This window comes from Colossoma macropomum, unplaced genomic scaffold, assembly GCF_904425465.1.
Source record: "Colossoma macropomum unplaced genomic scaffold, Colossoma_macropomum, whole genome shotgun sequence".
Lineage (NCBI taxonomy): Eukaryota > Metazoa > Chordata > Actinopteri > Characiformes > Serrasalmidae > Colossoma > Colossoma macropomum.
In genome coordinates this window covers 900,263-1,132,284 of record NW_023496043.1, presented here as the reverse complement: position 1 = coordinate 1,132,284, position 232,022 = coordinate 900,263, and the positions used below count along the sequence as shown (strand labels likewise).

General features: G+C 38.8%; 4 protein-coding genes across 12 annotated transcripts; 1 reads left to right on the top strand and 3 right to left on the bottom strand.

Annotated features, from left to right (window-relative positions):
* Window positions 1-2,166: 2,166 nt before the first annotated feature.
* Window positions 2,167-18,021, bottom strand: LOC118804349 (transformer-2 protein homolog beta-like). Of its 6 annotated transcripts, none has more exons than XM_036564843.1 (8): window positions 17,853-18,021; window positions 14,101-14,240; window positions 12,937-13,114; window positions 9,185-9,373; window positions 8,313-8,428; window positions 5,923-6,045; window positions 4,877-4,950; window positions 2,167-3,587 (listed from the first exon to the last, which is right to left on the bottom strand). In XM_036564843.1, exons 1-8 carry the CDS (start codon window positions 17,883-17,885, stop codon window positions 3,577-3,579), a joined length of 864 nt encoding a protein of 287 aa, XP_036420736.1. In that variant the 5' UTR covers window positions 17,886-18,021; the 3' UTR covers window positions 2,167-3,576. The 6 variants fall into 6 exon arrangements, with proteins under 6 accessions (XP_036420736.1, XP_036420735.1, XP_036420733.1 ...); XM_036564842.1 differs by having other exon boundaries at window positions 5,923-6,048; window positions 17,853-18,018; XM_036564840.1 differs by having other exon boundaries at window positions 5,923-6,048; window positions 14,101-14,889; window positions 17,853-18,016.
* Window positions 18,022-30,916: 12,895 nt separating this feature from the next.
* Window positions 30,917-74,408, bottom strand: ubac2 (UBA domain containing 2). The gene is made up of 9 exons (XM_036564892.1): window positions 74,209-74,408; window positions 72,953-73,080; window positions 71,162-71,281; window positions 69,812-69,918; window positions 48,626-48,749; window positions 46,218-46,265; window positions 45,697-45,951; window positions 35,408-35,542; window positions 30,917-31,954 (listed from the first exon to the last, which is right to left on the bottom strand). The coding sequence occupies exons 1-9, from the start codon at window positions 74,237-74,239 to the stop codon at window positions 31,847-31,849; spliced, it is 1,056 nt and encodes a 351-aa protein (XP_036420785.1). The 5' UTR covers window positions 74,240-74,408; the 3' UTR covers window positions 30,917-31,846.
* gpr183b (G protein-coupled receptor 183b) lies at window positions 58,678-65,891 on the top strand. The gene is made up of 2 exons (XM_036564891.1): window positions 58,678-58,839; window positions 64,034-65,891. Exon 2 carries the CDS (start codon window positions 64,052-64,054, stop codon window positions 65,138-65,140), a length of 1,089 nt encoding a protein of 362 aa, XP_036420784.1. The 5' UTR covers window positions 58,678-58,839; window positions 64,034-64,051; the 3' UTR covers window positions 65,141-65,891.
* A 14,996-nt stretch (window positions 74,409-89,404) lies between the features above and the next one.
* dachc (dachshund c) lies at window positions 89,405-197,219 on the bottom strand. Of its 4 annotated transcripts, none has more exons than XM_036564875.1 (11): window positions 196,527-197,219; window positions 154,208-154,323; window positions 146,752-146,874; window positions 122,400-122,575; window positions 121,289-121,424; window positions 117,489-117,623; window positions 100,405-100,559; window positions 98,459-98,606; window positions 92,963-93,106; window positions 90,863-90,931; window positions 89,405-90,249 (listed from the first exon to the last, which is right to left on the bottom strand). In XM_036564875.1, the coding sequence occupies exons 1-11, from the start codon at window positions 197,024-197,026 to the stop codon at window positions 90,212-90,214; spliced, it is 1,740 nt and encodes a 579-aa protein (XP_036420768.1). In that variant the 5' UTR covers window positions 197,027-197,219; the 3' UTR covers window positions 89,405-90,211. The 4 variants fall into 4 exon arrangements, with proteins under 4 accessions (XP_036420768.1, XP_036420769.1, XP_036420771.1 ...); XM_036564876.1 differs by having other exon boundaries at window positions 122,400-122,572; XM_036564878.1 differs by having other exon boundaries at window positions 100,405-100,550; window positions 122,400-122,572.
* Between the last annotated feature and the right edge of the window lie 34,803 nt (window positions 197,220-232,022).

Here is a 232,022-nt window from a genome sequence, read left to right as displayed (position 1 = left end):
GTTGTTGTTGTTTGTTGTTGTGGCTGCCATCACATCCACGTGGGTGGCAAAAAAGCTCCTGTCTCTCTCCCTCCTGGAGGTTTTAAAGGAGTGGTTCACCAGAAAATCAGATCTACTCAAATTTCCCCCCAACCCACAAGTAGTAGATTCGCCTAACAGTTATATACACAGTTAGAAGTAGAGGTTCTGTGCAGGTACGTTTTTCGTTCATCAAGGAACCAACAATGTAAATGTGCCCTCAAAGGCACAACCGTGGTTTTAAGGTCCAACTGTGCACCTTAAATTAGTTTCCCTCAGTGGAAAAGTACATATTTGTACCTTTTCATAACCTAATGTTTTAAAATAGAACAATAAAATAAAAGCCTGGAGACGAGACGGGGTGTGTGGAGTCAGTACAACGTAAAAAAATATAATTTAAATGGATTATGGTACAATTATGTTCCCTGACTAACAGTACTGAGATGTACCCTTGAGGGTACCACCCCAGTGCTTAGAGGGGTACTGCCCCAGTGACAGCTTCATACCTTTTTTCCAAAAAAGTATGTTTGCTTCTTGAGGTGTACATTTGCTTTTTTTGGTGAAAGAATGTAGGACAAGGTAGCAGTATTGTAGATATTAATTAAAATTAATTATTAATTAAAAAAAGCAGCTTACAAAGAAGTGAGCAAGTCAAATACCCTCTAATACAGCCCATCCGAAAAGATATCACAGCCTCAGAATAGGTTTTAGTAAGGGTACAATTACTGTCCACTTTATTGGAAACAACTACCTTGAACATTACTTGTGCTCAATGCCATAAATGTGCTTTAAGGCACTGGCTGCTTTATTGTAAACACCTAGCTTATAGGTCCACTAGCTGTACAATTACAGACTCCATCTGTTACACAATTTGTCAGCCACCCTCTAAACAACTTATCTATCGACCACTGGACCGCTGTTAACCAGATATTATTCGCTGGCATGGTTATATGTGGTGCTGGTACAAGTAGATCAGGCACAGCGGTGTCACTGACATTCAGACAAGAGCGGCTCTGTTGTCAAAAACTGCCTATTGATAAAGGGCTAGAGGATGGCTGGGCAGATGGACTACAGTGTCTAACTCTATACCAGCAAGGTGGAGCTACAGTTTGGTCAGTGAGTTTGTTACGTAGAGTTGCGGATACATGCAGATGTTTCTGTTTTAGTTAAATTTAAAATCAAATTAGAAACTTTCCTGACCTTCCCCCTGCATCTCCTGATGTTTGTTGTGTTCACGTTGCCCTCTTTAACTTTCCAAATTTGCTTTACTAAAGATCACGTTCCCGAATCAACATTAAACGAGTTACAGAGACAATATAGTAATACAGTGCTCAGGGTTCAAGAAAGTATATAGTGTACAAGCTTAATGACAAGCAGCCCAGATTCAGTTAATAAATGCTGTCTTGCTCAAATTACAGCAAAACAGAACAATTCAGACAGGTGTCCAATCTTATCCACGAAGAGCCAATGTGACTGTAGGTTTTTATTCCAACAAAGCCAGAGCACACCTGATCAGTTGCTGATGAACCAAGCGGAACTAGCTGTTCTCCTGCTTATTTGGAATGAGCACCTGCAGCCACACCGGCCCACCTTGATTTAACATAGTTTACTGTACACAACCCACCCTCATCATTCAGTCTGGGTCACTCATTTACTAACCAGTCCATCCAAGCAGTCATTAAAGGAAGAGTTCAGTAGGAAAAAGCTAATACTAGGAATTAATTTATTAGTTAATAACCAGCAATCAGCATATGATATGTACTTATAAAGACTAAACATATTACAATTATCAGCTAACATCATAAAATCCAATAGTGCTGTCTGATTTGAGGGTCCACACCCTACATTTTCTTGCATATTTTCCCTTTGGAGGTCCACTTGTCACGTTTTTGTGGTTTTATCAATGGTAAGGGCCCTTAAACCCCCTTAGAAAAGATGTAAAACCGCTCACTAAACTTGTCAAATCCCATCAGGATACACAGACCTGTTTTGTTACAGTTATTATTCAAGTGATGTTACCATGTTATTAATTTGATCCATTAAAACTATGTTCAGGTTACCTGTTGCCACAACACCGCGACTCTGTATACAGTCAACAGTGAGGTTTAACATACTGACCAAGCCAAGAGAATGAAGGAGGACAAAAAAGTTGTAAAATGTCATGTTTATTCTTTCAGTGGGGACAACATAATAGACATTTACATGTGATTTGAGACACTGGCCATTCCTTCTAAATACAGGTATTGCTGTGGTTGCCAATAGCAGTCCTGACATATTTAAAAGGAAGACACCAAGATTTTTTAAACCTAATCTCTATCGGCTGCATCCATAAGCATGTAGTCAATTACTGCAGACAATAATCTTGACACATTTGTCTGTACTTTGGGGAAAAAAGTGAAAATGCATTGAGCTGAAGTGCACTTAAAACAGAAGCCAATTGGCAGTTGTTGAATTCTGACAGTAAACATTTTTGTAGAGCACTTTAGTCAAAAGCTTTTGTAGACGAAACTGAAAGTCGGTACAATTCAGTTTGGAGTCGTTTCAGAGAGGAAGGAACTAACATTACCAACATAGTGTGGGCAGAGTTTACACCATGGGTACAATGGTTGGTTTACCATGGATACCAAAAAGCCTTAGAAGCGACATTCTCTCATGTCTATCTTATCCCAATGTTGTGTTGACATGTTACCATTGGTAAAAAAGTTATTCCGTGCCCCGTAGTTTAACATAGCCATGAAAACGTTGCCATGGTGACAGTGTCGCCAGCAAAATAGATGATTATCAGAGTAGACTACCAAGCAACATCCGGTATATTCTACCGCCGCACACGACAGCAAAATTTGGGAAAACTCGACGGAATATTCCGCAATTATCCATTATTCCGCAATGGAATATTCAGTTTGCTGTCGACTGCCTGCTGCCAACATGTTAATGCAGTCCTGTATTGTTAGAGTGTAATAGCTGTAGTTTCGAAGTCCTGCTACCCACATAAGCATTTAACAGCTGCCCATTGGATTCTATTACAAGTGAGTTCTCATCGGGTTCTCTAATTTTTCTAAGCACAGGAAACTGTCATGGTACAGCACAAATGTATGTATAAAGATTAAGTTGAAAAATCCTCGTTTTCCTTTTAGCTTGCTTATTCTTTTAAGCTTGAGCTAAAAAAAAACTGTCCAATAGAAAAAGAAGAAAAAGTGACAGTCATTGGACATCTACAAAAGTTTGAAATCCTGCTTCTTCAAAGACCCCCAGGATGCTGAGACAGCACTCTACACAGACCTCAAGATAAACAGATCACCAAAACGGGGCTTGTAGTCAAACAGATTTGGACGTTAATGACTACAAGCACGTCGTAAGGAAAGCAGAAGGTCTGATACAGCTCATCAAACACAAGACCTATGGACAGGATGACTATTAAACTAACCAAAACTGAAGCCACTTAGAATACAAGAACTCAAACCAAACAGAAAAAGAAAACAAAAACTCTCTCCGTTATTCATCATTCATAAGAATAAAAACAATCACCCCTGCTCAATGGACACAGTGACGTCTGCTTCTTCAGTAACGCCCTGTTGGAGCAGATAGAGATTAATGTTAGAGCTGAATGGAGGCATGACAGTTAAAACAGAAGTCATTATCATCTCATTCTTGTGATTCACAAATGGCGTCCCAAACTACTCAACAATGTCCCCAATATATTTCACAGATGCTTACTTTACTTAAGATACCTGATATCGGATTAGTGCCCTCTGTAATCACTATGAACCTAATATGTAAGTTAAGCCTCTATAAAAGTGAGGAACTGAAGTGTGGACCTACATAAGGCCCATGGATAGAGGGAGTTATGATTCACAATGCATAAATTAATTCGATACAACGTGGTCCAATGCATTTCTTTAATGCATTATACAGAAACAATAATGAGTGTCTGAAAATGTGTTTTAATTCTTGTTTACTTCAGCACTCATCAATATAAAAGCGTTTGAGCCAGTGTGGAGTATTTGGCACAGTGGATTTCTGACTGATCCATTCAGACTGGTTTCTAAGCAGCACAGAAAGTCTAAATAAAAGCAAATCAAATCAAATGTGGTGTGATGTGTGAGGAAAAAAAAAACAGGAAATACCATCTAATAGCATTCAACTGTTTTCTTCTATTTATACTCACACAGAGGAGTGATGCGTGTGCTGAAGATTAGACATGAGTTATGACAAATACTGGGACCCACCTTGAACAAATTAAGTTGACTTACAAAGAAGTTTTCTTTTTTTGATGTTGTGTAAAAATGTTTTTAATTCTCTTTATAATCTGTTGTCAGAATGAGAATTTTAAAATTATTTATTTGACCATTTTTTACAAAATAGCGTTTGTAATTGACTCATCAGGATTCTTTTTATTGTGCCACAAAACATTGTTATTTTGGTTGACTTCCTTAGGGTTTACCAAGAAAACATTAATGCCAAGGGATTAAAAGTAAAACAAAGTAGTACAAACTTTTTTCCATGACAAAAATCAGTAATGAGAAACAGACATGTGGGTAAATAACAACTATGAAAAGGAAAAAAAAAATTAAAATATAAAAATGAATAATTTAAATTTTTTTTGTATCATATAGAGCACCAATTGATCTATCAATGGACCTAATTTTATGGACTTGCCAGACTATTCCAGCCACATACTAACCAGGAGCCAACATGCTAGCCCCAAGCTAACATGGTACCCATGGCGTGACTTGATACGTGGTATTGTTAAACCCCTAACCTCTACCATGAAAAAGGAAAGGGGGGGGGGCACCACATTCACATTTTTAGACAATGTGTCTGTTCATAAAGTTCCACCACTAATGAGCAGTTAACTTACGTGGGGAGTATGACCGCGACCGAGAGCGCGATCTGTATCCTCCGCGATTGTAGTAGGGTGACGGAGACCTGCGCCTACACATACAAGAGAAGCTTATGGGTCAAAGATCGACACAGGACTGAGAGATTTTAATAAACAAATTAAGGAAAAACAGTTGAGTTCATCTCTGATGAAAAACACACATGAAAACCGAAGACCTTTTTTGGTGACAACCTGAAAACTTTGAGAGCATGTTGGTTGACCACATTAGTGCTTTAAGACTGCTTTGTACTTGAGTCTAATTTTACAGGTAGCCTGCCCACCCATGGTTACTGTTCTTATAATGAGTAAGCCAAATGGCTGTTAGCAACCTTTATACATCAGTTTTGTTTTTTCATAGCATAAGCTTTATACACTCTATACGCTTTTCTGCTAGTTTTGAGCTGCAAACGGCTCAACCTTTAACATATAGTTACACCATCTGCAAAAAATACCATGTACCATGTAAAAACCAATGCTCTCGTATGCAGTCATATGCAAAAGTTTGGGTGCCCCAGGCAAAATACATAGTTGATTATTTTATTTTATTTTTTTTTAAGTGAAAATAAGTTACACATCCTCTACAGAGAACAAACTTCTGCACATTTTAATGCACAGCTGCTGTTTGTTTGCTGAATTTATTTAATTTGTTTGTAAAAAATAAAGCATAAAACACGGCTTTTGCAAAAGTTATGGCACATTTTATATTTATTTTTTTTCCAAAAAGTTAAACTCAGCAAATAAACAGAAATTGTGTACTAAATTTAAATTTGCTGAAAAATGCCATTTTAAGTGTGTTCCTTGTTGACCTTGGTGTTAACTTATTTTCACTTTTATTCAATTAACAACAGAGTTCATTTGGCTGGGGGAGTACAAACTTTTGCATACAACTGTGTTCTGTTTGTTCATACATACATGAGACAAAAGAGCACAAATACCTAAATAATACAAGAGAAGTGTAACTACTAGTAAATACCCAACACAAAGCGAGCACAACAGATAAAATAAAAGCCTCTCCACTCACTGACCTGTACGATCTGTAGTATTCTCGGTCATCATAGCGGTCATAGCCGCGATCATATCCTCGATCGTAGCCACGATCGTAATAATCCCTGGAGCGGCTGGTGGAGATGCTGGGTCTTCCTCCCCCACTGCTGGCACGCAGAGAGCGAGAGTGAGAGCAAGAGCGATAGACAGATAGACAGATAGAGAGAGAGCGAGAGAGAGAGAGCGAGAGAGAGAAAGGGGGAGATCATATTAGGGCTGGGCAATATAATTTATCACAGTAACTGTCATATCAGTGTGCTTTTCCAAGCATATTGTTGATATCATCAGTACTAAAAACACCTCCCAACTGTATGTCTGATTGTAAAGAGAGCACAATTAGTCCTGTTTAATTGGATTCAGTACAACTCAATATGTGATATGATAAATTCAAATATATGTATTCATAGTTTTTGATGGTATGTTTTACATACGGCACTACTTCTTCTGTTCCAACCTATTAGACATCAGAAAAAATAAATATTGGCATATCATGTCGTGAAAACCTCTTGAAGTATCGTAATTACATTCTTACCATATGACCCACCTTTAGTTCAACTCAATGTGAACATAAAAATTTGCAGAGAAACTCACTAGTTTAAAACAAATTTAATTTAAGCCTCTGTGTTTCTCAAAAGATGCGTTCGATCCACACTTCTGCCCATAGAGTCTATGACATTATTTAAAAAATTAATGAGGCATGCAGTTTGAATGACGCTAAAATTTTAAAATGCTAAAATTCAGAGGCTTTGAATACTCGTTGGTTTTTGAAGAAGTACTCAATCTCTACACCACCCTTTAAAAATATTTGCATAACTAATCTTACTTTGAGAATACTGATTTGTTTAATTTGTATAACCTGTTTTTTAAATCAAAATATTCCAGTCTTCAATCTGTAAAAAAGTTATACATTTATACATCCCTTTTTACGATGGATGTACCAAAGACGATATAAGACGGATGTGCTGTAACGTTATCTCAGATAAAGAAACACATGAGTCTGACTGAACTGCTTACCTGGAGAGCAGCCATGATACAGAAGTTTTTTAAGCTGTGAACATTTAAGACTCTTTTTTTAATGGTGCGTTTTCATTGTCAGTTTAGCTGGTTTACTGAATGGACAGCCAAGTTCATATTGCAACTTCACTGCTAACTTAGAGGCTAACTGAAGATTGACAGCGAGCAAAATATCCTTGATTGGTGAACATAAATCCCATTCAGGATTGACTACTAAGTAAGTCATTTTAATGTTTTTCACTGAATTTGGTTAGATTTACAACCGTTTGTGTGTTAAATTAATCAGCCTGCCATCTCCGCCTCTCAGCTACGACTCACTGTGGCAGAACAAGTGACTGAGCCTAACATCACGTCTACTGTTAAGTAAATGCCATTTTCTCCCGACAAGCCCTTTAACTTAACTTAAAACTTAAATAATCCACGAGAGTGTTCTAGAAATCTGGTGGGCTCTAAAGCTTCTGGATACAACTAAGGAAACGAATAACAAATACTAATTGAATTAAAATTCAAAATTTGATCCAATTCCTATACACCACTGCCGATACCGATACAGGTTTCGATACAAGAGCTCGTTTTACTTTGATATTATCATTATTATTGTTGGCATTGGGTTTAAGGTGTTTAATCTTCCCATCACTAAGCATATCTATATTGAACGCTGCAGCTGAACTGCTGGTGGGTGACCCCCCGCACTTTTTCACCTGACGCACGTGCATATGTTTCTAAGTTCACCCATCACAAGAGTCGCTGCCTAGCAGTGTCCTCCTGTCTGTTAGCTAGCATAAACTCCTGGTACTCCTTCACGTGAAACCTCTGCAGGTGTTTGATTAAATTGGTTGTATGGTCCGACCCAGCCATACTTCCACCCCTCGGCACGCTGGCTTTACACACACAACAAGTAGCTGTCTTGCTTTTTGGCGTTTCCAGACTAAAATATCTCCAAACTAACAACATTTCAGTCAAATCAACAGCTGATGTTATTTGCTAAATCAGTTACAGACTGAAGTTGCCACGGGTTCATGGTAAGATGTGGAATAGAATCTGGACTGGTGATGTGGCTGTTATGTTATGTTACATTACGGCAGGTTCATGGTCCAGCACAAGCTGCGGACTGGAAAATGGATCAGTAAGTGGATCGGTCCTGTCCGTCAGATATCCGATGAGTGAAGTGACGTCAAAATCGGACCCAATACCAATATAGGATCAGATTGGTCCCATTTCTAATTAAAACTAAACTGCTTGACTACATCAGTGGTATGGGGAAAAATATGTAAATTATATTTTCCTGCAAACTTGTTTTTAATTGTGGAGTTTCTCCCTGACCAGCGGTAAAATGTAGCGTGTGGAGCAAACTCACTAGGTTGGTCTTCCCATGTAGATACCAGGCGTGGGAGTGTGTGGTCTCTGAGTAATAGAAAAGTCCACTCTGATCCGCCGTCCATCCAGCTCCATGCCATTAGCTCGCTCTTTTGCCTGAACACAGAAAAGTTCACTTTAGAAAAATAAAATTTACTGCAAATAATCACAGCAAGAGAGAGGACTGGGCTGGTGTAATAAAGGTTAATGGCTGTGCATGAGAGAGGAATCTCATCAGAGCTGAAATGGACTAATGAGCTGCACACTGTTAAGAGTAATGAATTTGAGCAGAGCCACTGTCCGTGTATGGAGAAGAGGGAAAAAAGAGAAAATCTATCTAAAGGTTTTAAACTCTGACCTCACAACAATTTAACTGGCTTATGATTTTTCAAAAATCCTAGAAATGCATCATGAAATCTCAAGATTCAACATGAATCGCTTAGATTACCTTGGTAGGATTTCCGATAAAAATCATTTTTAAAATTATTTAAAAAATTGATTTTTTTTTGTCTGTTTGATTAGACAAAAAACAATGCATCAAATCAGATTTGGCAGAATACACCAACTTTAAGCACCATGACGACTAAAGTTCTTATTGATGTAAAGTTTTTAATAACTTTTTCCTATTTTCAGAGCCACACCTTACACTTTTTTTACATGCAAAATTCTTAATTTTGGCCACAAAGTCACTGGCCTGGTGGCTTGAGTTGAAATGTTTCAAAATGTTTATATTTCTCCACCCCATTACCGAACATTATTCTAATGAACATTACAATTTCATCCCACAATACAGCCAAGTGATCAAATTTGGATTGATGCATTTTTTCCCTAGAATAACACAAAGTAGTGACCTGTTCACTGGAACACACTCACCTCCTTGGAGTCCTCCCTGTTCTCAAAGTAAACGAATGCGAAGCCTCGTGATCGGCGCGACTGCTGGTCGTAGACGATGGTGACGCTAGACAGGGGGCCGTATTTGGAGAAGACCTCTCTCAAATCCCTCTCTGTGGTGTACAGGCTTAGGCCAAACACTCCCAGGCAGCAGTTGGGGTCAGGATTTGCCTACAGCCAAAGAGAAAAGAAGTTACTACTGGTGCATTTTAAATTAGTACTAAGTCAATGACTGAACATGCTGATCACATCAATAAATTAACAGCTAGTGGGAGCCAGTTAGCATGATAAAACCTAGCTGCACGCTCTGGGTGATAACTGCTATTTTACAAACAGAACTTGAACATTCTTCCCTATCCAAACCCTAAATTTTCCCAAAAAGAAAGAAAAGAAAGCGTTTCAGTTGCAAACTCCATGTAACTATCGGCCGTAGAAGTCAAAGTTTACCTGAAATAAAAATGAACTTTTTTTTATCTTCTAATTCATTAATCATTAAATGTCATGACCTTTGCCCACCTCTAAAACGTCTTCGGAGTTTTGATTAAATCACCATGCGCAAGCAGGTGGGGAAAATATTAAGTATGTTTCATCTCAACCCAAAACCACATCCATCTAAAACACTCAGCCAGCTCAGAGTGCTTCCCTAAAACCATGTGTCACTCAGAAATACATTATGGTACGAAACGAAAAAGCATTATGATTTTTCCATTCACATTAAAACCCCTGTCAATATGGCTTTAAATGTTTAATTTTTCGTTTTAATAGTAAAGATATGCCGTGGACAAAGCAATTACCAATACTATAATAAAACGGGGGGAAAAAAACCCAAAAAAACAGCCAAACAAATAAGTAAAAAAATAAAAACAAAAAAGTAAAAACTTCCACAGTAACTACAGATAATAGATAAGAAATCATGAAAACGGGCAGACAGGGGCTTTAACTTCAAGAAGAAACTGCTGTATCATTATCAACAATGATTATTTTATCATTTGTAGCGTTATTATTATCATAGTTATATAGCAAACCCATTACTGGTCAGTGTTGTCTGAAGAGACACTGTGCTATAAATTTGGGATTATATCACCCACAACCACCTCAGATCAGCAGAAGGCAGGCACTTCGTACTTATGTGCACACTTCTAACTAGCCCCTACTAGGTTGCATTAACTACAGGCCATGCTATCATTTCCTGATAAATTAAGTATTCTTTTTAAAATAAATGTCACCCTTAACAAAAGAACAGTGCCTTATTATTACTTAAGACTTCTGAAAATCAATAGTGCCTAGTGCACTACCAGTGGTAACATCTAATCTCACTTCCATCATTTAACAGAGCCTAACTATGACAAGATTTTAGTTACCCTTTAAACATGAAAGTCAAAAAGGAGATCCTAGATTTGTCTGCGTGGAGCTGCATCAGATGAAGAAAGCTTTCTTTCTTGTGGCTTTCTTGTGCTGCGAGCTTTTACCAAAACTGTGGGATGTGACTTTTTTTTCTCAATTTGTGAGAAAGGAAAGCCAAGGACAACAGTACTGCTTAGCACTGGAAAAAAAAAGTTTGACATTTACAAGCAGCTCCGAAATAGCCACTGGTTTTGATGCTCACTTTGGTCTAGCGGATGATCTTAGATTACAAAGGCCATCGTGAAGCCCACGAAAGTCTAAAAGGGCCACAGTACGAGACTGCAAATTGAACTGACGGCGCATGATCAAAATCTCAACCAATCATTTCTAGAAGCGTTCAGCTGATTGAGTAAGATGACAATAGCAGCAGCAGTAGTCAACAACAGAACAAAGAACTAATAAAATCCCAGAGAGGCTTTAGCAAATGGAAATAAACAGCACTGCATGGTCTGAGGAAAGACCAAATCAAACATCTATTTCATGTTGTTTCCCCTTTTAAGATGAGACTTTTAATTAACTGTACACTTGCCAATGTATTTGCTATCCAAGATGTATTTATGAGTGGAACACTATATCAGGGAGGATTTCTGAGCTAGCTGAGTGTTTTCTCTCAATGAGTGTGTTTACATGCACCCAACAATGCAAACATAAACGGATTTCTGCAGTTCTTATTATTCAAATGGTCACGTAAACACCCTACTGCAATTTCTTAGACAAGCATAAGGTCCAGAAATCTTATTTTTAAAAAATCCAAAAGGGTAACAAAGATAATAAAAATAATAAATTATATTAAACAATATGTACATAGAATGTTTGGCTCACTTTTACTGTTAAAACATTGAGCTATAATGGAGTCTTTAAAAGCCACTAGTCTACGGTAGAGTAAACTCCCCACTGTCGCTGCTGAGTGAGATTTACTCTTTCAGTAAAAATTACCATGCCGCTAAAGCGTCACGGTGCTTAACTGGATTACGAAAATTCTTAGCTGAATTATGAAAATTAGAAACCTCTTGCAGTCTGAAGTTTCTCCAGGAGAAAGGAGCACCATTAGCATGCAAGTCATAATGAATCTACACCAGAAGAAGCTCATGAATGCATGTTTGCAGTAACATCTATTAAAACGAGGGATGAAGTAGTTTTCAAAAGATGTTTGGTTAGTCAGTATTATTAAATTTGTGTTTTTTTTATTCATATTTTCACAAAAATTTGTAATGTTAGAGAAACTGTGTGTATCGCTTGGGGGAGGGGAACAATATAATAGATGACTGCAATTTTTTTAACAGGAAATTATCATGCTAATTATTTTAGGTTTGCCAAGGAGCTCATTTTTAGTTCTCAATTCTTTTTTATTTTATTATTTAGGATATTCAAGACCTGGCAGTTAACCGTAAACTATATTTTATACATTTACTGTGTGCTTCAGATTACTCTGAACAATATGAAATAATATTTACTATGGTTACGTTTACTGTGTAAGGTTTCCTTTGGTGCAATTTTATGAGAAGAAAATGGAACAAAACAGCACAATCAAAAGAGCTATATCGGATCTGTAAGTCATCATTATATACTATATATTATATATATAGTATAACGTATACCATATAATACTATTACCACAGAGTACCAGAGTAGCAGCACCTATTACAATTATTTATGAAAAGTAATTAACTTTATTAAAGGGGAATTCCATTGATTTTCAAAATTTCTGCCTAATCAAATAGTTAAGATGTGAACAGACTCAGAGCGATTTGACATAAAATATTCTATGATAGAGAATCTTAGATTCAGAATTGTTCACAGTGGAGATGACAGGAACCAGACATCTGAAAAGTTTTATGGGGGGAGGGGAAAAGGGGAGGGGAGACGCGTAACACCTGAAACATTGAGATAAGCTTTTGAGCTTAAATATATTTTACATACATTCATTTTAACTAATTTTTTCAGATTTACCAGTATTTAACTTTTATCATTCTATATACATATAAAAGCTCATAAGACAACTAGGTTCAGTGGTGGTTTATGGACAGTAAATAAAATGGCTATACTTGAGCTGTAAACATTGCGACCCCTCGTTCTTATCAACCGAAGAAATCTACGGCAGTACATTTCTTTACAATGTACCATTTTAAATCAAACCACTTTGATGTTGTTCACATCTCAACCTCTGAATTATGCAAAAAAAATTGCTAAATGGGTGAAACTCTCCATCAATGCTAACTTAAATATATTTATTTGAAAAATATCACGGTACAGACATCTATCACCATTACCCAGCCCTAGAGTGAAGCGTTAAAGCTGTTAAAAGGTGATGAGTGAGAAGAGGTTCATACCCGGTTGCCCACGTGGCGTCTACGGTTGGACATCGGCGAGTGGCTGTGGCTGCGGCGGCGGCGGTACTCACGGCTGTATGAACGACTGCGTGAGTGGCGGCGGCGAGAGTGAGAGCGCGAACGAGAACGCGAATATGAACGAGAGTAGTGCCGCCGAGAGCTCCGCCGGGAACGAGACCTGCAGGAAGACAAATAAATAAATAAATAATAAAAGCTCTATCTGCATCACAAAATCTATACAAAATACATCCAAGGAACAAAACAAAATATAAAATTCATGTTTCAAAATAGCTGCTACTGTTTTTACTTCTTTAAATAGAGAACAGTTTGGCATAGTATCAAAATCCACATACGCAAGCCTATATGAGGACAATTCAGTGCTTCGCAGGTGCCGAAAAAACATTTTTAATTACAGCACTAACCTAATCTTTTGTCATGGTTTACAATATAATTTTGCCTAGAGTTAAAAATCCCACCATAAAGCACTGAGACCTTTACCAAACTAAAATACAGCGTGGAGCATGCCACTAGTACCTATACTGTACCAACATAAAAATGGTATATACTGCCCAGTATAATTTAACCATCATTGACATGCCACACCAGTCACTATATACCAGCACCTAATGAGGAAACTTACGTTACTGATAGCCTCTTTCACCAAAAAAAAACCCTATGAAAATAATGCTACTTTATGCTAGCAGAAATATATGATTTTGCATTGTATGTTAGCACCAAGCTAATGGTGGTGGAGTGTTTTTTTTTTTTAACCTTTTACACAGAATTCAATATGACACAGCTCAAATCTACACATGGACTTCGGTAACTTTTTTGGTACATTCCAGTTTTACACTGATTCACTTAATATTTAAAGCCTAACTCACACCATATCACCCGATTAAAGCGTGAGAGCTCAGCTGGAGCTTGTGAGCTGTTCTCTACAAAATCTTTGGTGAAACCCAACTTGGTTTAACGTTACGTTAATGTGCATGTTTAATAATGTGGTGTTACTGAATACCAGCACGTTAGGATTTAATGCTAATCGGTGGCATATAAGCTTTCATTACTTGTTAGCTAAATTAAGCTCCAGTACAAAACTCCAGACACCAAACGTGTCCAAAACAACCGACTACATCTCCCATCAAGCTTTTTAAGGGTACTTGCCTGGACTTGGACCTGGACCTGGACCGGGATTTGGACCTGGAACGATGAGAGCCATCTTTAGATCCTGCAGGGGACTGACGTGGAGATCCGCTGTTCGATTTTGCAGAGGCCTTCGGACTCTGGCTCCTGGATCGGGACTCCTGCACAGATCTGAGCAGATTAGCACCACAACAGAGAGAACTTTCCATGCATCAAGTCATGGCTCCAGGCCTGTTAACTGGATAAGCATGTTGACAAACAGAATTGACTGCCATGACTCCAGGCTTCATGTTGGCTAAGCATGTTGAAATATAAAATGCATTGTTGTTGAGAACAGGTCTACAAATTGCCTAAGCATGCTGACACAGAAGAAGCTGGACTGATTCTATTACAGTCGACCATGGAAGATTACAAAAGGAACATTTTATCTATGTCTGGCATCAGAATACTTTGTCATTATTGTAGAAATAGTAGCATGCAAAGTGTATGAAAGAGAGAGGTTTGTATTCAGACAGAACAGACTAATGCAAATTACTTAGCCCTGTTTCATCTTATCCACCCGAACACTTCTGAGATTAACTTCACAACTTCAACCAACATTCTGTTCTTCTTTCTTCCGTTTCTTATTTCTGACTTCTTTGCATCTTGAACATTCATTGCTCCCAATGTCACAACACTCTACACGAGGGGAACTTCTTAGAACTTCTCGCCACACCGAATAAGCATGCACTCTCAAAATTCAGCCTCAATAAAAAAAAGAAAAAACTTGACATTTGACTTCGTCCACATTTTCATTCTTCGCACCTTAACCTTAATAAGAAAAACAGAAAAGGGGTAAGGACGTTGTATTAATGTTGGTAAAATAGAGTTTTAAAAAGTCCAGTAGAGAAATGGTTTAAGTCAATCTACAATGGTCTACAACTACTATCACAAAACTGACAGTTCATAATGACTGAAATAATGCATTACGTCAAAGAAATCATTCGCAAAAAAATCTCAAATTTCCACAGCTCTGCCCTTTACTCCAAATGTAATCAACCAGCTAAAACCCGTTTGGTGCCTAAGGTTTGCTTATTTAGTTTTGTACTGGAGCTATGAGGCTAACTCAGCTAACAAGTAATGGAGGTCAACGGCATTCAGACAATCGGTGCACTTAATTTAGACAGTGATGAATGAATCTGAACACGTTTAACTAATGATTTCTTGTACACCAAATGCATGCCAAAGCAGTCACTGTCCGTGGCACTGCAACCATCAAGCTGGTGGATTTTTCAAACGTTAAGAGGATTAATTTTTAATTAAAGGTTATTTTCTATAAATTATAGCCCAGGCCTTTTTCTATTTGAGCAAAAACAAGAGCATAAACACTTTTCGTCTAGCTTGAGGTTAAAAAGCTGCAAGTACTGCCAGTTAGCTGTATTTTATCAAGCACACATGGGTGTTTGGTTGTTTCTGGTTGGTCTAACTCATCTACAACATCACAAGCTGTGTGTTACTAAGGTTATATCCCTAATATATAACATTAAGACAACACTGTTGATCATATAGACTATGATTAAACAACACTGTATAAGATTTGGAGACGTCTTTTGTGTAAATGTGTAACTGCACACAAAACACACATAGATTTTGTAATGTGTGTTGCATATCGGTTCCCTTCCCCAGGCAGATTAATCTGACTACAGACACAAAACATGCCTTGGCTGACCGACTACATTTGAGGAGAGGGGGCAAAACTGTGTAAATTTTTCTTTTTCAGCAAATTATTCCTTAAAGTTCATATTCTTGGTTAATCGTTAACATCAACACATATCAGAAATGACAGAAATGTCTAGGTATTTGCAGTAAATGTTGCCCAGAAAATCAATCTGTGGATAAAATCTGTAGAGATGGCACATTTACAATCCTAAACTACAGTGTAGTGAAGTAGATGGTCGATAATAAAGTGAAAATAAAAATAAATAATTAACTGTTGTATGTTGGCAAGTCGCCTGCATGTAGCCACATTATACAGCTTTTCTAGGTAGAGGAAAACAACTTCAAACCTGTGTATAGCCAAGTTATATTCATTATCTTGGTGTGAACCCATCAGCGTTAATGTCAATATGTGAAATGTTACAATTTCCTTTGGTTCATATGTTTTCAGAGCTTCTCTAAGCACAAATTAATCAAGCCTACTGGCTAAACAGCATGTTTTTTATTACTTAATGTAGTAAATTAAATCCAGTCTTACAATAAAAGAAGAGAAAATACAAATTTGACTAAGAAAAAAAACTGAAAATCAGATGTAATCTAAAAGATTAAGATGAGCGTTGTTAGACGTTCTTTTAGGGCAAAACACTTTACACTAATCAGACTTTCACCTCACTGTACTAAATGTAGTCAATGAACATACACAGATTAACTTTACGACTAAACGTAGAGATTTACATGCAATATCCTGTGGCAGAACTCAAAAGGGAATTCTTCCAATTTGTAAATATGTCTGCAAAATTAAAAAAGTTAAGATGTAAATAAAGTCATTCAGAGTTTGACGTGAAATGCTTAATTCTAGAGAAACTGAGTCAGAATTGTTCACAGTGGTGGTGATAGGAACCAGACATCTGACCCCCTCACTGAAAACTGCTGCAAATACACTGCCTAACAAGTTGTTTTACGATGATTTTGAGATAAGCTTTCAAAAAATAAGGTTTAAAACAGATTTTTAACTACTGATTCATGGGAGAGAGGTGCACGCAGGGCGTTGCAATTCAAAATAATTCCCATAAATTTTTTAGTACTAGAATTATTGTTTGGCACTATTGTATGGTGCTACAAGGCAAAGTAACCCCCAAAGAAAACAATTATTTTTCAGATTTACTACTGTTTTACCACTCTCAGCATTACATACAAAAGCCCAAAAGACACGTATAGGTTCACTGTGATTTGGGATGGTAAACAAAACGTCTACATTCGTGTTTTAGTCACCGTGACCTCTGGTTCCTATCAGCACCACTGCAAAGAAATCAGAGTCTGTAAGTTTCAATGAACCATTTCGCATCAAATCACTGACATTGGCGACTGTTTTACAGCAGCTGAAGCAAATTTCTTCGCTTTCAGCCTCACCGAGAGCAGCTTATCTTAGCTTAGAGAGGATTAGAAAGGCTATTTATCGAGGCGAGGCCGAAGTTCGCGTCCTAGCCGCCAGCTTCTTGTTCGAATTCTCCCGTTCCACCTTAAAACACTGCACGATTTAAGGTGGAACGGGGAAATTGCGAACAGGAAACCGACTTCAGGCGCGTTAGCTAAATATCGAGCGGTTACAGCGAAGATGGACTGGGTTGAGGACCACCGACCACCCTACAATAACACATTTTCATACAGTAGAAAGGCGCAAATTAAACGTTTCGTTAAATTAAGAACAAAACAAAAATCCCGTCGTAACGTCCGCCAGCATGGCTAGCATAGCACAGCTAAACTATGCTAAGCTAATCGACTCGCTATCCGGATTTCTGAACAAATATCAGCTCTAAATAATCGGATTTTAACAGATAACTGTCCTTAAAACTTAAAATAAGACCATGTTTGAGAAAATAAAGTTCATGAAACGGGGTGTTTCGCTAAAGTAGGTCAGCTAAGTTAACTTGGATCGAAACAAGTTAGCACGCTTGCTAGCCAGGTTAGCTTAGCTTCGGCCTACACAAAGACTTCCAGCATTAAAACCCTGGGTTTGCGTCCGATTAACTAAGCTAGATTATACAAAAAATGATAATAGAAAGATTCATCTCACGCACCCGCTCCACAAATTCCTTCTCGTTGTCACTCATGACGAGCTAATCTGCTGTAATCTGGAAACTAGAACAGCTAGAAAAAAGCGGAACGAACTGCTCTGCGTTTCTCAGCACAGCCGCCACTTCGAGCTGGGTTTTTGTGGTGTAACTTACGGCGAAGATGGAAGAAGCTCCTCGGAGGAGCCAGGAGACCCCGCGCGTTCACTGCTGCTGCCATCTACCGCTGTGGCGAAGCTAGTCATGGGGAGTCGATTCCAAAAGAATCGATTCTTCGACTTCAACACGTCTGGGAGTGAGGATCGAGACTCCTGTCCAAGGAGTCGAAACGCATGGAGTCGACTCATTGACTCTGTCGACTCTGTAATTGGATTAAAATAAACACAGTATCAGAAACAAACAACAACATAAAATAGAAAACCAAAAACAAACAATACCTTTTTTCACAGATGGCTGTGTACAAGAGGATGAAGAAGAGATTTGCTTCTTTTTGCCAGCTTCATATTCAATATTTAAAAAAAAATGAAAAAGAAATTGATTATGTGAAATAAACGGAATTTTCGTCATATCGTTATAATCTGTAGCTACTCAAAACTAGGTAAACTACGTTTAGGATGGTTTAATTACTGCTATGCCCCGTTATCATCCTGGTTTAAAGTACTAAGGATTCTAGCGGCAGGAGTCGAGAGCCGGAGTCGACTCGTGTATCACTGGGCGAAGTGCTGAGTCTAATTTAGGCCACAGCGCTCCCATAAATGACCACCAGAGGGCGGCTTCATCATTTAGCAAGAGCAGCGCTGTTGTCAGCTAATACGGTAGAGGTGGGGAATCCCACTCACGTTTCCAGTTTGCCGTTTCCATAGGTTTCTGAAGTATTAGGGGTTTTTCTATTACAGAAATGTTCGAGTCGACTTCTGTTTCGATTCCAAGTGACAGAGATCGATAAAGTCGATTCCACACAATTCCAAAAACCAAGACTGGTAGAGCACATCTGGCCAAAACAAAGAACGCTATGTTAACTACAGTTGACCTTAGCAAAGACATCTGGAGAGTTCAAGAGGATTTCCACGATTAAAAAAAAATGCGTGCATAAATCGATAATTGAGGTGCAAATAAAGCCATTCAGAGTGATTTGATGCGAAATGGTTCATTGTTTAAAAACTTACAGATTTAGATTTATTTACAGTGGTGCTGATAGGAACCAGGGGTCACAATGACTACAACACAAATATAGCCATTTTATTTACTATTCAACTGACCACAATTGAACCTACACACGTCTTCCAAGTGTTTATATGTAATGCTGAGGGTAGTAAAAATGTGGTAAATCTGAAAAGAAAAATGTTTTCTTTGTGGACCACTTTGCCTTGTAACACCCCACACGTCGTAACCCTCCACCATTAATGAAAAAAGTACACTGTAGTTCAAACGTTTATCTCAAAACTATCATATGACAGCATCTCAGGCAAAAAAAATATATTTTCATGTCACAGCTTTCTGTGAGGGTGCTTTCAGAGGCCTTTTCAAATGTCTGGTTCCTGTCACCACCACTGTAAACAATCATGACTAGGTTTCTCTGGAACAGAGTATTTCACACCAAGCCACTCTGAATGACTTTGTTTGCGGCTGAACAATTGACTTATAGAAAAATCGAGGGAATTCCACTTTAACGTTAACAAAATTGACTTAGCCAACTAACAGGCGCTGCCTGACCTCGACCTGATTCTCCTCTGTCAGCTCCTTTGGGTGGGGAGTAGGTTTGCCACCCATCCAGGTTTTCACTTGACTGTCAAAAAAAAAAAAATCATGGTCCAGCATAGACAATCACCAGAAAAAGCAGCATATGTTGTGTTTTGGATGCTGGTCAACCAGATGACCATGCAAGGTGATGAGTTAAACCTGCACCAGACCAGTACAAACCAGTTCAGAGACCAGCATGGAATTAATCTGTCTAAGCTGTTTTTTCCCCAACGTGGACATTTCACTCAACATATGGATATTTGTCTAGGAGCAGGTGCACTGTTTGACAGGTTTAGGCAGCACTTCAACATGATAACTGAGAAGATCAGGTCCTGTAGCCGAACTGACATCCATCTACCTCAGACTGTATCATGAGAACAGCCACCTACCCACTGAAATCAGTAAAACATCAAGCCACTGATGGAATGTCCGGGAATTTTACAGGGCTGAGGTGGCGAGTCTAGTGTGTAGAAGTTTCAGCACTTGCAAAGTTGATTGACACTTCTTTGTTACAAACTTTACATTGTACTCCATTTATGGCATCCAAAGTACAGCTGGTCTATCAATGTCTGTGTTTCGGAAGCATGTGTTTTTCAGACAGGCTGTCTAGAGAGTTACGGCTGAATGCTTCACTCCCTTGTGGGTATGGGTGCAAAATTAGTGCAAGGCAGGGGTGCTACAGGTCTACCACCCTGGATTGTTCAGGTTCAAAGCACTTCGCTGTAATTTTCAGAAGCTCCTGAAGGCCTTCGTTACCTGGATCAGGTGTGTTAGATTAGAGTTGGAGATGAACCGTGCAGGTTGGTAGATCTCCAGGATCAGAACTGGGCACGCTTGTTGCAAGGGAACGCAATGTCATTGCAAATATTCTTTTTCCACAGTTGCACTTTAGGGGTCTGTAGATCTGCAGACTGTCTACGTCTGCACATAAATTAATCAGTGGATCAGTGGAAAGCCATTACGTGTTTAAGTTTTTAACCACCAAAACCACCTGATACTAAGATCTCAGGTCTCACTTTTACAGATCCTCCAGACACGTCTTTTCGAACCCTGAACTGTTGCCACAAAGTTGGAAGCATATAATTGTCTGAAATGTCTTTGTGTGCTGTAGCATTAACATCACACTACACTGGAGCTAATGGGCCTGAAAAACAGCCCCAGACCATTATCCCTCCTCCACCAAACTTTACTGTTGGCGCTATGAATTCCGGGAGGCAGTGTGATTCATCTCTCCAGAGAACGTTTCCACTGCTCCAGAGTCCAGTGACGGTGTGCTTTACACCACTCCAGCCAACACTTAACATTGCTTAACTTAACATCTTAGGCTTGTGTGCAGCTGCTCGGCCATGGAAACTCATTTTGTGAAGCTCCTCATGCACAGCTCTTGTGCTGATGTTGCTTCCAGAGGCAGTTTGGCACTCTGTAGCGAGTGATTGTGTACTACAATACCTTATACTTACAATGTCTTGCTATCTGGTGTCAACCAGAGGAGGATGGGTTCCCCTTCTGAGTCGTGGTTCCTCTCAAGGTTTGTTCCTCCTGCTCTTAGGGAGTTTTTCCTTGCCACTGTCGCCACTGGCGACGCTCAAGGGGGTTTGGACCTGGAGTTCATTCTGTAATGCTGACATTTCTGTAAAGCTGCTTTGTGACAACACCTGTTGTAAAAATATATAAATAAACTTTGCCTGCTTGCTTGATGCAACATAAGATAGACGATCTTCACACCTTACACACCTTAGCATTTGGCAGTTTCCCTCTGTGAGTTTGTGGGGTCTAGATGTGTCACAATTATCACACACAGTTGACCAGGGCAGATCTAGCAAGGCAAAAAAGGTTCACAAACTGACTTGTGGGAGTGGTGACTTCCTGTGACAGTGCCATGTTTAAGGTCACTGAGCTCTTCAGCCCAACCCATTCTACTGATCAATTTACTGTTTGCCTATGGAGATCAGATGGCTATGTGCTTGATTTCATACACCTATTAGCAGTGAGTAGGGCTGAAACACCTGAAGCCAATAGGGTGTCCACATACTTTTGGCCATGAAGTATACATCGCCCACCGCCTTTGTGTTATTTAAAACTTTTTTTTAAAATGTGAAAAAGTAAGTCACAGTCCTTTGTCACAGTGCAGAGGACCGATACCAGGATCGTCATCTCAGGACCTCAGCCCACCTACAAGAGAGGAAGTGAGATGTTCAGAAGGCTCTACATGCTTCACTGTTGGCTCCAAGGCTGGTGTGATAATGACGGCAGCTATGTGAGTAAATGGGAGCAAGCGGCCTTCTACCGCAGTGACAGACTACACCTGAGTCGCTCTGGGTCTATCATCCTGTCCGAGAACATAGAGAAGGGTCTACACCAGGCCTGACTGGATGTAAAGGTTGTAAACGACAGATGGGTAAGTAGTATTGACAGCAAACAGGTAAGTGCTTTAATGCTATAGACATTGCTTCCTCAATTTCTACCATTCCCCCATTTCTCTGCAGTCGTAATACTAAATCTTCTGCTAGCTATGAAGGGAGAAAGATGCCTAAACTGGTCATTGAATCAAATGTAAGAAGCTTTGTTCCAGTGACACCATTAGAGTCATCAAACCCTGCGCAATTAGAAAATCAAAGAACAACATGCATTTCCAGTAATCTCAGTCCTGTTCCTTTACAAAAGACCAGCCCACCCCAAACTCACCCCTTTCTTAGAGTGAGGTCACTAAATAACAAAACTCTTCTGACTCGAGATCATATTGAAGAGCATCAGCTTGATTTTATGTTTCTGTTGGAAACGCGGCTCAGTGAAAATGGCACAGCAATTCTACGCAAAGATGGTTCTTTTTTTTTGTGATCAAGAATTTTTATTTCACAAACAACAAGGGGATAGGGGACAACAGACATCCAGAGACATAGACAGCAACAATGATCATAGGTACAACATCACAAAATTAAATAAGGGATGAAATGTCCATATTCAACGCATACCTTGCAGGAAATCCAAAACACGTAACACAAAAGTTTGCCATGTTTCAACAGTCATGTGCTTAGCATGGTTAAGTCGCGCAGCCGTACATTCAAGTTTTGCTATGTTTAAGTAAATTAACAGCCCAGAATGATTCCAAGTGAAGTCCAGGGGACAAAGATTCTTCAAGGGTTCTTTAGTAAAGAAAATGGTTCTATATGGGACCATGAACACTCAAAGAACCCTTTGCATGATTAAATGGTTGTTTGCATCGTGAAAGCGTTCTTCAGATTGATGGAGAATGTGCTGTAGATGGTTCTATACAGAAACTTTTTGAAAAGGGTTCTTCTATTGTTACAAGCTTGATATTGTAAAAACAGAAGAACCCTTTTTGGTGCTATATAGAACCCTTTTCAAAAAGGTTCTATATAGAACCATCTACAGCACATTCTCCATCAATTTGAAGAAGAACCATTTAACCATTTTTACTAAAGAACCCTTGAAGAACTATCATTTTTAGGAGTGTACTTGAAATCGCTCCAAGTAAGACAGGTGACAGTAAGGGCAGGTGAGGAGGAGGAGTGGTATGCATTCATAATGCTGAGTGCAAAAACACTGCTGTAGGTGAATTTATGTCTTTTGGGTATCAACCTTTTTAGCAACACTTCCGTGTTACTAATCGTAATTTATAGAACAGATAATTCCGGTCCTAAAATCTGATTGGCTAAGCCTTGCTCCGTTTGGAAAATCCACATTCCCACCTATGACCGCCTCACAACAACCTTACTCTGTATTACTGCGCCACGGCACGAAAACCCTTGTGCTGTTAATGGAATAATGTTTGTCTCTCAGGCTGATCAAATGGAGCCACTGAGTATATTGATGAAGTAAGAACCTGCTTTTTGTTTAAACTGAGAGGCTGACAACTTATGTTCTTAACTAAAACTAGGCTGGTCAGCTAGCCAACATGCTAAAAGATGACGCCAACAGCCTAAAGAACTACATCATTAATATCACAAACTTGAATTAAAGTTATGACTAACTGTAAAACGTCAGCATAAAAGTATAAACGTCACTTGAATGGATTGGAAGCTTCAAATGTCTGTGTTTTAGTCCGAAGTAACGTCAAACCCAGGCTGAATCCCAAATGGCTCTGAAGTCCCTAAATAGTGTGCTGGCTATGAAAGTGAAGAAATTCTAGCCTCTACAGCCAAACAGTGCATCATTTATTGAGTATGGATGTGGCTGAGTCCCAAATGACTATTTCTTATAGTGCTGTATTTGCACTGTTGGGGTGCAGGATACAGTATTTAAATCCCTACGTAGTGCACTAGGTAGGGAGCAGGGAGCCATTTGAAATTCAGCACTGAAACGAAAAGAGTGCGCTGCTGGATTGGTGCTAAATAAGACTCGGTGGTAATCTGGTGACCAAAAGTACTTATAAAGGAAACGTTTTTGCATTAAACAGTGCTGTGATATCATATGTTCATTTTTATATGACAAAAATTGTTAAAAAATCATGAAATTACCACAACATGGGCGACTGAGCGGTCTCCTCATTCAGCGGTCCATGGTTGCTTGGCAGTGCTACCATATTCTAAAGGAACTACATTTCTTGGTGGAATACTTGTTTATTAAGATTAATATTAATAATAATTGAAATTATTTTCTGAAAAATGTATATTTTATCATATTTTATGTTGGTCGCTGTTGGTCGAGTTTTAAGTTCCCATGATAAAATCGCAGTAATGTACAGCCTCTTGTGGCTTATTGCTTTAACATAGACCTCCCAAGTGAAGTAATCATTTTTTGACAGAAATAGTGGAACTAATATCAATTGTAAACACAAGTTATGATAAAATTCTTATCCCTGGAGACTTCAACTTGCATAGTGATAATACATCAGACAATAATGCATAATTCATTAGACATCTAGAGACATTTGACTTTAAGCAGCGCGTGGGCAGCTCTACCCACAGGCTCGGTCACATCCTGAGTCTGATGATCACTAAAGGTTTAAACACAAATGTGTCCCTCATCTCTGATGTTTTCATATCCCACCATTTCTGTATAGTCTTTCCAGTCAGTGTAGACGTAAGGAAGAAAATGTGGGAAAACTATTTGAAAAAGCGTTAGATTAACGCAGAAACTGCTGAGAAGTTTAAAAATGCTTATAACAGTGCAACAAATACAGCTCTAACTCCTTCCTGTAATGATCTGGTCTCTGATTTAAATACTAGATACTATACTAGATAGGAAACTCTTGACACTCTCACTCCAGTCAAATGGAAGAAAAACAAGCGTACTCGTAAAAACACGCGGATGAATGCAGAAATCTCCAGCTTAAGAGATATTGTCATACTTAGAGCACTTATGGAGGAAAACTAAGCTGCAGGTAGATTATGATTTTCTCAAAGAGCAGATCTCAATCTATAATAATGCTATGAAAATGTACACACAGTCATACCTCTCCAGTGTAATTAATAAACACAAAGATAATACCAAAGTCCTTTTTTTCCACCATAGACTGACTAATTAACCCCAGCCTTTCAAGCCGTTTTCAAAATAAAATTGACCTGATAAGACAGGGCATAGCTCGGCCGGCTGAAACAAGCTCCTTCCTGATAAGCCACCTACATCAGTAATGACATCTTTTTCTGTTATCAGTCATCAGGAGCTGACAAATGTTATAAACAAATTAAGTTCACCCACCTGTGATCTTGACTCTGTTCCTACTTCCCTCCTTAAGGTGGTATTTGATTATGTTCAACATGATGTTTTAACTATCGTTCACTGTCCTCTGTCAGCAGGTGCTTTTCCAGACGCCCTGCTGAAGCACCTACTGAAAAAAGAGTAGCATGGATACTAAACCCATACTAAATCATTTTAGACCAGTTTCTAATCTTCCTTTTTAAGTAGAGTCTTAGAGAAAGTTACTGTCAAACAATTGAACGCGTATCTCATATCAAACAAGCTGTATGAGAAGTTTCAGTCAGGTTTTCGTTCTGACCATAGCACTGAGACAGCACTGATCTGTGTCGTGAATGACCTCTGATGCGTAAAAGCCTTCTATTTTGGTCTTATTGTATCTCAGCGCCGCTTTCGATTCTGTTGACCACAAGATTCTAATACACTGCCTTGAACTCTGGGTAGACGCGGTTTTAGAATGGTTTAAATCATATTTAAGGCAGAGACAATTCTTGGTTTCACTGGGAGATCATGCATCGAAGAGATTTAATACATCACACTTACATCACAGAGTGTTTGTTTATGTTCGAGCACATGATCTGAGACCTGTAGATACTGACCTCCTGCAAATACTCTCTGTAAAATACAGAAAACATGCAGAGGCCTCGTTCAGTTATGAGGCTTTCAAACTGTGGAACTCAATTCCACCTTTTATTAGAGAAGTCAAGCTCAGTGCTCACTTTTAAAAAAACATTTGAAAATGTTTTGAAATCTCTTTAACTCAGCTTTCAATTACAATTCTGTCTCTTTGGTATTTCTTTTTAACCAGATCTGTCATTGTCTTGTCTAATACTGTAAAACATTATCACCTGCCTGTAAAGCACTTTGTGCTGCCACTGGTATGAACAGTGCTGTAGAAATAAAGATATTATTATTATTATTATTATTATTATATTTTCGTTTGCTTATGCAGTAATATCTCCTGTTATATTTTATCGGAGTGTTTATTGAGTGACATCTCATTAGCTAAGGCTGTGCTTCATTTGAGAACAGCAGTGCTAGAAAATGTCTTGCCCTTAAAAGTAATGAGTATTTACAGGCGTGATGAATGAGAGGCAGGCTGAGTTTTAATGGATCATTAGAGCAGCTTACTCACTGCCAGTGGCCCAGGCGAGCAACGCAGGAATATTTTTTCAAGAGAGATTCTGCATTATTAAGATGTAAACAAAGTCATTCAGAGTGGTTTCATGTGAATAACAGACCATCCTGAAATGTCCAGCAAGTCAAAATAATCTATTTTTAAATAGTATTTAACAGAGAATTGACAGAGACAGTGACTATGTAACACTGTACAGTGGGACAGGATTGGGTTAGACAGTCTAACTTCTACCCAAGATCTCCTGTTATTGTGAACATCACATTAATCATGTTCTGTTTTAACTTTAAACACAATCAAAAGCAAAACACACTGACATATCAGCTAGAATAAAGAAACCAAATCAATGGCACGATTTCAAAATAAATTAACGTTTTTTTAATGGCAGAGTTCATTGATGAGTGAAAGTACAATCGAACATCAGTCATGTGAATCATAACTTTTTTTCAGTCTTGAAAATTATAAAGTCAATTAATTTTATGGTACCAGTCAAAAGTTTGGATGCACCTACTGACAGAAGTATTTTCCACATTTTAGTAGACAAATTAAGACATCAATTAGTAGACATCGAAACTAGGAAATAACACATCTGGAACTGTGCAGATACCAAACAACAAATCAAACTGTCTTCTTGTTTAGGCTATTTTACAATTCAGCCCCTCTTTGCCTTCATGTAGCACACAGAACACATTATTAATTACGGTCTCAAACAGCTTTATGAGGAGCCACCCGAGATGCTTTTCCAACAGGACTAAAGAAGAGACACATGTTGAGTCCATGTTGTTGCAGAAAACCACTTTTTGGGGGGCATTTCAAATTCATATATGTAGTCCTGTGCAAAAGTCAGAGAACAGCAAACCATTTAATTTAATTTTCAGGCAAAACAACCATTAAGTAGATGAAGGAGAAGTTTCCATGAATTTTTCAGGATATTTTTCTGAGTTAGATATACAATAAATCACTTGCATAAGGAAGATAGAAAATAAATAAGTGAAAAACAAAAGATTTTCTAAAACAGTTAGACGATGTATAGAAAATGAGACTCCTGACAAAACAGATAGACAGCACTTAAAGCTTTCATCTTTGAGAGAGAGGAGAAAATTAAGCTCCACTCTTGAGTCAGATCTGAAAAAATCCACGGGTATTTCTGTCCATCCTTCCACTGTGAGACGACACTCAACACTATGTTTAAAAGGACGTGTAGCTGTCAAGAAGCTCTTACTGAGAAAAGAAAAACAGACAAATCCAAATCTCAACATCACTGAATGTGTTTAAGATTATTTAGATTGCATGAAGTGCAAGATGCATCCGACGTCTAAGACTGAACTGCAGAGGAGTGAAAAACTTCCCCGCAGACTTCTTTGAAAAAGCGAAAGCGAGAAAAGAATAGAAGCTGTAATAAAGGTGAAGAGTGGACACACTGAATACTGACAATAAAACAATATTATGTTTAGCTGTTGAGGCTTCTGCATAATTTTCTGTCAAATTTGTATCCTGCTTTTCTCCTCAATGCTGAAACATGAATAACCTATTGTACTTATATATGCAAATTCCATGAAGAGAGTCCCACTTTCAAAGCCTTATAGTAGATATTGCTAATAAGCACTTTTCAAGATTGAATATATGATTTCATTGTTCACATAATGTTTGTTCTTTTTATTGCACAATATTTAAAATATTTTTTTGGAGACTGCAAGCATTTTACAAGTCTGTATAGATGATAATGGAAATTCTCTCTTAAATGTTACTAAATTAAATACGGATTTGCCATGGTCAAACGTACCTGGTTCTATATTAATGGTAAACACCAATTTAATATGGAAATATTCATTTTAGTGTATCACTTAAAATGTAATCATGTATCTGTCCTTAAGTTTTGCTTTCCACTCCGTCACTTTTTTAGCCATATAAATAATGTTCTGTCGCATTAAATGTGTGACATGATGAAGAGCAAGGGGCATGACTCAAATCTTCAGAGAGAAGAGATGATCCCATCATTAGGGGATTACCACCACTTTAAAGCTGAGCCGATAAGTTTCTCTAGAACGAAGCATTTATCATTGAACCACTCAGTAAAATTGTTTATATCTCAACAACTGAATTATAGAATAATTTTCATTGCTCTTTATGCATCAAAACCTTAAATAAAAATGTCTGAGATTATGAAAATCATACTGGGTTAGGTGTCCAAACTCTTGACTGGTAGTGTTTTACGTTATCATTATCCAATGCTATCTGAACCCAAGACACTCTGTTAAACTAAAAGGGACCATCAGTCATTTTCTCTCTCACACGTGCGCCCACTGCACACACAACAAACACAAAGCAGTTACAGATACACTTCATATATACACACTGCTCAGAAATGCACACTCACTTTCTTCTGATGACCAGAACATCATTTCAATGACTAACGTGTGTCGTAGTGCCATTTCATGGAGATCATGGTACCATTTCAGTCATTGCGAAACACAGTCACGCTGTTAGAACACAGACAGTTTTGGCGTGTCACGGTTAAAAGGAGATGAAGCACTATTTTTCAAAGTACTAAAGGCTCATGGTGGGTTTTGAGCCAGGTTCTTAAGAAAATGTTATAGGGTGACACTTTTAAGGGAAATTCCACCGATTTTTATGCATAATTAAATGGAAAAGATGCAAACATTTCTGAATCATGAAGGGTTTTTTTTTGTGTCACATTGTCCAAACTCAGTGTAAAGGCAGTACAGTTCTGTCTCTGTGTTAAATAAATGACAATTATTAACAAATGCCATTCAGAGTGGTTTGATGTGAAATGCTTCGTTCTAGAGAAGGTTATAGAATCAGAACTGTTCACAATGGTGGCGATAGGACCCGGTCGATATATTTAATGCCACTAAAAGCTCCCTCACAGAAAGCTATTAGACGAAATTATTATGAATACGCTGTTTTACAATAGTTTCGAGTTTAGGGTTTGACCTAAAGTGTATTCTTTTAAACACAATCATGGTGGAGGGGTACATGCAGGGTGTTCTAAGGCAAAAAATTCCCCAAAGAAAACAAGGTGCCACTTTAGAGTAAGACTACTCTTATAAAGCATTTATGAATAGTTTAAGATTAGTTTGTTAATGGTTATTAGTTAAATGATAAACACTTAAAAATCTTTAATAAGCAGTTATAACACATTAATTAAATTAAAAGACCAAAGTGAGCTGTTACATCTGATGAATATGAATATGTGATGCAGCTGACAGGTTTAATGCTGACTGATGGAGAAGACAGTAAACAGGAAAAACAGTTTAGGTTCAACAGTATGAATGAACATAGGTTCATTATTAGGCAAACAGGTCACTGTTGCCCTTTATATATATATATATATATATATATATATATATATATATATATATATATATATATATCTTTTTCATATATATATATATATATATATATATATATATATATATATATATATATATATATCTTTTTCATATATATATATATATATATATATATATAATATATATAACACATATATATATATAAAATGAAAAAAGGATATATATATATTTATATATGAAAAAAAAAAATATATATATATATATGTGTGTGTGTTGTAACTGCTTATTAATGATTTTAAGGTCCATTAATAAACTCATTTATAACCATTCATGAATGCTTTAAAAGGGTAGTCTTTTTTTAGTGGTAACAAAAACATTTTTCAGATTTATGACAATTTGACCATCGACATTGCGTATACAATTCTTCTGGAGGTTGTGGAGGTCATTTTAGATAGTAAATAAAATGGCTACATTTGCATTTTAGTTATTGTGACCCCTGGTTCCCATCACCACCACTGGTCTCTAGGTTTGTACACAATGAACAATTTCACATCTGGATGGCTTTGTTTCCATCTCAACAATTGAATTATGCAGAAATAAGTGGAATTCCCTTCTACCACTTCAGACTTAATGAAATGTTGAGGCTTACAGCTTTTGCCTTGAGCTACATGCGTTATGTTAGTTTCACAAACCTCCAGTCAAAGCCTTCACTAAACAGGCTCTTCAGGGGACAACGTCTGTTCAAACGTCCAAAATAAGAGAGTATTTCACAAAACAAGAGTTCTCAGTTAAACAGATTTAAACCTTAAAAGTCAGTTATCACTGTCAATAACAAAAACTTTTTACATTAATTCGCACTTATAGCTCATTGTAATAACCACTCTAGCTTTGGAAGCCTATTGAAAGTGCAGAGTCTAAACTTTCAATCCATACCGTATTTGTGTTTATAAGTAGAAGAGGTGATTTAAATTTGAAGAAATTGCAGTATATTCAATTTACAGTCAGTATAGAATGTAAAATGAATGTAAATGTAATTCACTGTGACTCACTAGATAATTATTTATGTACTTTCAAGTATATATATATATATATATATTATACTTGAAAGTACATAATTATCTAGTGAGTCACAGTGATTTAGTACTTTCAATATATATATATATATATATATATAATATATATATATATATATTATATATAATATTAAAAATATGTATCTAGTGTATATCATCGCTGCCAAAACCCCCCAAAAAACATACATCTCTATTTTTTCTAATATTTAAACACAGCAGCTGCCCCTTACACTGTGTAAAATTTCATGATGAATGGAACAACAGAAGTGTTCCAAATGATTTGGAATAAAATTTCTTCACATAAACTTACATTAAATGTAAAGAATACTTTTGCCTTCCCTTGTAAAGTTACTAGTGTGGAGTTACCTTTTTCTCCAAGACAGCAATAATATGTATTTGCATGTATTTAAATAACACAGCAACACAAAAATAGCTCTTAGTTTCTACAGGTTGAACCAAAAGTCAAGCTTGTCCAACAGAAGAAGAGCTAAGGGTCATTCCTACTGGACTATCCTCACTTTTGCCAAGTTATCTGTCTTACTGAGAAATCCTGCTTTGTGAAATACTCCCCACAAACAAACACAGGGTATGACAAACTAATGTCTCCCTTTTAAGACTTCAGTCACATTGCTTTGCACTTGTCATGAGGCAGACGCCAGTACATGGGCTTACAGAGAAGGAGTGTACTGCAGTACTGGCAGAAACCAGGAGCAGATGAGGCCAGAGAAAGCCCTGAGATAACCATGTGTGACCCTCCGCCGTCAACTTGGCACCATTCTTGGCTGAAGTCACACAGAGAAAGCATGGAAGCACGCTGGAAACAGCAGCTTTAGCAACTCCAGCAGCTCCGCATTGTCCAATTAGACTGAGAGGAAGTGACATCATAGGCTCCTTAGAGTTACAAACCAGTCCAGTCCTTCTGTTCATCCCTTCTTCCACCCTAAACTTCCCCACACAACTGTGGTCATGGCACCGCCGCCTCACGTGTCTGTACGTGTTTTTCTGTACGAGTTTTTGTACGTGTTTTCTAGTCGATGTAGCTCCGCTCCCTTCCTCCCTCTATTCCCTCAAGCAACGGCCTCAGTGCTGAAGCAGAAAGTTAGTGGCCATGTTGATGTCGTTGTTAGACGCTCTCAGAGCTTCCTGGGCGTCCACCCTGGAGAAACCCATCTCCATCAGTCTAGCCACCTGGGCAAAAATAGATTGACAGGGATTAGACATCAAAACGGCCAATCAGGACAGTTTTTCACTTAATTAAACAAAAAAAGGGACAATAGTACAAAATTCAGGCTTTAAGATTTGGTTGCTACTGCTGTCTTCAGCTATGTGACATACTTTTGTCCAACTTGTTTTGACAACAGTAGGGCTGCACGATCATAATCATATTTTTGTATCGTCACATATGACTTTCCGCAATGAACACAGCAGACTGTGATAATGGAACAGATCACACTATATTACATGGGCACTGCATGAGAGTACTGTAATAATCTACTATTAGATGTGTGAAGAAATAATGACTATTGTCACAACCAACTTGCATCAGCATAAGCAACTTTTCAAGGAATTAAAAATATATTTCAATGTTTTTGTACACTGTAAAAAATGAGAGGTCTGCTCCACTTATAATGATATAGTAACTGATTACATGGCTTTTCTTGAGTTGACTCAGCTTGAGGACACCCAACTCAAACTTCTTAGATGAGTCAAAAATTTTCCCAGCTACTGTTTCTATGTCTGCATCTCAGTTAGATAAACAAAACTCAATTTCTCCTCTAGCTGGCGCTCCTTCTACCACACAGTCCCCTCTGGCATATTTTCCCGATGACCTCCCGGATATGGACAGCTATGGCATTGGTGGGATTCAAACTCATGATCTCCTGGTGTTGGGATGAATTATTAGACATTTGTAGACAAAAAATCTGAGTTGCTTTGTGTGTTCCTGAGTGGTGCAGCGGGCTAAGCAGTCAGCCCAACAGGAGGTTGTGAGTTTGAGCCCCAGCGATGCCATAGCTCCATAAGTGCGTACCCAACTGGAAAAATGTCTAGCAGGATTGTGTGATAGAAAGAGCCCTGGCTAGTGGGGATGTTGAGTATAAAAAAACAAGTTCATTTTAATTGAGATGCAGAACTAAAAAATTAAGGGAACTTTTGACTCAATCAAGAAGTTTGAGTTGTGTGAACTCTTGTGTCAACTCAAGGAAAGCCATGTAATCAGTTGCTATATCATTCTGAGTTAAGCTGACCTCTGTTTTTTAAAAGTGTAGGCCTACATAGACAAAACTGATCGGAAAATGCTGACTCTAACAGTTTTGCAGATGTTAAATCCGCCACACAGATTCATGACAATGTAGTTTACTTTTGAGGCTTAGAATATCCCCTTGCGAATGTTTAAGAAGCATGGATTTTATACAGTTCTAACTAGGGATATACAGATATGGGAACTTTGGACTAATGCCAATATCTGCTGTTTTCATTTACGTACATGCAAATGAAAAACACGATGCCAATACATAAACATTTATAAAATGTTAAAAGTTAGACTAGATCCACCTGGATTAATGCTGCCAAGAAATATAACATTTATTTCAGTAGGACAACAAATGCAGTAAAATGAATAAAATGCAGATATTTCAACACAGTCGCCCAGTGTTTAAAACACTGATCAAATCTAAACATCTGTTCAATGCTGACATGAATGCTGAATATAGCTATAAACTGATCAGGCATAACATTATGACCTTGTTTCTACGCTCATTGTCCATTTTATCAGCTCCACTTACTATATAGGTGCACTTTGTAGTTCTACAATTACAGACTGTAGTCCATCTGTTTCTCTGCATACTTTGTTAGCCCACTTTTACCCTGTTCCTCAGTGGTCAGGACCCCCATGGACCCTCACAGAGCAGGTATTATTTGGGTGGTGGATCATTCTCAGCACTGCAGTGACACTGATGCGGTGGTGGTTTGTTAGTGTGTGTTGTGCTGGTCTGAGTGGATCAGACACAGCAGTGCTGCTGGAGTTTTTAAACACCTCTGTCACTGCTGGACTGAGAATAGTCTACCAACCAAAAATATCCAGCCAGCAGTGTCCTGTGGGCAGCGTCCTGTGACCACTGACGAAGGACTAGAGGATGACCAACACAAACTGTGCAGCAGCAGATGAGCTATCGTCTCTGACTTTACATCTACAAGGTGGACTGACAAAGTAGGAGTGTCTAATAGAGTGGACAGTGAGTGGACACAGTGTTTAAAAACTCCAGCAGCACTGCTGCGTCTGATTCACTCGTACCAGCACAACACACACTAACACACCACCACCACGTCAGTGTTACTGCAGTGCTGAGAATGATCCACCACCCAAATAGTACCTGCTCTGTGAGGGTCCATGGGGGTCCTGACAACTGAAGAACAGGGTAAAAGGGGGCTAACAAAGTATGCAGAGAAACAGATGGACTACAGTCTGTAACTGTAGAACTACAAAGTGCACCTATATAGTAAGTGGAGCTGATAAAATGGACAATGAGTGTAGAAACAAGGAGGTGGTCATAATGTTTTATATATATATATATATATATATATATATATATATATATATATATATATATATACTATATATATATATAAAAAACACACACACACACACACACACACATATATATAGCCAATCCACAGTCACTTGTTTATCATCTAGATGGTCTGGGACTTCATATCTAACCACAATGTTTATGTTAAAAATAAAGCCCCAGACCATCCAGATGATAAACAAGTGACTGTGGAACGGCCCTAGACAAAGAGCGGTCGTGTAAACAAACAGTAGACTCTAAAAAGGTTGATGAGGCTATAATATAGAATATGTCGCTGTTGTCGGAACAAAACCTTGCATCTCCATTTTTTTCAATTTTTCAGTTTTTGAAATGATTTGAAAATGCCTGTCGCTCTTCACACTGCATATACATTTTATGATGAATGGACCATAAGAAATGACCCACAATTGGAAAAAAGTGAAAAAAGTCTTGTTCTATTCTTCTGCATTAAAAGTAAAGTATGTTTACAAGGAGATACGAGGTTTTGTTCCGACAGCAGCGATATATTCGAATATAGCAGACTTCTTGAGACCAATGTTCCAAGTCTAAGTAACATACGCAGTCCTGTGCAAAAGTTTGAACACCCCCAGTCAAATGACATCTTTGTAGATTTTATGAGTGAAAATAAGTGACACAACCTCAACAGAGAACACACCTAAATATGCCAATTTGGCATTCTGCACATTTTAGTGCCAATTTCTATTTATTTGCTGCGTAAAAAAATAAAAATATGGCATAAAATATGCCATAACTTTTGTACAGGCCACATTTTTGTTCAGTATGGTGCATAATTTGTTATGCAATGAACGTGCAGAAGTGGGCTCTCTGTAGAGGATTAACATTTTTTTCACTCAGAAAATCAACAAAACGTCATTTGACAAGAGGCGCCCAAACTTTTTCACGCGACCATATCTAAAGCTAACATGGCATTCACCTAGCTTAAAATAAAATGGACTAAATGGCTTTTTCACCGCTTCAGGTCGATATTTTAATAACAAGGCGTTGAAGTGGTTACTTATTACTGCAGCGCAACTGTGTGCGACTGGTCCCTCACCTGTTCCTCAGCCACTGGAGTGTCAGGTGGGTGTGGCTGAGCGGGCTGTTGCAGGTGTGGCTGCACATGGGGCCGGTTTTGACCTCTGTGTCTCAGACCAGGAAAAAATCTGTTCCAGTTCAGCAGGCCTCCCTCCTGTGAAGAGGTGAAACAAATGAAAAACAATGTTTACAACGTGAAACACATCTGTACGCCTTGCCACAATTTATTTGATCACCCCGTTGCAGAAAAAAGTATGTAGCAAACATGCCCTTTTCCTTCCTCTTTTAGGAGAAAGACGAAGTATCAAAAGATACACAGTGTCACAAAAGTCATGCGGTCATCCTAAATGCCCTAAAAGTAAACAACCAGGGAAAAACTTTTAGTCTAACAGTATTTATATAGGACCTGTCTTTATTATTCATTTGGATTTAAAATAGAAAAACTGGTTCTAGATCAGCACTCTGTCTCACAGGCACTAGGGACAGAACTGTACTAGCTTTACACTGAGTTTGGGCCATGTGGCACAAAAAACCCCGTCATCATTCTTATTACATTCTCACAACATGAGATGTATATATTCCATATATGTACATATTTAGTTTTGCCTGAGATTTGCAAACACACTAAACACCAAAACAACGGTGCCGCTATGAAAATCCCTATGTAGTGCACATGTGAGCCATGAAACTATAGCTTCTACACGCAAACAGAGCACTACATGTCCTGTGAGGATCTGTGCACACATGGCTTAATTCCAATTAGCTCATGGTTAGACATACAGTGGGGCCCAAATGAGAACACTAGTGCAGGGGTTCTCAACCTTTTCCACCTCAAGGTTGAACATTAGCTTGTTTTATACCTGAAATCAGGCAGAACGATGGCAAATTAATCTAAATTTTTCACTCAAGAGTCGACAACTGACACCTCGGGGCAGTGTATTTTGTTTCTGGAGACAAGGGGCAAAAAGTCTATGAAGCTCCACTGTTGCATAACTTGTACTGATATTGTTCACTGTTTGAGAACATTTTATATTTTTCTTATTATTAAGTCAATTTCTTCACTGAAAGTACCATCACTGGCCCTCTGTGGACCACTGGCTCCTCCTCAGTACTGGCCTGAGGACCAACAAAAGGTGGTTCGTGGCCCACTTGTGGTTCGTGGCCCAGTGGTTGAGAAACCCTGCACTCGCTTCTATTTTACATTCATTTAAAATGTATATATAATTGTTATTTAAAAACCTTCATAACAAATGACATTTTCACCACTAGAGTCTGAGTGAAACTAGAATCTTTGAAATTCAGAACGTCTTAGTATTTAGTCTGTCTTCCATGCTGCATTGGAGTTGGCATGAAGTCCACAAGTTTGTACAAAAGCTTCTGATAGTAGATCAAATCCAGCAGAGGCCACTTTTATTGTTCTCTGACACATGGCGTTCTTCCATAAGGTGTTCCTTTAGTCCTGGTACATATGATGCACTCAGACAGACACACTGTATTCATTCATTCATTCATTCATTAATTATCATTACATTAATGATAACATATTGTCATGTTGCCCACCCCTAACTGGCACATGTATTAAAAAGTGATCATAGGTGTAAATCTTGAAAGAAGTGTACTTAAAAAAAAACAAAAAAAAACAAAAAAAAACAGAAAAGCATATGAGAGTTTATACTGCCTGCTGAAGACAGTCTGTTCTTTAAACAGGAACAGCCACAACGGTTACAAAACCTCATAGCAGAACATTTTCTGCAGGATAAATAGCAAAAAGCCATGTAAACTGTGACTTTCCAATCCGATCCGAGTCACATTTGTACATGGTTTCAAATCTGATTCAAATTAGAATCAGTCGGACTGAATTTCATGCTTTTTATGAACCATTGTTCACACTTATTGATGTCAGAATGTGTGATCATACTTCCTCCTGCCCCACCTTTGTCAGTGTAAGCCTGCACCATTATTACGACAACCAATGCAACTACAGCCTGACCGCACACACACAAGATTTGGTCAACTGTGACTTGCAATGTGGACACCCAGTCAAAAATCTAGGACACACAGCTGACTTGCCCTACTGTATGAACAAAGCCTAATACACTTGCTCCCGTTCAAGGACGGTCTGATGAATAGTTAATGAGCTGAATCCGGCTGAGGTTGAGGTTGAGGCTCTGTATTACATCATAGAAAAGTAAAATTTTCTGATACAAAATGTTCCATTGAAATGTCATATGACAGAGGCTTATCAGATCAAAATTAATCTGCATATATATCAGCGTCCACGGTGGAGTCTTTGCGTGTACATGTAGGCAGGAAACTAACCTCTTCCTCTCGTTTGAAAGCACAAATAAAAGGATGTGGAAAAAAAAAGAAAGAAAAGCAAAAGTCTTACTAGAGATTGTCTCACGACTGCTTAGAATTACTTAATGCCATAAAGGTGACGATTCACAGTTTACGTAATTTCTATAACCATATTCTTTACAACAAAAGTATAATACAGTATTGTGCAAAAGTGTTAGGTAGCCAGGAAAACGCAATCGTCTAACTAGTAAAAAAAAACTCTATAGTAATGTTATAATAAATACAAATAAACATAAATGCAGTGAAACTAGCAAGACTGCTTTGCTCTAATGAAGTTAATAATCTGATTTTTTTTTTATTTCATAAGCAGCAAACATGATTTCATCAAATATATTTAAGTGAATATAAAACATTTACCTTATTTATTAATATATATATATATATATATATATATATATATATATATATTTAATTTAATATCAAAAAGTATAGGGACCAGGCATAGTACCAGTTGCTCATTTTCAGGAAATATTTCTGAGGAGAATAAGATAACCCACTTTCATTAGGAAGAGGATAAAGAAAAATAAAAAAAAACTAAGCTTTAAAAAAATTATGATTAAAAATCTACAGAGACAAGGGGACTCCTAACAGTAGGGTAAGGCCTGGTAGACCACCAACACCGTTCACATCAGGTAAACAGCACTTAAAGCTTTCATCTTTGAGAGAGAGGAGAAAATCAATTTCCCCTCTTGCTTCAGATCTAAAAAAAAATTTCAGAGGTGTTTCTGTCCATCCCTCCACTGTGAGAAGACAGCTTAACACTATGAGTCTGAAAAGATGTGTAGCTGTCAAGAAGCCCTCACTGAGAAAAAGGAACAGGATGCAAAATCAATCAAAGAAGCTGCTGATATTCTCAGAACAATGGACTGACCACCCCAGAGACCAGACATCAAGTCTCCTGAAAAGACTTGAAGCTGTAATGAAGACAAAGTGTGGACACTCTAAATACTGAAATACACTATATGGACAAACGTATTGGGACAGCTACACATTACACCCACAGGAGCTTTTATGTCATCCCATTCTAAATCCATAGGCATTAATATGGAGTTGGTCCTCCCTTTGTAGCTATAACAGCTTCCACTCTTCTGGGAAGCTTTCTACAAGATTTTGCAGTGTGTCCGTGGGAATTTCTGCCCGTTCATCCAGAATCCCTGTTCTGGCTCATCCCAAAGTTGTTTGATGGGGTTGAGGTCAGGGCTCTGTGAGGGCCAGTCAAGTTCTTCCACACTAAACTCACCCAGCCAGGCCTTTATGGTCCTTGCTTTATGCACTGGGGCTCAATCATGCTGGAACAGAAAAGGGCCTTCCCCAAACTGTTCACACTATGTTGGAAGCATAGAATTGTCTAAAAGGTCTTGTTCTGCTGAAGCGTTTAGATTTCCCTTCACTGGAACTAAGGAGCTTGGGCCAACCTCTGAATAACAACCCATAGCATCATCCCCCCTCCACCAAACTTTACAGCTGGCACAATGCGGTCAGGCAGGTAACGTTCTCCTGGCATTCACCAAACCCAGACCCGTCTATCAGACTGCCAGATAGAGAAGAGTCGTCACTCCACAGAATATGTTTCTACTGCTCCAGAGTCCAGTGGAGGCGTGGGTTACACTACTCCGCCCCCACGCTCGGCATTGTGCATTTTCATCTTAGGCTTGTGTGTAGCTGCTCGGCCATAAAAACCCATTTCGTGAAGCTCCTAACGTGCAGTTTTTTGCTGATGTTGTTTCTAGAGACTTTCTGGCCCAAGAGGAAAATTTCAAAGGAGAACATTCTGGCTGTAGCAATGTTGTTGGAGAAACCAGTATCTCAATTCATCAAATACACACACTACGTGCAGATGTGCCATGTTAGTCAGAGTCTAGTCTGAGAAAGTGAACTACATGCTCACTTGTGGGCAAGCTGGCATTTCCCTTTGTGGTTACAAATCTGCTCACAGATAAAAAGGTGCAAAATAGCAAGGACAGACAGAAACATAAAAGCGGCCAATGAGACTAATGTAGAGTTGCGCTGCATGTAAACCGAGACTTTCCCAATTAGGCTACAAATACATGCAAAGCAACACTGTCAGCTCAGTGCAAACATAAATGTTGGTAATTCATTTAATCACAGAAATATCACTGCATGGGCCCTCAAGTGCCTATATCCTACACCCTTAGAATAGTGGGTTCTTCAACGGGTCTTCGGTAAAGGCAATGTTATACATTCACAACAATAACAGCTCAAACTCCATTTGAATGCATAAATTCTCCACATGATTAAATAGCTCTTCTCTACGATGGAAAACTTGTCAAGAACCTTTTAGGAAATAAAAAAATATTTTTGTGTACATTTTTTTTTGTATTTAATTGTTTTCCCAGTCCTCTTATGACGTGTGTGGGTTTATGTTCCAAACCACTTCAAAGTGGCAATTGTTCTACTCTCTCTTTAACCCTTAACTAAAGAGGCTGTTTTTGTTTCTGTGATATTATGATTCATATATGTACATGAGCTCTGTCTGAAAGGCTGTCCTGTATTGTGTCACTTTCTAAAAGCAGTCTGGGCTGAAAAAATCTGTTAAGTTCAGGCTGAAATCCTGAAAACCTTCTGTCGCTCTTTTACGAAGTGCAGATCCTTTGAAAGGCTTTAGTGATTCATCTGCTTACTGATAGTCAGAAACAGCACAACATTTAGTCATTTTCCCCACATCTTCTACTCTAATAACTCTTACTTACAGAGTGCTACACACGGCCTGCGGTAACAATGCATGCATAAGTTTAATGAACAGACGGGGCTAAACTGCTCTATGCATTATAGGTGTTTAAAAACAGATGAGTTGTCTTACAACTCTGGTTTTGCGAATCAAAAACAAATGTTCTTACTATCTTACTGTCATGCTCCAGGCTGCACTACTGAATGAGTTGAAACCTTTCCACCACCCAAGTGACCTTAGGCGGGCAGGGGTTAGTCCAGGTCTATAATAATCTCTGCACTGCCTAATAAGGTAAATTCTGCCTCTGATCAGAGGTCAGCAAAGGCCAACATAGTAAGAACTCTCATTCTTCATCTGTAAAACCAGGACTATAGGACAGCCCATTTGTGTTACTTCATTTCAAACTGTATACCACCAACCTCGCTGATCACAAAAACAGGGCCTTCCTGATCAAAGAGGCAGAACATAGACTATACTTTCCCAATGCTCCCAGTTTATATTTGCGACTGCTGTCCGCTCTGAGCACAGTGCGTGAAAAAGACGAAGCTGTCATGTTCAAAGGTTTTACTCGAGGCCCAAGACACAGCCTCACAAATATCATGTGTGGAAAAAGCAGCAAAAGCAGCGCCCACCATGTTGAAACACCTCTAGTAGAGTAGGCTTTTACACCCTCTGGGGAGGGTCTTTCCCTGCATTTTCTCACCAAAACACGAAAACAATTGGTCACAACTTGTGTGGCGCAAGGCACAGGTCCTTTCCACATAAACTCGGAGCATCCGGACTGGACAGTTTACATCAATAACCCAATATTTGGATTGGGACAGCATGAATCACACAATTGCCTCTGTAGGCTCAAACGGTGGAATGGACAGATCCCATCAAGGTATAAAATATCACTTAGATGGCCATAAACAGCGGGCACCCTTCAAGAACCGAGTAGCCAAGGGGTGACTTCCTGCAGAGCAATCTCTCATTACTAGGATGGCATGTGGAGATTGCAACCAAGTATACTTTTAAAGTAGATGCAGATAGCCCTCTGTCAAAAAGGCTCTGCAAGAAGCTTAAAATAACTATGCCACACTCTATCGGGTCCTCATTACACTCACTACACCAATGCTCAAATGTCTCCCATCTATCTGCGTACACTGATCTGGCTGTAGGAGCACTGGCGCACTCTATAGTCTCTACAACTGATAAAGGAGGACAGCCTTTAAGAAGACCCTCCTGTTCCGTTTGTCAAGCTACTTGAATCTCAGCGGGGCGAGGTGAAAAATCTCCCCTGCTGCTTGTGACAGAAGTCTGCATGAAGTGGCAGAACCCATTGTGCCATGACTATCAAAGACATTAGGTCTGGAAACCATGCCTGAGAGGCTATCAGGGTTCATTTTAACCTGTGCTCTGCCCAGAACCTGCTGAATTAGTGGAACTGGAGGGAATACATATAAGAATGTCCTGGGCCACAGATGGGTCCAAGACATCGTGAGCCAATGGGAAGTTGCGCACACGACCGGCAAACCCAGCCCCAAATCTCCTCTATAACTTGTGGGTGAATGCACCACTCCATTGTCTGCAAACCACCCCTTGAAATTAGATCTGCCCCTCAACTCTGCTGACTTGGCATGAGAGAAGTGTGTAAATGTCTGTGCGCCCAGAGGTGAATCCGTAGTGTCACTTGGATGCATGGTTAATGAGCGAAGGGGTTTATTAGATATTTATTTATGTATTTATCTATGAGGTTAGTTGGTAAGCAACTGTTTTAAAGGTAAAACAGCTAACGCTGCAAAAAATGGTATCTTGGCAAGTAAAATTATCTTAAATCTAGTTAAGATATCTAATATTTTTCTCTCATTTTGAGATTGTTGCAAACTTATTTTAAGGCTATTTCACTTATTTTAGGCATTTTTACTTGCTTTACGTAATTTTGTCGAGTTTATTTTGCTCACCATATTGGCAGATAATTTTGCTAGTTTCAAGCATGTTTCTAAAAAAAAGAGTAAATTTATCTGTTAATACATTGAGAAAACTTCACATAATAAAAAATTACTTAAAACAAGTAAAAATGTCTAGTTAGATAATTTTATAATAAGCTTACAACAATTTCAAACTTAAAAACATTACATCAACCTCTTCAACTCCTTGAGACCACCGGTGGTTCCAAAACGCACTTCGTCATATTCTTCATAACTTTCATATTTCATAAGCTACATTCAAAAGGTGGGTGTCATATGGGAGCTGTAACTGTCTTCTTTCCAGTCAAATAGATGGGTAATGTAATTTTAAACTCTTATAATAGAAGAAGCTGAACTTTAAACCCTTATAATAAAAGAAGACTACTGAAAGTTGACCCATTTTTCCACAAATCTGGGCTATAAACTATAAACGGATGGCGTCTCTTCAGTGATCTGCTCTGTAAAAATGATTTTTTTAAGATTTTTGGCCTTCAGCAGTACATTTTAAGCATATAGCGATATGTGTATGATCATAAAACACGTTCTGTTAATTTGAGGGGAGCTTTTACCCCAAAAAAATAAATAAATAAATAAAATAAAAATTTACATTTATTTCATGCAGTTACTGAATAATTTGCCTTACAATTTGGTCATTTAAATTCAAGTGGAAAAACCAAAATATACCCTGGAGAATACCTTTAAGTTAATTTACTCGTCAAGTTACCATTTTTGCTGTGTTGAATCCTCAACCTTGCTGTAGTTCAGAAAAGATTAGACTTAAACTTATTCTCTGTTGAACACAATCAATGTAATTAAAGAGAAAAAAAAAAAATGAAAGTATAATTACTGCCATTTTCACTCAAACTGCTCAACAAATGGTTGACTGGAAGTTGGAAAACTATTAGCAACCTGCTTTGGTGAGCTCACCTTGTCTTATGTCTTCACTTGCATCAGAAAAAAAAGAGGTGCTGCTCTCTCTCCCTCAGTGACTTCTGGAACTAACAGTGTGCGTTTTACAGGTTAGCTGCTGGGCTGATTGTGAACTTTGCTGGGTTATGATCACAAACACTGCCTGTTACTTTAACTATTAATAAAATGTTATTAGCTGCATGTAAATAAATCCTGCTTCTTCATCAGATTGTGCTTGTTATGAATGACTGCTTACTAGTTAATCACTTGTTGTTGAGCTAGTTTACTGCAACATATTTACAGTTGGGCACTTTGAGCTCACCTGTTCTCTGAAAGAAACTTCTGTCTGCTCGCCCTCTTTCAGCTTTATCTCTCACCCTGTTTGCTCCTTGCACTTCTGAAATCTGATTTTGGTTTTGTTTTCATTTTAGTTTCAGAGCTGGAGCCACAATCTGCTCCCTTAAGCTGCGTTATCTACCTGATGCATTTGCACACCGGAGGGTCAAACCACTTTTACTTCTGAGGGGAAGGAGCAAGAAGCAAGCAGATAAGCATATAAAGAAAACAACAGAAAATGTCAAAATTAGAAACCGAAATCAATTTATTTGCAAGGCTTTTGGAGGGCCCACCATCCAGGCAGGGCCCTGGTTAGTGAGGTGTTCCGTTACCTGCGGTCCAATGCCCTTTATCTGACTTTTTAGCTAAAGAGGCAGTAAGCCTGCATGCCTAAGCCGAGGCTTCTGTGAGGTAGCTGAGGCGGACAGATGCCAAGCTATAGATTCTAACAGGGATGCCACAGCCAGGTAACGAAACTCTGGTTCAGTATTGATGGTAGACCTTGCCTGAAAGGCTTGAGTGGGAAAATGTGTCTTAACTCTGTGCTGATGTCTGGACAGCAAGGCAGAGGTCTAGGAGGCAAGGGCTTGGTGATAGCCGGCCCCTGGAAAAGGGCAACCCTAACATAGACGCTGGAGGAGGTGGGGGTCTGGCCATGTCAGGTCCAGCTCTTCCACCATCCTTGTCAAAACTTCCCTAAGTTCCTTATTGTACAGGTCTTTATGTGTGGTGGTCTTGGGAGAGCACAGTGTACTGCATGGCTTGAGCTGGAGCTTTACATCCTGTCACAGAAGGTCAACTCTGTGGTGAAGGGTGACCAGCAAGAAGCTAAAACAGTGCATGTAGTAAAATAGGTCAGCTAAAGCGATTTCAGAGTGCTCAAAACCCAAACACTTTCGCGTGCAAGTCTTTAATTTTACCATGGCTGCAGAAGAGATGCTACCATGTTCACCCGCAACAGAGCTAGCAGGCTAGCATGAATGGTGGTGCTGTCCCAGCCCATTGATGCAAGATGAAATTAATAAAAATTGGAAATTTGTACGAACAGAATTCTCTCGTAGAATAAGGCTGTGCAGCAGTACGGCTGATAAGCAAGAACAACATTGTTAGGCAGCACAGGGATTATTATTGACCTTGAGGGGGGGAGGGGTTCTATGCCATTGGCATGGACCATTCCCTGACAGCCTAAGATCAAGACGTCATTTTAGTGGTAGAAAAGTTTGAACTTATTCAGTGGTGCTGCCTGGACAGACTACAGCTAACGGTGCCTTACACTCTGCACTGACTACAAATAACACTCATTTACTCATCATTACATATCCAAGGTCTGAAGGTGTCCATCGGCCAACATTGGGCATGGCCCAGGCAGTGCAGGACTCTGCAAAAGTTTTGGACACCTAAGCACATTATTTAAAACTCTTTATCTGGGCAGTAGTTGTGTTTGCGTTTGTAAAAATCACCAAGTATCATTAAAATAAACGTAAATGTAGATAAATTATGAAGACATTTTCTTTCCAGATTTCTCCCCAAGACCCCCAGCCATCAATCACTGAAACGTCACCTCTAGCCCACATGATTTAACATAACGAAGCACTAATTAACCAAAACAAGTAATGGATGACAACTACTAATACTGGGCTTCCACAAGGAGATGTTTGGAAATGAATAAACGAAAGCACTGACATACATAAAATCAATACTGATAGCATTAAATGTTATTTGTATTTATTCTAATATTAGTATTTGTCTATGCAAATAAATGCTTACTACCCAAATCAACAGATTTCTAAATCTTCTGCACAGTACTGTTTGTGCATGTATTCATGTGACAGCACAAGAATGATGAATTCAAACAGACTGTTTTTGCAGCCTCCATACATAGACTGTAAGGACTGGTGCATGAACAGCACATTGCTGAATGGTTGGTAGTTAGCAGGGAGCACATAGCATTATTCCAGTAACATCATGGCAACTAGATCCCAGTATCTCATTCATATCAAAAAATTCTGTATTCCTTTAACAAATTTGGTTGAAACCAGCAGCTGTATTTCATGCATTCGACATTACCTGTGGCTGCTGCTGCTGTGCATTCCTCCTGAACTGGGCCAACTGGGAGAGCAGCAGCTGTTGGTCCAGCATGTCCATGCGCTGTTGTCGCTGGATGTCCAGTGTGGCCCCCATGCCCACTGGAGCCTCGGCTTGTGGCTCCGTGCCCGAGAAAAGAGGCTCCAGAATGACAGAGCAGCAACGAGCTAGCCATCGGGGAACCTGGAGAAATCGCTGCACCGCTAATGCATTGTTATAGTAGAGCAGGCCGGAGATCTACAACACAACAACAAATGGTACCATGGAAACTTCATCAAAGAGCCAACAGTTCAGTAGCCATGGCAACATAAATAAACATAACAAAACTGAAAGCAGAGGGGCCAAAACTTTGACTATATAGCCAGTTGCCTGGTTTGTTTAGATACTTCATACGTCATAACTAAGCGTGGGACGGGTGACAGACTAAACAAGACTTCAGATGTGCAAAGCAGTTAATGGAGGGACTTTTTGTTGTTAGAAAGCTGCAGTTTTTTTTTACTTACCAATCCACTAAGAGCAACAACGCACATATAGGCGCTAGAGGTCAGCAACTAGGAGAGACATAAACAAAGATAAACTGATATAATGAAAGAGTAGTTTTTTTAAAAAAATTTTTTAAGTTTATTCTTTCATGGAGCAAAAAAATGACACAAATAAAACATACTTTTATATTATAATAATAAAATAATAATAAAAAGAATTTATAAAAGATACCGGAAAGCAGGCTTTTGTCCGAAACAAGTGAAATTTTGTATAAACAAAACTCAGCTACAGACTATTTGATGCAACAAGACTCTGTGTCACTCCAGACGGAATGAGCGGGGCTAAACAGCTGCAGGCTGAACAGGCAGTTATATGTAAATGTGTTCATGGCTGGGATGTCAAAACCATGATGAATTTAGAACAGGCTGTTTTTGCAGTCTAGTTTCCATAAACGGACTGTATAGAGTGGTGAGTTAACGGTACAGTTTTGGAGGGCTGAAAGTTAGTGAGGACATTTAATAATGCGCCTTCATATATGACTAATACAATTAAAAATTATTAATTTTAGCAGAGATGTGACTGCATACAAGCAGAGTAGCCTACTGAGGTGTGAGCACAGTGGAATACGTTTATATCTGATATCCTCAGAACTGAGAGTTTCACTTCAGCAGCAGACGCTAACCAGTCAAAATGATTTTGAAACTTTCACAAGTCAAACCAAGAGCTAACACTGATATGAGTCTATGGGGAACAACGTGTTACTACTGAATTTGACTGAGTGATGCTACGACAAAGAACATGTTCCAGTGGCGCCCCAATTTGGCTGATGGGTAAAGCGGCTATTAAGTTAGCTGCAAAAGTAACTATCAAATCACGTCTTGCTCACATGATATAAGTGAGCTTCTTTAAAACATTAATTTTATGTAGCTTTAAAAAGCAGGACTGCAACTAGCTGTGTCTTAAACTTTTTATTGAACATTAGCACTCCGGCTGGTCCCTTAGTGCTAGTTGATTCTGATAAGAGTGAGAGAGAGATGACAATACTGATTTAGTCTTAGTGACAAGATTAAAAAAAAACAAAAAAAAAACAAACAAAAACAAGCAAGTAACATCTTTTTAACAGAGAAGGCTCAAATCTCTGACTCTCACTCTCTCAGACTCTTTCTCTGTCTCTCTCTCTCTGTCTATTTCCTGAATCAGCAGAGCTGAAAGAAATGGTGGACAATTATTTTCATAATGCAATAATTTGCAAATGTTACTACTGACCACTACTTTTTTACCCCTGGGCGACTGATTTTGGCTTTTAGACAAGTAAAATGCAGATTTACACGTAAAAGCTTAATGTGAAGCCCTGCCTGAAAGTAGGCCACTGATTAGGAACGCACTTTTAAGTGCATGGCTAAGAACACTTTAATGATTCATCAGTGAACCACTGATCAACTTCATATAACGCTCTCTGAAGAGAACTTGCATGACTCCACACGAAAGACGACATACGAGTCTTCAGGCCAAAACAGCTGAAGCAGCAACTGGTTAAAAGCTGTCACCAGTACATAACTGCTGCTGCTTTGATGCTTTGACACATCCTAGCATACACTCTGATCTAGTCACGCTCATGCAGGATGTGTACAGGCGCAGAGCAAAGTGTAAAGGTGAAATCAACAACAATCAACGTGTTCTATCCTAAGCAAATGCAACACTCTGCTGTGTTGTTTTTCACAAGCAGTAGCCCCAGTCCCACTAGATGTTCACACTTCTCATCAGTGCTATAAACCAGATGTACATTAGCTAGACATCCATCAATGTTCAATGCTCTCAAAGCCACTTCAATACGGACTTTCAAGAATAGATCAAACCAAATATCTAAAAATGGAATAAGCATCATCTAAAGGGATATAAACCCCAGCACTGGGGTGTGGAGCAGTGGAGCAGTGATGAAGCTCCATCCAATACCTTCCGGCAATTGCAATTTGCAATTGCAATCCAACCTGCACGGCAGTGTTCTAACACCTAGTGTAACGCCTTACCTGAAGAGTAGACGCTGTTACTGCAGCAAACTCCCTATAAGTACTCTTGATTTTAGAATAAACACTAGATAAGCAGGTGTCCACAAACTTTGGACATAAATTATAATACATTTACGTGTGGTCACCAATGTGCTATGCATCTATGCATTTTTCAGTTTCTGACATCATTTGAAAATGCCTGTTTCCCTTTACATAGTGTGTTAATTTCATGATGGACTGAAAGAAATAGCTGTAAATTTCTTGGAAAAAAGTCTGGTTCCATAGACTTACATTAAAAGTAAAGTTTTCTTTTTCCTGTAAACTTCTCATTTTGGAGATACGAGGTTTAGTTCCGACAGCAGTGATATGAGAATCAATGTATTAACTGTAATACATTCCATAAGGTCATATTTTCAGGTCACCTGCAGGCCCACGATGTAGACGAGCGATTTGTTGGTGATTGAGATGTAGCCCAGCAGCTGAGTGACTTGAACACGAGGGATGGAACAGAAGAAAGGCACAAAGAGAGCAAAGACCGGACCCAGCCTGAGAGAGAGAGAGAGAGAGAGAGAGAGAGAGACCACAAAGTCACACCAGCTACAGTACAGTGCAAAAGTCGGCATGTTCATTGTTTTTCAGCGTGAGGACAAAATTAAAACCCTTTTAACAGAGAATTTACACAGAAGCCTCAACAACTTCATATAGTATCATTTTTTTTGGCCACCCTATATTTTCCAATCTTTTCAGAGAACTTGCTTTCAGGATATTTTTCCCCCCACACCTCCAAAGTTCAGTCTTAGAAGTTGGTTGTATTTTCTGCTTCTTAAAATTTAAGCGATCCCAAACTCATTCCGTGATGTTGAGGTCTGGACTCTGGGGCGGTCAGTCCATTGTTCTGAGAACATGAGCAGCTTCTTTTTTCTTCTTTTTTTTGTCTGTTTCCTTTTCTCAGTAAGAGCTTCTTAACAGCTACACATCCTTTCAGACCCATAGTGTTGAGTGTCGTCTCACAGTGGAAGGATGAACAGAAACACCTGTGGATTTTCTCAGATCTGAATCAAGAGTGGAGCTTGATTTTCTCCTCTCTCTCAAAGATGAAAGCTTTAAGTGCTGTTTATCTGATGGGGCGAGTTTTGGTGGTCTACCAGTCTTGCATGGTTGTTAGGAGTCCCTTTTTTCTGTTTCTTTTAATCATTTGTTGAACTCCAGCTTTGAAAACTTTTCCACTTATTTCCCCTTGGCACTCCCCTTCATTAGTGAATCATCTTATATCCAATCACATCAGAAATATCTCCTAAAAATTAATAACTTGTGCTTAATGGCTGTTTTGATGGGAAATTAGGGTGGTCTCTGATTTGATTTTGGCATGACCTTTTGACCATAGCTTATTTGTCCCCTTTTAACATGCTCGTTTTTAATCGCATCTGAAATATCAGTCTGACCAGAGCAGAAGTAAACTAAATAAGGTGTGAGAGAAGTGTTGCCCCAGTGTGAGAAGTGTTGCCCCACCCTGAAGGAAATGTCGATGTGTATGTATCATTCATATTGGATGGCTCAGCCCTTTGTTGACCTTCCTGATAAACAGATACACATCTAGCCTCAGCATGTTCCCTGTGCAAGGTGTGAAACCCACGGGCCCACGTATATATATGCCTCAGAGCCATCAAACGACACCAGCATGCTACTCTGAATCACAAACATATACACACACAAACCCGTTGCATTGATAGTGAAAGGAGAAATTGTGGCTTGAAAGCAGTTTGTAGATGGGAGTCTTCTAAAACTCTACACTAAGTATAGCCAGAGTCGTTTCCTGCTCTAACTGTATAAACAGTCATTTAGGGTAAGGGTCGACAAGTGTTTCCTTCCAAAATACTGTATATTCTACAGTTTCTGAAAAGAGTAACAGCCAACACATAAAAGAAAGCTATTTTATTTCTCTAACAAAGGTGGTATTATTCATTCAAATCCTTGAGTGGCCCGTAATGCATTTTGGAACAAAAGCCTTCAATAGATCTGTCCTAGGGCCAAATTCTCACAGCGCCAATCCTTTAGGCCAGAAATCTGTGTTCACAGCCAAACTGTCCAATCAATAATACAGCCGAACTACCTGCTGATGGTGGCTACTGGGAATGGCTCATGTAAGCTAGAATCCTTAACGCACCCTGCACAACTGTTTTATGAAAATTATTCTTATTTCTATATACCATGTGAGAATATTTCTTATCTACAGTCGTGTGCAAAAGATTGGGCACCACTGCATGTTTTGATGATTTTGTGAAAGAAGTGAAAGAAGTGAAAGTTCTTCAGAACACACTTCTACACATTTTAATACATGCTCACTGCATATTGGCTAGATTTAACACACTGCAAAAAGGCCTGTGCAAATGTTATGGCACATTTTAGATTTTATTTCTTCCAATATGTTAAATTCAGCAAATAAATAAAAAACTGTGCACTCAAATTATGTGATCATAGATTTTCACTTAGAAAACCAACATAAACTAACACAAAGTCATATCTGACCCCTTAATTTGACAAGGGCTCAAATATGACCTTATACACTTCAATAGGCATTAATGCAGGGATGTGCAAATGTACCTGAGCACGATATTAATTGTTCCAGATGCCAGTATTTCAATTCAATACATTTATCTATCACAGGAAGACTGGGAAAATATGCAAGCTAACCATTCAGTGAAACTCTGATTTTATGGTATAACAGGGGTGTAAAGTGTGGCAGTTTTACTTATTTTTGTGAGTAACTAAGCGTTTTATATGTTACATTTGAAAAATATGTAACTTCAATGCCTTAACATGAGTGCACTGCCAAGGATACGCTGTGGCTCAGGATGTGGCTGAAGAGGAAGATGCAGCTCTGTGGTTTCACTATCTAGGCTAACGACTCTAGCTGATGTTAGCTAGGTCCAGAAACTGAAAATATCTCTCTCTGACCAAGAATATGGCACATTCACCGAGGAGAAAACACCTTGCGTAGAAGATGGTGCATCCTTATCAGCACCCAGTTCTATTGTTAGCTCATTAGCTCTTCTAAAGAGGCGCCTCACTGGACATGAAAACCTACCACATTCCTATTTTTAATAATACTGGCTAATACATGGCTATTTTTAATAATAAAACCCATTCCAAATGCATTCCTCTGTGTGCTGCTAATTTTTTGTGCTGCATATTTTTTAGCCTCCTACAACCAGTTTTGACATCTAAACTAGTAAGCCTACAGCCTTACGTTAATTTAAGCTTAAGCAGTGTTATTTGCATTACATGCAGTTAAATAAATATATCTTCATTTACCCTTTCAGATTTCCAAAAAAGTTGAGATGGTGTGCAAAATGTAAATAAAAACAAAATGCAATGATATGCAAATCATTTAAACCCTATATTACATTGAAAACACTATAAAGACAACATATTGAATGTTGAAACTGAGAAATGTTATTGTTTTTTTAAAAATATAGTGTCCAACTTTTTTGGAATGTGTTGTTGGCATCGAATTCAAAATGGACATATATTTTTCAAAAAACTATAAGATTTCATTTCAAACATAAAGTTTCAACATTTGATATGTTGTCTTTGTAGTATTTTCCTTTAAAAATATGGTCACCAATTCGATGATTTCAGATTTAGGGTCCCTAAGCCAGAAGAGACCTCATAAGAATGGGGTATTTTTTCACTTTATGCATTTTTTTTTTAAATCCAAATATCATTTGTGTCAATTGGCCTGTTCATGCTCTGCTCACAAACGTTCTTTCATAGCAACGATGGGAAGAATCCCATTAACTTAATGAAATGAATCATTAAATATCCTAAAGACTACTAAAACTGTGATCGCCTTCTCTTTTTATACAATTGCATGATGTTGCAACTGCAACTGAATTTTCCATGGATTTTGACACTATCAGCATGTGTTTGGTGTGTTGAAAAAACAGTTCTGCTTGTTTTGTGTGCTGCTGTCGTCACTGGTAGAATTTTCCGCTGCTACTCCACTAAATAACATCAAATTTGACGTCATCTACTGGCATATTATACAACAGTTAGTTCCGGCCACGCAAGCTGATTGGTTGAGAAGCGCTCTAACTGTGCTGTTATTTCGCCGTAAGAGCACTTTTCTTTCACAAACACTGTATCACTCCGCTGAGACGCCGTTGCTAAGCAACGACTTTGACAGCTGTACGAGACGCTCAAGCCATTTGAGCATTTTTATTTCTTACTTTGCCACAAACAGAAAATGGATACTTTTAAGATCACATTTGACCGACAGCCGATTTGGTCAGAAACCTGAAGATGAGACGACACTAAATTCCCAAACTGTCATCACCGCTGAGCAGCTTTTCAGTCGGCAGCTGTGACAGAAGAACAGCTAAACAACCTGGAATCAGCCAGAAATGAATACCATTCGCCAAAGGTGTGGTCTCATCTTCACAGTCTGACCAAATCGGCTGTCGGTCAAATGTGATCTTAAGTGTCCCTTTTCTGTTGGTGCCAAAGTAAGAAGTAAAAACGTTCAAATGGCTTCAGAGTCTCCTACAGCTGTCAAAGTTGTTGCTTAGCAACGGCGTCTCAGCGGAGTGATACAGTGTTTGTGAAAAAAACGCTTCTCAACCAATCAGCTTGCGTGGCCGGACTAAGTGTTGTATAATTTGCGATGACACACTCAATCTCGTGTTCTACTGCTTAAATGTAAACACAGTAAAGTTATAAATGATGTCATAATTGAGCTTTTCCTTGTAGAATAGGCTTTAATCTTGAAGCTTATTGTAAAAAGGAAAGGTCAATGATGACATCATTTATGACTGCTTCCACAAAACAAACATTGGGGACCATGACAACCTAAGTGATAAAGTGATACATGGATATTATTTTGCATGTAAGAACAGAAAAGAAATAATAATCAAATTTAATACAAAAACCCTTTAATTGTTCAGGATTTACTGTGGCTGTAGTATGCGACTAATATTGCATAAACTTGTTGCAACATGAGATGGCTGGAAGAGGGAGGAACCAAGGAGGTGAAAAAAAAAAAGAAGAGTTTTATCATACAGTACAGGTTTGGCCAGTCTGCTAATGCAATTTCAACTTGCGAAATGCAGCAAGATGAGGAACATCTTCTACATGACAGGGGCCTATGTGGTCAGTAATATTAGCACCAAGGGTTTAGCCTCGCTCTCATTATAGAGCACTATGTTTGTTCTAAAGCAGGGCTGCCCAAAGTGTGGCACGTGGCCAAAGTCAGAAACTTCAAACATTGATCTTGGCACAGCTCTCTTCTTCTGGACCTTAGATCAGGGCTACCCAATTCTTTTTGTCTTAGGGAACCAAAGTGAGATATATACACATATCCAAGATCCATTTTTAAGCTTGTTTTAATGAACACAGTTCTCTTAATGAACAAAACTATAGATCCTGAGAAGAGACTGAGATTCTTTTGACACTGAGACAATATATGCATCCTGTTTAAAATTTGTATCACTGTGCTTGCCATTTCTTCTGTCTTCTTTCTTTCCACCAAAGTTGAAATGATTCAAGTGCTGCCAAAACCCCCGTGGGAAATGTTGTGTATTAGGAAGAAAACAGAAGTGTGCCATGTGGTTAAATGTCGCAGTGGGAGATATGGCGAAAAAAACTGACATCACAATACTTAGACACTGATATAAGTATTGCCACATTTAAAAAGTGCTATGGAAAATGAACCCCCGCTCCAGTGTTTGAAAAAAACAAACAAAAAAAGAAGATAATTATGGGTAGACATTAGAGATATCAATACCACTTTTTCCCATACCGAGGCTGATACCGAACCAATACTTTTTCTTTACAAACAACTAAGTTGAAATATGTTTCTCACTGAAGATGATCATCTAAAAGAAAGCTACCATGTTCAAACTGCTCAAACACTCTACCACCCCACAGGAAGAAATACACAGCTAACGACATCACACTTGTCACTTAGTTCATTCTTTTTTTCTAGCATCTTCTCCGGAACTGAAGTAGCTGAAAATGTTCTTGCAAATTTCTTTCTCAATATTTCTGAAGCCACAAAGACATACACTACAATGCTGTACCAAAGAATTCACTACAAACAGTGATGTACTATTTAAGCATACTGGTTAGTTATCATTTCATGCAATTTTGAATGCAGCCAGCATGTTAGATCACAAAATGTGCATTTACTAGTGATGGAGCAAAACAGAGTCTTCAAGTAGATTTGTTTAATTCCATCACCAGAATACTTGATTTAATATAATGAAGCACTGAGTAGCCAAACCAGGTGGTGGATGACAAGTACATGATATCTAAATTCTCAGAGATGGACTTGAGACCTGGGCTGATCTCTCAGGAACTGGTTGGTTCAGTTCATGGTTCAATTCATACCTGCAAGGAAGGGATTACTATGCCAAAATAGAAAATAATGTTTCTGACAGAGTGCCAGTGACCTGTGGTGTCCCCCAGGGTTCAATTCTTGGGCTGCTCTTATTTAATTTATAGTGCTTCCTCTTGGCCAAAAACAAGAAGACTATGGGATATCTGAAAACAGTTATGCAGACAATACTCAGATCTACTTGGCCCTCACCCAAAACAACTATGTTCCCCTTGACTCACTGTTTAAGTGCAATGAGCACATCACTAACTGGATGGGACAAAAAATTTTGCAGTTGAATAAAAATAAAACAGACATTATTTTATTCAGGAATAACAATATGGGGGATGGACTACCTGCCTAAGTGGATGCGAGAGCCCTAAAATCTAAACAATTAGCATGTAACTTTGGTGTATTCATGGACTCTGATACTAGTTTTAGCAGTAGTGTCAAAGCAGTCACTAAACAAGTATTTTAACACCTTCGAAACATCAAAAAAATTTTCTGATTAAAGCATACCTGGAAAAACTCATCCACGGCTTTACTTCTAGCAGGATTGATTACTGTAATGGTCTCTTAACTGGACTCCAAAAAAAAGACAAACAGCTTTAGCTGATTCAAAATGCAGCTGCCAGAGTCTCACTAGGAGTAAAAGAAGTTAACACATCACCCCTCAATCTTAAATCCTTACACTGGCTACTAGTCTGTTACAAAGTAGAGTTTAAGATACTATTACTGGACTTTAAATGTCTTAATGGTGCAGGACCAACATGTTTATCTGACAGGCTGCAGCAATATGAGCCAAGCAGAACTCTCAGATCATTAGGAACTGGTCAGTTAGTCATGCCTAAGTCAAAGAATGAACATGGAGAAGCAGCGTTTTATTACTATGCCGCTCTTTAACGGAACTAGTTGACAGAGAGCATCAGAACAGCCTGACACTTTTAAATCACTTTGAAATTGGTTCTCCTTTTTTTAAATCTATTGTTCTAATCATGTTTTTAATTTCTATTCCTGTTTTAATTTGTTATATTTTAAATTATAATTTTAAAATTTATCTTTGTATTTCAGCATTGGTAAATCACTTTGAATGCCCGCAATGTATGAAACATGCTATATAAATCAACATATATATATATATATATATATATATATACACACACACACACACACACACACACAGATCAGGCATAAGATTATGACCACCTCCTTGTTTCTATGCTCATTGTCCATTTTATCAGCTCCACTTACTATATAGGTGCACTTTGTAGTTCTACAGTTACAGACTGTAGTCCATCTGTTTCTCTGCATACTTTGTTGCCCCCTTTTACCCTGTTCTTCAGTTGTCAGGACCCCTATGGACCCTCACAGAGCAGGTACTATTTGGGTGGTGGATCATTCTCAGCACTGAAGTAACACTGATGTGGTGGTGGTGTGTTAGTGTGTGTTGCGCTGGTCTGAGTGGATCAGACACAGCAGTACTGCTGGAGTTTCTAAACACCTCAGTGTCACTTCTGGACTGAGAATAGTCCACCAACCAAAAATATCCAGCCAACAGTGTCCTGTGGGCAGCGTCCTGTGACCACTGATGAAGGACTAGAGGATAATTAGCTCATACTGTACAGCAAGAGATGAGCTATCTACAGGGTGGACCAACAACGCAGGTGCATCTAATTGAGTGGACAGTGACTGGACACAGTGTATATATAAAGACAAAGCACTGCCACACCATTTCCAAAAAAAGTTGGGACACTGTGCAGAATGTAAATAAAAACAGAATGCAATGATATGCAAATCACATAAAGCATATTTTATAGTGAAATGTTTTCCATTCTTATTTGATACAGGATTTCAGCTGCTCGGCAGTTCACCAAATATTATCAGTGGTGACAGGTCTGGACTGCAGGCAGGCCAGTTTAGCGCCTGGACTCTTAATACCAAGCAAGGCTGCTGTAATACATGAAGAATGTGGTTTGACATTGTCTTGCTGAAATAATCAAGGCATTCTCTGAAAAAGGCGTTGTCTGTATGGCAACATATGTTGCCAAAACACGTATATATCAGTCAGCATTAATAGTGCCTTCACAGATGTGCACATCACCCATGCCATGTGCACTAATACACCCCTATACCATCACGGATCCTGCCTTTTGAACTGTGCACTGATAACAAGCTGAGTGGTCTTTAGCCCGGAGAGGACAGTGTCCATGATTTCCAAAAAGAATTTCAAATTTTGATTTGTCGGACCACAGGACACTTTTCCACTTCCCCTCAATCCATTTTAAATGAGCTCGGGCCCAGAGAAGGTGGCAGTGTTTCTGGATCCTGTTTATATTTGGTTTCTTCTTTGCGTTTTAGAGTTTTAATCTGCATTTGTGGATGCAGCGAACTGTTTTCATAGACAGTGGTTTTCAGAAGTGTTCCTGAGCTCACGCAGTGATTTCAACTACAGAATCATGTCTGTTTTTAAAGCTCATTTAAGGCCCAAACATCACAGGCAGCAAATACTGGTTTTTGGCCTTGTCCCTTGCATACAGAGATTTCTCCAGATTCTCTGAATCTTTTAATGTTATTATGTACCGTAAATGGTGAAAAGCAATTTGCTATTTTATGTTGAGAAACGTTATTCTTGAATTGTTGCACTATTTGCCTTTCACAAAGTGGTGAACCCCTCCTCATCTTTACTTCTGAAAGACTCTTCAGAGAGTATCTGGGGATGCTTTTTTGTACCCAATCATGTTACTGACCTGTTGCCAATTAACCACCAGGTTTTTTTTTGGTTTTTTTTTGACACAACTTTACCAGCCTTTTGTTGCCCCCATCCCAACTTTTTTGGAACATGTTGTTGGCATCAAATTCAAAATGGGAAAATATACAATAAAAATTTTGTTTCAACATTTGATATGTTGTCTTTGCGCTGTTTTCAATTTAATGTAGGAGTTAAAATGGTTTGCACATCAGTGCATTTTCTTTTTATTTACATTTTTACAATGGTAATCACAGATCGTCATCGAGGTTTCTGGGAACAGGTGTGCCTGCCTGTATTTAAGTGTGCATGTTAGATTTCTGGACTGCAGAAGGACAGAGAGTGCTTCAAACGCAGACTGAGAGTGCGGATGTCAGAACTCTCTTAGAATAAAGACTGGGATGTTGCATTATGACAGACTGAGACTGCAGACTGGGTTGCTGTCAGGATGGAGCAAGTGCTCTTAGAATAAAGACTGGGTTAGTGCAGACTAATATAGAACTATCACTGCATCCCACATCTCCTGACTCTCCTGCCACATAAAAGATTCACAACACTGCCCACTTCTAACAAACAGACGGGTTCACTTTTGATCAGTGATGGTAGTTTCCATTAAAGATGGTAAACGATGGCGAATCAAACTGAGGGGCGGACCAGCAATGTAGGTTTACATTTCATTACAATGTTTTTAAGGCTCGTTTTTCTTTTTCAAACTGTTAAACCCTGTTCTAGAGAGAACCACAAAGAGGAACAACTTGTTTAACTTCAATCTTCCCTAAACTAATGCTGTCTTGATATTAACCAAATTTCCACTTGCGTAGAAAATAATCTCACTTTAAAATATTACCATAATTTCCACTAATGACTGACTCATTTGTGGTTGACCTTTAAAGTTTCTCTACGCACATGTGCGCTGATCTACGATCAGTTCCACATCCATCCCAAGCATTCAGCTGGATAAGTTAAAAAGAAAAGAAAAAAGTTCAGTTTAATGTCAAATAGTCTGTGGATGGAGTTTCACTTCTCCATTAGGCCTAAGGCTGTCTTATGACAGAAGAATGGAGGAGGACAAAAAAAAAAAAGTGAAAAAGGGGAAAGGAAGTGATGCAGCTCAGTCACTCAGTGGCAGTTTCACACTTCTGCATTTGATTTTGAAAAAAGTATAACGTTGGTTGTGGGGTGAGATACTTGCAATGATGGAATAGAATAAAAAACAGAGCGGGAGAGAGAGCGAGAGCGAGAGTGAGAGAGAGAGAGAGAGAGAGAGAGAGAGAGAGAGAGAGACAGAGAGAAAGGGAGGGGAGAGAGACGGGGGGCAAGAGAATGAGAGAGAGAGGAAGAGAGAGAGAGAGAGAGAGAGAGAGAGGAGAGAGAGAGGGAGAGAGAGAGAGAGAAAGAGAGAGAGAGCGAGTAAGAGAGAGAGTGAGGGAGAGGAACAGTGAGGTGTGCGGGTTGTGTGTTAGAAGAGAAACCCAGTGTCGCTTGACCAGGTAAATTCGCAGCGTCTCAGCCATCTGGTGAGTAAATGACTAAATACAGACAAGAATTAGCTTTAAATGTATGAACTTAGAAACTTAGACAATGTTTTTAAAACTGCCGTGTTTTAAAATGTTACCATGTGTGAAATGTCTTGGTGAATATTTGTGACGCTGCTTCAGCAGTTCAAGTGTAGACAGAACAATTGCAGTTCTACCTATCTACTCATGGCACTGTAATTACTCTTCTCATATTGCGTACCTTTTATGATCAACTAAAGGGACACCACAAATGATAAACGTTAAGAACAGCACTTGAAAAACAAAAGTGGAAAAATAGAATCGGTAAAGAAATCTTTGAAGTGGAAAACTTGTGAATAATTCAGCATCAATCATCATTTCATTAATATTTACAGTCTAATAAAATGTTGTCAAGGGTTTATATTGCTTATGTCACTGTCCAAAAAAAAAAATCTCTCCATTTTTTTCCCCCTCAGTTTTTCTTTTTCTCTATCATCATTTCAGCACATGATAAATTGGCCAATATAACTGCTCCAGAAGTGCCTGGAATAAAACCTCTTTACTCTAAACTTACATAGTACTGTTTTGTAAAGTCATTTTGGAGATATTTGTTTTTCACTGGACAGCGACGATATAACAATCTCTGCAAAGTCACTCTGGTTATAGCTGCGCCATCAACTTGCATGATTGCGCACGTGAACATGTGGTTGTTTCCAACTTTGCGCATCTTAGGTGAAAGTTTATAATACTTAGAATATAAGAGCCAAGTGTAAACAACAAACAACACTGTATCAGTATTATTTCTGCGACAGTCAATTTGATAACATTCTGGATCTTTTCCAAAATGTTCGGAGGCACCTGGGTTTTACTACATACTTTATACTTAGAGACAATTGGAGAAAGACAAACAACTAGAAGTTGTTTAGAAATAGTAGAGGAGAGTGGAGCACAGCACATTTTTGGTTTTTGCTAAATCTGAAAATATTTAAGTTGGAATAATCATGTTTTTATACAAGTAACACATGCATCTCGGCTACAAACCAACACTTTAACTTCGTTTCTACCACCTATCGTTCATGTACAATTCTACTGAAAATGACAGGAAGCGCAATGCTACAATAGACCCCATGGGTGGGGTTAATTGTATCAGGCAGAGGGTCAGTTTAACACTTGCTAGAAAAGTCTGATGAATCAGTGCAAACAAAGTCAATTCAATATAATTGTATTTTGTAAGGAACAAATACATTTTCCAACAGTACTGCATTATATATTATCTCTCTAGAAGACAGACAGCTCAGCTGATACACACACATCAAACTATATATGAAAACTGAGATGAGTCTGTGTGTCAAACAATGACGAAATAATAATAAGCAAATAAAAAACATCACACATCAGTAAAATGTGGAACACTGTTCCCGAATAACTACAGCTTTACCAGCTGTTAATGTCAGTTTCATTAATAAACCAAAACACTCACATCTGAGAGATACTAAAAAGCAGAAGAAAGTCCTTGTTTTTCTATTTTTCATCTTAAAATCTGTGTGAACATGGACCAAAAGGACAAAATGTACTATATCTGTGGCTTGGTTGTGACACAATGTTACAACCAACCCCACAGTACGGAGGCTGTACTTAAGCCTGGCTATCACTTGCTGTAAGCTTGTCAAATGCTTCAAAATGGTGCTACGCTTTCGGCAACAAGATGGTGATTAAAGTAATATAAGGTTGGATTTTGTGATGAACAAAAACAGCTCAGTAACCGAAAAAATGACTTACATGGCCTGAAAACACTCTTAGGCACAGATGTCTTTCAAACACTGATGAAGCGCTCCATATTTTCATAGGAGACCGTGGTGGGTAAATATGGTATTGTGGCCACAAACCTTGTATAACAACATAAAAAGTCTGTGTTAAATACTGTCCTGCATTAGGTTGTTGTCCACACTCCCCTACGTGCAGTTCCCCAAGTGTGGTTTTACATGGAGTAAGAGCGCTGATATTCGGGCAGTTTCTTTTAAATGCATGTTGTACAATGTTGGAATCATCCTATTTCAATTGATAGTGCTTTAAAGCTTGTCTAAGTCATTAAATTAGTACAACCACCCTGCGTTTGGCACCTGTCGACACTGTGGCGGCCAATATGACGTTATCATGACAAATTACTCCACAATTTGGTTTCCTGAGCACACTGTGGAAATCTTCAGCACTAAGAGGACATGATATAAAAAAGGATAAAGTCCTGTTTAACTGAAGTTAGCATGGCACGGCGTGTGAAACGTTTAAGGGGAATTCCGATTCAGTGGGTGAGATGTAGAGAGACACTCAGTGGTTTGATGTGAAATGGTGCTTTATAGATAAACGAAACGAGTGAGATTTTTTCAGAGATGACGAACCAGGCGTCATGATGTAAACAAATGTCAGACGTCTGAACAGATTTTTATTTAACAGATTTAAAAATTTTATTTTCTATCAAGAGAATCTATGCGTGTCTGAGTTTACATGTGCAGTGTTGATGAGGGTACAATAGTAGTGAACCTGAAAAAAAGGCTGGATACAATGACATTCAATTTTACTCTGGTATGCCATCTGTTCCCTTCTATAATTAGTGGTGTAGGGGTGGCCTACACAGTTATCCTTGTTGAAAATAGGTGTTTACTTCTTGACTGCTACAAGAATATGAACTGTATCGTTGTTGTCGGAAGAAAACCTCTCATCTCCAAAATGATAACTTTACAGGAGAAGGAAAAAACCTACTTTACTTTTAATGTAACTCAATGGAACCAGACATTTTTCCAAGTCATTTTGGGTCATTTCTTTATTTCAATCATCATGAAATTATGCACAATGTAAAGGATAACAGGCACTTTCAAATTATGTCAAAAACTGAAAAATGACAAAAATGACAAAAATGGAGATACAAGATTTTCTTCAGACAACAGCGATATACAATATGCAGTATATACTACTACCAGAACTCTTCCTCTAGATCACTAAATCAGTTGAGGTAATAGCCAGCTGACACAAAAATGATTTGTTTTTGGAACCAATTTTAAGTTAGTAGCTGTCCAACTACGGGAGAGGCCAAGCTGCCTCTCATTAGCCTAAACTAGCCAGATATCAGCAGGTTATTCTAAATGTAAAACCAGCTAACCAGCTCAGCTCCACAGAACTACCACTGCAAAGACATGACTATCAAGCTATTAACTAAGTTAGCCAGCTAGCAGCTGAATTTAGGTTCCACACAGCTAGAATTCACCAGAACAACTGCATAGACACAACTAACAAACTACTAGCTAAGGTAGCTAGCACTAGCTTGAACCTAGGCGTTAGACGACCAGCTCGCTACTGCAAAGACATACTGCAAAGCCTCAAACTAGCTAATGCTAGCTTGAACCTATGTTTCTCACAGATGAATACAAATACAAAGCGTTCATATTCCCACAAACTTAAGTTACTTCTGAACATTGCTAGCTAGCTAGACAAAGCTATTTGTTCACAATGGCTTGAGTTTTAGCACAGACATCCGCTACATGTATTTACTAGCATTACTAACAATCAGTTTTTTCCAACATCTAGTAGCTAACACCATTAAACGTCTCAAACTGCAAGGCAAGTTCTATTTAACCTTCGCAAAGAGCTCTTTCGAAACTTGCTGAACCACGCTTTTCCACTAATCTCACAAAACTCTTGATGGGCAACCAGATATTTTCGTTTTTGAGTGCTACTTGTTACTTGCAACGTGAAAAGACAGTTAATTTTTTTTTTAATTCTCTTTTTAAATAAAAATGTTTGCACAAGGTATTTTTGAATAAGGCTGGCATTTTTTTGTCTGTTTTTGTCAAGCGAATTAAACGTCAGAAAAACTAAATATCATGATGCACATTGTATGCTGTGAAAATTCTGCCATATCTGCATATCTCGGCACCAGAACGCATTCTGCATTCTGGTGCTGTCGCCTTCTACAAGCAGCAGATGTGGACATTTGATAGCCTGTCTGTGCTACGTAGGCTGAAAGTCATTTCAAAACTTTTTTTTAACATTCTGGTATTTTCTGTTCCCAGACGCAGTTATTTTCCCACAGTGACCTCAGTGTTACTTGCAATGCACTTTTTCAAGATTTCTAAACAATTGTACTTGTTCTGCTATGGCGCTGCTTTGAATTCATTGTCTTTCAACCATGAGATTGTTTACATTTATTTAACATACAGCTCATCATTAAGTCATCATTAAGTTGGCTAATGTATATTGGAAGAAGCTTGGCGATGATATTGGGTTTATTTATTTTATTTAGCCTTTAATTTAACCAGGCAGCCATTAAGAACATATTCTTATTTACAATGGTGGCCTGGCAGGCGCCACAAGACACTTGTATGTAGTATCTTTTATTGTCAAATGTACTCAAAGGGGAACTCCATTACATCGATTTTTTTTTCATATACTTCTGCATAACTACATCATTCAGTTGTAAACAAAGTCATTCAGAGTGGGTGGATGTGAAATGCTCCGTTGTAGAGAAACGTCCTTTGCCAGCATCGGTTATGGTGCTCGTGAGAGGAACCAGACATCTGCTGAGTTTTGTGCTTTAAAAGCTACATCACAAAAAAAAAAAAACTCATTACATGAAATGGTTACAAATACACAGTGCCTGAGAGAGTTTTATGATCTTTTTTATGATTTTATGGCCTTAAAATCATAGGACACATGTAAGCGCACTGGTTGTTTTGGATAGCAAATAAAATGGCTATATTTTCACCAAAGATAGCGCAACCCCTGGTTCCTATTACAATCAACGTGAGTCAGTAAGTTTCTTTACAAAGAACCGTTTTGCATCACTGTTACATCTCAATGACTGAATTATGCAAGAACATTTAAAAATGTGTTAAAAGACTGTAAAAAAGGCATAAAACATCTGGAAAAAAAGATATTTTACACATTTGCATCACATTACTTGACAAATCTTGGCAAATCTAAAAATGCTCTTACCTGGTTCATGTAAAGGGTGAAGACACATGCACTTATGCCCAAGTCTTACCAGGTCTTACTGCACTGATCTGAGTTAATTTGATCATACTTTTGATCTTTGATCAACCCTTGTACTCTAACCCACCTGAGATGGGTGTTTCTAGAAACAGATTTGAACTAAAAACACATAAATACTGTTAGGCTTTATGATAACATATCTTACAATGTCAATTCGCATCTCTTCTTTCAGACTCATCATCGAGTGACAATGACGGTACCAGATTCTATGAATCTCACCGAGTGCACCAACTTATATGACCACCGTCCAGTGGCCCGGGTGCTCATGCCTTTGATCTACTCCGTCATCTGCCTGATGGGCCTGCTGGGCAATGCTCTGGCCTTGCACGTGATCCGCTCCAACCTGACCAAGCTCAACTCCACCACATTGTACTCGGCCAACCTGGCAGCGTCCGACCTGCTCTTCTGCCTGGCGCTGCCGCTACGGGCGATCTACTACGCCCTGGGCTTTCACTGGCCCATGGGAGAGACAATGTGCAAGCTAACAGCCCTGCTCTTCTACCTCAACTGCTACGCAGGGGTTAATTTCATGACCTGCCTGGCTGTGGACCGCTTCATGGCCGTGGTGCTCCAGCAGAGGCTTAGCAAGCTGAGGAAAGTGCAGAACGTGAAGTACATTTGCTTGATCGTATGGTTGGTGGTGTTGGTGCAGATCCTACCATTACTGGGCATGCCCATGACCAATAATGAAAACGATGGCACCATCACTTGCATGGAGTATCCAAACTTCGAGACCAAGGTCCAAGGCCTGCCATACATTCTGATTGGTGCAGTGCTTCTGGGCTACGGCATTCCGTTGGCGACTATCCTCATATGCTACTCTGTGCTTTCCCGCAAACTACACCTAGCAGCAAAGACTAACCAGTTAACAGAACGTTCTGGAAGGACTCATAAAGCCAGAGGAGTGATCGCCGGCGTGGTTCTGGTTTTCGTTGTGTGCTTCAGCCCGTACCACCTGGACTTGTTGCAGTACATGGTCCGGAAGCTGATCTACAATCCAGACTGCGGGGAGCTTCAGGCTTTCCAAATTTCCCTGCACATCACTGTGTGTCTGATGAACTTCAACTCTTGTCTGGATCCGTTTGTCTACTTCTTTGCCTGCAAGGGCTACAAGAGGAAGGTGCTGAAGATCTTAAAGCGTCAGGTCAGCAATTCGTTCTCCAGTGTTGGACGGACCTCACCCGAAAGTTCTGGCACGCACGACAACTTCTCGCATATCCGTGGCAAGAGCCGTCAGCACAACCACTTGGCCCTAAACCCTATCGGGAGTGGCTCCTGAGATCAAGAACCTCCTGTGTGGATGGTTAGGCATGAGTGGAGAATGGCCAGATCGCAAGTCCAACGACGAAAAAGGAAGCAATTTACGGATTTGAAGTACGGCTGCTTGATAAGGACAAAACATCATACTATGGCTGCAGTGCTATGAATTTGAGCATAACTAAACAATGATGAACATGTTATAATGCCATGCGACATGGTTAAAGATAGGGCAGTATGGACAATGGACATTTGTGAGAGCATGCAGACATCCATCACTGGTCAGAACTTTTCAGAGCAGTTATTCATCTCTCCAAGGAAGACAAGTAGAGAGAAGCGACTTAAGGATTCTGTCGTAGGGCTGGTTAACATGGACAAAACAGCATACTGCAATTAAAGTGGTACGATTTGGAGTATGAGAGTACAATGAACATGATATTTCCATGAGAGATTAAAGTTAGGAATATATAGTGATAAAAGCCAGTAATTAATGAGATGCAAATGCTGAACATTTTTCCAGACCTTCCAGAATGATAAATATCTGCTTTGCGTCTTCGTGTCATGGAGCAAGGCAACTACGGAGACAACAATAAAAAACTAGAGACAGGTAAAAGGTCAGAAAGGGACAACAAACTGGTGAAACGGCAATGTTAACAGTTTAAAAATTGCTTGTTTAATATCAAAGTTGACTGTCCATGTTGAACAATGGTGAGGACGTGCACAAGTAACAGTAGGAATTAATCAATAACAATAAACAAAGAGTTCAGCAATAATTGCAGTTTTGTGAGCTTTTTAAACTTGAAAAATGGGTAATGAAAGGTGTCACTATAACCATCATTCCTATAGTAGACCCTTTGTTTACTACAGGACAGACATGTACACACAATGCTGGCAGATGGTGGTTGTTCTATTGTCTTGAGCGGCAGCGCACGTTGGAAAGAAAGAACATTCACAAACAAGCTGACAGTAAAACAGACTTAAATTGAACAAGAAACAAAGACACAAACAACGGGTCCGCTATTTTAGAAAGAAGCATACGCTGCATAATTCAGCAAGTCTGGTATATGTTGGTGTAGATAGTGCGAAGAGATAAGACCAAGGCTTATCTTCCAACAGACATATTCTGACACAAGGGTTTTTACGTTGGTCCCAAGATATATTTGAGATATGATAGGTTATCCACAAAAATTATCTTTTAAAATGTCACATGATCTGTACATGAACTACTGATAGTGAGAGATCTACCACCAGTGAAGTGTAACATGCAGGGCTAATGGTTGATTCTCAGTGGTTAACACTTCTTTCATGTATTTCATCTGAAGACATAAATTGCTGACTTTGAGTCATGCTCTATAATCCTCCATTTTAGCTTCTGGAGAGGCCTGTTTCACAAAGTTACTATATTTAACCTCAACCACCAAGGTAAGTGTCTGGGGTGATCACCAGCACACCATAACAAATGAAATGTATGTATATGCACAATACTCAACGTTTCCTTTAACCAAGAGCCAATATCTCATTGAGACACGACCAATACAACCGGAAAAAAAGGTTAAGAGGTTAAAGGAAAAGTTATGATGTCACACCACATCAAAATGAAAAAGCATAGTTTGTACTTTTTTCTTCTGAGTGGGCTTCAAAAATTCTAACCACACTTGTAAAGGAACACCAACCTAATTCTTGACACATCAAAAGCAGCCAATCCAACACCTGGCCCAAAAGAGCCACACACCTCTAACCCAGTGGGCTGCGCTTTATTTTCCAATATGTACAACTTTTTGCCGTTGCCTGGGCTTCTGTAATCCATTCATATTGTCTTTACGTTGGTGTTATCTATTAGTTTTATCTAACGTCAAATTCTGAGTGTTCTTACTCATCAGCCATTAGTATTTGCCAGCCGTTTTCAGTAATAAGCATTTTCATGAACCCACATCATTCAGGATTATTAGTTAATATGATAAGGTTTCAGTCTCAAGACTCAAACCCCTACTCAAATGACACTAAAATGTCACGCTATATTAATCATCCAGCAAAGTCCGAATGGAAAAAAAAAGAAAAAAACACAGAAATATAATAAAACACTGCTTAAAAGTCACTGATCTCACCTATCAGTGAACTGTTTGGTGTTGCCCAATATTCTAATGTGCATGTTAGATTGACATCTCACTGTCTAAGACTCCCAGCCTGCTCCATCACTGATGCAGAACCCAACATGAGCACGAGCAAAGCAGGACGAAACGAGTAAAACAGGCTCTACATGTATGCAGGCGGCACTGTACGCTACTCTCAGTAAAACATTATCCAGCTTTTATATGGTGGCGTCTTAATGAAGTTAAGGTCCTTATTCCTTTAATGCTGGATGTGCATCCAGGGGATGTGAGCATGGCCAGCTGGACGAACAAAAGGATGAATGAATGACAGAAAAACACAGACAAGCTAGTTTAATAGCTCTTTGATGCATACTAGGATAGCTTTTGCTTGTTGTTAGCTTCTGCTCTACATTTCTCTGACTTAAACCAAAAGACACCTGTGGAGAACTTTGTGGGTGGGACAACTCATATCATCCTCGTGATTAATGAGGGTAATATTTATATATATTTTTAGCCAAGACTAGGACCGCCCAGTTTACATCGAAAGGGATGAATTTTGGTCAAAAACATTGGAAAGTTATTCATATGACATCCTTCGTACATGTGTATTGTATGGCCGCAATAGCAAACTAATAAGAAAAAATGGATTTGGCTCCCTGGAGCTTCAACTGATGAATAGTTATATATTATAAAAAATGAAATGTAAAAAAAAATAATAATTTGAGCAGACTGCACTAGAATAATAATGTGTCACAGAAACGGACATGAGTTTCTGGACCGCTGGCCAACCCTGCCAAATCAACCCAACCCTGAAGCAGTATATTAACACTAGGGGTGGGAATCTTTAGGCACCTCACGATACGATTCGATTACGATTCAGAGGGCTGCGATGCGATTATAAAACGATTATCGATGCATCTTTTTTTCTCTACACAGGATTTCCATCTTCCTACTGTCTAAAAACTTGGTAGTTTTAAAGCAAAGTATTTGTAATGATCCATAATGTAAATGTATTATGGATCATTACAAATACTTTGCTTTAAATATCTAAAATATCTTTTATTAATAAATCAAATGGAAGTGATGTGGCAAGTGAACTAGAAGGCTCTCATTCAGAGACGCTGCTGCCACTCATCTGCGATCAAATACGCTGTTACCCTGAAATAAGATCCAGTGATAATTGGTGTCCACGCAGCGCGTTACAGCCAACCTTCCCGTTTTCTTTAGTCATTTCATAACTTCGGTTTTGGTCTCGTTGTGGGCGGGGGGGTATTTTTATGACTGGACGCTGAATCTCGGCTCCAAAGTGTGCAGCATAGCGCGAAAGCCCTGGTTCTAAACGACCGAGAACAGACAGCAGACAGCAGGGTCACATAGCCCCGAGGTCTGGCCTCGCTAGCAGCGAACGAAAAAACAGACTAAGACGAACATTTGGAGACTTATTCACATTTATAAGCAGCGCGGTTGGTTAAATCTGCTGAGAGACTGTCTTTCTCTAAAAAGTTGCAAAAATGAACTCGCTTCTCTTTCGAATTCTCCCGTTCCACCTTAAATGGTGCAGCAGTTACATTCGGCGCCTAAGGCAGAATTCAGCCTCGTAAAACAGCCGCATGCTGAGACATTTTACAGGAAACTCTTCTAGTTTTGAAGAAAGGTTTTCTGGCGGAGATGGGAGGAAAGCGGCTATAGCTAAAGCTTAAAGCAGAGCGAAGTAAATCTGCGCTCTCGTTTATATTTTTAGCCCATACTACGACATTAACACGTACTGGACATTAATTGTTGTGGCTCCCAAGGTGGTTTGACTTCGTTAAAAGGACAAAATGGCTCTTCTTATCATTTGTGTTGTGACTCCTGATCTAACCTGGCTTTAATGCAGAGGGAGCTGGTTGAATTTCTCGCTCCTCCAGTAGTGTTTTTGTTATGTGCCGCCACAGACTGTCCGGGCGCTGCACTTCCCCACTTCCAGTTCCACCTTTTGCGTTCCGTCAACATTACGTTATAAATTAAATATTTAGAAAATCGATTTTTGACATTTATGAATCGATTCAGAATCGTTCACGTCCGCATCGCGATGCATCTAAGAATTGAGTTTTTCCCACACCCCTAATTAACACCATCGTTACATGCTGTTTAATTAAAAGGTCCATCTGGGAACAAACACTGCAAATTAGGATACAGTTGTAAATACTCTGATATGACATCTGACCGTTATTTGTAATTTTCTATGCTCATCTATCTGTCCCTACTAAATATTTTAAAAAATGACCAAAAAAGGCTCGTGTTGGCACTAAACTCTGCCACAGGACAGATTTCCACACATGCTGGAGTGGGAAGTTCATATCTGATGCACAGACAGAGGAAATTGTGAAACACTTCGCAAGAGCATCACCCAGCCACAGTGTTATCAAAGGAAATGATCATTCCAACAGGGGAAGTTGAATAAGAACACCGCAGGTGTAAATAACAAACACTACGGTGCTACGCAAACAGCCCTCTCTGGTGGTGGAGACGTAGAACTACACCAAAAAGAAGACTTCACACATTCCTAGCAAGAATTCATCATCCACTAAAGTCATCTGACAAATATCAGGAAGGTTACTCACAGTCCAGCTGGCAGCACGTCCACCTGAAGTTCAAAGCAGAACTGAAAGGTTTCCGCCAAAAGGAAGTCCAGTAATCCAGAAAGAACCCAGGTTCCAAACAGGAAGGACTGGCACAAATAGGAAAAGGTCATATGAGTAACAAGAAAATCAGTTCCATGAAAATCTATTTGTTTCAACAGAAAGCAAGTGTTATGTAACTAATTAACGTGAAAATGGACCATTATTTAATCAGACAAAAAAAAGATAAGAATATTTGAAAAAAAAGAAAAACGATTCATAACTCTTTTTATTAAGATATAAATCAGCCTAATGACACACTAAAACCATGTCTGAAATCCAGGAAACATCCCAGAACTAATCTAGGATGCTAATCGAGAGTCAGGAAGAATAATCTATTGCCGCAAGGATTTATGTGTCAGTGCAGATCTTTCCTGAATCTTTCCTAATGAACATTCGTCACTTTGGGTTAAAATGATCCAATTTATTAAAAAAAAAAAAAAATCTGTTTTGTAAAATCTGGTGAACTGACCTAACCACGCTCCACCCACAAATGTGTTGTTTTTTATGTAGTTATAACTGACGTTTGGGGGGCGTAACATGCCTGAAACCCCTCCTTCTTCCAATCTAACACCCTACAAATTCACATCCTCACCTTCTGCTCCTGTGACAAAGTGTTCTCAAGCCCCAGCACCCCATCTCCTCCCTGTTCCTCAGTCCTGCTACAGCTATGAGGGGGCCTGGCCTTCTAGCTACAGACAGAAGATGCCGAGAACTCCCCCCACATTCAGAGTTCTCCCCCCTATCTCAGTCTTCCCTCATACTACCACCACCATGTTGAAGGCATGGTCTGAACTCACAAACATGCTGTTGCCTGGTTGGATAACCAGAACATTGAAACTGTAACCCACAAATCAGTTTTTATTTTAAAAATCCCAAGATTTAGGGTGTTATTGTTTTTAAATTGGATTTATTTTGTATGTATGTGAAAGGTCAGATTTAAGATAGATCATATGTATTTTGTTATGTTGTAAAATTGCACTAACATTAGCAAATTCGTAGTTGTCTTTTCAACCTGATCAGTTTCAATAAGCTACAACAACATAAAACCAGTATGGTGGTGGAGTATTTTAAACCAGAAACTCAACAGTTCACGGCGATTCTAAATAAAAGATACTATAATTTCTAATTAGGTTTAGTGTGATCTTTGTCAACACTCTGTAAAGCTTGTCCAAACTTACAACAGTTGTTACGAAAGAACATTTTTTTTTTCAAGTTGAGTAAGGAAAGGTCATTTGGGAGCTGAAAAAAAAGTGGTGAGGCGAGTTCAACTGATCACTCTGAGTGACTTACTGCAAATTTACGACTGCCAAACCTTCTCTCGAATATGCGGAAGTTGTAGATGAGCAAACTGCTGCAGAAAGTGTCCTTCACGTCCAGACAGATCAGCCTCCCACTGACCAGCCTCCAGACCTAAACACACATACACAGTCTTTAGGTGCTTGTATTCACCCTCACGTTCTGCAAGAACATCTGTGTCTGGTACAATTTCCAATAGGGAAGTGAATCTTAAAAGCTCTGCTTATCAAGCAATGACATTTGAAAAGGTTAGTCTGATTCATAACAGCAAAACAAGGACATCTTGTTTCCAAAGCCAGCCTGACCCAAGACTAAGTAAACCTCTTCAAAAAAGCTTCAACAAAGCAGCATCATGCAGACTCATTCCTCCAAAAAGGTTAATCGAAGAAGATGAACTTCAGCGTATGCTTTCCAAAGTGTGTCAGCTACACTAGGCCAGCCTGTGATCGTTTACTAAAAGAGAAATGATGCGCTTGAAATTAATACTGTTCTATCCTCTCCAAAATGTAACGCTCGATTCCAGTTTGGGTGAGCGGCATGCCCGGCTGATACTATCTTTATCTGTAGTGATACTTTTGGCTTGGAATGGAGTTTATGCCAGGAGTAGAATCTTCGGTAAGTACATCTGAATGTGAACCAACACGACTGAAGGCGAAAATATCACAGAGACAAAGTGAGTTAAGTCCTATTAGAGCTAGATTAGTTTTGTCTGAGGAGGTACTTTTACTGCTGAGACCCTTGATTTTAAACCAGTATGAATCTGCAGTGTGTGTAGTTTTTACAGTCTGATAGTAATAACTGTGGAGGGATTTTAATCCAGTATGAAACTGCAGTGTGTAAAGTTTTTACAGTCTGACAGTAATAATGGTGATTTTAATCCAGTATGAAACTGCAGTGTATAAAGTTTTTACAGTCTGACAGTAGCAATTGCAAAGGATTTTAATCCAGTATGAATAAGAAGTGTGTCGTTTCTACAGCCTGACAGTAATAACTACAGAGTGATATTAATCCAGTATGAATCTGCAGAGTAGTGTATTTTTTTACAGTCTGATTGTAAAATTTGTGATGTTAATTCAATTCAGTATGAATCTGCAGGAAGTAATAGTTTTTACAGTCTGGCTTTAATAAGTATGGTTTAAAAAAATGGTAAAAACCAATACAGCTCCAACACTTCTACTGCTACTACTACTACTGATAACAAAACAACAAAAACAATATTAAGTACACTAAAAAGTTTGCTTAATATACTACAATATTTCTCAATCCAGTCCTCAGGACTCACCAGACAGTCCAAATTTTATCTTCTATCCAAGCCCCCATTACAAATACACCAATGTCACTGATGGCTTGGTTCAGGTGTACTGGGAGCTGGGATAGAAGAAACATGAGGAAAATCCAGTGCTCCCCAAGGGCTTGACTGAAAAAACACTGCCATACATACCCATGGCAACTCTGCAACTCTGAACATATTCACATATTTACATAAGTCTCATGTCTCCAAAATAGTAACTTCACAGGAGAAGGAAAAAACACCCCCCAGTCACTTTGGAGCATTTATCAGGAAATTTGAACATATTGTAAAGAACAGCTGCCATTCAAATTCTGCAGTACAATTAAAAATGGCAAAAATAGAGATACGAGGTTTCGTTCCGATATATGAACACGCACATACGATTAAGTGTTTCGTACATATTTTTTTAGTCTTTGTTATTCTTTGCATGGGTAACCAAAGGGATCACAGATCAAACCATGCTGTACTACTCTCTAGTACATGCTATGTATCACCTGTTTGTGCTGTTTCACAGCCTGAAGGCTGTAAACAAACAGTTTCTGGTACTGAGGCAGGCCCAGTATCAGCAGCATAGTGAGGGCACCAGGCAGCAGCAGCAGGCTCTTCGACAGAGGGGCTTTATCTGTGAGAGAGAGAGACAGAGAAACGGAGAAGATGATGTCAGATGCTGAGAACGATTTCTGATGAGGCACTAAAGCAGTGTTCTTAGATTTGCTGTCGTTTACCGTTCCTTTAGATGGCAAAGTTAAATCCATACAGGTCAGCACAGACAATAAAATACGCAGATGCACTAACTGTGCACAAGTCTTCAGTTAATCCTTCTAATTAGTGAATACAGCTACTTTAAAGTCACTCCTTTTGCTGACACAGGTGCTGCATAGCGTGTATAATCTCCACAGAAAAGCACTGACCAATAGAATGAGACACTCAGGAGCAGCCACACGAGCCTAAGGTCACCATACCCAATGCCAAGCATCAGCTAGAAGGGGTATAAAGCCCCCCAGCATTGGGCTGTGGAGCAGTAGAACTGCATCTCTGGAGTGATGGAGCTCCATCCAGTACCTTTTGGATGAGCTGGAGTGACGCAGAACTGATCATCCAACATCAGTACCTGGCCTCACTAACGCTCTTGAGGCTGAATGCAATCAAATCCTCACAGCAATGTTCCAACATCTAGTGAAAAGCCTTCCCAGCAGAGTAGAGACTGTTACTGCATCAAAAGGGGGACAGACTGACTATTAACAGACTTGAATTTAGAAGAAATGATGGTGTCTACTAACTAGTGTATGACAAAGGCTGTGTTCATATCCTACAAGGCCGGCATCGACCTTCGCACCGAGCTATGTCATCTTTGACCTGTAACCTGGTCTCTCTGAGCCACCGAGCTCTTAAAGGAAGCCTTTAAAGTGGCTACAGAAATGGTCCAGACCTGGCAAGTGATCGAGCTGGAACTGGAGATTATAAACACGGTAATACGAGCTCAGCAAAGGTGACACAACAAGCAAGACTCAGGTGCTATAAACAAGGTGAGGGCGAGCCCGGAGAGGCAGCAGGCTGGGTTTTAAGTGACAGACAAACCAATAACCAGCAGAAATACTCCTGAAGGGTCCCAAACGACAGTTAGTTTGAGTCCCCCGCTATCTCAGAGCCACAGCAGGGCGGTGAAGCCCTTCCTCGTTGAAGACAGGCAGGTTAGAGAGGAGGCAGGAATGAATGGCAGGCTGCGGTGAGGAGGCGAAGGCGGACTTACACAGCCCTCTCGACCCGGTGGTGGTGAACATTTCTCCGGCCACTCACTCAGGACACACCGGCGAGACGAAAAAGGAGCAGAAACTATGTCGAGGCACTGACTTTCACCGCCATTCACTTGATAAAAGTTAAAGGGAAGCAGAGGAAAAACTCGCTGTGGGAAGAAGAGAGGGGAAAGGGTGTCGGGGACGGCAGCTGGCGAGGGACAAACTTTTTTTTCTTCGCGATATTTCGCGTTTTCGAAGTAGCAGCTGCAGAAAGATGCGGTGTCCCAATTCTACACCTGACACTACGTTACACTCTTAGCTGAAAGGGTTCTATATAGCTAGCACACTCTTAAAAAGGATGGTTCTTTAGTAAAGGGTATGACTCTATTTAGAACCGTTTCATGCTTAAATGGTTCTTTACGTAATGAAATGGTTCTTCGATCTGATGGAGAATGTGCTGTGTATGATTTTTGAAAATGGTTCTTTATAGAACCATAAAGGGCTCTTTTACTGTTACAAGCTTCACATCATAGCAATGGGAGAACGCTCTTCGGTGCTATATAGAACCATATACAGTACATACTCCATCAATCTGAAGAACCATTTCACCATGCACAGAACCATTTAAGCATAAAATGGTACTATACAGAACTCATGGTTCTAAATAGAGACATTCCCTTTACTAAAGAACTCTTGTAGAACCATCATTATAGGAGTAGAAAAAGTGTTCTTGGATTTGTAACCTTACCGGAACCCTTTTTGGCGCTACATAGAACCACTTTAAAAGGGTTCTTCAAAGAACCAACTGGTTTCTGTCATAGAGAAGAACTGTCTATCCAAACAAAGAACCATTCATGATTCTTTGAGTGTTTATAGTTCTATGCAGAACCATTGCCTTCACTAAAGAACCCTTGAACAACCTTTCATAAGTATATAGCAAAGTCCTCGTAGCTGTGATCACCAGCCCTGTTCCTGGAGATCTACGTTCCTGCAGAGTCTAGAACCAACCACAATTAACCGTGATTAAGGACCGGTTTAAGGACAAGTTTACCAGAACCATATTCAATCTAATTCTAGACTAAAGAGAATTTCTGATGGAGATTCACCGCTGGAACTGCAGTATTAGACTAGGCTTAATCCATATCAAGGAAAGTGAATTTGGGCCTAATACTACCTTTAATGCTGAGTGAGTGTGTGTGTGTGTGTGTGTGTGTGTGTGTGTGTTAGGTGGGTGTGAGTGTTGTTTTTAGGGCACTATGTATGATTTTGTTTTGATGATAATAGTATGTAAATCACTCTGAATGTCCTGTGTTTCTGAAATGTGCTGTGTGCTTCCTTTGCCAGATTCCGTTCCATCTGTTTCCTGTGTCTCGCTTTGGCGCTTTCTCTACTGTACCACTCCTTATTCACCTCACCAGCTTATTACTAAGCATCATGAGGTGAGAATGGTTATTTTAGAGCAGATAAAACACTGAGCTGAAGCAGGAATGAGGAACACTGATGAATAAGACATAAGAGTGCGCTTCTCCTGTTTGGTCGCCAGGTGGCAGCACAAACAAACGTTTAAGCCAGATAGAACCTCGTTATCGTCTAATTCAGGAGTGCCTAAAGTTTTTGTCTTGGGGGGTCAAAGTGGGGTGTCTGTGGCGGAACGAGGGCCAAAAGGACAAAACAGTAGACAGCACAGAAGACAATGTCATAACAAATAGTAGGCAGGTTTCAACTTGACTTAACTTTTATATCACAAACTCACACTACATTTAGTCTTGATTCTAATTAATTTATTACACTGTAAAGTCAATAAAATGTACCGAGGAATAAAGAACATGTTAAAATAGTGAAACTTATACATTTTAATTCTCAGAGTTACTATATTATTAATGTATATATATTAGTTTAACCGACAACTGACAGATTTTACAGTTGACTAAGACTTCATACTAACCTAAGACTTATATCAGTCTTCTATCTATCAATCAATTAATCAATCAATCAATCGATCAATCAATCAATCTATACACACACACAAACACACATACATACGTGTATATGTATATTTATATACCTCTCTATATTCATTATTACACTATATGCATATATATATATATATATATATACACACACACACACTATCCTATGATTTTATATATATATATATATATATATATATGTATGTGTGTGTGTGTGTGTGTGTGTATATATATACATGTATACATATCACTCCAGGGTTTTCTTCTGTTTTTCATTTGTTTGGGTTTGTTTTTTAGGCCTAATCGACACAAAGCCGTGTGTAGAGGATGCTCTCCGTTTAGTCCTTAACTCGGGTTTAGAGATAAACCAGGCCGCGCTGCGCCTTTTTTAACTCTCACGCCGTCGTCTAATTTTAATCTCCTTCAACAAGAGCTTTTCGCTGCTGGAGAATTAATGAGAACAAGATGTCTTTCATCGGAGCCGGTTTTGTGAAAGCCTCGGCGAGCAGCTGCCTCTCCGCGGGGAAAAAGGCAGAGTGAAAGCGAAGAGTCAACAGCGCGCTGCTGCGGTGAGCCGGAGCCCCTCCGCGTCCCGCCGCTGGCTCTCAGATGAATGGGCCCGGCTGTGCTGCGGCCATCTGGCGGGGATGTGATAGGTGTCGCGCGGCGGCCGTGCTGAGCAGCTTTCAGGGTTTTCATAAGCTAATCATGTAATTGGACACAATAGTCAGTGACTAATGGAGACGAGCTGGAGCTGCTGAGCAAGAACCAAACGCAGCTTTATCTGTTTTCATTACTACTGATCAGCTGGGGGAGAGAGGGAGAGAGAGAGAGACGAGAGAGAGAGAGAGAGAGAGAGAGAGAGACAGAGAGAGACAGAGAGAGAGAGAGACAGAGAGAGAGAGAGAGAGAGAGAGAGAGCAACAGAGAGAGAGAGACATTAGACTCTAAATATATACACATGTGTACAATATATACATTAATATGCATAGTATTGCACCATTTCCAATGTACAGTTTTTGTACAGTAATATTAAGTATGAAGCAATGATATGTACAGTTGTACAGGAGTGGAACTGGAACACCGACATGACTGCGCATAGATATTTATGCAAAACAACATTTCCCTATTAATTAATTCATTCTTTAATCTTTCTATCTTGTTTTCTATTTATACTGTTATAAATGAAGTATAATTACTTTCCCATTACACATCATCATTGTCTGCACATAACCTTGTATCTGCAAAATGATTACAAGAGAAAGAAAAAACATTCTTAACCAGTCATGCAGGCCATTTGACCATATATGGACAGTAAGCTGCAAAAAAATAGCCCATGTTTGAAGTCACTGTTTCTGTGGTCACAAAAACCAACATACTTACATACATACACCCTATTCAGCCTACAGCAGTTTGGCCCCACCCATTCGTGCTGAAGTTATAAGGGGTGCTTCAGCTCAGACTACTTTTTGAATGAGGCAGCGAATCAGAATTAGAGCTCACTGATGTCAGTCTTAAAGGCACAGTGACAAAAAAATATGGCTGTGTTTCATATATAAAACTACACAAACGTCATAACTGGACCCTTTAATGGAGAGTTTGTTCCCCTTTGCTGCAGTAACAGCTCTTCTGGCAAGGCTTTACACACATGTTGGAACATTGCTGTGAAGATTTGATTGTGTTCAGCCACAAGAGCATTGGTGAGGTCATGTACTGATGTTGGATGATTAGTTCTGGGTCGCTCCAGTTCTTCCCAAAGGTACTGGATGGAGCTCCACCACTCCAGAGAACACAGTTCCACTGCTACAATGTCCAATGCTCACAACTCAATGCTGGGGGGGGGCTTTATACCCCTTTACCCAATGCTTGGCATTGGGCATGGTGGCCTTAGGCTCATGTGCTGATGCTCCAGAATGTCCCTTTTTTATCAGTGAATGCTATGGAGATTATTCAAGCTGTGAATGTGCAACTGAATGCCTGTGTCAGCAATAGGTGACCTTAAAGTAGCTGCATTCAATATTTAGAAGGAGTGTCTGGATACTTTTGGAGAGATAAGAGTGTAAATACTTGTGAGAGAAGTATGTGCATGTGTGTGTGTGTGTGTGTGTGTGATCTAAGTGTTCAAGTTTTGTGAGAGAACTGTGTGTGTGTGTGTGTGTGTGTGTGTGATCTAAGTGTTCAAGTTTTGTGAGAGAACTGTGTGTGTGTGTGTGTGTGTGTGTGTGTGTGATCTAAGTGTTCAAGTTTTGTTAGAGACCTCTGTGTGTGTGTGTGTGTGTGTGTGTGTGTGTACACGCTGGTGCCAGTTAATCATAGATGCTGCATACCTTCTCTATTACATCTCCGGCCATGGTCTTCATCACAAACACTTCACTGCCAGTTTACCGCTGTTTACATCACACACACAAATACACGTTTGTTTTTATACAGTGTCAGCACATCAGTCATACATATGTCCCAAATGTATTATATACAGTACGTATGTATCTATGTGTATTAATAACATGTCCCATACCTTGTATCTCCAAAATGATGACTTCACAGGAGAAGGAAAAGTTTTTTCCAAGTCATTTTGGTCGTTTCTTTTGGTCCATTCATCATGAAATTTACACACAATGTTAAAGAGCAACAGGCGTTTTCAGATTATGTGAAAAACTGAAAAACAACAAAAATGGAGATATGAGGTTTTGCCCATACAAGTGATATATATCTCTGCTGTCAGAAGAAAACCTTGCATCTCAATTTTTGTTTCAGTTTTTGACATAATTTGAAAATGCCTTTTGCTCTTTACATTGTGGGTAAATTTCATGATGAATAGACCAAAAGTATATGTGTGTGTGTGTGTGTGTGTGTGTGTGCGTGTGTGTGTGTGTGTGTATACTTACACATATTTAAGTATATATCATATGTTATATAATATGAAATGTTTAGGTTTCCATGTGTAATAATAGGTCTCATATGTATTATACATTTGTATGTAGCTATATGTAATAATATGTAATATGTAATAATTCTTCATGTATTATATATGTAAGTACCTGTGTAGTACCATATACCTGTCAGTACATTACTGTGTTAAAGTCAGAGACCACCCTTCATTCATTTGTTTGCCAGCTTTTTATTTATGTTCTTTTCTGGCTATTAAGTAGAAGTTATTGTGTTTGGGATTATTTGCATTGTGAGAAGCAGGGAATGCAACCAACTTCTAAGACTGCAGGTTTCTTTGAAGAACCAAAAGTGTAATAAAGGTAAAGAGTACACACGCTACTGAAATGCTGAATCACTTGGCAATATATTTAGCTGTGGAGCCGTCTGTGTAACTTTCAGTTTTCTGCTTGTTTTCTAATGCTGAGAAATGTACTTAAAGGCTGTTTTGACTGGAAATGAAATAAATGAAGGGTGGTCTCTGATTTTGCACAGGGCTATAACCAAAAAGAAGTGTTTTTGACTCTGTCAGGTTTAAAAAAAGAAACATTGCACTTCTGTAAAAAACACTTTACATTGTGAGGACCACTGTACCTTAGCCATATTAGCCTTGTTTCTCTCTTGTTGTGTCCTGAAAGTGTACAAAAACAAACACGTACACACACACACGCACACACATTCCACCCTTCTCCATCCCATATGCTGCCACTGCATCATCATATTCTTAATCATATCATCAGCCCAATGAAAGCGACCCGCTAACGACAGGCCTTCGGGATCGTATTATTTCGGACTGGACGTGACTCATGTCTGTGCGAGTTAATGAGATGATTTGAAACTGAATACAGATGCTCTAACGAAAGGTAGAGGGGCGCCATTAGTTTTTATGACAAACCCCCGAAGGACCATGGGACCGTATGGAGCATTTTTTTCCCACCCAGGTTTAAGATCAGTCTTGCGTTTTCTGTTGTATTAGTCAAGTTTATGAATTGGGTGGAGGAATCTGATCCGAGATCAGCGTAAAAGCGTCAAAGCTGCTTCGCTCCCATATGTTCCTTCAGTGGTCTTGCTGTTTATAACATCCATACTGTTTCTATTAAACACAAAACATATGCAAACATCCGCCTAGCAACAGTACCAGGCATTACTACTTTTTTTTTCATCCTCTTCCTGTAGCCTAATAGGCTATTAGCAGTAGCCTGTGCATGAAAACTAACATTCAGTGCATCCACTATCTCCACTGACTCCTTTACAAGTCCTTACCAAAGATATTGGTGCTAAAACATAGCATTTAAAGTTGTTTCTGTTCTTACTTTTAAGCATTAGCATTAGCATAGTCCTGTTATCCTCAGGAATTTTTCAGTAACCCGTTAGCGATGGGCTATTTTGTTCACAAACTCAGTTTTGTCCCTTGATAAACATCTGAAGCTCTTTTTGGATGCTGTTTTCATGCTAAGTCTGCTTTTTTTCCTCCCCCATAAATTTGTTCTCAAGCCTTCGCAATACAGTTTGAAGGACTTGATCGTAAACACTTCACAGAAGCTTCTAGAAGACAATGGAGGGAGAAGCGTTAGCTCCATCTGTGTCAAGCGGGAAAGCAAAAAGTGCCGTGGTAAACTCAATGGACAGTCGTTTGTAGTAGAAAACGCTACTCAGCTGCACATGATTGGTGCTACTTTACAAAGCTAGTGCTAATGATGTTTTAAATATCCCTTGGTGAGTCACTATCCGCTATAAAACCTTTAATATAAAATCTGATTGGCTGAGTTGTCTTCGAAGCCGTTGTAAAACCCATGATATACCACACATATGACGACCTCATAACAACAGAATTGTGTATTACTATGAAAAAACACTCTTGTGCTGTTAATGGAATGATCTTTGACTCTTACGCTGCTCACATGGACCATCGAGTGTACTGATGAAGTAAGAACCAGTTTTTGTTTAAACTGAGGGGCTGAAAACTTATGTTCTTAACTAGAACTAGGCTAGCTAACAGGCTAAAAGATAGCCAACAGCCTAAACAACTCCATCAATAATATCACAGGCTTGAATTAAAGCACTTATGGCAGTTTAAAAGCCTAAAAAACGTCACTTGAATGTCTTACACACTTCAAATGTCTGTGTTTCAGTCAGAAGTCGCATCAAACCCAGGCTGAATCCCAAACGGCTCCATATTCCCTAAATAGTGTGCTGGCTATGAAACTTCAGAAATCTGAAATTCTAGCCTCTACAGCCCAAAAGAGCACCAGTTATTTATCAAGTATGGATGTGGCTGGGTCACAAATTAATATTTCTTAGCTGTATTTTGCACCGTTGGGCTGCAGGATCCAATATTTAAATTCCTATGTTGTGCACTGTGTAGGGAGCAGGGATCCGTTTGACATTTAGCCCCAGCACGAGAAGAGGGCGCCACTGGATTGGTGCTAAATAAGACCAAAAAGTACTTATAAAGCAGAAGTTTCTGCATTAAACAGTGCTGTGTTATTATATGTTCATTGTTATACGACAGAAAGTTAATAAAATCATGAAATGACTGCAACATACAGCGATGGAATTACTTGGCAACGATACCGTACTCTAAAGGAATTACATTTCTTGGCAGAATGTTGTCGATTGATATTAATAATAACTGGAAAGTCGTGTTTTTATCATATTTTATGTTGGCTGTTGTTTTATAAAAAGCAATCAGCCACTTGAGGCTGTGCTGTGATTTTGACACAGGGAAGGGAGTTTTAGGCGCTTGCATCGTGGCTAAGAACAGCCCTGCCCGTGATAAAATCACAGTACCGCACTGCCTCTCGTGGGTTATTGCTTTAATATTTCTGTGTGACCTTTGATTTGGAGATTCTGATCCTTCTTCAGTTTCTAAAGAGTCTGATTCTTTGATGGATTGGACACTAGCAGGGTGTTAACAGATGCTAACAGCTCGCTAGTTGAATCAAGGCTAACAAAACAAATTAGCCATAGTGGCCAAGCTGGTGCTCTTTCTGTCGTTCTGTCTTTCTTTTTATCTTTCTTTGAATCAAACCTTTTCTAAGGAAGAGTGTTAGGTTAGTGCTGAGGCAGATTATGATGATTAATGACAAACGAATAAAGGGGTAAAAAAAGGCCCGCAAGAGAGAAAGAAAAGGGACGTCTGTGTCTGAGTTAAACTCAGGGACAAATTACTGTGTCTTTCAGTAATGAAGAAAAGCCAGATTTGTAGTCAGCAGTGTCTCCTGCTGTTTGCTTTGTCCATTAGAAGGAAATGAGCAGATGGCTGTTGGCCTTCTCTCTCTCTCTCTCTCTTGTCTTTCTGTTTCTCTTTCTCTCCTGTCCACTCCTGCTGTCCATGTCTGTTTCTCTTTCTCTTTTTTCTGTTTGCTCTCTCCTTCTGTTGCTTATTCTATTTCTCTCTCTCTCTTTCGTTCTGTCACCCGCTCCTCTCTCCACTCTATTTCCCACACTGTCTCTTTCTTCTTGTCACTCTCTCTTTCTTTCTCACTTTTCTTTCTGCTTCCGTTCTTGTCTCTTTCCTTCTGCCACTGTTTCTCTCTCTCTCCCTTCCTCTGTCTGTCTCTCCCTTTCGCTCTCTTTTTCTTTCGTAACTCTCCTCTCATTGTTTCTTTCCTCTTGTTACTTTTTCTTTCTTTCTATTCTTTCTCTCTTTTTTAATTCTTTCTCTTTCGGTTTCTCTTTCTTTCTCTTTTTCTTTCTTTCTTTCTTTCTTTCTTTCTTTTTTGTTATTCTTTTTGTTCTCTCTTTCTCTCCTTTTCTCTCTCTTCTCTCTCTTTTTTCTCTCTATTGTTCTGTCCCGTCTTTTTTTCTGTTCTTTCTCTTACTTTCCTCTTCTACTTTCTTTCATTATTTTTTCTGCTCTCCCTTTCTCTCCTTCTTTCTCTCTCTCTCTCTCTCTCTTTTCTTTCTATTGTTCTGCCCCATCTTTTTTTTCTTTCTATTGCTCTTTCTCTTTTTACTCTTTCTTTCTTTCTGTCTTTCGTTAGTCTTTTTCTCTCATTTTCTCTCTTTCTCTCTCTTCCTTCTTTTTTTTCTATTGTTCTGTCCCATCTTTTTATTTTCTTTCTCTCAGTCTTCTTCCACCTCTTTCTTTCTTTCTGCTCCCTCTTTCTCTCTCTCTCTCTCTCTCTCTCTCTCTCTCTCTCTCTCTCTCTCTCTCTCTCTCTCTCTCTCTCTCTTTTGTTGTGTCCTTATTGTCCATTAATCTCTCTCCTCACAGTCTGGCCAGGCACAAAGCTGACAGTGAAAGCTCAGGGGACGACAAGCGAAAACAAGCCAGTCCAGCTGTCAGGAGGCGGCCAGAAGACATCAGCCCTCCCTCACCAACGTGTGCACACAGACACCGATAAAACTGCAGCAGCAGTAGCACAGGGGAAACAATAAATACTCATTAGGGAGCAGTTGAATGGAGAAATAGTGCTCAGAAAAAGACGGGATCTGACAGAGATGCCTGAGCGCTCTGACCACGATGTCCACCAACATCTGCTTCGTGTCCTGCTGACTAGCGGCAAAAATGGATTCAAATGGCTCTCTATCAGCGGAGAGTGTGTGGGCTTTAATACTGTAACACATGATAATTTAATTTATTGTTTATAATATAATATTAACCAAAACTATTAAACAAAATGTATTCATTATGAAATCATCAATACTACTACTAATAATAACATTATTATTATTATTATTATTATTATTAGGACAGCAGAGAGGATCATTGGATGCAGTCCACCAGCGCTTCAGGACATTCATAACTGCAGGGTAATGAAGCGCACTGGCAAAATTCCAGCTGACGCCTCTCATCCTGGACATCACCTCTTCCAGCCACTCCCCTCTGGTAGAAGATTCAGGGCCATCAAAGCCAGCACAACCAGGCACACTAACAGCTTTTTCCCCAGAGTTGTAGTGCTCATAAACCACAGTGGACACTTTGCACTTTAAACTAATCCTAACAATTCTCCTTAATGTATTACAGTATATCTCCTCTGTAACATAATGCTTATTAGCACAACTGAATAATGTCAATATGTTTAAAAATGTTCATATCAATCTGTGATATTCTATATATAATAGCATTATATGTCTAATCAGACCTACACATACATAGATATTCAGTTGTATAGATATTCATATCTGCATGTACAGATATTCACACTTCTCTTTAGCTCATTTCACACTGGCCCTTTATTATTCTTCATTCTATTTATTGTACTTCATTTGTCCCTGACAGAAATATTTTTGTGCACTCACCAAGACACATTCCTAGTTTGTGTCACACACTTGGAAAAATAGTAAGTTACACATCTAGCATTTATGTCTAGTGTATATATATATATATACATCACCATTTTTTGTCATTTTTTCAGTTTTGACATACTTTGAAAATTACTGTTGCTCTTTATATTGTGTGTAAAAGAATGGACTAAAAGAAATGGCCCAAAATTACCTAGACAAATGTCTGGTTCCATTGATTTACATTACAGGTAAAGCAGGTTTTTTCCTTTTCCTGTAAAGTTATTGTTCTGAAGATACTTTTTTTTCTGACAACAGTGATATATATATATATATATATATATATATAGATAGATAGATAGATAGATAGATAGATATATCACTGTTGTCAGAAAAAAAAATCTATATTAAATATATATATATATATATATATATATTTCAGTATTTAGTGTGTCCACTTTTTACCTTTATTACAGTTTCCATTCTCACTTTTGCTTTTTTAAAGAAATCTGCAGGGATATTCTTCCACACCTCCAAAGTTTAGTCTTAGAAGTTGGTTGCATTTTCTGCTTTGCACAAGCCAAGTAATCCCAAACACATTCAGTGATGTTGAGGTCTGGACTCTGGGGTGGTCAGTCTATTGTTCTGAGAGCACCAGCAGCTTCTTCCTTTGATTTGAAAATGTTCTTTTTTTGTCTACTTCCTTTTCTCAGTAAGAGCTTCTTGTCAGCTACACATCCTTTCAGACTCATAGTGTTGTTGTCCTCTCATAATGGAAGGATGGACAGAAACACCTGTGGATTCATTCAGGTCCTGTCTTCTGTTTTAAATATCTTTTGATAAACTCCTATTTTGCAATAGGCAGCCACCTAAGTATTCTTTTTAAGAATTATCTTCTTATCTCATTTAACTGCATAAACTGTTGTTCTTCAGGTTCATTACTACTGGAGAAATCCGGAGTATGACCTGGTTTGGTTTCAGCTTTGAACCAGGGCTTTGGACCTGAAGTCAGACAACCTTTAGCATCTTTCAGAAACATACAAAGTACTTTCATCTGGTTTGGGTCCATCTAAAGGTCCTTTTTAGAATTCATACTGTGGACCTGCAGGCAGCAGAAAGGCATGTTCTCCCTTTCTCTCCTCCTTTTTAGTGGGGAAAAGAGAGAGAGAGAGAGAGAGAGAGAGAGAGAGGAGAGAGAGAGGCACAGTAAAGGTTGATCAAAGTAAACAATACACTCTTGGGTCAAGAGCACTCAATTTACCGGCATTTCCTGTGAGGAGAGTTTAGAGTCGAAAGCAGCAGCACCCCCCCAACCCCAGCCCTTCACCAATGAGACTCAATTTCACGGCACATTATCCCTGCACCATTCTCCCTTTACCTAAACACACTCTTTCCCTCTCTCTCTCCCTCTCCCTCTCCCTCTCTCTGGCTCTCTGTGCCCCTCATTAGGAGCAAGAAAGAGCGGTATGAATTAGTAATGGCAGGGAAAAGGTCTGAAAAGCCGTCTGCTCTTTTTTTGCCCTTTCATTATCCGTCTGTGGGCCCTACTACTCATCCCTGCTGCACACTTGTTTAGATAGCATGTTCTCTGACTGTACCTCAGCCACCAGACCGCTCTGATCGCTGTGGCCAGTATGCGCGCTAATGCATAATATCCCCTTTCTGATTAGATTACATTAGCCTTATCTTCCTGCTCTGACGCATCTCTTATTTCGTCGCGTGCCGCGGTCAGGCAGGTGTCAGTTTGGACACACGGTCTTTAGTCTTCCTAATGACGCCATTGTGGGTGTTTAGTGTAATTGGAGTACACGGGCACAGTAAAAAGGACTGCTTCTGCTGCCCCTAGCATTAACGGGCCGCAACTGCAGTTACAAAAGCAACTTAACACGTATGCTGTGTTCATACTAGCGTTCCGTGCCTCATAGCACCCGATGGCAGCATGAAGCCATGCAAATGTTGGCTTGGTAATATTGTTATCTGCAAAAATTGATGATTATCAGAGGAGAGCTTTAGTGGTGTAGATCATTTATTGAATGAGGAAAAAGTCAGGAGGATGCTCTGTAGTTTTTTGACGTATTGTTGGAATTGAACAATGAGACGTTTGGCATCCTTGGCTACAAAAACAATCTACATCCGGTTTATTTCACCACTGTGGTTGATGAAAACTGATCTCTTGGTGGAACATTGTGCTTACCGCTGAGGTTTGTGGAACAATGTCGCTGGTGGCGGCAGAATTTTCTGTCACGGCTCAATTGAAAACAATGGAAAATCTGGTTTGCCATCATCCGTCTACTGCCAACATGTGAACACAGCATTAGGAAAATTACATGCTTCACATGAACACTTCAAGCTAAGCAAACATTGTTTTGCATGTCATTTTGTTCTAAAATGGATTATAATGCAAGCACAATGAACCCTTTTCACACTTACATATTCGACAAAAAAATCAGAAAAATTGGAAATTAACATAGTTGGGAAAAACAGCAGCAGCAGCGTTTATGAATGAGAATGTAGACAGCTTTACAATTTCTCTGATGTAGAGGACTCAATTATTTTTATGCCTTTATTAAGAAATAGACCTAATTTTTCCAATAAAGATTTGTTTGGTAAAGCGTTTTTCACTTTCAGAGAGTTTGACAGGGTCTACAAGCTTTTCTTCCAAAATGACTTGCATGACAATGAGGGTAAGTTAAGGGTCTCATGACAAGTTACCCAACAAGGTCATCTAAAGTTATCTGTCCAATGTGTACCAGAATATAGTCAATGTTGTGGAGATTAGTAAAGTTAACATAGTCAGTTATGCCTCACTGACTCTTGGTCATATTATGTGATTTAATGTTAGATTTTTAATGTCGTTTTATATAATGTTCAGCTCTGTAACTGGCCAGACCAGTGTTCCCCACGCTAAGTGACATGGCAATGTTTAATTACTTTAGTGTTTGAGTGGTAATATCACTAATGCTAACACTAAGTGTGGAAAAGCATCAGAACGTACCAATCAACACATCTCCACACTGCAGCGTCAACACAGTTCACTGAATCATAGCTAAACCAGATTTTTTAAACTCATTTTTACTTTATTTATAAGTAGCACCACATTCTCTGAATGAAAATAATGTTTTGTGAAGAAAATTAGGCAAATACCTTAACACATGTTTAAAAATGTGCAAGCCCTCTACATTCTCACTTCTGCATGAACTGCATAAACACTGGATATATGTACGTGTTGGTTTTCGTGACCTCACAAAGATGATGAATTCAACACATGCTGTTTTTGCAGCTTAGTTTCTAAAAATGGGCTGTACAGATTGTGGTGTTAACAGTATGGTCTGAAACTTTAACAGTGTTTACATACTACGTTAAACCTAATAAGGTGAAGAAAATGAACATTTCTATGTAACGGCCCCTTTACAGGTTAACAGGCTGCTGTTTTCTGCACAGAGAGTTACATTAGTCTCATATTAAACTGCAAAATGTAGGTTCAACACTGTTCTGAAACCAGACTTCACCATCACAGGAACCAAGAATAAAATTTCACTCCCCTGAATTTCCCTAGCCACCTACCCTATGGGAAAATCCAGTGACCAATAATATAACACTGTTTTTCACATTCAGAAATAGATATCTGTTTAGCCACATATCTTAAATTTGCTCAGTGGGAGGGAGTTAGACAAGACAGTAGGAGGCTGTTTTTCTTTGGACTGGAATTTGGCCAGGGTAGAGTCTTGGCAAAAACAAATGTGGCAAGGTGATTCACAGCCAGTTCATGTTGAACAAGAGATACTTTTGGTTATTCTTATTGAGTCCAATTAAGTCTCCAGGAGTAAGTTTGACCTGCCCTGCACTACACAGTGTCGCTCTTGCACCATAGTTGCTCCATGGTAACCTGGTTCCTGGACGTTTAAGGGGCACTTTGTCCAAAATGACAAATGTAACCTGTGCTACATCTGTTGTAAACACTGAGACTAAAAACTGAGACTAGGAAGACTAGGAACAACTATGAACTATGAACCCCCCCCCTTCAAACTGTCATTACAGTGGAGGGAATGGATTGCTGAAATGAGAGAAATGGTTTTCTTTATTCAGCACAATTTTGTGCTGAATAAAGACAGTTACCTTCTTTACGATCAGCTTTCTTTACGATCTTGTTCGACTAATGCAAAAGTTACACTAATGCTAGCTTGATTGTATTTATTAGCCTATACTTTGGTGGCTAGGCTAACCATCATGACAACGCTGCTTTCAAGTGGTCTCAGTTTTATTGGAAAAACGAGTTTCCCACCAGAAGGGCACCAATGAATGCCCTTCGCAGCTGGACGATGAAGTCTACGCCTTTATTTTCATTGCAGCACGATTTGGCCGAGCTGTGATGTCAACATCGTTTTCGTCATGGCGGAGGACATAAGGGAACAGTCAAGTAACGAATAGCAATCAGATAAATTGTATAAATAATAAATAATACTTAAAAAACAATAAATGGGCCTTCCGCCCAATGACAGCTGGGATAGGCTCCAGCACCCCACCCAGAAGGATAAGCGACCCAGAAGGATAAGCGGTTTAGATGATGGATGGATGGAAACAATAAATGGTGATGGTAAGGTGAATTTTAAACATTAACCTACAGCATTTTTACTTCGTTTGAGTTAAAAAGACACCAGTAAAGTAGGCCAAAACCAATGGACACCAGTTAGCTAATAAACTACAACACCCATTTCACAACCTCAGTTTTCTGTTTATCTTCCACACGTTGGGTGAACGAGTTGCTACCACCCCACTTGCACTTGAGAGCACTGTTAGTTGATGCCACAGAGATTCCCAATGTTTGTAGGATGTATTTGTGTAATGCATGCTGGGAATTGTAGTGACAGAACTTCACAGAAATCATGAAAACAGTACAAAATTGTGAATTTGGTCAAACCTGAGGAGGCTGAGGGATTCAAAGCTCTGCTACAGAATTCTACATAACACACAACAGTTGTATTCCAGAATAACCCCCTTAAAGCCCAAACACGTCACTGTGGAGGTTAGTAATTTACCTTTAAAACGCATGTAATCCGAAACTCCTCGGAAAGCTACTTCCTTTGAACCAGGTGAAAAAATACTTTATTGTAGATCAGATGGACACGACAAAAGTAATGACATGCCAGCATGCTCTCCTAGTCGGGTATGATGATGGATTATGGAGCCAAAAAATAACAATAATAATAACTTAGATACAAGATATTTCATTAAAGAGGTTTGTATTGATTACCTAAGAGCTCTACCACATACAATGCACAATATTATCTCTACATTTTTATGTACACTTTCCATGTTCATGACATTTTTATTTTTTTGAGACATCTGCTAAAACCCCACATAGAACAATGACAGAACCAAAAAATTATGGACAACCTCCCTTTTGGAAATAACATGGTAACTACACAAAAAAAACCAAACACATCTTGTTAAATGTCACATTGATATTTGATAAACAAGTAAATAAACTCAAACCCCTACACATGAAATAATGCTTTATAGGTACTTCAACGTAAAATAGCAGAAGGGGTATAAAAGAGAGCTTCTGATTTAGATATTCTCGTCTTCAGTGTAGTGCGGCTGGTTTAAATATCCTAGAAAAGGTTTCTCAACTCGTGCGTCCGCGAATAGAAACAAGATACAGGCGGATTGCCTTGACTTCAGAATGTGGAGAGGCACGCTGAAAACATTGATTTCCAATGCTTTGCAAACGTCTCTTTAAGTTCTTGCAGTAATGTATGGACATCAAGCCTATGGGGTCCTTGAAACGTCTCCGGTCCTCCGACTGAATCGATCGTTGTCGTTACTCAGGCGCTCGACTCTCGCCTCTTCACTCTCCGGATTGATTGGCGTGCCTTAGCCCCGCCCCGTATCTTCAGTACATCACCGTGGACTTCAGGAAAAGCCGTCCGTCTGTGAAACAAAACCGGGATACTAATGAAGCGAGAGGAAAAAAAAACAGTTTTTGAACATTTGCCAAAGTTGACTGATGTCGCCCGCAGTGTTTAATGAATGGCGCGGTCCATAAGGTTGTGTTCTAACACGAGCAGATTTCAAAACCAGATGAAAGGTTTGTTAAGGGAGAAGATAGCGCATTAGAATAAATGTCAACCGAAACAAAGCGTGCCCACGCGCTCTCGACCAAGACAAAAAAGAGAGAGAAAATCCTTTGAAAGATTAATTACTACATGTAAATTATGTAAATTATGCCCATGCAAATATTTCATGAGGACAATTAAGAGAGCCATTAATTACTGCCCCCACGTTCTTTTTTTTGCTTCACTGACATTCAATTTAATTTCCCTCTCAATGCTTTAGATGTTTAATCTTCCAACAAAGGCTTCCTGACACACTTACTGGTCACATGTGCCACTGCTGAGACTTCTGGGTAGAGTTTACCGAACAGACCCTTTGTGTGCCATTAAACCCCCGTGAACCCATTAAAAGACCAAAGCCTAACCTGCACCGTGACAGAAAGACTACAAATCCCAGACTGTGAAGATGGATGCACAGAAGTGGACAGTACCTGGTATCGTCCTTTCTGCTTCTGTCCTGTCGTTGCTTAGGTCGGTCTCCATTTCCTGAGTAGGAGGCTCTGAAGACACATTGAGTTTTGTCATTCATTTCATTCCTTTTATGCCGCAATCGCAGCCACAATTAAAGCAATTTATGATCTGCTACAACTGTAAAATCCTGCAGTGCATCACCAGTCTAATTAGGACTGGGCGATACGGATATTTTTGCAAATATATCACAGTACTGAGATATTTAAGTCTGCATATTTAAGTTAAAGTGGTTTCATATTGAGTGCTGCTAAAAGCATGTTTTTCAAAACCAGTATAGCTTATTCTGATCAGACTGTTCTGCCCTTTTCTTCTCTTAGATCACACCAAAGGGAACCTTAGACAATACTGTGAGTGTTGTCTAACAGAAAGCACATTTCCAGAGAGGAAACATACCTTTTACATAGAGTTCTGTGCAAATGCCAGAGACCCTACCTTAATTTACTTCATTTCCAGTCAAAAATAAGCAAGTTATTTGTTTTTCAGTGACAGAGAAAAAGCAGAAAACACACAGTGTTCCCATTCTTTTCAGGCGACCAGCTTTTTTAGTTTTTTTTTTAAAGAAATCTGCAAATCTATTTTCCCACACCACCAAAGTTCTGCGTCAGAGTTGGCTGCGTTTTCTGCTTCACACAATACAAATAATCCCAAACACATTCAGTGATGTTGAGGTCTGGACTCTGGGGCAGCCACTCTGTTGTTCTGTGAACATCGACAGCTTCTTCATTTTATTTGTAAATGTTCTTCTTTTTTGTCTATTTTCTCTTCTCAGTAAGAGCTTCTTGTCAGTCACACATCCATTCGGACCCATAGTGTTGAGTTGTCGTCTCACAGTGGAAGGATGGACAGAAACACCTGTGGATTTATTCAGATCTGAATCAGGAGTGGAGCTCGATTTTCTCCTCTCTCTCAAAGATGAAAGCTTTAAGTGCTGTTTATGTGATGGGGACAATGCTGGTGGTCTACCAGGTCTTGCAGGTGGTTGTTAGGAGTCCCATTTTCTTCGTTTCTTTCAATCATTTTCTGAAACTCTAGTTGTGGAAGCTCCTGCTTTTTTCAATTATTTTTCTTATGCAAGTGGATCGTCTCATATCTAATCTCAGCATATCTCCTGAAACCTGATGGCTGTTTTGACGGGAAATGAATGAAAGAAAGGTGGTCTCTGACTGTTTCAGAGTACTGTACACTACTGTTCCAAAGATTAGAATCACTAATTTTCAATAATAACACACCATTTTTTGCAGATGGTTATGATGCTAATATTCTGTATGTTTCAAGCAATTTGTAGGAAGTTTTACAGGCAGCTGTAAAAATGAATGATAATAGAGCTGTAGGGTCCATAGTAATTGACACAGCTGTGCAACATGCGAGAGTGATGTTACAATAAAATCAATATCCAGGATGCCTCATATTTAAAAATTGGTAAACTAATTTCGCTGATCAAATTAATAAAGATAATAATACACTTAATAGTCAATTAATTAAATTAATAATTAATGACATTTTGCTTTTTGAAAACATGTTACAACTCCTCATTGTTATGAAAATACTTTAAAATAAACCAAAACTGGTTTACAATTTGGTAGCAAGTTTATATTATTGCAATCTACACTGTATACATTATTAATGAATAACCATTATTAATATGAGAAGTGATTTCAAACTTGTCATATCATCTAAACAGTAATTTAATTTATGCCAGTTTCATGTAAAACCATGTAAATGACATATGTTGCAGTTAACTGTCAGGTCTATGGGTAAAGAGAACAAAACAGAATAAAAAAAAACATAAAACAAATTGCTTGACAACAGGAACACCACTGTTGAATGGCCATTATATCATGGATGTAATGCTCATTATTTATCAAAAATATTGCTAAAACTGAAAAGCCATATCACAGTATGTCAGTTTCATGGTGTACAAGTAAAGACAATATGTATCGCTCAGCGCTGATAACCCTGATAGTGTCTGCTTGTGTACTGTTGAAGGTGCAGCTTTAATTGGATAATGGTTAAATTCCTCAGGGCTAGTCTGTGTGGATGAATCAGGTATGTTCTCCCACCGTTTGGAGTGCGGGCGCGCTCGCTGGTGGACGTCTGCTGCAGCGTCTGCTCAGCCTGGTCACGCCGCTTGGACTCGTACTCTAGAGCTTCCTGAAGCTTCCGCTTCGTCTTCTTCTCCTTCTTCAGCCGCTTCTGGATCAGAGCTGGAGAGGAGAAAACAAGCATACAGGGTGAAAATGTAACTCCTGTAGCACACACAGTGCATCAGGCACTAATTAGAAAACAGTAGTGCTCAGAAAGCCTCAGTTTGTAGCACTGAAAAACTACAGAAGAATGGAATTAATGATCTTAATAATATAAAAGCAGCACAGTGGCAGATAACTGATATATCAGCCTGGTCCATGTTCACAAGTTTAGATAATTACAAATATGTAGCAGAAAGCTGTCAAATGAATGAATAAATGAAAGAATGAATTAATAAATGAACGTTAGCTACGTCCAGAATGATGAACAGCGCTGTAGATGAATGTAAAATAACTGATTATTTATTTAATATAATCATTTATTAATTATTATAATAGTCTTAATGAAACTGTTATCAACAGATAATTACAGTATTATAATAATAATTATTATTTATTAATATTATTACATTGCCAAAATACTTTAAATATTGACTAAAACACTGAAAAGTCATCTTTCGTAGCACAATTTAGAGTCATTAAATCTGCATTCAGTTACTGCATATAAAATAACCAGAGATATTTATATGAAAAGTAGTGGCGTCAAAGGTAACATGTTGTTAATTAACCCCACTAATTTTTTTATGCCATTAAAACATTTTCCTAATTTGACCCTTTCAACAATCCACAGTTCCAACAAGCTGAAGTTAGCTTCTTATTCCCATATAGATATAATGCTGGGTTGACTAACCAGACACTCGCAGATCTAAAATAAACCGGAAGGTTTATTAAAAGGAGAATTCACCTAAGGAACAGGGTTTACACCAGATGAGGTCAAAAACCAGAGCAGCAAAACAAGATACATGGGCTATATGGGCAAAAGTCAAAGCAGAGAAACAAGCGAGGGTCGAAACCTAAAAGCCAAAACACAGTTAAACTGAGCCAAAGTGGTTAATCCGAAAAACGACAACGAGAGACAAAACAGGTCATAACAGGAAAACGGCAAAACATGAGAAAGGCTTGCTATGCACTGACAGAACAGAGGCAATACTTCACAATGTGTGAGAGGAACAAACATAACATACATAAGCAAACAGGTGAACATAATCAGTACTCAGGTGACTGGGATCTGCTGACTGAATGCTGATTGGCTGGCTGATTCACATGACAAACTGAGGAGTCTTGGGAATTGGAGTTTGTATTGAAGTGCGAGACCGACTGAGAACTGGGAAGCGTGACGGCGGAATGTAATACTGCACCATTTAAGGTGGAACAGCAAATTCGGAGAACAAGCCAACTTCAGCCTCTTCATAATTTCAGCATAAACGACCTAAAGCCCAGCTCCTCACGCGCTGTAGCTTGACTCTGCTGTAGCTTTCAGCTTATAAATGGCAACGAAATTAGAGCAAACATGACAAATATGATTACTTGCGATAAACTGCACAAAGTAATGCGATTGATAGAGATGAATTAGTTTAATCGTTCGACAGCCCTAAAGAAAAGGGATCCAAAACTTTTGAACGCTACTGTATACTTCATAGATGTTTCCACATACGGGACCAGATAGGACCAAATATTAGCTTTCCAAAAACTACAACAGCAATAAGTAATATAGCACATGCATTATATAGATTAGTACACTGTAGACCCATTTTTTACACACATACATCTAAGCAGCATGTGTATTAGATTTGATTAACATTCTCCATATACATGGCTAATTAAACTCCCCAAGCGAAGTAATACTACACCTAAATGACATAAGTGAGTAAACATGCGCATGAAACCTGCAGCATTGTGTGTATCTAATGTGAGATGAGCCTGAATTCTCAACTGAACGTCTTAATTTTCCTCTGTTTGTAATAATGGAGCCGGGTTTAGGATCGAGTCAGCGAAAAGTGGGATTCTTTGCATTAGTGCTCTAAAGCTCCCTTAGGCATAAGAGGCCTTCTCTTTATGAACTGATCCGGAATCAGCCGTCCAATTTAGAGTCTATTCATTCACCATTAGAGACAAGGCAGCAAACCAGTCCGTGGATTATAGCACGAAGGAGCGTCTCCGTAATGGAGAACTCAATTGATTTGATGTATTATGTACAAGATTCATTATCTTTATCGTAAGTGCTGAGGGTGAATATTATTAACACAGCCTTTCTGTTTACAGACATCATAAATCATTAATGCTAATATCACTGTATGTACTTCTAATCACAAAGTCTAATTACTTGTGCATCTTTATCTGTGTGTTCTCTGTATGTTATGTGTGCTTTTGCTCATGCATGTATATGTTTGCTCGTGTGTGTGTGCCCGTGTGTGTACCCTGCTAAAGGAAAATGCTGAACTTGCACTCCTATTTGCCAGCTGAAGCACGGTGTGGGCGATATTAAAACACGAGCCTCATAATTAAACAACATTAATTAATGCTGCATGTATCCCTGTCACTGTAATTGTTCTGTTTTATGACCATCTCCCAACTGGGCCACGACTGACACATCAGTTAGCCGATAACATTGGCCGATGCTGTCCAGCAGATTTATCAGAACCTGCAACGACTCAATATGGCTCACCTCTGAGGGTTTAATGGTATCAAGCTTAAATGCCAGTCAATGCATCATAACATAGAAAAAACACTTACGAAGAGAACTGATAAACAATAATTCAAAATTCACAGCTAACAAGCAGTTAACCTCTTTCTGCAGGCCCCCTAGTGGCCATTTCACCCATCGAATGGAAAATGACTCATATATTTTTAACTAAAATAATCAAACAAAATGTTCCTTCCCATAACTCTGTCATCAGATTAACTACAACATTATTGACTGTCTGTAGATGCAATTTTGTGTCTCTCTATTTTGAGCTGTTTCAGTCTGAGAAATGTAAAAAAGGAGCGCTACGACTTTTCACATAAATGCAGAGCAAAGGGGAAAACAGAACTTGAAGCTCCTCCATTGTTGCTACTGTTGTTTGGAAAACTGTGGTAAACCGTGACTAATAGAGCTCCTTCAGTTCTTTTACAGTTTCTTCAGAGGCGGCCTTCAGTTCAGGCCATAGGTGTCAAAACTTGAGCAAAAAGGAGGAAAAAAACACCTACAAACTACAATAACACTTATTTCTGCTAGCACCCCTATTGGGTTCTAGTAGTAGTATGCTAATGCTATGCTATGATAACTTTATAAAAGAAATCCAATTAGATTTATTCTAAGCTTGTAACAGATATACCATTTCTCATATATATATATATATATATATATATATATATATATATAATATATATATATATATATACCTTTCGTGCTGGGCTGTTGCAGAATTATAGTATACCCACGTTTTCCTTAAGACTACACCTCTGCAGAAAAGCTGTGCTTTCTAGCTTCCTAATGACCTTCAGCTTGCATTTCTAACAAAAAAGCTTATAAGCAAAAACACTGCTTATAAGTTTTGACTGCATATTGAAATTGGTAGAGAATAACACTCGTTCAACAGGTCTAATCTAATTCTGCCTGGAGGGCGGAGGCTGAATGTAATCTGGAAAAGGGAGTGATTAGATACACCAGTTTCCTCATCAGCATAGCAGCAGAGAACGCTGTCTAAATCGTTTTGTTCTGTTGACAGCTTAGTGTTTGCGCTCGGGGCAAAAACTGGTCAACTGTATGTTTTGTTGTCACTATACTTTAATGTATGTGGAATTGAATTTGATGAAGATGAAGATCATGTAACATGATGAGTTGGCTGAAAACCTGGTTTTTAACAGGCTAGCCAGATTTACTTGGAGTATTTCTAAAACAGTAGCATCAATATGCTGATCATTTTGTTTTTCACTTTTCCCACTTTAACAGAACATCTGCTGGAAGAAAAAGAGTTCTGAAGGCTAAATTGTTCCTTATTCTATGCTTTTTATTGTACCATTTTCATGGGTCACAGTTTTGAGCTAAAACCACAAAACTTTGTAGGACTGTAGAACCTTTATAAAAATAGTGTGCTTGTGCTTCTGTGACCGATCGCATATATGTTTTTTGTTCGTTTAAATGTTTTTTTCCCATAGGAAATGAATGGTGGAATTCATCCACACTTTTACATACGTTACATACAGTTCTCACATACAAATATATATGTGCAGTAACACTTTCTATGAATGTCACCTTTGTAAGCATCCATAAACACATTCATAACATGTTATAATACATTCATAAGACATTATAAACATAAATAATAAATATTTATAAAAATGCACTATATGTTATAGTCATGTTTATTATGCATTATGAATTGTTAACATAATACATTATAAGTACTGATCATAACTAATTATAAGAGCTCATGAGTTGTATTTGTCCGCTCTAAGTAAAGTGAAGCATACTGTACTAAAGCCTCCTCCAGTGTTAAGGGTGAGGCTTCAAGCTGAAGTATTTACTGAAGGATTTACTGAAACAGTAAAACATACATAATAAAGCACATTACAGGCTTCAAATGTCAGAGTTTAAACTAGGGCTGCCATCAGTGTTTTACCCAATGTGGGAAAGGTAATGTACATCACCGTTAGCTTGGTATTTGTCTTTACTTTACGCTCTCCAAGCTGGGAATGACTTCTTTGGCACTGACATTATAACATGTTATTAACACTATCTATAATGCATTATATTAACAATTCATAATGTATAATAAACATGGCTATAAAGTGTAATTCAGTGTAATTCTTTTTTATAAATATTTATAACCATGTTTATAATGCCTTTATGAATACATTATAACATGTTATAAATGTGTTTATAGATGCTTACAAAGGTGACATTCATAGAAAGTGTTACCATATGTGCAAATATGTGTGTGTATATATATATATATATATATATATATATATATATATATATTTATATATTTACTAGCAACCACCTAGCAAACCATAGGAATGACCTAGCAGCACTACATCAACCAACTGGGATACCCTACTAACACCTTAGCAACCACCTGGGATACTATAGCAATGGTCTAGCAACGACATGGAATTTCACAGCAACTGCTTCGTCAGGCCAACGTAAGACAGTAAAAACAATACAGCAATTTCTTTTTTCTTGTTTAACATTTCTTGCAAATACCCAGAGAATTTTTGTCTGGCCATAGTTTACTATAACATCCATAATCAATCAACCAACATCTACAGCTGCACAATAAGTTGTTTGTTTATCATTATTTTGTATTACGACGCATCAACGCACCTGGTAAAAGCTGAGCCTAGAGAAGTGCTCTGACAGCACACATACAGCACGACTCCAGCATATCAGACTGATGTTATTCATCTGGGGTCTGAGCTCAGCTTTCTCTAACCACATCCTCAACCTGAACCATGGCAGGCGCAACGTTTGAGGAAGATACTGACCTCGGTTTTTCTGCTCCACACACAGCTGCCTCTCCAGCGTCTCGCGCAGCTCTCTCTCCCGATAAAGCTCCATCTTCAGCTCTGTCTTCTCCAGCTGCACCTGCTTCTCCTGAGCCCGCGCGTTGTCTATAGCAACCTTCAGCAGACCCTGTAAACAAAAACACATGGCATGTGGAGAGTTTTGGTTAAGACTGATTCTGGACTGAAATGTTTACTTTGTTTACTTACACTGAACTAAAATGTTTGAGCAAAATGTATAAGGAAGCTTAATGTGCGCTTATGTTGGACAGAAATGTTTACATTTTTGGGAAAGGCTTACAGAGTTGGTGTTAATTCAGTCTTGAAAACCTACATAAGAATGTTTTTACTGATTTAGACTACACAGTTGTATGCGATAATTTGGGCGCCCCTGGTTAGATTGCAAATTTTGTTGATTTTCTAAGTGAGTTAAAATAAGTCAACACATCTTCTACAGGGAACACACTTCTGTACATTTTAATGCACAATTACTGTTTATTTTCATGTTGGAAAAAAACAAAATGTGACCTCTGCAAAAGTTTACTTATTTATTTTGTAATATAAATATACATATATATCGCTGCTGTAGGAATAAAAACATTTTATCTCCATTTTTGTAGTTTTTAATTTTTTAATGTAATTTGAAAGTGCCTGTTGTCCTTTACATTGTGTGTGAATTCCGAAATACTTGGAATTTACATTAAAGTTCCATTTAAAGTATGTTTTTTCCTTCTCCTGTTAAGTTACCATTTTGGAGATACAAGGTTTACCGCTATTAAAGGAGACACACAGCTTATGCACAAGTCTTTGTGCTTTATTAACAGGCTGTAGTCGGCCACAGCCATGCCGTATAAGCAAGGTGTTTGGCTTATAGCTAGCTCTACACTCAGCTCACGTGTGGGTCAAAACATTTTGGTTGCGGGCAGGAGTGCGACAAGTTATTCTGCGGCAGCGGGTGGGAGCGGGACTGAAAAACCAGTCCCATGCAGACCTCTACTATGGATCTGAAAGAAAGTGCTGTTGTCAAGAAGCCCTTACTGGAAAAAAAGGACAAACAAAAAAGCTGCTAGTGTTCTATGAACAATGGACTGACCACCACAGAGTCCAGACCTCAACACCACTGAATGTGTTTGGAAATATCTGGATCATGAAAAGCAGAAAATATAGCCAACTTCTGAGACTGAACTTTGGAGGTGTGGAAATATATCCCTTTCTTTGAAAAGCTGAACGCAAGTGTCCTGAAAAGAAAGGAAGATGTAAGAAAGGTAAACAGTGGACTCACTAAATGCTGGCGGATTTCATAAGTTATCCTGTTGAGGCTTCTTTGTAATTTCCTGTTAAATATATGTTTCTTGTTTGTTTTTCCTGACACTGAAAACTACATAATAATTTAATATGACCACTTTGACTGGAACTGAAATAAATGAAAGGTGGTCTGTGATATTTGCACAGTATCATATAGTTATTTATACTGTGTACCGAGTACTCAAACACATGAATACCTTATCCACTTTTATAACATGACACTATCATGTGGTTAGTGATGTTATAACATGATTTATTTTACTGTGTTTTATATTTTGCAGTACAGGAAGCCGTTCTCTAACAGAACTGAAGTGAAATCAGTCTTTTCTTCCTTCCGATCCAGCTGATATACTGACCCCCTGTACTGGACTGTACTGTACTGTACTGGATCATTGCCATCTATCAATTATTCATCTATTATGAGCTCCTCCCGAGGCAGCACCTGTACCATCATCGTCACAACAGATGCATTTTAGGAAGTTCATACATTCCAGAAAAAAAAAGGAAACTGTAAACACCTTGGTGTTTACAACAAAACCCCGTTTCCACTGGAACGGTACTGTTGATACACAAGCTTTTCTGAGGAGAGCACCACCTGTGCTGTTTCAGAGAACGGCTCTTACCTGTATGTTGGTGAGGAGCGTTTCTATGGAAGACAGGCCTTCTGGAAAGAGCAGCGGGGCAGGAAAGCCTGGAGGAAGTGCTGGGCCAGCGTGAGAAACCCGCTCAAAGCTCTCTCGCGATGTGGGGGTGCACAGCATGCTCTCTTCTGTAATGAGTGAACAGTTCACAATACATTAATGCTAATAATTCAGCACTGCCATGTATGATAAAGTGTTACGCTGAACAACAGTTTGTCCAGTCAGTATCCAGAGCAGCGCTGGCTGAAGACTGGGTAACACATTCCATTACAATATATAAAAAATAATATGTTCATACGTCTTTTGGAATACGTCTAGAACACATTTAGAATAAATCTTGATTGGACACATGGCAAAAAATCTGCAGTGAAAGCTTTGGTCCCACTTCATATTATAACTGTGTAGTTACACTTTAACAACACTAACTACTGGTGATGTTTTTGACTGTTATAGATGGATTACCGTATTACAGTTACATACATTATGTAAATACAGTTATTAAGTTACATTTTTACTCATGTAATTACACAAGACTATCATAATAGTAAGAATGCATTTACTCTTATGTAATTACACATTTGTAACAGGCTGAACTGCTGTTTTCAGCAAGACTTTTCTGATTGCAACTAGAGATTACCTAGTAGTTACCTACATTATGAAGCTTACACCACATCTGCACAGGAATTGCCAACTTTCCAAACTTTTAGCTAACTGCAGTACAATGCTTGTGTAACTTTCACATAGTTACTGTGGAATATTTGTGTTGTAATAAAGTAACCTGATCATATCACAAGGATGAATAACAAAGAATCTGTAATTTTGAGAGCATCTACATAAACATAAGTCTTTTAAATCTAAGCGGACACTATAATCTATCAGTAACAGTGAGTACATCACCAGTATTTACTGTATTGTTATTACATATTTTGTTAATATGTAACTAAACAGTTATTAGAAACAAAATATAAAGTGGGACTAAATTTATACCCAATTTACTCACTGTCCTGTTCATTTTCACTTCATTTCCTGGCTGCTATTGGTTGGCAGTTTTATTAATATGTTTCATGAAAAATTCACTAATCATTTCAGCCCATATAAAGGCTTTATACTTTTGTGTTTTATAAGTTGTTGCAGGCCTCCTAAAACCCAAGTCTCTTGAATGTAAAATGCAGGCACAAGTCCAGTTCAACACTGATGCTAAGCTTATCATTCATGAACACGTCCACTACTGAGAAGACTCTTCAGTTTGACCATCCCTCAAACACACTTAACAACACTGACTCTTCATATTGATTTATCAGTATACTCAGGCTTTAGCAGGATGAGCTTGGGTAAGTAGTTTTAAGTATTTTAAAAATAAAATAAAAAAAGTAAAAATGTAAACATGTTTTTTCCCTCTGAGGTCCACTTATGGCATTTATGTGGTGTTATGTACCAAAAACAGTAATTCATTTTTACATAAACACTTTACAATCTCTCTTTGTCCCTTAAAATTAAACAGGCTGTTTTTGTTACTGTGCATTTAAGACTGATATTTGTACATGACTGTTCTGTGATTGGCTGCTCTGTATTTAGCTTCATTCAAAAAGCAGTCCTGACAGAAACATTCTTACAACTTCAGCGTGAATGGGCGGGGCTAAACTTCTGGAGTTAAACTATGAAAAAACAAATGCATATTTGTAAATGTATTGGTTTTCATGACATCACAAAGACAAAAAAAAACCAAACAGGCTACATTTGTAGCTTAGTTTCCATATATACACTATATGACCAAAAATATGTGGAGATTCCGGTGTTTCAGCCACACCCACTGCTAACAGGAGTATAAAGTCAAGTACATAGCCATGCAATCTCCATAGACAAACACTGGCAGTAGAATGGGTTGTACTTAAGAAATTAGTGCCTTTAAATGCGGCACTGTCACGGACGCCACAATTCTGTGAAATTTGTGCCCTGCTAGATCTGCCCCAGTCAACTGTAAGTGCTATTAATGTAAAATGGAAGCAACAGGAGTAACAAGAGCTGGGCCGCTGAGTGTTGAAGCGTGTAGCAAGTAAAAATCGCCTATCCTCTACGTTGCTATATGTGGCATCTATATATTATACTATATGTTGCATCACTCACTACCGTTCCATACCGCCTCTAGAAGCAACATCAGCACAAGAACTGTGTGTCGGGGGCTTCATGAAGTGGGTTTCCATTGCCGAGTAGCTGCACGCAAGCCTGAGATCACTATGCGCAATGCCAAGTGTCGGCTGGAGTGGTGTAAAGCAGGCCACCACTGAACTCTCAAGAAGTGAAAAAGCCTTCTATGAAGTGAGGACTCACGCTTCACTATCTGGCAGTCTGCCGAATCTGGATCTGTAAACTGATTGATTTGTTGTACTATTTGAAAAGCTAAGTGTTGCCAAACTTTTAATGGACAGTTAACACATAAAAATAAAAGTTACTTCCTTATAAATGCTACGTCACGCTGTCCACTGAAACGGCTTGTCTTTAAATGCAGAGCTCAGCGTTTTAGCTGTGCTTCTTCAGAGCCGAACGCCAGCCAGATCTAATAACAGTCCAAGGTCGTTATAGCACATCAAAGCTACTTTGTGTTTCTAATGCGCCCCGTGTCGCTCTGCCTGAGTAAATGTCAGCCTGATCATTTGCTGAGAGTCAGCAGGTTCTCTCCCCTCTGGCCTCTGAGCAGTAAATCTCCATCATATCGATGTGGCATGACCGCTAGTTGTTGATCCTAGATCCGTTCTGGTGGCCTCTGAACGGTAAATCCAGTTTCATTATGACATCAGGCAGGCAATCTCTGTTCACAGGCCTGAGATACTTCTGCCGCTGCCGGATCTGCAGTGCTTATGGTTTTAGTAACAATCTGGCGAAATATGGCAGCTACTGTAACAAACTGTTAATGTATCGCTTTGTGTTTCTTTGTTTTCTTTACATTAAGTTACATCATTGATGTTATTTTATATACAATAACAATAATAATCATATATAATAATTAGATGCTGCATTCAATACTTCAAGCATCTTGGCAACAACGAGGATGTTACTGCTATGAGATGTGATTGTTACTTTTGATATAAGGCATATTATAACTCCATGCAGTAATTTTAGAATAATCTACAGCTCCATTCATTATTCTGGACACATTTAATATCTTTTACTGTAATTTAATTTAACTGAAACTATTTTTTTACAGCATCCTATAATAATTACTACATACAGTCATACACAAAAGTTTGAGTGCCCCTGGTCGAATTACATGTTTTGCTGATTTTTCTATGAAAATAAGTTACACATCCTCTACAGAGAACACACATCTGCACACTTCTATATACTATTACATCTTTTTTGCTGAATTTAACATATTGGGGAAAAAATAAAATGTAGCCTGTGCATCGTTATGGCACATATTATACATTTTATGATTTTTTTATATTTTATTTTATTTTATGATATTATATATTTTATGATTTATTCATTTATGTTCACTTATAGCATCAACAAAACATGTCATTTGATCAGGGGCCACCAAACTTTTGCATACAACTGCAAAGGACTAGCATATTATAATAATTTTACATATTTCTCTGCTACCATAATCTATTGAAAACACTGATTCCACACTCTTGAACAGCAGAATAACAGCACAATTTTGTTTTTCAATTTACTTACATTCAGCAATAACTGTATTAATGTGATAGATTTATCTGACAATAACGAATCAAGTAAATGTAATGAATGACTTTTTTCAGTCTTCATGCACCTTTTAACACTTTAAGATCAACACAAAAAAGCATGTGTTTCTCCTCTTTACTATTCTATGTTAATTATCAGCTTTCTCAATGTTGAGGAGGTCATCTTACAAAAATTGTAATGATAAGCTAATCTTATGAAAATTCATTTTTTCATGAACTACTTTTTTGACAAGCAAACTTGAATAGGAATATACTTCACCGTTCAGTTTTCTTTTATTTTTACACATATATATATTGTATAACGATCAACAACAAGTGTTTCCATAGCAGAATTGTGTTCTGAGTGTGTGCGCTCACTGGCTCAGAAACTAACACAGTGAATCCAACAATAAAGGCAGCATGACACTTCTGTAACACAGTGTAGCTCACAGAACTCTCCAGTTCCATTTACTGATCCATTTTACCATCACCAACACAGACATGCACACTAGAGCTTTAATCACACCTGAACTTTCTGCCCGAGCCTGGCCAGACCCATATCATCATGTTCTGAGTCTAAAACTGACCTGCGTTCAACAAATCCTAATAAAGCCTGATATTCTAATAATAGCACTGCTGAAATTACCATGTAGTGAAAATAACAGCCATTATTAGATCGAAGATAATAAAAAAAATAATAAAATTCAAATAAAAAACTTTTAACTTTTAACTTTTTTTTCATTTTTTGACATAATTTGAAAAAGGCTGCTGCCCTTTATGTCAGGCTTGCACAATTCCAGTCCTGGAGGGCCGTTACCCAGCACAGTTTGGTGGTTTCCCTGCTCAAACACACCCAATTTAACCTGTCAATAAACAGATAAGTGTAATCAGGTGTGTTGGAGCAGGCAAATCACCAAACTGTGCTAGACACCGGCCCTCCAGGACCGGAGTTGTGCACGCCTGCTTTACGTTGTGTCAAAATTTCATGATGAATGGACCAACAGAAATGGTCCAAAATTACTTGGAAAAAATGATTTCTCCATTTACTTCTATTAAAAGCTGTGCATGTTTTTCCTTTTCCTGTAAAGTTTGGAGATGTTTTTGGAGAAACAAGGTTTTGTTCCAACACCAGCGATACGTTAACATAAAGAGGTTTTATTCTAAGTGATTTTGGAGCATTTTTATTGGTCCATTCGTCATGAAAATTTTCACACAATGTGAAGAAGGGCTGCTGTGTTCAAATGATATAGAAAAGTGAAGGTTGAGAACAACTGAGACACGTTTCTCACTGGATAGCGACGGTATACTTCACATATACTGAACATATAAAACATTTCTGGACAAACAACTTGAACATAAACATCCATTTGGCTGCTGAATCATTTCACTGTTTTATTTTCAGTGCACCTGAGCGTGGACTGCGGTGCTAAATTCTGTCAACAACATGAGTAGGTGACTCCAGCGTGCCATAAAAGAATGTTTTAATGTAATGAATAATAAAAAGGAAGAATAAAGTAAGCAGAAGAACTAAAGAGGGGGAAATGCAGGGTAACATCTGTTCAAAGTGGGAGCTGGGCTGTCAGAACCCGAACACAGGCTGAACACGTATTTGGGAAATGGTGTCTGAACCCAACCAAACCCAACAGTGTTTCAGACAATAATTCAAGCTTTAATACATGTGCAACAGCTACACTGGCACAGATTTTAATGAGTTAAAGGAGCCTTCACAAAGTCTCTGAATGTATCTGTGGTGAGACGTTCGGTTTACAAAGCCTTCCATAGAGCCACCTGCTCTTTCAAGTTGTGAGAAACAGTTTAGGCCCACCCTCTGATCCTGCGTCAGTCTTAGCGTTTTGGTTGTAGTTAGAGCGGTGCGGCAGCAGACTGATCCGAGGCCTGCACTTACAGAACCAGACGAGGCAGACATACGATACAGCGCCACAATGAAGCGGAGTTGTTTTTGATCAGGCTGAAGCCTTGATCTCGTCTGCCGGCACTTCAAAGGGCCTGCTAATGTATGGGGCCGTATGGTATGGAGCAGACCAGCGAGGGACAACAGGGTTATTATTGGGTTTCTGGGGAGAAGGAGAAGCTTGTCTCGTTCTTATATTCCCCTCTGATGTTCAGCAAACGTAACTTTTATAGCATCTCCTAAATTCTAATTTTACAGCTAGTCAATGTCAGATAACGTCTCAAATACTGGTTTGTCCCTTAGACATTAGAGCGCTTACTGTCATTTTACTATGTTGTTTAAATGTAATTAAGTGATTACATAGTTATCTTTGTTATGAATTACATTTGAATTCAATTTACAGTCTTTATCAGCAGGTTCGAGTCTAAGCTCCAGACATTTATTCCACTTGTTTTGATGTCCAGAAAAAAAACAAAATGAAAACGTGTGAAAGATTTCATTTTCTCTCAGCAAAAGAAGACTGTACAACTTTTCACCAAATTCAAAATCATAATAAAATATCTCTTCTTATACTTACAACTTAAATGTGGGGTACTTAATTTAACTACGCCACACATCTCCCATTCAAAAAGATCAGAATCAGGACTTCAACATAATACAGCTACAATTAACCCCATCAAACCTAACGTCTCACTGGAGGGACATGCAGAGTCTTGGTCTTCATCCACTTAAACTTATCAAAATCTTCCTCCAGTGTATTCAGGCTGCATGTGTGTCCACGTTGGTGATAGCAAAATGGATCAGTATGGGGATTTAGAGCTTTCTCTGTGCTGTCGTGTTTACTATCACTGTACAAAAGAAGCTCCATGCTGCCTTTATTGTTGGATGCACTGCGATGCACATCACTGAGGAAACGCTTATTATTGATTAGTTGATCAGAGTGACAATAAAAGGTAATTAAAGTGACTAAAGTATGAAGTCTTGGCATCCCTACACTGGCTCCCTGTGTACTATAGGATCCAATTCAAAGTTCTTTTATTTGTTTTCAATTCACTAAATGGATCTGCATCGTCTTATATAGGAGATCTGCTTCAACCCTATTCTGTCTCCGGGTCCTTGAGGTCATCAGATCAGTTGTTACTAGCTATGCCACAGTCTCAGCTGAAACTCAATGGGGACCGAGTCTTTGCTGTTGCGCCGTCGAGACTGTAGAATAGTCCACCTCTTGACATTAGGTCTGCACCCTCTACCGATGGCTTTACGTCTAGATTAAAAAAACCTATTTTTATTGGTCAGCCTTTGATTCTGTGAATTCAATGTATGGGATCTTGTTTTGTTATATACCTTATGTTGTCTTTCTTTGGGTTTGGGTTACTTTGGGTTAAAATGTGCTTTATAAATAAATACTTACTTACGTATATTCCTGTGGATAATAAATGTAATAAATGTGGCAACAGCATTGAGAAATCACATTATTAACATAGAACAGAATATTAAATAAGAGAAATAGCTGCATTTTTAAGCTCCAATGTTGCGCCGGTTTGCCCTAGTGTTAGTGTTAGCACTGCAGCTCATCTGAAGGGGCAGGCTCCATTACTCATCCAACCGTAAAACTGATCAATTTCACACGGCTATTACTAAATAATACAACACAATTTTTTTCAAATGGGATTCTCTGCAAAATTGTGCTACTGAATATATCAGCCTCTTAACACCATTGCAGTCACCTAAGAAAGTAAGCCTAAGTTATTCTGCCGGTTAACGGAATTTGTCTGTTTTTACACTGGGGTTCAAAACTCTGAGACCATATAAAACAAAATCTGGGATCATTTTTTTTTTTTATTTGAACCTGGAAATAAACCACAGAGAAAGTTCAAGAGATTTACACATTTAAACCAAAGAAAACTTGAAACTAAAATGTAAGCAAATTTGTAACACTGTGTTAAAACCTATACAAAAAGGTCAGATTTCTTTCTCATTTTCTCACTACTCACTTCCACTGAAGCTCAGACGACTCTCAGGTGGATGTGATCTACTCATCAGAGGCTTTTGCACAACCTTGTGGAGCACAAACGAGTGAACGCTGTCATTAAAGCAAAATGGGGCCATACCAACTACTTTTCAAGCCACTTTTTAGTTAAGTTGTTATGCTGATAAGATCATTTGTAATGATTTTTTTGTATTAAAATTAGAAAAGTAAAATAGAAGCATTTTCACTAGTGCTCTTAGACTTTTGGACTCCAGTGTGGTCAGAATGCACATCCCTATACTGCACTTACAGCAACACTATTGCCTGTGGCTCCAACATTATATGCATTCAAAGCTGTTGAAGGCTTCTTTTATAGCCCAAAGACTGCAGAGTACATGCATCAACAAGGCTGTAAAAACTTCCACCGCTGTACCTTTCAAAAAGCTTTAGAGCACACTGGCACAGTGAGACCAGATGGGCTCTCTTCATTTTCTACGGCTGTGTGAGAGGCTCCTGGAGTTTACACACACGTGCGCGAAGATCTCTAGCGGTAATAACCGGCTCTGTGCAGGCTAATAAAGACTGCTGTAGTGGGGAAGGTGACTTTCTCTTCAAAACACAGCTGCTTTATTACCATAACCTGGTTCACCCATATGGCTTGGCCGCTCAAAGAAACCGCGTGTGGAATTAACGGTGATTTACCGTATGTTTAGGAAAAGGGAAACCTAGCGACAAGGTGTGCTTACCTGTTATGTTAATCGTAAAATGGGAAGAAACAAATGGGACTAATACGTGGACTGCTGTATAGCCATATGGCGAAATTACGGGAACTCAACTTGGCGGGAATTAGCAATGCCGGGCCTGGCTTCCCAGAAGCAGCGTAGTGTTAAGATGAGTGTTGAAGTCTAGAGTTATTGTTGCTTCTGTGAATGGTGCTCTTTTTACATCAAGCACCTGCAGAAAAAATGTAAAAATGCATACAGCCACATGCAAAAAAAAAAAGTCAAATTACTCCATTTCTGAAATTAAATTTACACATTTTCTACGGGTATCAAATTTAAACCTTAAATTTATAATATAAATATAAATTGAACATGAAAATGTAGAGAAACATGCCATATTTAAGATATGTTAACTTATTTTTTTACCAGCAAAACATAAAAAAAACAGCAGAACATATAATCTGACCAGGAGTGCCCCAACCTTTGCATTCAACTGTATATTTTATTCCTTAAAAAGCTACTTATGGTGATGCAGGTTTGTTGTGACATTTTTTTACATGCAACTCTGGCATTGAGGACAGTAAGGCTACATTATAGTCAATCTAATTATGTCATTAATTGCATAATACAATTTGATTCCTTTTGCTATTGCAGTTTTTAACAATGTGTTTAACACGTAAAAAAATCATAAAATACTGCAATAATGATAAAAATACGATTAATCATGCAGCCCTGACCCGCAGCAATAACTGTGACTTCTAAGACCGTTCAAAATAAAACGTGCTGTACAGCACTAATTATGCTTGAACGCTTTATTTATTGATAAATAAATATATAACCTCTGTTATAACAACTGACTGCAATCCACATAACTGACTAATGACACTGTTCATCTGATTTCAATGCGCATCTCCCATAACATTACATGTCTTTTAACTGGATTTATATAGCGAACTGGGCAAATACTCTAGAAATTAAAGCATTTCTTAGGTTTACCTACATTATTACATTACCATTTTAACAAAACTGTTTCTGTAAACTGATGAGTGTTTTAATCATTCAGAGCACAGCAGCACCTACAACACTGCGAGCACAGACTGCTTCCTTATGCAGCAGCATATCTTCCTCTTTAAACACAGCTTCGTGTCATCTTGAAGTTTCTGTTGAATAAGTCACTTTGGGCTTGGAATTCTGTTGAAGCAGCAGTTTGGTCTTCTGGGATATTAGACTTGGTGCAGTATGCGAGCACTTTTAATTGCATTAAGACAATCTGTACTTAAAAATATTCCACTTATCTCTCCTCCGTGGACTGTTTGAGTGGGTGATTATAAAAGAGGACAGGCTATTTTTACAGGGGACGGCTGTGGGCGACAGAAGGGAATATTTAGTAGAAGTCACTTAACTTAATGAAGCTCTGGACTTAAATGTACCTCTTTCTTTCTTTCTCTCTCTTTCTAGTTCACTCAGTCTCTTTTTCTCTCTCTCTCTTTTTCCTTTTTTGCTCCTTGAGTGGACGTAAATGCCCCTTTGCCTTATTATAGTGTCCCCATTTTTCCATATTCATTTGTCTACCCCTCACTGGAAAAGGGCAAGTGTTGATTTTGAGTCATTCTGGGATTTAGACTGACTGCAGTTGTTCATCTGAGCTGTTATTTTGCCTGTATTTTAATCAAGTAACTTTTTTTGCCTTGAATAAAACCAGTTAACTCTTTCTTAGTGATCTCGCAGTTTGATATGTAAAGAACATGACCTAACAACGCTGAAAATCCACAGATTCTTATTTTGTTCATCAAAAACTACCTTTTTAAACAGAAAGACACATAAATAGAAACTATCACAGTGCATCCAGCAATAAATGGAAAAACACCGTAGCTCATAGAAAGCTCCAATTCAACATGCTGATCCATTTCAGTATCACCCCTGTGGACATGCACACGGCCCAACTGCTCTGAATGAATGAGTTAAATGAGACAAAGATTCTGACTATATGGACCATTCTACCAAATTAGCAAAAAAACTATTTAAAAAATTAAGTACTAAGACCTTAGATATTTACAAGCATTATAATATGAGCTATTCAAACCCAAGGCATTAAATGAGATAGTAATAAACTAAATATATACAAAATCACCATTTATAGGGCAAAAGGGCTGTCCCAAAGCCTAACTTCAACTTGTGAAAATAATAATTACATGTTTTTTGTAAATTTGCAAATTTTTAAAAGATCTTTTTGACTTCTTTTAAAGAAAAATGAACTTTTAAATAAAAAAAAAAGTAAAAAAAAACACTGTCCCACATTTTCATGTCACTACCAAAACACAGAGTTTTGGTCCATGGGTGGAGCCTTATTTTAGCCACACCCCTGCATTTTAGAGCAGGAAATGAGACTGCATGCCTGTCCCTCATGGCCACATGGTGAGCAGTTAGATCCCATTGTTTTCAAGTAAATTTGTCCCAATGCCTGAAAATCAGTGTGTAACATTAAGAATTGTCACTACCGAAACACATTTTCTGCAAACTTTTTGTGTTTTAATAAAAATACTGTATGTGTGTTTATAAAACTTTTATGTGTGTACAGCTGTTCAAAGCTGTGTTTGCTAGTCATGTACTGGCTTGCGGGTTTGAGTTCTGCTCAAAATTGTCACTACCGAAACAGTCACTACTGAAACATTTGGTGTTATGATTGTTTTGGGTGTTATGATCATTTGTTTTAATGAATAAACATAATTAAGGTATTGGGTCACTCAAAACAAAAGGATTTTTAGACTAAAGTCCAAAATGCTTTTTGTTACCTAACGTGGTACAATTTCAGATTGAACGACAAAATGTTTTCACACTGCTCTCTATGTCTCTGTTCAACTATCACTTACTTACTTACGAACCCCCTCCTTCACCATCCCTCCGTTCTTGGACGTCCTTCACTTTAAAAGCCGCATTAAAGTCTTGTTGTAGCTCTTTGGCCGGAGTGCGTTTTTAAGTACATATAGCGGCGTACAGGATCCATTTAAAGGAGCAGGTGCTCAAAGTCTCACCTTCTACCTGATATCTGATGAAGTCTGATTAGATTTAACTGCCCCCCTCTCTCCCCTCCCTCTCTGGATTCACTTAGCTGACCAAAGCATCTTTATCTGATCTCTCCGTCTTGGCAGGAGAGGGAGGCGTGCTGTCACATCCAAGGTGTTTCAAAGATGAAAAACAATCCATCTCTGGCTTCCTCCTCCTGCCCTCCTCCCGCTCTCCTAGCTAAAAAAGCTCCGCGTCCAGAGGAATGTGATTAGCAGAGTGCCGGTGTCGGCCGCTGGAGTGCTCGATATGCACTAGACCTACGGCTTCAGGGCACGATGTGGCTTTAGACTTACGCTCACTGACGTCTTCTGTCATAAGTGTATGTAATATGTTGACATGGTGATTGCTCAATAGTTCATAGTCATTTTGTACGGAATGAATGAAGAAACTTATGCTAATGGTGAATAATAACTAGTGATTATATTCATTTTTTAATTTTTTATTTGTCCGTCTTTTGTTATGAGAAAGTGTGGAAGTAGTTAGGAAGCTAACAATGTGCCTTTCATATGAAATATTTTGATGATGGGCTCCTGGCTGGCACAACCGTCTAAACCAGGGGTCGGCTCTTTTACTGCCCTGTTGCTGCTCCACAGCAGTATTTGACTTGTAGGTAAAAATAAAATAGTCTTCTTTTGCAGTAAAATAAAGCTCTGCTGATCATTCAACACAGTTTTAACAATAAATGGTCTTAAACGCTGTATATATATAACTGAAACGTCACAAAGCTGAAGTCGGTTTCTCATTTACCAGCTTCTTGTTCAAATTTTCCCGTTCCACCTTAAATGGTGCAGCAGGTATTCTGGTGCCTCAGGCAGAATTTAAGGTGGAACGGGAAAATTCGAACAAGAAGCTGGCGAATGAGAAGCAACTTTAGCCTCGTAAAAAGACGAATGATAAGAGACATTTTATAAGAAACTGTTCTACTTTTTTGGCGAAAAAAAATTTTCCTGCCAGAGATGCGAGAAAAGTGGCTATAACTAACCTAAAGATTAAAGCAGAGTAAAGTATTTATTTACAGACAAGATGGTAAAATGGACATAAAATGTTGAAGCTCTCAAGGTGGTTTGATTTTGTTGAAAGGACAAAATGGCTCTTCTTAACATTTGGGTTGCCGACCTCTGATCTAAATATTGACCTTGTCACCAGGAGGCTGCGAGCTCCATCCCTGGTGATGTCACAGCCATCTGCGACCAAAGAGCGTAACTGCCCAGCACTAGTTCGCGTTATCATCCAAACACACTGAGCTGTCCAATAATCTGATGTTTGTGGCCGTTTAAAAAGTGTCCCAGAGGAAACGCGTGCTATCCTTTACCCTCCCAGATTGGTAGAATCATATGACAGGGGGAGGCCTTGCAAAGGGTGGAACTGGCAATGACTAAATGGGGAGAAAATCAGGCAAAAAATATAAAGCATAGCTGCTAACTTTAGCTATAGATAGGTAGGACATGTAGCCCAGACCCAAATCCTTAGTGTTGTAATATGTATAGTTTTATGTAATGTTGTTTACTGTGACTTTCCTTAAGCGCTCATTGTGATTTCATAGTGAAACTAAGAAGAAATAAATTATGATGGTGAATAACAATTAGCTACCATTCTTGTGTTTTTTATCGTAAGCTGTCTTTTAATTTGAAATAATTTCAACAATTTATAAGCAGCCTAACAGCACTAGTTTAGGTAGATTTTTGTTAGTAAGGTAGCCAGCTAGCTAACAGCATCTTTCATATTTAAGGTTATGACAAATTTAAATACACTTTTCTAGCTAGCTAACACATTTAGCTATAAACAGGTAGCCTGAAGGTTGTAATGTGTATAATGTTTAATATGCTGACATTGTGATATTCTTGAATATCACATGATTATTGAACAGAAAAATAATAAATAAAAAATGGTAATGGTGAACGACTCAAAATCAAACTAAATATTATACTTTTTCTCTTTTTTGTTATTTTTAATCAGTAATCAGCACAGAAAAATAGTGAAAAAATATATGATGGTGAACGATAATTAGCTATTATATTTCTTTAGGCATTGTTTTTTAGTCATATCTTGATTTTTGTTATGAAAAAATTTACATCAACTACTAACAAATATTTTATTATATTTTGCTATTTTAGGTTGGGCCCTGCACTGGACTGGCGACCTGTCCAGAGTGTTTTCTGCCTTCCGCCTTCCGCCCAGTGACTGCTGGGATAGGCTCCAGCTCCCCCAGAAGGATAAGCGGCTTAGAAAATGTTATCATATTGATAACAACTAATATCAACTAATGCAAACAATAGTAGTGAAACAATGAAGAAATAAACAATAATGACAAACCAGCTTTTATAGCTGTATTGTAGGTAGCTGGCTAACAATCTACCTCTCAGGAAAAATGTAGCTACTTTGACACAGTCAGCTAGCTAATGCCTTTAGCAGCAAAGCGCTAGCCCCTAGTAACCCCTGCCCTAAATGTTAGGGTCCGCAAACCTGAAACCACTGTTTTACCCTGAAACTGCAGGTCTAGAACTACTGCTGGCTCCATCTACAGATGGATGACGCTGGGAGCTCTCAGCGAGCGGAAGTCTTTGCGCTGCTCCGCTGAACTACAGTGCCCCCCCGGAGGGACAGTCAGTGCTGACTTAGCAGCTGCCACCTCTCCCTTTTCTCTCTCCCTCTCTCTTGAAATCTGATTGATCCTTCCGTTGAATCTGTACGCGCTACTCGCGCTCTCCAGCAGCAGACACTGGCAGCTTGTTTGATCATAAACACTCCTCGAACCAAGGTCATTCTCTCTTTCTCTATCTCTCGTTTCAGATTCCTCGGGCTAATGAACTTCCTCTTGCTTAAGTCCACCGCAGTCAGCATAAGAGCAAAAGACTTGAGGTGGGGTGGGAGGGTGTGGGGGGAGTAGATGGGAAGTTGAAAAGCTCTGGGGCGGATAACGTCTTTGAGCCCGGCCGTCTTTGAGGAGCTGCAGAGGGGAATGTTTTGATTTCTGATCTTCGCACTTCTGGTTCTGCCCCCGAAGATTCATTTGAAAGCAATGACAAAGAGGTCCTCCCTGCTCCACGATAGACGATGAATAGTAAGAGGCCCCTCTCCCTGCATGAGCCGCATAGGTGTGTTGGAGTGTTCCGACTCTTAGAAGGTGCTCTGTGGGACCAGTGTCCATATTTCAGATGACTGCATTTTGATGACTTAAGCTAAATATTGAGGCTTGACATTTTGTCCCTTCAAAACAACTTGAAACCAAGATGGAGAACCCCTATTACATCTTACTGTACATGTCAAGCATGACATGGCCTGCCATCTGAGAAACCGTGAGATTTGAAGTCTCTGCCGCATTTTTCTTTTTACAGAATGCATCACAGAAGAAGCGCAGAGTCTAGAAAGCAGATGCTGAGCCACACACAGTGAATTAAGCTATGAAAAAACAAAAAATGCAATAAAAAACATAAAAAAATGCAAATTCTAAAAAATAAAGCACACAATTATACTCTAAACATTTCGTGCTGCATACACATTTTTGGTAGATTTACAGGAAACATTACAACCTCCAGCAGCACTGCTGTGTCTGATCCACTCGTGCCAGCGCAACACACACTCCCACACCACCACCACGTCAGTTTCACTGCAGTGCTGAGAATGATCCACCACCCAAATAATAATACCTGCTTTTTGGTGGCCCTGACCATTGAAGAGCAAGGTAAAAGGGGGCTAACAAACAAAGTATGCAGAAAAACAGACAGTCTACACTCTTTAATTACAACTGGCCTTCTGTGCATTGCCGCAGCCACTGTCGAGCTCCACAATGGCCACACCCCTTACCCCACCAGCCAATGACAGCAGTGTTCATTATCATAACAAATTAACCTGGAAAACGATCTTTTCTTCACAGATGAGTAAATGACAGGGTAAAACACATCACACAAAGACTGAATGAAGGTTTTTTTGCTTTATACTCTTCGAAGATGTCTTTCAAAACGCACAGGGAACTACATTAAATGAAAAAAGAGTCTCCTTTTACGGCCGTGATATAGAAATTATTTGCGATCAAAACAAATTGTGTGCTAATAGGCCTATCCACTGTCATTAGACGCATGGTTCATATAAACCTAGGCGGATATTGGCTACAAATTGAAGCAGCTTCTCCATTATCTGCCTGAACTCGTCAGCTGCTCATGCCTGACGCCTGCAGAACGTGTCTGTTTATCACATGGCTCTCATCTCGCCGGGAGAGAGCGGAACGCTTGTTCTCATTAATCTAATGCACCGTGGCCCGGCTCATCATCGTTTATGTCTTTACTCCGGCGTGACTTTTATTACAGAGACGCCTTCGTTAGGCCATATTGGTTTTCTGGCGAGATCTCCGTCATTTCTCCACTCAGGCCAAACGAACCTAGGAGGTTCTTCTAAATCAAAACGAACGGCGCGACCACCAGCACACACACACACACACACACACACACCTTTGCGGCTGGTTTGGTAGCATCGTTGTCTCTCCATGGCGCAATGAGGAAAATTGTGCTGACTACTCGCCCTTGCAAAAGTCCTCATTAAGCTAATGAAAGCCTTCAAACGCAGAAACCAAACAAGGGTTCTGGGAGGTTATTACAGAAAATTACACCTCCAGGAGAGCTGGGCAAAAAAAAGAGGGGAAAAAAAGCTTGTTCATTAATTCACGCTTCGCAAATCGCTAACTAATTTAGCCCCGCTGCCTTCCCTTTCCCACCCTAATGGATTATTTTCATAGAAATGTGAGTGAGCGTGTTGATTTTTTTCATTCTCGGAACAGGCGCTCAGAGACCCCATGCATGAGCGGAGAGAAAACACGCAGAATTTTAATTCACATTAAGGCACATCAGGGGATCGGCGATCGCTCACACACGAGCCTGCTCTCTCTACCTCTGCTGCGCTGCTCTATAGACAAGATATAAATAAGCTAAATAGCTATCTGAAGTTGAACAATTTGGCAAATGAGTCCTGCCTTGTAGGCCTAGCCCCTCATTCTGTATGCCCAGACATGATCTATTCACTGAACTCTGCTGGTTGGGTGGTCAGGTTTACTCCCTTTTATAATACCAATTTTGATCTGGTATACAGTATAATACGGTTGCTGTCGTATGAAAACAGTCAAAAGCTGTTGTTCTGTTTTATATTCTTTAATACCGTTTGAAAACACAAGCTGCTCTTTACATTGTATGCAGACTTCATGATGAATGCACCAATAGAAATGGTCGAAATTTACTTAGGCTACGTTCACACAGCAGGTAAAAGTGGCCCAAATCTGACTTTTTTGTTTGGCTGTCCACATTATCTTTTAAATGTGACCTGTATGCAACATTAGTCTGAACAGACCACGCTCCTAAACTGACCCACATGTGCAAAAGCACAGGGCGCTCCACAGACTCAAAGGAGGCGAGACTTTCCTCCAGAAGGTGTTCTCAGATTAAGGTAAAGGGGTTTGAAGTGTTGCTTCAGATACAATACTAGAGCCACAAGGCTTGATAGATTTAAAAAATCTGTGCTCAGGCAAGCAATATAAGGTTTTGTTAGGACAGCAATGATATACTGAATACAATACTGCATATAATACTCCGCTACAAAAGAATATTGGGGAAGATTTTTTAATTTCAATTAAATTGTTAATAATTTAGTTTCTTGTGGGACAATTATTAGTAATTGTTTGCCAAAATTTCTTGAAGGGTGGTGACCGCTTAGCCACACCAAATCACCTCTACCTTTTTCTACGTGTGTCCTCCTTGTCTCATGGCTGGTGTCTTGGGTTGCCAGATCTCCCTCTTTGGGTCCTGGGGGTGCACTTGGAGACAGGCCTAGCAGGGCGTGACCCAGAGAAAGACCATTCTGATGCACGTCTGCAGAGAGAGTAGAGGAGCGGGCATTTTACACATATGAAGGGAGTTTTTTTGCCAAATTGTCAACTGTCAAGTCCTCCATTGGCTAACTGAGGCAAGTGAGGGAAAACTCTGAACTTCACTGTAAAGTTTCACATACAGGAATATTTTGGCAAGAATTAGGAGTTATGAGGCTAATATAACTACAAGCAATGGAAACATACCACACCAACTAGCAAACTGCACATTTTTATGTGTGAAAATGAACAAGACTGACAAAATTCAGGCTTCAAGATAAATGCCACAACTGTTTTTAGTAACATTATGTACTTTTTTCTGTATTTATAGATAAAAGTATGTCATATAGTGTCAGAAACCACATAATCCCATTTATTTGCCATTACTTACCAACTCATCACAGTTTGAGAGAGGTTTGTTTTGCTTTACTCAGGAAATAAGCTTCCATTACTTATTAGCTACATTAGCATTGCAGCTCCAGTGCAAAACTGTAGAAGTAAGCTTGATAACACTTTGTTTGCTTCTTAATGATTATAAAATTATTATCAAACAATTAATGATGTAAATGCTATTAAATGGACACATTTCAGTTTCAAACATAGAAGTACAGAAATAGCCTGAAGCCTGTATGATCTGTGATCCGTATGATGGTTTAAGGAGGGGCTTACAAAGGTTTACAAATTCCTTAAAAATAGTGGGCAAATGATAAAATACATTTAAAATATCTTTATCAATAAATTAGCAAGATTGTGGAACACACTCATTCTTAATGATCAATACCTCACTGTTAGTAAATGCTTACAAAGGGCCTGGAAACAGCTTCCAAGGAAACAGTTGCATTTAAAACATCTTAATTTATGAATCTGCAAGACCATCACTAAAGTAAAACATCTTTATTCGTCATTATCTCTGCCTTAATAAGGGCTAAAAAATAATATTTCCATGTTATACACAATTTAAAAGGGACATTAACTCCCAAACCTTACAGGACAACACAATAAAATACCGTAATTTACCTTGTTTTTGTAAATTTTATTGTAAGTTACTGCAAAATTACAGCGTTCAGGCATCTGCAGTTTATGAAATGTGACTACTTACTTGCATTTACTATCTTGTTTAGTCATTGTGAATTTAGTTCACTAGTTCTTGTTCATACGTCTTCATTAACATAACCAAGCATGCTTGTAAATGAAAGATTACCATTAATTTACACTGAACTCGTTAGTCAATAAACAGTTAATACTGTTGAGAACATCTTATTAATGTATCATATAAATACCATTTATACTTCATTTCTAAGCTTGCTTACAAATGATACGTTTCTGTTTACTATGGCATTTATAAAGTGCTTGCTAACAGTTAATAAACCGTTAAGAAGCAGACCTTAAAATAAAGCGTTACCGCAAACCTCAGACACCAACATGTCTTGGCTGACTGACTACATCTGAAGTAAGAGGTAAAACTGATTTCTCAACCAAACCATCCCTCTAAAGTTCTGCTTAATTGGTACACAGCCTTCTTGAGCTGAAAAAGGGCTCAAAAAAACTAATCTTATTGAGACGAACCACTAAACCAATAAAGAAAGCAGATATCTTGGTGGGATATAAGGTAAAGTGCTTTAACGTTAAATTCTGAGAGTGAACTGATAAAAAAATGGGATTTAAAGCACTTCCCACAGCATCTTCCCCTGGCAGACCAAGCGCATGAGTTCGAGGTCATATCATATCGTATCAGTTACCCTTGGAATACCTTTAATATTAACCTAGATGATAAAAGTAGAAAGCATGACATGTGCTCATGTAGTTTTATTTCCTGGTCCAGATTCTCTGAGAGCTTTACTTTCAGCAGATTATACGGTATCGTCTTATACTTAATGCTAAAAGCTTGGCACACTTGCAAGCCTGTGCGCGCTGGTCTGGTCACACATTATCATAAAAGCATATTTCCCGAGTGCTGCGTGAGTGGTCTGTGCAGGAGTGCGATGATGTGTGCTTGGTGGAAGAAAAGAAGCAAAAGAGAAAAAAAAAAACATGCCAACATTTCTAAGACAGTTGCAAAGAAAGATGTGATACAAACAGTGTTTTGCACAGCTGAGAGGGAGTCTGTAAACAGTACTGTGTACTATGTTAAGTCAAAGACCACCACTTACTTATTTAATGTTAAAATGGCCATAAAGTACAAGCTATACATTTTGCAGCTACAGGAATAAAAAGCAGAAAACTTATATATCTAACATCAGCTAAGTATAATGTCAAATCAAAGAAAAAATTTTCACACCTCCAAAGTTCAGTCTTAGAAGTTGGTTGCATTTTCTGCTTCTCACAATCCAAATAATCCCAAACACATTCAGTGATGTTGAGGTCTGGGCTCAGACTTGTTCTGAGAACACCAGCAGCTTCTTTGTTTAATTCCTTGATTTTCTGCTTTTTTCTCTGTTTCCTTTTCTCAGTAAGAGCTTCTTAACAGCTACACATCCTTTCAGACTCAGTTTTGAGTGTCTCCTCACAGTGGAGCTGATTTTCTCCTCTCTCTCAAAGATGAAAGCTTTAAGTGCTGTTTATCTGATGGGGACAGTTTTGGTGGTCTACCAGGTCTTGCCTCCTTTTTTTTCTGCAATTATTTTACTTATTAAAATCTATCCTGGAACAGGAATAACTTGTACTTAACAACTGTTTTAACTGATTTTCTCTGATTTTGCACAGATTTTTGTAATTAATAATTTTAAAGAGGTGTAATGATACTGATATTTTCAGGTTTGATACAGTTTTATTGCTGAGGTCAAAATTTCATAGTTTTTTGATGTGTTAAAAATGTCTTGGCAGAGCTCTAATTCTACAGCACAGCAACTGGTTTGGTTAATAAGATAAATAATAGTCCTTAACTAGAAATCTTTCACCTGGAAGCAGAAGTTCTATTCTGCCCTATAATGTAGGCTCTGTCTGAAACATAATAAACACTGCCTGCTCATACAGTATACTGAGGCAGGAAGGCACCCAGTCATATCTGAATCGAATGTCTGTATGAAACACTGCCTGCTGAGGTTCCTCTGTTCAGCTGTTTTTGAAGGCAGCGTAGATGTATCCTTCACTGCATTACATATCCCATAGTCCTCTGTGTCCATGGCGATATGGTTAGGATAATTATCAGAAAACACCAGCACTGGCGCAGTGGACAATGCTGCCTTCTAAGGTGCTGACTTATGAGACAGTGCAGGCAGCAAGGCTTCGAGACAGCAGCCTTCAGTTATAATACAGACAAAATAAACCCCAAAAATCTCAGCCCCTAGAATTTTTTAGGAAAACTGCCAGTCATTTGAGAGTGGGTATGTGCACTGCATAAGCCACACCCACTTTAGGAGGCACTCATTGTTGATCATTGACGGTGGTTTTCTCAAAAAATAACAAACGAGAAACCCCCAGAAGAGGCCGAGGGGCATTTCAGTGACCTGATTTAAAAGTGCAATTCACTTATTTGAATGTTAGCCTTTTTGATTTTTCAGTACTGTATGAGAATCATTACACCTCATCAGTAACCAATACGACTGAGCCACTGGAAGTCGTTCTGGATGACAGTACAGACAGGTGAGTCACACTGTGGCTAGAAAAAAAGCCTGGAGTGAGTGTTAGAAAGACCACTGGCCACCGCGTGGGGGCTGAGGGCAGACGTACGTGGCCGATCAGATGAGCTCTCGGTGTGGGCAGGAGAGCTGGACACGCTGCTGCTCTGCCTAGAGGACAAGTGACTGCCTGACCTACGGCCATCATCCAGGGATGGAGCCGGGGACGGGCTGTCTGGAACTCGCTCCTGTAAAAACACATATACACATCGTTATTTAAAGCTTTATGCAACACACTGAACTACAGGCTTACTGTTTGTTATTAATCGTAAAAAAATATTATTAGTTACCCACAATAAATTATATTTAACTACTGTAAATTACCATAAATTATTCACTAACTAGTACAAAATATCAGAAGTTATCATGAACTTTCCTGTAACTGCAACAAATTATTCAGAATCAACTACATTATGCAGTATCTACTATGAATTATTCAGTAACTGATATGAATGATTCAGAAACTAATACGAATTATTCGTTAACTACTAAAAAGTATTTACCAGCTACTATGATTTATTCAGTATCTACTAAAAAGTATTTACCATTTACTATGATTTATTTAGTATCTACTATGAATTATGCAGTAGCTACTATGAACTGTTTTGGCAACTACTGTGAATGAATCACTATGAAATAAATATGTAATGTATGTAGTTATGAGTGTGAGGAACTAAAATGTGGGACCCACATACAGATCTCTGAAAAGGATGGGCACTCATCATGTGTATAATGCAAGGAAAAATACTTCTAACGCTTACAGTAAAAAAAATATATGGGTTTTAACTTATGAAGTAACCTGACTGCCTTCCATTTCTTATATGATTGGGTGTGAACAGAATAAATGAACTAGATTATTGTGTTGTTAACATACTATTAGATATAGCAATGAAATGCTGTAACTCCTGCTTTAAAGCCCCATTCAGGGAATTTTTCAGTTCTGTGTAAAATGATAAACATGACCAGGAAAAGGAGTCAACTCTCGAGTAAACGTGTAGTTGGAATGTTAACATAACTGATTCCGAATCTCTGAGAAATGAGAAACGTGAAAGGCGTTGTGTCTACAGCCCAGAAACAACTCATCCTCAAATCACTGATTCAGGTTCAGTGAAGCCTAAAATCCCTTTTAAACATTGTTTAATCCAAATAAACCAGCGACGCACCTTAATGACCGAGGTGGCCATTCTAGATGTGTCACTATGGGCCTGAGCGGCTGCAGCCATGTTGGCGATGGTGCTCAGGTGGTTCATCTGGTTCATGGCCATGGTGACCGAGGCAGGGGGCAGGCTGACCGGGATCAGGGGATGTGACATCATCATGAACGGCAGCTCTAAACCTGCTGGGCACAAAAATACCAACAGTGTATAAGTGTGTGTTTCACAGGGCATTTTCCATGTTGAGTTGTGACATCAGTAGACAAATCAACTAACTGCTGAAAACCACCCAAACAACCAGTATTTATGATTCGCTTTTGATTTTCTATTAAATATTCAGTAACTACTCTGAAAATTCTGTGACTACTATGAATTATTCAGTAACAACTATGAATTATTCAGTAACTAGTAGGAATTACTCAGCAACTACTATAAATTATTCAATAACTACTACAAATTGTTCAGCAACTAGTAGGAATTACTGAGTAACTACTACAAATTATTCAGTGACTACTTTGAATTATTCAGTGACTACAACGGATTATTAACTACTACGAATTATTCAGTAACTACTAAAAATGATTCATTACCTACTATAAATAATTCTGTAACTACACTGAATTATTCAGTAACTACTATAAATGATTCAATAACTACACTGAATTATTCAGTAACTACTATAAATGATTCAGTAACTACACTGAATTATTCAGCAACTACTATAAATGATTCAGTGACTATGAATTATTCAGTAACTACTATAAATGATTCAGTAACTACTATGAATTATTCAGTAACTACTATAAATGATTCAGTAACTACTATAAATGATTCAGTAACTACACTGAATTATTCAGTAACTACTATAAATAATTCAGTAACTACTATAAATAATTCAGTAACTACAATGAATTATTCAGTATCTACACTGAATTATTCAGTAACTTCTTTGAGTTATTCAGTAACTACTATAAATGATTCAGTAACTACACTGAATTATTCAGTAACTACTATAAATGATTCAGTAACTACTATGAATTATTCAGTAACTACTATAAATGATTCCGTAACTACTATGAATTATTCAGTAACTACTATAAATGATTCCGTAACTACTATGAATTATTCAGTAACTACTATAAATGATTCCGTAACTACTATGAATTATTCAGTAACTACTAGACATTATCCAGAAACTACTATGAAAAAAATGTCAAAATTTAAAAATAGGTACTTTAAGGGTTGTTAGCAAAGGCAATGCTTATATATAGAACCATGAACAGTGAAAGAACCACGGGTCTTTTCATGGTTAAATAGTTCTGCTCTATGATGGAAAACCTGTTGTATGTGATTTTTATAAAAACCTTTTTATGAGGTGATTATGAGAGTGAGGAACTGAGATGTGGACAGCGTAGAGGTCCTTAGAGTTAAAGGTAAAGAACGCAGTGATATATAAAATCTTAATCTCTAATTCCTCTCAGTCACTGTGCTGCTGAGGAACACAGCGTTAGGCCTCAGCATGGCAGTGAGTATTTTTGGATCTACTGGAGTCACACAATGCAGACCAATTAGCTGCTTCTCGAACCGCTGCAGATGTCTTCATCCATAACGACCCAGTGATAAATTAGACCGCAGATGCTATTTGTAGCGCAACATGCAGCGTGACAACAACGGGGCGAGAGTCGATTTGCCTTGTCCCTCGATCGCTGACGGCCCGTTTGTTTAGTCTACTGATCTAATACTAAGAGACAGTATAACAGCATTGTGCTTCAGACGAGTACAAGTGTATGTATGTGTGTGAGAGGGGGAGAGTGTTGTACATTTTTTAGGACAAACAAAAAACAACATTTATTTAATTTCCAGCCAAAGCAGACATTTTGTACAATTTCAGAATCAAGAAAAAGCAGAAAACATATATTTAACAAAATAACACAGAGGCCTTGACTACTAAATATATACATTTTTTTCAGCATTTAGTGTGTCCGCTCATTACCTTTATTACAGCTTCCGTTCTTTTCAGGAGACTCGCTTTCAGTTTTTTAAAGAAATCTGCAACGTGTATCAGTGAACATATCAACAGACTAGGCTAACGTCAGCTTGTTTATACCAAAAATCTGCCAGAATGGTGGCAAATAAAGTGGAATATTTCTACAGCACCATTTTTACAAAAGTTGCTCGCTAGTGGACAACCTAAATTGGGGTTGTATTATGTTTGTAGTAGCAGGAGGCAAAACATTGACAAAGCTGCCTTTTTGGCGACATTGCTGCAGGGATTGTAATATTATTATTTTCCATTTTAAAACATTTTCTATTTCTTTTTTATCATTAAAACAATTATTTTTTCACTGATTTCACTGATTAAATGGCTTCAGCAGCCCAAAACGGACCACTACCCCCCTCAGGATTGGATCAAGAACCACCAAAGGGTGTTTCACGGCCCACTTGGGGTCCATGGTGTAGCGGCTGAGAAATCCTGATCTACCAGGTCTTGCACATTTGTTAGGAGCCTCTTTTATTTGTCATTTTTAACAATTTTTAACAACTTTAATTTTGGAAACTTTTGGAAACTTCACTTATTTTCCTTTGACGTTCAACCTTAAAGCAAGTGGTTTATGTAATCTCCCATAGTCTCCCATAATGCCCAACTGGAAACTGACAAATGAAGGCTGGTCTCTGACTTTTGCACTGTATTATACACATATGACACATATCATTATTATGTATAGATACTTATATATATATATATACATACGATTCATATGAATGATGTCCTGACATGGTACAAAAACAAGTGTGTGTGTGTTTCTGTGTGTGTGTGTGTGAATGTGTGTGTGTGTGTGTGTGTGTGTGTGTGTGTGAGTGTGTGTGTGTGTGTGTGTGTGTGTGTGTGTGAGTGTGTGTGTGGAGGCCTAACAGCAGAGTAAAGAAATTAGATCCTGTCTCTACTGGACAGGTCAGTGCTTGGGGTTACATTGAGCCACTCAACTGTGGCTGCCTGTGGTCTCTATAGCCACTTTGAAAGCGTGGGATGAAAGGGAAAAAGAGAGAGAGAGGCGAAGTACGAGGGAGGACATTTTAGCCCGTTTCCCTCAAAAGACTCATGGGTTTTTCCACAGAGAGGAGCTCCTGAACTGTGCTGAACCCACTGTAATGGATTCCGCTCTGGCTGACCGTTAGAAAGAAGAAACGTAAGAGAAAATGCCTCGCCTGTGATGCACCGTCAGAGTCATTTTTATCTGCCTCTATAGTTCAGAAACGTGGCCGGGGCCTCGACGAGACAGGAGACGAGGAGGCCTTTGGAACCAATCGCCCACTGCATGCAGACAGCAATCTGCCTTTCTGCTTTTGAACCCAAATACCAGCCAACGCGAAAGGTCGGAGGGGCTTTCTCATCGTCCGAGACTCGGAAACGGCACTCAGAGACTAAAGTTACGTGGGAGAAAAAACAAAAGGGAACATCCCCTCCTCCCTCCATGCGCTGACATTTTTAGTCTGGGACAGAGGAAACCAAATGAAAGGAAAGAGAGAGAGGGTGAGAGGGAGAAAAAGACAGAGAGAGAGGGAGGCTTGATTTTTCCTGAGACAGATGACGCGCAGATCAGTCATGCTGCTCGAGCAGACGAGAAGGAGAGGAGGAGAGATCAAAGAGGACGAGTGTGTGTGTGCACGTCTGTGTGCTCGTGTTGTCTTTGGGGGGCTGTTATTTGGATGGGATGATCCTGCACCACATGCCAAAAGCACTTGCAAGCTGTTCCTTCAATTTCTTTTTGATTTTTTTTTCTGCCCTATCCCTCACCACCTCGTCTATGTTAAAGGTTAAAATCACAGCATCCATTAATCATCGACGCACTAAACCACCGCTGCTCTTTAAACGCTCCAGTGTTGCTGCTGGTTTTCGACATCAGTATTACAGCGAGCAAAATCAAACTGACATACAAATTAATTTTATATTAATTATTTCTTGTTCATAGTTTATTAAAAATAGCTGAGAAATTGTGTTGAAAGTGCAAAACGTTGGATCCACATCACATTAGTGTTTGTAAGTAGGAGATGTTTCATTGTGATTTGAATTTGATGATGTTTTGTCGTGTACAGGCTTATTTTTACACAAAGAAAAAACATCCTTGACATTTTTGCCATCGTACAGACTCAAAACTGTCACTACAGACTGTTAATCCAATGGAAATTAATGAATTATGTAAACAAGTGATGCCAAACAAGAACCACTTTGCCTTTCAGTGGTTAAAAATGTCAGTTGAAACCAGCTGGAAGGCTTTTCAGGGAATTAGATGTAGTTCTTCTAAGGCATTGCCCCAAACCTGTTTCGGGACCATTATTATGTAACTGTTTTGTAATTAAATAATAAATTATATACATTACTGTGCGAAAGTCAGAGGCCAACCGTTATTCATTTAACTTCCAGTCAAAACCATTAGGTATAGGTTACATATGTGATAATTCACCTTCATAATGAAGAAAAATAAGTGAAAAAACAGGAGTTTCTACAACTGGAATTCAAAAAATGATTAAAAGATACAGAAAAAAGGGACCCCTAACAGCCACCTGCAAGACCTGCTAGACCACCAGAACTGTCCCCAGGAGTTTCCGTCCATCCTTCCACTGTGAGAAGACACTCAACACTAAGAGTCTGAAAGGATGTGTCGCTGTAAAGAACATCACTGAATGTGTTTGGGATTTTTGGATCATGAGAAGCAGAAAATGCAACCAACTTCTAAGACTGAACTTTGGAGGATTGGAAAATATCCCTGCAGATTTCTTTGAAAACCTGAAAGTGAGTCTCCTGAAAAGAACAGAAGCTGTTATAAAGGCTATACATATTTATTTACTATGTTTTTCTGCTTTTAATGCTTAACTTGGTGGTCATTTTGATTGGAAATTAAATAAGTGAAAGGTTGTCTTTTGCACAGTGCTTTAATTATGCAATTACACAATTACAAAATAAAAATAAAGGTGCCACAAAGAGCTTCTAGTAGACGGTTCTACTATTGAAACTACTCATCTGAAAGGTTCTTTAACGGAACCAAAAGTGGTTCTTGTAAGGCATCGCTCCAAGGAACCTTTCATAGCACCCTTATTTTTTAAAAGTGTTACTGCATAATTAATCACGCTGTTGTTTACACAATAAATGACACATACATTCAATTTACATTCTGTCGACATGTTCGAGTCTGCACTTCTTTTTCGACTTGTTTGAGGAAAAGACAAATCGTGGCTAAAATGTGATGACAGTACTGCAGACATCAATAACTTTTCACCAAACTGAAATCATTTTTAATGAAGTGCATATAAATAATGATGAAACGTAAAGTTGAACGCAGAGCAAAACAACAACACCAACTTCAAACTTCTAAAGGTTAAACCGTCACTTTGCCTTGGCAGAATCTGAGGATAAAGCACTGGACGCAGTAATAACTAGCGGCTCTAAATGCAGACCAAAGTGGCAGGGGAGCGCTAAAACCCTTAAAAAGCCACCTTTGAATGCGACTGGAATGAAGCCAAGCGCACCCCCTCCATCCAGTTCCCCATCCTCTCCAGGGGCCCGAGTCTCAGCTACAGCTGCAGAGTGAATGACAACGTGTCCCACGAACGTCTGCTAGTGCCGCGAAGCCACGAGGGCCCCGTTTCCCAAACACATGGCGCCCGATATCGCTAACCGAGGAGCTTTCAATCTTTATTTACCTAAAACAAAAGAGCCTGGAGCATTTAGGAACCAGAGACTGGCCATTTTAAAGAACACCCCACACCCCCTCCTCCAGGCAGCAGCGCCCATTGTGCGACTTGGAACTGGAGCTATTATGGGAGTATAAATGATTTCGGCAGGAAGTTGCAAATTGTATAAATATTTAGGGTCTAATATAAGAAAAAAAAGAGGGAGAAACAAAACAAACGGAATGGCTAGGAGAGGAAACAAAGGAAGTCTAATGACAGAGCTGGGCCGGGGCCAAGCGCGCGCCGCTGACTAAATCCAAACACAAAAGGGATCTTGGAGCGAATTCGGGCACAAACTGTGGCAATAACAGCGCGCGCAGAACAATGAGGCAACAAAAACACCTGGAGAGGATTCAAGCGGGTGGAGAGGGAGGAAAAAAAGCACAATGAGAAAAATTTGTTCACTGCCAACTTGAATTGTAAAGATGTTTTTTCGCTGCTTGGTGTAAACATTTGAGCGAATTTTGACATCTAAATCACTGTATTGCTGTTGCATCAGGCGGTACTTTGATGTATTCTTCTGCTTCTAAACGGAAGCAAGGCATGAAATGTAAACCCACTTCTTTGTGCGCGTTCATAAAGCGCTACTCAGGCTGCTGGAGAATACGCGGTGAAGGCGTGACTGCGCGAGAGGACTGAATCATTCACCAGTGACTACTTTGTCACTATGAGTGTAAAGATACAGCTGGGAAAGTGAAGTGTTATTACTGTATAATAATACTGGTCACTTTCTTTAGAAATTATTTCTATTTATTAAAGTATTTTATAAGGGCTCATATCCACTTACAACATTTACGTGCTTGTATGTAACAAACATGGTCATAATTCATCTTTACGTGACCATTTTCTAACCTCTCTTTATCCTTTAAACAGGCTGCTTTAGTTATTATACCCTTAAGACTGATATATAAATGATCTCTGTTCTGATTGGCTGCCCTGTAGGCCGAATAGATGGATATACATTCTAAAACATTGTTGAAAAACAACACATTCTTTCTCTACACTGCAAAAAATAGTATCTTGATAAGTAAAATTATGTTAAATCTAGTTTAAATATCCAATAATTCTCCTGTTCAGATTGTTGTAAGCTTGTTTTAAGATTATTTAACTTATTTCCAAACATGTTTACTTGTTTTAAGTCATTTTTAAGTAAAATTATCTCACTATTTTGGCAGGTCATTTTTTTTGTTTTAAGAGATGTGCTTGAAATAAGCTAAATTAGTATAGTGAGACAACTTTACTTAATAAAAGTACTTAAAACAGGTATTAAATGTCTATAAAAAAGCTATATAATCTTATAATAAGTTCACACCATCTCAAAATAAGACATATTAGACACACAGACTAGAATTAAGATAATTTTACTTTAGAAGAGATTATTTTTTGCAGTGTAACTAAACAAATCAGTGTGTTCAGTTGGAAACAACACATTTTGGTTTACTTTTAACATGAAATGTGTTGAAATATTTCTGTGCCCAGTTACAGATAACACATTTTAACACACAGAATGTGTTAAATCAGAAAACAAAACAAAACAAAAAATGTTCAAACAGGTAGCACAAGTGAGTGTGATGGTATTTAACACATCACTTTTTAGAGTGCATGTAAATGAGTTGTTTCTCATGGCATCACAGAAGCAATGAACTCATAAGGTGCTATTTCTGCAGTTTCCATATATGGACCGTATGGACTGGAGAGTGACCGGTGTGGTTTGGAACTTTTAACAGTGCGTACATGTTTATCCAAACTCCTTTATTTCTCAAAAAGAGAGGGAATTTGGTTTTCTGTTTAAACAATGGTTGCAGTTTGCACAGCTAATCTGAGATAAACAGGCTATTACAGCGCCATTCTTTTCAGAGAACTTGCTTTCAGTTTTTAAAGACATCTGCAGGAATGTTTTTCCACACCTCCTAAGTTCAGTCTTAGAAGTTGGTTGCATTTTCTGCTTCGCATGATCCAAATAATCCCAAACTCATTCAGTGATGTTGAGGTCTGGACTCTGGGCTGGTCAGAACATTGTTCTGAGAACATCAGCAGCTTCTTTGTTTGGTTCGTACATGTTTTCTTTTTTGTCTGTTTCCTTTTCTCAGTAACAGCTACACATCCTTTCAGACCCATAGTGTTGAGTGTCTCACAGTGGAAGGACGGACAGAAACTCCTGTGGATTTTTTCAGATCTGAATCAAGAGTGGAGCTTGATTTTCTCCTCTCTCTCAAAGATGAAAGCTTTAAGTGCTGTTTATCTGATTGGGACAGTTTTGGTGGTCTACCAGGTCTTACACAGCTGTTAGGGGTCCCACTTTCTTTTAATCTTTTATTACTTAACTCCAGTTTTTGGAAACTCACTTATTTTTCTTCCTCTTCCTTATGCAAGTGAATTATCTAATATTTAATCTCCTCAGAAATATCTCCTGGAAATGGAATATCTTGTCCTTAATGCCTGTTTTACCTGGAAATGAAATCAATGAAGATGGTCTCTGAAATTTACAAAGTGACTTAAGTAATTTGATACATGTATTTGAATGAATTATCAGTATCTCTTTGTAGGATCTCTCAGTACTTTTTTCCATCCTTGAATGGAAGCCGTGGGGTTTCGGAGAAGACAACCTGGTGATCAGACATGTGTAAAAGCTTGATAAGATTTGATAGCAACTTAATGACTTCCATCCTGTGGGTGTGTGTGTGAGAGAAAGAGAAAAACAGACAGACAACAAACATCACGCACCACAAACGTAAGCATCAAGCCACACAAACATGACTAGCGCCCATTAGATACGGTGCGCTATCATCAGCACGACCTCAGAAACCCCACGGCTTCCATTCAACACAACCACCACCAAATCCTAAAGATTGTTTAGTAATTCCTCTTAAAAAGACGCTAAACCTGTTCCAGCCTGATTGCTCTTAGAAAACAGACGCAGACTTCCCAGACGAAGGTGTGTCTGCCCGTAAGTGGCTGTTGGGAAGGTGTTTAGTCTGAGAGTTTAGCAAGGGGGCTTTGTAGTGGTCGGACACACACCGGAGCCATTTCCACATTCCCCACTGTAAAGCGCTGGGGATTTATGGAAAAGCAGGAGCCCTGCGTTGTGTTTTTCTTTTTTCTCCCCCTCCCCTCAGCTGCAATTAATGATGCCTCTGCGTGTTTAATGTCGAGTTAGCCTTATGGAAATAATCACGCTACATGAAGCGACGACAGAGGTGAGACAAAAGGAGGGAGGGCTGCTAAAGAAGACAACAACAAAGCGGGTTGTGTAACTGTGGTTGAACAGTGTTATTTGGGGCCTTGCTTGAAAGGTGTGTGGGTGTGTGTGGGTGTGTGTGGGTGTGTGACAGTGAAGCAGGCAGGTTGGTTGGTGTCTCACGAGAGAAAAATTGTTGTAGTACACAAAAAGGAGTTTTTTTTGTCTGGAGGAAAGCATTGTTATCTGTGTTAGAACACATTAAAACAAAAATGTTACAGTACCTGGATAAGAACAGGTGATAAATATGACTCCATGAAACTTTCAACTGTTTGGACTCTACGGTTTGATAACTACTACAACTATAGATGTTTAAACACAAATGTTGGTGAAAAATATGATAAACATCTTACATGGCAGGCTTATTATTCACTTATTAGTCTTTAGATTTATTATTCAGAAGCCACAACAGTTTATTTGGTAACTGTAATTATAACAATAAGTACAACTATAACTTATTAAACTTTAGACTTATTATTCAGACTATAAATTGTTTGATAGCTATGGCTCAGTAACAACTGCACTACTACTAGTACTACTACAGCAGCTACCGAACAAAAAAAGATGATAAATACATATTAAACTCTAGGCTTATTATTTAATTATTAACCTTAAACCTTATTATTCAGTAAATACTATAAATTCAATGACTCATTAACTGCTAGTATTAACTAGCTGTTTTAATACAATATGGATAGAAATAATAGTAGTAATATTTTTATTATTATTATTATTATTATTATTACTCTAACTTATTCAGTAATGACTATAAGTTAGTCAGTACCTACTGTAACTTATAAAGTACCTATAATAACATATTTTGTAACTATATTTTTTTAGCAACCACTATTAATTATTTAGTAAATACTATTTATTATTGGTCGGTTTAGTAGTACTGTTGGCATAGTGTGGAGGGTAACACCTCTGCCTTCTATGCTGTAAACTGATTGAACCCTGCCTGGGCAAGCACCCTACACTATACCAATAAGAGTCCTTGGGCAAGACTACTAACGCTACCTTCTCCTACCTCGCTCTGGATAACAGGGTCTGCCAAATGCTGTAAATGTAATTATTCAGTACATACTACTTATTATTCCACGAATACTATGGTGAATTATCCAGTAATTACTGTGAATTACTGGTAACTACTATAACTTATTCAGTAAGTGCTATGACTTTTTCCACAATTGCTAAGAAACTAATGAGTGAGTGATTGAAATGTGGACCCACGTCCAGACCTTCAGTCTTTTAAGGGGTTAAAACAATATCTAATAATGTTAAAAGTGTCTCTGATGTGTTGATTTAGATGCAATAAATGTTTCATTGTCTAAAACAGTATGTTGGAAACACTGATGTGTGTGAAAGAGCACTGTCGACTCTGAGAGTCTTGCTATTTGTTTGGGCTGAACAACATATACACACTGAAGGGCTATTGACTCTCTCTCTCTCTCTCTCTCTTTTGAAGCTGCCACCCACAGTCATAGAGTCAGTGTAGCTGAGCAGCTGCTCCTGATTACTCATGTTTACAGTGAGCATCGAGCATCTGCTGAGTGCAATCTCACACACACACACACACACACACACACACACTTTCACACCCTCTGCCTCTCACACACGTACACATACATTAGTGATTAGCACTCACTCCCTTTCATGCACCTCACGCTCTGTGAAAACACAAACATGTAACAACGTAAATGCAGAGCACCCACACACACACAGACACACAGAAAGACGGATTCGGTATCATTATCACAATTAGCCTCTTGTAAATGTGTGTGGGTTTTTTGCATGTTTGTGTTTTTTGATTCCTTTTATGTGTCCTTTAACTATCATCACACAGTCAAAGCACTGGAGATGGATAGAGGGGTCAGTAAGCACTTCCGTTCAAGTTTCAATAAAAGTTTAGCCAATAAATATTTGGTGGGAAACCCTCGGGGCCTTCAGGGAAGGCGGAATGATTTCCAGCAGCTTAAAAATACATGTCTGTAATCTTTCATTCACTTTTTTTTAATAGTCCCATCACTCTTCTTGTACGCAGGAATACTCTTACTTCATTATTCACTTTGGTTGAACAGGTCAGTTCAACGCAGCACTGCTGTGCATGTGTGAGTTTTCCACTTGCTTTATAAGCACATGGAAAATCTCTTCCCTGTATTTATGCAAAACACATCCTAGTGCTTTTGAACTCCAATTAGCAGCAACAATCACAGGCTTCCTGTTGATATCTCCGTCCTTCCTGTTCGGTTTCTAACAGTCGGCTAGAACGAGTCCAAGTACACAACTCTGCTTATCAAAACACAGTGAACCACCCCCCTCCCTCTTTCTCTCTCTCTTTATCTTTCTCTTCCCCTCTCTTTCCCCCCCCATACACAAACGGCACTGTTGATCTAATTATAACTAGCTATTCACACAGTGTGTTAGTGTCTTCGCACATTGTGTTTTTCTCCTGGCTCAGACCTTTTCGTTAAAGGTCAGTGTGTTTCGCGGCGCAGAGCCATCGCCACAGCCCCCGGCCCACTCAGCACCGTCCAGGGACTACCCAACAGCACTTGGTGAAATGCTATCAGCTCCTAACACGTTTATCTGCAAATTATTCATAAAGCCAAAGTTTTGCTAAGGCTTACTGTTAGGACATTACATTATTCCACAAATAAAGAGTGCTTGAAAATGTGGCTCATATTATTATGTTGATGTTAATACGTTTATGCTGATATGCTAATGCTTCTCTTTTAAGTATATTAGATTATTCGACGTCATAAATGTAATATATTTAATATCTGTGAAGACTGCAGTGGAGTTCAGACTGGTTTCTTAGCAGCTTTTAAATAAAACAAAAGCTGTAGATAGCCCGGATGTAATGTGCTAACCACAAGCTAAAACGTTAACCTCAAGCTAATGCACTAGCTACAAGCTAATATGCCTGCCCCATACAACAATACAATACATTACGATACAATACGATACGCTGAACTGCTCCACTCCTAGTAATTACATATCCAAATCAATTACATAGTTGCATAACTAATGACATTTACGTTTGATTTACATTCTGTATCAACAGGTTCAAGTCTGCACTTCTGACTTTTTTCAGGGGTTAGTGTTGTTTCAATGTCGAAAAAATTCACAAAATGTAAAGGCTGTTTTATCCCTTCCACAAAACAGGACAGTACACATAATAACTTTTCATCAAATTCAAATTACCATGAAATTTCTACGTTTCTACGTTCTGCATTACTTTCAACTGAACTCCTCTGCTTGTTTCACTAAGCTACAAGTTTGAAATAATTCGTATAAAACATGCTTTTATTGTCATCAGCAATAGGCTCTAAGGGTTTATGGGTGTTTTCACACCTGAAAGTCTGAACCAAGGTTCATGTTTTTTGTTATACTGTATACATTTGATCTGGATAGTTTTGGTTTAACATTGTAATTTGACGAGCGCACTGAAGAAAGCAAGAAAATCCTACGTCCTGTTATCATCACCTACATGGGCTGCGTCTCCATATACTTGCTAACCACGTCGTTATAAAAAAGGAAAACCATCCTTCGCATTTGTTGATGCATCGCTTTTTCTGATGGCATTGCATCCTGTCATACCCTCTCTCTCATCCTCTCAGAATATAGGGTACAAGTTAGGCATTTTTATGCGTTCTTTCAAGTTGACTTTTTGGATTTTTTCGTCAAGCCAAATTACAATTTATTATTTTGTCCTCAGGCACTACCGTAGCTAATTTTTACTGCTCTTCTGGTTCTTTTTCTTCTTCTGTTGTTTAATGGGTGACGATAGTCTACCTAAACTTCCTGTAATTAAGTGAGTTTACATGCACTCAATAATCCAATCATAATTGGATTTCTGCAGTTATCTGATTATTTAAATGGTTATGTAAACAGCATACTACAATTCCTTAGATCAGAGTAAGGGCTAGAAATCTGATTAAGGAATCTGATAAAGAGAGCTGGATTTTAGCTCAGTAATCAGATTTCTCAGTGCATGTGAACTCTTACTCTGATTTCTTTCAGATTTCTCAGTCTGTGCAAAAACAGCCAGCTGTATTGGAAATAAGCAAGCAACGTTGCCCCGACATGGCAGCAAAACACTTTTGGAGCGTCCCTGAAACCAACTACATGCTTAACGAAATGAAGGATTTAAATTTTCTTAATTTTCTAGATGATGTATGTTCATATTTTCAGGTAAAGTGGCACGATGTTTAAAAAAAGCCACGGCACGAGTTCTACATTACGTTTACGTCACATTTTCTTCTGTGAGCTTATTGGCTGGTTGTAAAGGAGAAATCCGATTACTGACTGACTCATGTAGACCTGGAGTTTCACGTTATCTGATTACTTAAGCGCATGTAAATGCATTGAACGGATTACTAACAAAATCTGATTTTTCTGCGGATTATTAAGCGCATGTAAATGTACTCATTGGACCAAAAGTCTGAAACCTCCAAAAAGTGTTTTTTACACTGCAAACGAACCGAGCGATGGTTTAGTTTCATCCGGACTGAGACCACGTCTTTTGGTCCAGAGTGTGGACCAAGGCACCTTTCACACCTGCTATTTTGGTTCTGACCAAACTGAAAAGTCTTAAGGTCTGGACCAAACAATGTAGGTGTGAAAGCACCCTAAAACTGACATGAAGGAAGTGTTTTTTTTGTTTGTTTGTTTGTTTTTAATTTAGCAAGATATGGGTTGAGTGAAGAACTTTTCAAAAGCAGCTTTACAGGTAAAACTTGTTTTCTGACAATACGCTGCACTCAGACTTGTCAGGTTTTTCAAAAAACAGTGAAGTCCTCATAAACAAGCTGGAAGTGTTTCGCATTAATACACTGAACTGGATTCCAAGGAGTTCATTGGAACCTCGTTGTTTTCTGGCTTTTTAAACAGAGCATGTAAAGACGCCTGTTGGGATTCTTATAAATACCTGTGTCATTCCTATACAAGGATTCCAAGCAATCTGCCGGAATGACATCTTCTGAGAATAGAAAACACTCCTTTGTTGAAAGTGCACAGCCACATCTCCAGTGCTGAATAAACAGCTGAGTCCCTCCAAAATCATCTATGAACTATCCCAGACTTTTTTGGATTATCAGTTTTTCCTTTTTTTTCGATTTTATTTTGTGCAGCCTTGTACATTAAAAAGCCAAATTTTGCCTTTTTTAAATTTTAGTGACCCCTTTATTTTAATTACAGGGCATCAAACAATATCATATCATATGATTTTTACAAAAAAATGTCATATACTGTTTTTCATTGTAAGGGCTCAGTCATAGGTAAGGGGAGCAGCATTCGTGAGGCAACATGACACATAAACATCTTAGTAAAGGAGTGTTTCAGCAAGCATCATTTGTCATAAATACTTCTTTTGTCAGTGTAGATGTCATTTCACCCCAGAAAGTGCAACGACAACTGATGCTTGATGAAATAAGTCTGTAGAATAAATGTCTATACAGGTTTATGTCATTTGTCATGAAAGGTTTATGTAGGTGTAGCTTATGTATGAATGCAGCCCTTCATTAAAGAATTACCCAATTAATCTAGAAACAAACTGACACTTCATTCACCATTGTTAATTCAGCAGTGTGGGGTCTTATTTTGTTGAAAGGAAAAACATTTTTGACATATTTTTATCATTCTTTGACATCAGAACAACCAAAAAAAAGACTCAATCTGTCGATACAGACTGTGAATCAAATGTAAATGTAAAACATTATGCAACTCACTATGTAACTGTAACTAAAGTATATTTAACTAATATAGCAAAACAACAGCAATAATTCTAGACCTTTACAGATGAATAATGTCATTTTTTTATTGTACCAAGAAGTTAAAGGTGCAGTGTGTAAGATGTAGGGGTATCTAGTGGTGAGGTTACAGATTGCAACCAACTCAATACCCCTCCCTCACCCCTCCCTCTCTAAGCATGTAGTAGAACTTATGGTGGCCGTCATGTTTTCGCTAATTTGAAGACAAGGATTCATCCTCCCTTGCTGTTTGTTGTGCCAAATAATAAGTATGATCCTCCATTTGTCAAGATTTTGGTTCTCAAACAACCAATGATTCTTCTTCTTTCTACATCTTCCAACCGGTGCTATAGTGCCACCAAATTCAAACTGCCGCTTCAGAATAAAAACATGAAAGGCACTTTCTACAGCCAGTGTTTGGTTTGTCCATTCTGGGCTACTGTTAAAACATCATGGCACAACTTGGCAGCCTCGGCTGGAAGTGGACCTGCTCCCTACATAGACATGAAGGGTTCATTCTAAGCTAACGAAGACACAAGGGTTCATAGCTACAGGTGATTATACACTAATGAAAACATGGTTTTGTATACCATATTCCATTTCTACTAATAGATCCGCTTACATTTTACACACTGCACCTTTAAAGTTGAAAACTGAAAGGCTGCAGGTTATTATCAGCTTAGGGTGCTTTATTTTGTATCAATTTCTTGTAGTAAGTTCAGAACCAGGTGAAGAATTCAACACTGGAAATTTTAATGAATGCTCTCTAAGACACATTCGTACTTCTACCTTTGACATCAGATCTGCTGTCAGCTTCTCAAACCTCTTCTTATACTTAAAAATAAACAGTATGTGACAAAAAGTATCCAGACACTCCTTCTAAATGAATTCAGCTACTCGGTGCAGCCATTGCTGACTCAGCTGGACAGCTTGCATAATCACCAGCACTGGGCTGTGGAACAGTGGAGCTGTGTTCTCTTTACGATGAGCTGGAGTGATTCAGAACTAATCATCCAACATCAGTACCTGACCTCACTAACGCTCTTGTGGTCGAATGCAATCAAATCTCTCACAGCAATGTTCCAACATCTAATATAAAGCCTTCTCAGAAGAGTAGAGGCTGATACTGCAGCAGAGAGGGGCAAACTCTCTATTAACACCCTTGATTTTAGAAGAAATGCTGGACGAGCAGGTGTCTACAAACTTTTGGACATGTAGTACCAATTTAACTTTTAAACTGAACCTGGATCAGGAGTCCAGTCCAGCACTCTCCAGAGCTGTCAAACATCTACTACCTTCTCCTCGCTCTCCTCCGAGAGACTCCTCATTACGCATACTCTACTTTTCTGCTGATTCTCAGCTGACGGTGGAGGACTTAATGGAGAAACGGAAGAAGTGGGGTTTGGAGAGGAGGAGGGAGGCTGTTCGACTTCATTAAGTGTTCATCTATTATCAGCTGATTTCTTCCCCATTATCCCACAGTCCTGTAGGAATCCTATTTCTCCCCCCATCAAATCCCATTATAATTTTGGAGGAGCGTTCCGCTTATCTGTCACCTGAAGCCCGAGAGAGGGAAGACGCTAATGGGCCTGTGTGAGGAGGGCTGAGGCTCTGGAGACCCCACAGCCGCTCCCAGCTCTTTACTCAGCCCCTTCGCTACTCTACTCTCTTCTTCTCTACTCCTCTCGTCTCTTCGCTTCTCTAACCTTCTCTTCACTTTTTTCTGTTCTCTTCTCTTCACTTCTTTTATTGTTGCTTCTCTTTTCTTTCTTTCTCTGTTCTACTTTTCTTTTTCCCCCTTTTTTGTGCTTCTATTCACTTTTTTGCTTCTCTTCTCTACACTTCTCTCTGTGATTTTCTCTGCCCTTCTTTTCTATTTTTGCTTCTATTTTCTTCTCAACTCTCCTTTTTTCTTTTATTTTCCCTTCTGTTATTCTATTCTTTTATTCGCTCTTTTCTCTGCTCTTTTGTTCTCTAATTTTTGCTTCTTTTCTTCTCCTCTCTTTTTCTTTTTTCATCTTTCACTGCATCCCTCCACTTTTCTTTGCTTCCCTACTCTTCTCTTTTATTCTGCTCTTCCGTTCCGATTTCTACTCATTTTTGCTTCTTTTTTCTTCTCAACTCTCCTTTTTTCTTTCTATTCTTTTATTCTCTGTTTTCTCTGCTCTTCTCCTCTCTTATTTTTGCTTCTTCTCATCTCTTTTTCTTGTTATCTTTCATTACTTCCCTCCACTTTTGTTTGCTTTTTCTACTGCTCTCTTTTTTTTCTCCTCTTCTGTTCTGTTTTCTACACTTATTTTTGCTTCTCTTTTCTCCTCTACTCTCCTCTTCTGTTCTCTTTCTCTGGACTCACCTATTCTTTTTTTTTTTTGCTCTCTTCTTTTCGTTTCTGTTCTTTTTCTTCTCTCCTCTTATCTCTACTTTCTTCTCTTTTTTTCTTTTTTCCATTCTGTCTTCTCTGCTTCTCATCTTCTCTCTAATTCTTTGTTCTTCTCATTTCTTTAGTTCTCATCTTCTCTTCTCTTTTCTTTCCTTTGCTTCTTCTCTCTTCTCTCTGGTTCTCTTCTCTCCACTTCTTGCTTCTTCTTGTTTTTCACCTTTCTTCATCTTCTTGATATCTTTTTGTCATCTTTTCTTCTCCTTCCTCCTTCACCCACCAACCCCCACAGCCCCCAGTGTTACATAACCTTCATCTAATCATTAGAAGCAGCAGTTATTACCAGCAATAAGAAAAGCATGTTGTACTTTTACCTACATTATTTCACACTAGTAGCTCATTAAATGAGATATTTAGACTAAATTTTAAGAAATTTCTCCCAAGATATAATTATTTGCGGTGCAGTAATGTAATGAACTGTGTAATTGTGTTATTACATTTAAAATGTACAGCAAAAAGTTAGGTTTAATGCTTTCATCATTGTTTCAGGCTCAGAATCAGCAGGCATTAGTTCGACTTCTCTCTCTGTTCATTCCGTATATCAGCTTCAGTTACATTATCCCAGCAGTTATCAGTGCTAAAACGCAGCTGTCTGTGTTGCGTCTTTCACAATCAGCTAAAAGGAACACTTCCTCGCTGCATTCTTCTGTGACAGGACAGCGTGACTGTGTCCAGAGCGGTCCCTGCACTTCCTGTGTCCAGAGCCCTCCAGGGCACAGCTGTTCTAGGAATCTCTATTTAACGAGGGATGAGCTCACATCCTGGTAATCAGGGCAGGGGGTGTGCTGCTAAAAACAGGGCTCCAATCAAATCTGGAGGGCCGCCAGAGTTCCCCTGTCACACAGTCACCCGCTACCGCCGCAATACAAGCCACACGTACCACAGAGAATTACAGGAACCAGAGATCACTCATGAATGATAACAGGAGCACATTGTGCAAAGGACATGAAGCTAAGTGGCCTTTCATTCGCTGTTAGCTAAGTCATAGTTATCATGGGTGATGATGAAAGCATGGTGTAATTCAAAGTATTCCTCATTCCTAGCTTAGTAAATGATGAGGAATTGTGCAGAGTCTAACCAATCTGTACTATATTTGCGTGTATAGTCAGACAGAACGTATTTTCTTCTGATTTGAATTTTATACACAGGTGGTCGGCACTAAGCCAGTGGACGCCAACAGGTTCTTTTACTGCCCTGATGCGGCTCCACAGCAGAATTCGATTTTTAGGTAAAAATAAAATAATCGTCCTTTGCAGTAAAATAAAGCTCTGCTGGTTGTTCAAACACAGTTTTAACAATAAATGGTTTTAAATGCTGGAGTTAATGTATAACCAGAGCCGGGTATAACTGCTTATTCACCCTTTAGCCCTGAAGGTTGGTGTGCAGACTGCTGGTTGCATAGCAACGCAGACAACAATCTCATCTAGCTAGAAGCTAACGAATCGATAATTGATCATTTGGAGACGAATGGACTTATTTGCATCACTCTAATCACTCCAGCTGGATTCCTGATATGTTTACTCACAACGAGAAACTCTCAAACACTAAACAGTCATGAAGCTAAAGTCAGCTTCTCGCTCGCCAGCTTCTTGTTCAAATTTTCCCGTTCCACCTTAAATGGTGCAATAGTTAGCTATGTACTCTGGCACCTCAGGCACCATTTAAGGTGAAACAGGAAAATTCAAACAAGAAGCTGGTGAATAAGAAGCTGACTTAAACGTTAAGAGACATTTTACAAGAAACTATTCTACTTTTGCCGAAAAGGTTCCTGCCGGAGATACGAGAAAAGCAGCTATAGCTGAGTTAAAGCTTAAAGCAGAGCAAAGTTTTAGCCTATACTAGTACATCAGGACATACTGAGACATATTTACAGCCAAGATGGTAAAACGTTAATAAATGAACGTTCAATAAAATAGACATAAAATGTTGTGGCTCCCAAAGTGGTTAGATTTTGTTGAAACTTGACAAAACGGCTCTCCGACTCCTACACTAGGCAAACACAGGTAGCTGCCTAGAGCCCCCATGAAAGTACAAATTAGCTACACTATAAATGTTCATATACATACATTTTTAAAGCAGCTGTTTTTTGTGATTTTAGCAATTTTTTTCAGTTATTTGAATGCAGCCCCACCCCTACGGTCACGGTTATAATGCACTATTCCATCTTGTCACATGACACTACTGTCTAAAGACAGACTGCTAAAATCAAAGCAGTGCAGTGATACACTGTCCACACTGTTTCTTAAAACAAGCTAAATGATCTGCTATAGTGAGACGATTTCACTAAATAAAGTACTTAAGTCGAAATACTGAAAAACTCAAAATGAGAAATATGAAATATATCGACAAGATTTAAGATGATTTTACTTGCAGTGTGGACAGCTATGCCACTCAGGTGCCCAGTGCTTCAACTAACTTAAGTTTTAATTTAATGTATATCCAGAGGCCCCTTTCCTATCTTTTGTTTGAGCCCCAGATTCACTAAATCAGCCCCTGATTTTATTGAGACTTACTGTTGTGTAGAAGCGCACAACGAAAGCAGTCCTTGATACAGGATACAATCAGATGCAAATGTAATCCATTACGTAATTCACTATGTATTAAAATATGCAACCTCTTAAACACAATGGAACTGTACTCGACTTTAAGTGACCAAAGGAAGAAGCCTCTTCTCCAAGCAGAGGTATCTAAAGGTGTGTAAAGGATACAGTGCTTTTAGCAACATGTTGTACTTGTGTGCATTGATTGCTGAGCTGTGAAAAATGGAGCACTTTCGTCGACTGTGCATTTGTTACTGAACATAAAAGCTCGTTGCCAGCAATTACCAGCAATGCCTGTAAAAACACTCCTCTCACAAGACAGCACACCAGAATCAAGCAATTAGCTACTAGAGAGCATGTGTTACAGTGACCATATGAGGTGCTGTTAGGGACAACAAAACATGATAAAATACAACAATGTTCAATAAGAAATTTAGTGCATTTTTAATAAAAATCATAAATTAAGTAGTTAACAGTAGGCTTCGCAACCAAGCAACCTAACTTTATTTCTTTTACACAACGTTCCCTCATGATTTAGTCGCGTTCCGTTCCACTTATTCGTTTGGTTCCCCATCACACTATGCTACCAAGCTATACTAAGATGCGGTGGAGCTTCACATGTCTCAGAGGAAGCTAAGAGGATGAAGGCTTGCATGAGCTTCCTCTGAGACATGTGAAGCTCCACAGCATCTTCAAAGTGCCACTAATGCAATGTCAGTGAAGCTCAACATGCTTGGAGGAGAATGCTAACTGGCAATTCTGATACGTCAGCTAACAGATGGCTGCATTCACTGGTGCTGTGCAGAGTGACTGGGGGAGAGGGTACAGAGAGGGCTGGGGGGTGGGTGGTGGGTTGGAGGCTTGAGAAGGGCCGTCCAACCCAGTTATGCTCTCTGGGCTCCTGACCACAGATGGCCATGGCGTTGCCAGGGGGATCGATGTGAAATAAATCTAACCACCACTGAGATTTTCAAGTTTTCCTTTTATCAAAAGAGTGACTGGTAGAACAACTCAACCCCATTCCAGGCTTTTATATACTAAGGCTTATTATTCAGTAACTACAGCGACTTCAATGCAAACTAATGGAGCTCTTCTTAGGTTATAGGAGTTTGTAATAAAACTTGGCAAGGGCTGTTGTGAGGGGTTAAGATGTCCAGTTATCCGACATAATTGCAGGGAATTGTGACTCACCCAGATCTTCACACTCCTAAGAAAAGTTCTTCCTTTGTTTTTTGGACATCTTTGGCACCACTTGTCTACTGAAATATGATGTGAATTTCATACCGGGGCTCAAGCACACATTTAGCATTCTTAGAGTATGAACCGGGCACAGTGAATCAACCTATTGTCTATTGCCTTAGTTATTACCGCCTGAGTTTGGTCAGGGGTCAGGAAGAGTTTGCAGGAAGAACATTGCAGGAAGAGAGTCGTCGACTGTGTCGTTAGTAGCCGGCGCGCTCTGTGATTGAACAAATAGCAGGATGCTCTCTTGGCAAGACCAAAAAAAAGAAAGTGACGCATGACGCGCACTGCAAACCAAACTGTACCTGCTGACATAATAAAAAAGATTCTTTATGACACCAACAAAATATCAGCTGCTAGAATTACTGTATCAAACAAATACTGTATTCCTTTGCTGTTGGTCTGGTTGCTACCTCAGTGACTGCTATGCTCATATATGCTAGACTATCTGCTAATATGTCATAGTATGTTACATCCTGCTTTGCACATCTACATCGACACACTCTCAGCACCATGTACTGCCTGTGTCTTTGTACTTATTTTAAGTCTTTTGTGTTTATTGCACTGTATTGTCTGCACTGTGTATATTGTATTGTTTTGCACTTGTGTTCCTGTGTTTTTGCACTTGTGTTCCTGTGTTCCTGGTACGTTGTTTTGTTTCACTGTGTACGTATGTAGCTAAAATGACAATAAAGCCTCTTGAACTCGAAATAAAAAATCTATTCGGCTTTGTTTCATCACGTTCTTTACATATCTAATAAGCACAGTAATAGCTTTGAGAAATCATGCTCTTCACAGAGTAGTGTAGATTAAACAGCAGCCACTTTTTCGCACTAATCTGATACAGGATCAGCTGATGCAGTCATAAGGTAGAGTATTTTACACCACTTTCAAATGCTATTTAGCCAGAATTTAGAACCAGAACTATTCGTCTAATAACAGACACGTGAAGACGAATGAGACAAGACGAACGCTGTCCACAACTACAGACAACGAAAGAATAAGAAAGAGTAAAAGTGCTGTTCTGCACCACTCAGCCCTCTTCCACACCTCTCTGTCTCTGTGCTATATTAGTATTCTACAGGAACGCTCGGCACTCAAGGTTACCCTCACTCTAAACTGCTGAAGATAAAAAAACGGTCCTCCTCATTAGCATCTGTGGGTAAAACCTGGCTAATCTTATTCACACTTATCCCTCTCGCTGTGACATCTTGGCCCCATTTTTCTATTCTTTCCCCCGCTAAAGGTTACGACCTCATTTTCTGAGCATTTTCTCCCTTAAATCTGCTTACAAATCAGAGTTTCTCGAAAATAAGGGCCGCTTCAAAGGCCTGTCTCCTAAATCCTTTTTTTTCCCTTGAAGTTAATTGAATGCAATAATAGATGCTGCCAGTGAGGTGCATGAATCTAATAATATGAATACTCGTATCTTCTGTGACTTTGGAGGTCTGGTTCAGAAATGCTTGTTTTTTCTGTATAAATTACAGGTTGGATCTGACAAAAGGGATGTGAGATCTTTAGCTGTTATAAACAAGGAACTCACACAAATCCAGGATAAGAGAAGTTTTATCACCATAGAAAAATCTGTCTGTCGTTGCTTTAAGTAAACAGGCTACCTGGCTGAACGTCAAATAGCAAGTTAATAGAACAATATTCTTTTCTGTGAACCTATTATTTTTCAACCCCTAAGATCTACATGCTAAAGCCAGGCAGGTTCCTTACTTTTTAAAGCACTTTTTAAACACTCCCATGAACAACACATCTTTCTTTTGGCTCATTTCAGATAATGTAACAGTTTCAATATAGTATCAAAATCAAACATGTGAACGTTTTAAACAGTGTACTAATATTTATAACTGTATCAATGATGTGCCTGCCTTTATTCTACTAGAGTAAAGTGGGTGGGGGGGGGCTTATACTATAGACACACCTACACTGAAATAACTGTTGTTTCTCTAAATATCTAAACCTAAATTTGGGGGTTGTGATTCTTGGAGTTTATTTTGTTAGAGGCTAAAACAGCAGGCACTGAAAAAGTTCTATTTGAGAACTTTTATTTATCTGAGCCAAACCAATCTCCAATCTGAAGTATCAGAGTTCTGTAGAAAATGGATTCATCCTATGTATTTTTGTGTTTGTAGCTCAGTTGCACTGTTTCATAAAATCACTGTTTTGCACAAAGATACGCTATTTTGTAATCTTTCATTCTGAAATCAAATGAAGTATCTAATTGGAGGTCTGTAAGAACACTTATGAGTGGTAAGAATGCTTACAAATGGTAAAAACGCTCAAGAGTGGTAAGAACGGTTAAGAGAGTGATAAGAATATTTACAAGTGGTAAAAACACTTAAGAGTGGTAAAAATGCTCATGAGAGGAAGAAAGGTGTATGAGTGGTGCGAATGCTTACGAATGGTAAGAACACTTACGAGATGTAAGAACACTTGAGAGTGGTAAGAATGCTTCTGGATGGTGAAAAAGCTTAAGAGTTGTAAGAATGCTTACGAATGGTGAAAACGCTTACGAGTGGTAAAAACGTTGCAGAGTGGTAAGAATGCTTAAGAGGGGTAAGAACGCTTAGGAGTGGTAAGAATGCTTACGAATGGTGAAAATGCTTAAGAGTGCTAAAAATGCTGATAAGTGCTAAAAATGCTGAAGAGTGGTAAAAATGCTTAAGAGTGGTAAGAATGCTTACGAATGGTGAAAACGCTTAAGAGTGGTAATTATGCTTACGAGTGGTAAAAACGTTGCAGAGTGGTAAGAATGCTTAAGAGGGGTAAGAACGCTTAGGAGTGGTAAGAATGCTTAAGAGGGGTAAGAACTCTTAGGAGTGGTAAGAATGCTTACGAATGGTGCAAATGCTTAAGAGTGGTAATTATGCTTACGAGTGGTAAAAATGCTGCAGAGTGGTAAGATTGCTTAAGAGGGGTAAAAACGCTTAGGAGTGGTAAGAATGCTTATAAATGGTAAAAAAACTTATGAGTGGTAAGGATGCTTAGGAATGGTAAAAACACTTAAGAGTGGGAAGAAAACTTACGAGCGCTATGAAGCTTAAGAGTGGTAAGAATGCGTATGAGTGGAAAGAAGGCTTATGAGTGGTAAGAACATTTACGCACGGTAAGAACTTTTAAGAGTGGTAAGAATGCTTACGAATGGTAAAAACGCTTAAGAGTGGTAAGAATACTCACAAATGGTAAAAATGCTTAAGAGTGGTACGAACGCTTACGAATGGTAAAAACACTTAAGAGTGGTAAGAACACTTAAGAGTGGAAAGAACACTTTTGAGTGGTAAAAACGCTTAAGCCTGGGAAGAAGGCTTACAATTGGTGAAAAAGCTAAAGAGCTGAAAGAACGCTTACGAGTGGTAAGAATGTTTAAGAGCGCTTACGAGTGTCTTAAATCCACCCATGAGAGTCTTAAACTCACCCATACTGGAGTTGATGTCTCCATTCTCAGAGTCTGTGTGGTTGTTATTGCCATGGTAGCTGCTCATCACCTCCATTTTAATCTTCTTCTTCATAGCTTCTGCTAAAGTAGCAGCTGTCAGACCTGAGAGAAATGGAGAGAAGGAGGAAGAGAAAAGAGAAGATGTGATACAACTTTAATAAAATAACAATTCTAAACAACATTCTAACACCATGCATTTCCATTTATATGTCATTTTACAACTCTAGCTGTCCTTTACACGGTGCGAACATTTCACGATGAATGGATTAATAGAAACAGTCTAAAATGAATTATAATCTCATTACATATATGTATGTAAAAGATGTAGAGTCTCCAGGTATAATGGAGATATGAGGTGTTGTTATGACCGCAGTGATATGACAGTATGTATCATATATACCATGTCAAGTCTGATTTAATTATTGCAACATTACTCTCAAAAGTAAGCTTCTCCAGAACACTGGTCACATGACCTTGTCAACCTGGAAACAAACACACTTAATATCTTCCTATACTGAGAGATTTATGTACATGACTCAAACGTGTACATAATTTACATTGTATAAAATCTATATCAACACAATTATTGCCAAATGCAAGAAAACGGAAATACAGTTATTGTGTTGATGTAATGTATTTTATTCTATAATAAATTCTAATAAATTCAAACATTCTACATTATGAATCAAGTAAATTAAATGCAGCATTTGTCTTGCAGTGTAGGCCAAGATACTGCTCGCTGGTCTTTCAAGTTATAACACTTCAAATTCAATATGAATGCATGCGTATATTCAAATTAATATGTATTTACACATTTAGTTATTCCTGCGATGAACTGGCGACCTGTCCAGGGTGTTTCCTGCCTTCCACCCATTGACTGCTGGGATAGGCTCCAAGCCACCCCCCAACCCCCGCATGCGACCCAGAAGGATAAGCGGCTTAGCAAATGTGTGTGTGTATTTAGTTATTGCTCAGTCATATCTTACAGATAATTTCATATTTTGAAAAAAGTGCCCACCACTACACATCTATTTTTAATCATTTAAAATGTTTTTCCTTGGTAAATATGACATAAACATGACTCCATAAAGGGAATATAACACTGAACGTGCACTCTGTCAAGGGCAACAGCAGCACACATTTGAAATCAAGTAAATTCAATGCATCACTTTCTTTAATGTACTTTTTTTACATATTATGAAGAAAAAAACAAAGGTAAGGATGCAGCTCCACAGATAGTGAGTGACAGAGGAAAAGCAGGCGCTGTCACATTAAAATGCCAAAGTGTCTAGTCTATTAATATCCAATGGTACAGTCAGAAGATTGGCCTTGCGTCACTGAAGCATTTCACAGTGTGATTTAAAACTCTGCTCTCAGATCAGTGTTTCTGTATCAGTGATGTTAGGAATGAGGCTGGAATAAGACTAACCAAGGGTGGGCCGGATAAGGGCTGCACCCCCTTCATCACACGCTAGTAATTAGCATTCACGCTGTCAGGCACCTGCCCAACGTCACGAGCCTCCGCTAACACACACTGACTTTGCCAGGGCGTGTGTGTGTCCTCAGCGTTATAGCGTAATTCAATTAGGCTCAGATTAGCATCCCTTCACTGCACGGACAGATGACGCTGACTACACGGCTCAGACTCAGCTCTCTCTTCTCTCCCTCCGCCTCCAAAAGTTTGGATTCACTGTTCTCGATAATATAAAACCAGTTCTACTGCAGATAAATGTATAACATGATTCTAACATGATGCTAGTTCTTTACAACTAATACAATAGATTTCTGATTCACTTTGCTGCAGTAACAGCTTCAATTCCTCTGGGAAGGCTTTACACTAGATGTTGGAACATTGCTGTGAGGATTTGATTGGATTCAGCCACAAGAGCATTAGTGAGGTCAGGTACTGATGTTGTATGATTAGTTCTGGATCACGCCAACTCATCCCAAAGCTATTGGATGGAGCTCCATCACTCCAGAGAGAACAGTTCCACTGCTCCACAGCTTAATACTGGGGGGTTTAAACCCTCTAACTGATGCTTGGCTTTGGGCATGGAGACTATACTCATGTTCAACTTTTCCAGAACATCCCATTCTATTGGTCAATGCTATTCTATAGAGATTGTACAAGCTGTGTATGTGCATTTAAACGCCTGCGTCAGCAATGGATGCTCCTTAAAGTAGATAAATTCACTGGTTAGAAGGGGTGTCTGGATACTTTTGGATATAGAGCGCTAAGTCCAGTAGGCTACTTTCAAACTTTCAAAACAACAGATAAAGTAGTTTATTAGCAAAATGTGTATTCAATATGAGTTTCTCAATATTATATTATTTAATATGCATGTAAGGTAAAGATAGCATTGAAGGTAGGTCTAAGCTGCAGCAGACTGTAAGACTTTCAGGGGTGGGGGTGGCGATATGATTGATAATCATGATTTTTAAAGCTCCACTATGTAAGATTTGGGGATTTAGAGACCTCTCTGGTGAAATTGTGCTATTGCACACAACATGTGGAAGAACATTTTGCAATGTCAGCTGCACTTTGGACCCTTTCCCCCAGCAGATGAATCTGATGACCGCGAGCGATCGCAAGAACTCATTCAACATCTTCCGAGGATTAAATTATCCATTATTGTCATCATATCTTCATCAGTATAACGTTGAGTTTGCATTTGAAACCTAAGCATTGGGCCCAGTCTTGTTTTTGAGCCTATGCATGGGATGTTAACATATAAAGACATATGACAAGGTCAGAAAACTCATGCTTTACAGAGTGACTCAAGCAGCAGACTACAGCTTATTTTATTTATTTTTTTTTGTCCTGTGCAACTTCAACAAAAAAATTGTGTTTTGTTTTTTAAATATCACCCTTATACACCAGGGGAGCCCAACTGTTTGCAAATCGCAGCACACATGACTGACCGCACACCCTTTAATGAGCTTGAATTAAATATGTTTCATGTTTGCAAATAATTATCACGACAATAAGATTTGTCAAATATATGTGGTTAAATGTCCGCCCAGTGACTACTGGGATAGACTCCATCACCCCCACGGCCCAGAAGGATAAGCAGCTTAGATAACGTGTACGTGTGTGTTTGCTTAAATGACTATATTTGTAATAACACTTTAGAAACAAACAAAAAACAGAAAAAAACAATTGATTGCCCATTGCAGTACCACCCTAGCCCACTGGGGGCTGCGGTCCAGGTTGAAAACCACAGTTATAGACTATAGAGGAATAAATTGATATTAGCTATGCTAATTAGCAAAGTATATGTCTTAGCTAAAGCTTGTTTGACTCATCATATAAGCACAACTTCAGTCTTCAGAGTAGAATCTGTTACGAGTTGGACCCAATCAGACTGTACGAAATTCACTTTGCTAGTCGTGAAACTGAAGGCACCTGGTACTGAGACTGATAACAAAACACCAACATTATCACCAACAGTGGTGCACAGCGGATCAATGTTATGTTTTTGCACAGTAAAACCGTGTTTGGCTCCAGGGAGCTGAATTTCACATGTGAAAACATTCGCCAGGCTAGTTTCAAACTGAGTTCTGCTGCTTTAGCTGGCTGGCATTTAAACTAACCGAAATTGGCTACAGTTTATGTTCCACTATGAGGTAATTGGCAGTGCGGTGTCTATGTGTGCGCGTTTGCTTTCAGTTGCTCTCCAAATGCTTTCACAAAATGTCAAGATCAGAGCATGAAAGCCAAGGCCCCATTCAGCCAGCAGAGAGGACGATATCAAAGCGTTCCTCTTTCTCTCTCTTCAAGCCACTCAAAGAGAAAAAAAATGCCCCTCTCTCTCTCTCTCTCTTTCTTTCCATCTTCGTCTCTCTCTCCTTCCCTCCCTCCATCTCCCCGGAGGCCTTTGAGTTCCCATCTCCATAGCTGACATTGATAGTGTGACCTCTGCTGAAGATAAAAGAAAACTCGAGGCTGCCTACACTATAGATTCACCAACACACGCACACAGCTCCCTCTCGCTCTCTCAGACACATCCCTCACCTGCTCTTTCTAAACGGGTACAAATGCATGAGCCTTTCTTTCGAGGGCTTGCTTTGAGGCGTGTGGGAGGGGCTGATCGAGAGCATTTTCACACACACACACACACACACAAAGCCAAGGGCGGCTCAGATGTCGATGCACAGCAGATATGCATTTAGCTTTACAGGCAGGCTACGCTGGAAAAAGTGATGCATTAAGTGTACTTGACTCAACTGTGCACATCATTTCTATATTAATAAAGTATATTACGTCAACACAGTTATAGGCCAAAGTCAGTAAACTGAAAGACAGAACTGTGTTGATGTAATATGTTTTATTATGGTGGAAATCACAGAAGTTAATTTAGTGCTTTATTTTTTTCAGTGTAGGAGGATAGATATGATGCCAGGGGTGCGCAATTCCATAACATTGTAAGCGTATCATGGGAGTCGTCAGTACTTCTAGAACGCTAAAAAGTCGCATGTGTCATAAAATAGATAGGTTTAGACCAAAATTATGATTGACATGCCTGTCAGACATTCACAATCGCCTATAAATGTTTCGCCCTCCGTCAAGTGAAAACTGAAACCGAAAACCTTCCACAGAACTCAAACAAACCTGCAGTGAGAACGGCGGTGGCAGTAAATCAGTCAGAATTATTAGACTAAGAAATGGTGGAAAGGTGTTACTGAGGAACACTTGTTTGTGGCTGACACACGCGATCCTGATCATCTGGAGGTGGTGCTGTTTTCAATTCATTCCTGAACCTGAAAAGGTTTTGCATTAAGCTCAGTGGAAGACCGAACTCTCAGCTCAATGTCAAAACTATTAACTGTTAACTATTATCTGGATAATTTATAATGTATTATATTTTTTATTTCATTTTTGCTCAAAATAATTTTAATACCATGTCTAATGATGAAGAAAATTACAGAAATAGATTAAGATCTGTTAGCTAACTATTCTTAATTTAGGTGCTGATAGCTTGATAAATCAATCAGATTAAACAAGAGCCCCCATTTGTGATTAAAACACTGTGTGCAAACATAAGTGTTAATGCACTTGTGCGCACACAATTCTAGGTACTGTCTTAAAGCTGAAAGATGTCCTCCTCAGCAACGATGCAGGAAGATGATTTAAGTTGGGGTGTTATATACACTACAACATTGATGTGAGGATTTGATTGCATTCAGCCACAAGAGCATTAGTGAGGTCAGGTACTGATGTTGGATGATTAATTTTGGATCACTCCAGCTCATCCCAGAGGTACTGGATGGAGCTCCATCACTCCAGAGAACACAGTTCCACTGTTCCACATCCCAATGAGGGGGGCTTTATACCCTTCCAGCTGCCCCTTAGCATTGGGCATGGTAACCTCAGGCTCATGTGTGGCAGCTCCAGAGCATCCTATTCTATTAGCAATGCTTTTCTATGGAGACACCTGAGTTATTTTAAAAGCAGCTGAATTCACTAATTAGATGTGGTGTCTGAACACTTTTGCACATACAGCTCTTGAGCTACTTTTAGGAGCATCTATCACACAGCTTGAGGTGAGCGTGGCTCTGGGCCGTATGTAATTCCTTTTAATTACGGCACAAGACAAAGGTCAGATGAGACGCTGTGGTACAGTGTAGCTTCAGGCCAGCATGCATTGTCACAGCGTAAACAGTAGCTGAGGGGCTCGAACAAGCAACACAACAAATATCTCTCATTTGGACTAATTAGATTAAAAGGCCCACTCACAGCACTCTAAACGAGTGCGGCCTAATATGGCTTATATACAAGTGCCCCTAAGCCTGTAACATACTTGCCAGCATTTGTTTGTGAAAAAACAGAAATAACAGTCAAATCAACCCCAACACCCCCCACCCCGCGCCACCCCTGCCCCCCCCCCGCCGCCCCCGCAGCATACAAGAAGAAAAAACAGCAGCAGCTGTTCCCCTTGGTTTGTTGTAACAAGTGTTACAATTATGTGCCTCTGCCGCTTGTTTTGTACTTGTTATATTAACATTTTCGCTGTGATGTCTTCTCAAAGTTTTCTCACTGAGCACAGTGAGAGCATTCGCAGCTCAGGAAATGAGTTACCTGTAACTGCTTCCAGTGGCATTATTATTAGGTTATTATGGTTTTTCAAAAATCCATTAGATTTTATTTAGTGTTATTATTTGGTTTTAGATTTCAGTTTAGTGTCAGTCCGTTTTACAAGTGTGTTAATAGTTGTAGTAAATTGGACTTCCTGAAATCACTTCCTTCTGATGAATTTAGCAATGCTTAATTAGCAAAGCAGTAGACTATACCTTTAATCTAAGACATCATGAAAGGCTTCTAATGGGTATTTAAGGTTTAGAAGGGATCTACTTCTAGACCAGCCTTCACATATTCAAAAACACCAAAACCCTCCACAGAACACATCAAAACAAACCTGCAGTGAGAACGGCCTGGCAGTAAATCGGTCAGAATCACTAATGTTTTTGGTTTTTCTATTTTTCAACACTGAAATTTGTATTTTGTTTATAAATTAACGTCATTTTTTGACCACTAGGTTCTATTTTCGTAATAGTTTTTGTTAATAGCAATTACACTTTTCTGTATCATGAACAGATCAATTTTAAGGCTTTTTTCCAGTCATTGTTCTACATTTTCAGGCAATGTAGTTTTAAGAGTTCATATTAGGATTTCCTATTGACCTTGAATATGTTTTACATTTTTTGAAAGGGAGGACATTTTTTAAAATTATTTTTATTATTATTAATACTATTTGGCCTTTAAACAATTAAGCGATTAATAATCATCAAAAAAAATGGAGCAATGACTTGAAACCTTTTTTTATTAAGTTGTTTGAAGAGTTTTCTGGATCGTTTTTCCAACTTTTTTTTGAAAGCCTGGACGTTTCTGAAAATTTTATTTTTTTAATTTTGAAAATAAAAAAATCAACTAATCATTAAAGTTATGAAGTGATTCATTGATTACTAATATGATGAAAAAAAAAAAGTTGTTTCAAATACTTTTTAGATTGTGTAGATTATTAAACATTCTGGAAGTCTTGAAGGGCTATACACTTCTTAAAAATGATTTTTCCAGTAAACAAAACATGATCAATCAATTAACTGTAATGGAATGAGTACACAATTACTACTACTACTACTACTACTACTAATACTAATAATAATAATAATAATAATAATAATAAATCTGTTTTGAAGATTTCCTAGATTGTGTTTTCCCAGTACATTTCTTGGATTTTTCCAATGTGGATTTGCTACACATTGTTTGTTTTTAATGTTTGGCCATTAAAAAAAGATTATTGGATTAATCAACAAGAATAATGAGACTAAAAGAGATTACTCCATTACTAATATAACCAACAGTGACAGCCCTGGAGTACACTGAGCTGAACTGTGTATTTCTTGACTGGTAAGGAAGGTTCTGCACTAGTCTTACCTGTGTGAGACATCATGCCTGAAGTCATGAGTCCAGTGACAGAATGGGGAAGGATGTGTGGACTCTCGGGTGATGTCACACTTTGGGTCCTTTTGGGGGGCCGTCCAGGTCTGGAGCTAGAAAGAAATAGAGCACAATGCAGGCTGAATAGTGTGTGTTGAATATGAGTGTGATTTGAGACTATTGTGTTGCAGGAACAAAAGGTATCGGGTATATCAAAGGCCAGAACACCTCAGTGCACTAAAAGGAGAAGTTGCACTGGACTTACAGTCTATATATATTCATTTACCACATACGCAGAGTCTGTAGAGAGGCTTTGACATATTCACTGTACACAATAAGAGTGAATAAATGATCTCAAGGACATTCACTACTCTCTCTCTCTCTCTCTCTCTCTCCTTGCAGTAATTAGATCACACAGTAGTCTCATCTCCCTTTTCCACAATCAGCCATTTTTTCCTCATGAATAATTCACAGCGTGCGCCTCGTTACCTGCTCCTCCGCATTCGTGCGCTGACTTCATCTCAGTTCAGGTTTACACATGCTTAAAATCAACACAGCTCTTCACCTAATATACATAACATCCTCACTAACCAGGACTTCTCCTCACGATACTCACGTTCACATCATTTATTACACGCAGACACAACAATGACAAATATCACACGGGACGACACTCACTTCAGTGTGAGGGAACTCTGCTACTGTAACTTCTAGGTTATAGATAAAACAAACATAATATAACATTAGGAACCTGTAGTTCAACTGTAACCTCTAAATGAACACTTACACCTAGTGGTTTTCAGAAACAGACAATATTATTCTATTTTGTGGACCTCTACCTCAAATTTAACCTCTAGTATATATATATATATATATATATATATATATATATATATATATACATTATTTTTGCATTTTTGTTACCTTTATTAGCCTCAAAATGTAGATACATGTCTAACTTAGCTAAAATTTATCTTCTACATTCAAGATATTAACATTTACATGCAGTAGTTTATAGAAATAACTAATGCCTATTTGCAGAACTGCAAACATAACAAACGCTATATACACATATACAGTCGTATGCAAAAGTTTGTGCACCCCTGTTCAAATGAAAGGTTTTGTTGATTTTCTAAGTGACCCATTCTCTACAGAGAACACACATTATAATGCACAGTTACTGTTTATTTACGGATTTTAACACACTGCACAAAAATAATGTGGCCTGTACAAAAGTTAGGCACATTTTATATTTTATGTTTTATTTTTGTCCAACATCTTAAAGCCATTGCGCTAAAATTTGCAGTAAAATGTCATATTTACGTGTTTTTTATTAGCCTATTTTTTTCACTTAGAAAATCAACAAAATATCACCAGAAGTGTTCACACTTTTGCTTACCACTGTAAATAAATAAATAAATAAATAAATAAATAAATGTATGTATATTTATATATATATCTGTTGGAACAAAACCTTGTATCTTCAAAATGGTAACTTTACAGGAGAAGGAAACAACACTCTTAAGTTTGAATGGAAAACAATGGAACTATTTTTTATTTGAAGTAATTTTGGAGCTTCTCTATTGCTCCATTCATTATGAATCTTCAGTATGTTGGAAAGGTCAGCTGGCTTTTTCAAATTCTGAGTGGGGAAAAAAATGGACAAATGAAGTTTTGTTCAAACAGCAGCAATATATATATATATTAATATATATAATCAACACTTTTACTTTCCTTCCTTTTTGCTGTGGACCTCTTGCTCTAATGTCATATCCTTGTGGCTCTATAGCCTTCAGCCTGTTCATTTATAGATACAACTACAAGACTTAACACTTATCACTTAGATACACCTAACACTAAACACTCATCTGTGCCTAGAATTTTACAGATGCATTTTAGGATTTTTCCTGTTTGTTGTAACTTAGCCTGTGGCCTGTAATTCAGCTCAAACTTATCCACTAGATCACAGATATAACTGACACTACTAATATAGTACTTTATAGATACAACCAGAACTTTTTTTACTGCTTTTGTTTTGGTTGCAGACCACAGTCATGTACCTCTCTAGTTTATAGCTGTAACACATAAGCTTTCGGTTAAGATCTTTGTTTATTTACGTCGTTTGTGTTGTGGACCTCAGATTCAGCCTCAGTCATGGCTGGTGTTTGAACGCCTCAGTGCAGCTTGCTCTTCCTCCGCTTGCCCCTCCCCCCCGTGTGCGAGCACCAATCAGCCCTCATAAAATATTAAACTCACCGTTTGCCCTTTGAAAATCTCCCTCTCTCCATTCCCTAATTGTTCCGTTTCTTTATCTGTCTGCTGCAGAGAGTAAATAAATGAACAAAATGGCGATTTTTTTATTATCACCGCGAGTGACCTTTTTAAACTAAGCGGGATTATGACAGCTTTAGCTCTCACCTCTTCCCGCCTCACGCTACAGCAGGGAATGAGTCCGCGTGTGATGGTTTGCAGAGTGCAGTCGAGGTAGAGCAGGACAGTACAATGAAAATAAAGATGCGCTGAATTTACTTTCAAATGTGAACATCATTTCCCCATGAATAAAATATCTTTCATCAACACAGTTATTGTCTTTCATTGCGTACTTACTTTTGGCAATAACAGTGCTGAGGAAATATTGTTTGTTTATGCGGAAATTTTGTACACATTCAAATGAAACACGTTTAATTTGGACAACGTAGGACAGCAATCATAAGATTGGCTTTAAATGCTGGTAATAATGGGGTTTTAGGTTGTCTAAAAAGAGACCTTACAGTGACATACATAATGCTGCTGTTGGAACAAAACCTACTACAAAAGGTATGAAGCTGTCTCTGGGGCAGTACCCCTCTTGTCACTGGGGTGGGACCCTCAAGGATTCATCTCAGTACCTTTAGTCAGGGAACATAACTGTATCATAATCCACTGTAATGATATTTTCTCCACACACCCCGTCTCGTCTCCAGGCTTTTATTTTATTGTTCTGTTTTTAAACATTAAGTTATGAAAAGGTACAAATATGTACTTTTCCACTGAGAGAAACTAATTTAAGGTATACAATCAGACCTTAAACCACTGTTGTACCTTTGAGGGAACATTTACATTGTTTGTAACTTGATGATTGAAAAATGTACCTGCACTGAACCTTTATTTCTAACAGCATATCTCCAAAAAGGTAACTTTACATCAACATTATATAACATCACACTAAAGTCACTCTAGAGATGGCACAACACCACTTTTCTTTCCTGGCAACGATAATGAAACCTTCCGGAACGGCAGACACTGAATATTTTTACTTTAAAACTACTCAACTTTAAAATGAGCCATTTTTAATTGAAGCACTACTAAAAAAAGGCTATGATGATGGAACTGATAGAGGAACTACACAGCTAACATCACAACACACAGTGCGAGAGCATGCTTTATCAATTACTTTGTTACTGTACTTGAGTATCTGTACTTTACTAGTAGTTCTGTCACTTAATACTTTTTACTTTTACTCACTACATTTCAAAAAAACAAGCTGTACTTTCTACTGACTACATTTTCAAACCGAGCTTCTTTCTTTGACATTTTTATTTGTCTATTTTATTGACCTATTTTTTCTGCCGCAGATCACAGATTCTTCCGCTGTGGATGCTCAAGGATTAAGCTGAAAAAACGTTTAACTTCAGTGGTGGTAACTAATCAATAAGGAGGGCGGGTCGAACTGAACCGGAGAGTGAACCCGGGGCTGAGCAGTGGGACAGTTTTACTTGTGTTTTACAGCTTTACAGTTTTACAGCTGTGATTTAAAATACTCAGCTAGCAGATGAATATTCATTTACATATATGTACATAAAAATACAATACAATCAACAGAAATTATAACAACAGGACCTAAATCATTAAAACAATTAGAACAAACAAAGTAATTAAAACAAGCCAAATGTTACACAGAATTACATCTGCAACTCTCATAAATCAAATTATTTAAAGGTTTTGAGTTTTATTAATATTTTAGCACTCATTTGAAAGTTATTCCACACTGATGGGGCATTACATGGAAATGCTTTCTTTCCAAATTCTGTAGAACCAGCCTGTCATTATTTCTAATACATATTTCACTCATTCTAACAGTAAAGCGAGATGAAATATACATGAAATTTCACACCTACATCTAAGAGCATGTACTCTTATACTTTTACTTGAGTAAAAAATGAAAACTACACATCAATTTTACAGCAGCATTTATTTTCCTTTTTACCAGAGTACTTTTACTTAAGTAAAGGACTTGTGTACTTCTTCACCTCTGCTGATTTCCCATCCAGCATATTCCGCTGATATCGGCCCAATACAGATTGTTAGTATGGAGCCGGTGCCATCTCTACTACACATGACACAACCCTATGCTCATTACGCGCTTATATTGTTGGGCCATCTTTTGTAGATAGTTTAGTGTAGAACACTTTAAGCTTGTACACACACACACATACTTGTATTACTTGTATTAGCGCAGTTGTGGGCTGGAGGTTAGGGAACCAGCCCTGTGACCGGAAGGTCACTGGTTCAATCCCCTGAGCCTACAGTATGTGACTGAAGGGGCCTAGAGCAAGACACCTAACCCCCAGCTGCTCCCCGGGCGCTGCGGATAGGGCTGCCCACCGCTCTAGGCAATGTGCTCACTGCCCCCTAGTGTGTATGTGGTGTTTCTCTGCACGGATGGGTTAAATGCAGAGGTGAAATTTCCCTGTTGTGGGACTAATAAGGGTCCCTTAATCTGTCTTTGTGAGGTATGTGCATTGCTTTCTGTCAGACTGTATTTAATTGCTGCTGTGCTTCACTTTAACCTCAGTAACCAAAAGCTTTTAGACATTACACTTTTTCAAACAAAGCCTGCACATTTGAATGATAAAAACTAACAAACAAAAGGCATTTCCAGCCAAATGTCCCCCCCACAAAAAAAAATCATGTTTTCATCCTTGTGATATCAGGAGCTAAAGGGCTAAATTAGGGGTGGACATTGCAGCAGAAATGTATCACGATACTTGAAGAAGTCTGAGTGATCCAGGATATGCATCATGATATTTAGCTTTTATGAGATTTCACAAATTGGAACAGACAAGAAAAACAGTAGTATTACTTTTATAAACACTGCGAATATAATGATTGTTATTCACCAATTCATATACTGCACTGCACTCCAATTAAACCTCCAATTAAACAGGCCTAACTAGTAAAGATGCTCTGATATTTTTTTTTCATGCACATATCTGCCAATGCCGATACACAAACATCTACTAAATGTAAAAACTGGGACTAGATCCACCTGGATTAGCACTACTGGGAAATCTATTCATTTATGTATATATTCATATACATTTATTTCTTAAGGGTCTCAAATGCAGCAAATTGAATGGAATGCTGATACTTTAGCACAGTAACACAGTGTCACCTAAACACTGTGCTCTTCCAAGGTACAATGAATACATCATTGCATATGTATTTGAAATATCAGCCAAATCCTAACGTTTGTAGAACGTGGATATTTTTTTAAGCAAATATTTGACGACACTGATGTGATCCTGAGATCGTTATAATCTACTAATTCTGTTCTCGTTTTAATGAAGCGTGCAGTTGATGAGAGTTCCTTACTCAGAAAAGGGATGTTTTACGTTCAAACACATCCACCTACCTGTAAAAACTTTCACTCACTCACACAGCAGCTCAAACCTCAGAACATGATGCGAACAGACTGTGTGTTAATGCTGTAATCATGAGGAGTTATTACTGTATCAGTGCTAATAAAAGCACAGGGCTCTCCAGAGCACGCACTGTCCTCTCTCCTCCACAGTCCTGCCCAAACGCCTAATGGCATTTTTAATCATTCCTAATGGGCAGCTCTTTAATTAAACTCATACTGACGGCACCAGATTAAATGCGGGTTTAATCCGAGCCATGCAAATGACTGGCTCCGGGAAACGCAAAGACAGATCGGAGCGCGCGATAGAATTTTTTTCACTCCCTACCCCCCCATCCCACCCCCCCCCCAAAAAAAACAATTAATGAATAACTAAATTAATAACAAATAAAATAAAACCTTAATTAAAATCTTAAATTAAAGAAATATTAATAATAATTTAATGTAGATATATTTTTATCTATTTATCTCTGGAACTGCTGTGGAAAGATTATCAGAACCGACGGAAAACAGGTCTTTCAATAAACAGGGTAGTTCACAAAAGAGAGAGAGAGAGAGAGATAAAGCGAGGGAGAGAGAGACAGAGAGAGCGAGAACAAAAATGTAACTTACCACTCAGGGTGCCTTTGAGGACATTTAATTAAAATCTAATCCCACATTCATTAAGGCTCACATAAATTAAGCTGTCATTCATAAGATTTATGGATTCTCATTTGCATACCCCATACAATTCATCAATTACTGGGGTATGAAAGGGCCACAACACCCTCTGGGCTGCCCACTGACCGGCAAACAACAGAGAGAGAGAGAGAGAGAAAAAGAGAGAGAGAGAGAGAGAGAGAGAGAGAGAGAGAGAGAGAGAGAGAGTGAGCGAGCAGAAGGGTTGTCAGGACTCTTGCTTAATCTAATTGTGCTGATCCACTGACAAATATTGTCGGCCTCCATCCTTATGCGCTTTTCAAGAGCTCAACCAAACATGCTAATATGGCTAACAAAGAATGGAAGATAGTAGCTACCAAATAGCATAACCTCACATTCATTTACATTACTCTAATATGTGGCTATTGACTTTCATTCACTGTTAGCAACATTTGTGTCTTTTTTTCTCCTTTTAAAACAGTTCTCAAACTTTTTAGGTCTGAGTTACCCTTTGTGGGTAGTAAATATTCCTTTGTCTGACTCCTTTTTGTTACTGAATTTACTGTACAGCCCTGCTGCATAGATGACAAAGTAATCTTACAGCAATTCTCAGACTAAAATAATTCTTAACAGTTGCCATTCATACTGTAAATATTACTTAAAAAAGGTAATAGAGTGTTTTTTGTTCCGTGTTAGATAGCTGTATTCTTTACATAGGATAACGTTTTCCTCTATAGCCTAATCACAAATGGTATTTCTAAACGTAATAACCATCAACATAAAAAACTTCACTCATGGAGCTGTAAAAACGGTTGGGCAAAGCTGAACTTAGCTTCTTGTTTGGCAGCTTCTTTTTGAATTTTCTGTTCCACCTTAAATGGTGCAGCAGTTACACTCTGGAGCCTGAGGAAAATTTGAGTAAGAAGCTGGCGATTGAGAAACTAACTTCAGCTTTGTCGGCCTCGGACTGTTGATTGGCCGAGCTGTTTGAACTAGTGAGCAGAAAGAGCAAGTTTTAGCTGGAATAAGCAGCATTATCCTTGCATTCATCTCCTGTTTGGGAACACTTCAGTTTCTCACAAGCACAATAATGATGGACAAGGAGTGGTAGGCCGAAAGGTGACAGTGCGGACATTGCACAAGTATCAAATTCACATGCTAATACCTCAAATATGCTAACTCATCTGTGAAGACATCACCCAAATGTGTCAGTTACCCAGGCAAAGAGCAAAACACCAGTCTCAGCAGCTACTTCCCCAAACAGGAATCAGAAGTAGCCAATTCTGAAGGCGTGAAACAGAAACTCCAGAGGGATGTTTATAGCTTCTGATTTGCACCTCTGTTCGGTTGTAGAGTGCACCTCTATTCGGTGGTACACTCCACCACTACTCGTTTGTAGAGTCCACCTGTATTCAATTGTAGAATCCACCTCTATTTAATTAGGAGTCCACCTCTATTCAGTTGTGGAATCCACCTCTATTTGATCATACAATCCACCTCTATTCGGTTGTAACACGCACCACTATTCATTTGTAGAGTTCACCACTATTCGGCTGTAGAGTCCATCTCTATTCGGTGGTAGAGTCCACCACTATTTAGTCGTAGAGTCTATCTCTATTCAGCGGTAAAGTCCACCACTATTCAGTTGCACAGTTCACCTCTATTCGGTCACTATTCAGTTGTAGAGCCTATCTCTATTTAGTGGTAGAGTCCACCACTATTCGGTGGTAGAGTCCACCTCTATTCAATTGTAGAGTCTGCCTCTATTTGGTTGTGCACTCCACCTCTAATCGGTTGTAGAATCTACTTCTATCTAGCTGTGGATTTGCTGGGAGTGACTGAACCATGTTAGAATATCTCACTCAATTCAGCCAAAAAGCAGGAACCACTCTTTATCTACAAATATGAGATAAGACTGTAAATGGGCTTGTAAAGCCCAGAGACTTAACAACATATGTATTTGTCAAAAACACACAACAACATGTAATATACATCTTTCCCTTTTGTCTATACTATTTTTATTTATTGCATGTATCCCAAGGAATGACTTATGGCCAGTTACCCTTTCAACAAGCACTCTTTTTGGAAAAACACAAACAATGAATAAGCAAATAAATAACTGTGTTACGTTATGTTAGCATTTCTTTTCTGATTCTGTACCCTGTTGTGATGCAAACACACATCGTTCCACCCCTATTATTTTCAGACATGAGGATTTGTTCCTGACCATGGCGTCTCTGTGTGACATACTGTCACTAAAAAATGAACAAAAGTAAAGGCAACATTCAAGCTTCAAGACACTGTTTTTAAAAAACTCTGAATGGACCATGGGCAGTGACACTCAGAGAGAGAGAGAAAGCTAGGGAGAGGTAAAGAAAGAGAGGACAAACTGAGGTAAACAAACAAGAAGAGAGAGTGCACAGAAAAACCTTATTAATATGCAGAGCTAATGAAGCAGAGAATAGGAGACAGGTGTGCGTGTGCGTGCACACCAGCAGCATGCACTCCAGCAGGACACGTCTGTTCCAACCACAAACAACGTCAACAACAACACGCTAACAAACATTATGGAATCAGGTTCACTGCTGTTAACAGTAACTGTGTGTATATGATCAATCCCGCCTGTATACTGATCAATGCTATGCTACTTAGGACCAGTTGTAATTCATTTTTAATGACCATTTTCAAATCTCCCTTTATCCCTTAGGATAACAGGCTGCTTTTTTCATTATACACGTAAAAGGCTCATATCATTTAAGACCGGTCACTCTCCAGTCAATACAGCAGATATATGGGAACTAAGCTGCCCAAAAACAGCCCATGTTGAATTTACTGTTTCTTTGATGTCACAAAAACCAAGTCTGTCAACATCTATCCACCTATTCAGCCTAAAGCACTTCAGCATGAATCGGTGGGGCTAAACTACTGCAGGCTGAACAGGCATGTACATGGAAATAAGTTGGATTCTGTGACATCACAAAAACAATCAATTCAAAACAACCTGTTTTTGCAGCTTAGCTTCCATATATGGACTGTATGGAGTGGGGAGGTAATGGTATGTTTTGAAATTTTAATAAACTTTACATACAACATTGAATTGTTAAGTCAATAAAGAGAGGAAGATTCATTTTTTCATTACACAGGCCCTTTAACACCTTAATTCCAAGATTATTACATACTAAGACTTATTATTCAGTAACTACATGGACTTCAGTGCAAACTGGCTGAGCTATTCTTAGGTTATAGAAGTGTGTAATAAAACTTTGGGCCTGCCGGTGGGCCCTGGCAATTTAAGGGGTTAAATAATCTCAAATCAACTTACTTATGTAGTTTCTAACACTGCTTGACACAGAGTTATCTATAAAATTAGAAAAACCACCTTGGCTTAATGCAAGCGACAGCAACAAAACCAAAACTCTCCCATTATAATCAATAAAGCAGTCTAGCCCAGCTGTGAACGGCACGGTCCGGTCCGGTGTGATGTGACATTTTTGAGAGACGTTTCATTTCTCAAATCACTCTGCCATTTCTCCTCAAAATTGACACCTATTTTTTTAATTATACTGTCTATATACAGGGAGATTCGCTCGAAAGAGGCCCTGAATATTCTGTAATAACTCTTGCTAAGACAAAGCAATCTGAATGAAACAACGTGCAATGAGCTCCTCAGTATATGGAGCTTCGAACAAGCTGGGATGCCCCTGTGTTGGAGCGACGAGGTAGGCGCAGGACAGCCGTTGCGACGTTTAACCTCCGTTTGCAACTTTCAGCTGCATACCCCTGTATCCCTTCACAGTCACTCGACTTCTCATCAGGGTATGTAGCATCAAAGTATGTAGCATATTTTTTTTGGTTCAGATTGCTTCATCCTAACGGGAGTTACAACAGAATATTCGGGGCCTCTTTCAAGTGAATCTCCCTGTATAATATTATATGTAGTAATATTGTTTTAACCCATCAGGAATTCCTGTATTATCTAGATCGATATCGAGCTCTCTGGTTGGTTAGGACTTCAGGAACTGAACTGAAGGCCTTACGTGTTAGATTAACATAATTAGGAAGTGACAGAGGTTTCTTACAGTCACAGTTTAACTCTAACTTTCATAGCCAACAGCTTCTATCACTCGTTAGTTACATTAGCCTCATAGCTCAAAACTAAAGAAACAAACTTGTCTTTGCTGATCTTTGGTCCATGTGACGTTTATCTAAACACTGCCAATAGAATGTTTTCGTCCCTTAAAGGAGACGTCCACTCAAACCTATTTTTTGTCTTCTGTTTGACTGACTGCCTTTGGATAGTTTGGAAGCTGTTATTTCATGCCGGTTTCCTAGTTAGTGTTTTGTTTGAACGTCTATATTACTAATAATAACAGACAGTCGTTAAAAACAATAAACGTATTTTTGGGTGGAATGGCCCTTTGAGGAAACAACAGAGGGTTGAGGCTGGGGGCAGAGGGGGAAGGAGAGAAGCAAACATCCTTTATTCAGGCCTCAAACAGGAAGTCCCTTTAACATGGGCCGTAATTGGAGCCCTTATCGGGACCCTGTGTGAAAGCCGCTGCCCAAATAAGCCACTATTTACACTGCAATCTGCAACCAGCCGTAATGAAAGAACTGCAAATAGAGCTGTGAACATCAGAGAGAGAGAGAGACTAAACAAGAGAGAGAGAGAGAGAGAGAGAGAGAGAGAGAGAGAGAGACAGTAAACGAGAGAAAGAGAAAGAGAGAGAGGAGAGAGAGAATGTAAAAGAGATAAAGACAGAGTAAGAGAGCAGAGAGAGACTAAACAAGAGAGGGAGAGACTAAAAGAGAGAGAGAGGAGAGAGAACCTGAACAAGAGAGATAGAAGATGGAAAAGGGAATAAGAGAGTGGGGGGGATAAAAAGAGAGCAGGAAAAAGGAAAGAGAGAGGAAAGGGAGAGACAAAGAGACAGAGAAGAAGGGGGAAATAAAGAGAGAGTGGGGAAAAGAGAAGAGAGAGAGAGGTAAGATAGAGAGACAAAGAGGAAAGAGAGAGCAAGAGAGGTAGTGAGAGACCAATCGAGAGAGAGAGAGAGAAAATTAGAGTGAGGAGGAAATAACAGAAAAAGAGATAAAGACAGAGTAAGAGAGCAGAAAGTGAGAGTGAGAGAAAAGAGAGAAATATCTATCTATCTATCTATCTATCTATATATATATTTATATATAGAGAGGGAGAGAGAAAGAGAGAGAGAGGCTAAAAATCTGTGCCCTACACATAAACATAACTTGTGTATTCTTGTTCTCATATCAGGAAATATCAGCCGTGGAAATAATAGCACAGCAAACATCTTCCAGACAGACCCTTTTTCCAAAACACACACACACACACCCTGTTTGTAGCTGAATGTAAAGTATCTGAGTGTCTCTCGGGAGCTGAGCTGTGAGTCTATAGAGACTTTAGTTATTCCCACAATCCCCTCTCTGATCTCTGACCTTATCTAAAATAACACTGCCAGCTGCTCCTTTAAAATGCACTTTACTGCTTCAACAGCTGAACACCAACAATCCACTATTACAGCACTCACTCACATATTATAACACTTCTTATAATCAGGTATTTCGGTACTAGAATCTGACTGGCTGAGTCGTCTTAGAAACATTAAATTCTCAACATATATGCACACCTATAGATCTCTGAAGTTGTGCCATCGTGCCTGTATTAGGATCTCCAGGTCTGAGCTGAATTTTCTATGGAGAAAATGAATCATATTTTTCGAAAAACTGCTGCCTTAAACTAAAATGTTCCAAATCTCATACATTTTTCCTCCGGATGTTGCTGGATCCTCCGAGTTAAACCTGTCAGTACAGAATGTAATACTTAATGCATGCAAATCATAAGGCGAATGTAAATCAACAGCTATGTATGCACCTGTGAGACTTACATATAAATTACATATAAAGGGGAATTCCATCAACTGTGTAACACTTCCTGCATAATTCAATTGTTGAGATGTGAACAAAGTCATCCAGAGAGGTTTGATGTGAAGAGGTTCATTGTAGAGAAACTTACTGACTCAGATTTCTTTACAATGGTGCTGGTAGGAACCAGGAGTCATGACCTCTACAACACATATATAGCCATTTTATTTACTATCCAAAACCATTAGTGAGCGTGCACGTGTCTTCTGAGTTTTTGTGTGTAATGTTGATGATGGTATATCCGAAATAGTTTTTTTTGGGGGGTGGTATTTTGCTTCACAATGAGTTGCATGTACCTCTCCACCATGAATAAACTTTAAATATTACGTTTTAGGCCACAGCTTATCTCAAAACTGAGATGAAACAATGAGTGCGTTTACATGCACTCAATAATCTTCTAACTGCAGAAAATCAGATTTTGTGAGTAATCAACATGTTTACATGCACTTGAGTAATCAGATAATGGGAAACTCCAGGTCTACATGAGTCAGGCAGTCATGAGTCAGATTTCAGCTTTGCAACCAGCCAATAAACTCACAGAAGAAGACATAGTAAACATAACGTAAAGCTTGAACTTCACGCCACGGCTGTTTTTTAAACACTGCCCCACTTTACCTGACAATATGAACATACATCATCTAGAAGATGAAGAATATTTAAATCCTTTATTTTGTGTTTGGGTTCAGTGTCGCTCCAAAACTGTTTTGCTGCCATCTTGCGGCAACGCTGCTGGCACCGCTGTCTGTTCTCACGCATGGACAGACTGAGAAATCCGAAAGAAATCAGAGTAAGAGTTTACCTGCACTGAGAAATCTGATTATTGAGCTAAAATCCAGCTCTCTTTATCGGATTTCCTAATCAGAATTCTAGAATGGAGTATGGTGTTCACATGAACATTTGAATTATTGGATAACTGCAGAAATCCGATTATGATCGGATTATTTAGTGCATGTAAACACACCCAACGTCTAAGGCATTGAACAGCATATTCACAGCCATTGCATGTAACAGTTCCTGTGCGGAAGCTTATTGAGGCATCAAACGGACTCTCTGGTTCCTATCACCACCACTGTGAACAGTTCTGACTTGGAGTGTTTCACATCAAACCACTTTACATCTTAATGAAAAATCAGCAGAATTCTCCTCTATATAATACAGCTAAACAAAAGTAATCATTTAACTTGTATAAGCTAACGCATTAACTGGAACATAACAATGCTTAGTTTACAGTAAAAAGAAGGCAAACACTATATAAAATGCAGTTTAAAAATGTTGTACTAATGTGTAACAGTGTGACCAGTTAAACAGAGTGCTCTGACAGAATGTGTGGTTAGGTCAGTTATAATGGGCAGCTGACTCTAAAGGAAGTCCTTGTAACTTCCACATGATAAGTACAGAAAGTAAATGTTTAAAAGAATTTACAAGAGACACACAAAAAAACACTGAGCATGACGTACTGCGCCAGAGCTTTGTAGCAGCGCACCTGGACTGGTGAATCGCTTCAGCGCTGTTTTGGAATGAGATTCTGAGTAAATGGATACCATTCATGGTGAATCATTCCAGCACTGAGCCTTGTTTTTGCGTAAATTGTATTTATTTAACTTTGGAACGCAGCAAAGTAGAGCTGGTTTTGACTAACTGGACCATAGAGAGGGAGAGAGAGGGAGAGAGAGTGTGAGAGAGAGAGGAAGAGAGTGATTTTTTTTTATGTAATTACATAAATGCTTATGTTTAAGTAAACATATTTATTTGGCTTATTATTCTGGAATGTCCTTTAACTTTTTAATCAGAGCCACTCGTAAATCCTAACCAATGTAAATCTGAAATATTTTTACTGTTCAAAAGAGTAAAAAGCAAAACTGAACAATGTGTAGATAAACAATTGTCAGTATTGCTTTTTAACACTGGCTCAACCATGCTTGGCTTCTTATTTGGCAGCTTTTATTCACATTTTCTGTTCCACCTTAAATGGAGCAGCAGTTACATTGTGGCACCTGTACAGGCGCTTGAATGTAACTGCTGCACCATTTAAGGTGGAGCAGGAAGTGCTAATAAGAAGCCAACTTTGGCATAATCGTATTTCTCAAGTCATTTCTCTCATACATGCATCCTGGAATTTGGAAAATATTACAGTCAATCACACTTCAGCTTCATGATATGGCTTGTTGCACTGGGAGACCAAGATGGCAGCTCCTCTACTAGGCCTTGCTGCCCTGGTGTCCAAGTTAGGCTAATGCTAAACCCAAAAATCGGCCATTCCTTATGTCCGCTGCTTCAAAACCAAAGAGGATTACTTAAGATGCGATGGAAACTGAAACATCCCTGATGAAACGGGATAATGTTAGCAAAACAAAACTACTGTACTGTCAATAATAAAGTTTTATCAAATACAAATCATAAGTATTGGTCACACTTTATTTTGAGAGTCTCAAATTTAAATTATGTACAGATGCCTTAACTGTTAACAGATCTGGTGAAACCCAGCTGAGTATCATGTGTTAAGGGCATTACACACCAAATGAAAAACAACACGGAAATGTGAAATAATCAGACACAGAATATCTATGAGAAGGTCCTTTGCTTCTCACGAAACAGGTAAACTGTGACACAGTGCAGGATTTGTTCCACTTTGGAAAAGCAAAAGGAGAACAGAGAGGTTCTCCACCTCATTTGGGAGTTAAAACTTTATGAACTCACAGCTCGGATCTCTGTAACTCAGTCTGAGCTGATTCTGGAGATGCAGTAAGGCCAAAAGGCAGGATAGAGTCTTCAAGTGCGAACAAGATTTCCTTTGCTCAGACGGCAACACTGAGCCACTGTCCTTTTTGTAAAAGAAGCAAAAAGAGCTTCATTGCTTCATTCAGAAGCTGGAATGTTGAGCTCTTCCTGATATTACTCAGATGTCTGTAGCTCAGTTTGAGCTGCTTTAAGAGAGTCTGATCCTTTTAGCATTTGTGTAAAAGCTCTTTTTGCTGGAACACAGCTGCTTCGTCAAATTGACTGTTGTCATGCCAACACCAGAGATGATCGTGAATGGTCAGAAAGTTCATGTCACCAGTGACTGAACATTTTCAGCGTCTGAAAAATCAGAGTCTGCAAGATGCGGTCAGTTATACACATTTACTGTCGCCTGAATAAATGACACTTATAAATTGTGTTCAGTATGCAAAGGCCTCCCAGTTAGGTTTGGGTTTAGGTATAGTGTGTCAGGCTCCAGTCCTTGCAGGCCAAAAACACTGCAGACTTCAGCACACTGTCTCACTAAACACACCTGATTCAGCTCATCAGCTAATTAGCAAGACCTTCATGAACTCAGAGCGTTAAATTAGGGAAAGCGTTAATCTCTGCAGTACTTTGGCCCGGAAGGTCCCCAGTTTGACATGCCTGGTTTAGGTTTTGGTTTGAAGTTAATATTAGCGTTAGGTTTAGGGTTAGCATTAAAAGAATCCAGTACGTTCGACTTAATGATCAGTTGCATTTATCACTGTCAGAACAAAATCGCCAAAATGGTAACTTTACAGTAGAAGCAAAAATCATTCTTAACTTATAATGGAAGTCAATGTAACGAGATTTTTTCCATTTTCATTTGTCCATTCATCATTTACTTAACGTGAAGGTGAGCATCTACAAATCATCTTCAGTGGCCTCTAAAAATTCACCGTGACACCAAAATGATCTCTATTTAGATTATCTAATTATCTACTTAGAGACACAAATGTGAAAGTTTAAAATCTTAGGAAAAATTAAACAGAAAAAAGTTTAGTAAAATAGAACAAACATAGTAAAAACTGCTGCCTTGCACTGAATTGATAAATATCAATATACTATATACTACAATGTAGGGGTGCAATGATTATTCAACTTAGTCGACTAAAATAGTCGATTAGTTGGTGATGTCATCATGTGTGTTTCCCGCACTAGGACTGTTTTGACATTACTGCTCACTGGAGAGTTAATAAAAGCATGATGGCAGAACAAAATCCTCAAAAACGTGGGAGCATTTCAAGCTAAACTCAGAAAAAAAGGTTGTCAGTTGTGCTACTTGTAAAATCGACCTTAGCTGGCACAGGAGCACATCCTCCACGTTGGAGCCTCTGAAGAAGAAACACGTCGGCTCACTGGATGAAGAAGATTCCTCTCAGTAAGTTGGCTGTGCTAGCTAACTTTTTAAAAGCTGATGGCAACATTAGAGTAATTTGGTAATTTAGTGATTCATAATCTGAATGATCGATTATTCGTTTTAATAATCGGTAGATTATTCAACTATAAAATTAGTCATTTATTGCAGCCCTACTACATCAACACACCTCTGTCTTTCAGTTTACTCACTCTTCCCAGTAATTGGCTTGAAGCAATTGTTGAAGTAAATTCAACAGCAGATGTTTTGAAGCTTATCTCTCTGAAAAAATCCTTAATGGAAAACAGACAGGAACAGGATGGGGTCCGGGTGGTCCTTCTTAACTCCTCAGTTCTTTCAGTTATTACCTCCATTTAATTATCACTCCATAATTAGATTCCAATCATATGAAGCAGCCGGTCACTTCCTGGGTCACACTGATCAGTTTTACAGCTATAAATACACAGCTCAGTCTGCTATTGGGCCGGGGTCAAAAGGTTAATTTGAAAAGCCTATTTCTCCTTTTCAAGTTCACGCTCTCCTTTAATAGGCTGTTATTATTGTCTCTCATTACTGCTGTAACCAATGGGGATCTGACGGGTCTCGTCTTGTCATCAGGAGGAGGGTCAGAGTACAAACATGTGACCTTTTATTATAAAACTGCTTTGTGATAGATTTTCAGGTCACAGCTGTGTTATTGTATTATTTGTAACATCTAATATGACACATGGGACTGTATTCTGGGTCATATAGCTACTGCTGTTTCAACAGCGTTTCGTAAAAGAGACTCTCTTAGGAGATCAGCAATATCAGCACAATCACACAGCACAGAGAGAGAGAGAGAGAGAGAGAGAGAGAGAGAGCGAGAGAGAGCAAAAGCGAGAGTTAAAGAGACAGTTTGGTAAAAGTTTATTCAGTTTTGTAGTATGTAGTAAAGAAGCCAGAGCATGTTTGCTGTCTGAGGTTTACTTGCCTCAGTATTGAGTTGTTTATGTGGTTTCTGACACTGCTATACTGTTATCTACAAAACTGTCCATTTTCATAGACAACAGTATGTCATACAATACCAGAAACCATACAAGCAAGTCTATATGAGATTACTTAAAGGGGAATTTAATGCCTCTGAAAGCTCCATCACAGAGAGCTATTGCATGAAATGGATTTGAATGTAATGCCTGATGTCTAAAACTTTGTTTTACAACATTTTTTGAGCCTAAAATGTACTTTTCAAAAATACAATCAGTGCATAGAGGTGCGAAAGCTTACTTTTGTTCACTGGTGGTTTTGGATAGTAAATAAAATGGCTATATTTGTGTTGCAGAGATCGGTTCCCACTGTAAAACAGTCAGTAAGTGTCGCTACAATAAACCATTTCACATTAAAGCACTCAAATACATTGACTTTGTTTACATCGTAACGAGTGAATTATGAAGAGATTTTGTTTGCCATTTAAACCTTTAAAGCTTTGGAGATTTGCAGATTTGGAGACCCCTCTGGTGGAAATATGTAACTGCAAGCTTTTGTGACGTCACAAGAAACAGTGTATTTACACATATATCCTGATGCAGCCTATAGCAGTTTAGCCCCCCACTGACACTGACATTATAGGGGGAATGTTTTAGACTGGAGTGCTTTTTGAATGAGGCACAGTATAGCGTAACCAATCAGAACAGAGCTCATTTACATATCGCTGCTGTTGGACCGTATCTCCATTTTCAGTTTTTGACATAGTTTGAAAATTCCTGTTGTTCTTTACATTGTGTGTAAATTTCATGATGAATGGACCAAACGAAATGAGCCAAAATTACTAGGAAAGACGTCTGGTTCCATTGACTTACATTAAAAGTAGAGTATGTTTTTTCCTTCTCCTGTAAAGTTACAGTTAAAGCGATATAGCAGTATTAAAGGCACAGTAACAAAAAACATCCAATACAAAAAAAATTTAGCATATGGGCCCTTTAACAAACACATTTCATGTGGCACAAATCAAATCCCTTGACGTGGCTTGAGGCGAGCATGTGATGATTAAGGCATGCAGTTTGCATGATGCTAATTGGTGGCTATAAGGCTCCATTACCTGTTAGCTACATTAGCCTCGCAGCTCCAGTGTAAAGCTTTTTTTGCTGAACTGTCCCTTTAAGGGTTAGCCCAGTGGTAAACCACTCCCTACTGAGCTGCAGAAAGATCCAAATGTTTCAATAACTCAGCGTCGCCCCCACTGTGATACTGTAAATCTTCATCATAATTCCGTAACTCAGTTTTATTGTAGGTTTTATTATGAAGCTCACTTTTTTTGCGAGGCCACTGCCAAAACTCTCCCGTCCTTGCCTTATCTAGGACAACAGGACGTAATCACCCATAATTCAGCCTCTTTTTTTCCTCCTGAAACAGAGAGTATGCAGTACACTCACCTCTATATAGGACATAATCTATGCCATGTCTTTGGCTTATGTGGGCCATCCTTTTGTCCTTGATTCAATGAAGGTTCAAAACAAAAATAGGCATATCCACACGCTGCCATATAAATCACTGCGTATTCTCACTCTCTCCACGGCTGCTGGCAGATATGGGGCACACGCGCGAGTGTGACGTCTTGAGGGACCTGAGGTTTCCCTTTTGAACCCAACAGAAGGAAAAGCAGGATTGAGAACTGCAGGAATGACAGGCGGCACTTTTCTGCTCTTTCTGTGTCTGTGTGTCTGTGTGTCTGGTAAAACTGTCCTGACTGGATTCTCTCTCTCTCACTTCTCTCAGTCTCTCTTTCTCTCTCTAGTTCTCTCTCACTGCTCTGTCTCTCATTCTCTCTCCTTATTTCTCTCTCTAACTGCTCTCTCTTCTTCTCTCACTTTTTATAGATAACAGTCTCTTTCTCTCTCACTGCTCTGTCTCTCTTTCTCTTTCTCTTTTTCTCTCGCTGTTCTCTCTTTTTCTCTCATTTCTTTTTCACTTTTTGTAGAGAACAGTCTCTTTCTCTCTCCTTAGTTCTCTCACTGCTCTCTCTTTTTCTCCTTATTTCTATCTCTCCTTATTTCTCCCTCATTGCTCTGTCTCTTTTCCTCGCTAACCTCTCTGTCTTATTTCTCCCTCATTGCTCTGTCTCTTTTTCTCGCTCATTTCTCTCTCTCCTTATTTCTCCCTCATTGCTCTGTCTCTTTTTCTCGCTCATTTCTCTGTCTTATTTCTCGCTCATTTCTCTGTCTTATTTCTCCCTCATTGCTCTGTCTCTTTTTCTCGCTCATTTCTCTGTCTTATTTCTCGCTCATTTCTCTGTCTTATTTCTCCCTCATTGCTCTGTCTCTTTTTCTCGCTCATTTCTGTCTCCTTATTTCTCCCTCATTGCTCTGTCTCTTTTTCTCGCTAACTTCTCTGTCTTATTTCTCCCTCATTGCTCTGTCTCTTTTTCTTGCTCATTTCTCTCTCTCCTTATTTCTCCCTCATTGCTCTGTCTCTTTTTCTCGCTCATTTCTGTCTTATTTCTCCCTCATTGCTCTGTCTCTTTTTCTTGCTCATTTCTCTCTCTCCTTATTTCTCCCTCATTGCTCTGTCTCTTTTTCTCGCTCATTTCTGTCTCTTATTTCTCCCTCATTGCTCTGTCTCTTTTTCTCGCTTATTTCTGTCTTCTTATTTCTCTCTCATTGCTCTGTCTCTTTTTCTCGCTCATTTCTCTCTCTCCTTATTTCTCCCTCATTGCTCTGTCTCTTTTTCTCGCTCATTTCTCTGTCTCCTTATTTCTCTCTCATTGCTCTGTCTCTTTTTCTCACTCATTTCTGCCTTATTTCTCCCTCATTGCTCTGTCTCTTTTTCTCGCTTATTTCTGTCTTCTTATTTCTCTCTCATTGCTCTGTCTCTTTTTCTCACTCATTTCTGCCTTATTTCTCCCTCATTGCTCTGTCTCTTTTTCTCGCTCATTTCTCTGTCTCCTTATTTCTCCCTCATTGCTCTGTCTCTTCTTCTCTCATTTCTCTCATTCTCCTTATTTCTTTCCCACTTTTCTCATTTCTCTCTCTCCTTATTTTTCTCATTGCTCTCTGTCTCTCTTTCTCCTTACATCATTCCCTCTTTCCTTATTTCTCTCTCTCCCTCCTTATCTCTCTCGCTCTCATTTCTCGGTCTCTCCATCTCCTAGTCTCTCTTTGTGTTTCTCTGTTTGTGTTGACCTATTCATACTTCATGTTGGTAAAAATTACATTTAAAGTCTTTTTCTATGTCTCTCATTTTCCTCTGTCTTTCTCTTTCTCTCCATGTTTCTCTCTACACTTCTCTCTCTTCTCTCTCTTTCCAAGTCTCTCTGTCCATCCTTTTCTTTCTCCTTTCTCTCTTTGTTTCCCCTCTCTTTTCTGTCTCTCTTTCCACATCTCTCTCCCTCATCTCTTTCTTTCTCTCTCTCTTTGTTTCTCTTTACATCTTTCTCTCTTCTGTTTTTCCTTGTCTCTCTCTCCTCATCTCCTGTATCTCTTTGTTTCTCTCTACATCTTCCTCTCTCTTCTCTGTTTTTCCATGTCTCTCTCTCCATTTCTTTCTTTCTCCTCTCTCTCTTTGTTTCCCCTCTCTCTGTTCTCTCTGTTTTTCCATGTCTCTCTCTCCATCTCTTTCTTTCTGTCTCTCTGTTTCTCTCTACATATTCCTCTTTCTACTCTGTTTTTCCATGTCGCTCTCTTATTCCCTCACACAATCAGTCTCCCTCTATATGTTTCTCTCTATGTCTTTCTCTTTCTCTTCATCTCTCTTTCTCTCTCTATGTCTTTCTCTTTCTCTTCATCTCTCTCTCTATGTCTTTCTGTTTCTGAATTCAGTGCTTCACCCACAAACACATTATTTCACAGTAACCATTGCCAGGTTGGACAAGCTTTACAGAACACTGTCATAAATCACATTCAACATGAATGAATTTAGGATTGGAGTTTAGAGTCGTTACATACCATCGAGTTTGCAGTTTAAATGCTTCCCTACTGAGCCGGACTGTGTTGTAGTAGCTGTTCAAAACTAGGCAGGTTAGAAACAACAGCGAATTTGCCACACTGGTAACATTAGACCAATTACACGACTAAACAAACATGATCAGTAATCAATAACACACTCTCAACTTCCTTATTTGTACAAAAAATGAGCTACAGTTTCTCATTTGGTTAATGGGATTTTTTTCAATGTTCTATAAAGTTTGCCCAACCTAGCAACAGTTGCTACGAAAGCATATTTGTGGGTGAAGCATATGGATATGTCTTAATTCAATTCCATTCAGTTCTGGGTGCTTTACTGGCAGAACAAATAATGCCAAATTAGTATTATTAAAAACTGGAATAACATTCTCTCTCTCTCTCTCCTCTCGTCTCTGTCTCTCTCTCTCTCTGTCTCTCTCTCTCTCTCTCTCTCTCTGTCTCTCTCTCTCTCTCTCTCTCTGTCTCTGTCTCTCTCTCTCTGTGTCTCTCTCTCTCTCTCTCTCTCTCTGTCTCTGTCTCTCTCTCTCTCTCTCTCTCTCTGTCTCTCTCTCTCTGTCTCTCTCTCTCTCGTCTCTCTCTCTCTCTCTCATTTTCACTGTGTGTGTTTTATGGTCATGTCGGTGTCCACAGCAGTGCGCTGCATTAAAACGCTAAGACCCCACTTCCTTTTTTCCCTTTCCCACACCCCACACAGTTTGTTTACACAAAACTCATTAAGGTCCATTCTCCAACTGAGACGATACATTCACTCTCTCTCCTCCCTCTTTCATGCTCCCTCTCTCGTCCTCCCTGCCCCTCTCTCTCTCTCTCTCTCTCCACTTTCTTGTATTTCTTGCGAGCACACAACCATTTGCTTTCTCACCTACAGAAACACAATTAAACACAAGCACATTCACATCCACATTACCAAGTTACACTCAAAACACAAACACACACCATGGGAGAGTACAAGTCCATTTTGTTCTCTTTTTTCTACTCGTCCTGGAACTATGTGTCCATACGACTCATCTGGACACCTCAGAGGTTTCTGTTCCTGTAGGCTTGTATATCTGCTGATGCTGATACACAAATATTTATTAAATGTAGAAATCGATGACACATCTAGCTGGATTAGAATTACAACATATAAATACTGCATCAAATATTGGTTTGAAATATCAGTGAAAGCTAAACATCTGTCCAATGCTGTTTTTTTAGTGAACATCTGTCGATACTGATTATGGATTCTGCATTCTGACTAATTTTGATATTCGTGTTTCCGTAACGGTTCATGAATGGATATCTGGAAAAACAGATTTTGGCTGAAAACAGTAGTGTGTTTGCATGCATATCAGTAATACGATCGTTATGGGATTTCGGCAGTTATACGATTATTCAGTTGATCATGTAAACAGCATACTCCAATTTCATAGATTGGATCAAGGCTATTATTACATTTCAAGAAATCTGATAAAGAGAGCTGGATTTTATTTTAGTAATCAGGTTTTTCAGTGCAGGTACACCCTTACTCTGATTTCTTTCCTTTTTAGTAACTGGATAGAGGGTAGACCTGTCTCAGAAACTGCAAGCAGCATTTACCACAGCACTCGAGAAATGGCAACAAAACACTTTTGGAGTGATGCTGAAACCAACTACATGCTTGATCAGATGAAGAATTTGAATATTCTTTATCTTCTAGATGATGCATAATGCATATTCACATTTCCCAGTTAAGTTATTCCACGTTTTTAAAAAGGTTGCAGCAGGAAGTTTGCATTTTACCTTCTTTTGTGAGTTCACTGGCGGGTTGCAAAGGAGAAATCTGATTATGGCGTGACTCATGTAGAGCCAGAGTTTTTCCATTATCTGATTACCCAAGTGTATGTAAACACAGTGAACGAATTGAAGACAAAATCTGATAAATAAATGAAATGAAATAAATATTAAGTTTCCTTTCTATGTGGTGAACACTGTAGGGCTGGTCAATACAGCACAAATATTACATCGCAATACTAAAAGAAATTGTCACAATACAAATCACAAGATTTATTTTTTTGACATTTGTTAAGTCAGAATAGACAAAAAAACTAGTGGTACCACTTTTAAGTACCATGAGCCAAATTATCTTTTAAACATATCACATACAGCACTACATCCAATTAAACAGGCCTAATTAAGTTTGTAGAAGTGTTGAAGTGTCAGAAAAGCATACTCTGACATATTGTGACGTAATTTATTGCGATAACAATAAACATCGCCATACTGCCCAGGTTAATGTATACAATACTATGTTCCCAAGCTGGGAGGATGAAGGCTAGCACAAACTTCTGCACCACCACATCTTTTCAAATGCTGCTAACACAGCGTCACTGGACATCTCAACAGATCTCACTGGACGCTTGGAGGAGAACACTGCCTACTCTGTTACATCAGCTAAAAGACACCTGTGTTGGCTAGTATTGTGCTGATTGTAGGGGAGAGGGGGGTGAGGGAGGACCATCCTACCCACCCAGAGAGAGTGAGGCCAATTATGACACACCAAACTAAAAAAACAAAGAAATAAAAAGTACGATCAAGGCAAGTTATGTCAGGTATAATAAGACGCAGAGTAGCAGTACTCAGGAAAAATGGGTCCATTAACTTCATTAATGCTTAATTAAATATCATTTCATATTGTGATACTGCAATACATTCAGAAAATATCACTATCATGATATTAAGGTTCATCAATATCGCCCAGCGCTACTTTCGGCTCGATTTTCTTAATTAGTTTCTGAAGTTTTTCACCTCAAAAACACCATCAGCTTCAAAGAAAACAGGGTGAAACCATTTTCCAAAAAAAAAAATCACACATGTATCCCACGTTCTCCTGCCAGCCGACACAATGCGGCTTATTAAAAATTATACATCAAAGTCTCGTCCCTCGGAGCGAGAAAGGTCACTTTTAATTGCGGATGTATCAACGTCGCAATTTAGCGTCCTGCAGGGTTTTATTACGACGAGCCATCAAGAATGTAGATGGGTGGGAGAGACGAGAGAAAGAGATAAAAACGAAAGGAAAGGTAATCGTTCAGGAGAGAAAAGTTAGCATGAGATCTAAGCAATGTTGGTTCTGCCTTCATAAACAAAGAAACAAATACAAATGTTATTACTCCATATTGAAAGACAGTAACTGAATGCTCACTGTATGACCTCATCCTCAGACAGTGTTCTGCCTTGGGACATCACTCTGTGTGGTGGAAGAACTCTGGAGCGCTGCTTTAACCTTCTTTAACCCTCGTACACTCTCAGAAACAAAGGTACTAAACTGTCAGTGGGGTGGTACCTTTCTTGGTGGCATCCTTACGGGTTCATCTTCAGTACTTTTAGGTAGGGAACATAATTGTACCTGCATTGCAGTTATATATTTAAAGTTGTGTTGACTCCACGCACCCCGTCTCGTCTCCAGGCTTTTTATGTTATTGTTCTGTTTTAAAACATCAGGTTATGAAAAGATACAAATACATATCTTTGCCCTGGGGAAACTTATTTAAGGTACACAGTTGGACCTTAAAACCACTGCTGTACCTGTCAGTATTATTTGTACCTTAATGAACAAAGACATTCTGCACAGAACCATTTTTTGACTCTGCACCCTGAAACCTCCTTGCATTTCTTTTACTTGTTTCTCATTTGTAGAGGTTTTGTAGAGAAATTCTGAAAGCGTAGATTCTAAACATTCACTTCGTACCACATTTGTGTTTGCAAGTAAAAGCAAGGCTGGGCAAAAGGCAATAATTATCGTTGTCATGTTAAATTATGTCACAATATGTCACAACATGCTTTTCTGAGCATATCATGGATAACGTCTGTAGTTAAATCCCTTTCTAACTGCATGTTTGATTACAAAGCGAGCACAAGTCGATTTTTAATTCCATGTTTAATCAGATTTAGTGCAGTGCAGTATGTGAAATGTTAAAAAACGAATCACTGGATTCATAGTCGTCGTATAGTATAGATGTTTTACTATGATTTGACTTTAATGTAAAGCTACTGTTGTGTGTGCAGCCTTGTTTTGCAGATTCATTGTCATTTCCAACCTGTCTAGTTCCGATTAGCTATAACAACACAGCCCAGATCAGTAACGTTAGCATTTTCAGCAGGAAACTCAGCATTTTGTAGCGACTCTAAACAAATTTTACCATCATTTATCGTTAAGTTTAAGACTTTTCTCAGTGTTCGGTAAAGCTTACACATTCTAGGAAAAGTAGCTATTGAAGAATGCATGTGTGGGTGGAGCATGGATAGATAAATGTTAATTATGTCATTATATTTAATTATATTTTGTATAGCAAACTGATAGTAAAAACCTTTAAATTTATCTGTTTTAATTGGCCCATATAATTGAATTTTCCCTGCTTTTTCCAAAAAAATAGTTTGATGAAGTATTTAAACATGGTTAAAGTTTTAATCCAGTCCATACAGTTAAACAGGACTAATCATACTCTCTTTATAATGAAACATGCAGCCGGTCAGTGTTCTTTAATACTGATGCTATGCAGGACATTCGCAGACAGGGATATTGTGACATATTGTAAAGATAAATATTGTCACATTGCCCAGCTCTAGGCACAATACAGGGCAGCCAATCAGAAAAGAGATTATTTACATATGTAAGTCTTAAAGGCACAGTAAAAAAAGGTAGCCTGTTTATATATAAGGGATAAAGAGAGGTTAGAAAACGGTCAGTTGTGGTTCACTGTTCTTTGTGGTTAATAGTTAATTGTGACTGTTTTTGGTACATAAAACCACACAAATATCATAAGTGGAACTTGGGGAAATAAAACGCAAGAAAAAGGTGAGATTTGGGTCATTTAATGCTGGCCAATAGACAAATAGCAAAGCTGCTATCACTGGGTTTTGCTGTTATTCAGTCTGGATCAAAGATCAGATATTTAGTGTGTGCTATTCAAAATATTCACTTCCAGTTTTCCAACTGTGAAACCACCACACAAAAGTAATGAACTCTTTCCATCGTGGCCGTCCACACTCGCTTATTGTGTGTAAGGGGCTGCGACTTTATGATCAAACAAGCAGAACAGTGTGTTAATAATCAGTCCAAGTCAAAACATCAGCTCACTTAGACACACACACACACGCACACACGCACACACTCACACACACACACACACAGCACAGATTTCCGTACACTACAGAGGGAGCCGGAACACTGAGACTCCCTGAGGTGGAAATAATGAAAAAGGCTTTCATGGAAAACTCATCAAGCCGAGGGGAGGGGGGGGGTTGACCACTAGCGTGTGTGTGTATGTGAGGGGAGGGGGTCAGAACGCGTGACCTCTCATTTCATACTTTAATTAAAATCTCCCTCTGACGTCCTTCCCTCCTCTACTGCATGCTGGCTCACTTTCCTACCGCCACAATACGCTCACACGGTGTTTAACAGGACATGTTTCTGCTGCCCTGCTCTGCTGTATCGTCTCCAAACGGGGGCAGCTCAGTGGGTCAAGCTAACACATGATGAACTGCAGGCTTGCTCCGGCCACTGTGCCCTTGACCGAGGCCCTGAACTAGGATTGCGCGGTATAATGCTAATACATTGTCCTGTAGCATAGATGCCTGGACAATGAAGCAAGTGAAGCACCTGGTTTGGGGAGTCAAAAGCTTATGTTTGCCCCCTCCCGCAGTGAAAGTGGGAGTGTAGCTGACCATAGCTGACTTTCACTGTAAACAGACCTCTGAAGCTGCACTGTCATTCTGTAATCAGCATCAAACCTGAGTCTATGGGGTTTTTATTAATGAGAAAAACATTAAGGAGAAAAAATTGCACCCTGTGAAAAACAAAACTATTCGCCAAATTCTGCTGTGCGAATGTTTTTCCCCTGAATGTCATCAGATCCTCTGAATTTCGAGGTCATTTAGAGGCGGAATGTGAATATTGCTACACGCAAGGTAACACTGTTGATCTTAAGACTGGGAACCTCACCAAAATGTCCAGCAAGCTCAGCCAAAGGTGGTAGTTCTTTATCCATTACAATGAGACATTTCATTTCAATGGATTAAAAAACCTACCTTTTTTTTGTTTTGTTTTGTTTTTTTGGGACAGCGAGGCTGTTAATAAGAAAAAATGGAGAAAAAAATTTGGGTTTTATTAAATACCCAACAATTTGAGACACTAAAGAGAACTCTGTAGATTAATTTAACTTCACATAAGTTAACTATGTAAACACACACACACACACATATTATCTAAGCTGCTTATCCTCCTGGGTCATGAGGGGTGCTGGAGTCTATCTCAGCGCTCACCAGGTAAAAGGCAGGAAAAACCCTGGACAGGTCACCAGTCCATCACAGACCATGTGAACAAATATAAATAAATGCATGAATGAATGAATGAATGAATGATTAAATAAATAAATAAATAAATAAATAAATACCAATTATATTAAGACAATCAAAAGAAAAAAAAAACTAAGCTAATTAAAACAGCCAAACTTTTCTAGTAGAAATTCATATTTAGCAAAGACAATAGAACACAAAACTGACATAGACTTATCTACATATTGTTCAGTTTTGCTTTCATTATATTGCTCAATAAAAATGCCAGATTTATAGAAAGTAGTTTCAGTGCATTGATTTTGAATTTTGGAATTGATAATAATTATATTTAATATTTAATAAAGCACATGCTCATTTCTGCACTGTAAACTTTAAAATTAGTTGACTTTACTTAAAACAACCTTCTTGCCTCAAAAAATTAAGTTACTTACATGTTCAATCTTAAATAACTAAAAAAAAATTATATATATATATCCTTGTGTTCTATATTAGCAACAACTCCCTTTATTTATTAAATGGACTGTTTTGTACAGTAATGAATAAATGGCTTATCTAAGACTAGAATCACCCATTTCTGAAGCTTAATTCATGTTTGCCCTCCTGTTCACATTCACGGCTCTGGGCTGAAATGATAAACCTGAACACCATCATGATGAGATAAACAACAAAAGTGCATCCAAACTTCACATTTAGCTTAAGAATAGCCTTTGACAGAAAATAACATTTTGCAAAGAGAATTATATTTATTAGAAAAATAAGAGATAATTAACAAAACCACTGATAATGCTGGGAAGCATTTTGGGCAAAAGACTCTTCAGTATGTAGGGACTTTTCCAAATTAACCAATCTTAACTAGATTTATCTATACAATAGATAGAGCAATAGTGTCTGTTACTAGATTTGTATTAGTAATTTGAACAAATAAGCCAAGTAAACCCCCCCAAAAAAGTTAGTGCAATTATTTTGTTTTACAGTTTATAAAATTCTTGTTACATTTGTGCATCAGTGTAAATAATCAGCCAGTCAAATCCAATCAAATTGTATCGAGTCCAGAGATTTACACCTCTACTAATTTGCTTCATTTGCACAGCTGTCTGCCTGTTATACACCCAATGCACTACTCTGTGGTCACAAATTAAAGACCTTTCAAAAACTTAATGGTCATTTGTTTATTCGGTACACAGAGGCACAATCAGAGTATAAACAGAGGCCGATGCTAATAGCTAATGAATCCAACAACTGCCTTTATTAGCACCAGACCGGAAAACAGAATCTGAATTAAAAGCCAAAGCCTCGTCTACTCGAGTCCAGTTCAGTTACGCTACAGAGCACTGAAACCACTGCAGCAGTGAAGTTATCCAGCTATTCTTTTCAGGTTATACTCACTGTTCAGCAAGGCTACACACCAGTGTGTGTGTGTGTGTGTGTGTGTGTGTGTGTGTATCAGCAGCTGTTTCCCACAGGTGGATCAAACAGTGAAAGCAGAACAAAGCGAGGCAGTTTTAACAGCCTCGGGCTCAAACTAAAGCCTTCCTGTTTGTTCTTTTCAGCGCTGATCCGGGGCCAGTTTTGCTTCTCTTCTTCATAATGACCTGTGCAATGTTTGGACAAAGGGAGCTAATCCCAGATCAGTTTACAGCTGCACATTCTAGCTGACAAACTGTTAAACTGATCTCGTGTCAGCCGCTGGTTCTTGTTTACAGCAGGCAGTCGATACGGGCCAACGGAAGATTAAGTGACAAAGAGACAATGGCAATAACTGGAGAGCTATTTTAGAAAACACACACACACACAGCGCTGACATTTCAAGTTTTTTTCCTGGAGAGCAAAAAATTCTGCGCCGCATGCTGAGCTCTGACAGACGCTATTGAGTCGCGCTTGACTGCGAGACACACACACACACATATTCAAGATATTATTAATGCCTGTTCCATGTCAGGTGATATTTTCCACCCTTCTCATCAGCCTCACTGTCCACCCACACTCACACACTTACGCACACACTTGTTTTTATACACTGTCAGGACAAGACACCAAACAAATATTAATACTCGTAATAATATATACTATATGTAATATATATATATATATATATATATATATATATATATATATATATATATATATACACACACACACGCACACACACACACACGCCAATCAGCCAAAACATAATAAATCTACTTCCTTGTTTCTACACCCATCATCCATATAGGGGCACTTTGTAGTCCGTCTGTTTCTCTGCATACTTTGTTACCCTCCTTTCATGCTATTATTTAGTGGTCAAGACCCCCACAGGACCACCACAGAGCAGGTATTATTTGGGTGGTGGATCATTTTCAGCACTGCAGTGACACTGACATTGTGGTGTGTTAGTGTGTGTTGTGCTGGTACAAGTGGATCAGACACAGCATCCACTTGTACACTGTGTCCACTCACTGTCCGCTCTGTTAGACACTCCTACCTAGGTCAGTCCACCTTGTAGACATAAGGTCAGAGACAGTAGCTCACTTGTTTCTGGACAGTTTGGTCGTGCTCTGGTCCTTCATCAGTGGTCACAGGACGTTGCCCACAGGACACTGTTGCCTGGATATTTTTCCTTGGTGGACTATTCTCAGTCCAGCAGTGACACTGAGGTGTTTAAAACTCCAGCAGTAATACATTGAGCTGTACTTATAGTTACTTACATATATAAGACATAGTATTAATATTATTACCTATAGCTACTTGCATATATGTAATATACATGTAATACATATGTTACAGTATCTTACATGTATATTACATACATGCAAGCAGCTAAAGATAATAATAATAATAATAATAATAATAATAATAATAATAATGTCTTCCATGTGTAATTAGTTATGAGTAATAAGAATATGTTCCATGTCCTATATCTAATTATAATATGTCCTATATGTCGCTGCTGTCGGAACAAAACCTAGTATCTCCTTTTTTTTCATTTTTCAGTTTTTGAAATAATTTGAAAATGCCTGTTGCCCTTTACATTGTGTCAAAATTTCATGATGAGTGGAGCAAAATAAATGGCCCAAAATTACTTAGAAAAAATTCTGTTTCCATTGACTTATATTAACAGTAGAGTATGTTTTTTCCTTCTCCTGTGAAGTTACCATTTTGGAGATACAGGGTTTTGTTCTGACAACAGCGATATATAGCTATCTATGTATTAACATGTGTTAATTATATGTCCCACATGTATAACAAATAAGTACCTATTTGAATTATTAATATATCTCAAACGTATTATACATATATGTTGTACCTATAAACGCTAATGTTTTAGGCACCTGACAAAATCATACTTGAAAAGCTACTGATCTGGGCAGTCTGCATTTATTTGATCTGGAAAACGCTAATATTAGAACTAATTCAAATAACATGAGTAAGTACCAGTTTTATTTCAATGTTTTTAATTTAACCATTTCCAAACCTCTCCTCGAGGAAGCTCAGTGTTATCTGTAGTTATCATCAAACATCTGGTTGGTCTAGTCTAGTCTTCATCAGGTTAAATCAGGAGTGCTGGTGATGGAATTTATCCATTCTCTGTGATGTCTGGAGGCATCGAGGATAAATCTAGCACTAAACTTTATTTTTCAAACCAGTACACAAGATATCAGCTACTTTTTTGAGAACAAGAAATACTTTACTGTGTTTATATTTATTTGTATTAATTCTAATATTATATAGTGTATTCACTCGCAAAAACAAACTTACTGCCAATGCATACTATATATATATATATATATATATATATATATATATAAAAACGTATGTACTCTATATATATTTCTGTGCCTTAATCTAATTGTAACCTTTTTTGTTTCTACTGTAGGTCAACCCTGTTTTTCAAACACGCACAGACATACGCACACACGCACACCCACACACACCCACACACACACACACACACACACACACTGTGTGACTAAGACATCAACTGTACCAAACCGTTGTTCTAGAACACGCTCCTGCTTTCTTCTCTAACGTAGCGTGCAGCTACAGGGCTATCGGGTGTCCGGCAGCTGCTCTGTCGCTTTCTGCTGGAGTCGCTGGGCTTAGAAAGATCAAAACAGACACACACACACACACACACACACACACACTGGGTGTCTCCTTCCACTGTGTCTATTCAGCAGCTGAACATAAACTCCAAGGCCATAAACTGTAATGTCTGATAGCGGTGGAATGGTGTAATGCCTGATGGAGAACACGCTTTGAAAGTTGTAATGACAATACAAGCCTGCAAAATGAAAGAAGAATGAGTTACATGTAAATCTACTTTCACACACACACACACACACAGGACCTTGGGTCATATAAATTCCCGTAAGTATTAAGTATGATAGCTTGTATATGTAATCTAAATATATACTAAATATATATTGGTGCTGCCAGAACAAATCATAAATTTACAGGAGAGGACAAAACATTTTTACCTTTGAATGGAAATTAATGAATGTAAAGCTTTCAAAATTATATATATATTATATATATATAATAATATATATATATATATAATAATATATATATATATATATATATATATATATATATATATATATATATATATATATGTATAGTACTATACACACGTTGTAGGAACTTTGGAAAATCTAAATTAAAAATGTGTTTATTTGCTCTGAAGATGATTACTATTAAAATAAATATGGGGTTGATGATGTGGCAATAAGTAGCGATTTTATGTCTGTCAATGTGTTTGTCTAACCATTTACAAACCCCTCTCATTTACAAACAAATCTATGGGATGTCTAGGGCAATCAGGAAAAATCTGAACTCACGATAAGTCAACTACACTACATGTTTATTTACATTAATCTAATGATTTTTCTATGGTGTTACCGAAATGCAATTTACCTATATGATCCTTTTTAACACTATGTTTAAACTCAGTAACCATAACAGAACACACAGACACACACAGACACACACAGACACACACAGACACACACAGACTCCACGAATGCAGTTAAGCTCCACAGAACCAAAAATCAAACCACGGTGACTGATGAAGGCTCATGTTACTTGAGTGGCGGACCTGAAGGTCAAGAGAAGAGAGACAGATATGCAGAAAGAGAGACAGAGAGAGAGAAAGAGAGAGAGAGAGAGAGAGAGAGAGATAGAAAGAGTGCGTGAGTGTGTGTGTGTGTCTGTTACAGACTGTAGCTTTCCGATGATGGACAGTTTAAGTCATTCTCTGGTCCTTCAATAGTGGTAAGTTTATGACCACAGAGTCTTTGGCTGAATATTTTTGGGTGGTGCTCGACTATCAGCCTGCGATATGGACGTGTGTGAAACCTCCAGCAACACTGCTGTGTCTGATACGTTTGTGCCAGCACCATCCACACTGTCATGACTCTACCATGACAGTGTTACTGCTGTGCTGAGAATGGGTAACAGCAGTCCTGTGGTCAGAAACTAACCAACAATGAATGAGGTAGAGAGGGGCTGACAAACCAAACATAACCATTGATGTGTTACTCTTTACAATATGACTACATAGCTTACATACTACACCTACAAGTTAGGTGTTTCTAGTAAAGTGGTCAGCGAGTGGAAGTGGAAGTAGAAGGTAGGTGTTTCTAATAAAGTGGCCAGTGAGCGGAAGTAGAATTTTATGTGTTTCTAGTAAAGTGGCCAGTGAGTTGACGTAGAAGGTACATGTTTCTAATAAAGTGGCCAGTGAGTGGAAGTATAAGGTACATGTTTCTAATAAAGTGGCCAGTGAGTGGAAGTAGAAGGTAGGTGTTTCTAAAAAAGTGGTCAGTGAGTGGACATAGAAGGTAGGTGTATCTAATAAAGTGGCCAGTAAGTGCAAGTACAAGGTAGGCGTTTCTAATAAAATGGCCAGTGAGTGCAAGTACAAGGTAGGCGCTTCTAATAAAATGGCCAGTGAGTGCATGTGGTCGTGATTTCTGAAAGAAACTGTGAAAGAAGCAACACATCCTTTAAACCCAAAGCCACTTTGGTCTTCTCCCCTGTGGCAGACAAGAATCTGCTGTCTAGGACACATAAATGTCCCATTTTCAGTCTCACTGAAGATTTTCAGTCTCTGGAGCTATTACACACACACACACACACACACACACATGGCTGCACAGGGAGAACTCTGATAGAGAGGTCACTTCACAAAGCTAATGAGGTGTGATGCATCACTCCACCATTTAAGACTTTCTGGAAGTCACTGCCTTTCTGAGAACAGGAAGAAAATAAATAAAAAAATAAATAAATGAAAACCGTCTGCTGAGCCCGAGCATGCGGCAGCAGAACAGTAAGCGAACATCACAGGCCCTTTTTTCTCTTTTACGGCTCAGGAGTTATAAAATCTGCTGAAAGCAAAATGTCTTTTATGGACATCCAAAACCTTTTTTGCGGCCAATGAATCTTTAATGGCGCCGGTGGGTCAGCGGAATAGAATATCATATCCCGAACAACACACGGCGGGCCGGGTAACGTTACGCTAGCGCGCAATGTAATATGCTAAGAGTGATGAATGACTAGAGACTCAAGAGAGCTCTGATCTGAGGTCAGCTTTGCTGCAGTGTTATAATGGTTAAAGGTATAGTTTGGCCAAAAGTCAAATGTACACAATTTTGCACTTACCTGAAATGTAGTAATCAGCCAAGTCTTTAGTTGTGTAGTTTGCACTGCAGCAATAACTAACAAAGGAAGCTAATTAATAGTTCGCATTGTTCCACAACAGTATACCTAAATCATCACACAATCACCTGAAAACATGTTGGCCTACCAAGGAATCTGAAACAGACTTCTGTGGTTTCTGACACTGTATGAAATGCTGTTATATTTGAATATATGTAGATATATACAGCATGTCATTTACATTCATCTTTTTCAGCAGGCCCCCTAGTGGCCATATTGCTGGCAGAATGGAAATCAACTCAATATCTTTTATTAGTATAAACAGGTAAAATATTATCCCCCATAACTCTGTTATCAGATTAACTATGACACTGTTGGATCTCTGTGTGTGAAACGTTGAGACTCTGTGTTGAGCTGCTAGAGAGCAATGAGGGGCGAAAGGGGAAGGATGAGAAAACCCTGCTTTGAAAACAACTGCCAGGATAAAAAAAGCATTTAGACACAACAAAGACATTCTTATAAAGGTTGACTTGCTTGCTCACCTACACTTTGCTTCCAGTATTGTAAATTATATTTCCCTCAAAATATAAAGAGTTTCACTGAAAAACCCGTTACAGACCACTTATAAGAAATTTCATCAATGCTATATTATGATTAATATCATTTTTATTGGAGAATTAAACATGTGTTCTCCTTTGTCTGTCCACTGTTCAAACATTCATTATATCCAAAATTGTTACAAATGGACATACAACATTTTGGAACGAAACTTTTCATATCGTCACTGTACACATGTATCTCTGTATTTTTGTTGATTTTTTTCTTCACCATTTGAACAAGCCAGCTGCCCTTTGCATTGTTTGAGAATTTCATGATGACTGGACCAATAGAAATGCTCTAAAATCACTTTTAATAAAGCCTCTTCACATTAACTTACATTAAAAGCAAAGAATGTTTTGCCCTCTCCTGTAAAGTTGCCATTTTGGAGCTGCTTGTTTTTCTTTGGACAGCAAAGATACAGTCCAACTGTTATTGAAGAAAAAAATGCATAGCTTAACTAAGGGACCTACAAAATCAGCAGAAATTGTTTTTTTATGGCTACTGTGAAACAGAGAAAAATGTGAAAAACTTGATGATGTGTGATGATTCCGCCATGCAGTTCAGACAATTGGGGGCTAAAGGCTTCCACTACTCATCAGCATTATTAGCCTTGTAGCTTCAGTACTAAACTAAAGAAACAAACTTCAGACACCAAACATGTCTCAGCTGCTTACATTTAGAGTAATGGGGGAAAACCGTAAATTAGATTTTTGGCTGAACTATCCCTTTAAGGTTGAGTATTAGTATGAAAGAGAGCTATAAGAATGATGAATGAGGAAGGCAGTCAGAGCGAGTCAGCATGAGGGGAATATAGATACAGTCAGCTGAAAAGAGAGACAGTAGAGTGGATTAACAGACAACAGCAGATTAAAACTGCACGCTGTGTCTTTTCATCATAGACAGAAAGCGCGAGTTTAATATGTATAATAAAGAACTGTTTACAGAGAGGAACAGTCAGAGTGTTAAAACAACTAACACTGAGGAGAGAGAGAGAGAGAGAGAAAGAGAAAGAGAGAGAGGCAGCATGAGATAGAGAGCGATAGAGAGAGAGACAGAGAAAGTATGAGAGAGAGGGGGAAAAAAGAAAGAGGGACAGATAAAAGGGAGGAAGAGTGAGAGAGAGAGAGGAAGAGACGGTGAGATAAGGATAGATAAAGAGAGACATGAAGAGCTATAAACACTGAAAGAATGTGATAAAGAGCGAGCAATATATAGAGAAAGAGAGATAATGAAAGACAGAGAGAGAGAAAGTGTGTGTAAGAGAGAAAGAGATAAAGACAGTGAGTGAATGAGAGAGCTAGAAAGACAGAGAGAGAGAAAGTGTGCGTGAGAGAGAAAGAGATAAAGAGAGTGAGTGAATGAGAGAGAGAGAAAGAAAAATAAATAGAGAGAGAGTGTGACAAAGAGATCAAGAGAGTGAGTGAATGAGAGAGAGAGAGAGAGAGAGAGAGAGAGAGAGAGAGAGAGAGAAAGACTTTTTATGATCTGAACTCTCTACAGTGTTTTCCTGTAAGTGCTGCTGTTTTCATTGTCTATTTTCAGTAAAGCTCTTGATGACTCTCTATGACACAATAAGATCAACCAAATCAGATCAACTTTGACTCAACATGACTCACTTCTGACTCGCATCAACACCAGCCTGCCCCTCCATACTCTACAAACTCCAGTGCCCAGTCTGGGGGGATTTCCATCTGATTTCTCTAACACTGATACAGTATCAGCATCATTTTGGGGAGTGAGAGAATACTCTAATGAGTTCAATTAAATAACTCCTTCAATTAAATCATATTCCTTCAATAATTCTTCAAAACACTTTGATGATTTAGAAATAGCATCTACATCGTACATCATCTACATCATCTGTTTATTTACACTGCTGATCTCCCATCACTGCTGTGTTTCTAACTACCTGGAAGATTTCAACCTCAATTACTTTCACAGAAACACTGCATTCTCCTGATTGGTTAATCCCCTTTCCCTCCATGACAGATGGTGGCCAATTAAATGTGATTAAACTGCTATGGATGAAACAGATACATTTGTTGTTGGGAGGTTAAATATGCACGACTCATTAATGATGATATCATTGATCAATTTGGAATGATCAATCACCTTGTGAAGTGTTGTTTGACATGCACATTGTAAACAATAATTTCAATTTTAATTTCCATTTCAATTGAATAAATTCAATATTTTAGATTTTATTGAAAATCAATTAATAAGATAAAAGAATGTAATATACCAGTTGCAGTTCTGTTAACTTACTATTCAATTTTAAAGGTGCAGTGTGTAAGATTTTGGGGGATCAGTAAGCAGAAATAGAATATAGTACACAAAAAAAGCTTAGAATGAACCCTTCATATTTCTATAGAAGAGGCCATTATGTTGCGCTGTTGTTTCTACAGTAGTCCAGAATGGACAACCAAACGCTGGCTCTAGAGCCCATATGTTAAATGCAAGGCACAATTCTACTTGGCCTGTGAAATTATTTGGATTTTCTATTAATATTAGCACATTTCACAATGCACTGTACTACAATCCCCAGCATGCACTGCAATGTAATGTGCGCACCCACCCTCCTCCTTCAACAGCAATCTACAGGCCAGCAGTTACACCTCAATTCTACCATACCAGTCATATCACCAAACACATTAGCAGCACTTCCGCTGCAGTTCAACCAATATAAACACTTACATTCATTATAAACGCTTATACTCAGCCTATATTTTGCTGTTGACGTTTTGGTGTATTTTGAATAAACACACACACTGTACCTTTAAGGCAACCAGGTTACTAACTTAATCAAATCCTATATCAAATCAAATCTTGTTTACAATGCAAATGGCATCTGCTGTGCTTTATATGGGCTACACCCCCCAGTGTACCTCATATCACTGAATCACATCCAAATAACTCCAGGTTGCAAATAGCCCACCACAAATGAAGTCATGTAGAAATACTATTGAAGTTAATTATATTTTTTTCAATGCTTTTCAATGCTTCAATGGAGCAACTCCAGTGATATTATCAAAAAATGTAACAAAAATATGATCTTTATCATTTGATTATGTCAGTGTAGACGAGAGTAATGTCTCTTTACCAACATATATTCAGAAATGAATCTGATGTAGTTTTGATTTGAAGTCACCATTAGCATAAACTAGAGGCACTAGCAATTTATTATTAGCTAACGTGCTAAAGCTGGTTAGGGGCCAGTTTTTTTCTCTTAGTTTACTGCCTGTAGAGAGCTACAGTCAGTTATCTACACAATTGTAACACTAGTATCGATGTTAGCTAAGTTGCCAAAAGCGTGGTAGAAATAATATCTAGCTAGCTAGATGGCTAAGGTACCTAGAGCACTGCTGTTGGTTACGTAGCTAAGGTCAGTGCTAGTTAATGATATGGTTGTTCAGATCATCTTTCCACGGTTAGCCTGCCTTTATGTATCGACACAAATCCTGACCCCTGACGGACACATACATATCTCTGTATTTCCCAGTGTGAAATTTTAAAATGGCTAAAAAATAAAATAAAAAACTAGAACTGGATTTGACAAAGAGCCACTGTGTGAGGATGATCTAATGGTTTAGCTGCGGTAAGTGATTCTGTCGTGTGATCTAGCACCAACTCTGCCAAAAAGAAACCAATGATAGCACCAATGAAAGGGGTAAACAGTGATGAATGATGCAAATAGACGGCATTTAAACCGCTCTGTCTGGTCGCTTTAACATTTTTTCTGCTCGTTGGGTCCCTATCAATCCTCATTAGGCATCCAGGGGCCCATGAACACGAGCTGGTTTGCATAATTTAATCATGAAGCAGTGATACACATTTCCAAACGCATTCGTAAAATTATCTTTTCATCCTCGGGGCGAGAAGGATTAATACGATTAGGGCCATAATTCAACATGGAGAGAAAAGGATAAGAAGAAAAAAAAAAAGAAATCAGGCAGAGAGCACCCTTTTTAAACTGCAGCTCAGGGCATTATGAAAAATTAATTAATTTCTGTGGAGAATCAATTTGCACTCATGACTGTATTAGACAGAGTGTTTTATCCTGTGCTGTTCACACTGAGTCCAATAACAAAAGTTACCGGACTTTAAGAAACACACAGCTGGAGGAGGAGGAGGAGGAGGGCTATAACACACACACAAACACGCTCGCACATACCAGCAGTGAGCCATGACTATTAGAGCTTGGACTTCAGTTCAGGCCATAAATGTCAAAACTCGGTCAAAAACACGGGAAAAACTCTGCTATGATGATGCTAATTAACGCTCGCCCCTATGGGAGTCTATGGGAGTTTATTAGCGCTCAGTTCACAGTGACTCCTTCAGTATAGAGCTTTGGCATAGAGCTGCTTTCTATTTACACCATCTGACTGAAACGCTCAGCCCTGCTGAAAACAGACTATTAGAACCATTCAAACTAAAATCTGAAGATTTTGCTTTTTTAATGGGAATTGGCTTTATGGTGACCATTAGATATCACTAGTTTCCTGTAGAACACCTTTAGATCCTATTGGGAAACCATCAAATGCATCTGGATTTAGTCCCAGAACCCCTGTTAAACCATTAGAGTCCTTTACACTGTGATATCAATGCATCAGGAAAACACAAAATACCATTACTGAGTATTGGACAGCACCAGGAACCAGCAGTGTGGTCAGGCTACCACTCGTATTCACAGTCAGTGAAGAAGGCCCAGAGTGACGTTTTCCTCACTAAATTCATCTTGCCTGGATCAAAACATGATTGGCTGATTCCTCTCTCACTTGCAGTACTTTCTCTGAGGACGGTCAGGGGTATGGGTCAGATTCAGATTCATGCCAATGGAGACCTCTTCTCACAGGACCAATGAGTTTAAACACAGCCGCGTATAAACAATGCTGATCTCACCGATGCTGAGTAACTGTATCATCATCACCATAAACTATTTAGTCTAGTGTAATCAGACGTGCGACTCCACACTGCTGATGAACTCACCACACAGCAGCGCTGATGATTATACAGAGAACAGAAACTTGCTGGGAAAGCTAATTAACAGTGTTTGTTAACCTCTCATGGTCAACTATGGTCAACTTTATGGTCAGTCTACTCTTCCCCATTTTACTTGATGTCTCACTGATGTTGACAGACTTATACTGCAATAAAAGATTGTGATTAAAGCTAAAAAAATTCATGCATTTTGTATTTCTTTACTACTTTTTTAAACAGGCAAACAAATGAACAGGAATATACTGCAGACTTCAGTTTTCATTTATTGTTAATCTGATCAAATTAATCAGTAATAAGTTTCCATAATGATGTGAACTGGGAATGCGTGTGCACACTCACTCAGGAACTATCACAGTGCACCCAACAATAAAGGCAGCATGGAGCAAGATTTTAAAGTTAAAGGAGACAAAGATAAGGTCTCTGAAAGTGTCGCCAGCAAGACTTTGGGTTTGACAGAGTTGATAAACGTATAATCTCTATATTCAATAGTTATTAGACTAGAGACAAAATAAAAAAGTGATACAACAACAATTTTTTTTTCAGTTTACTTGCTTTGGACAATCAACTATCTCGAAGTAATGTGTTTTATTAAACAAATGTGTGTTATCACTTTATTTCTGTGTACAGCAGTTAAATTAGTCATTCTTTGGCTGAGAAAAGATGAGCACACTCTTCTGAGCCATCAGCTGTGTCAAACACACACACACACACACACACACACACACACACACACACACACACACAAACTACAGACTCCTGAGCAAGTGGAGCAGCATATTAGGAACATTAGAGCTGATGAGCTGGAAATACAGAAAGAGCATCTCTCTCTCTCTCTCTCTCTCTCTCTCTCTCTCTCTCTCGTGCAGACAGAGTGGTGACTTCAGCTGCTAATTAATTCACTGTGTGTGCAGTGACAGAGTCATGGCTGCGAGTGCGTCAGCTCTCTGTCCAGTTATTGTGCTCAACTTTCTGCTGTGAAGTTTAAGCTGTTACAGATCACACAGACACAGGGTGACCCGAGTCAGGTGTCAGCAATGAAAACTCGAGTAGGTGTTAAGCTGCTGTTTCTTAATAACACTGATATAGACAATAAAACAGCATAATAAACCCGTCTCGCATAACTACGATCAATAGCCTCTTTACACAGACAGCAGCGGTCACTTTACCCACACTGCAGTGGTCACTTTACCCACACTGCAGTGGTGACTTTACCCAGACAGAAACAGTCACTTTATCCAAACTGCAATGGTGACTTTACCCAGACAGCAGTGGTCACTTTACCCCTCACACAGCTACGAAAAGCCAGAGCAGATAAAAGAAGTAACGTGAATAGAATTCGTAACAAATGTAAAGTTTGATATGAAATAAACTATGAATAATTACTGTAAAAACAAAACCCTAAATGTAAACAACACGCACACAAATTCAGGCTGCCTTTCTCCTTCGCACACACACACACCACACACACCACGCACACACACAGTGCACAAACTCGGCCAGTTTTCCTCTTTGCTATCATGAGAACTGCAGACCCTGAACACAAACAACATGGTGAACTGCAAACACAAACAGCACTGTAGACTTTAAACACACAACACTGTAAACTTTAAACACACAACACTGTAAACTTTAAACACAAAAAAACAGCACACACAAACAAAACTGTAAACTGCACATAAATAAAACTATAAACTATAACCACAAACACTGTAAACTTTATACACAAACACTGTAAACTTTTAAACACAAACAAAAATGTAAACTGAAAACTTTTAACATACAAAACTGTAATCTATAAACTTCAAACAAAAAACTGTCAATTTAAACTAGAAATACAAAACTGTAATTGATACATTTTAAACACAAACAGCACTGTAAACTATAAACACAAAACCTGTAAACATTTAAACACAAACATATTTGTAAATTGTAAACTATGAACACAAAGTATACACATGTTTAGGTTGCATTATCTCTCTTTCTCTCTCTCTCTTTCTTTCTCTATCTTTGCCTGTCTCTCTTACACGCTGTCCATTCTTTTCTCTCTCTCACTCTCCCATCTCTCCTCTCTTTCTTCTCTCACACATTCCCAATCTCTCTCTCACACACACTCTGTCTATCTCTCTCTTTCTCTACTAATCTCTCTCACACCCATAAATGGTACAAACTGGACCCGTTTTATTCTTCACTATGAAACAATATAAGCCATAAACACAGACATAACTCTAAACCAAGCACAACACATCATCTCTCTCACACAGCCCCACATAGTGGACCATGATTTCTCTTGATATAACTGTTTTTCTGTTTTGCTATGAGGCTGATATCCAGTAAAGCTATAAATCACAAAAAAACAAACATCACTGAAAACTCAAACTCAACCGCGACCAAAACAAGTCCAGCGAGACTCTGTTAATCAGCTCCGCATCCTGAGGAATGTGCTCTTACCTGGCGTTGGTGCAGTCATTGTAGAGGACCTCGAAGTCCTTCCTGGAGATGAGTTTGCAGCGGTTGACCCCTGGCTGGATGGCGCCCAGCCCGCGCAGCACGCGCACCTGCTCCACGTTGCACACCACCGGCGTGATCTCGAGCCTCTTCAGCTTGGTGTAGACGGTGTGCAGGCCGCCCACCAGGTGCTTGAGGAAGAGCTCGAAGGCTTGGGGCAGGCAGATGAGCTCCCTGCCGTTCACCGTGAACGAGGCCAGCTTGGCCCCGCGCACCTCCACCATGCGGCACTCGTTATTCTGAGGCGTGTTCTCCACCGGCGAGGGCGTGCAGTACGCGGGCTTCGCGCTCACTGCATCCGGGCTGGCCGACTGGAGCAAAGCCTCGGCGCGGAAAAGGCTCGGAACGGACGACGGAGAGAGCGTGGCGGGCGTTGAAACCGAGCTGGAGACCGAGATCGAGACCGGAGGCGCGGAAGGCAGCAATGGAACCGAAGTGGCCATAGCGTTATTATAGCCGTGGATGTGGTGGCGGTGGTAGAGATGAATTCGAGATCTAACCTCCGCGACCGAGAGAAATGATGGGTGATACGGATAGAGACGAAAGAAAGAAAAGATAAACGAAAGAAACGAGCGCGCAAGGAAAAGTGGTTTCGATATTTAAAAGTAAAAGCGCTGGCGGTGGTAAAGATGAATTAGCGAGATAACCGCCGCGAACGCGCGAGATGAAGAGTGATACGGATAGAGAAGGAGGAAAGAGAAGAAAAACGAAAGAAAGGAGCGCGCGAGGAGAGGCTGGTTTTGGGACCCAAAAGTAAATGTGGCGGCGGTGGTCGGGATTAGTTCAGGAGACAGGCGCCGCGACCGAGCGAGGTGAAGAGAGATAGAGACAGAGAAGAAAGAAAGAAGAAACGCACGAAAGAAAAAAGAAGGGGGGAGTAAAGAAGAGTTTTAAAGTGATGGTGGTGGAGCTTGTGGAGGTGGTAAAGATGAAAACGACAGTTATGCGCCGCAGCCGAGAGAACAGAAGAGTGCCACGAGCAGAGAGGAAAGAAAGAAAGAAGAAACGAAATAAAGAAGAGAAAACGAAAAGTGTTTCTTGGATTTAAACGTGAAAAAGACAATAAAAAGAAGCGCGAGCCGGATTGGCGAGAGAGTCACAGCATCGATCGATCAGTGAGCCGCGGTAGTGACAGCGGGAGTGAGTGAAGAACTGAAGGAGGACCGTGGAGCTCTGGCACGCTGAAAGCTGAGGAGGAGGAGCCGAGAGAAGAAGGAGAGAGTTTGGGAAAGATACGTTTTCGTAGCCCACCCGTATTCAGACAAGCCACGCCCCCCGCGCTACACTCAGTTCATTCACAGAGATGTTGGTATGAACAACTAGCCAATCGTAGCACTGAAGGCGGGGCACTACCAGCCAATCCAAGAGCACGAAGCGAAATAACTTAGTATCAGCCAATTGTATTGCATGAGGCGGGACATTATCTGCCAATCACAGCACTGGGGGCGTGGTTTTTCCAGAATGCGGGTGGGGAAAAATGAAACAAGGCGCCACAGCTCGCCCACGTGCGTTTTCCCCTCGAACCAATCACCGTTTCAGTGCTGAATAACAAAAGCAGCGAGTTACAAGTAAGTTTTACATACAAAGACATTAGAAATGAATTCCAAAGGAACAAATTAAACCTCCTTCTTAGACAGTTCATCATTAGAAACAGCGAGAAACACTGGCTGAGGAAGCCTCGAAGCAGTCTAAGCTACAAAAGCCAACTGTTGGATTAGAACATAAAAATACTGCACGGAAACACGTTAGTAAAGTGGGTTCAATAACGTGGCGTCACCTTTAAAGGGGAATTCCACCAATATTTCACATTCTCTGCATAATTTATGCATTTTACACTGATGTGTAAACAGACATTGAGACAGGTTTGATGTAAAATGGTTAATCATTGAGAAATGAACAAACTCTGATGGGAACCAGTGGCCCACAACGCAAATATAGTCATTTCATTCACTATCCAAAACCACCAGTCAACCCACACACACACACACACACACACGCACACACACACTGTCTAAGTCGCTTATCCTCCTGGGTCACAGGGTGTGCTGTAGCTCATCCCAGTGCTCATTGGGTGGAAGGCAGGAAACACCCTGGACAGGCTGCCAGTCCATCACAGGGCGGACATACACATTCATACCTATGTAATTTAGCATCTCCAGTTCCGCTGACAGCATGTCTTTGGACTGTGGGAGGAAACCCACACAGACACAGGGAGAACATGCAAACTCCACACAGAAAATATGGATGGATGGATGGATGGATGGATAGATGGATAAATGGATAGATGGATAGATAGATAGATAGATAGATAGATAGATAGATAGATAGATAGATAGATAGATCCTGAAGGAAATTTAGAAAACATCCTGGTCGCCCAGCTGGGGACTCAAACCCAGGCCCTTCTTGGGGCTCTAGAGCAGAGCATTTCACAGCAAACCACTCTGAATGACTTTTTACATCTTAATGTAAACTTTATGGGTAAAACTGGAGAAATATTGAAAAAATTGTGCAATTTAATTTAATTAATTAGAAGTGTTGTGATGAAGTAGCTTAAAGTAACTACAGAAATGAAAACTACAGAAGTGAAAATGAGTGCAGAAAAACTAGCACTCAGTTCAGTTTGGGTGACCATTTGACAGTGTTGAATTAGGGGTGGACAGTACAGCAGAAAAATAAGAAAAAGAAAAATAGAAAAAAAGAAACAGTAGTGGCACATTTAAAGGGCCCATTTCCTGCATATTTCTTACCATATTTTCCTCCTAAGATCCACTTATGATCTTTGTGTGGGTTTATGTATAATTAATTTTTACATAACCATTTCCATCTTCTCTTTATTCAATTGAATTAAACATGTTGTTTTTGTTACTGTGCCTGTAAGACTGATATATTTACATGAGCCTTGTTCTGATTGGCTGCACTATATAGTTTCTGGTTTAAAATATATTGTGTCCGGGCTGATACTCTCCTTGTAATTCCAGTGTGAATGGGTGGAGCTAAACTGCAGAATGGGTGGATTTAGGCTATTTGTGACATCCCAAAAACTGAGCTGTCTTTACAGCTTCGAATCACCTTGGGAGCCACAACATTTCATGTCCATTTTATTGAAGTAAAGTTTCACCATCTTGGCTGTAAATATGTCTCGGTATGTGCTAATGTCCTCATATAGGCTAAAGGTATAATATAAATGAAAATGCAGACTTACTTTGCTCTGCTTTAAGCTTTAGCTCAGCTTTAGCCTCTTTTCTCACATCTCCGGCAGGAAACTTTTCCTCAAAAGTAGAACCGTTTCTTGTAAAATGTCTCTCAATGTTAGATTTTTTTACAAGGCTGAAGTCAGTTTGTCATTTGCCGGCTTCTTGTTTGAATTTTCCTGTTCCACTTTAAGCGGTGCCTGACATACCAGAGCAGCTAATTATGTAGCTAACTGTTGCACCATTTAAGGTGGAACGGGAAAATTCAAACAAGAAGCTGACGAATGGAGTGATTATAAACGCAAATGAGTCAGTTCATCTCAAAACTATAGATGTTTGTCAAATCTTTCTCTTTGCCTTTTCATTAGCTACTAGCTAGGCGAGACTGTTGTCTGCGTTGCTATGGTGACCAAACTTCAGGGTTAAAGGATGAATTAGCAGATGTACATTAACTCCAGCGTTTAAGACCAGTTGTGGTTAAAACTGTGTTAGAATGATCAGCAGAGCTTTGTTTTACTGCAAAAAGAGGATTATTTTACTTTTACCTACAAATGCTGCTGGAGAGTCACAACAGAGCAGTAAAAGAGCTGTCTGTGGCCCTGGAGCTGCGTGTTGCCGAAACCCTGTACTGTTACAAACTCCTTTTTTATGGAAATGTTTTTTCCATGATACAGGGGCTTTAAAAACACTATTAAAAACCATGAATACAATTTTATACAGTGTTTACAGGTGCACTTCATAAACATTCTCATATTTCCCACCTCTAATGCAAATAAAGAACTGTCTTTTTGTTAGTTTAGGTGCTTGTTGGGTTTGATTATGAAATCATTTTTGGTCTTGCATGTAAGAGGTGGAGTGCTGTCACTGAAATAAATAAATTAATGAATAAATAAATAAATAAATAAATCCTGAATGAAATGAAACCCCCTCAATTGAGGGATGAGTCGATTCCTTTCCTCACAAATACTCGAGTGGAAATAAAAAGCGCTGTCATTCGAAAATAGTCACAACAAAGCACTGTACCCATAATAACTGTAGACGGCAGTGAGTAAACAGGACTAGTCACTACAACACTACAAACCTCTGCACGCTGGACCAATTAAAACATACGTTCGTTTGGGAAATGAGCCTCCGCTTCAATTCTTCATGTCATGGCCGGCAGACTAGACTGCGTTCGAGTGATTAATTCCCCGCGTGAGAACTTCTGATGAAACAATACTGAAAGCAATTTAAATAAAGCTCATTTAAATGTCAATTCTCATGGTTGGGGCTTTACTATAATTGGCTATTTAATTAAAACAATTTTCACAGTCATTAATACATCTCCAGCCTTGTAGTGCACTGACATATTTTAATTACATGGTATTAACAAAATTGATATGCTTTAGAAAGCATGGTGAAAATTTGAATAAGAAATGATTAAGGCAATTATACATCATCCCCTTATGGACATCAGAGGTATCAAAATATAATTGATGAACTTTGAGAAGAGAAGGATGGAGCGAACACGGGTTAAGGCAGCGCTTTTAATTAAGAGCCAGAGAAAGGTGCAAAGAAAACTTCATACGTACTGCTGATGGGAACTATATGCTTCTGTGACATTGTGAATTTGAACCGTCGGGCTCACATGTACAGATGAGAAGGTGTAGATTATAGTGCCACCTATTGGGACAGCTTTTAGGCTTTTAAATGGAGTCCATTAACTGAAATGTCAATAGCTGGTATATACAGAGGACTTACTTGTACTCATTACAGACTACTTAACCCTTTAAACCTGACGTCCTTTCATAAGAAGACACTCGTTTGGGTCAATATGCTACAAAACAGGCGAGCTCTATCTCAGCTATCCGATACTCATAACACTGAAAAAAGTGGTGCAAGTGACTTGATTCAAATTTGCACACTGTTCCCACATGAATACACATATCATGTTAACAGGGTACTTACTTTGTGCTGATGTAATATAGTTCATTTATGTGTAAATGATATATATATCATTTACACGAATGAATGGTGTTTACATATATATATATATATATATATATATATATATACTTACATATATATACATATATATATATATATATACATATATATACATATATATATATATATATATATATATGTAAAAAGGACAAAGGTTCACTGTAAAATTACAGTAAATTACTGGCTGCTACTTATTATGCAGCTTTAAGGCTTTAAAAAGTAAGTAAAGGAGGTTAACTTGACATTTTTAGCTCATTAACAGAAGAATAATTATGTTTTACATTTGCTTATTATTTTCAGTTCATTGTCTTAAAATTACACATTAAACCAGTTTACTTACTTTTTTAAGCTTTAAAGCTGCATTTTTTTACAGCGATACTAGTTGCATTACTTTTGAAGCATATTAATAATAAATGACTGTAAAATAGCGACTGTGTACTGCAACCTCCCACCCACATAGAACAAGGTTGTTGTGATGTAGCTGTATTCTGCTCTACAGAGTAATAAGCTGTAATTAAAATATATGATAAAAATGAAATAAATAAATAAAAATCCTAAAATATAGCATCACCTATATTTTTATAAAACAGCTGTAAAAGTGCTGCAACTCAGTGTCCAGTAATTTACTGTTAATGTACATATAAAAAAAAAGTTTTATTTTTTTATTTTTATAACTTTTGAAACATTTTTTACCAGTTCTATGTTCAAAGAGTAACATCAATGAATATATTTATTTATTCATGTGTTGCACTTTACATGCATTTGTCAAATATGTATTTTTAAAATGCAGCAACACATTTTAACGTGTTTTTTTAAGAAATCTGAGCCTGTAGGTTTCTCTACAATGAGCCATTTCACATCAAACCTCTCTGAATGTTTACATCTCAGCAACTGAATTATGCACTGAAGTTGAAAAACAAAATAGTGGAATGAAAATAAAACTCTGGTACATTAAGGTTAAGAATGTTTTTTGCCTCTTCACAAAGTTACAGTTTCAGAGATAGGAGATCTTATAACAACAGTACTGTAACTTTTTTTTGAAGAACAGTTTTATTTAACTGGCAGAGAGCATGTGAGCGCTGTGTTATTCGTAATGAAAAACAGTCCATCACTACATCATTTCATTCCCCAGTTGTTACAAACAGTGTCTCTGGAGGAAGAAAGCATTCATCTAAATTAATACTGTCAAAACCCCACCACACGCCGAGGCCCCTGATATCCAATACAATTAGCAGGAAGTCTCTTGTGTGCCCAATTTGAGCGCCACTTAAGCCCTGTCGCCTGGGTTTAGCGTCGCCGTGACATTTTACAACATTTTTCCTGCTGTCAGCGTCACTGTGTGTTCTTGGTGTATATAGGCAGAGACAGGATTCCATACAGCAGCTGGAAGTCATTCATTTTGGCGAGTGTTGGTGATTTACAGTGGTGCGACCATAAGCGATGTGATGTGGGTGGGACAAGCAACGAAGGCCTTGTACCAGTTCCTGCCTTTGTGGTCTTGTGGTTCTAATGTGTCAGCAAAAGCTTAAAGCAGGGGTGCCCAGGGGGACCAGGGGTAGACTAAAGACAAAAAAGACAAAACAATGTACAAATAAAGAGGATAGCTATTAAAATTGAGTTTATATATGTGTCATACAACTCCATTTTTCAGTTTTTGGCATTATTTGAAAATGCCTGTTTCCTTTCACATTGTGCATAAATTGCATGATGAATGGACCAACAGAAATGGCCCAAAATGACTTGGAAAAAATTCTGGTTCCATTGACTTAAATTAAAAGTAAAGTAGGTTTTTTGCTTCTCCTGTAAAGTTGTCATTCTGGTGATACAAGGTTTTGTTCAGACAGCAGCGATATATATATATATATATATATATAAGCTTTGCACTTCATTAACTTCCATTTAAAGGAATGCCCTGTAAATATATAATTTGTTCTTGAATAAAAGAGTTTGATATAGTATGTAAACATTGTTCAGATTTCAAAACGTACCATTCACTCCTCAGTCCGTAAAGTCCATATCTGGAAACTAAGCTGCAAAAACAGCCAATTTTGAAATGAATGTTTTTGTGACGTCACAAAAACCAACACAGTGTTTATCCAGGCTACAACAGTTTAGCCCCGCCCATTCAGACTGATGTTACAAGGAGCGTGTGTGCTTTTTGAATGAGGCACAATACAGGGAAGCCAATCAGAACAGAGCACATTTACATAGATCAGTCTTAAAGGCACAACAACAGCCTGTTCAGTTCTAAAGAATAAGAGAGGTTAGAAAACAGTAATGTGAATAATAAATTATGAAGTTTTTGTTATTAGTGGTCCTGAGGGGGGAAAATTACATACAAGAAAAATGTAGGAAATGAGCCCTTTAAAGGGACTCTGCTCAAAAAGAAACATTTAACCAGCTCTACATCACACCTATTGACCTCCAGTGATGCTGCAGTAGCCTATAGAGTGAGATTTTTCTGATTTAACATCTAGGAAAGCTCTGATTGCGTATCTCAATGGTAGGAGGACAAATTACATCTGCTTTGGGGCGAATACATGAGGGCAGGATATTATTTATTTATTTATTTATTTATTCATTGCTAGCTAGCTAATACAGAAGAAAGCAAGATGGTTAATGTTACTGCTAGTAACAATTAACATATTTTAGGCTGCAGTGCCCCTTTAAATGCAAAAATACTCGCTACATTTTTGCCATGTTATCTCTATCTCAATATAGCATAGCTTAAACCCCTACACCAGTAAAAGTATGGTTACTTCAGTTAACTAATGACTCCCATAGACGTTAAAGTGCCTTTCCAAAAAATAACTTGAGAAGCAGAACAAAAGAATCGGTCAAACGGAAACCAATGTTTCAAAGCAGCTGCATAATTAAATGGTTGAGATGTAAACAAAGTCAATCAGAATGGTTTGGTGTGAAATGTTCTGTTGTAGGAAACTTAGAGTCAAAATTGTTCACAGTGGTGGTGATAGGAACCAGACGTCTGAAGAGTTTTATGCCTCTAAAAGCTCTTTGTTGTTACACAAAATAGTTACAGATATACTGCCTGATGCCTGAGACATTGTTTTAGCTTACAATGTATATTTTTAAATATATTAAGGCTGGAGAGGTATATGCAGAACACAGTGAGGCAAAATGGCACTCAAAGAAAACATATTTTTCAAAGTCTTCACTATTTTGGTTGCATATTAGACTCTGAGCTCAGAAGACACGTGTAGCTGTATGTGTTGTAGACATTGTACATTCCTCTGGTACAGAGAGCATCTATCAGCATAGAAACTGAGTTTGTTAGGAGCTATTCTCCTCTTTTTTAGATCCATTTGGTCCAGCTGGTGGAAACTCAATGTTATGTAACTACTCTGAACAAAGTGTGTCAGTGTGTGAAATGTGTGCGAATTGGATTTTTGCCAACATTCTGTAAAGCTTGTCCAACCTGGCAACAGTTGCTATGAAAGAAGACATTAGTGGGCGGAGCTTGGACAGGTGAATGACACTGGTTAAAGTGTGAAAAGTGTCATTATCAATCAAACAGAAGGCTGAGGTTGTGTGAGTAGTGCCTGCGGAATGCTCTGACTCAGCCTCATTCAGCGCAGTGAAGGCAGTATCTCCTCACTGACGTCCCTGTCGGTGTTCCAGCTGGAGTTCATTCCCTGACCTTCTCCTCATCGACCGGACACCCTCCACTCTAATACAGAGAGAACATCTGCTATAACGTACATTCATTGAATGAACCACTGAGGCACAATCAATGAGAGAGCTGTGACTATATACAGAGAGAGAGAGAGAGAGAGAGACAGAGAGCAAGAGAGAGAGAGGGACAGAGAGAGATAGAAAAAATGAGAGACCGAGAAAGAGAGAGAGGAATGAGAGAGCTGTGACTATACATACACGGGGTGACCGGAAAGAGAGATTGAGAGAGGAAGAGAGTGACGAGAGAGAAAACAGTAAAAGGGACGAGAGAAAAGAGAAAGAGATTGAGAGAAAAAGAGGGGAAATGGACAAAAAGAGAGATAAAGAGACATATAGAGGGGAGAGAGAAAGAAAAATAGGCACAGAGGGATAGAAAGAGACAGAGTGAGACAAAAAGAGAAAGAAAACAAGAGGGAAAAGAGAGAGAGAGACACAGAGGGAGAGAGGGAAAGAGAGAGACAGAGAGATAGCGAGAAAGAATGAGAGACCGAGAAAGACACACACAGAGAGAGAGAGAGAGAGGGGGGGGGGATAGAAACAGAAGCGAGAGAAGAAAGAGGGAGAGAGAGTGATAAAGAGGGAGTGAGTGAACGCGAGAGATAAAGAGAAGAAGAAAATGAGAGACAGAGATAGAGAGAAAGAAACAGAAGATAGAGTGAGAGAAAAACAATAAAGAGGGAGAGAGAGAGAGATATAGCAAGAGAGAGAGAAAGAGAGAGAGAGAGAGAGAGAGAGAGAAAGAGAGAGAGATAGAGAGAGATAGAGAGAGAGAGACAAGGTTCTTAGTGCTTGATAAATGATAAGGCTGCAGTAAAACATGGTGATGAGTGAGAGACAGAGACGTGCGTCATCTACTGTACATTATATATACAGACTTGATCACAGAGTCCATAAAACGCATGTTTTATTCATAGCACTGCATCAATCCATTAGCTCACATTGACATTTCACTGAGAACTGTGTGCGCCATCGCTGCTCTCTAACACAATCAGCTCAACAAACTGATTAGCGTCATACAAACTGCATGCCTGCATATTCATGCATTTGCTGCAAACTGTGTCATACTTTTAGGTAACTTCAAACAGACCTATGTGGTTCCTAACACTGCATAAAGGTTCCTAAATGATTCTTGTCTTGGACCAGGGGGGTAATTTTCGTCAGTGTTTCTCAACCCTGGTCCTGGAGGCCCGCTGCCCTGCACTGTTTAGTGTTTTCTCTGCTCCCAACACACCTGATCCAACTAACCAGCTCATTAACAGCTCATTATTGAGTGAAAGTGGGTGCGTTAAAGCAGGAAAAGCATTAAAATGTGCAGGACAGTGGGCTTCCAGGACCAGGGTTGAGAAACACTGCACTAACCAACATCAGCAGGCCGTGGCTTACAAGCAGCAATTCAGACTGTGAAGACAAAGTACACCTACAATTACACTTATCATATCCAAACCTCATGCTGTATATGTCAGAATTAAGGCACAAAAACAAAGTTTTGTTTTAGTTTTGTTGGCATTTTTTCTTTCCATTGTATCCCTAAAGTTCTTAGTCTGATCTACATTTTCTGAAATCAGCTCATGCCTTCAACATGGTGGTGGTAGTATGAGGGAAGACTGACTGAGCGAGGGGGGAGAACTCTGAGAACTTGGGCTGGAGTTCTGGCAGCTTCTGCCTGTAGCTAGAAGGCCAGACCCCCTCATAGGTGTAGCAGGACTGATGCAGGACTGAGGAACAGGGAGGAGACGGGGCGGTGGTGGGGACTGCGAACACTTCATCATGGGAACAGAAGATGAGGATGTGAATTTATAGGGTGTTTGATTGGAAGAAGAAGGGGTTTCATGTATGTTCCTCTCCCCAAACTTCAGTTATAAGGTAACTACATCATAAATATTTTAGCAAAATACCCCAATAAATGATAATTATGAAGAAAAAAGAAAAACAGATAACTGTTATGACCTAAATCAACAAACATTCACAGTACAGGAAAAATGTTTAAAATGAGTCCGGGGCAGGTTAGTGCCTCTTTGTTGTTACTACTGTTACTAAACAAAACAACTAAATCTATTTTAGCTTTAATTAGAGTTTTGAACTATAATTAACATCTTTATACAATAAGAATAATAATAATTAATGCCTGACATCTCTTTTCCAACTAAGTTATGTACTTAGTTATGTCCAATCTGCACAACATTGACTATATTCTAGTAGACATTAGCAGCAAGGCAAGTACGTTAACCCTCCTGTTATCTTCAAATTTACTAACATCTTTTATGCTTGGGGTCAACTTGACCCCAGCTAATTAAACCTCCAGGAAATTTCAAAGTTCTGGTGGGAATTACGTTTTCCCCTCCTCTATGTGATGCGAACAGTCAGTGGTTCTCAGGTTGCTACAGGTGTGGTTATGTTCAGTTAGGGCCCTAAAGCAGAGGGAAGGTTTTTTTTTTTGAAGATTATAAAATTGCATGTTACAGTGACCTCAGTATAATCCAAAACATCCCAAACAAATGTGTGTAAAATGTTGATATTTCTTATGTTTTATGCAGCTAAAACAGTCAGCGGCCGAACCCACCCCAAAGAACACTGATACATTGAAAATATTGACAGGATTTTGAAAACATATCATCATGCCAATTTTATATTAACCTGCTTGTCCCCATTAAATTAGGAAAAGTCAAAAATATGAAGCAAAAAAAGTCAATCATATGTTTAGAGACATTAAACACTGAATGGGACAATAGGAAAGACAATAGGAGGGTTAAGGCCTTTGTGATTTGAATTCGGAGTGTTAGAAGAGGGAGAACATTAATCTCTGCAGTGCTGTGACCTGGAAGGAACCCAGTTTTACACTCCCGGTGTATAATCTTTACGTTACATTATGTGGAGGTCCTTTAAAAGCTAAAAAGTTCACAATCACACATCTCTTTTATTTTTTTTCTGTTAAGAAGCTTCCTCTGAAAGGTTGTTTAGGGAACCCAAAGTAATTGTTCAATAGCAAGAACCCTTTTTGGCACCATTATTTTTAATAGCATATGACAGGTTTGCAAAAATAGACAAAAATACATTACAAAGTAATAGCAGCCATCCTGAAGCATGAATTTTGTCTGTACTTTTGTCCAGTTTTATGGATAACAGTATGTCATCCAGCGTCAGAACTAAAGAAGTCAACTTCAGACACTAAACATGTCTTGGATGACTGACTACTTTTGGAATGAGGGGGTGAGCCGTGTAGATTTGATAGTAATTTGGTGTTTTACTGAAGTATCAATTCAGTAACGACCAACAAGTATCATTACATTTTCCATCAGACAAAGACAACATTATTTCTTTCTTTTCTTTCTATTCTTATTGTTTTATACCATTTGAAAACACCAGCCGATCTTTAAATTGTATGAATATTTCATGATAAATAAAATGGTCCGAATATACTTGGAATAAAACAGCTTGTGTCTCTTTACATTAAAGTTGAAATCCACAAATTTTTTCACATTTCATCATAATTAAATCACTGACATATAAACAAAGTCATTCAGAGTGGTTTGATATGAACTGGTTCACTGTAGAGAAAATTACGGACTCACATTTCTTTAGTGGTGGTGATAGAAACCAGGGGTCACAATCTCTACAACACAAATATAGCCATTTAATTTGTATCCTAAACCACCACTGGACCTACACCTACACGTCTTCAGAGGTTTATATGTAATGTTAATAATAATTTTGGTAAGTCTGAAAAAAATGTTTTGACTTACAGCACACTACATGTACATCTTTGCTATAAATGGGTTTCAAAAATGTGTTTTATCCCAAAATATTATCTCAAAACTATCGTTTAACAATGTCTCAGGCATCAGGTGGCATATTCAAAACCATTTCATTTAATAACTTTCTCTGAGGTCACTTTCATAGACATTTCATAGACATAGATGTCTGGTTCCTATCACCACCACTGTGAACATTTCTGACTCAGTAAGTTTCTTCTAGAGTGCAGCATTTCACACCAAACCACTCTGAATAGCTTTGTTTACATGTTAACGACTGAATTGTACCCCTTTAAAGTACATAAATGTTGAACTATTTTTAATCCTTCATAAAAGTTAGTGGAGATAAAGTTTTGTACAGCAGTGATGATATTGTGTTTGAATGGGCAGTGTAGAGGCCCTGCGATGGAGTTCTAATACTTTTCAATCACACTGATCTAGGACCTGTTTTTGACTTTCATGTCTCAATGGGTATGATTATTGGGATATATATGGTTCTGATCTTGCATCAGCCCTGTTACTGTGAAAAGCGTGATAAATACGAGTCCATGGTAATTTAATTCTCCTTGCCATGCGCACACCTCTACTGATGGATTAATCGTGCCATTTCCACAAAGGTCCTTCAGGAGAGGATGGAGTTTGCCGCGGTCACTGACGCTTAGTGCCATAACTCAAACTCTGCCAAAATGTCAGCGCTGCGTCGTCGCGGCAGGATGGATGTACGTTTTGGGCGGGCTGCTTTGAATGTGTCCTTCGCCGGATTAGAATGTATGGATTTTTTCAAAGGATGGGGAATTGCACAACTTAACTCTACAATAAGCACAAATTCGACTGTCAGAAGCAAGTCACAGATCGATCCTGGCGTATGTGTTGGTTATTGGAATGATCTGAAGTTGAGGAGAGTGCAACACATTTTGTTTTTTGCTGAATAGTTTTAAAAGTATTTGAGCAACGGTCATACCTTCTTTATACAAGCAACCTACACATCTCTGCTACAAATGAAAATATAAACTTTGTCTTCAGCACCTGCTGTTTGTGAACAATTCAGCTGAACGTTACCGGAGTGCAAACATAACAACTAACCCCATTGATGGGATTAACTGTAACAGATGGAGCGGCTGGTTGTAACAGTTTCTAAAAAGTCTGATAAACTGATGCAAACACAATTAATACAGGTCTATGTTGTCTGACGAGCTTTCCAATCTAAATAGATAAAAATACACAGTTGTATGTAAAGGTTTGGCTGCCCCTGGTCAAATAACATGTATTGATGATTTTCTAAGTAAAAATAAGTCTACAGACACTTCTGCACATTTTAATGCACAATTAACTGGTTATTTACCAAATTTGACATACTAGGACAAAAATATAAAAAACTGCCAACAGAAACCTGAAAACAAAACATGCGTGAGAGAAACACTTTAGTTTACATTTTAAGTTAATAAGATTATTGTTTTATAGTGGAGCAGATATGCCTTTTTTACAGAGATTTCAGGCTCTCTCTCTCTCCTCGATGCATGGTCTCACCCGCTTGCTCTCAGGCTCTGGCACATCACTGTTTGCATGAGCGAAGACTTAAAACTTACGATAATATTAAACACGGTTGATTTTGTCTCAGCGTCAAGACGAGAAAAAGACTGATTTATGGCGGCCATCCTGACCACCTCACATTAAACGATCGAGACGACCCGAGCGCAACACAACTCTAGCAAGACTCTCATGATTTTATTCCGACATTGGAAATTTGTCTGCGACAGTGAAATCGCTTGAAAAGTTGGTGTAAGGCCAGCATTATGTAGAAATCTGTTCATTTGTTTACCTTTTTTTTTTAAACCAGTGCTAAGATAATGTTCCATGTATATCCGTTATCAGGGTTAGATCAGCATTATGATGGATTTTGATGTCATCTCTAATTTAAATACAGACATTAAGAGTTAAGCTCGTAACTGCCATCTAAGTAACATACTCTTTACTTTTTAGGTCTCAGGTTTTAAATAATTCCTTCTAGGCTTGAACTCGAAGCCTGTTACCTGGTTAACTTTCTGTTCACCTGCTCAGCCTCCTCTAGTGAAGGCAAAATATATCCAATTACAAAGATAATGTAAAATGGAAACCAGTTAAAAAGAGTCTGTTAGCACCAATTCTTCTAGTTGGATATCCTGGGCATGAATTTTAACAATTACAACTCAAGCAGTGATTGTGGAGCCACATTCACTGAATGTTGAGCTGTTCTTGCCGGACTTTCAGCTTCACTCGGCTGCCTGTTGTCTCAAGAAAGTCTCAAAGACATTTAATGGGACACAAAAACGAAAAGGTGCAGTGTGCAAGATTTAGTGGTATCTAGTGATGAGGTTGCACATTGCAACCAACTGAATACCCCTCCCTCACCCCTCACTTTCCAAGCATGTAGTAGAACTTACAGTGGCTTTTAGGTTTTCCCCCCATCTCCTGTCCTGATTTTCTTCATGTTTTTTCTTCTTTTACGATGAGGATTCACCCTATCTTGCTTTTTCTTGTACTAAATAATGAATATGATCCTCCATTGTCAAAATTTGCATTTTCAAACTTCTCACAACACAAAATCGTTATCCAGCACCAACAGCAACCGCTGATTCTTCTTCTTTCTATGTCTTCTAACTGGTGCTATAGTGCCACCGAATTCAAGCTGCCGCTTAAGGGTAAAATCACAAAAGGCACTCTAGAGCCAGTGTTTGGTTTGTTCCTCCTGGGCTACTGTAGAAACATGGTGGCGCAACATGGCAGTCTGTCACTCCCTATGTAGATATGAGTGTCTCATTCTAAGCCAGGGGTCGGCAGCCTAAATGTTAAGAAGAGCCATTTCGTCCTTTCAACAAAAATCAAACCACCTTGGGAGCCACAACATTTAATGTCCATTTCACCATCTTGGCTGTAAATATGTCTCAGTATGTGCTGATGTGCTCGTATAGGCTAAAAATGTAATAACCTAGAAAAGAAAACACAGACTTCAAGCTTTAGCTCAGCTATAGCTGATTTTCTCACATCTCCAGCAGGAAACTTGTATGCAAAAGTCTCTCAACATTTGACTTTTTACTGGACTGAAGTCGCTTCTCATTCGCCAGATTCTTGTTCCAATTCCACCTTAAATGAGGCGTCAGAATGTAACTGCTGCACCATTTAAGGTGTAACAGGAAAATTAGAACAAAAAGCTGGCGAATAAGAAGCTGACTTCAGCTTTGTGACTTTTTAGTGTTTGACAGTTTCTCGTTGCAGATTAAATGTATCAGAAAACCAGCTGGAGTGATTATAAACACAAATAAATCCATTTGACTCCAAATTATTGATGTTTGTCCTAAATCTCTCTCTTCGCCTTTTTGTTAGCTACTAGCTGGCGAGACTGTTGTCTGCGTTGCTGTGTGACCAGCAGTCTGTGCCTAAATGTCTAGTTCTGCCGAGCCGCATGTTGCCGATCCCTGCTAACAAAACACAATGATTTGTAGTCACTGGTGATTATACACTATTGAAAACATGATTTCTTTAATACTACATTCCATTTCTGCTAAGTGATACCCCTAAATCTTACACACGGCACCTTTAAGTAAGCACACATTCCTTGACTTTGCTAAAACAGTAGTGAACAACACTTCTGATCCCCAAACATATCTTCTGCCATAATCTCGAAACACACTGAAAAATAAGGTGGAGAGTCCTTACAATGGAGTTCACAACATATTATCCTGAACAACACTTATATGATCAGAGTCAAGGAGTGGAGATGATCTCTTGAGTACCGTAGTTATGAAGACGAGATGGAACTAGAGGAAACTCCTCTTTGAGCACTTTAACTCCTTTTCTCTCCCTCATGTTTGCCAACAAGCGTTGTATTTTTAATAACTGTCTGAAATTAATCTTAGTGAGGTAAGACGGCTGATTTGCATTCATTAACAGTCAGCTCCAGAAGTCAAGTTCATTTCCAATCAAATTTGGTTAATTACGCATGGAAAGACGTAATTCCCAAAAGAGAAGGCCCGGCGAACTCCAACTCACACGCACACTGCTGCCGGCGTTCACCGTAGCAAACAAGAATCTCCAACCTCCTTGATCCGATGAAGCTGAATGAGATATCCTGATAAATATCCACACTTCTGAAGGCCCTACTCCTGGGTAATAATGATGCGAATTTGCCCTTATTGTGCGTGTGCCTGCGTCATTAATTTCAATTTGTGGGTGGAAATTAGTTCAGTGCTGTGTTGTGATGCCGCACTAAATTAGGCTGGTGAAAGGATGTATAGCAACAGAACAAAGCATGCAAAAGACACCAGCAACATCTTTTACATTAAAATGTTGTTGTGTATTTTTAAAATAGTCGCTCGATAGAAGAAGACAAAATGGTTTGGAACTTTAATGTATGTTAATGTAACAATATGTCAGGTTAAATTGTGTGAAGGTTCTCTAAATGTTTGAAGCAAACCTTCTCAAAGTAACATTAAAGGGAAATGCTGATAATATTCCATGATCTTGATGAAAGTTCCCACAATAATAGTATAAAATATTCAATGGGTAAAGTTATTTGAATGTTCTCTTAATTTTGTTTTAAATAGAGGTTAAATAGAGGATGGAATGTACTTAACCCAGCTAACAAAGTGACGTTCTAAAAACATTCTCCTGTTCCACTTGCTTGTGGGAACGTTGAATTGGAATGTGTCTGATTTTTCAAAATGTCCAGCTTTCATTCTGTTTCCAGAACATAACCTAATATTGCGCAAGAGTTTGAGGAAACATTCTGGAGAACATTCTTCTAACTCAAGTGTCGACAACAAAATTGAAAGTTGAGAGACATTTTACAAGAATCTATTCTACTTTTGCGGAAAAGTTTCCTGCTGGAGATGTGAGAACGGTGGCTGTAGCTGAGCTAAAGCTCAAAGTAGAGCAAAGTAAGTCTGTGTTTTTTAGTTATATTACATTTTTTAGCCTATACTAGTACATTAACACATACTGAGACATATTAACAGCCAAGATGGTGAAATGGACATAAAATGCTGTGGCTCTCAAGGTGGTTTGATTTTGTTGAAAGGACAAAACGGCTCTTCTTAACATTTGGGTTGCTGTCCCCTGTTCTAAATGAAGAATAATGTCCTGGAAACATTAAGAAAACTGGATGTTCTGGATTTTCCGGGATGTTTCCACGAAATTGAATGTTAGGGAAACATTTCTGGAATGTAAATTTGTTAGCAGGGTAAAGACGAACCAGGTTTATTTTGAGAAGCACAATATCATGTGTAAATATTTATGACAGTGCCTCATTGAGAATATTGCCAAAGCTTGCATATTTTATACCCCTACTTTTTAGGTGTTTAAACAAAGTGTGTTTCAACATGGGCTTTTAACAATAGCTTGGAAAAGAAAACTGTCAGATCATTGTTTATGCAAGACAAAGACACTTTATTGAATAATAAGCTGAGTGTTGAAGCAAAATATACCTGAAATATGAGCAAATAGCTGTGTTATGCTAATGTAATCTTTGCAGGTATCTAGTCTTACTTAAACTCAAAAATCAAGAATTTCCAAACGAGAAATTAAATTACACTTAAAAGTTGTCTGTGAAGACGTTTGATGTTGTGGTCTAAGCAAAGGCGTGTGTGTTTTGCACGAAGGCAATTCCTCAGATGAGTTTCTATTCATAAAGAAGCACGCTCTCCAACTCCTGCGACCTTAGCAGTGGCATGATTTTTTATCCTTTCCTCTTGGGGTGGAAAGAGGCCGAGGGTTATTCACTCGTGCTTAGCAGCGTGCTGAGTTTGATGGATCAGCTCCATAAGTACCGTGGCCTGCACTCAGGTGTTCTCTCTCGCTCTCTTTCTCTCTTTCTCTCTCTCAGGTTCTTCACAGATCATAGAGCATCTTCTCTCTCCCTCACTCGTTCGCGCACACACAGGCCCTGGCCCCCTAGTGCGTTCACTCCCAGTAACATCCATCAAACCCAAACTAGAAGGCTCCTTCAGCTGGCAAATAACCTTCACTCAAGCTCAGCGGCGAACTAGCTGTGGATAAAGACTCACACAGAACTCACGCAACCTCGGAAGGAGACTCAGTACGGCTCAAAGTGAACGATGCCCTTTTACGCTTATCCAGATGCAGCTTTCTAAAGTCAAAGTGAAACCTAACCAAGTTATAATCACAGTAAATACACAGAACTGTTTTCAGATTATCGTACTTACTTGGGTCTGCAGGTAACAAATGTCTCCATCATCAATTATGCAGTTCACTCTTTGAAATCTAGAGTTACTTTATACTGTTATATTGAAATGCAGTTGTGTTATTACATACACATACACCCAATTTCCATTCCCTACCAACAGGTCTGAGTCTGCACTCTTTTTAAAAAAAGACAAAAAAGTGGGAAAAAGGTCAAGGATTTTTTTCTTACCACAAAACAAGACTGCACACACAACAAATTCAAATTATAATAAAATATCTGCTCTTTTACTCACAAACTCAAATCTGTGAACACTTTCAAATCTGCACTTTTAACAAAATCTCTCCACTTCTTTCAGTGAAATGAGAGATCATATATATACAGTGTGCGAAAGTCACAGACCAGCCATTTATCTGTACCCTGGACCAAAGTTTTATGGACTGATGAGTCTAAATTTGCAACTGAGATCACCTTGACTATGAAGCAGACTGTGCCGTGCGCCCGTCCACCACTGCCTCGTGGTTCTCCTTCTCTCCCAACATCCTCGTGGGGTTTTGTCCTCGCTCGGGGCTCGGGGGCACGAGTGCACGGCACACAGACATTCCAACCAACTTCTAAGACTGAACTTTGGAGGGGTGGAAAAATATCTCTTCTCAAATATTTCTTTCAAAAACTGAAAGCAAGTCTTCTGAACAGACTGGAAGCTGTAATAAAGGTGATAAGGACAAAATAAATACTGAAAAAAATGAATTATATTTAGTCGTTGATGCTTCTGTGTAATTTTCTGTTAAGTATATGCTTTCTGATTTTTTTCCTGATGCTAAAAAATGAATAATGGATAATAAATGAAAGGGTGGTCTTTGACTTTCCTCTCCAGTTTCCCATCACAGTTGCACCATAATTCAAAGTTATGTCTGTTCAACAAGCACGATTTCTTCTTTTACGTTGACCCCGAGCAGTAGAAGCCATATTGACCCCAACAAAAATTTTTAAAGTTAAAACAACAATTTTTACACTGTGCATTACAATCTGTCAGAATTTCAGCATGTATTGTATCAACATTATAGAACATTATAGAGTGTTTTTTAATTTTAAGTAACTTTTTTCTGTCATCAGCTTCATTAGCGAACTATTGCTGCCCTTCTCCTTAATCACAACCATGAAGCAATATTAACCAGAAAGTGCAAACTGTGAAAAATGCCTTAATCCATTGTCAACATGTCTAGTTTTTCCCACCGGAAATTTCATGGTAAAAAGGGGGAAATGTGAAAATAAAGAAAATGATAAACATTTACCACACTGGGAATCTCTGCCTCTGTACGTATTTTGCCACAAATTCATATTATGAACGCTATAACTCATCAGCCAGGGCAGTCGAAGTGTTCAAATCGCGACCATGAGGCACTTGAATCTCACCACAGCTACATGAATCAAACCAGTGGGCGCGAAGCCTGTCAGTTTAAATGTCCGCTGTTCACGCGAGGCCTTGGACAGAGCCATTTTATAAGGTGGAGCTCCTATCAAAGGAAATTGAGTTTTGGGAAAGCGCCTGTTTAAAGGAAAGACAGGCAGCTAACTCATCCTGAAAATGGGGGCTGGAGCACAAGTCAAACGCTCATGCCTCTGGATTGATGGCTGGACCAGGCTTAAAAGCTGACTGACGAATCAGAAGCTAAATACGGAAGGTGCCTTTTGTGCTTATCTGGGATGAATTTCCATTTACTTACTGTTTCTAACCACAATAAGAGAAGTCATTGTTTTAAAATTGGGAACTTTTACTTCTGGCAGAGCTATCAGCATGTTCTTTAGGGAGATCTACACAGATGTTAATATGTTAACTGTTGAGTTATGTAGTATTCTGTAGTGCAGCACTGTATCCCAACAGTATTCACAATTTCACATAGTTTTTCATGTTTTGTTCATCACTGTTCTCACTACAATACCCAGCATGAATTATGCAAATACATCAGACAACCATTGGGAATCCCTGTGGTGTCACCCAATCATGACTGCTAGCCACTGATGTACAGGCTAATAATAACACTTTATTTGGATGGTCCACTGTAGATGCTTTGTAGAAACCCAGTCAATGTTTACCTAACATTCAAATAAATGTCTATTAAATGCAACTGAACTTGCACGTGAAAAATTCTATTAAATCTGTCCCTAATCCTAAACCTAACCCTAACGCTAACCTCAAGGCAAAACCAACACCTACTCCTAAACCTAACCCTAAACATAATGCTGTTGCTAATCAACTGAGTAGCACAAGAAAGTTTATTAATAATCTATCAATCATCTATAGGGGACCATACACATAAAGCGTGACCATACAGCCAAGCTAACATTAGTGTAACTCCGTCATCAACAAAAGCGTAAAGAAAACTGTGATTCTATTCCTGGTCAGCACAAACTCCATTCCGCAGACATGTTTTGTACTCTTTCAGCCAGAGAGAAGGCAAACTGAGGCAAGGGGTCTAGTGAGCCTGGTAGGTTTCCTACTTTAGCTAAAAGTCCCTCCCACCTTCAATGTACATAATTAGAAAAGGGTTTTCCTAGTCTTAGTCTTTAAACTGGAAAACCCCATCTAAAGACTACCGCAGCACCACTGTTGGAGGCAAGTAAACATGTTTACAACAGATGTAGCAAATGTAAACAGCAAGTCGAAGTAAATTTGAAAGACTACAGGTTCTTTAGAGTGGATAGCTGAACCTGAGTAATTCCTTTATAACAAAGAAAAAGTTTGAAAACCAGTTGAGATGCTCTATTACACTGTTATAAATAAAGATTCTGAGCAGGTACATTATTCATTCATCAAGGTACAAACAAAGAAAATGTACCTCAAAGGTACAACAGTGGTTTTATGGTCACATCATGTACCTTAAATAAGCTTTTCTAGGTGAAAAGTACGTATTTGTATCTTTTCATAACCTGATGTTTTAAAACAGAACAATAAAATAAAAAGCCTGGAGACGAGACGGGGTGTGTGGAGTTAACACACCCTAGAAAAGATCATTTCAGTGGATTATGGTACAATTAACTTTAAGTTAATGGGAAAATCTGAACAAGCAGCTGTCAAAGCTGACTTCAGCTTCATGGAGAGTTGAAGTGCATGATTTGAGCAGGTTGCTCTGTTTCTGTGAGTAACATTAACGTATTTTTGCTGTTTCAAAGAACCGACAGGTCAGTATTGTTCTGTCCCGTTTGCTAATGTTTGTGATAGCTAATCACAATTGCTGCACCATTTAAGGTGGAACGGGAACATTCAAACAAGAAGCTGCGAAAAAGAAGCTAAATATAGCCTATTTTTAATAAGGGGTTTTAGGCTATCGAAATGTCCTACCTAGAGGTTTTATTTACAAACATACCTATAAAAATACGCTAGTGTAAAACATTTCAATAAGGTAGCAACTTGTCAGAGCACCGCCACAGCCCACTGTACTTTCGAGTAGCTTAGTGACATCAAACTGATGTGCAGTAGCTTTAGCTTGCATATAGCTATATTAGTTTTAAGGCTATTTAACGACCTTGTAATTCGGAGGATCCAGTGGCATTTGGGAGAAAAATGCACACAAAGCAAAACGTATCAGGTTCTGAACATTTTTATTTAACACAGGGGGCGATAGAGGCGATTTTTAGAAAACCCCATTCATTCTGGCCATAGAGAAATGGAGCGCAGACCCGGAGTTCCTAATATGGGCATAACGAGGACTACAGAATGATACACGATTACAGCTGTCTGTGGTTTTGTCAGAGAACTTGTAAAGAGGAGAATTAACTCTCTTTAATTCTGGGTTTCTCAAACACTAGAGGGCGCTCCCAAGCGAGTCCAAAATGAATGGGTTGATATGGAGCATTTGAGCAAAATCATGGTTTATAGATGCTGAAACATTTTTAATGTAAAAGAATACAATCATTTCCTGAACACAGAAGAGCATAAAACATTTTAACACTGCTGTTATATTTTTAAGAGCTTTTAAACTCGAGTTATAGGAGTTTAAAATGGCACCTCATGTATGTTCATGACGTCAGTGAGTGTGAACAGCCAGTGTGCTGCTCCGCTCGACAACCAATCAGCACTCAGTAGCAGTAATACCAGCATTCTGTTGCCCAAAACCCGTTTGCTGTAGAAAAAAGGAAAGATATGATAAGTTTTCTTTGCTTTTTTAGTGAAATACATCCTTCTACTTTCTAAAATTAAAGGAAAGTTCTGGGCCAGTGATTAGAAACTATTTTAACTTTTCATTTTTAGCCGTTGAGCTTCATTCACTCCCATTCATTGTGGCCAGGCTCCCCATAAACCAGCTCTGGTTGTGTTGTGTATTTGAGTAACGCATGTTGGGTAATTTGGTGAGAGAACACTGATGCATGAAAATGATACAAAATTGTGAATTCTGTCAAACTAATGAGGCTGAGGGGCGAATCGCTGCTCTACAGAATTTTACATAGCACGACAAATAACATGGCATTAAGCACCTGTTTAAGGCCGGAACACCACCTTAACGTGATGTTGTTCACTGGCAGCTGATGCAGTGCCATTGCAACCATGCAGCCTCCAAAAAAGTTCTGGTATAAGCAAAATCTTGTGATGTGAGTGCTGCTAGTGCTGCGAGAGCATTACAAAAATTGCACTGACTCTGAGTCTGCCACAGAATACAGCCAGGGTTTTATCATCATCATAAACTTATAAGTTATGACGTAGTTTGCAGCCATTATTTTAACGAATGGAGCTCGAACAGCCATAACTTGAAGCGAGCCTGATGGAAAATGACAGCTTGCTTCCGGTGCTGTCGACAACAATATCTGACCCATCCAAGCCTGCAGTGGTGGTGGTGGGGTAGTGATGATAATTGTTGTGGGGTTGGGGGAGGGGGGGGTGTGTTTACGAACCATAAATATCACTCCGTCCGCTCTAATTAGATACATAACGATGTATTAAATGCTAGATGTGAGCTGAGAAGTCTCTTGAGGCAGCGGGTCAGTGGGTCATCGCCTCAGGACGAGTCAAATAGAAACTTCATTGAAGCTGCTAATACGGAAGCTGGTGTGTCTTCCTTCAGCAGCAATGGTGATTTGAATGAACATGGGGGCGAACACAATGATGCCCCCCCAATTCCCATGGCTAATGGGAATAGATTATGCGCGCAAGGGTGAAAGACTGGCTTTAGCGACCTTCAGGCCGCTAATTGAAACAAGTATCGAGACTCGGCAGCGCCGTAATCAACTAAAGCCATGGGCTCATTAATCATTATAAACAGCGCTGTCATCCAGCATCGCTGGCCGCTTTGTTGTTTTTGTCTCGCAACACTCGGACGGCCGCATCCGGGTTAATGAGAGGCGAAGCGGCATTTAAAAACGCAAGCGCTGAGCGCTCGTGATTCTCGAATAATGGGAATGGATGCACTCGGGATGAAGTTCGGAAATGACGCTGACGTCCTGGAGGGGTTCAGGTTCGAGTCACAAGCCTTTGGCGTGAAGCTCCTTTTCAGGCCTTTTCAGTTGATGGGAATGAAGTTATCAGAAGCTTTACTGAACTGATTCTTGTTTGATTTTACATTTACATTCGCGTTTATGCATTTGGCAGTTGCTCTTAGCCAAAATGACTCACACTTTAATCGTTATCAAAGTAGGTAAATGCAGGATTAGGAGTCTTGCCCAAGGAATGTTCCATCCAAAGTTCATGCTAAGCTTTATCACTCATCAGCATGTAAAAATGAATCTCCTCCTTGTACGGTGACCTTCAATCAAGGGAGCGAATTTGATGTGCGCTCCTACCCCTCACTAATTTTGCGTCATTCTGTAGAAAAGGGTTCTTCTATTGTTATGATGTCAGGCTTGTAACAAAAGAAGAACCCTTTTTGGTGCTACCCTTTTTAAAATGCTTCTATATAGAACCATTTACAACACATTCTCTATCAGTCAGAAGAAACGTTTGATGATGCAAAGAACCCTTTAAGCAGGCAAATGGTTCTTGGAGTGTTCAGGGTTCTATATCGAACCATTGTCTGTACAAAAGAACCCTTAAAGAACCAGCTTTAAGAGTGTGGTTACATTTAGTAAAGGGATGTTCAATTTAATACATTGATGTCCACTCCTCCCGCTCACTGATAGACTTCTGAAAGTGTGTGTCATTCTCTAAAAAATGGTTCTGTATAGCACCAAAAAAGGTTCTCCTATTGTTATGATGTCAGGCTTGTAACAATAGAAGAAATTTTTTTGATGCTACATAGAACCCTTTTCAAAATAGCTCTACATAGAACCATTTACAGTCTATCAGAAGCACATTTCATGATGCACATAACAATTTAAGCATGCAAATGGAAATTGGAGTGTTGATGGTTCTATATAGAACCCTTTGCAACACATTGTCCATCAATGCGAATGGTTCTTTGAGTGTTCATGGTTCTATATAAAATCATGTACAGTATGTTCTCCATCAGTCTGAAGAAACATTTCATGATGCAAATAACTTCAAGCATGCCAATGGTTCTTGGAGTGTTGACCGTTCTATATAGAACCATTTACAACACGTTCTCCATCTGTCTGAATAACCATTTCATGATGCAAATAACCCTTTAAGCACCCAAACTGTTCTTTGAGTGTTCACCGTTCTTTATAGAACCATTGTCTGTACTAAAGAACCCTTGAAGAACTGTCCTTTTTAAGAGTGTAGTTACATTTAGTAAAGGGATGTTCAATTTAATACATTGTTGTCCGCTCCTACCGCTCACTAACAGACCTCTGAAGTTATGGGTCATTCTGTAGTCGGCATCATGCCCGTATTAGGAATGCTGAGTCTAAGCTGGTTTTCTCTATGAGAAGAATAAATGCCACGTTTTCAAATGGCTGCTGTGTGCATTTCCCCCCAGAGTCTCACTGAATCCTCTGAATTATGAGGTTGTTAAGAAGTCAAAACACAAATAATGAGATAACCTAAGGAACACACACACACACACACACACACACACACACACACACACACACATATATATATATATATATATATATATATATGATACAAATACTGGTTTGGAATATTTTTGTTTAGCACTGGGCCCGACAGTGATTTCTGAACATGCCATTCATTTTCCCATGGAGAAAACCTGGAACCTAGAATTCCTAAAATGGGCATGACACTGACTACAGAATGACACACGACTTCAGAGGTCTTCAGGGAGCCATACGCACACAGCAGGGACACACTTAGCACAAACATATAACATAATGAGGAAGCCAGTTGCCGTCTAAAGAGAGACTAGAGCTTGTAATATGTTAAAATGTTGTATTTTGTATTATGTTTTTATGAGGGTGAAAGGCTACATGCTACAAAAAAGGCTTGATTCACTTAAACTTGATTACTCAAAAGAACCGATTCCTTAATTCATTCATCAGTCAGACATTGCTAATGGGATGGAGACTTTGCTCAGGCTGGCACCTGATCACAAGTTGTCCATTTTCAGTGGCACACGACTCTGTGGCCCATTATGTTGTGGATTTATTTACAGCAATGGGCCTGTTGGTGGGCTTAATGGTCATCAAGGTGGGCTATAGGCCTAGAGGAATCGTTCATCATCTTGAATGCTTGTATAGAAAAGTGTGCAGATATGCTCGGCCATTATCTTCTGGGAACGGTAGGCTAATAAGCAATAAAGGTGAGGAAAAATGTGTATGTTATTTAGCCTGGGTTGGTTGTGGAGGGCCTGGAATTTGAACCTTGAAAGGCTCTGGCCTGTCTGTTGTAGTTGCGGACTAATGACCAGCGGCCAGTTGCGGATGCAGCTGTGAATGCTTTAAGTGGCCGAGGTCAAACAGACGTTTTTACTGGAGCTTTTTTGCGTTAAGAAAAAACAGAAAAAAAAACAAAAAAAAACAATAAACTCGTAAATTAATCTGCCTTACTACAATAATTAGCATTATACATTTTAAACTTCCAATTAACCTTGTGCAAGGGTTTTCTCATATTCATCAACTTTAGATTAATACCAGATGTTTGCCACATACCTGCGAACAAAAACACCCTGTTGCTTTGCATGCATGGCTTGGAAGGTTAAAAGATAAAATTATTAATTTTATGGAGAAAATATTGATCATTACATACTTGAACACACAAAATTCCAATTTAATTACAAACATTTCATTAACTGAAACAGAACACGGGGGAATTTACATAAACATTCTCTGAAGGTTGATGCATTATTATAGGCTACGACATTGTTTTTCATTTAATTGCTTCACTAATTAAAGCAATTAATGCATGCATTAGAGTCTGGATATACGATAATTACACATCAAGGTAGGCATGCTTAATTTTGAATTTGGCCTAAGTGTTTTGGATGCTTTCCAGTTTCAACAAAGTCAGCGTGTGTCTACAACCTAACGTTCACTTCTCTCCCACTTTTCTCATTGAAAGCACTGAATCTCCTGTCATCACAGGTCAACCTCTAGCGTTAAAGGGCCCACGTCGTATTCTTTTCCCTGAGGTCCTCTTGCAACATTTGTTTGCGTTTATGTAAATAAATATAGTCATAATTCATTACATTAATAACGTCCAACCTCACTTTATCTCGTAGAATAACAAGCTGTATAACGCTGTTGTAGGAAGAAAACCTCGTATCTCCATTTTTGACATTTTTCAGTTTTTGACATAATTTGAAAATACCTTTTACCCTTTACATTGTATGTAAATTTCATGATGAATGGATTAAAAGAAACAACCAAAAATGACTTGGAAAAAAGTCTGGGTCCATTGACTTACATTAAAAGTAAAGTGTGTTTTTTCCTTCTCCTGTAAAGTTACCATTTTGGAGATACGAGGTTTTCTTCCGACAACAGTGATAAGATTATTGAATAAGGCTGTTTTTGTTGCTGTGCATTCAACCCTGTGTAAATACTGATGCCCAGCGTCACTTGGGGGTCCTTTAGTTGGCCACTGGTGGGCATTTTGAGTCAAAAGTAAGTAAGCAGCCAGTTCGACTGGATTGCAGTGTCAAGCAAACTACATTTTTAAAGCAATGGAAGCCAGTACCACCCAGTGCTCTCATAGGCTACATTTGGCCATTAAGATTACATGAGAAAATAAAATATTTGAATATGGACACCAAAAGAAAAATAACAAATTCATAATATTGGATTTCACCAGAAATGCTTAGTAGGCTAACCAGTTTCACTCAGCTATTTACTTAGCCTGTGGTTTAGTTCACAGTAATGCTAGGCTAAGCCATCACTTCACTAAAGTGAAATAAAACCTTGTAGTGGTCATTACAAAAAAAAACGGACACTTTCTTCATAAAACTCTGTTTTATTGAAAATTCTGTTCTGATTGGCTGCTGTGTCTTGTGCCTTGCTAAAAAAACAAGACAGGCTGAAACACTCCTTATAACTTCGACCTAAATGGGTGGGGCTAAACTGTTCTGTGCTCAATGTTGTATGCCCATGTAAATCCTTTGGTTTTTGTGACATCATTCAAAATAGGCTATTTTACTGTTTAGTTTTCATATACAGACTGTATGGACTGAGGAGTGAATAGCATGTTTTGAAACTTTAACATTGCTTTCATACAACATCAAACTAGTTTCTTGTCCACTCTACATTAAATGTTTACACAAAGAAACTGTAAAGAGCAGCTGTTTATTTATTTTTTTTCAAATGGCGTTTTGAGTTTTCTTAAGGTCTTAGGAATAAAGGTGCCAAAAAGGTTCTGCTGTTTGTAACAGCTGGGAGAAAGAGAAGGAAGGCTTGCTTGAGCAGGATTTCAGATTGGCACTGTGCTTAAAACGGCCTCTTCTTCCTGCGTTAAATTAGATGTCTGGCAAATTCCCCTCCTGTGTGAGGTGAGCAGGTTTACTTGTAATCCAAATGAGTGAAGAGTAAATGAATGTGTTGAGATTCTAATTATATGTTTGATTTAAAGTTATTGCAGTTTTAGTTTTTAATCCTATTTTTCAGTTTCCAATGGATTTTACAAAGGATTTCAATTTACATGTGAAAATGACATTTTAACTAGTGTAAATTCATTTCTTACCACTTGAAACTGAATTTTTACTGGGTGAAATTGAACATTTACTAGTGGAATTTAAATTTTCACATGTGCAAACTGAATTCCTGAGATTCCTGGGTTGAGGTTAAGGTTAGGGTTAGGGTTAGGATTAGGTTTTGGGTTGAGATTAAGGTTAGGGTTAGGTTTAGGATTAAGGCCAGAGTGAGGTTAGGATTAGGTTTAGGATTAGGATTAGGTTTTAGGTTGAGGTTAAGGTTAGGATCAGTATTAGGGCCAGGGTTAGGGTTAGGTTTTGGGTACGGTTGAATTTTGCATAAAGTAACATATTAAGTCTACTTCATGTAACATATTGACAGCACATCTACTTAATGTAAGTAATGTATCAACAGAGCATCTTCAAGATTACATCAGTGTATTCAGATGCTTCACTACTGCTACTTCACTGATATGTGTTTATTAATCATTTACAAAGGACCACTTCAAATAAAGTGGCACTCAAGAATGAAATATGTACTAGTTGAAATTTAATATACATTGATTTAAATTGAATTCAAAATAGAATTGCTATAATTAAAAAGTTTAACGTGTTAAACTTACTTTTACTCAGAAAATCAACAAAACATTTGAGCAGGGTTGTTCTAACATCTGCATTTATGCAGAGACTCTATACTAATTAAAGGGTTTTACCTCCATAGTAGACATCCAAGCCATACATCCAAGCCAGGAAGCACTTAGGAACCTTTATTTTGAAGATGTTATGGAGTATAGTGGTGATGTATTATCTACTGTATAAAGCCATCCTATGAGCAGGGAAATGCAGGCTGTTTTTAATTGTTCTGTTTCATATAGATTGATGCCTTCTGTTGCTAGTAGCCCTAATTAACCACTAAGTGTCCCACATTCACATCTCTAATGTGAATATTCACTTCCATTAGGCTTCAGACCTGCTACATGATAAGAACTAAACCAGCACATTATTTCTGAGCGACTTGAGCGCAGCACTCAAGCCAAGATGATGAATGACCTTAACCGTTGCTACTTAGCGATACTTGTGAGCGATGCCACTGTCACAGTGGCAACCTTTCTGGCGTTAATTCACAGAGAGAAATAAACTAGCTACCCCTGCTGTTGCACATCATTAGCCGGGCTCATGAAGAGACACGCCTGATCCGCTTTTGTTGATAACACCTGTCATTCCGCCGAGCGCCCGTCATCACTCTCCACGTTCTGTTGGTGTTTGTGACTTTGTTAAAGGTGATTCAGTACTGAGCTGGGATCTCTCCTGACCCACTCTAAAACCTGTGATGTGCTTTAAAGGGCCCATATCGAGGAAAAGCACTTTCTTTCTTTCTTTGCAATAAAGGAGCTTTTAGTGTCATATAAACATTGTTAATTTTCAAGTTTCAAAACATCATTCACTGCCCTGTTCATACACCTGCGGAAACAGCCCGTTTTGAAATAGTTATGGTTGTGATGTCACAACCATGAACATGTTTCCATATGATCGCCCATTCAGTCTATAGCAGTTTAGCCCAAACTTAACAGTTTATTTCTGTTTTTTAGCTTGGAAAACTTTTCGAAGGTAGCACTGTACAGAGCAGCCAATCAGAACAGAGTTAATTTGCATATATCAGTCTTAAAGGGACAGTAGCATAAACGAGGTTGGATATGGTTGTGTAAAATTGAATTATGACTGTTATGGTATATAAACCACAAGAACCTTTAAAAGAGGATCATAGGAGAGAAAAAATAAAATAGAATATAGGACAAATGAAGGATATGAGCCCTTTAACAAGGGAATGTGCAACCATTTGACATCATTAATACCGAGTTTCCTCAAGGAGAGCTTTGGAAATGACTGAGCTAACATGCTGATATACATCAAGGGGATATTTTACAAAGCAGGGTTTAGCCAAAGTCTTTATAGGAAAGTCTGCTCACTCTGCAGCCATCATGGCAACATTGGTGGGCAGTTATTTTCCAGCCATACAAGACCAGGCTCCTATGTCTTTGAATGGAGAGAGACCTAAAAACATGAAACTGAAGGTCAAAGGACCATTTCAAAAATATGTTTGAAATCACTGGTAAAAAACAGTTTGTAGCATTTGGCTCAGTAGCTTTTCAAGCTCTCTGCTCTCCCTTTTTATTGAAGGGTGGGACTTTTCCTGTAAACAGACGCCATGTCGTGTGTTATGAGCTCTCCCAGTCTTATTTTAACCAGTGGCTGCTCTCCTCCTTCATAACATCTCTGAATTAGCGTATTTAGCCTAGTTAGCCAGGTTAGGCTAATAACTTTGTCCAAAAAAAACAAAAACAAACAAAGACAAAAAAACAAGCTTGTCCAATAGAAGAAGAGCTATGGAACATTGCTATTAGACAGTCATCAACTAGTTACCCAGCATGAATCCTACTTTGTGAAATACGCCCCCCCCCCAAATCATTATGCATTTGTTTATTTGTGTATGAAAACATTACAGAGAACACACAAATATTTTCTGCAAATTTTAGTGTTTTTAGATTTTAACATATTGGAAAAATATAATACATAAAATATAAAATGTGCCATAACTTTTGCACAAGCCACATTTTATTTCTTTTATTTCTGCTCAATATGTTAAATTCAGCAAATGAACAGCAATCATGTAATAAAGTGTGCAGAAGAGTGTTCTCTGTAGAGGATGTTAACTTATTTCCACTTACAAAATCAAGATATGTCATTTGAGCAGGGGTGCCCAAACTTTTGCATACAACTGTATTTGTCACATTACAGAGATAAAAAAAGTTAAATAGGCCGTCAAACATTGTGCAACGGTGCTGAATAGGAACAGTTTTACTTTTGCATCCAATTATAACAGACAGGCAGACATTAGCACAAGCTCAGCACTCTCACTGTGAGACATTCAAACCATATGGGTCCAGATGTGTAGAACAGAACTGTGACAGTCCTGATGAAGCAGATCACAAATTACACCCACAAGTCTCACTGTAAACTGATAAAACTGCATCTAACCCATCTAACTCTTTAAAACTCACCTATCTGACTGTCAAGGCTTGTTCTAATATCTAATTGGCTGCACTGTGTTTGAAGCTGCTGTAAAATATATGCTATAAAACGAACAATCTTTAGGGAGTACATGAGGCGTTTGGGATTCGGCCTGGATTTGGTGCTACTTCTGACTGAAACACAGACATTTGGTGCACGTAAGCCATTCAAGTGACATTCTTTAGACTTTCATATTGCAGTTTCACTGTGAATTACATCGTAACCACTTTAGCTCAAGCCTGTGATATTAATGATGGAGTTGTTAAGCCTGTTAGCTAGCCGACCAGCCTAGTTCCATTAAGAAAATAAGTTGTCAGCCATACTCTATCAGTACACTCTGTGGTCCATGCAAGCAGTATAAGAGTCAAAAATCAATCCATTAACAGCACAACTTTCGTGGCACGGTAATACAGAGTTCGGCTGTTGTGAGGCAGTCATAAGTGCGGACATATCGTGTATTTTACAACGGCTTCCAACGCAATACAGCCAATCAGATTTTGGAACCAGAACTATCCATATTATATTGTGTTCTTGTAATCAATTGTATGCAGAACAAATTTAGAATCGAATGTTTTATAAATGGGGCCCCTGTTGGTTTGGATCAGTCCACGTTCGGGCCTTGTAGTGCATTAAAAACACATTAGTGAATTAATAATACACTGCTTTTGTCAGCAGTCACATCATCAATAAATATAAGTGAATCAGTATCAATGGCAGCCATATGTGCCTGTGCCATAATACTACCTCCACCATGCTTGACGGATGTGGTGGTATGCTTGGGATCCAGAGCAATTTCTTCCCTTCTCCATGCACTTCCCATCATTCTGGTACAAGTTGATCTTTGGCTTACCTGTTCGTAAGTTGTTCCAGGCTTTTTGGGTTTTTTTTTAAATAGCAAACTCTGGTGACGTCGTCTCTTGATTGTTGACTTTGACGCAGATATGCCTACCTCCTGGAGGATGTCCTTGATCTCGCCAGCTGTTGTGAAGGGATTTTCTTCAACAGGGAAAAAATTATTTTGTTAACCACCACAGTTGTTTTCCATGGTCATCCCTGCCTTTTGGTGGTGAGCTCACCAGGGCATTCTTTTTTTTTTAGAATGTATCAAATAGTTACTTTGGCCACACATGTTTTTGCCATTATATTGAATTTTAAGCCTAATGGCAGTGAAAACATTTTGGACTTCATATGGAGAGTTAACAGCAGCAGATTCCAAATGCAAATGCCACACTTAAGTGAAAAAATGAGGGAATAACACTCAGCTTGTAATGGAACAGCTGAGCAGCCAATTGTCTAATTATTTTTTTTGCCCCCCTCAAATGGGAGTGGAAGGTGGCTGAAAATGGTTGTAATTCCTATACCATTCACCTGATTTGGATGTGAGTACTTGCCTGTCTTGGTCTTAGGAGGGACAAACCCACCACAGGGTGTTGGACACCCAAGGCTCAAAGATGCAAAAGGGCAACAAAGGCTATCCCGTCTGGTCTGAACCAACAGAAGTCACAGAAAATTTTAATGCTGATCATGGGAGTGCATTGCACCCTGCTGTGTATGGGCCTGCATAGCTGTAGACCAGTCAGAGCGCCCACGCTAACTCCTGTCCACTGTCAAAGGTGTCTACAATAAGCATGCAGGTGTCACAACTGGACTTTGGAGCATTCAAAGGTCACCAGGTACACCTCTTCATGGCAACAGTGGCAATGGCCTCTTCCTTTAGGATGATGCACCCATTGTTTGGGAATGGTTAGACGAACATGACGAAGATGCCCTGTCCTCCAAATTCCCCAGATCTCAATCCGATCCAGCATCTGTGGGATGTGCCGAAACAAAGTCTGATCCACAGCAGCTCCACCTTGCAACTTTCAGGATCTGCTGCTAGGACCTTCAGCACCAGGCATCCTCAGAGGTCTTCTACAGTCCACGTCTCGGCAGGTCTGAGCTTTTTTGGCCACATGTGGAGGACCAACAGCATATTAGGCAGGTGACGATAATATCACTGGTGTATGCATCAGAAGTACTCGAATGGCTCTCTTGTCATAGAATGACTCTATACAGAACCTAAGAGTTCTGCGAACAGTGTACCAATACACCTCGCCTTTCTGTTTAACAGACCAGCTGGCTGTACTGCAGGCTGTTTTCATAAAGATGTTCCATGCATTACTGTGTAAACAAAGCACTGTATTGACAAATGCTGGGGTTAGTTGCTGTAATTAAATCATCACATTTAATCAGAGAATGTACTGCATGCGGCCTCTCCCCAGAGACTCAGATTGTGTTTGCTGAAGAGAGAGGGGCTGCGTCTCCATACGACCGAGGCGATTAAAGACGCATCAGCTAAATGAGTTCTCTCTCACAGTGGGGGGGGTCATACACTAGGCCTTCTGTCCGCAGGAGCCAAGGACACAGCCACCTCTCGCTATCAGCGCTGCTGGACGCTAATGAAGCTCTCTCTGGGTACAAGTTTCCTTTTATGCTGATCTACATTCTCCAGAAATAAAGGTGCAAGAAACGGCCTTTGGAGTGAACTTTTAAATGGATGGTTTTTGCACAAGTTTTTTTTTGTAAATGAGGTACATTTTTCCACAAGACCAGATTAGGCCTAAACCTAGACTAAATACAGCTTTTTTAATGGTGAAACATGACTGACATTGCAGTTTAGTCCAAAACTAGGCTTAATCCATATCCATGAATCTTTCTAATTTTCCGTACAATTCAGTGGTTGAGAAAGTCATTCAGAATGGCCTGATTTGAAATGGTTCATTGTAGAGAAACGTGCCGGCTGATCTCTTTACAGTGGCGATTTCAGAAATCAGGGATTGCAATGTCTACAATGCAAATATATGCAAATTTTATTTACCGTCCAAAAGGACAAGTGGACCTGTATATGAGGTTTATAATGGTATGATTCTGGTAAGTAATAAAGAATATATAACCTCCTCTCCATGAATGTAGTTTCAAAATGAATTAATTACTTACTTAAAACCTTCTCAAAACTATCGTAAAACAATGTGCATCAGGCAATGTATTCATAATCATTTCATATATTAATCTTCTGTTGGGGAGCTTTTAGAGGCATTGAACTCTTCAGCTGTCTGGTTCCCATCACCACCACTGTCAACAAATCTCAGCTCTCTAGTTTCTCTAGAATGGCACTTTACACATCAAACCACTCCAAATGGCTTTGTTCACACCTTTTTGATTTAATTATGCAGGGATTTTGAAAAATCAGTGGAATTCCCGTTTAAGGTAATTTATCAGCAGTTATATGCACCCTAGTTCAAAACGGCTAACACACATCATCTTTAACAGCATCTTTAGGAATGACAGCACTGTCTCCACGTGGCTTCATGAAAGAAACAGGCAACAGAAAGGTGCATGTTACTTTTCCATTATAAACCTCCTCCACTGATCACTGTCCACCTGTCAGAGGCCTTATTTGACACTGCAACAGAGCAACATACTGACTTACTGGAAAGAAGATTAATCATTCAAACTTTTGCCTATAACTTTGGGGCCTGACTTGGTAGAAGAATGCAAAATTTGGCAACAACTAGATAAAACTTTTAAGAAACTGAATTGTTTGGGTGAAAACAGCACAACATAAC

Bases quoted from the DNA above. Each gene is read 5' to 3' on its own strand.
- gpr183b (XM_036564891.1), top strand. From the start codon at position 64,052: ATGACGGTACCAGATTCTATGAATCTCACCGAGTGCACCAACTTATAT.
- dachc (XM_036564875.1), bottom strand. From the start codon at position 197,026: ATGGCCACTTCGGTTCCATTGCTGCCTTCCGCGCCTCCGGTCTCGATC. The intron at 146,875-154,207 runs GTAAGACTAGTG...CATTTCTCTCAG, and splicing joins AGGCATGATGTCTCACACAG to GTCTGACAGCTGCTACTTTA. The intron at 98,607-100,404 runs GTAAGAGCCGTT...TTTTGTTTACAG, and splicing joins CGCTCCTCACCAACATACAG to GGTCTGCTGAAGGTTGCTAT.
- LOC118804349 (XM_036564839.1), bottom strand. From the start codon at position 14,288: ATGGAAAGTTCTCTCTGTTGTGGTGCTAATCTGCTCAGATCTGTGCAG. The intron at 9,374-12,936 runs GTATGAACCTCT...CTTTGGCTGTAG, and splicing joins GACGCCACGTGGGCAACCGG to GCAAATCCTGACCCCAACTG. The intron at 8,429-9,184 runs GTGAGTGTGTTC...TTCTGTGTTCAG, and splicing joins ACAGGGAGGACTCCAAGGAG to GCAAAAGAGCGAGCTAATGG.
- ubac2 (XM_036564892.1), bottom strand. From the start codon at position 74,239: ATGTTCACCACCACCGGGTCGAGAGGGCTGT. The intron at 73,081-74,208 runs GTAAGTCCGCCT...TCTCTCTCACAG, and splicing joins CACCGGGTCGAGAGGGCTGT to ATAAAGCCCCTCTGTCGAAG. The intron at 46,266-48,625 runs GTGACCTGAAAA...TGTCTCTCCTAG, and splicing joins TCTACATCGTGGGCCTGCAG to TTGCTGACCTCTAGCGCCTA.